Source organism: Molossus molossus, unplaced genomic scaffold, assembly GCF_014108415.1.
Source record: "Molossus molossus isolate mMolMol1 unplaced genomic scaffold, mMolMol1.p scaffold_m16_p_5, whole genome shotgun sequence".
NCBI classification, from domain to species: Eukaryota; Metazoa; Chordata; class Mammalia; order Chiroptera; family Molossidae; genus Molossus; species Molossus molossus.
The window spans coordinates 64,419,436-64,700,021 of NW_023425388.1; the positions used below are offsets into that span (position 1 = coordinate 64,419,436).

The window sequence follows — 280,586 nt, forward strand, 5'->3', positions numbered from 1 at the left end:
CTCAGTTGTGCAGTAAGCAACTTATAGGACTCTTCAAAGAGGCCTTCCCTGAACCCTCAGACCAGGTAGGCCCACCTGTTATAGTCTTTTACATCTTTGACTTTGGAGTTCCCTTTTGCTTGAAAGATTCATCACACTTTATTATAATTATATGTATAAGTCTGATTCCAGAGCCCAAGCTCTTGACCACTGTCATACGCTGCCCTTTGCCTCTTAAGATCCCCACCTTCTCCAGTGGCTATTCTCGAAGAGGATACTGGAGCCCCATGTGGGAGGAGCACCCCAGCAGACACTCGGCGTTCATGAAAGTGCCTCCAGTAATGTCTGATCATCCATGACCATCCTTGTTCTTTAACTGTGGTCCTGCTTTTAGATCTTTTGGCTTCATTCCTTGGACCTTGGTTATATATTCAGTCATACAGTTAATGACTACACACACTAAGGCCTGGGAATATAAGGTGACAAACACATGTCCATCCCCTGCTCAGGAACTCCCAGCCCAGGGGCAGGCACACGGGTGCAGAGGATCATAATTTACCTCAACATCCAAGAGTGAGAAAAAAAATTATAACTTTGTTTTCAATGACTAAATTCAACTTTTCTCCCCAGCACTTAACACAGTATATGAACTAGTAACTGCTGAATACACGTTTGTATGAATGCATTTTAAAAAGCACTTTGGGAAGAGACAGAAACAACACTGAAGCAGTAAGGAGGTCGGGTCCTTTAAACATTCAATATATTTTAAACTTCACAACTGTAAAGAGGGCAGTACCAACTCTACTTTCCAGTGGGAGGGAATAGAGTCTCCAAATAGCTTACCCAAGTGAGATATTCTGACACTGAATTAAAAATGTCTTAAGAACTCAATTTTAAGGAATCCTATGCAGTGTACTGAATTAGAAGGAACATTATAGCTGGCTAGGGTAAGTCACTAAGAACTGTTGATTTTTTCCTGTGAAAGATTAACTACTTAGAAAAGTTTATTAACTTTATTAGTCCATTCAAGAGAAAATTCATGTCAAGAAGTAACAGATGAAGGAGAGATTTCAGGTCAATTTGCAGTAGTTAACTTCACCAGTCTAATGTAGTCTCCAAACCACCCTTTTTAGTCCAATTACCGGGGCCTAATTTGCTTTCAAAGCTGAGAATCATTCTAGATCCTCCCTCTCCCTTTCCTGCAATATCCAGTCATTTTGTCCTGTCATTTCTACCACCTCTTTCCACTCTGCCCTCCCACTTTCCACTTCTTTTCCACTGCATCACCCCCACGCCATTGTCCTTGTTGCACACGTTTTGTTTCTCCCTACTTCACTCCTCCCTCCTAGATGTGGACAACTAGAGCAGTACCGAGGGCGACTCACACAGCGGATTAGCAACTGGAGTTCATCACTGTCAGCTCAGCCTACAACAGCTAGAATACAAAAGTTCGTGAATAATCACTAACACTTCAGTTTGAGAATCTGGGATAGACTTCTAACTGGATCTCTCACATCTGTACTCCGTCTGTGCCACAGTAAAATAGTGGACAAATTGTTGTTTAAAATAAAAAGACTACTTTCCCCAACTTCTGTTGTAATTGTGTGGTCATGGGATTAAGTTTTGGCCAGTGGGATGTCGGGTGAAGTGCTCTGTGGCTGCTTCCAGGAAACTTGTCGTCTGTGCCTTCCTCCTCCTTCCTCCATGCACTGACGCAGGTAAATGTCATCGCTGGAGTCCATTTGGAACCCTGAGCTGTGTGCTAGGGAACAGGGGTGCCACGAGGTGAGGATTTCACGGAGCAGAACATCCATATGGATTTTTACATGATACACATGGAAAAAAAGCTTCTGGTTTTCTCAAGCCACTGCTATTATATTTTTTCTACTGTAGCTACATTAACCATATCTATCCAAGAGTCACAAATACACTCATTTGTTCTCCTTGCTATACGTGTATTTCATTCAAGTCATATATAATCATATTTGACTTCCTGCAAAAAAAGAGTATTGTAAACACAAGCTAAAGCTTTATTTGTTCTTCATCTCAATGGCAGATACATGTGGAGGAAGAAATGATCCGTGGACCAGATGGTTTGATGTTTAGAAGGCCCTTGAAATTGTGAGGCATGTTCCAATGCTGACAGATGATTGATCACTGCGTTCCTTATCCAAGAGACGTGGGATGGAAGAGCAGACTCTATGGTTCCATAGGTTTGTGAACTTGTAAATTCATACAATTATTTATTCATTCAAAAAACACTTGTAAATTCATACAATTATTTATTCATTCAAAAAACACTTATTGAGCTCCTCTATATGCTAGACACGAGGGAGTATAAGGCACTTGTGGGGAGAATTGAGATTGTTACCTTCAAGGTGCTCGTCGCTTAACAGGGGACAGAAGATGTATTACAATTACAGTGAGGCAAATGCTACGAAGAGGTGTGAACTGTGTTGAGCGAGCACGGAGGGAAGAGGGGTATTCTTTCTGCTGCTGCCAGGAGAGAGAATTAATTCAAGTGGACACCTGAACCGTCCCGAAGGTAGGGCTTGTCTCTTTTCCTCACCATTATGGCCTGGCACCAAGCACAGAGCCTGGAACTTAACAAATGCTCCACAGATCTTCTCTGAATGAACAAAGTGAAGTATGATTCAGAAAAAACTAGGAGCTGGTTGAGCAGTTTGAGGACAGAATAGGGAAGGGGTCACCCCACAAGACTGAAGGTTCCTGAAGGCAGGGGCTTCATCATGACCCCAGTTGCATCCCTGGCATTGAACAAAGAACCTGGTACTAAGTGGATGCTCACAAAATATCTGTTGAACTTGCATCTGTCCAAACAAGTTGATTGGCTCATCCAAGTTCCATAGCTGAGGACAGATTAACAGAAAATAGCAAGGCGAGGTCAGAGTCAACACTGCATCATTTCGGTTTTCATCAAAGTAAAAACCACCCTGTGCTTTACAGTTTCAGGAAATTGTGTAATTCTAGAGCAGAATGATTTTGCCCACATTTCTCCTCGAGACAACCGAGGCATAGACCTTCAGAATGCAAAACCACTCAGTACATTAGAGGCATGGCAAGCTTAAAAGCTATAATTTCTCAATTCCCAGATTGCAGAAATAAAAATTCTAGGTTGCCTAGAAAAAAGGTAATTATGAAACCAAAATTTATTTCCAGTAGAAATTATTTATCTTTTTGGGGCAGTACACTGATTTGTCTCTGGCTGATGGTGCTGTATGTAATCTCTGCACTCCTTTGTCACACTTGTCACAAAGAATACGAACAGCAAGGTGTGCGGCCACTATTACAGATCGGTGCAACATGTATATTTTAATGCAAGTGGACAGGGAAAACCCTGAGAAAGTTCAACCAAAAACCTGTGTACCTGGCTCTGGTTACAGCTTTTTTACCTCTTGCTGAACACAAAGCCACAAGGTGGGTTTTTATGCACACCTGGTGCACATTTGCCAAAGAATTAGGGACAACTTATCTGTCATCACTAATGTGACCATCCCCAGTTCTGTGTCAGACTTTATTCCTTCTGTATTAAAGCAAGGAACATCTTGTTTAAAATGAGAACCCTCTTTACTAACCAATGTCACCCCAAGAAGTTCAATTAAAAAATAAAATAAAATAAGGGCCCTCTCTTAGCACTTAGGGGGACATGAACTGCTGGTCACACTCCATTGCCTCCCTCCAGCCCTGCTTGCCTCCCCCGGCCACAGGTTTACCCTCCATCTCCCTGACAACAGGTGTGACTTTTGGAGAGTCCATGCCTCATTTAGCCCTGGTAATGGCTTAATTGAGTCGGAAAAATGCAAGGACAGGAGCATGATAAAAACCAGCTGAGCTGGGTTCCTGTTAGTCATTGGAAACAGCTATCGGGGAAGGGAGGAGGGAGGATGAACCAGGTTGGGGAGGAGCAGCATGGAGCACCCAGCAAAGTGGGGGAAGGGGAGTAAGACAGCCCTGGCTGGTTTGGTTCAGAGGTCAGAGCGTTGGCTCCACAGACCAGAGAGTCCTGGGTTCGGTTCCCACTAAGGGCACGTACCTCGGTTGTAGTTTGTCCCGGCCCCGGCTGGGGTCATGTGGGTGGCTACTCGATGTGTCTCTCTCACATGAATGTTTCTCTCTCTCTCTCTTCCTCCCTCTCTCCCTCTTGCTCTATCCGAAGATAAATGCAAAAATGTCCTTGAGTGAGGATTAAAAAAAAAAAGGCCAAGACAAAGCAAGTAGAGAAGATAAATAGGAGAGGAAAGAAACGCTCATGAGTGTTGTCCTCTGAGCTCCTGGAGGACAAGCGTGGTCCGTCTTGTCTGGCCTGGAACACGGAGGGGCCCCCTAAGTGACCGAGTGAATGAAAGCATGTGTAGAGCATTGAGTCACGGTAACTCATCTTAGGAGTCTATGAGACTAGCTCAAGGAGAAAGAGAAAGACAGAAACAGAATAATGAAATAGAATGGGACTTATTTTTAACTCAAGGTTAAAAATTGACAAGAAATGCGCATTCTCTGCTCCAGAACCTTGCGGTCTGAAATGTATGCTGGCTTTGGGGCTTCGACGTGGCCATTGCCTGTGTCCCATGACAGGACTGAATGAGCTCCTGGGGACACAGGCCATGAGTCAAGAAATGTGTTGTCCTGAAACACTTCCTTTAAGTCAGCTCTGCTGACGGGTGTGTGGACACCCACGGACTTAATGAAACGGCTCAGGTGAAAAGCAGACATGCAAGTCATGTCCTAAGGAAACATGCCAGAGCTTCAAGTCCTGCAGGGTAGAAATATTTCTGTGGAATGGCGTCCCAAGATGGATTGCCTTTCAAAATCACCAAGGAGCCCTGACTACCCAGGGTGGTGTATTTTCAGTCTGGTGTCCCAAAATGTGCCACTGCAAAATGTTCTGGTAGTAAAACAAATATGGGAATAGATGTGCACTCTGTGTCACAAGGGTACATTCACCTCTTAAAGGCTCTGAGAAGTCCTGCGTAAAGATAACTGCTTAGAGAAAGACAAATACTACACGATCTCACTTATATGTGGAATCTAATGAACAAAATAATTGACGAACAAAATAGAAACAGGCATGGAAGCATGGCACAGACTGATAGCTGTCGGGGGTGGGGTGCGACTGGATGAAAGAAGGTGAAGGGAGTAGCCAAAAAACATATATACATAGCACAGAGACACAGACAACAGTGTGGTGGTAGCCAGAGAGACAGGGGGGTGGGGGCTGGGTGGATATGGGCAGAAAGAGGGTGGGGATAGGGACATCTGTAATAGTGTCTACAATAAAAATAAAGGTTTTGTTGTTTTGTTTTAAAGATAACTGCTTAACTGTAAACTGCCCATTTCCAAATTTATTTTGGCATCAGACATTTTTACACATACCTCCTCCTCCACGAGGACACTTGTTGCATGCTGTGAAACATACGCGTGGGGAAAGCTGTTCTCATGGAAAGCATAAAATCCCTCACTTGGGCCTCTCCCACTTTTTTTGGATGCATTTTTTTATTGAATTTATTGGGGTGACATTGGTTAATAAAATTATACAGGTTTCAGGTACACAATTCTATAGTACATCATCTGTATATTGTATTGTGTGTTCATCCCCCCAAGTTAAGTCTCCTTCCATTTTGAATGGGGAGATAGATCTGACCCTCACTGGGCATAGATAGCATTTTTTTGGAAGCCCAGATATACAATTCCAAAGGGTAGTATTGGAAAGAAGGAAGGACTGAGGTGGGGTAGGTGAATGTTGATACCTACTCCAGTCATTCTCTGGCCTTGGGCATATATTTCCACTCCCTTCTCCTAAGGGATGTTTCTGCTACACTCAACAAGCTTGCACACTGAGCCTTTCTCCCTCTTCCTTGCAGCAACCCTGGCCTTGTTTGTATAGTGTCCTCCTACAAGTGCCATTGGAACACGAAGTGGTGTGCTGGTAAACCAGCTCTCCAAAAGCAAAACAAACAAAACCAAAGGAAAAAGCACCTTGATCTGCAGTGTTTTCTCAATACAACCACCATGGCAGATTTCCAGCTACCATGGTTTAACAACCAATGTGCAAAAAATCCTTGATATTTAACCACTGGCTCTTGTGTGCCGGGGCAAGCCTGCTCACTCCAGCATACCACTGGCACGTATCTCTAAGCGAGCAGAAATACTGGTCTTCCTTGGAAAAACCGGCCCAAATTATTTTCTAGGCATTATAAATCTTCTATCTCCTATTTCCCTCTCTGCTCTGTTAGAAAGTGTCAAGCCAAATTTGTGGCCTAGCTCTAGTTAAGATAGAAACCAAAAGGGTGCATTTTTGTGTTTTGATTTAACTCATGGTATTACGTTTTTTTCCTGCTCTTATTTCACCCCAATTTCCTCGCCCTATTACATCTTTCTTTTTTATAAATCATATAGAGTATACACACAAAAACAAACAAATACATAAATCTGGAGTTTTGCTGAGAACAGTAAGAAGTGTCCTGAGAGAGAACTTCCTATGTAATCAGGAGGAAGGAGTCAGGGAAAGTCATTCTTTGCCTCATTAACTGATTTATGCAGACTGTTTGGGGACAGCAGGTCATCAATCTGAAATATAGAACTTTAGAGGGAGAAGGGAACTGGAAAGTTTATCTGGTTCACACAGAAACCTTCTGACACAGAAATGTTTGCATCAGGGTGGCCAAACTTATCATGAAAAAACTGAGTGAGGTTTAGCGAAAAGGAAGTCATTTTCTTTTTTTCTTCTTCTTATTTTTTTTAATGATTTGTCGGTGCATCCTAGTGTGTCTTAATGATATTATTTTAGGTCTCCAGAAGACTAAACGTAGTTCCAACTACAGCATAACATCTATTATGGAAATTCTTGTAGTTTTTATTGGACCTCAGGTGCACAAAACTGGATTAATTATAATTCTTTGTTGGTGACATCCCCATTATTTATCCATGCCTGGTCTACTTTTATTTCTTTACTGGTATTTTACTTACTTACTTACTTATTCATTCATTCATTCTGTTCTTATATCTTTCCCATTTTTCTATCAGAGTTTTGATCATTTTCCCCTCAAATTTTAAGAGTTCTTTATATATTATGGACATTAGCCCTTTATGTGTGATAAATGCTGCAAATGTTTTCTTCTATTTGGCAGACCTTTGTTTTCATTTAACCAGACAATTTAAAACAATGTTTCTGTAGTCAAAAATTAATGAATTATTTCTTTTATTGCCCTTGGATTTTGAGTCAGCATCAGAAAGCTTTTCCCCACACTGAGTTTACAGAAGAATTCATCATGTTTTTTTTTCTAGCTTAATTTATTAAATTATTTTCTATCTAATTTTGTTTCTTTACATTTAGTTTCCTGATCAGTGCAGAGTTTACTTTTGGGTGTCGTGTAGAATGTGGATCTAATTTGATCTCTTTTTCAAGTGGCTATGTAGTTGTACCAGCAACGTTTATTAAAAAGCCAGTCTTTGCTTCTGTGATTTAAGACTCCACCTTTATTATTTCTGCATTTATTTAGATCAGCTCAGGACTTTCTAATCTGCTCTGTGTGTCTGTATGTTTATTCTTGTGGCAGTAGCAGCCTGTTTTAATTATGGAGACTTATAGTTTGGTTTAATACCCAGTAGGACTAAATCACTTTTATAGTTTTTGTTCCTGGCTATTCCTGCATGTTTGTTTTTCCATACCACTTCAGCATCAACTTGACTAGGTCCATAAAAAGAAGCTTGCAAATATTTTTATTGGGGTTTTGTTACACTGACATCTTTATGATGTTGAGTTGTCCTACTCAAAAACAGCTATGCTTTTCCTTTTGTTCAATACAAATTTTGTCTTTCAGCAGCATTTCCTCTTACAGGTTTTGCACATTTTTGTCAAGTTTATTCCTAAGTATTTAATCTTTTTGTTTTTTTCTTTCCTACTATAAATGGGGCTTTTTTTAACCATTATGTCCTTTAGCTGGCTATTGCTTGTGTCTATGAAAGCTATTGATTTTGTTTGTTAATTATATACCCTAAAACCTCATTGAGTTATTTTATTTATTTTGCTATTTTAATTAATTAATTAATTAATTAATTTTGTTACAGATGTTTCTCCTTTTTCCCCCACTGACACCCTTCTCCCATTCCTGCCCCCCCTCCCACAGCATTGGTGTCTATGTCCATTGGTTTTGCTTATATGCATAAGTTATTTGGTTTATCACTTCCCTTCTACCCCCCTCCTCTGAGGTTTAGTCTGAACCCTACTTCTATGTCTTTGGATCTATTTTGTTCATCAGCTTATTTTGTTCATTATATTCCACAAATAAGTGAGATCATGTGATACTTGCCTTTCTCTGACTGGCTTATTTAGCTTAACATAATTCACTGAGTTTTTTTTTATTACTTAAGTTATTTTTATTCATTGATTCTAGTATTTTAGATATTTTTACTTAAAAATTTGATATATAATTGAGTTATTATTATTATTTTTAAAACTTATCTATATTGTTGAATGTATTACAAATCTTCCTCCTTTTTCCCCTAATGACCCTCTCTTCCCCACTCCCACCCCCCTCCTGCCTTTCCCTACACTGTTGTCTGTGTCCATTGGTTATGCATATATGCATATAAGTTCTTTGCTTTATTTCTTCCCATCTCTCCTCCCCCCTTCCCATTGAGGTTTTTCTAACAACCATTTGTACTTCTTAATCCCTTCACATTTTTCACCCATTCCCCCAATTCTCCTCCTATCTGGCAACCAACAGAATGTTCTATCTATGAGTCTGTTTCTGTTCTGCTTGTTCATTTTGCTTGTAGATTCAATTGTCAATAAATATGTATTTATTGCCATTTTATTGTTCATATTTTTTATCTTCATCTTCAAGGAGACCCTTCAACATTTCATATAATACTGGTTTGGTGGTGATGAACTCCTTTAGCTTTTTCTCATCTGGGAAATTTTTTATATGCCCATAGATTCTAAATGATAGCTTTGAAAGTTAGAGTAATCTTGGTTGTAGGTTCTTGCTTTTCATCATTCTGAATATTTCTTGCTACTCCCTTCTGGCTTGCAAAATTTTTGTTGAGAAATCATCTGAAAGTCTTATGGGAGCTCCTTTGTATGTAACTAACTGCTTTTTTCTTGCTGCTTTTAAGATTCTCTCTTCATCTTGAAACTTTTGCATTTTCATTATGATGTGTCTTGGTGTGGGCCTCTTGGGATTCATCTTATTTGGGATTCTCTATGCTTCTTGCACTTGTATGTCTGTTTCCGTCACAAAGTTAGGGAAGTTTTTTGTCATTATTTTTTCAAATAGGTTTTCAATTTCTTGCCCTCTCTCTTCTCCTTCTGGCACCCTCATGATGTGAATGTTGGTGCACTTGAAGTTGTCCCAGAGGCTCCTTACACTATCCTCATTTTTTTTGGATTCTTTTTTCTTTTTGCTGTTCTGATTGGGTATTTTTTTGTTTGTTTGTTTGTTTGTTTTTGCTTCCTTATATTCCAAATTGACAGTTTGCTTCTTGGTTTTACCTACCCTACTATTGAATCTCTGTAAATTATTCTTTATTTCAGTCAATGCCTCCTTTATTTCTAACTGTGCATCCTTCATTTACAACTGGTACTTTTTTATGCTCTTAAGGCCCTCACTGAGTTCACTGAGCATCCTTATAAGCAGTGTTTTGAACTCTGCATGTGTTAGAAATGCTTATCTGCATTTCGTTTAGTTCTTTTCCTGAAAACTTGTTTTGTTTTTTTTCATGTAGGACATGTTTCTTTGTCTCCTCATTTTGGCTGCCTCCCAGTGTTTGTTTCTATGTATTAGGTAGCATTGCTATGTCTTCTGGGCTTCCTAGGGTGGCCTATTGTAGTAGTTGTCCTTTAGGGTCCAGTGGCACAGCCTCTCTGGTAACTCAGCTGAGCCCTCGAGGTGCACCCCTCATGTGTATTTACACTCTTCTATTGCAATTGAGTCTTGATTGCTATTGGCACATCAATGGGACGGTTTTACTCAGGCTGATCAGCTACAAGGACTGGCTGTGCCCACTATCCACCAACCTCTGACTACCTTGGATGATCAGCTATGCAGGGGCTCATCACACAGAGCAAGACTTACTTCAGCAGTGCTCTGGTATCCACTGAATCCATTTCTTGAGTGTGTCACTTGTGTTGGTGGTTAGGTGGTGGTGCTTCACTGTGGTCTTACACTGTGCACTGAGTGTGCTGGCTCTGGGGCAAGTCAGCCACTGCCTGTGTTCTACCCGGGGCCACTCAACATACTCTACAAAGCAGTCTGCAGATGGCTGCTTCTTGGTCCACAGGCCAGTGCTGTAACTGCTGAGCCAAATCAGCCAGGGCAGATGGCTGCTTCCTGTGCTGTGTTTGGAGGTACCCAGGCAAAGCCAAGTTGTGAACCAAAGCTGGTTGCTCTTAGTGCCAGGCCTGGGGCCACTTAGTAAGAGGTATGGGGCTCGCTGAGGCCAGATGCTGCTTGTTTGAGAGATATTAGGAAAATCTGAAACAGGAGCCAAGACAGGCTAATCCTATGGTAAAGCTACTGGAAACAGCTTGGGTGGGCCTGAAAGTTGGGTGGGGCATGGCCTTAGGAAATCACCAGAGTGGAGCAAACAGTGTGAGCCAGGTTGCTGGAGTCCCAGATATGGCGGCCATCTGGGGGAAGGGCTCACCAAAGGAACAACAGTCTCCGCCAGCACGTCTGTCCAGGAGAAAGCTGCCTCTCCAGCCCTCAACCCGATGCCAAACAACTCAGTTCTTCCCAGTATGTTTCTGGTGCCTTTCGAGCTGCCTCCCATGCTGGAACTCAGAGGGAGAGGGTCCGAGTAGGTTCATGTGTGGGCCCTTTAAGAGGAGCTGCCTGGGGCTCCAACAGCCTCAGCCTTTCTCAGCCTCAGTTCCTGCTGGTTTTTACAGCCAAGAGTTATGGGGACTTCTCTTCCTGGCACTGGAACCCTGAGCTGAGCACCTGGTGTGAGATGAGGACCCCTCACTCCTCAGGGAGGACCTTCCCAGCAGGTGTCCTCCTGATTTTTATCCGCCACACGTGGGTGTGGGACCAGGCTGTCCGCCTCCGCGCCTCTGCCCCTCCGCCCCTCCTACCAGTCTCGATGTGGCTGCTTCTTTAATTTTGTAGTTGTAAGACTTCCATTCTGTTCTGAAACATTTGATTCCTAAGAATGATGGTTGAATTGACAGGTTTTGAGCGATGGTTGTTCTGTAGTTTAGTTGTGATTTTGATGTAGTTGTGGGAGGAGGCAATACTGCATTTACCTAAGCCGCCATCTTGACTGGAAGTCTAAATGAGTTATTTTAAATAATGAATGAGTACCTGAGGACATCAGTTGTGACCTGCCAGTACGTTCCTCTCATGCATCCTGTTCTCCTGCCTCTCCCACCAGAAACCATCATCCTAAACTACATGTTCATCACTTCTTTGCTTTTCTCCACATCCTACCACCCTTGCTTTAAAACCATATTTTAAAATCATAATAAAGACTAAGAGAAAATGTTAAGAGAGATTAGATCTCAGTGATGGGATAATGAAATTCTTTCTTGTGTTTTTTTTTAAACAAAAAAATTAACATGTATTACTTTATATTTATATATATTTTATTAATCCTCACCCAAGGATATTTTTCCATTGATTTTTAGATAGTGTGGAAGGGAAGGAGGGAGGGAGAGAGAGAGAAATATTGATGTGAGAGAGACACATTGATAGGTTACCCCCTGCATGACTCTGACCAGGGCTGGGAATCAAACCTGCAACCCAGGTACATGCCTTTGACCAGGAATTGAACCTGAAACCCTTCAGTCCATGTCCAACGCTCCAACGGCTGAGCCAAACTGGCCAGGGCTAATATGTATTACTTTTTAAATCAGAAAGATGTTATTGTGAAACGTTATTTCAAGACATGGTTATATAGACATAAACATTAAGCACAAAAGAAAGAAAAATATTTTACGATGTATACTTTGAAATATATTTTGAAAAATATGTTGGATACTTCTTAGTTCTTCATATCGTCCATACTTTATGGTTATTTTTCTTATTTTCACCTTCCCTTTTCTATCTTTTCTCTCTTGAAATAAACTTTTCATTCAAGTATAAGATATCAGACATGTACAATCCTAAGTAAATTTTCACAATGTGAACACATCCATGTAGCTAGCATACAGATAAAAAACAAAACCAGAACCCAGAGATGCCACTCATGCCTCTCCAGTCGTTACCCTCACCCAAGGTTGCCAGTAGCCTCACCTCTGCCATCACAAATCAGTTCTCTGTGTGAACTTGATATAAATGGAATTATGTAATATACTCTTTTGTGTCTGACTTCTCTTGTCCAACATTATGCTTGCAAGATTCATCTATACTGTTGTATGTGACCTTTGTGTTTTCTCATTGTTGTATAGTATTCTTATATGATTATATCACACATTATCTATCCATTCCTCTGTTAATGAACAATTTGGAGCTTTAATAAATAGTGCTGCTGCCCTGGCCAGTTTGGCTCAGCAGTTGGAGCGTCGGCTTGCGGACCAGAGTCCTGGGTTCAGTTCCTGCTAAGGGCACGTACCTAAGTTGTAGTTCGGCCCTGGTCCTGGTTGGGGTCGTGCAGGTGGCAACCAGTTGATGGGTCTCTCGCACATAGATGTTTCTCTCTCTTTCTTCCTTTCTCTCTCCCTCCCACTCTATCTGAATATAAATGTAAAAAATGTCCTCGGGTGAGGATTAAAAAAAAAAAATAGTCCTGCTATGATCATTTTGAGTGTGTCTTTTTGTGAATATATGTTTAGTTTATACCTAGAAGTGGAATTGGTGGGTCATAGAGTTTGTATATGTTTAGCTTCAGTAGATACTGCCAAAACATTTTTCAAATGTTGTAACCAACTTATGTTCTCATGAGCTGCATATGTGAGTTTCCACTGATCCATATCCTTGCCCCTCTTTGTACTGTCAGTCATTTTCACTGTAGTCATCTTCTGTTTTCCTTTTACATGGTTATATTGTATCTACCTGCATTCATTAAAAAAATATTCAAAATGTTTAGTTGTTCTAAACTTTATAAAAGGACATACTCTATGTAATCTCCTGACACTTTTTTCACTTGATATTATATTGCTAAGATTCATCTATACTGTTGTATGTTACTGTAGTTCATCATTTTGATTGGTGTATTCCACTGTGTGAATATTTCACAACTTACTCACTTTCCCACTGATGGACATTAGAGCTGTTTCAATGATATGGCAGCTTTTCTTCAGGTCTGCTCCAGGACTGCAGGAATCATGGATGAGCTCATGAAATTCTGAAGTCACTTAAAATGAATAAGTACTATTAGCTTCTAGCAAATCCCCAAGGCCAAAAATGACATACACCCAGTGTTTCATCATCTTGTTTGAAAGAAGATTTTCCTCACAGTTAATTAAAATCACATCTATTTTTAAAATTTTATTTCCTCTTTCTTAGTTCACCACTGCAATGAAAGACCAGAGGCAGAAAACTCACAATCATTTAAAGGTTATTGGGTTATCTTCATTTTTTTCAGGCTTAACAACTCAAATTTCTTTCAAACCTTTCTGCTTTTTTCCTATTTTTCTAGAGATATGTATTAACATCCCATGAAAAATTTTTAACTTCTTCATGTTATGTCTTAGAGTATGCTAACAAAAATTAGTGCCATGCTTTAGACTGACCTGAGGCCGAGAGGCATTGCATCCCAGCTCTTATGTGACAGATCTCAGGATGTATTTGTTGCCTTTTGTCCATAACACTATCACCTGGCTAAGTCACATCCATGTTCTAGTCATCTAGCTTCTCCTTGTTTTTATAATATACATTTGCTGGTTCAGTCCTTTCAGCACCTGTATTTGTATTTTTTAGTCCCCAAAAATGTCACATTGCAAGTGTTCAAGCTGATTTTTTTCCTTGAAGAACTATGTATGACCCCTTGTTAAATTTATTTTGAATTCTATTCCCAGTTTTGAAGGACCATGTCTCCCTGTCAGGAAACGTTAATTGATTTCTTAGAATGCATTAACCCTCAAGCAAAAAACTTAATGTTACTGTATAAAGAGCCTCATATCTGTCAGGCACTGGGCTGAGTGTAAGAAAGTGGGTCTCACAATGAGGTCTCTGGACCAGCAGCAGCATCTCTGGGAACATCTTAGAAACGCAAATTCTTAGGTCCCATCTGACCTACTGAATTAGATACTTCGCGGGGTGAGGCCCAGCAACCTGGGTTTTAACAAGCCCTCTGGGTGACTTTAATATATATTCAAGTCTTAGGAACCACTGTTAGACTATCTCAACAACTCTTTTATCTGTATTGGCTCAGGTTGGTAGCCTGTTCCTGGCTCTGAAACATTTGATTCATTAGAATGATTTAAAAATGAACCTTTTCTTCCAACGCTATATCTTTAAAAAAAAAAATAACAAGCATAACCTAGCAAAGCAAAAATGCATTGGAACACATACGCAACAGTTTCCTGTCAATGTCAATTCATTCTTCAGTTTCCCTGAAACCTCTCATGCAATAATTGCTAACATGCTGTGACATTAGTATTTCAGAAAACACAGTTCAGAAATCATTGCTCTATAGCTAGGGTAATTTTCTGAATCTGTAATCAGGATGTATGATCTGTGAACTACAGAAAATGGCCATGAATGCAGATCAGCCACTTCTCACCTTCTCTCCCAGCCACAGGGAGGGGATTTACATCTCTGGTTGTCATTCTCCTCTACCTTTTCCTGGCAGAATCTTGAGAGCTCGATTTTTAAACTTAAATCTTGCATTATTAAATTCCTTTTGTAAATGTACAAAATGGATACATATTCCTCACAACCAGCGCATTCACCCCAGATGGGAAGGTCCAGGACCTTGTTTACACATGGCCATTAGAAGTCACCTTCACAAACCCTCTCTGTCCAGCTCTCCCACTCTCTTCCACTGTCTCTCTGGGAATCCTTCTAGGGTTCAGAAAGGCCTCTATTGAGAGTTAGAATGGTCCCGAACATTCTGCAGTTTGTGGCTCTCTGGTAAGCTCTCAGTGACCCTCTGCCTGCCCCTGAGCAGGGAGTGGCCCCTGAAGACCTGGTCAGAGTAAGAGGCCACCAGAGGTTCTAACAAGAGCTCTGTCCACTCTGATTCCCCCAAGTTTCCAAATTGATATTTGAGTCTTCTCTCCATCTCTTTGATGAGAAATAAGCTCTTTTAAAAGTTATGGGAAAGGTTATTATTCCCATTCTTACTCAGCTGTGCCCATGCACTGATTACATTAGACCAGGGGTTGGTTGGCAAACCATGACACACCTACTTATATAAATAAAGTTTTATTGACATACTGGCATGCCTATTCATATGCATGTTATCTGTGGTTGTTTGGGGGCTACAAGGGCAGATATGAGTCCTTACAGCAGAAATTGTCTGGCCCACAAAGCCTAAAATATTCGCTACTTGGGTCCTTTATAGAGAAAAGTTTGTTTACCTGCATTGAACTGAACACGGAGAAAACTCTATTTTGCCATGACTACGCAGACAGCTTTGGAAATAGTTACGTGCTCGGTGTGAACAGTGGGAGCTGACCACTAGCTTTCTCCATTGGAGGAATGAGTCCAACAGTCTGTTCTGTGCACAGAGAAACAGGTCGTTTCTTCCCCCTGGTTGCCATCTGACTCAGGAGGTAGCAGGGTCATGTTTGTTTACCATGTGCTCACATGAACAGAACGGAGTGGGTTTAGTGGTGGGGATACCCCTCCCCCAGGGAAAACACTTTAGCTAGGGATGGGAATTCCAAACTGAGAAGTTGAATCACCAGCAGCAACAAGTTTTGCCCCCTTTGATACTGTGAAATGAGTCAGTTCTCTGGGAGCTGGTTACTTTCCCATGAAGGTGGCTTTAAGGGAGGGTACAATTGGTGTGGTTTGGCTGGGAAACAGAAGCACCACGACCTCTCAAATAGCCTGTGTTGAGGTTGAAGGAGAAATCTTGAATGAAGAAAACCTGGTGCTTTATGTGGGGGAAGAAATGTTCGTTCTGAAGATAGTTCTAATTCTGCTCCCTCATCATTGGATGAGAGCAATTTTCCTTGGGACGTTGTCCTCTTGTATGGCCTTGCTCATTCTCTTCTCCTCCTCCACTTCATGGCTCCACTCCCAACCCCTGAGGCCCCAGCAGGGTCCCTGGTGAGATCAGAGGAGAGCATCACAAGAGGAGGGGGCCCTCTAGCCACGGACCACCAGGACAGGCTGGGATCCTGGGTAAGGAAAGAGAGGCTCTTAGGGTGCAAAATGTGAGGCCCTGCTTGTTATGGCCAGTCCTGCACTTGCATGGCTCGAGTCTGACCTGCTCCAGGAACACCCTGTCGTGGAATGAGTTGGGTTCGTTACCAACTGCAAGAAGAAGACCTGTGAGCCATCTCAGAGAAGGCGTCAGAAAGGACTCAGAGGATGGGGGGCTTGTGTGATGTGATTTAGGGCAGGACTAAGAAAGCAGGGGTTATTCTGTGATTTGGTATATTAGGAAATCTTGTCTACAGGGAAGGAAGCCTAGTGCGAGGCTGAGTTGTAACTGGTAAAGAAGCAGCTGTCATCTGAGCGAGACAGGAGGCTGTTTGGTCGTTTTTGTGGTTTGAGCAATGCTGATGTTTTTTGGTCTGAGTTCAAATATGATTGTGGAGTGATCTCATTTTTCTCTTTATCCAGCAAAGTCAGAGAGAGGCCTTGTTTGATGCTGATGCTCTATGAAATTGCTAATGTTCGACAGGAAAACACCAGGGCCTCACTAATAGTGCCACCCAGCTCCCAGATACCAGGGGCCAGTTTTGTCTTTCTCACTGACCATTTTATCTGTCTTCAAAGCCACAGGATAGCAGAGCCAGAAAGGACTTTAGAAACCATGCAGTTCAAACCTCTAGTGTTGAAGTTAAAGAAATGGAAGATCAGAGATGTTACCTGCCTTGCCAACATCATACAGCCAGTTGATGTCCCAGCTGGTACTGGGACCCATGTCTCTTGATTCTGGGAGTCTTGCATACACTCACCTTACCTCCTTCAGCAGCCTCATCTGTAGGTGTAGGGAGAGCCTTTGCCACTGTCCCTGCTTCTGCGCTCCAGCCTGTCCATCCCTTCGGGTCCTCTAATGGGCTGAGTTCTTTATTGTTTCAGGTCCTTCCCACAACTGTTTCCTCTGGGATGCTCTTCCACCCGTCTGGCCTGTATTTCTTACTTAAATCATTCCTACTCATCCTTCAAGGATTGGCTCAAATCCTACTACTTCTCAAGGCTGCTCCAGACCTCATTCTCCTGGTGTTCTGTGCATCTTCCTAGCCCTTCCCTGCCCAAGTCCCTCTGATTCTCCCCTGCAGTCAGGGAGCTGGTCTATCTCATTCACTGCTGTATGCTCAGGACACAGTTGATGCTCAATAATCAATGGACACTTTACCCCAAGGCTGGTGGAAGCTTCACCACTAGAACTCTTTTTATAGTACAATCAGAAGAGGGTTCTGAAATCTTCACTTGGGGTGTCTATATAAACGCAGAGCCTGACTGAAATGGAAGAATACAATAGATGAAAGGAAAATTGCTGAGGTGTTGCAAGTAGGTGGAGGATGAATTTGATGATCCCATCCCAACGCCGTCCTTCCTGTGATCACTATCTGGACATGCGGGTGTGTTTGAAAGGCCAGCATGCAGCCAGGATCCCTTTCCACTCTGAACCAGAAAGGGGTCCTGGAGCCTGGAGTTGCTACTGCATCATTATTTAAAATGTTAGAAGAGAATGTAGACTAGACTGTTTGGCATGAAAAACGCTGTATAGATGAGACAATCCAGAGAGCTTACATATTTTTTGAGGGGAGAGCATATGGATCTTTCTGAGATGTTGATGAAAACCATGATTGCTCTTCCCAGAAAAAATGCACATCTGCCCCAAATTCTTTTTGTTTCAGGTGTTTCAAGGACCTGAAAAGCAAGGTCATGTGACCTGCCCACAGAGGTAGAGTAAGAATGGAAGCCATGTTTCCTCATTCCTCATCTCGTATCCTCTCCCTCACACCAAGATGTTTATTCCATCACGAGAGGCAATAACAGTTGAAGGCACAGGCTCTGGGTGAACCCAGAGTTCAAATCACTGCTTTGACAAGTACTAGTTGGTGACTTGAGGCAAGTTGTTCAATTTCTGTGCCTCTGTTTCCTCCTCTGTAGACCAGGAATAACAATAGCAGAGTTGCTGTAAGCATTATATTAAAATAATACTTGTAGGAACTTAGCCTAGGGCCTAGCACATAGTAAATGCTCAATAAACATTAGTTCTTAAAATGACAGTGATGCCTTCCCCCTCCCCAAATTTTGCAGAACAGTCACTTTCTGTCTCACTTTGGTCCCAGAATGCACCTGGTTTAGCTCACCCACAGCAGAGAGGAGGGCTACCTTCAAACAGCAAGTTTATGATGATGAGACAGAACTGGGGCAGAAGACAGGCAGCCACCCAACAGCTAGATTAGAGAACCGGTCCTCCCTGAGATGCAGTAAGCATCCTGTTGAAAGGGTGGATGAGATTGGCTGTGTGACACACTTCTACAATGGGATCACGATCAGGACGTTTTCTGAAGTCTCTAAGGTGACTGCGGGCCAGATGACAGCACTCAGAAAGCTGCAAAAAAGTCTGAGGGCAGCAGAACAACAAGGGAGGCTGCTGTAGCTTCAACAGGAAGAGATGGGTTTCAGATTTGAAATGTGCAAATCTCCCACCCTTTATGTATCAGTCTGATAGGTCAATGCGACAGCTTGGAAGCATTTTTGTGAAGCAACCAAGAGAATGCCCTTTGGCTGAAAAAACCAGGTGGAAGAGACAGAAGACTAGAAGAGGTCCTAGTCTCGGCTCTGCCACTCCTAGGGACTAGCTGCTGCCCTTCTCCAGGTTTTGGTTTCTTGGTCTGTAAGATGGCTGAGTTGGGCAACAGGGTTTGGTGGGTCTTTTGAAGTCCCTTCCATGCAGGTGGAGCGTCAGTAGAGGGGTGGGCTTAGAAGTGGCCACCCTTCCTGTCCCTTCCCCTCACCTTGCTCCGGTGAAAGGGTTTTACTCCTCCCTCCCACCCTGGGGCTCAGCAACTGTCCAGTGGCCGGGGACAGCACAGAGAGCATGCCCTAGGGGAGTGCACACCTCTCCCTGCTGTCAGCAGCCCCAGCCTGTGCTTCCTCACACCCGCATCTGCTACTGGAGCAGAAAGATCGCAGATCGATTTCCAGCCCCACATGGCGTCAGCAGGGAAGAGAGGTTATTTTGACTTGCAATGCGTGGAGCTAAAGGAGAAGCCCTATCTGGCCTTGGTGAGGGGACACGGCCTTTGAGTTTTCCTGTTCCACACGGGCGAGTCCTCCAAACCATGGCTCCTGTGGACCTAAGCTGGGCTTGGAGGGTCCCATCTCATTCAAGGGGTTATTGATAACCTAAGACCAGAGACACACTCTGAGCAAAATGAATACCTAATTACAATCCAATGATGCCTGGGCCAGAAGGCATTTCAGAATAAATTTCGTTTAGAATCTAGCATTTACAGACGGGTGCACGCAGAGAGGGGAAGGCTTGCCGGGGTCACGTGGCCAGACTTGAGCAGGGCTAGGAGTAGAATGGGAACGTCCCTCCATTCTCTCACTTCGGAGCGCTTTCTTAGCTAAGGCCTGGAAGGCTTCTCCTTTTTACTTGTTTGTAAACATTTTCCAAAAGAAAGTACACTACAAAGGAAAGATCCATCCCGCTGGAACATTAAAATGTTATGTCCAAATGACACAGAACTTTAAATCTGGAAAAGATATTAGAAGCCTTCTAGCTCACTCCCTCATACCAGTTACCAACTGCTTATTGGCAGAGAAGAATTTAGATTCCCAGGGGCCCGGCCCTGCTCACTGGCACAGCTGATATGAAATAAACAAAGAAACCCACCTCAATAAAAATGCAAACAAACCCCATATGTTCACTCCAGTAGGAAAGCAGGAAATGTTGCTTCCAGAGAGTGTCCTGATGTTGAGGGTGGGGTGAAGGTGGAAGAGAAAAATATATAGGCTGGCAGAAAGTGCTTAGCAGACTTAGAAATGTATATTTTGAATTTAAGACTTTACAATAAAATATACTCTTAGTATAGAGTATCTTCCTAGTGTTGTGGGATTATTAAATTTTAACAGTAATTTCAGAAACACAAGTAGTTTTTCTACCTTGTGGGGACTTGATTGCACACAGACAAGGCAGTGTAAATTAACTGTGGCAACCCTAGGGGTCTGAGAGTTAGATCGGTTATAATAATATGCCAAATATGTGACTGAGAATTCCAGAAAAGATAAGTGAGGGATATCTGAGGGACGCATCTGAGTGGAGTGGGCAGTGGGGGATGGAAGGTGTGAACAGGTGAGGGGAGGGAGGGGTGGGCACCTGGTGGGGGACTAGAGTAGGTGAAGGCGCAGGAGGGGTGGCGCAGCGGTGGTTCTCGTCCCCTCTTGTCACTTTCCACGCTCAGGCTGGTGTGAGCATGGATTCACTTCGGCCCTTGCTAGGGGATAAGCTCACCTCACAGGGGTGTTGTTCTAATCCACGTAAAACTGTCTGGCACATCAGTTCCCGATAAAGACACAGCTCCTGCCCTGTTCTACTCAGCCCTCCTCTCCTCTAAGTGACCAGTCCTTTGTCCCCCGTTTTCAAGCTCTTGATCCCAGCCAGAGACAGATGAAACTATGTAAGTAGAAAATAAGAGGTGTGATCTCTATTTGAAGAGCCCAGATTCCTTCTTTTTCTCTGCACCTGGCAACACTATTTCTAATAGCAAATAATGAAACTCCGTGTCCAATTAAGTGAGGATTAGCATAAAAAGATGGGGCAGCCTCATAATAAAAGACTGTGCAGATCTTTTTTTTGTTTTTTTTTTTTTATCTTCACCCGAGGACACTTTTCCATTTTTTGTACAGATAGAGTGGGAGGGAGAGGAAGAGAGAGAGAGAGAAACATCGACGTCAAAGGGACACATCGAGCGGCTGCCACCCCACGACCAACCAGGGCCGGGGACAAACTGCAACCGAGATACATGCCCTTAGCGGGAACCGAACCCGGGTCTCTCCGGACCGCAGGCCGACGCTCTAACCGCTGAGCCAAACTGGCCAGGGCAAGACTGTGCAGATCTTAAAAACATGTAATAAAACTACCTAAATACATGGGACAACACTTACAATGTGCTGTTAAATAACTGAAGAACAAATTTATAGAACAGCATGTACCATGAAACCAATTTGTTTTAAAACTATGGATTGAAGACTTCTAGTCAAGATGGTGGCGTAGGTAAACGCGGTATCGCGTCCTCCCACAACCACAACAAAGTTACAACTAAACTACAGAACAACCATCATTCAAAACCGCCTGAAATCAAGCTGAATGGAAGTCCTACAACTACGGAATTAAAAAAAAGCAGCTACATCCAGACTGGTAGGAGGGGCGGCGGCTCGGCAGCGCAACGGGCTGGTCCCACACCCAAGTGTGGCGGATAAAATTCAGGAGGACACCTTGCCTGGGAAGGTCCTTCCTGAGGACTGAGGGGTCCCCGTCCCACACCAGGTGCCCCGCTCAGGGTTCCAGTGCCAGGAAGAGAAGTCCCCATAACTTCTGGCTGGAAAAACCAGCGGGAACTGAGGCTCAGGGAAGCTGACGCCTGGAGCCCCAGGCAGCTCCTTAAAGGGCCCGCGCACGGACTTATCAGACTCTCTCCCTCTAATCTCCGAGGGGAGGCAGCTCGAGGGGCGCTAGAGACATACAGGGAAGACCTGAGCTGTTTGGCACCGGAGCGAGGGCTGGAGAAGGGGCTTTCTCGGGGACAAACGTGCTGTCAGAAGCCTTTGTTCCTTTGGTGAGCCCTTCCCGGGGGTGGCAGACAGAAGCCATATCTGGGACTCCAGCAACGGGGCTCACACTGGTAGCCCCGCCCTGCTGACTCCCTGAGGCCCCGCCCCACCCCGCCCCACCCCGCCCCACCCAACTTTCAAGCCCACCCAACTTTCAAGCCCACCCAAGCTGTTGCCACTTGCTTAACCATAGGATTGGCTGGTCTTGGATCCTGCTTCAGGTTTTTCCTAAATTCTTTCAAACGAGCAGCATCAGGTCTCAGCGAGCCCCATACCTCTCATTAAGTAATACACTGAAACAAACACAGGGAGGCAGCCAAAATGAGGAGACAAAGAAACAGGTCCCAAATGAAAGAACAGAACAAAACCCCAAGAAAAGAACTAAGCGAAAGGGAGATAAGCAACCTAACAGATACTGAGTCCAAATACTGCTTATAAGGATGCTCAATGAACTTAGTGAGAACCTCAATGAACTTAGGGAGGGCCTCAAGAGCATAAAAAAGGACCAGTTAGAAATCATGGATACACAGTTAGAATTGAAGGAGGCATTAACTGAAATAAAGAATAATTTACACAGCTTCAATAATAGAGTACGTAAATCCAAGGAGCAAACCATCGATTTGGAATATAAGGAAGCAAAAAATGCCCAATCAGAACAGCAGAAAGAAAAAGGAATCCAAAAAAATGAGGATAGTGTAAGGAGCCTCTGGGACAACTTCAAGCGTGCCAACATTCGCATCTTGGGGGTGCCAGAAGGAGAAGAGAGAGAACAAGAAATCGAAAACCTATTGTAAACAATAATGGCAGAAAACTTTCCTAACTTGGTGAAGGAAACAGACATACAAGTCCAGAAAGCACAGAGAGTCCCAAACAAGATGAACCCCAAGAGGCCCACACCAAGACACATCATCATCAAAATGCAAAAGGTTCAAGACAAAGAGAGAATCTTAAAAGCAGCAAGAGAAAGGCAGCTAGTTACCAACAAGGGAGTTCCCATTAGGCTGTCAGCTGATTTCTCAAAAGAAACTTTGCAGGCCAGAAGGGAGTGGCAAGAAATATTCAGAGTGATGAAAACCAAGAACCTACAGCCAAAATTACTCTATCCTGCAAAGCTGTCATTTAGAATCGATGGACATATAAGAACTTTCCCAGACAAGAAAAAGTTAAAGGAGTTCATCACTACCAAATCGTTATTATATGAAATGATGAAGGGTCTTTTTGAAGAAAAAGATAAAATGTATGAACAAACAAAATGGCAATGAATACATATCTATCAACAATGGAATCTACAAACAAAATGAACAGGCAGAACAGAAACATTCTCATAGATACAGAGAACATTTTGTTGGTTTCCAGTTGGGAAGGGGGTTGGGGGAATGGGTGAAAAAGGTGAAGGGATTAAGAAGCACAAATTCATTGCTAGACTGACAAACCTCAAAGGGAAAGGGGTTGGGGGGGTGGGAAGAAATAAACCAAAGAACTTATATGCATAACCAATGGACACAGACAATAGTGTGGGAAAAGGTGGGAGGGGGGCGGGAGTGGGGAAGAGGGAGTCAATGGGGGAAAAATGTGGAACATCTGTAATACATTTTACATCCAACAATAAAGATTTGAAAAAAAATAAAAAATAAAAAAACTATGGATTGAGATAGAAAGAAAAGATGAAGCATTATTAACATCCCTGTAAGCCAGACAGGGAAGATTCCTATTTCTTGTATTAGTCCCATGATGCTGAAAACAAACAACAGCAACAACAAAATTACCTGAGATTCAGGGGATTAAGTGACCTGCCCAGTATTAGTAATGGCAAAGCCTCCGCTGGAACCAGATTCCCGATCCAATGTTCTTCCACTGAGCATTCTAATCCACTCCTTCCTCAGTCTGCTGGTGTCCCTCACAGGAATATACATTTCAGGAAGGACATTTGACTTGGAAGTAGCCATAATGACAGGGCCACAGAGTCATTCAGATGCCCTTAGGATGTAGTGATGTGCTCAACAGATACCCTCCCTGCTTGCTGAATCTCTCAGGGCAAGTGGTGTGGCCATGCTGCGTGGCACTTTCTGCTCATTCCCAGAGCTGGTGGGGACCTTGGGAATTACTTAGAAAATCAGAAAACCAAGGGTCAAGACAAAGTATCATCCCCTAGCTGGGAATGGACCCTCCCAAGGGCCTCTTCTGGTCCCCATTATTTCACATTGTAGAATCTATTCTGAAATAATGCTGTTGTCTTTAAGAGGCTATCCCAGCAAAAAACAAACAAACAAACAAAAAAAACCAATCCCACCTCAATCCTGGAAGAAAGCGGCCAGCCAGTTCCCCTTTCTGGTAGAATTCTCAGTTCATGTGCCTGGAGCAGGAAGGGGGGGATTGAATAGATGTGGATTCAGGTGTCTGTGTGGGGAATGTGCTAGCTTCATGGATCTAAAAGGAAGTGGGAGAAGATGGGAGCTAAATGGACAAATAAGAGAGAGGTGAGTAAAATGTAAAAGATATTTTATATTTGCCATAGTTTTTCTTTAAATCCTCCTAATGATCTCCACAATGTTATCCCTGCTCACAGGATGAACTTCATGAGACTCAGAGAGGTAAAACAACTTGGCCAGGTCACCCTGGAATAAAAGATGGAGGGAGAATTTAAACTGAGGTTGGATTATTCCCAGAAGACTTCACTGCTGTACTGGAGATTTTTGCTTTGTTGTTGTTTTATTGTTACTGTCTTTCTAGTTGCAATAGATCACTAAAGATTCTGCATCTTTGACTAAAGATTGATTGAGTTCAGGGTTCAGTTCTCAAGGTGGCTTAATAATAACTGCAGAAATAGAGCCTTTTCCACTCCATCAGGTTCATTCTTCATATTTGTTGAATGAAAGATTAATGAATTCAAGAGCTTCCCTTGAACCCTTGTAGATCTTCACTCTGCCCCACTGCGGACCATTTAGGTAAAGATTTGCTATGGGTAGAGAATGTCTTGGAGTTGGGGTGGGGAGAGGCTGGGGCTAGGGAGGAGACAAGAAAGACGAGCACCAAGATGGCAGCTGAAACAGTGAGGATTGATGATTCTCTAAGAAAAGGAGTGATGAGAAAGGAAATGAATGATAGAGAAGTACAGAGAGGGAGAGAGAGAGAAACATCGATGTAAAAGAGAAACATTGATAAGTTGCCTCCTGTACATTTGGATTGAACAACCAGGGATTGAACCTGCCACCTGGGAATGTGCCCTGACCAGGAATCGAACCTGTGACTTTTCAGTGTACGGGACAACACACCAACCAACTAAGCCACACTGGCCGGGGCTGTGAATGATAGTCTTAAAGAATTTCCCAAAGTGTTCTGGGTTAAATATATATGAAATCATTGTGTTAAATAAAACTAAATGTGTCTCTTTACAGCAGGACTTATCAGAGCCTTTAATGGTCTAATGTGCATTGTAGAATCTCCAAGAAAAGAACACAGCAAACAAAGTAGAAAGACCAAAGACACTGTCATTCCAAAGAAGACCAAAATAATGTCATTCTGTTTATTTTCTTGTTATTATTTTTTCTCTTCTTCTAGATCTCAGGTTCAAAGTGCTATAAATCTTTAGTGTTCCATGATTTATTTAGTTTACTGTGGTTAAATGTGATATTGGGGATGCTGATGATGACTAACAGAAATCTGCTCTGTACTTCTTTATAAGTTTTCAGTCTGTGTCACACTGGATTCCCAAGAGCTAGAAAAAACCAGTATGATCTGACACTTCACTATCTCTTGGCTTATTGTCATAATTTGGCAGTTTTTATTTTTCACATGTTTCTGGGTAGCATTTAGCATTGACTGGGAATTGAGATTGGAACAAGAGCAGAAAGCAGTGTGGTTAAATGCAAACAAGCTCCGGATGGCGACACATTGCTGCTCTTGGTGACTGATGCCAGAATAGACCATCCTTGCTTGGTCTTGTCTGCTTTGGAATCAGGTATCTCTTCTCTTTCTCTGTCTCTTCTATAAAAAACATTTTTATTGAGGTATAACTTACATATAACAAAGTTCACAAAACATAAAACTATAACTTGATGAATTTTTACAAATGTACAACATCCATGTCACCACCATCCAGATCAAGACACAGAACATTCTCAACACCCAGAATGCTCCCTCCTGCCTCCTGCCAGTCAATTACATCTCAATTACAATTCTATCACTTTAGATTAGTTTTGTGTGTAACTCACAAGATGAAGATGCTTGTTGCTCTGCAGATTAATGAACCTTATGTAGCCATTACTCACACTCTAGTTGCCACATATCATGGTTGGCTCATCATGTATGTACACATATGTGCACTCTCCATTGTGAAGGCAGAGAAACAGAAGATGGTATCAAGGAAGGCTAGTACATCCCCAGCAAGGCTACCAAAAGATCTCATGCTATGGATCAAACCAAGCCTGCAAGACTCTTATCTAAATCACAAAGAGCCGAAGAACATTGAGATCACACTATTTGCTAGTCTAAAAATAGATCTCAAATGTCTGTACCGTCCACCAAATGTTCATCAAACTGGTGTCATAGGTGGAACATCTCCATCCCTTTAGCTGGCAGCTTTGCTACACTAACCTCCACAGTTGACCAGGTTTGGAATTAGTTCCCATTTCTGGCTCCAGGAAGGCAATATTTGTGGAGACCTAGCTCTACAAATTCCGCCCCCCACTCTGGGCTGCTGTAACTTTGGTAACTCTAATCTTGGTGAACCCTGATTCCATTTACCCTGGTGCCAGGTTTGGGCCTCTGATTCCTCAGTGGGATTGGATCTCACTTAGGCCAACAACCTGCTCTTCTGGAGCTTGGACAGCTGCAGCCCCATCCTTGCCTGGACTCAGGAGATGAGAGATGAATCATAGATTCTGCTTCTATAGATATGTTACACCAGGCAGCCAACCTCTGCAAGTGAATCTTGTCACCACTGCTTTAGGGGTCATTTGGATCTTAAAAGAGGCCAGGTGTATTTATCTACCTCACATCTGTCTACCTCTCCCTGATTCGCTGACACATCCCTGGTCCAAGCTATCATCTTATATCGCCTGAATGACAGGCTCCTAACCGGCTTCCCGCTTTCTCTTGCTCTAAAATGATAATCCCCCACATAATCTCACCCCACCCCTGTTTGTCATGTAACAGTTAGAGCAATCTTTTAAACACCAATGAGATCATTATAGTTGCTGTGCAAAGAAAAGGAAAAAAACCCAAAATCTTTAGTATGACATACAAATGATCTGCCTCCCATTTTGTATGACTCTACCTTTGCTTATTATTTTCAGCCACCCTAGTCTCCTACCTGTTCCTGAAATACACTAAGCTCTCTGACCCAGCTGTTATCTCTACGTAGAATGCTCTTCCACTGGCTCTTCTCCTGGGTGCCTCCTTTTTATCCCCAGGTCCAACCTTAAATGTCACCTCCATAGATAGGTCTTTCTTGACTACCCTACCAAAAGTTTGCCCTCACTCCAGTTATCTGACATCCTGTTTATTTTTTCTTATAGCACTAATCTGTAATCACATACTCTACATCATGTAGTTATAATTTACAAATGCAAACATGTGATTGTTTTTCTGTTCACTTATTTCTTATCAACTCTCTAACTCCAAATCTTGATTGTAATCCTTTGAGGGCAGTGACCTGTCTGTCTTGTTCAGAGCTGAATCTGCAGTACTTAGCAGAATGTCTAGAATTTAATTGGGGCCCAAAAAATATTTGCTGAATGAATGAATAGATTATTCACACCTCCCCTGTTCTACCTCCTCCATCCAGTTTTCATCATGAGATCCTGTAGACTTTCCCTCTTAAATAACTCTTGGCTCTTTCCAGCTTCACCACTGCCACCCTAGGTCAAGCTACTATCAACCTTCATGTGGCTTGCTATGGTAGCCTCTTGCATTGTCTCCCAACATCACTCCCCTCCAATCTAGTCTTCTACTTGCACTGGGAGTGATTTTTGAATTATATTTCTGGTTATTTTATGTCCTTGCTGAAATCGCTTCAATAGCTCCCTTTGCTGTGAGGGTCAAGGCCATGATTCTTACCAAGATCTTCAAGACCCTGCCTGGTTTAGTGCCCTTCAGCCTCCCACCTCATTTTCTGCTCCACATCCCATCACACTCACTACTCTAGCTGTAACCAAGTCCTGTTCCTTCCAGCCTCAAGGCCTTTGCCTCTGTTGTCCCTTCCACCAGAAGTCTACTTCTCCTTACCCATTGCTACATTAGTCTTGCTCTTTCTCTGGATCCCAGTTCACATGTCATTTACTTAAGGAAACTTTTTCTGAATCCTCCCTGCCCATTTCCATCCATCTATACAAGATTGGGCCCACTCAGTTACATGACTTCATAGAGTTACACTTTCCCAGCATTGCACTTAAAATAAGTTATCATCAAATATTCATTTCTGTAACTAATTTGTTTACTGAATTGTCTTCTACATTAGGCAGTATGCTCCATGAGGATGAAGGCTATGTCTGCTTGGTTCATGGTTGTATTTCCAGTGGATGGCACTTTATATTTAGTAAATACTCAATAAATATATTGAATAAATGAATACAAGTAAAAGACATTCCAGCCCTGGCTGTTTTGGCTCGGGTTAGAGCGTCGGCCCGTGGACAAAAGAGCTGCGGGTTTGAGTCAGGGGCATATATCTCGATTGCAGTTTGGTCCCCAGCCCTGGTCAGGGTTGTGCGGAAGGCAACCAATCAATGTCTCTCTCTCTCATATCGATGTTTCTCTCTCATATCGATGTTTCTCTCTCTCTCCCCCGTCCTCTCTCCTACTTACTGAAGATAAATGAAAAAATATCCTCAGTGAGGATTTTAAAAAAAGACATTCCAAATAATGAAATTATATCTATAAATTATGTATGAGTAACAATAGCTCATTATTGATGAAACACTCTTTCATGTGTCAAAAGTCACTGATGGCATATATACTGACATCTTTCTAATTTACAGAAATCTTAAGTTCCAATATTTATACTGGCGGAGTGAGGAACTTAGTATTTTCCCAAGTGGCACTTTCGTCTCACTTTCATCCTGATTAAGATTCTCTTAAGTGTCAGTCCAGCCTGCCCAGCCCCAGGTCGGTAGTCGGGGAGGGGAGAGAATTGTCCTACCTACTTATGCTTTGATGATGTGGCCATCTATGGAGTGCTGGTGTCTGTAGCAGGTGTGCCCATCCAGAAACAAGATTAATTTGATGAACATAAATAATAGTGCCTCACATTTATATAGGGCTTGAGAGTTTGCAAGATAGCTTTTACGTCCATGACCTAATTTGATTCTCATAACAGTTCGTGGAAAGTGGACATTATGAACATCCCATTAAAGATGAGCAAACAGTGGCTCCACAGGGATAAGGACCGGGGAGAAGCCCAGAGGCCTCAGGGGGGCTCATCCCTGGCACAGCTGCAAACGTTACGGTTTCCCTGTGCACACGTCCTTCAGAGAGAGCCCCTCAAAGGGCACTACTTGTTGGTGCTCAGAACACACCTCTCTTGGAGCCATTCTGAGCTGTTCAAGAAAACCAATCACCCTGACTTGGTGCCAAAATCTTCTTACTCAGCTTAATCATTACCTTATTTACCAGACTTAGCTGGCTCCTGGCGACTCTGGCCTATTTCCAAAAATCAAATCCTTCCTCAAAGGTGGAAACTATGCCAAAACTAATGATATTCAAAAGGATGGGATATAAAGAGAAATGCCTGGAATAATCATCAAATATTAATGATGGACTTTTAGATGGTTTTTAAAAACCTTTCATTTATTTGTGTTCTTTTCTACATTATTTAAATCTTTATAAAAAGCTATGCTTTATTTTAATGAGAAACAACGGAAAGAGATTTCTTAAAAACAAATATTAGAAACAAGTATGCCAAAATATTAACAGTAGCCAATTCTGAGTTGTAGATGTAGATGGTTGTCATTGTGTGGGTGTGTATTTTCCTTCACCCAACCTCCCAACAGTCCTTCATGGAGCAACAGAAACATCATGGAATAAATGGAAAACTTTTTAAGGGGCTTTACTTAAAGTCCACGCTCATTTGGCTGTGCCCACACCAGTGTGTTGGTTTAAAATAAATCAGTAAGTTATTTTATGCCTCATTCATAGCCCAACTGTCCAGGTATGCTCTTGGTTCACTTGTGGAGGCAGAGGACTATAGTCATAGTACAGCCCAGCTTTCTCATACATGTAGGCAAAGACTTTATCCAGCTGTTATTCAAGGTGGAGAGCAGCCATGTTTGGGATGGTAGCAAAGGCAAGCATAAACCCACTCCCTCCTTTCTTCCACCCTCCCCCTTGGTGGTCCAGAAAACTCTGGTTTATGTTCTTTCGGTGGCAAAGATTAGCCTCTTGGTGATGCATTCCACACTCCTGAGGTTAATAAGTGACTGAAGAAAAGCAAGTCATTTATCATGAATCTTTGTATGACCCTTAGTCTAGCTGGTGAAAAAATATTGTGCTATGGGCACTTTCAAACAAGGAATTAGTCTTACTGCTCTGCTGCCACGTGCCCAGTCAGGGGACAGGGTCTTTATTGGCCATTTTCATTCCAAAGACTCCTTAGCAGCCAAGAGAAATTATATTTGGCTAAAATTCTAGCTACTAGAGTCTAGATTGTAAAGCATTCCTATCCAGTCCAAGTACAAAGGGAACAACAACTGAGTTAACCTGAATGGTAATACACCTTTCCCTATTGGGCTAGAGTTGGGACTCAGATGTGCTCAGCTTGTGGCATTTGATGATATTGATGTTCTGGACCCACTGTCCCCCACCTGCCCAGCCCCACTATCCCCACAAGGTTTATGAACATTCTGAACTAAGAGAATAGTAATGTTGTGTCTCCATCCTCTTGTCTGAGCTACATGAATAAGAGATTGGAGAACGAGTCTCTTCCAGCTTTGAAACTGCTTATGTACACCTCCCTTTAAGATGACATAAAGCTACTGTGGCATAGTTTTAAAGAAGTTCTGGACAAAGCATTTGATTTTAGAAGGCAACGCAAATCAAAGGCTTTAATGAGTAAAGTGTATATTCTCCATTAAAGAATCTCTGAAGAATCTTTAAATGGATACTGTAGGCAGAAAAAAAGAGAACAGAGTCATAAAGAAGAATCAATAAACCTAAAAAAGCAAATGACAGAATCTGGCACAGAGATCAGAGAGACAAAGGGATAAGAAAATAGTATACAACAATAACTCAGGCGCTTCCAGAAGTCACCTTGGAGTTTTCTAGAAGAAGGGATGATGCAGCGTCAAGTGTTGAGGAAGTACATACAGGCAGACGCTGCATGGATATAGGTCCAGGACAACTGGCAGATCCTGGTCAGGAGGGACAACCACATGGAAAAAATGAGAATGATATCAAGTGGAGGGCTTGTACCTCTTAGAAACCGCCCCTGAAAGAGTCAGGAGCCAGCTCGAGCAAGTCATCCTAGATTATCTCTGGATGGTTGTCCAAATGGCAGATAAAAAAAATCGGTGTTGGTTTCAGTAATTCAGATAGATGTTTTTGACACTGACCTAGAAATTGTACCCAAATAGTGAAAAAAAAGGGGGGGGCCTATAGTACCTATAAGCAATACATGAGCCACACGGTCAGGTGACTGCTAAAGCAGTGGGCTGTTAACAAGGACCAGGAGGACTAAGAGCCCTTGGCCTAGACTTCATATGTGGTGTGGTGTCCAAGTATATGTATATCTCAGTCTTAGAGAAGGAGACCCCAACAAGCTGGCCTATGTCCAGAGAAGGCAAATAGGACAACGAAAGCTTGGAAACATGAGGAGGAAACAATTATGGGAATTAACCCTGAGAAGTTGCCAGGAGAAAAGAACTCTTAGTTGGGACATGATTGAGGTCTTCAGGATACTGATGGAGGTCTTAATTTTTTTTTTCTAGGTGGGTATGGGGAATAGGAATGGGTAGACAGGCAGAATTATCAGGGAGGTAGACTTTGGTGTGATGTAAGGAAGAAGTTTCTAACCATCCGAACTATGCAATGCCCTAGGTTTCCATCATAGCATGAGAAAAATTTCCTATTGTGACAATCAGCAGTACACAATGGAAATACCTGTCCCCCAAAGTAAGTGAGTAAAAGTGTTCAGAAAGAGGCTAGATGGTCAGGTGTGAAGTAAGCAGAGAGGGCATCCAGCCCTAGGTGAGTGTGGACATAAGATCTACATGTCCCACTAGAAGAACCTGCGATTCTAAGAATTATCTTGAATCTATATTGCGACTTTTTTTTCTTGAAACTTAAAGTGCTTTTACCTCTAGTCTTACAAGAGCCAGTGAATCATACAACAATGAAGCAGCTTGCTAAAAAATTATTTGTAGCTATTTTGGAATCAAAATCCTTCCTAGGAATGTAATTCTCATTGGTTTTTATGCAGATGAAATTGGTTGAGTCTACCTAGAGGCAACATACTATATAAATCCGAGGCAAGTTTTTCAGATTTCATTGAGTAAATATGGGGATACTGATTGACATGTTTTAATAAGTCAGTCAATTGAATCAAGCAGTCCTTATGACAAATATGTAAAATAAAGTAAATGAAGGCAGTTCCTCTAGTTGACCTGTGGTAGGTCACTGCTGCTGAATGGGCCCAGCTGGACCTTTAAGGAGCTCCTCTACTGTTCCTTCCAGCTTTGATGTGTTGTACCAAACTATCAAAACCAGAGGCAACTTTAAGACATGATGTCCCAGAGAGCCAGCTAGCCCTTCACAGGCAGGTGGCTGGCAGAAGGCATAGAAGTGAAATGGAGAATTACACACTTCCTATTGTTTATTAGTGTCTTACTCACATTGTTGATGAGTAAAAAAAAACCCAGTATCAAAAGCATCATATGGCCTGGCCTCAGTGTCTCAGTGGATTGAGCATCATCCCATGGACTGAGAGGTTCCAGTTCGATTCAGGGAACATGCCTGGGTTGCAGGCTTGATCCCCAATAGGGGACATGCAGGAGGCAGCCGATTGACGTTTCTCTCACACATCAATGTTTCTCTCTCTCGCTCCCTTTCTCTCTCTCTACTCTCTACAAAAAATAAAAACAAACAAACAAACAAACATAAAAGCATTATATGATCCCAGACTCAGATAGAGAGTTAGCTTTTGGCTCTCCTTGTCACCTCTGGTGTTGCTTTCCACCCAGCAGGGGCAATGACCTCAACCTCATCCTCTTTGCGTGACTCTCCCTGTTCCACCTCACTGGCCGTGAGCCCAGCTCAGAGTCTCTGGCAGGAATTACAGTACCTGCGTGATGGACATAACTTTAAGCCTTATCTGCTTGTGGTACCTCCCCTCTTCTTTTCTACTTTAAGAATAAATCCAGTTTATCTGCTTAGTGGGAAGCTTGCATTAATTCTCTTACTTACTGGGGCTTAGGTTTCTGGTTTATCCAGTACCTACTGTCTTTCCTGACAGAGGCCGTTCTGATCTTCACAAGGAATAGATCTTCACAAGGAACTGTGGTGTAAATGGCCATCCTGTGTCTCCCCCTCCCCAAAGCTACACAGGTCTCACTCTCATTCTTCCCTCGATGTTCTTTGTAGGATGCAGACTGAATAATCTGTCTCACCTGACGTGTGTTTATTTGTGGTCTCCCTTCATATACTTTCCCATGAGTTCCTTCCATTGTTCTGTCCTGAATCTCCCATGTTATCCTGTGTGTCCCTCTCCTTCCGTTCTCCCATGTCTGGAGGCAGCCATCTGCCCCTCGCCAGGACGGGTACTCATTGCAGCTGCTGTCACTCTCTGCAGTCTTACTCCTTCCTTCTCAGGCATTGAATAATTTTGCTTCCTGATCTCTGGGCTGTCCACTGTTGGGATGTTTTAAGGAGGCAGTATTAGGACAGTGTTTTTCAAAGTGTGATTCAAGAACCAGCAGCATCAACATCCCTGGGAATTTCTTAGAAATGTAAATTGTCAGGCCCCACCCCAGACCTGTTTAGTCTAGGGTAGGGCCCAACCATCCTTATGTGATTCTGATACCACCCACAACCCTAGGAGGTGGTTTTTGGCTGGGGATTCAGAACTGCCTGGATCTCACCTTCAAGGTTCCAGAGGAAAATGCAAGTACAGAGAATACATGGGGGACCACATGGAAGAACTTTTTCTCTCCCATTTAGTTAAGTGATCTAGATCTAAGCCCTGCAATCTTGCCTCTTTCTCCAAGGCTAAACTCAAGTCAAACATTTCCCAACCAGGTCTAAGAAAAACCTGCTCCAGAGCACATCACAACTGGGTGCTAGAGATGCCAAATACCATACTTACTGATCAAATGTTAAAAGCCCTCCCTTCAAAATAGGATCTAACAAGCATACCCCATCATTGTTTCTCAACATTTTTCCAGAGGTTTTAGCCAGTTTAGTAACATAACAAATAAATACCAAAAGTATAAGGTTTAGAAAATAAAAATAAAATTATCGTTAATTACAGACAACATGATGATCTTAGACTCTATGTACCAATAATGAAAATTAATAAGATAATTTAGCAAATTTGCCAGGTATACAAAAGTCAACTGCATTTCTATTAATCATCAATAACAGACTATATATACTTTGCAAATAGGTTCAATTTCTAATAGAAAGAAATTAATTTTCTGAAGAACAGAATGAACTAAACATGTGCAAGAACTTTATAGAGAAAATTTCAATCATTATCAAAAGACATTAAAGTAAGTCTAAATAATGGAGAGCCTAGTGTTTTCATAAATAGGAAGACTCAATGTTGTTATGGTGTCAGTCCTTCCCAAATTGATCTATGCGTTCACTGCAATTCTAATAAAAATCTCAACAGGGGTGTGTGTGTGTATGTGTGAGCACTTGACAGCAGGGGTGTATATGTGTGTGCTTTGCATGCACACAACTTGACAACTGATTCTAAAATTTATGTGGATTAACAAAGGAGTGAGACTAGTCAATAGTCCTGAAGAAGAACATGGAAGGAAGGCTCACCCTAGCAACTACCAAAAAACAAATAGTACAGAACCCAGAACCCAGAAACAGTGGTATGCAGCTGTTTCTTGGTAATTGGCAGATGGCACTGTGTATTGGTGAAAGAAAAGTTGGACTATTCAGTAACAGTATTTGGAAAACTGGATAACCATGTGAGAAAAAAAAAAAAAAGAATTTAGACCTATCCTCAATTGCAAATGACAATACAATAGGCAAACTTTTTAAAAAAGCATTAAAAAATATAGCCCTGGCTGGTTTGGCTCAGCGGTTAGAGCATCAGCCTGCGGACTAGAGAGTCCCGGGTTCGGTTCCCGCTAAGGGCACGTACCTCGGTTGCAGTTTGTCCCTAGTCCCATGGGGTTATGTAGGTGGCAGCCAATGTGTCTCTCTCACATCTGTGTTTCCCTCTCTCCTTCCCACTCTATCTGAAGATAAATGCAAAAATGTCCTCGGGTAAGGATTGGGAAAAAGGAAAAAAAAAAAAAAAATATATATATATATATATAATGTCAATGCAACCTCAAGTATGGAAAACTCCCTAAGCAAGTAGAAAAAATCACAAACAATAAATGAAAAGATGATAAGTTCAAGTACATTAAACTAAGAACTGCTGTTCATGAAAAGGTCCTCCAAGGTGAAAAGACAAGCTACAGACTGGAAGGTAATTGCAGCAATGTAACTGAAAAAGGAGTAGTATCCAGAAAACATGGCATTCTTATAGAAAGAAAAATAGAAACCTCCCAAAGGAAAAACAGTGAGCAGAACACACCAACAGGCATTTGACAGAGAAAAAGAAATGAATAGACAAGAAAAAACACATTGGTAGTCAAATAAAACCCACACCAATCTGGCAGTAACTCAACTGTTGGCAAGGATGTGGATAAATGAGAACTTTCAAACACTAATGGTGGAAGTTTAAACTGGTAAATCCATTTTGCATTGTCTAGTAAACATGAAGATTGCATGCCCAAAGCCTGCACTTGTATCCCTTGGTAGAATGCCCTGTGAGTCTTGCACATGTGCCAAGAATTTGGTACACTCGTATGATGAAATTCTACATAGCAGTGGAAATGAATGAACCTGGATTACTCTTACAAATACAATATTTTGAAAAATGCACATTGCAGAAGAATGAAAAGAACAAGACTCCATTTGTATAAAATTCAAAACAATGCAAATAACGCATTATTTAGTGATACAAATGTTTCTGATATAATGTAATATATGTATTTTTTAAAAAGCTCTCATTTTGCAAAATATGCATTAAAACTAACAGAGATCACCCTGGTCGGTTTGGCTCAGCAGTTAAGAGAGTTGGCCTATGGACCAGAGAGTCCTGGGTTTGGTTCCCGCTAAGGGTACGTACCTCGGTTGTGGTTCGTCCCCGGCCCCGGTTGGGGTTGTGCAAGTGGCAACCAGTCGATAAGTCTCTCTCACATCGATATTTCTCTCTCTGTCTTCCTCCCTCTCTCCCTTCCACTCTATCTGAAGATAGATGCAAAAATGTCCTTGGGTGAGGAAAAAAAAGTAACAGAGATCATGGACTATTTTCCTATGGCAAAAAATACCCCCCCCCCAAAAAAATTCCTACATAACTTTGTAACCAGAATATTAATAAAATCAATAAAAATCCTAATAAAATATTAGGATATTTCCAAGATACTTTACATTTTAATAAATCTATACTACTGCAAATATAAGAATTTATCTTATAGAAAAGAGGAAGATCACTTCTTAGGAGAAGGTTTAAGGAAGGGTTGAGGAAGCTGCATTAGGACAAAATGCTGAAAGATCAGGAAGAACTGTACAACAAGCATTTCTCAGACAGTGAACGAGGTCACGGTGAGTCTAGAGGACTTGAAATGGATGAGTTTTGTGTACAAACTTTCATAGCTGCTGCATTCTGCTGTGTTAGTATACTTGGTGGTTAGTTGCTGTTCCTTGGTGGTTAAGAACATTTATGTGTGAGAAAAAAACCTCATAAAAACAATGTGACTTCCATGGATATTGACACAATTTTCTTACTTAATGATTGTACATGAACTAATGTGCATTATGGTAACCCAAGTTGTGGCATAATGAACTGAACACAAATATGTCATAAAGCTATAAAGTAAGGGAATGTTACAGACAAATTTGGGAATGATTACCTCTTTGAAGAAAGAACAGGATGGACTTGATTAGAGGCACATAAGTGTTCCAAAGACTTAATCATCTTAAGCTGGATTATGGGTACACAGGTATCCATATTATTATTCTTTAGATCATACATATGCATTACATATTATCTCTACTATGAATGACATATTAGCTAATGAAAAGCAAACAATGTTTGATATTTTCATAGAACATGTTAGGAAAAGATAAAACAAACAATCAAAAATTAAAGTTGGTTGTATAATTTACAAAACACTTGGAATTTTTGGTTTAAAAGCAATATGACTAACTGTAAAGTATACAAGTGATGTAAAAAAGTATAAAGAAAAAATGAAGAGAAAAAGAAAATTTTAAATCACCCAAAAGTCCATCATCAAGAGACCTCCTTTTGGTGATTATATATATGCATATATATGTATATAATTTTACAGAATTGGGAACATAGTATGCATTCTGGCTTGCAACCTGTTATTTTATTCAAAAAAATATATTTATTGTTATAAATGCATAGTGAACATGTTTAATGACTTCATAGTGGTTCATGGCATATATGAGTCAAAAGTTACTACCTGACTGGTGTTGCTCAGTGGATTGAGCATTGTCCCATGGACTGAGAGGTCCTGGTTCGATTCCCGGTCAGGGCATATGTCTGGGTTGGAGGCTTGATCCCCAGTGGGGGGTGTGCAGGGGGCAGTGGACCGATGTTTCTATCTTTCTCTCTAAAAAAATAAATTAAAAAAACATTTAGAAAAAAAGTTACATAGCCAATCACATACTGCTGGGCATTTAAGATAATTCTTATCCTTTTTTTTTTTTAATATTACAATGTTCCAATTTACCTATTTTCAAATACTTCTTTAATACTGTCCATAATTATCCCCTTCTGATTCATTTGCAGAGGTGGAAATGCTATGTCACAAACATTTTTTTGATTTGTCAGAGATAAATTCCTATTTTAAAAAATTACATATAAAGAGGATTCCAAAATGGTGGCGGAGTAAATGGCAGCTACAGAGACCATCTCCCAGGACCAAACTGAAATTACAACTAAAATAAACACAGCATAAGAGGGGGGCTGGGAGCCCACAGACACAGCGGTCTTAGCTGTGAGCAGTGCCCTCGGGGTTAAAATCCCAAGCCTGCTCCTCAGCAAAGAGGATGGGAACAGAGCGCTAAAATAGCAACAGACACTCACCTTGGGCTCTGGCACAGAGAGGGCGGCAGGACTGGAACTCTGTGGGGACATTTGAGATTTGGACGGTGCTCAGAGCTTTTGCTGAGTTGCAACCATGCAGGACAGTGGCCATTTTACTCCTTCCCAGGGCTCTGGGGAGAGGCAGTGGCCCCTCCCTCGGAGATTCAACCCCACCCAGGTGGGTCATTGAAATGCAAATTGAGGTTCATTAACAACCAGCATCTGCCCCCATCCTCAGGAAATCCTCTCATGCGGAACACCTGAGGGAGTTTTTCATTCAACTGAGAAACCAAGGCCCTTCAAGTAACCACGGCTAATAGCCTCCAGACAAAAAGCTAGAGGATAATTGAACCATTCCTGGGCTTGTAAATCTACCCAGGAAAGTAAGACTGACAGTGGTGTTGAATGTGCGTCCTCCCATGCTGATCAAACCCAGTAGAGAGAGCCACAAACAGCAGAACATAAACACCCACATGGGAAATATGGAAGACTCCAAAACCTTCTGGGATAGCCAAAATGGTGAAACAAAGAAACAAATCCCAAATGAAAGAACAAGAGCCCTCTATCAAAGATGAGATAAATGTGGAACAGTTAAGCAAGTTAACAGAGCTAGAATTCAGAGCCATGATCTTGAGGAAGCTCAACAGCATGAGTGAGGACATCAACACCATAAGTAAAGACACAGAAACATTAAAAATCAACAATTGGAAATAAAAACCACCAAGAAGAAATGAAGAAAGACAAAGCAGAAATAAAGAACACATTGGAAGGACCAAACAGCAGACTAGAGGAAGCTGAGGATCGGATCAGTGAATTAGAAGACAGGGTAGAAAAAATCAACCAATCAGAAAACCAAAAGGAAAAAAAACAATTAAAAAACAGGAAGACAGCTTAAGAGAACTGTGGGACAACTAGAAACATAGTAATATTCATATCATAGGACTTCTCAAAGAAGAAGAAAATGAGCAAGGGTTAGAGAATATATTTGAAGAAATAGTGACAGAAAACTTCCTTAATTTAGTGAAGGAAGAAGGCATTCAAGTTCAAGAAGCACAGAGAGCCCTAAGTAAGAAGAATCCAAACAGGCCCACACCAAGACACATAATAATTAAAATGCCAAAAATTAAAGACACAGAGAGAATCCTAAAGGCAGCAAGAGATAAGCAACAGGTTACCTACAAAGGAACTCCCTTAAGGCTATCAGCTGACTTCTTAACAGAAACACTACAGGCCAGAAGGAATGGCATGAAGTAATAAAGTTCATGAAAAACAAGGATCTGAATCCAAGACTACTCTGTCGAGCAAGGCTATCATTAAAAATAGAGGGTCAAATAAAGAGCTTCCAGACAAAACAAGGCTAAGGGAATACATTAGCACCAAACCAGCACTGCAAGAAATGTTAAAAGGACTGCTGTAATTAGTAGAAAAAATAGGAAGAAAAATATAACCACACTAAACAAAAATGGCAATAAATAAGTACATATCAATAATCACCTTAAATGAAAACAGACTAAATTCTCTGATAAAAAGACACAGAGTACCTGACTGGATAAGAAAGCATGACTCATATATATGCTGTTTTCAAGAGACCTGCCTTACAATGGCACTAGACCAAATCAATTTAATAAATATCTACAGAGAATTACACCCCAAACTACAGAATTCACATTCTTCTCAAGTGCACATGGGACATTCTCAAAGATAGACCACATGTTAGGGCACAAACTAAGTATCTACAAATTCAAGAAGATTGAACTCATATCAAGCCTCTTCTCGGATCACAATGGCATGAAACTAGAAATCAATTGCAACAAAAACATGCAAAGACATTTGAACACATAGAGGCTAAACAGCATGTTGTTAAACAATGAATGGGTTACCAAGGAGATCAAGGAAGAGATTAAAAATTTCCTGGAAAGCAATGAAAATGAACACACAACACAAAATCCATGGGATGCAGCGAAAGTAGTTCTGAGAGGGCAGTTCATAGCACTACAGGCCTACCTCAAGAAACAAGAAAAATTTCTAATAGACTATCTAACCTTAAAACTTAAAGAACTAGAAGCAAACAAAAAGAAAACCCCAGAGCAAGTAGAAGGAAGGAAATAGTTAAGATCAAAACAAAAATAAATGACATCGAGACCAAAAAACAAATCAAAGGATCAATGAAATAAAGAGCTGGTTTTTCGAAAACATAAACAGGATTAATGGACCCTTAGCTAGACTCACCAAGAAACAAAGAGAGAGAACCCAAATAGACAAAATCAGAAATGAAAGAGGAGAAGTGACAACTGACACCACAGAAATACAAAGGATCATTAACAAATATTATGAACAATTATATGGCAAAAAATTGACAATCCAAGCGAAATGGACAAATTTCTATGAACACATAGTTTCTCAAAAATGGACCAGGGATAGAAAACTTGAACAGACAAATAACAACTAAGGAAATTGAAGAGGTAATCAAAACTCTCCCAGCAAACAAAAGCCCAGGCCCAGCTGGCTTTATGGGGGAATTTTACTGAACATTCAAAGAAGAACTAATATCCATTCTCCTCAAACTATTTTAAAAAATTCAAGAAGAAGAAAGACTTCCAAACTCATTTTATGAGGCCAGCATAACCCTAATTCCAAAATCAGAAATAGACACTACAAAGAAAAAAAAACTACAAGCCAATATCCCTGATGAACATAGATGCCAAAATCCTGAACAAAATACTAGCAAATCGGATCCAGCAATACATCAAAAAAATTATTCACCATGACCAAGTGGGATTCATTCCAGGGATGCAAGGCTGATACAATATTCACAAATTAATAAATGTGATACACCACATAAACAAAATGAAAGATAAAAACCACATAATTATATCAATAGACACTGAAAAAGCATTAGACAAAATCCAGCACCCATTTCTGATAAAAGCGCTTAGCAATGTGTGAATAGAGGGATCATATCTCGACATAATAAAGACCATATATGAAAGACCTACAGCCAACATCATACTTAATGGGCAGAAACTAAAAGCATTTACCTTAAGAATAGGAACAAGACAGGGATGCCCACTTTCGCCACTCTTATTTAACATAGTACTAGAAGCCTTAGCCACAGCAATCAGACATGAAGAAAAAATAAGAGAGATCCAAAATGGAAAGGAGGAAGTGAAATTGTCCTTATTCGCAGATGACATGATATTACACATAGAAAACCCCAAAGACTCCATCAAAAATCTACTAGACATAATAAATGAATTTGGCAAAGTAGCAGGATAAAAAATTAATGTCAAGAAATCAATGGCATCTTATACACCAATGATGAACTCACAGAAAGAGAAACTAAAAGAAAATCCCATTTACCATCATGGCAAAAATATTAAGATACCTACAAATAAACTTAACCAAAGAAGTAAAGGACCTCTTCACAGAAAACTACAGGTCATTGGAAAAAGAAATAGAGGAAGATATAAAAAAGTGAAAGCACATATCTTGTTCATGGATTGGAAGAATCAACATTATTAAAATGTCCATACTGCCCAAAGCAATCTATAGATTCAACCCAATCCCCATCAAAACACCAATGATATACTTCAGAGAACTAGAACAAATACTCCAAAAGTTTATATGTAACCAAAAAAGACCCCAAATAGCCACTGCAATCTTGAAAAAAAAAAAAAAGTAGGAGGGATCACATTACCAGATTTCAGCTTATACTACAAAGCCACTGTAATCAAAATAGCCTGGTACCGGCACAAGAACAGGCAGATAGATCAATGGAACAGAATAGAGAACCCAGAAATTGACCCAAAACAATATGCTCAATTAATATTTGACAAAGATGGCAAGAGCATACAGTTGAGTCAAGACAGTCTCTTAAATAAATAGTGCTGGGAAAATTGGACAGTTACTTGCATATAAATGAAGCTAGAACACCAACTTACACCATACACAAGAATAAATTCAAAATGGATAAAAGACTTAAATGTAACTCGTGAATCCATAAGAATTCTAGAAGAAAATGCAGGTAACAAAATCTCAGACATCATACGCAGCAGAATTTTCACTGATACAACACCTAAGTCAAGAGAAACAAAGGAAAAAATGAACACATGGGACTACATCTAATTAAAAAGCTTCTGCACAGCAAAAGAAACAACCATCAAAATGGAAAGGGATTCCACTATATGGGAGACCATAATTGCCAATGATGCATCAGATAAGGTGTTAATTTCCAAAATATATAGAGTGCTCATACAACTCAACAAAAAAAGACAAAGAACCCAATTAAGAAACGGGCAGAGGAACTAAATAGATACCTCTCCAAACAGAACATACAAATGGCCAAGAGACATATGAAGAAATGCTCAACATCACTAATCATCAGAGAGATGCAAATTAAAATAACTATGAGGTATCACCTCACACCTGTCAGAATGGCCACCATCAACAAATCATCAAACAACAAGTGTTGGCAAGGGTGTGGAGAAATGCGGACTCTAGTACACTGTTGGTGGGAATGCAGACTGGTGCAGCCACTGTGGAAAACACTATGGTGTTACCTCAAATAATTAAAAATTGAATTGCCATTTGACCCAGTGATCCCACTTCCAAGAATATACCCTAAGAAGCCTGAAACACCAATCAGAAAAAATATATGTACCCCCATGTTCATAGCAGCACTCTTTACAATAGCTAAGGTCTGGAAACAGCCCTAGTGTCCGTCAGTAGACAAATGGATAAAAAGCTGTGGTACATATACACAATGGAGTACTATGCAGCTGTAAGAAAGAAAGAGCTCTTATCCTTTGAGACAACATAGAGGGACCTGGAAATTGTTATCCTAAGCAAAACAAGCCAAGCAGAGAAAGACAAATATCACATGATTTCACTTATTTGTGGAATATAATGAAAATAACAGTATGAGGAACAGGGTAGACCCAGAGTTGTGAAAGTAGGGTACAGACTGACAACCCTCAGAAGAGGGGGAGTGGTGGAGGGAAGATATAAACCACAGAACTTATATGCATGTGTATACATCTCAATGTCTCTGGCTCTACATCATTTCTCTTTGAATCTATTTTGTAGTATCTGTTTCGATCCAAATGGATTTAATCTGAAATCCTGTAGTATTTTATTTATTACATCATGAACACATCTCTATGTCACTGAATATTCTTTTTACACATATTTTATGACTACTTGGTATTTCATTGTCTATATGTACCACCCTTTTTGTTTTAGGCATGGGATCTGTCTCAAATTTTTTATATTATAATCATTGCCATTCTGAACTTCCTTAGGGTTAACTCTTTGCACATATTAATGATTATTTCCTTTGGATAAATTCAGGCATGGAAATTGTTAGATTAAAAAATAAGAAAGTTTTTTTTTATTTTTTATCTTCACCCGAGGACATCTTTCCATTTTTTGTTCAGGTAGAGTAGGAGGGGGAGAGAGGAACAGAGAGAGAGAGAAACATCAACGCGAAGGGACACATCGAGTGGCTGCCACCCGCACGACTGACCAGAGCCGGGGACAAACTGCAACCAAGGTACATGCCCCTAGCGGGAACCGAACCCGGGTCTCCTCGGGACCGCAGGCCGACGCTCTAACCGCTGAGCCAAACCGGCCAGGGCAAAAAATAAGAAAGTTTTTAATATGGATTATCAAATTGTCCTTCAGGAAGGGCATATCCATTTATACTGTCATAGCAGTGTAGAGAGATCTTTAGGTTAAATCATTATATTTTTGAAAGCCAGAAGAAAGCTCCCAGAAACTAAATTTTGACTATGGGCTTTGGAATTTTGTGGCCTTGGTTTGAATCTAGGCTATTCCACTTAATGACCATGAAACCTCAGGCAAATCCTTTACCCTCATTAAATCTGTTTCTTCACTGTATTTGAATAAATCTAACTAAAGTTTTGATGAAATTAAACAAAACAAAGCATTAAAATGCTTGGCACAATGACTGATACATTGTGAACACTAAACAAATAGTAAATGGTATTCCTCACAATGTTTTTTTCTCATCTTGAAAGTTACCAAGAATAACCCTGGCCGGTTTGGCTCAGCGGTTGGAGCGTCGGTCTGCAGTCCAGAGAGACCCGGGTTCAGTTCCCACTAGGGGCACGTACCTCGGTTGCAGTTTGTCCCTGGCCCTGGTTGGTCGTGCAGGTGGCAGCCACTCCATGTGTCCCTTTCACGTCGATGTTTCTCTCTTTCTCTGTTCCTCTCTCCCTCCCACTCTACCTGAACAAAAAAAAAAGAAAAAGAAAAAGAAAGTTACTAAGAATAGCAAGTGGGGGGGGAAAGCAGGACAGGAAGGGAGAAAAGTAGGAAGGTGGGTAAGGGTGCAATCAGTCCCCACCATGGCTGTTCCAAGGGGGACCCAGAGATGCCAGAGATGGGCCCTGCCTTCAAGTTCCAAATCCAGTTAGAAGACAAATCCCTTGGTATGGAAAAAACAAACACATAGTATGATAAATGGCCAGGTGAGAACAAAAGGTGCACTGCAGTGTGGGCTCTGGGCAGGCATAGCTGGGAGAGCTTCCTGGCTAGAAGTTCTACATGGGATCGGGTAGGTGATGAGTAGACAGGAGTTCTTGGCAGGAGCCACAGAGCTGAGGCAGGATTGAGAAAGCATGTAGCATGGACACCTGGTGACATGGACCACCATGTCAAAGGGATGGGACAGTAAAATGAAATGAGCTCGAACTTTGGGGACAAGAGGATTTGTTTTTCCCACTTACTGGGAGTCCTAGGACCTCAGTTTTCTCACCTCTAAAATAAGGATAATAATGTACTCCTTTCAGGGTTGTTGAAAAGATTTTAAAAAATGAAATAAAGTACTAACATAGTTACTAGCACATAACTGCTTAGAAAGTGATAATTTTATTAGATGACTACTCCTAGAAATAAAAATATAGCATAGAAATGAGAAGATAAGAGAATACTATAAAAACAAGTTAAAGATTTCCAGAAATGAAAATGTTCACATAAAGGTACGGGGTACATGATAATAAAAATTAAAGAGGGGATGGGTTAGAAGAGGCTACCTAACGTGTGGTCCATGATCAGCATCACCTGGGAGTCTGTGAGAACGACAGACATTTGGCCCAATCCCAGACCTTTACTTAATGAGAATTTCTCAGGGTGGAGCTCAGCAATCTACAGTTAATAATATCCCCCGCCTTAAAGTTTGAAAATTCTGGGCTGGAGGATTTGGGAATGTTTCTTGGCCAAGAGATTAGCTCAAAGTAGATACACCAGACTCCAATTAATTGACCTCAGTTAATCTTTTCACATGTTCATGAGGGTTATTAATTCATAAAGAACACCTTAGAGATTCTTCAGGGAAAGTAAAACTATAGAAAAGGATTCAGATTGACTATAACCCAGTCACAGAAAGTGGAATAAAGTTATGATTTAATCTTTTTTGCTACTAATAAAGTTACAAAACCTTTTAAGTTTGTAGAGCTTTGAGGATTTTGAAATTGTGGACCTATATGGATTCATTTAACCCACATAAACTATTCAGTAGGGTCTCTTCTCATCCCCACTGTATAGTTGAGGGAAGTGAAGCATAGAGAGTTTTCGAGGTTATAGGGCTAATATGTAGCAAAGTTGGGATTTGAACTCTGGTGGTGAGACTATGCTTTTAACGGCTAGCTACGCAGCTTCATCCCAACCTTAATTCATTTAAACACTCCATGATTATTGGACATAGGTTGTTTCTAGTGTTTCATTTTCATAAATAAACACTATGAAGAACATCGTTAGGCATAAGTCTTTTTAAAATTTTTTTAGATTTGTGTTACACTTCTTCAGCACATTAATTTGTGGCCATACAATAGTAACGAGCCCTTTTTTCTTTATAGTTTCTTAGATAACTTCTTTCTTTTGGTGGGGAGGGGCAGTGGCATACATCTTAAACCATATTTCTAACGGTGTCTTTAGAAGAGAGTCCCAGGAATTGAATTCCTTGGTCAAAGGCTGTAAGCAATTTTAAGGTGATTATTTTCCAGATAATTTGTTATGTGGGTAACCATTTTATCTCACTCCACCAGCATCTTTAAAGTCTTAATAGTCTTGATAAGCAAACTGGTATATCATTTTTAAAATCCTTACTTCTTTTATTCATGTAAAAGTAAAATATTTTATATGTTCACCAGCCATGTGCTTTTCCTCATTTGAAAACTGCTAATCTTTTGCGAACTTTTTTAAAACCAAGGTCTTAATATTTTTCCCGTTAAATTCTATTAGCTCTTTAGATATTGAAACTTTTAACCTTTTGATATATTTGCTGCAATTTAAAAAAAAAATTTCCTTTTAAGTTGTGACTTTTATACATAAGTATTTTAAACATTCATGTAACAAAATCTGCCAGTATTTTTCTTCATGATTCTCTGCTACTTTTACACATAGAAAGAACTTCCTTATTCCTATAAGATATCCCCTGCTTTTCTCCCCATCCCCCCAAATGGAAATTTCCAAACTTCAACTTTTACCTTGAAGTTACAATTTGACAGAGTATATTTACAGTAAGAAGTTCATGTCTTCAGAAAGCGAAGTAAGCTGTGTGTGTTCATTTTTGCTGGTGGATAACCTTTGAGTTCCCTGAAACTTGCATAAGATCAAGGGCAGCCAGATAGTGGGAAGATCAGAGGGCTGAAATAAACGGAGTTCAGAGCATGAATCAGGTCTGTAATTTACATAATCGTGCTTTCTTTGTCAAGTCACACCACCTTGTAGTGCCCTAGTTCCTTATTTGCAAAATGGAGATGAGAGTACATATCCTGCCCATCTCCCTTACTTATCTCCTGAGATGTTCTGAGGATCAAGTGAGTTAATGATAGAAAGTGCTTTGTCAATCAAGTGCTATATTAGCCTATATATACATTGAGATTTGTTCATTCACTCAGCTTCTTCAGGGTACCAGGCACCATGGTGGATTCTGGGGTTTCACTGTGGAATAAGACATAGATAGCATCTGTGCTTGATGAGCATGAAAAATGTGTATTAACTCATTTAGGTCTTTTAACAACCAATGAAGTAGGTAATATGAGTAACCTCAGTTTATTGAGATGGAAACTGGGGCACAGAGAGGTTAACCTACTTGCCAAAGGTCACACAACTAGTAAGCTGTAGAGTTGGGATACGGGGCCAGGCACTCTTAATTCCAGTGCCCAGACTTTTAACTACTGTACTGCACTGCCTCTCAAACGATACGGGTGAAAATTGGCTAATTGCATAGAGCAGACTTTTATTTGGAATATTTCCATTTTTATGAGTGCAAAAATAGAAGGCCCTTGGCCTCCTCACTGCCTTTTTCTCCTGATCTCTCACTCGACAAACAGTTAGCCCAAAAGGGCTCCCATGTGCAAGGATGTGGGCAGAGATGAACAGACCAGGATCCTGACCCGGAGGAGCTCATGATCTGATGGACTGGGGTCTGACACTATAGGAGAGAACCTTGGCCTGAGGGTTCCCTTCTCACTGGCTCTTTCTCTCTCTCTCTTTTTAAAAATTTTCTTTGTTGATTTTAGATAGGGAGCTAGCTGGAGACATCAATGAGAGAGAACACTGATTGGCCACCTCCTGCATGCCCCCCACTGGGGATCAGGCCCACAACCTGGGCATGCGCCCTGACTGGGAATCGAACTGGCAACCTCGTGATGCATGGGTTGACGCTCAACTGCTGAGCCACACCAGCCAGGCCTCATTGGCTCTCTTAAATCAGCTAATACCCACGATTCTCCCTACCCACCTCTTCCACAAGGGCTACCAAACTGGAGATCTGGGTACCACAGCTGGCGTCTCTGAGTTCACAATGCCAGCTCACCCCCTAGCACGCAGTTGGAGCTCAACTGATGCTTGTTGAACTCAACTGAAGGTTTTTGTGAAATTATAGAATGTTTAGAAAAAACTATTGGAGGATATGGTAATTCTTTCAACCATTAACTTTTATTAAGAGGAGAAAAACAAATCTTTTTTCCTAAGGACAAACAGCTCACAGTTATTGGGAGGAGGGGAACCATTACAATCTCTCTGAGCCTGCTTCTTTCCACATGAAAAACAACAAATAAACAAGAAAAATGCTGTTAGGAACTCACCAACAAAAAACACAGGAGAAAGAAGTAAAATCACTCCATTTTCCTATTTGTTAGTAATTTTGCTTGTGTGTATGGGAAAAACTTGTTGAAAGAATAGCTAAAATTAGCTTCCTCTCTGCAGGTATTACATTACCTTAGCCCCTATCATCAGTGATAAGCATTCCCTGAGGGTGGAGGATAATAGATTTTTTTCCTGTTCCCGGGGGGAAAATAATCAATCATAGATGAGAAGCACATAAAAGCCAATTAATTCAGGTTACTCACCCCAAGAAATCTTCATTCTTCCTGATTTTTCAAGGTAAGGAAAGACCTCAGAGACAGTTGAGTCAAAGGATACAGGCCAGTTAAGCACCCACCCAATGCCAGGCATTGTGTTAATCACTTTTCATATACAGCTCATTTAATCCTCACAACCAGCCCTTGAAGGAGATATTACTGCAGTTTTACACATATTAAAACCGAGGCTCAGAGACGTTAGATATGTTGTTCAAAGTCACAGACATGAAAAGTCCACTTTTATCCAAGTTCTAGACTGTCCATGGCACAGGAAGACCTATTTTTCCTCTCTCCACATTTTGCCTCCTCACTCATTGGCCCTACCTAGTTATAACGTCTTTTCATTTCTGTGACTTTGAATAATGATATGGTTGTTCAACCTGTACTACAATCAATCAGCTTTTCCCAGGATCGACATTTGGGGGAAATGGGCATAAAACTCCCGGCAACTTTTCAGCAAATACTACCACAAGTATCTGAATTATTTTTCATTTTATGAATGGATGATGTGGTTACCAAGATTGCACTGCATTATAAAATAGGGCCTGCCTAAACCCTCTAATTCTCACTGGCCTTAATAAAAAGGCACCTCGGCCAGTGTTTATTGGGTTGCCGGAGGACACGAGAAAAAAGGAGAAAAACAGTCAGGCTAGTCTCAGATAAGAGTCGAACCAAAACTACCAGGCATGATTGAGGGTTAGATGTGCCACTTTATGACAATGGCAAATGAATAAAGTCTCATGTTTATTAACTTTGACTAAAAGCCTCCCAGAGATGAGAGAGAGAGAGAGAGAGAGAGAGAGAGAGAGAGAGAAAGAGAGAGAGAGAGAGAGAGCATTTTATTTGTTATGGATCAATTAAGTCTTCCTGTTCCTATGTTATTCTATGACATATTAGTTGTCAAGAAATTTTCTGAATTAGAAGACAGCTTTTTGGGTGCCAATCATTAAGTCTGCAGATAGCACTTCCTAGATACCAGACCCCCAGTCCTGCTTGGTACCTGGCTTCCTTTTGTTTACTTGAGATCAGTTGGATGATAGAACCAAAGGACGACAGATCAGAATCCACTCTCCACATCTAATGGGTAACCGAGTTCTGTGGAGTCTACCTTGCACACATCTCAAGTATTTGCCTCCTTTTTTCCACAGCCACTACCACAGCCACCATTGGTCATGCCATCTTCACCGTCATCTGAATGGTTATAATCTCTTCAAGTGGTTTCTCTGCTCCAAACTTACTCCCCTTTAACCTGGAATCCACATGCAGCCAGAATGATTGTGTTCTAAACAAAATGCTCACTAAGTCACTCCTTTAGTTAAAACCCTCCAGTGGTTCCCTTTGTCCTAGGATGAATAATGAAAATAATAGCCAACAACAATTGGGTGTATAATCTGTTCCAGATACTATGTGACTTACCTAAATTCTTGCAGCAACTCCATGAGGAAGGTAAACCTTTATTACCATTATATATCAAGGCCACGTTACTTGACCAAGGTTCCATGGCTAGAAAGTGGCCAAGCCATGACTCAAATCTGGGTCCATAAGACCTCTGAGTGCATAGTTTAACCACCACGCTATGCCTATGGTGGCAGGCAGGTTCTCTGTGACCTGGCCAGCACACCACTCCAGCCTTATCTCTCAATGAGCCCCCTTTTTTTCCTTATGCTTTGAGCCACTTGAATCTCCTGGACCTTAGGCCTTCGGGTTTTTTGTTCGTTTGTTTCTTTTTTCACACTAATCCCTCTTCTATAATGCCCTCTCTCCTTTGTCTATCTTGTGGAATGTTTCATCTTTCAAGATTCAATCAACTCAATGTTAACTCTTCCATGAAACTTTTCTCAACCCCTCCTTTCCATAGTAGAATTGACCACTCCCCTCCCTGTGCATCACTGTACCCTAATTATAGCAGCCACAGCACTGTCCTACCCTTACATGGATGAGTATGACTCCCACCTCTTAGACTTATACTCGTTAAATGCTGGGACTGTGTCCTACTAATCCATTTTATCCATAGTACCTAACACAGTGCTGGGCATTAGAAGATTTACTGTAAATAGTGTTGAATAAGTGAAAATATTTATTTGCACATAAACTATGTTTCCTGTCAGAGCACACAGTGTGAGCTTTATATTACTTTTACTTACAGCATCAATGCAATTAGTTTTCCCCCTTTACTTAAGGACCATATGTGAAACTCTGAAGCGGTACATGCAGTTCTAGGGGTAGAGAGAAGATATGTAGCCTACCTGCCACATCTGTTTTCACGTAGGAAAGGACTCAGTGATCACAATAAACTGTCACTGTACAAACCAAATCTGTTATGGCAGTTACATATATATCTACTATAGGAATGAGAATATGGATGATTCACATTTGAACCACAGTGCACATATTTTATTGCGCACAATAAAATAAACTGATAAGAATAAAATGAATTTAAGCATTTAATTTAAAAGCAAGAATAACAGCAATGGAAAACCATGACCAACTCAAGACAGGACAAATTATGCTGTGATAACAAAGCATCCTTTCTCCAAATTCTGGAAATGCCAATTCTACATGTTGGCAAACGCCACATGAAGACAGACTTCTTCATTCCAAGCAGCCAAATGCAATTCCTAACTGATACATTCTGGTCCTATCTCAACTATATATGTCCCCAACATTCCCACCTCCCCAAGAATATCAGCTCAAGGGAAACCTCCTTGAGAAAGCCCTCCCTGGTCTTGCAGTGCAGTCTGTGTGTACCCTCAAAGAACTATTTCTTTTCTTCAGAGAGCTTATTTTAGTTTGTAATTACATTTTCAATAGTTATTTTACTAACGGTTGCCTCCCAAAGCATCTGTAAGCTTTAGGAGATGAAGGACCTATAAACATAGCCAGGCACTCTATAAACATTTTGAATGGATGAATAGTGAGCGATTCCTTCACCTCTTACTCATTTCCCTGTTCTCTTCATTATACCTGATTCCTTACCAGACTCAAGCAAATACTTTTCTTTATTTCCTTACCCTACCACAAGGATCAGTACTTATTTTCTACTCTTCTCCCTCTCAACCCCCCAATCCAAAAGGCTTCTTAGAAGTGGCAGCTTCTAAACAACTTATATATTTTGATGTTTGGGATCCAGGTCAAGGTCATGCAACATGGAAAAAATAAACAAAATAAAGAAAAATATAGTGACTGGAGTAGCCATTCGGTTCTTTTAGATACTCTACACAACTCCTGAAAAACGTTTTAATTCAGTACAAATAATTTGAACTTCTCTTTTATCATATAGATAAAAATGGGCTTATTTGCTGATTTTTTTGTACTTCTCAATGTTTTGGCTTTGCATAGAAAAAGCCTTGGAAAATAATTGATTGTGCCCTGACCAGTTTGGCTCAGCGCTTGGAGCATCCGCCTGCGGACCAGAGTCCCAGGTTCGGTTCTGCTAGGGGCATGTACCAAAAAAAAAGAGTTGATTGTAACAGCAAGAAGTAAGCCACATATGTGGTCTCTCTTATCTAGAGGTTGTTCCTGAATGACAGGGCCCTGAGCCCCAGGATTCTTCTCCACTAGGGGTCTTGGCCTGCCCCCTCCTTTCTCTACAGCTCCCCACTCCACCCCCTTCACAAATATAAAACCTCCACCCTCGAGTCCTTACAAAGGAAAACTCGCATGCAACTCTGCTGGGGGTATGGGGGGGCGGGTGACGCGGGAGGGGGGGGGAGCGTAAGGAAGGAGGCCAATGGGAAGGTGTAACTGGCAGAGTTCTGCTTTCAGGAATCGGATCAAGTGAGGTGTCAATTTCTGGAAATCTGGGGCATTTTAGGAAATATCCTTCATTGATTCCTCTCACTACCAGCCTCTACTTAAATTGCACTTGGAAAGTCCAGTTTAAGGAAAGGAACAGGTACAGGTACTGGTCACGGACTCTTCCCCAGTGCTGCTTTCTTCGAATCGCTGGAAGAGTTAAGGCAAATAAATGAAATGTCCTCTGGGTCGTGGGCCACCGCGGTGAAAGACTGAAGAAAACAGGGGTGGTGCTAGTGGGGAACACTGGAGATTAAGGGATGCAGGCAGTGGGGGTGACGTCATTTTTTCTGGTACTTTCATTAGGCAGGAGGTGGGATACAGGATCAAAAGGAGGGGGCAGAACAAGAAGAGTAGGAAAGAATATGGATGAAAAAACAAGGGAGGTATAAATAAATACAAATGCTAGTATAGGCATTATTCTAGAAGACAAACTTTTGTATTGTTTGATTTTGAAAACCCACGTGCATGTGCTATCTATTGAAATTATAACTTTAAAACAATTTTTAAAATAATGAAAAACTCTATCAATCTGGTACTTTTTTTTTTTTTTACTCCCCCAAGGAATGTGGAAGCTGGTGATCAGTCCCAAGGGCTGAGACCTTAATATGGTGCCACCGAGGCAAAGTCCCTAAGGTAGCTGTAGGCTTGGGCCAGGGATACTCCAGGACGGCTTATAGCCCAGCAGGCTGGGTGTTGATGCCGTGGCCCTGCGTTCCAAACACACGAAAAAGCTGCTTGTTCCCTTGTTAACACACACGGAAAGGGTGTTCTTTGTGACAGTGCTCCATACAGGCAGAAGAAACAAGGCACAGGCACAAGACACCATCCACAGCCCTAGTCTTGGCGAGCGCTCCGGCTCATCCGCGAAGGCGTCCCGCCGCCCCTTCTGGGGGTAACTGAGCCATTTGGTCCTGCCCGGGAAGCGTTGGGTTTGTACCTCGACTTGCCCTAAGGCCGGCACCCATTGTTCCCGGGGCTGAGCTGCTCAGGACTGCGCCCTTCGTTTGGCCCGGAGCCCGCAGCCCCCAGACCCGCCACTGCCCCTCCCGCATTGAGACTCTTTTTGCCCGCCCTCCTCCCGGCCCTTGGTCCTACCTGGTGCCCAGGCCCGGGCTCCCTCAGCAGGGGCAGCGCCGTCCCGTCGGCTGTGGGTGTCCACGAGGATGGGCTCGCAGCAGAGCTAGGACGGCGCGCGGGCCCCGCTCCCGATCCCAAGGTCCCGGTCCCGGAGAGGCGCCCGCCCTCGGGTCCGGCCGCAGCAGCCCCCGCAGACCCTCTGGGCGGCCGCCGCGGCCCTGGCCTCGGAGCTCCGCCCCTCTCCCGCTCCCCGCCCGCCTGCTCCCTCGGGGTCCGCGACTGCGAGCCCAGCTCCCCTCGGAGCCCACTCTCTAACCCTGCACCCCGGGCCGCTCCGGTTCCCTCACCGTCTTCCCAATTCTGATCGAGCGGAGGTGACTCCTCTGGAGCCCGGCGCCGAGCGCGCGTCTTCCCTCCTCCGAGGGCCACGCGTCGGGTCTGGTCCTTGGGGACTATTGGCCCCTCGCTCGGGTCCTCTCCTGTCCTCTGCAGCGCCGCGCCGGGAGTTCCCGACCCCGGGCGCCCGAAGACACCCCCTTCACTCCTCCTCCTGGGAGATGGAAAGAGGCTTACGACGTTGGGGGCTTACTACTCTGCCAAGGTTCTCTGTGCCAAGAGTGGGAATTTTTTTTTTTTTTTTCTAATAGAAGGCCAGAGAGTCACAGTAAAACAAATATAAATCTCGTGCCAAAACTCTTACTCATTCTGCAAGACTCAGGTCGAGAGCCATCTACACTGAGCGTCCTCGGTACTCGCAAAAAGCTCCCTCCTTCCACTCTTCTGCGCGGAAGGGCGCGCGCTCCTCCCGGGCCAGAGGCTGGCACCTGGAGCCGCTGGTTGCCTCTACCAGACTCGACCTTGCGCTCCTTGAAGACCAGCACCCGGCCTACCTTGCTCATCCCGGTCCCCCGCCCCTGGCATGGCGCCCGCCATCTATCAGGCACTCAAATATTTTATGAATAAGTGGAAAATTCATTTATTTTGTAGAAAACCAGATTTTTCTTTTTACCTTCAAATACCACACACTCCTTTGGGTAGGCAATTTGCTAGTTTCTATAAAGAGTCAAATCTCCTTTAGTATAGTAATTCCATTCTTGGGGAAATTTCCAGAACAAAATAATACTTGGGCAGATGTTCGTAACAGGATCATTTATAACAGAAAATAATAATTTAAAAAACCACAAAAAGCAAGCAAAGCCAAACTGTCAACAAAAGGAAATTGGTTAAATAAATCACGGTTAGGGTAACTTAGGGTTATTATACAACCGTTAAAATGATAAACATCAAGGCAAGAGTTGTCTCAGAATGTTTTTAGAACAAGAAGGCATTTATTTATTTATTTATTTATTTATTTATTTATTTTTTAAAAGCGACTCTTAAAAAGTTTTTTTGTTGTTGTATTTTGTTTTTTTTTTTTTTTTTTTTTTTACTTTACTGATTTTAGAGAGAAAAGAAGGGAGAAGGAGAGGTAGAAACATTGGCCGCCTCCTGCATGCCCCCCACTGGGAATTTGGCCCACAGGGCATGTGCCCTGACTTCTTGGTCCATGGGTGGATGCTCAACCACAGAGCTACACTGGCTGGGCAAGGAGAAGGCATTTATTTAATAAAGGGGAAAAAAATATATATAAAGCAATATGATAAAGTGGATAAAGTGTTTACAAAACAATAGTTAGTCAAAGAGTAAAAAATTGCCTAGTTAGTATGCTTGACAACTTAAAATTTAAAAAATGCAGATTTCTGCTCTATAAAGTCAGGATTACAACTATTTTAGGGGGTTCTTGGATTATTAAATGAGATGTTAGAGGGAAGTACCTGAAACATAGTGGATACTCAGCAAAAACTTTCCATTTTCTTATTTCAAAGGAATGCAGGCTCATATCTAGAGTCACAAATACATCCTCATCGTAGCCCAGTTCTTCCCATTTGATTTCCTTCCCCTCAAATGCAAGGTAGGAGGCGTTGAACACATGTTCAAGCAATAAGAGTAACTGCCAGGTCCTCCCTCAGGCCCAAATGCCCAGCAACACAAGTTCACAAGGGGGAATTTGGTTCACTAGCAGTACGTGTCAAAATAGCTTAGAGCTTGTAGTTGGCTATAAGCACAGACTGGTCAGTGTCTAAAGGCTGAATTAATTCAGCCCCAAAGATGAATGATGCTGGAGTCTTAGGCTGAAGATATAAATCTTCAATATTCGGTTTACAACTTGGGCATAATCAAATGTCTTTATTTTATTTTATTTTTTATCTTCACCCGAGGACATTTTTCCATTTTTTTGTTTAGGTAGAGTGGGAGGGAGAGAGTGGAACAGAGAGAGAGAGAGAGAAACATCGATGTGAGAGGGACACATCGAGTGGCTGCCACCCGCACGACCGACCAGGGCCGGGGACAAACTATAACCGACGTACGTGCCCTTAGCGGGAACCGAACCTGGGTCTCTCTGGACTGCAGGCCAACGCTCTATCCGCTGAGCCAAACTGGCCAGGGCTCAAATGTCTTTAAGAAAGCATCACTCTAAAGAGCTAATGTGACTCCCACCTTAAAGATGAAGAAATTGAATTTTACAGTGGTTGAGGTGTATAGGAGCTGGCAGCTAGGAGGTGGAAGAACCATGACCTCAATCTGATCCGCTTGGATATGGCCAAGGTGCTTGACCACTTCACCAATGGGTCCCAATGTCCACCTTTCCCACTAGAGGTTTAGGATGTTTTAGAGTGGTACACAGACAGTGAGGTTAAATAACAGACCACATGGTGAAACAGTAAGCCCTTTTCAGTTCTCTTGAGCCTATGATTATGTCAAGGAAAAAGTATCATTTCATCTCTACACCTCTCAACAGCTGCTAATCTCCTGTTTTAACAGAGAGAGGCTGCCTCAGGCTCAGCACCTTTGCTAGGCAACACTTTCTAAGTAGAATTTAATGTCATCACTTTCTCTTCCTTTTGATATTATTCTTTATGCTGTTAGGTTCCAATTGATACAGGTTTTCCACTTACACGGTGATGTAGTTTCCATTTAAGATAAAATTACTTATCTCTAAAAATTGGGTAATTTGAAAGAAAGATATTAAAAACAAATAGGACCAATGTTATTTGGATATGACAAAAATGGCAAAGTGGTGGAGGTGGTACACAGATGCCTGACATTTGCCCCACTTCGTTATGACCAGTGGAGGGAAGGCATGGTGATGCAGGTTTTAGTTCAAAACGAATGAGAACTTTAAAAAAAAAAATTATTCATTCTGGCCAGTGTGGCTCCGTGGTTGAGTGTCAACCCATGCACTAAGAGGTCACCAGTTCGATTCCCAGTCAGGACACATGCCCAGGTTGTGGGCCCAATTCCAGTGGGGAGCATGCAGAAGGTGGCCAATTGATGTTCTTTGTCATCAATGTTTCTATCTCTCTCTCCCTCTCACTTCTCTCTCTAAAATCAATAAAGAAAAAAAATTATTATTTAAATATCACACACAATTTATATTGTCCATGTATAAATGTTGACATTTTCTATAGGTTATTCCAAATTCTTCATTATGACATCACAGTATTTTTTTGGTAAACCCCTCAAAGTCAAAAGTTGTTCAGAATTTCATATTTTCACATCGACTTTTAATATATTAATCTATTTGTCATCTTCTGAGTCATCTAAATCAATATCAAAATCTAAATCATCACTTTCTTCTTCATTTCTTCTGCAGCTTTTTTTACAGTTGGAACATGGATTATTTTCAATGTTTTCTGTCTTTTATGGTTTTTTTTTTTTTAAATGGAGTAACAATGTCTTCTTTCTTTCTGTAGTTTGTGCAAACTTCAAGTTCATAGGCACATGGTCTACACATTATGTGATAAGAATCCTTCACTGTCTTTTGTAAACTTTTAACTCTGGGTTGCAGGGTTCCATCCACCACCTGGGTTGGGAAGGGTTGGGAGGCAACCAATCAATGTGTCTCTCTTACATTGATATTTTTCTCTCTCCCTGAATGAGAACTTTCTGACAATCAGAGCTGGCTAGGAAGATGCCTTAGGGCCACCGTGGCGGTGTTAACCATCTTCCCTTCACTCCAGGGTTTTATTTAGAGGTTAGGTTCCTGATACCATGGGAGGTAGAGCACCAGATAGGCTAGAAGCTTTTAAGTTCCTGCCAGCCAGGAGAATAGAAGGTTCTTGACAGCTGAGCTTCCTAGGGACCTGACCACTGGAGAGACTAGATTTTTGGAGTAAATTACATTAACACCCTTCAAGGAAAACTCCCCAAAGAAGAGTTCCAAGTGACCTTTGAGCAATGGCAGCACCACTGTGACAGCTGTGTAGTTTATGTAGCACTAAATTATCCCCAAGGTAATTGCTTTGAAAGAAACAACATTTGGGCAGGGGATTTGAAAATGTTAGGGTGTTTGCTTGCAATGCAATCATTTACTCCACATTTACACCTTCTTCTGGTGTAGCTTCTATTCATAACCATTTCCAAGGGCCAAGAGGATGGAGCTGCTCCTCCTTCCTTCCACACATCAGCATTTCCCACTACCAGGTTTCTTTGTGTGGTGTCTGCTTACCCCAAAGCAGCTGTCCTCACTGTTCCTTTAAACCCATTTGACCAGTATAAAAATGCATGTGTGGTGGAAAAGGTACACAGCAGTTAAAAAGTTACTTTGGTGTATATGTAGGAAATTTACTTTGCAACCATTTAAGCCTAAAAATTTATGAAGTACAGAACCACGTTCTGAGTGCCTTAAAGGTCCCAGAGTATTTGGCACATGAGATATCTTAGAGGGCACCTGGGCCAGTTGTCTCTACAGGTAGAAATGCTCTTAGGAGCCTATTTGGCGGGTAAGCTAGGAGAGAAGAGCCCCCTGAAGGACTAACTGCCTCCACTAGAATAACTGCATCTGAGGAAAGCTCATTCAGTTGTCAGACAGCTCCTTGGGCTAGAAAGTTCTTTCTCTCACATTCCATATCCAATCCACCTGCAGTCTTGCTGGTTCTAATTTCCAAATACATCCAGAAGCAACCTCTTTTCCCCAACCCCACCACTAGTGGCCTCATCCAAGCCAGCAGCATCTTTCTTTTAGGAAACCTCCAAACTGTTCCTGCCTCTCTACAGTCTATTCTTCCCACAGCAACAGGAGCGATACATTTCAAACAACTTGAATTATGTCATTTCTCTGCTCAAAAGTCTGAGTGTAATGACTTTCTATCTCACTCAGAGGCCAGAATTATCTGGTTCCCGGCTATTTCTCTGATGTCATCTCTACAATCTTTCTTGGCTCCACACACACTGGTTTCCCTGCTGGTCTTTAAATGTGCCCAACATATCCTGCCTCTGAGTCTTTGCATTGACTTTTCTCAGTGTGAAACACTCTTCTCTCTCCTGTTTTTTTGGGTAGGGCAGAGGGTCTCTATTCAAGTATTACCTTTTCAGAGAGGCATTCCTTTGGGATGTCTATCCCCTGGTAGCATACCCCTTTTCACCACATTCCATCACTATTTCTTTCTTTTTAATTTCTTTTTCTTAATTGATTTTAGTGAGAAAGAAAAGGAGAGGAAGAGAGAGCTAGAAACATCAATGAGAGAGAACATCGATTGGCTGCCTCCTGCATGCCCCTCAGTGGGGATCAGGCCCACAACCTGAGCATGTGCCCTGACCCGGAATCGAACTGATGACCTGTTGGTGCATGGGTCGATGTTCAACCACTGAGCCACACCGGCCGGGCTCCATCACTATTTCTTTTTTCTTTCTTTCTTGATTTTAGAGAGAGACGAAGGGAGAGGGAGAGAGAGACAGAAACATCGATGTGAGAGAGAACATCGATTGGCCACTTCCTGCATGCCCCCACATTGGGATTGGACCCACAACCCAGGCATGTGTCCCTGCCAGGAATCAAACTGGTGACCACTTGGTGCATGGGTCTATGCTCAACCACTGAGCCATACTGGCCGAACTCCATCACTATTTCTTTATCCTGCATTACTATTTTTTAAGGTGTTGTAAACATTATTGGTGGTTTGAGAGCAGTAAATTGGGAGGCGTTAGAGCAAATCACAGCACCGAAAACAACGTAAAATGAATATTAAATTAAATTAAAGTGTTCTTTAAAACACTTGGGGAATTCAGCTACTGTGACTTTCTTGGTGGCTGTCTTTCCTCTGGGGTCCCCAGTCTCGTGTTTCATTACTGTAGGGTTTTCTCACACTCATGTCATCTTTTTACTCTAACTCCTCTCAGGATACTCTAAAAACTCAAGTGGGGCCTATCTTTTTTTTGTTTGATTTTGCTTTAATTAACTACTTTTATTGAAGTATAACATGTTTAGAAATAGTTTGACCGGCACTCCTACCTTTTCAATTCTATAAAAACCCCAAAGACTTACCACTATCCTGACTTACATCTTAGATTACTTATGTTTACATTACTGGAATCATTCAGTAAATACTCTTTTATATCTAACATCTTTCATTCAACAATTTTTGAGATTCAACCATATTGTGCAGTTGTTTATTTCTTTCCATTGCTGTATAATAATCCATTTGTAGTGATATCAGTTTATTGATCCATATTACTATTGATTGCAATTTGAGTTGCTTCCAGTCTTGAACTATTATGAATAATGTTGTCATGAATTTTTTATGTGTTTATGGTGTACATATGCTTGTATTTCTGTTGGTCAATATATAGGAGTAGTATTTCTAGGTTAAAACGTATGCATATGTTTAACACTAGAAGATACTGCCAAATAATTTTCCAAAGTGGTCATACCAATTTATATTTCCACCCGTAGTCAATGAGAGCTCCTATTTATTCATCTCCTCACCAGTGCTTGTTATTTTCTTTAAAAAATTATTCATTGCTCTGGCTGGTGTGGCTTAGTTGGTTGGGTGTTGTCCTGTGCACCAAAGGTTGTTGGTTTGATTCCCAGTCAGGGCACATGCCTGAGTTTCAGGCTCAGTCTCTGGTGTGGAGTTTGCAGGAAGCAGCCAATTGATGTTACTCTCTCTCTCACTGATCTTTCTCTCTCTCTCTCTTCCCTTTCTTCTCTCTCTAAAGTCAATAAGTAAATAGTATGCCAACAAATTACAAAATGTAGATGAAATGAATAAGTTCCTAGAAAGACACAAACTACTAAGAGTGACTCAGAAAGGAATACATAATTGGAATAGACCTATAATGAGTAGAGAGATTGAATTAGTAATAAAATAACTTTCTACAAAGAAACATCTAGGCCCAGATTGCTTCAAAGATGAATTGTACCAAACATTTAAAGACAAATTAACCAATTCTTCCCAAACTCTTTCCAAACATAAAAGATGAGGAAATACTTCCCAGCTCGTTCTATGAAGCCAGTATTACACTGGTACTAAAACCATTCATAGACATCACAAGAAAAGAAAATTATAGACCAATATTTCTTATGAATTTAGAAAGAAAAACCTCAACAAAATACTAGCAAACCAAATTCACCAGCAACATACAGAAAGAATTATATACCATTACCAATTGGGATTTATTCCAGTGATGCAAGGTTGGTTTAGCATCAGTAAATAAATTCTTGTAATATAGCACATTAATAAAATAAAGGACAAAAACCACATGGTCATCTCAATAGATGCAGGAAAAGTTTTTGACAAAATACGGCACCCTTTCATGAAGATGAAAACACTGAACAAACTAGGAATAGAGAGATCTTTCTCTCCCTGATAAAGGGCATCTTTTAAAAATACACATAAAGGTGAAAGACAGGATGTTTTCTCCTTCAGATAAGAAAGAAGGCAAGTATTCTGCTCTCACTGCTTCTATTCAACATTGTTCTGGAGGTTCTAGTAAAGACAGTTAGGCTAGGAAAAGAAATAAAAAGCATTCAGATTCAGAAGAAAAAAGTAAAACTATCTTCATGACATGGTCTTATGTAGAGAAAATATTACAAAAATCTACAAAAGTTATAAGAATGAATAAAAGAGTTCAGCAATGTTGAAAGATACATAATCAGTATATAAAACCATATGAATTTCTATACACCAACAATGAAAAATCTGAAAATAAAATTAAGAAAAATTCCATTTATGACAGTATCAAAAAATAAAATACTTAGCAATAAATTCAGCAAAATAAGTATAAAACTTTTACTCTGAAACCAAGAAAACATAGTTTAAAAATGTAATGAAAACCTAATAAATGGAAAGACATCCCAACTTCATGTATCAAATGAGCTAATATTATTAAGATGGCAATACAACCTAGATTGGTCTGCAGATTTAATGCAGTCCTTATCAGAATCCCAGCTGACTTTCATAGAAATTAATGAATTGATTCTAAAATTCATATGGAATTGCAAAGCACTCAGAATAATAATTTTAAAAAAGAAAAACAAAATGAGGACTCACATTTTTCAATTTCAAAAATTACTGCAAAGCTAAAGTCATCAAGATTATGTAGTCCTGGCATAAGGATAGATATACAGATGAGTGAAACAGAATAAAAAGTCCAGAAATAAACCCATGAATCTTTGGTCAACTGATTTGTCGACAAAGGTGCCAAGTCCATTCAATGACAGAAAGAATAGTCTTATCAACAAATGATACTGAGAAAACAGAATGGACACATGCAAAAGAATGAAGGTGGACCCCTATCTCATGCCATACACAAAAATTAATTTTAAATAGATCATAGATCTAATTATAAGAGCTAAAACTAAAAAGATCTTAGAAGAAAACATAGGAATAAATGGCCAACAAGCATGTGAGAAGATGCTCAATATCATTAATCATTTGGAAAATGCAAGTCAAAACCACAATGAGATAAAAATTCATATTCTCTAAGATATCAACTTCATATGCACTAAGGTGGCTATAATCAAAATGATAACTAGTAACAAGTGTTGGTGAGGAGACAGAGAAATTAGAACCCTCATAAATTGCTAGTGAGAATGTAAAATTGTGTAAAATAGTTTGGCAGCTCCTAAAAATGTTATAAATAGAGTTATCATATCATCCAGTAATTCTAGGTATATCTATGTAGATGTAAGTATACATCAATATCCTAGGTATATGCTCAAGAGAATTGAAAACATGTGTCCACGAAGAAATTATACACAAACATTCATAGCTGAATTATCATAGTAATCAAAAGTGAAAACTATATAAATGTCCATCAACTGGTGAAAGAATAAACAAAATGTGGTAGTCCCATATAATGAAATCTTATTTGGCCATAAAAAGAAGTAAATTTCTGATAACATTCTACAACATCAGTGAATACTGAAATTGTTATGCTAAGTGAAAGAAGCCAGACACAAATGGCCACATATTGTATGATTCAATTTATATGAAAATGTCCAGGATAGGCAAACTCAGAGGCAGAAACTAAAGTAGTACATGCTAGGGTTTAGGGGAGGAAAGAATGGGGAGTGACTGTTAATAAGTATGAAATTTCTATAAGGAGTGACAAAAATCTTCTGGAATTAGATAGTAGTGATCAATACACAAGTCTATTAAGACACTAAATACTATTGAATTATACTTTAAAAGGATGACCTTTATGGTGTATGAATTGTATTTCAATAAAAATATTATTAAAATTTAATCAAGAAAACCTATAATATTTAAAGATGTCAATAAAATAGAAGAAATTTAAAAAGTAGTTTAAATAAGTAAATAAATGGAGAGAATGCCATTTTATGCATAAAAAAGATTTAATATTGTTACCAAGGAATTATGTATCACCAAGTTAATATACAAATTTAGTGTAATCTCAATAAAAACTTAATTTCTTTAAAAATAATATTCTTCAAGATAATTTTAAAGTTCATTTACAAAAGTAAATGCATAAGAAAAACCAATACAATTTTAAAACAGGAAAGATATCTAGGAGTGACTTGCTCTAGTGGAACAAAAGCTATTATCCAGTTAATAATTATAGACTGTGAAACTAGGTCCAAGAAAACTATGGATTTAGTTTGTGCTAAATGAACAATTATTCATCTTTTTTTTTTTGAAAGATAAAATAAAATCACACTTCACAATATATACAAAACTAAATTCTATATAGATTCAATAGCCAATTTAAAAATCAAAGTTATTAGAATAAAACTTCTGAGTATATTTTTATAATCTTGGGGTGGGTAAGACCATTCTAAGCTAGACAAAAAGCAGTTACCAATAGGGAAAAACAGATGGATCTGACTATACACAAATTAAAACTTTCTGTACAATAAAAAGCATTAAAAACAAAGAAGACAGGGAGAAAATATTTGCAGTATATGTAGTAGACAAAATAATTTATTCATATTTAGAGGGCTTCTACAATTCATTAAGTAAAATATGAACCATCTAATAGAATGGATAAGGCATGTAAACAGGTAATTCACAGATAAAAAAATATAAATAGCTAGTAATATGGAAAAATGTTTAGCTTCTCTAGCAGTTGTAGAAATGGAAACTAAAATAATAAGATATTTTGACCATCAGATTGACCAAAAAATAATTATTTGAAGTTTTATAATACTTATGTTGCAGACAGTGTAGAGGAATGAGTATTTTTATACACTGTTGATGGGAGTTCAAATGGCATAGCCTAGTTGGAAGGCAACTTGACATTATCTACTAGTTATTTTAGAACATAGCCTCTAAAAAATACATGTCAGTCTTAACATCTCCCTCCAGAGAATAAGTAGGACTTAATAGAGGGCTTCCCTTGTGCAGAAAAACTGGAATTCCCATCAGTATTGATATAAGTAAAAACTACTTACCAATATTATCAAAAGTTTGAAAATTTCATACCATCTGATCCAGTAAATTCCATTACTGGTAATTTGTCATGAGGAAATTATCCTATGATAAAACCCTTATATACAAATATATTCATGACATCATCAACCTTAATAGCAAAATTTTTTATTTATTTAAAAGTCCAGGGGTGTGTGTTGGGGGAGGAGGGTGTGTGGAAGGATTGAACAAAAAAGAAAAAAAAAAGAGAAGAGAGACAGAGCTAAAAAAAATGTCCAAAATAGGAACATATTAAAAAATCTGGACTTCCGGTCAAGATGGCGGCATAGGTAAACGCGATATCATGTCCTCCCACAACCACATCAAAGTTACAACTAAACTACGAAACAACCATCATTCAAAACCACCTGAAATCAAGCTGAATGGAAGTCCTACAACTACGGAATTAAAGCAGCAGCCACATCCAGACTGGTAGGAGGGGCGGAGGCGGAGGGGCTGGTCCCACACCCACGTGTGGCGGATAAAAATCAGGAGGACACCTCGGCTGAGAAGATTCTCCCTGAGGACTGAGGGGTCCTCATCCCACACCAGGCGCCGCTCAGGGTTGCAGTGCCAGGAAGAGAAGTCCTCATAACTTCTGGCTGGATAAACCAGTGGGAACTGAGGCTCAGGGAGGCTGAGGCAGCTGGAACCCCAGGCAGCTCCTCTTAAAGGGCCCGCACACGGACTTATCAGACTCACTCCCTCTAAGCTTGGAGGGGAGGCAGCTCGAGGGGCGCCAGAGACATACAGGGAAGAACTGAGCAGTTTGGCATTGGAGCGAGGGCTAGAGAAGGGGCTTCCTCTGGGACAAACGTGCTGTCAGAGGCCTTTGTTCCTTTGGTGAGCCCTTCCCTGGGGCGGCAGATAGCCCCATATCTGGTACTCCAGCAACCTGGCTCACACTGGTTGCCCTGCCCTGGTGATTCCCTGAGGCCCCACCCCACCCAACTTTCAGGCCCACCCAAGCTGTTGCCAGTTGCTTAACCATAGGATTGGCCCATTTTGGATCCTGCTTCAGGTTTTCCTAAATTCTTTCAAACGAGCAGCATCTGGTCTCAGCTAGCCCCATACCTCCCGTTAAGTAATACATAGAAACAAACACAAGGAGGAAGCCAAAATGGAGAGACAAAGAAACAGGTCCCAAATGAAAGAACAGAAAAAATCTCCAGGAAAGAACTAAGCAAAATGAAGATAAGCAACCTAACAGATGCTGAGTTCATAATACTGCTTATAAAGATGCTCAATAAACTTAGTGAGAACCTCAACAAACAGTGAGGGCCTCAAGAGCATAAAAAAGGACCAGTCAGAAATGAAGGAGGCACTAACTGAAATAAAGAATAATTAACATAGATTCAATAGTAGAGTAGGTAAAGCTAAGAAGCAAACCATAAATTTGGAATATAAGAAATCAAAAAACAGCCAAACAGAACAGCAAAAAGAAAAAAGAAGCCAAAAAATTGAGAATAGTGTAAGGAGCCTCTGGGACAACTTCAAGTGTGCCAACATTCGCATCTTCGGGGTGCCAGAAGGAGAAGAGAGACAACAAGAAATCAAAAGCCTATTTGAAACAATAATGGCAGAAAACTTTTCTAACTTGGTGAAGGAAACAGACATACAAGTCCAGAAAGCACAGAGAGTCCCAAACAAGATGAACTCCAAGAGGCCCACACCAAGACACATCATCATCAAAATGCCAAAGGTTCAAGACAAAGAGAATCTTAAAAGCAGCAAGAGAAAAGCAGTTAGTTACCTACAAGGGAGTTCCCATAAGGCTGTCAGCTGATTTCTCAAAAGAAACTTTGCAGGCCAGAAGGGAGTGGCAAGAAATATTCAGAATGATGAAAAACAAGAACCCACAACCAAGATTACTCTATCCTGCAAAGCTGTCATTTAGAATCAATGGTCATATAAAGTTTCCCAGACAAGGAAAAGTTAAAGGAGTCCATCACCACCAAACCGTTATTATATGAAATGTTGAAGGGTCTTTTCGAAGTAAAAGATAAAATATATGAACAAACAAAATGGCAATGAATACATATCTACTGACAATGGAATCTACAAACAAAATGAACAGGCAGAACAGAAACATTCTCATAGATACAGAGAACATTTTGTTGGTTGCCAGATGGAAGAGGGGTTGGAGGAATGGGTGAAAAGGTGAAGGGATTAAGAAGAACAAATTGGTTGCTAGACTGACAAACCTCAAAGAGAAGTGGGTTGGGGGGTGGGAGTAAATAAACCAAAGAACTTATATGCATAACCAATGGACACAGACAATAGTGTGGGAAAAGGCAGGAGGGGGGTGGTAGTGGGGAGGAGGGGGTCAATGGGGGGAAATGAGGAACATCTGTAATACATTCAACAATAAAGATAAAAAATTTTTTAATAATAAAATGATACATGTTTTATAGCAGGCAAAAAAATATATGCAAATCTTCTCAATAGACTATACTTTGAAAATTATATTTATGAAGGTAATGTACTATCAACACAGAAAGTGCTCCTGAGATTATATATGCAAAAAAGTCAGGGTACAAGATCAATATGAATTATCACAGATATATTAAACAAATAACTATGTACCACTAAGAAAGCTCCTTTCCATATATTCCCAAGGTCCTCTGTCCCCATCTGTATGTTTCCTCCTTCCTTACCCCATCCTCTGCAGGGTTTCTCTTGTGTCTGTCTCTCCCTGAATTTGTCTCCACTGCAGACTGCCTCTCCACTGTTCCTGACTTCTACCCTGCCTTTCAGCATCTGCACCTCTGGTCCTCTCTACCCAGGCTTCACTCTACACAGGCACTACCCTTCTTCCTTCCTCCTCCAAGTCTCCAGGAACACAGGGTGGTCCTCTATAGCAGATACTTACTGAAGGGGTAGAAATAACAGGGGAATTTGAACATAGTACTGAAAAGAACGTCAAAATGAATGCACATTACTGTTGCTGGAACAAATTCTCTTCCCTCTGAGGTATTCTGGTGTCAAATGTTAAAACAGTAATGTTTTTTCCCTTCTGAAAAAATAATATGCATCTTTGAACTGAGGACATATTACGGTTGTTTTAGCACACACGCCTGCTGTGGTTGGTGGGGCTGCCAGGAGCCCGGGATGCTGAGGCTGGGCCTGGGTTCAGCCAGGAGGAGCAGCGCCGCTGTCCGCCTGGCCCAGGGAGAGCTCCAGAGGCCACCTCCGTCAGGTAACATGACGTCTGTGATTAAATAGGGTTATATGCGGAGCCCATTTCCACAGGCAAGAGAGGAAATTAAATTCTGCAGCTTCAGAGCCATATGAGACAAAATAAAAGAAATTGTGGTCTCCTGCAAATGGTGCTGCTCTCACATCCACGTGCTGGACGAAAGATGACCCCCAAGGCCCGTGCCCTGGTCAGCCCTGTCCACAGGCTGCAGCGAGCAGTCCAGGACCAGCAGGAAATGAGCCAGTTGCTCACCGCAGTTTTCTGCTGGAGGGGAAAGCGGCCAGTGTCTTCAGGAGATTTAATGGGGGCTGCAATCTTATTAAGCTCCTGTTAATAAGCACGACTTCCTTATTTATCAGGATAATGTGGTCTGGGATTAGAGAGATAGCCTAGTCTTTAGCTTTCAGGAAATAAACTTTTTTTTTTCTGTCTTACCTCACAGCTGTGAACCCAAGATTAACCATTTTACTGTCACAGTATTGACCTTAACGATGCTAGACCAAGTTCATGAGTGTTTAATTATATCTCAACTCTTGATTTTTAAAATTGTTGCCAGGTGATTAATAAGAAAACCATAATTACAAATAGCAAATGTCCTTTCCAAATAGTGGCTCAGGCTCTTTTGAGAATAAAAATTCTGGCCTTATTTTAATTGGTGGTAGAAGCATATCTTCTCAAATTTTAGATGATTTAATTGATTGGGTCCCTTTTCATCAGAGTTTCTAGAATGAACCTTACCCTCTCAGGTGGAGAGACAGGCAGAATGTCTCTCTTCTTCCCCAAGAATCCTTTCTTACTCGGTGTCATAGACTGGTTTAGGACACAGTGCAGCTCAGAGGGATCCCCTTTTATCCAGGTATCAGGCCCCCATTAGCAGAGTCCCTGCAGAGCTGAAGCTTCCATTAAACACTCAGGGAAGCAACCAGGAGAGGTGGCCCTCACAGGTGTGGGATGGGGCAGATGACAAGATAGAGAAGATAGTTTCTGCTGCTCCATTGGGAAAGTTATAACATGTGAGGTTACTGAAGACCACCAGGGCATGGGATAGAACTCTGGTCAGGAAAGAGCTCCGAATCCTGGTGTGGAGCCCGGGACTGGGTCACTGTCCTGCTGGGTAAAGCTAATGATATGCTGTTTTATGTGTTGAACAGGTGGTTGGTAAATCCTCCCTGGCCGGCTTGAGTTTTCCTTCTGGCTAAGCTTGACTGAGAATGTTCATAAACATTACCTAGGGTTTTGTATATATTTATTTTTTAAAAAAGAATATTTAAAATTGCTCTCTGCTTCTGTGACCTTGTCTGCCTAGGAAGGTGGACGATAAATACGCCCAACAAGGCTCTTGGACCAGGTAAATGGAGGAAGTCTTTTCCATGCTTGGGGCTTAGCTATCCTGGAATGCCTCTGGGTCATTCTTTTTTTTTTTTTTTTATCCTCACCTGAGGATATTTTTCCATTTTTTGTACAGATAGAGTGGGAAGGAGAGAGAGGAAGGAGAGAGAGAGAGAAACATCGACGTGAAGGGACACATCGAGTGGCTGCCACCCGCACGACCAACCAGGGCCGGGGACAAACTGCAACCGAAGTACGTGCCCTTAGCGGGAACTGAACCCGGGTCTCTCCGGACCGCAGGCCGACGCTCTAACCGCTGAGCCAAACTGGCCAGGGCCTCTGGGTCATTCTTTACAGACCCGATCACCAGGCCTCTGAAAGCTTCTGTGGGTCACAGAGACCACCTACACATTTATCTCAGAGATGGATCCTCACTATTTGAGAGAGGCTCCAATAATAAAAGCTAATCAAACAATAAAATATTTATTGGGCACCTAATATGTGCTCAGCACTGAGCTGGGTGCTGAAAAATTACATATTATAAAATTATAATGATTATCATGTATTAAGCATTAGGAACACCATGGGAGGCCCATTATTATTACACATTTTATACACAAGAAAACAGGCAGAGTTAGGGAAAACAGCCTGCCCAAGATCATGCAGCTGGTGGAGTAGAGATTTATTGTAAATGCCAGACCCTGAGCTTGAGGAAGACACTAAAATGTCCTTTCCTGTCATTTAAGGACTGCTAAGATCCTGAAACCATGAAGAAATAATGGTTTATTTTCCAGACTGTGGTGATAAGGAAACTGTGGATTAATTAGCTGCATATTCTGTCTTCTAATTTTGTCCCAGTCTACATATTTAGGTTTGGTTTTATGACAAGATTTTTACTGTAACTGTGAGGGCCTTTCGAAAGGTATAGGAGGCAGTTACATACCACTGTTTCAAGCAGTACTCATACTGTACTTTTATTTACTTCACTATCTGTTTATTCACCAAAGCACGGACTATTTTATTTGGATCAGGTTCATCTGATAACTCCAGAGTGATTTTTCCACCCCTACATGCTGCAAATCCCTTACGTTAGGAGTTCTATTTTTCTGTCACCTGTTTGTTGGCTCAGTTTTCTCAGAACTTTGTTTCTCAGAGCAAGAATGACTCATGCCATGCTAAGTCAGCAGGGTGGCCAGGACCGAGGGAGGTGGAGTCAAACCTGGAATTTATCCCTGATGGTTCAGAGAGAAATGAGGCCAAAGACAAATTGGTGGCCAACGAATAAAAGCCACAAGGATCAGACAATTAGAATAAGTCATGATGAGAGCTGTCATGGAGGTGAGCCAGGCACAGTGAGGCTCAAATGCCCATTCTCTCACAGCACCTGTTCTTTTGCATCGTATTTACTGCAACATACTACCGAGTTCGTGGAAGTTTGCTACAGCAACTCTAGGAAACTAGTACAGTGAGTGATTTGGCAAATGAGTCATTTCTGTATATGGCAGAGATAAATTTACTTTTCAGATTTAAATGAAGACGTTACCCTAACAGGGGCTGATTTGACTTTTCCCTAAGAGTCCTAAAGACTGTTCCTTGTGCCCTGGCCGGTTTGGTTCAGCGGTTAGAGCATCGGCCTGCGGTCCTGAGAGACCCGGGTTCGGTTCCCGCTAAGGGCACATACCTCGGTTGCAGTTTGTCCCCGGCCCTGGTCGGTTGTGCGGGTGGCAGCCACTCGATGTGTTCCTTTCACGTCGATGTTTCTCTCTCTCTCCCTCCTACTCTACCTGAACAAAAAATGGAAAAATGTCCTCGGGTGAGGATAAAAAAAAAAAAAAAAGACTGTTCCTTGTATGGATAAAAAAGCGAGTTGAGGCTTTTAGGGAGTTCTTCTGGAAGCCAAAGATAATACTGGGTTTTATTTCTCAGATGTTATATACCCTATCAAAAACTGTCACAGAAACCTTGCTCTTGACAGATGAATAGTGTGACAGATAACAGCACGTGGCTTGTTCAGGTTACTTATATCTTCACAGATGTATATAGAGGGCCAAAACAACAGCACCACCAAACTATGTAGTTGAAGATTTTGATATAACTAATATTTTAATAGCGCTTCACAATTTGCAAATTCTAATATGTTAATTATTTCACTTGGTTTTCTGCACAGGAACTCTGTAGATTATTAACATTATTTATCCCTTCTTATAGATAAGAAAACTTAGGTAAGTTAAACAACTTGCCAAGGTTACACAGCTAGTAAGTTGTTTAGTTAGGACTCTTAAACCACCAGAGCTTCTATTTTATTTAAAAAATAAATAAACTTTATTGTGATTTGACTGATACTCATTTTAAAATGTTTTGTTCTGCCCTGGCCAGTTTGACTCAGCGGTTAGAGCGTTGGCCTGAGGTCCGGAGAGACCCGGGTTCGGTTCCCGCTAAGGGCATGTACTTCGGTTGCGGTTTGTCCCCGGCCCTGGTTGGTCGTGCGGGTGGCAGCCACTCGATGTGTCCCTTCACGTCGATGTTTCTCTCTCTCTCTCTCCCTTCCTCTCTCTCCCTCCCACTCTATCTGTACAAAAAATGGAAAAATATCCTCGGGTGAGGATAAAAAAAATAAAAATAAAATAAAATGTTTTGTTCTATATTTCTTTATGAGAAAACACTTAACTAATTAGGGACCTAATACTGTATGCTTTTTTGGGGGGGGGAGGATATGGTGCCCTAGAGTATTTGTATCAGTCTTCCCTCTAAAAACTGACTAAAAATAATGAATGAAAAATAATTTATAAAAATCATTAAATTGATAACAAAATAGTAAAGAATTAACAACTAAAGGGAGAAAGAAAGGCACGGGAGATTATCTAATCTCGAAGGCATTTCCAATTCTGCAAATTTGAATCTTGTTTTTGATGGACTTGCAGATCTACCCAATGGGAGACTATAATTGGAATTCTCTGAAAGATAAGCTAGCTTCCAGAGGGGTACACCTTTAGGGTTATGGAGAAGCAGAAATAATTTATCTGAAGTAGATTTGCAGCTTGAGTTCATGTCCCTTGGCACATGAATCTGATTTAAAGTTTTCTCAGTGAAATCCCATCTCTGAGGAAGGCATTTTAATTTTGGCTATAGTATTTCTATAAATTCAAGGTCGATGAGCAGCACAAAGTCAAAGATAACCGTGCACAAAAGGAAACAAAGTATACAGAAATAAATACAAAAGATTTTGGATATTAGCATTATCTGTCCATAAAATAAATATGGTCACTATGTTTTTTAAAATAAAGGACATGCTTTAAAACACCTACAGAGAACAGAATATTAAAAATATTTTGAGAGAACCAATAGAACAAATAAAAATAACTAAGATAAAAAACTCAGTAGAAATGTTAACATCAGATTAAACATAGTTAAAGCTGTAAGTTATTGAATTACAAGATAGAACAGAAAAAAACATTTCTAGAGGAAAATAAGCTGAGAAATGCAGATGGAAAGTTAAAAGGCAAGAAGGTAGTATGGGAATACCTACTATCAATGAATCAATGAATTAGAGTTGCAGTAACAGAGGAAAGGAAAATTTGGAGAAAGAATATATTAAGAGATAACAGCTGATAATTTACTGGAAATGAAAAAGAGACATCCAAACACCAATTTAAGAAGCTTAACAAGCCCTGGCTGGTTTGGCTCAGTGGTAGAGCACTGGCCCACGGACCAATGAGTACTGGGTTCGATTCCAACCAAGGGCATGTACCTCGGCTGTGGTTCGTCCCCGGCCCTGGTCGGTTTGTGCGGGAGGCAACCAGTCAATGTTTCTCTCTCACATCGATGTTTCTTTCTCTCTCCCTGTCTCTCCCTCTCTCTCTACCTGAAGATAAATAGAAAAATATCCTTGGTGAGGAAAAAAAAAAAGCTTAGTCCTGGCCAGTTTGGCTCAGTGGTTGAGCGTCGGCCTGCGGACCAGAGAGTCCCAGGTTCAGTTTCCGGTAGAGGCATGTACTACAAAAAAAAAAAAGCTTAACAATGCCCAAGCAATAAATAAATAAAAAGAAATCCAGGCCTAGATACATTCTAATAAAACTTCAAAACTCAAAAGACAAATGGAATATTTCAAAAGAAGCCAGAGTAAAAATAGACTGATTACAAAGGAGAAACAGCTTGTCATTTGACTTCTCAACAGAACAAGGAAAGCTACTAGACAGTAGAATAATATCTTCAATGCACTGAGAAAATAATTGCCAACATAGAATTTTGTATCTGTTGAGAAAAGGGTAAATAAACGCAAACTGAGAGTGTCCCAAAAGCAGATGCTCACTAACAGAAATTCTAATGCATGATAGATGGAAAATGATCCTAGCCTAGCTGGTATGCCTTAGTGGATTGAGCATCGTCCCATGGACTGAGAGGTTCTGGTTTGATTCCCCATCAGGGCACATTCCTGGGTTTTGGGCTAAATCCCCAGTAGGTGGCATGCAGGAGGCAGCCAATCAATGTTTTTCTCTCACATTTTTATATAGTGACAAACTATATTTATAAAAACTAAAAATAACCCTGGCTGGTTTGGCTCAGTGGTTAGAACATTGGCCCATGGACCAGAGTCTCAGGTTCAATTCCAGTCAAGGGCACATACTTTGGTTGCAGTTTTGTCCCCAGCCCTGGTCAGGGTTTTGCGGGAGACAACCAATCGATGTGTCTCTCTCACATTGATCTCTCTCTCTTTCTCTCTCTCCCCCTTGCAATCTGTCTGAAGATAAATGAAAAAATATCCCCAGGTGAGGATTAAAAATAAAAAAAAACTAAAAATAAATATTAAAACATATATAAATATAGACTCTAAGAGATTAAAAGTATGAGGATGAAAAAAGACACAGCATGCAAATACTAACCAATAAAAGCTTGGTGTGATTAATTAACATCACACAAACTAGATTCAAAGGCAAAAAGAATTACCATATGTAATGAAAATAACTATAACAATAAAAGATTCAATTCACCAGGAAGACATTATAATTTAAATTTATAATGTGTACTTCCAGTCAAGATGACAGTGTAGATAAACGCAGTACTCGCCTCCTCCCACAACCACATCAAAATTACGACTAAACTACAGAACAACCATCATTCAGAACCACCTGAAATGGAGCTGAACTGAAGTCCTTTAACTACGAAATTAAAGAAGAAGCCAGATCAAGACTGGTAGGAGGAGCGGAGGTGTGGTCCAATTGGTCCCACACCCACATGTGGCAGATAAAAAATCAGAGGGACACCTCAGCTGTAAAGGTCCTCCCTGAGGAGTGAGGGGGCCCTGTCCCACATCAGGCCCCCCAATTCAGGATTCAGTGCCAGGAAGAAAAGTCCCCATAACTTCTGGCTATAAAAATCAGCAGAAATTAAGGCTGAGGGAGGCTGAGGCTGCTGAACTCCCAGGCAGTTCCTCTTAAAGGTTCCGAACATGGACTTATTCAGACTTGCTCACTCAAGGCTCCAGCATGGGGGTGACAGCTTGAAAGGCACCAGAAATATATGGGGAAGAACTGAGTTGTTTGGCATCAGGGCAGGAGCTGGAGAGGCAGTTTTCTCTCGGAGATGTGCTGGTGGAGGCCATTGTTCCTTTGGTGAACCCTTCCCCCACTGGGCAGGCAGATGGGCAACATATCTGGGACTTCAGCAACCTGGCTTACACTATTTGCCCTTCCTTGGTACTTCCCTGAGGCCCTGCCCCACGCAACTTTCAGGCCCACCCAAGCTGTTTCCAGTGGCTTAACCATAGGATTGTCCTCACATGGCTCCTGCTTAAGATTTTCCTAAATTGCCTCAAACAAACAGCATCTGGCCTCAGTGAGACCCATATCTCTTATTAAGTGGCCCTAAGCTCAGCACTATCAGCAACCAGCCTTGGTTCACAGTTTGGCTTTGCCTGGGCACCTCCAAGCCCAGCACAAGAAGCAGTCATCTGCAGACTGCTTTGTAGCTTATGCCTGGTGATCCTGGGTACAACACAGGCAACAACTGACCTTGCCCCAGAGCCAGCACACCCAGTGGACAGCTTCAGACCATGTTGAAGTACCACTACCCAACCACCTCCAGAAGTGACACACTCAAGGAGTGAACTAATTGGGTACCAGAGTCGTGCTGAACTAAGTCTTGCTCTGTGTGGCATCCCCTGCACAGCTGATCCTCCAAGGTAGTCAGAGGTCAGTAGTCAGTGGGCACAGCCAGTCCTTGCAGCTGATAAGCCTGAGTAAATCCCTCCCATTGACATGCCAACAGCAATCAAGACTCAATTACAACAGAAGGGTGTATAGTCCACACTAGGGATGCACACTGAGGGCCCAGCTGGGGTAATCAGGGAGGGTGTGCTAATGAGCCCTACAGGACACTTACTACAATCAGCCACCCTACCAAGCCTGAGAGACATAGGAACTCTACTTAATACATAGAAACAAACACAGGGAGGCAGCCAAAATGAGGAGACAAAAAAAAAAAAAAATGTCTCAAATAAAAGAACGGAACAAAACTCCAGGAAAAGAACTAAACAAAATGAAGATAAGCAATCTAACAGATGCAGAGTTCAAAACATTGGTTATAAGGATGTTCAAGGAACCTAGTGGGGAACTCAAGAGCATTAAAAAAAAAACCCCACAAAAAACAGTCAGAAATGAATGATGCATTAACTGAAATAAAGAATAATTTATAGGAAATCAATAGTAGAGTAGGTGAAGCCAAGAAGCAAACCATCGATTTGGAATATAAGGAAGCAAAAAACACCCAATCAAAACAGCAAAAAGAAAAAAGAAAAATCCAAAAAAATGAGGATAGTATAAGGAGCCTCTGGGACAACTTCAAGTGTACCAACATTTGCATCATATTGGTGCCAGAAGGAGAAGAGAAAAAGCAAAAAAGTGAAAACCTATTTGAAAAGATAATGACAGAAAATTTCCCTAACTTGGTGAAGGAAGCAGACATACAAGTCCAAAAAGCACAAAGAGTCCCAAACAAGATGAACCCAAAGAGGTCCACACCAAGACACATCATCATCAAAATGTAAAAGGTTAAAGACAGAGAATCTTAAAATCAGCAAGAGAAAAGCAGTTTGTTACCTACAAAGGAGCTCCCATAAACCTGTCAGCTGATTTCTCAAAAGAAACTTCGCAGGTCAGAAAGGAGTGGCTAGAGATATTCAAGGTGATGAGAAGCAATGGCCTACAACCAAGATTACTCTATCCTGCAAAGCTATCATTTAGAATCAATGGACATATCAAGAGTTTCCCAGACAAGAAAAAGCTTAAGGAGTTCATCACCACCAAACCAGTAAGGGTCTTCTTGAAGGAGAAGAAGAACAAAAATATGAACAATAAAATGGCAATTAATACATATCTATCAACAATTGTATCTACAAACAAAATGAGCAAGCAGAACAGCAACAAACTCATAGATACAGAGAACTTTTTGTTGCTTGCCAGATAGGCAGGGGCTGGAGGGATGGGTGAAAAAGATGAAGGACTTAAGAAGTACAAATTGGTTGTTAGACTGATGAACCTCAAAGGGAAGGGAGGGGGGAGGGCGGGATGAGATAAACCAAAGATGCATGACCAACGGACACCGACAATAGTGTGGGAAAGGCAGGAGGGGGGCACGACTGCGGAGGAGGGGGTTAATGGGGAAAATAAGGGGGGACATCTGTAATACAGTTAATAATAAAGATGAGTTAAAAAAAAAAAAAAAAAGATAAACAGGTGAGCATGACCACCAAGGAGGAAATTTTAGCACTGTATTGAAAGTCATTTAAGAAGACATAAATGATTGGGGAGTCCTACCATATTCATAGGCTGGAAGACATGATTTTGTGAAGATGTTCATTCTTTATGAATTGATACATAGATTTAATGTAATAGAAGTTAAAACTCAAAAAAAAAAAAAATCTATTTGTGAAATTTGACAAGAATAGTCAAGACACCAAAGTGCAAGAACTTGTTTAACCAGACTTTAAGTCTTCTTAGTGAGCCCTAGACATGTAGCACTGGTATAAAGATAGTAAGTAGACAAATAGACAAAACACAGAGTCTCAAAGCAGATGTGTGCATCTATGGACAGGTGACTTATGATAGAGGTAGTATATCAGAGCAGCAAAGAAAAGGTGGGTTTTGAAATAAACAGTGCTGGGAAATGGGGTATTCATACTAAAAAAATCCTATTTGGAACATCTATTACACAAAAATAAATTCTACATAGTATTTACATGTGAAAGAAAAAAAATATTTTAGAGGATAACAGAGGAGGAGAATATCTTTATGACTTTGGCTGGAGGGACTGTAAAAAGCACTAATCATAAAGGAAAAGATTGATGCTTTTGACAGCATTAAAATGAAGAACTTCTGTTAATCAGAAGACACAATAAAAAGAATAAAAATATAAGCTATAGAGGGGAGGATATTTGTAACATACTGTTGACTAAAAACCCATTAGTGATCAGAATACATAAAGAACTCCTATAAATCAAAAAGAAAAAGACAGACAATCCAATTTAAAAATTGTGAAAAGACTTAATTGGCACTTTATAATAGAAGCAATCTAATTAGTCAATAAGCTGATAAAAACATGTAATTAGAGAAATGCAAATGAAAATCACAAATAAAACACCATTACATATCCACCAGATTGGCGAAAATTAAAGTCTGTCAATACCAAGATTTGATAAAGATATAAAGCAGTGGAAATTGTCATATGTGTTGGTGGATATTTAATTTGGAACAAGCCCTTTGGAAAATAGTTTGACTTTCTCTAATAAAACAGAAGCTAAGCATATCCCATGACCCTATGTACAAACCCTAGAGACACCTATGAACATGTGTACCAGGACATGTGTATAAGAATGTGTTAAAAAACAAAACAAAACTCAACTGAGTACATTTGAAGACCTAATTTACTTTATTAGATGATTTATGAATTGGGCAGCATCCCATTTAGCAAGTAGAAAGGCACTCTGAAGAGTTGAACAAAATGGAAAGTTTTTAGAGGCTGAAAGAGGGTGGGGTAATGGAGCTTTTACACAATAAAAGAAAGGATTGTTTCAGGCCAAGTCATCTTTTTTGGGGGGCGGGGTGAGGAGGAGGGGATGATAGGGGTTTTATGCAAATGATTTTACTAATACTAAGGAGGAAATTTCAGATTAACTGTTTAAAGTTCACATTCCTAGGAGAGGTTGGATAGGGAAATTAGGTCTTGGTTTGCTACCTCTCTAGTTCTTGCAGCTTCTGTTGATTCTTTGTGTGGTAATCCTAGGTCATGACATTGTGCTGAATCTTGGAACTCTTCTAGGCAATGACCTCAGGTTCACAGCTTTCAAGACTGTCACTTTCTTTCCTCTCAGCTACTCCAGCCCTAAGGAGATCATTAGTTAGCAGCTGTGAACATGTATTTAAACTTCCCCAGCAGACCCTGCCTTGCTCAGCTAAAAGATATTTGAAGGATATTCTATTCTCATAAACAACTTTGGCCAGAGAATCTAAAGATTTGGGGGGCAGTTATTGCTCTAACATCAGATTTGCAATGCTCTCAAGAGCTAAGGAGAGGTTCCTTATTATATCCTCCTTTGTATTTATTCCTAACCAGGGAAGTAGGGACCTGCCAAAGGTCCTTTTAAATTTTAAATCATGAAAACCTCCTGATAAATCCTTTCTAATTCAACAATGTAAATTCAGGGAAGTTGACCAGTGAGGAATCCCAGAAGTTCATTTGTGAGGTTAGGGTTACAGTTAGATAATCTAAGAGGCATTACCCAGCTGTGTGCTAGCTATTTGGGGAATGATAACTGCCACAAAGAAAAATCCTATTGGACACAAACCATTTCACTAAGGTGGCACTGTGAATAGGCTCATTTGTCAGGAATTGCTGCATTTACCTGTTCAAACCAGGGGTCAGTCAGGTTTTTAATGCATATGGGAAGAGAATCTCCTAGCCTGAAACAGAGTCATCCTAAATGCCTTACAAAAATGGGTGCTGCTGTTAGTGATTGGGGCAGGGTGGGGTGGGGATCTGAGCTAGATAATTACGTATAGACAGGAATCTGTGATGACAATTTCAGCGATCCGAAATGCCTCCCTCTCCCTTCCAAGCAATGGTCTGGGAGATGCATGACAGTGTTATCTTTTCAGGCCAATACTAGAATGAAGGAAAGGAAAAGAAGGAGAAATTGTTTCAAATTAATTGAAGCGTGAAGACTTGATCTTTCAACTTGGGCAGAAGAGCTCAACATTGATGTCAACTACTTCCTTCCTCATCAATTTGGGAGGTCTCCAGCGTCTCTGCAGGACCAGATGTCAGGTAGAGCCGGATGTGTATACACAGCTCAATGTCTTCAACTTTTGAGGCAATGTCAGTGGTCAGGAGTCCTTGGCAAGGTCCCATCCAATGGGGCGCATGGCCAGTCTCTAGGCTATAATGAACAGGATCCTTTGAACTGGAATCTGGGAAGGCTTCTTTAACCTATTGATGATAGGCTTGAGCATAAGACATTAAAGACTACAGTAGTTGGTCATACTAGCATGAACAGCAAGGGATCAACAGAAGGTTGTATCCCGTAGCCCTGACTGTTCATTTAATTGACAGACATTGTTTACCCATCTTAATGCTCTACTTTTGTAACACATTGTTACTATATTATAAAAACATCAGGATAGCAAAAGTCTGGCAATGAGGGGTCATTTTTTACAGGTGAACTTTGAACCACTAGGTGTTTCCAGCTCCCCAAGAACTGGACTGTAGCCTGAGTAATATCAAAGGAATGCCACAACCATTCACCAATTGTGGAATGTTTCTTTCCTAGTTTTAGCTTAGGAAAGAAAGTGTAAAAAAAAAATTCCTACCAGGCTCTGAATATCAGCTTCCAATTTGACCAGAATTCTTATCAAAGGCCATTAAATCCTTTCAAATATCTTGTCAGGATTTTAGCCAGAACAAACAGTATATATAGGGTCTCCCCAAAATGTATACACACACTTTGAATAATTATAAAGCCAGTGTTTATTAAAATACATTTCATTTTCAAAATGTAATTAAATCTACAGACATCCTGTATATATATTTCTGGTAGTACTACACAACCCCATTAATTTTAATTTTCCTCTTGGGTGTTTAAGGAAATAATGGAGCAGTTTTCTAGAAAATATCTCAGGAGTCCCATTAAATTTAGGAGGGGCTTCATGGGGCTCTCCTTTGAAGGTAGGTATGAAGGCATTGGAGAATTTGCATAGGACAGTTTCTTCTCCAGTGTCCCAGTTTATTACAATTAAGACATCGATTTGTGTCTGGCAGGTGTGGCTCAGTGGCTTGAGCATCATCTGATGGACTGAGAGGTTCTGGTTTGATTCCCAGTCAGGCACATGCCCAGGTTGCAGGCTTGAACCCCAGTAGGGGGTGAGCAAGAGGCAGCCAATCGATGTTTCTCTCTCGCATCAATGTTTCTCTCTCTCTAAAAAAATAAATAAAAACATATTTTTTTTAAAAAAAGACATCAAGCCCTGGCCGGTTTGGCTCAGCGGTTAGAGCATCAGCCTGTGGTCCAGAGAGACCTGGGTTCGGTTCCCGTTAAGGGCAAATACCTCGGTTGCAGTTTGTCTTGGGCCCTGGTTGGTTGTGCAGGTGGCAGCCACTCGATGTGTCTCTTTCACATCGATGTTTCTCTCTTTCTCTCTCTTCCTCTCTGCCTCCCACTCTATCTGAACAAAAATGGAAAAAAAATGTCCTCGGGTGAGGATAAAAAAAAAAGAGACATCAATTTCTGGGCCAGTGTTTTCATAATGGACACTGAGGAGGGTGTAATGAAGACTCCTAAGGTGTTGTGTTAGATATACTTTTTATCTTTAATTTTTTATAATTCGCCTTTTGTAATACATCTTCCAATGAAAGTATTTTGGAGTCTGAAAGTGTAAGAACGAGGCGGAACGAGGCGGTGCAGGGTCTCCAGAAGTGCAGGTTTATTGGGAATTAGCCTGCCGGACTACCTCTAAGGAGAGAGTAGTGACCGGCTTGTACAGACTAGGGATTTTTAAACTCAGGGCTGGGGGTGGGTGGGGGGGTGGCGATGGTCGTTCAGCCGAGGAGACGTGGTTGTCTTTGATTGGTCGGGTCTGGAGTCTCCCAAGTTCTTGGTTGGTCGGGGGCTAGGGTCTCCTGAAACTTGTTTTTCTTGTGGAGCGACCATTTGCAGTTTTGGGTGGGTTAGGATGGTTCCATCATTCTGTTCCTCCTGACTGGAGTGATGGATTTTAGTTTTCTGGAATGAGAGGTTTAGGGAAAGATTAAACAATAAGAGTGATGGGTTTTGGTTTCTTGGAATGAGAGGCTTAGGGCAGTAATTTGGAAGTTAAGGGCAAACAGAAAGCTTTTAGAAGCTTCTGTATACCAGTTAAAGGAGGCATCCCATTTCTTTTAGTTCAACTGGCATCCTTTGTTCTCAAGTGCATTTCTTAAGTGAACAATTTTGTCTAATTGGAACATTCCCTATAATGACCAGTGTTAATACTTCGCGATTTTGCTAAATATCTGCAGTTTCTGGGACTCTTGTTAAACAGGTATGCCAGAAGGTGGCACCCTCAAAATTTTGGATATAAAGCATCCTATTTCCCTTAATCTTTATCTATTTGCACAAAATAAGACAAACAAATCTGTGCACCTAAATATATCAGCAGTAACCAAGAGATGTTACTTCATCCTGTCCAAGAAAAGGCCCTGTGGACACCACCAACAATTCCCATGGAACCATGAACTCGGGGAAGAATTGAACCAGCAAACCCCAGGAATGGGACTGTGGACTGATTCTAAACAAATAGAGAACTGCAGCTGCCACCACACCAATAGTTCCCAACATGGAATCTGGGAACAGAATCAAGGGCCAGGGTTTTCCACTATATCACTAGCAACCAAGAGATGTTACTGTGTCCTGGGAATTATAGTCTGAAAATCTAGGGCCTTGGTTCTGTGGAGAACTGCCTACCAGCTCAAGCTGACCTGCTCTGTAAAGGAAAGCCAATTAGATTGGGAGCTTCAATGCAAAAACAGTGGAGCTTAAAATGGAGAGGAACTTACAGACAACCCAGTAATGGTGAGAAAGGCAGTGAACTCAAAAGGGTTCCTGGGGACCAGGCCTATGTTTCTTCTCCCTGAAGCCACTGGACGTCTCCTTTGATCTCATCACCACCTCCAAATCTGTTATGAAACAAAATTCAATCAAGTTAATTTGCAGATCGAATTGGCTTTATTAGGTGACTTATGAATCAGGCAGCATCCATCTAGCAACTAGAAAGGCACTTCCAGGAGTTGTGCAAAGTGGAAGGTTTTGCAAAACAAAAGATTGTTCAGGCCACCAGGTCATCTTTTTAAGGGGGGGGGGGGTGTCCTGTAAAGAGAATGGCAGGGGTCCTATTATGCAAATTACCTTACTAGTGCTAATCGGGAAATTTCAGATTAACTCTTTAAAGTTCATATTTCTGGGAGAAGTTGCAGTTAAGTTTTGGTTTGCTATCATGGGGGCAAATGACTCAGTTTTTTTTTTTTTTTTTTTTTTTTATCCTCACCCGAGGACACTTTTCCCATTTTTTGCACAGATAGAGTGGGAGGGAGAGAGAGAGAGAGAAACATCGACGTGAAAGGGACACATCGAGTGGCTGCCACCCGCACGACCAACCAGGGCCGGGGACAAACTGCAACCGAGGTACATGCCCTTAGCGGGAACCGAACCCGGGTCTCTCTGGACCGCAGGCCGATGCTCTAACTGCTGAGCCAAACCGGCCAGGGCTCAGTTTTTATACCTCCCATTTATTGCCTTGTTATTTCTTTTTAAACAAATGCTAACAACAGTATTCTTCATAACAGCCCTAACTAGGGAAAAATTCATTTGCTTGTCAAGAATAAGTAGACTCTCAAAATCTGCTGAGTGAAAGAAGACAGTCAAAGAGTATACATACTATATGATTTCATTTATGTAAACTTCTTGAAAATCAATCTCTTATCTCTAAATTAATCTATAATGACAAAAAGCAGATCCTGAGGGCCAAGGATGGAGAGAGGGATGGATTGCAGAGGGCATGAGGACTCTTTTGGGGTGAAGGAAATGTTCTAAATCTTGGTTTTGGCAACAGCTTCCTGGGTATATAAATAGTATTGATACTGTTGTAATTAGCCTAGTTATTAATAACAGGAAAGGAGCAAAGAGAAGGCCAAATATTATAGGCATGTCATCTGGGCAGCTTTGCCAGGAAGCTGCAGCTTTACCCTCCCCAGGGAGCCACCGGTCCATTCCCCACACATCACTGGGGGAAGGGACTAAAGGGTGAGGGGGTAGACAAAGGCCCAGTAAAGTTGAGATGACATAGGAAAGCTCCTTACTTGCCTGTCAGAAACACCTGAGAACAGGTCATTGGCCAGAGCGGGCATGGCCACTGCAAGTGTGGGAAGATTTGGAATACTTAATTCCCTAAACACAGGAGTTCACCCGCTTGGGCTTGTGGCTCCCTTGGGACTCTTTTTGCCGGGGGATGCTCTCTTGGCTTCCCCGCATTTGCCCACATGGCCCACAGCCATGTGGACCCCATACAACAGACTAACGGACTGCAACTAGCCTAATGCTAAACTGGACCCAATTCTAATGTGAAACAAAAACTCGACACTGGCTTGGCTTCTAGCTCTAATGAAGCCCCAACTACACTTCTTCCAGGACTGGATTAAGGGAAATGGGACTTTGGGAACCCAGGGATATAATTCCACACAAATAAAAATCACCCATCCTCCTGTGTGAGTGTCAGAAAATTTTTTTTCTTGAGATATCATAAGGACACCACTCCCAGTACTCAGTGGGGAAAGGGATACTCCACTGCCGATAACAGTATGAATTAAAAACTTGAATATAAGATCTAAAACCATAAAACTGGAAGAAATCACAGGTTGTGAGTTTCTTTTTTTTTTTTTGGTACGTGCCCCTGGCGGGAACCGAACCCAGGACTCTGTGGTCCCCAGGCCGATGCTCCAACCACTGAGCCAAACCAGCCGGGATGGTGAGTTTCTTGACGTAGGTCTTGGCAATAATTTTTTGGATTTGACACCAAACGCAAAGGCAACAAAAGTAAATAAATAAATGGACAACATCAAATAAAAAAACTGCAAAGCAAAGGAAACCATTAATAAAATGAAAAGGCTACCTACAGAATGGAAGAAAGTATTTGCAAACCATATATCTGATAAGGTGCTGATATCCAAAATATTTAAAGAACTCCTACAACTCAAATAGCAAACAACAACAACAACAAAAAAAACTGATTAAAAATGGGCAGAAGATCTAAATAAATTTTTCCAAAAGTGGCATATAGACAGCCAACAAGTACATATAAAGATGTTCGACATCATTAATCATTAGGGAAATGCAAATCAAAACCTCCCATCAGTCAGAAAGGCTGCTATCAAAAAGACAAGAAGTAACAAGCGTCAGTGAGGCTGTAGAGAAAAGAAAACCCTTGTGCACTGCTGGTGGGAATTCAAATTGGTACAGCCACTATAGAAAATTGTATAAAGTTTCCTCAAAAAATAAAAAATAGAACTATTATATGATCCAGCAATTCCACTTTTGAGTATTTACCCAAAGAAAAGTTAAACTCTAATTTAAAAACATATGCAGCTTCATGTTTACTGCAGCAATATTTACAATTGCTGAGATTAGAAACAATTTAAGTGTCCATCGCTGAATGAATGGATAAAAAAATGTGATATATATATATACACAATGAAAAATTATTCAACTATAAAAAGAATGAAATCTTATTATTTGCAACAACATGGATGGACTTTGAAGGCATAATGCTAAATGAAATAAGTCAGACAGAGAAAGACAAATACCAAAGATCTCACTTATGTGTTGGGTCTAAAACAAACAAACAAACAAACAAACAAACAAACAAACCAAGATCATAGGTACAGAGAATAGACTGAGGCTGCTAGAAGTTGGGACGGGGGGTGTGGGTTAGGACTCGGGGAGCAAGTGGATGGAGATACAAACTTCTAGTATATAAATAAATAAGTCATGAGGATGTAATATACAGCATGGTGACTATAGTTAATAATAATGCACTGCATATTTGAAAATTGAGAGTAGATCTTCAAAGTTCTCATCACAAGAAAATAATTGTGCAACTGTGTAGTGATGGGTGTTAAGGAGACTTATTGTTGTAATCATTTCACAATGTATACAAATATGAAATCATTACGTTGTACACCTGAAACTAACATAATGCCACGTGCCAATTATGCCTCAATAAAAATATTTAAAAATTAAGATACTGTGGGCACACACAATGTGTAAAAATCTCACCAACATAATATTGAATGAGAGAAATTAGTCATAAACATGAAAACTATATCGTGTGAATCTATATAAAATTCAGAATGTGAGGCAAATAAAACTATATTGTATGGAGTGCATAGATAGACTGTAAAACAATAAAAAAAAAGTTTATCAGAAAGGCAGGATAAAGATTACCTCTGGGGGGCATAGGGTGTGTGTGACCTCTGTTCATGTGTTCTCTATCCCTCTTGATTATGTGTATTAAGCAGGACCACTGATGTTGGCCCATCTCCTTGCCCCTAGGAATACCATGTTCTGTGAGCCACCTCTAAAGATCTCTGCAGGTTTGCTGCCTCCCCTCCCCCGCTGCTGTTTCAGACTTGCTGCCCATACAGTAATTATACCCATTATCTCTGATGTTTAAGTGCTGCCCCTGGCCTCTGGTCATTCCAGAACCTTGTCATTCCCATTGATACTATAAAGCCCACTTCTGTGACAGTTTCTGCTGTCAGTCCAGCCTACAGAGAACAAATTTTCCTGGACTTTCAACAATGCATGAAGGTCCCCCTCTCACCAGCTTATTTCTTACCCATGTGGCTAATGAAGTATCTTTCAGGCCCTCTTGAGAAACAGACAGTGGCAGGTTTTCCAGGTTTATACAGGAGGCTCCTTCCAGCATTCCAACTTCTCTAAGCCTGTTGAGCCTTTCCTTAGTTTGCCATAGCAGCTCCGGCACCCCTATGGCCTTTACTATGGACCACTTTTTTTTCCAGTCTTCAAGCACCATCTCAGGGGTGTGTTAGAACGGTCACCCAGGACCCTTTTACAGACAGGTGTTATTAAATTCCTTATTTAGATTGTTTCTGCTTCCCTTGATCCAGCAGCCCCGGAGTCGTTCCCAGGCATGCTTTCCCAGTTCCTGCCAGTACATGCTAGCCAAGTCCTGCAGCTCTTTTGGTTCATTTTCTCTCTCTTCCCCTAGCAAGCCTGGTACTTCACAGGTCAGGTTTTGCTCAGACTTGATCTTAACTATACATCTGGTGGCCAAGGAGAGGTAAGGACAGACCCTGAAGAGGGCAAGGATTGTCTTAAAAAAGAGAGTTGCTAGATTTAGCAAACAAAAAATATAGAAAATTAGTATACTAAAAAATTATTCATTGTTTACCTGAAATTCAGATTTACCTGGGCATCTTGCACTTTACCTGGCAACCCTATTTGCAAAGCACAGCTTCGTTTGAGAACTCTTTACAGCCTTTAAGCAGCAGAAGGGCTCTATTTTCCAACAAGGGAGAGTTGGTCACTTCTGCAGGCCCAGACGGTTCAGGCGATTCCAAGTTCTCATTAAATCCTCAGCCTGACCTTCAGCTGTGCCTCCCCTCTGGCGGCAGGAAATGAGAGTCTCTTTAAATGCTGTCAGGGAGGTGCTCAGACTCTTGCTGCTTAAAGTTGTTGATTAATAGAGCTGAGCCTGTGATTTTCTCTCTGCAAAGAATCAGTAGTGATTACCAAGAGCCACTGGTTTCCGTAGTCCTTCCTCACAGTTCCTACTGCTCCCAAACCTTTCAGCTGCTGAGACAGCAGTTTCTGTACTTGTCAGCACAATGGAATCACCTGAGGCCTTCTAAATACACTGGTACCTGTGTCCTACCCCCAGCAATTGTGATGTAATTAGTCTTAGGTGGGGTCTGGGTTTAGGAATTTAAAAAATTTTTTAAATATATTTTTTTCAATTACACTTTACCTTTAATATTATTTTGTATTAGTGTTAGGTGTATAGCATAGTGTTTAGATCATCGTATACTTTACAAAGTGTTCCCCCCAATATTTCCATTACCCACCTGGTACCATACATAGTTATCACAATACTATTGACTGTATTTCCTATGCTCTTCTTTACATTCCTATGAATATTCTGTAACTACCCATCTGTGCTTCTCAATCCTTTCGCCTTTTCCATCCAGCCCCCCAGTACTGCTCCCCTCTGACAACCGTAACTATGATCTCTATGTCTAGGAGTCTGTTTCTGTTTTGTTTGTTCATTTATATTGTACTTTAGATTCCTCATACAAATGAAATCATATAGTATTTGTCTTTCTCTGACTGACTTATTTCACTTAGCATAATACCCTTTAGGTCCATAATACCCTCTAGGAAATTCTAAAGAAATTCCCAGGTGACTTTCATGCTAGGACATTGTGCCAGTTAGTGCATTTTCTTGTACCTCCATCCCATTAGAGCTCACTACATATACGTTTTAGTAAGCCACTGCCACAACACCCAGGCAGTATCAAAACCGAGTCTTCCCTGTAATCCAGCTGGTGAGCAATCCAACTACAAAATCTCACCCTTAGTTTTTACTTAGTTTGACATCTCTTGGTTCTACTTTCTCAGACCTGGCTCTATTTTTGGGTTAAACATGAATTAGACAATACGCTGAGTGACAGATATTCTGGTTTCCTCAAAATCTACTTACTCCTTTAGACGATAGCTCCCTGATTCCTGAATCAAATATCCATGCCTGGATTCTCTCTTTCGTCGGGATAAATGATCTCCAAACACCGCCAGTTCTTGCCTCATGATCACTTATACCAGAGCCTTCGTGTAGGACAATTTGGTTCACGTTACAGCATCCTGCCTCAATGCAGCAAAATACGTGGTCACTGTTCTTCTGCTCTTGTAATTTTTTTATCCTCTCTTTATTCTCATATGACTTACTTCAGTACGCTTTCTTTTTGGTTCTCCTTTTTCTTCTTAAAATGAGTTCTTAAACTTCTAAAGGATGATGCAGCCTTTTCCCTTCTTCCAAAGACAACACATGTAAATTGTTTAACATAGTTCCTGGTGCATGGTGTGCTCAATAAGTAGGGATGATGATGTCGAGGAAGACGACAATGACAATGACAATGACAATGATGCATCACCACTCCCTCACATAGGTTTGGGAAGATTTGGCAATTGTTTTCAAAGCTTCACACCCTGATGCAAGATTTTCTTCATATCTCACCTATATTTCCTGCTACAAGAAAACCCATTGCTACTAAGATCTGAATATGAGCAATTATTCAGGGAGAATGAACATTTTAAAAATTCTCACTGATCTGCCATCTTGTTTCTAGTGGTTCTCAACCTTCCTAATGCCATGACCCTTTAATACAGTTCCTCATGTTGTGGTGACCCCCAACCATAAAATTATTTTTGTTGCTACTTCATAACTGTGATTTTGCTACTGTTATGTCTCAGGCGACCCCCGTGAAAGGGTCATTCTTGCTACAGTTCTTCCCCCTCCCATCCAAAACAATTTAAACCCTGAGGATATTCACACACGTTAATATGCATGGCTGGTTTGGACACAGAAATAGATTTATTTTTAACATTAAAAAAAAAAGCATGCTTTTAAAATTGATAATGAGAGTCTCAAACTCTGAGACTGGGTTCAATAAATACATTAAAAACTAGAAAAAAAATAACAAATCAGTAATAATAATAAAAAAAGGACTGATTTGATTGTTTGAATTGGCCTTTTAAAAAAATGGAATGGACTTGATATTTTCCCATCAAATGGACACAGCTCAACTGTTCTTACAGAGTTTGTGAGGTCTGAAGCCTGAGGGCAAATACTTGCTTGTGCAGTTAAAAAGCGGCAGGTGGACTGGTGGAAACAGCATATAACTAGTTTGTGCTATCAGTCAGCAAAGCAACCATACTCTGGCATGTTTTAAACTTCACATATGTGCTTTGGGTTGCAAATATAAATGTAAGGAAGAGTTTTAATGATTTGATAGTTAGTGATCTGAAAGCAAAGAGCGCCTACTTCCCGCTCTGTATCTCTGGTCTCTCATGGTCTCTCATATCTGAAATTAACCTTTGCCCTAATTCATGCTGAGTCTTTGATACAGAGAAGGATCTTTTCACCTTGGTGACTAAATCAGAGACTGATGTATAAATAGTATTTAGTCTGCAAGCTATGCCGGAATTATCTAGTCTTTCCATGATCATATTTTAGAATTTCTTTCCTCTCATTCTGATTGTACAGAGAACTCCCCTGGCCCATCTCTCTAAAGCAACTCCCTTAAGTCTCCATTTTCCTGCCATTTGGGTCTGCTTCTGTAGTGGAGTCTACTGGGCCCTGCCCCTGGTCTGATGAGCCCAGGCACCAGCATCCAGCCTGGAAATGTCAGGAGGCTTCTCCTAGTTCAGCTCTTTGGCAATGCCATACTATGCCAGTTTCCTAATGGACTTCCTGCCTTTGATTTACACACCTCTTCCCCAACAAACCATTTTCTGCATGACTCCCTCTAAGACAGAGGTCTTTTGAAACCTTGGCTAGGGACCCCTGGCCCCTTTTTATCTCAACCTGACCGCTCAGGATTTTATGTTGTATTTAGCAAGAACAGGATTCTCTGCTACCTTGGCAGAGAAGTAGGTATTTTTTGAATGTCTGGAAATACTCTTGACAAAGGGAAATAAGGAAGGTCTTAGAAAGATGGCTCTGGCTTCAGACAGTAAAGAAGAAAAAGTTCCATGGGCATAAGGTAATTGCACAAATCATCTCAGTACCTGGATTGAGAGGCTGAGAGAGAGATGTCTTCAAGTGATACTGATGTAGAAGGAGTTGTAGGAGCATTTCTGGCTTCCAACAGGGTGTGGAGGGACTTCTGTAGAGTGTCATATGAAAATCGACACCCACCCCTATTACTTCATGATGGCTTCCTATTCCCATTCTCCCACTTCTAATGCTCCCTCATCACTAATGCATCATCAGCCCTACTCTACTACTAGCTTCACAGTTGCATATTTACTGGGGTTCCTCTCCTCTTTTCTTCTCATTTGTATAATCTTCATATCTTTTCAATTGTCCTCGATCTTACAAGGTATGTATGTATTATTAACACTACTTACATATAAGGAAACTGAGAATCAGAGAGATTAAGTAATTTGCCTAAGGTCACATGCCAACTAGAGCAGTCAGGTCCACCTGACTCAAAGGCCACGCTCTTGCTGCATTACACTGTGCTGACGCCCACTTCCCGGCTCGTCCAGCTAACAGGAAGAACAAAGGGGCACAGTAAGGTGGAAAGATTAGAAACCTAAGTTCTGGTCAATGCTCTCTTTGGTGTTTGGTGAATCCCTCTTCTCTTTGCTTTTGTTTGCCACATAAAATGGATGCTTTCTACATTTCTTCCATTTCTAATAGACTGTTTAGGACAATTTAGTGACTTTTTACTCTGCACTGTCTATGTTTAACAAACCCCTAAGTTCACAGCTTTTAATCTCAGAAACAATGATGTACAATCAGATGTTGGGAAGAGAAGCCAGTTTGTCATATGCTGTGAGTAGCATTGAGCTAGCACCACCGTCAGGACAGAGAGTTACTTTCTGAAATGAGTTCATGTGTATTTTAAAAAGGGATCTTTCCATAATAAAAACACTTAAACGGTACTGAGCACCCTGATCTTTATGTTACACTTGTTTATAAAAATACTTGTTTGCTCGTGTGTGTGTGTGTGTGTGTGTGTGTGTGTGTACACACAGGCAACAACATGACTGGTGGTGATGAGGAAGGCTAGGGTACTTTGTTAGTAGACAGCCCTGGCCCAAGACACAGTGTCTATCATTCTCCCAACTGTGATTCTGATGTAGACTCCGCAGGTGTAGGGCCCTACACATACTGAGATGTATTCCCTTTCCTTGGCCACTAAAAAAAAAATTAGTCACTGCAATCAGAAGTGTAGATTAATAGGAAATAATTTGAGAAGTGGGAAATATGTTCTTCCTCATAAGATGTGAAAACTATTGATTCTGATCTCTTTTCTGCTTCCTTTATTATCATGCATTTTATCCTTAATACTTGTTCACAGGAAAATATTAAGAAATATAAAAGGAACAAACAGAGATAACTGCCTACATGATTAAAAGTGTTTTGTTACATGCAGGCAAACTTAAAGTGCAGCAAGGTTTGGAAATGTTGCTATAAATGGACATTTTTTCCTTTTCTAGTCTACTTTCACTTTGCTGCCACCCCACCACCTCGGAGTGAGTCTTCACTTTCTGTTTCCCATCTCTCCAGACCCTACTTCCCAGTTCCTGCGGTATACCTAGCCTCCATCAGTCCCCCATGAGGGACAAAAACTGGTTGGCTTCTTTTAAGCTCTAAAATTATATGATTTCATGAAATGAGAGGTTTTACTTTAGTTAATAAGTATGTCTACTAAAATTGAGGGGTAGAAACAGGGCATATCACTACCTCCTGTGTAGAATCATGTACTCTGTTAATCCTGCTTCCTGTTGGCTGGGAAGAGCTGGTCTGGTATGAACGCTCTGAAATAATGGGCTCTGATGGCTGAGATGAGTGGAGGGATGATTATCCTGGGTGGCCAGAGGCAGCTTTTTAAGAGAGTGAACCCAAGTTGTATTTAGAGTGGGGAACTAGAGTCCTAATCTGGTTGGAGGAGCTGATTGTCAGGTCTAAGTGGCATGGCAAGGACAGGAGGCAATTCGGTGGTTGAAAGCCAGGATGGCAGGGGAGAAGTTGGCATGTAGAGCATGAAATTAAGGCTGTGTGCCACAGGAGAACACTTGCTTATTCAGCGGCCTGAAGTTCCCCTTGTGAAACCAGGAGCTGCTCTATAAATTGGCCTATGGCCAGAGTCATGGTGCTTGGTGGGGAAGGAAAGTATTGGAACAAGAAAGAATTATTGCTGGAAAAGGTGTTCTTGAATAAGAAGGATATGGTGTCAATTGTGTGCAGCCTGGGTAATAGTGAAGTGTGTGGGCCCACAGGGCTAGTGGTATTTGAGCCAAGCTTTAACAATGAACAAGAGTTCAGTAAGCAGAGGGAGATGGGGAGAAATATTCCAGAACAGTATAAGTGAAAAAAAAAACCCCAGATAATACAAGCTATATTTCAAAAATTATTAGTAGCTTAATCAGGCAGGATCATGGTTTTCCAATATGAGAAGAGGGAAAAATAAGGTTGGTAAAGGGTTGAGTTAGTTTTTAGTCACATTTTGATGACTTTGAATTTTAGGCTGAAGGCAATCAATGGTGACATTCTTGAAAATTTTGAGTAGTGGAGTTTCAGGTAAGATGGTAGATTAAGTATACATATCTAATTCCATTACTTCCTGGAATTTCATTAAAACTAAAGAAAAAATTGTTTTAAAATTTAAATGGAAAAATTTCACAAGTGTAAGAATAGGGAAGGAGACAACAGTTTAAACTCTGAAAAGTAACTGGATGAGTGGTAAATAAATGGCAAAGCAAGACAGCCAAATCTTATCTGTTCATTGGGAAACCCAAAAAAACAACATGATTTATGCCCCAGAATCATCAAAAACTTCAGGAACTGGCAGGACTAGTATCCAATTGTGGGTGAAGACTGGGAGAAAAGATCAAGGCCAAAGTAAAGAAGATTGGGTAAAGGTTGTTTGGGAAGCAGTTAGAACTGAGCTCTTCTTTCCTACTCCATATCACTGAGCAATTTCCCTCTCCCACCCTGGCAGAAGTCTGGAGTCTTGTTCTCTGGAGAGGGTAAAGAAAAAAGTATTTAAATTGAGAGACATCTCACACATTTGAGGATGGAGTTACCATACTGAAAACACATGGATTAAGTAAATTTATGCATATTAAGTCAAGACTGCAGAGACTCCACCACTAGCACACTCATGAACACACACACACACACACACACACACACACACACACACACCTCTCACTTGGCTCCCAAACTGCTGACAGCCAGAATTCTACCTTCCAGGAAAAATATTGCAGAACTACCAGCCCAAGAGAAAAGACCTAAAGATGGTCTTTCAACAAAGACTCACCCAGATTCTTTTACAGTAAAGCTAAAGCCAATCCATAGACTCAGATCCCCTAAACAAATTTTTAGTTTCTCACTCTTAATCATAAATAGACAATCAAGGATAATCAGACATCTGAGGAAGCCTCCAACATAGATTCTATAGACCAAGAAAAACAAACAAGAAGAAAAAAGTTGGAGGCTACAGAGACAATACAGAAAAAATAAAACTTAAACAACCTATCAATATCTTCAGAGAGTTAAGAGATGATACTGCAACCAACAAGAACAGGCTCCTTGGAGAAATAAACATTCAGAGAACAAAAAGGAGCCCTTGGAAATTAAAATATGAAAGCAGAAATTTAAAAATACAACAGAAATTTCAGAAGATAGTTATGGAAATCTTTAAAAAACAGGACAAAAGACAAAAAGATAGAAGAGAACAGAAAGAGCCCAGCCAGCATGGTTCAGTTGGTTGAGTGTTGCCTCATGAACTGAGAGGTCCCAGTTTGATTCCTGGTCAGGGCACATGCCTGGGTTGTAGGCTTGATCCCCAGTAGGGGGCTTGTAGGGGGCATGCAGGAGGCAGCTGATTGATGTATCTCTCTCACATTGATGTTCTTCTATCTCTCTCTAAAAAATCAATAAAAACATTAAAAAAAAAAAGAGGACAAAAAGATAAGAAAACAGGAAGATCAGCCTAGGAGATATAACACTGAAATATAATATCCTAGAATGACCAATTATAGAAATATAGGGGAAAAAATAATCAATGAAACAATTCAAGAAAATTTCCCTAGAGTAAAGAATATGTTTCCAGACAGAAAATGCCACCTCAGTGCTAATCACAGTGGTTGAATAGGCATTTCATTACAAAATTGAAGAACAATGAAGTAGAGAGAAGATCCTAAAAGTTCCATATAAAAAGATAAGGAGTCAGAACATCTATAGATATCTGCAGAGCAACACTGGAAGCTGGTGACAATGAAAATAATTTCTGACTCCAAATTCTTTATCAAGACAAATGATCAATTAAGTGGTAGAGTAAAATAATACACAGATACACACAATCTCATTAAATTTACTTCTCACATATCCTTTCTCAGAAAGCTATTGGTGGATATGTATAACTGAAGTGAGAAAGTAAGTAAAGAAAGATAAATATATGAAATGCAGGAAAAAGGAGATCCAGTTCAGAATGACTACTATCTACCAGACCCAGGGTATAACTTGTTCAGATTAGAGCAGATTCAAAATCTGTGTCTAAGGACAGTGCAGGGCTTTGTATCTGTTTGTATTTTTCCTCCTGGAGTGCACAGGTTGCCATGGTGAAAGCCAATGGAACCTCACTTTTATTATAAGATCCACAAGAATGCTGGTATATGGATAAGACTGAAAATTGATACAATAAAGAAGTATGTTTGGACTTCCAGTCAAGATGGCGGCATAGGTAAATGCAGTACTCACCTCCTCTCACAACCATATTACAACTAAACTGCAGAACAACCATCTTTCAGAACCACCTGAAATCTAGCTGAATGGAAGTCCTACAACTACAAAATTAAAGAAGCAGCCACGTGGAGACTGGTAGGAGGGGCGGACGCGCAGACAGGTTAGTCTCACACCCACATGTGGAGATAAAAATCAGGAGAGATACTTCAGCTGTGAAAGTCCCCCCTCAGGAGTGAGGGGTCCCCGTCCCACACCCGACCTCCAGTCCAGGAGTCCAGTGCCAGGAAGAGAAGTTCTCATAACTTCTGGCTGTAAAACCCAGCTGAGATTGAGGCTGAGGGAGGCTGAGGCTGCTGGAGCCCCAGACAACTCCTCTTACATTTTTGCAATTTTTATTAATTTATTTTTGTTACAGATGTTTCTCCCCACCCCAGACACCCTCCTCCCAATCCCGCCACCTGCCCTGCCCCAGCATTGTTGTCTATGTCCACTGGTTATGCATACATGCATATAAATTCTTTGGTTTATCACATCCATTCCCCTCGCCCTCCTCCTCTAAGGTTTATCAGTCCGAACCATATACCTTTCTATGTCTCTGGGTCTTCTCTTAAAGGGCGTTTGGATGGACTAACTCAGACTCACTCCCTCTGGGCTCCAGTGTGGGGGAGGCAACTTGAAAGGCACCAGAGACATATGGGGAAGAACTAAATTGTTTGGCCTCAGGGCGGGAGCTGGAGAGGCACCTTTCTCCTGGACGAACAGACAGACATGCTGGTGGAGGCTGTTGTTTCTTTGGGAAGCCCTTCTCCCATGGGCCCGGCAGACGAAGGACTCCAGCCACCTGGCTCATACTGTTTGCTCTGCCGTGGTGATTCCCTGAGGCCTTGCCCCACCCAAATTCTGGGCCAACCCAAGTTGTTTCCAGTGGCTTTACCATAGGATTGGCCTGTCTTGGCTCCTGCTTCAGATTTTCTTAAATTCTCTCAAACAAGCAGCATCGGGCCTCAGCAAGCCTCATACCTCTCGTTAAGTGGCCCTAGGACTGGCACTAGTAGCACCCAGCTTTGGTTCACAGCTTGGCTTTGCCTGGGCACCTCCAAGCCCAGCACAAGAAGCAGCCATCTGCAGACTGCTTCATAGCTTATGCTGGGTGGCCCCGTGTAGAACACAGGTAGTAACTGACCTTGCCCCAGAACCAGCACACTCAGTGGACAGCTTCAGACCACATCGAAGCATCACCACCAACCACTTCCACAAGTGACACACTCAAGGAGTAGACTTGGTGGGTACCAGAGCCCTGCTGAACTAAGTCTTGCTCTGTGTGGTGGCCCATGCACAGCTGATCCTCCCAGGTAGTCAGAGGTTGGTGGTCAGTGGGCACAGCCAGTCCTTGCAGCTGGTCAGCCTGAGTGAATCCCTCCAATTGATGTGCCAATAGCAATTAAGACTCAATTACAACAGAAGAGGGTACAGTCCACATGAGGGATGCACCTTGAGGGCCAGCTGGGGTGATCAAGGAGGTTGTGCCAGTGAACCCTACAGGACTCCTACAATCAGCCACCCTACCAAGTCTGAGAGACATAGGAACTCTACTTAATACATAGAAACAAACACAGGGAGGCAGCCAAAATGAGGAGCAAAGAAACATGTTCCAAATGAAAGAACAGAACGAAACTCCAGGAAAAGAACTAAACAAAATGAAGATAAGCAATCTAACAGATGCACCATTCAAAACATGCTTATAAGGATGCTCAATGAACTTAGTGAGAATCTCAAGAGTATAAAAAAGGACCAGTCAGAAATGAAGGATGCACTAACTGAAATAAAAAATAATTTACAGGGAATCAATAGTAGAGTAGGTGAAGCCAAGAAGCAAACCATCGATTTGGAATATAAGGAAGCAAACACACTGTATCAGAACAGCAAAAGGAAAAAAGAATTTAAAAAATGAGGATAGTGTAAGGAGCCTCTGGGACAACTTCAAGTGCACCAACAGTCACATCATGGGGGAGCCAGAAAGAGAAGAGAGAGAGTTCGAATTGAAAACCTATTTGAAAAAATAGTGACAGCCCTGGCTGGTTTGGCTCAGTGGTTGGAGCATCGGCCTGCAGACCAGAGAGTCTTGGGTTTGGTTCCCGCTAGGGGCACATACTACTACTACTACTACTACTACTACTACTACTACTACTACTACTAATGACAGAAAACTTCCCTGACTTGGTGAAGGAAACAGGCATAAAAGTCCAGAAAGCACAGAGAGTCCAAAATAAGATGAATCCAAAGAGGTCCACACAAAGACACATCATCAAAATGCAAAAAAGGTTAAAGACAAAGACAGAATCTTAAAAGCAGCAAGAGAAAAGCAGTTAGTTACCTACAAAGGAGCTCTCATAAGACTGAGAGATGATTTTTCAAGAAAAAACTTTGCAGGCCAGAAGGGAGTGGCAAGAAATATTTAAAGTGATGGAAAAGCAAGGACCTACAACTGAGATTACTCTATCCTGCAAAGCTATCATATAGAATCGATGACCATATCAAGAGTTTTCCAGACAAGAAAAAGCTAAAGTTCATCATCACCAAACCAGTATTATATGAAATGTTGAGCGTCTTCTTGAAGATGAAGAACAAAAATATGAACAATAAAATGACAATTAATACATATCTATCAACAATTGAATCTACAAACAAAATGAACAAGCAGAACAGAAACAGACTCATACAGAGAACTTTTGGATGGTTGCCAGATGGGAGCTGGTTTGGGGGGATGGGTGAAAAGGTGAAGGAATTGTGAAGTACAAATTGGTTGATAGACTGAGAAACTCAAAGGGAAGGGGGAGGTGGGGCAGGAAGAGATAAACCAAAGTACTTATATGCATATATGCATAACCAATGGACACAGAAAATAGTGTGGGGAAGGCAGGAGGGGGGTGGGAGTGGGGAGGAGGTGGTCAAGGGGGAAGAAAGGGGGGCATCTGTAATACATTTAACAATAAAGAAATTTAAAAAGAAAAAAAGAACTGTTTGTAATATGAAGGATTACAATTAAATACTGATGGCTCTCCTAATAATCTTAACAAGAGCCTTATGTTTATGCTGCTTAGGTTGCTTAAGTATAAAATAAAACCACATCTGACTGAATAAGGGAAAAAATATGGACTATATATGAAATATATGGAACATATATATATAAAATAAATATATACACACATATATGTGCATGTATATATGTATATATGCATTATATATACACACACACTATATATAGACATAGTGTGTCTATGCAAAGTTACATAAGAAGCTCGAGACTGAAGTTGCCTCTGTGTGGTTAAGAAAAGAAATATGATAGAGATCTTCTTTTCACTATTTACCTCCTTGTTCCTTTTGATGTTTTGGACAGAATGCAGAGTAAGAGAGATATTAGACTGGGGTCAGTTGGGGGGTGATTGTCATATTCTTGGAAATAAGAGCCTAACTGAGAAAAGAAGGGGTGGATGCTAAAGCTGGAGGGATCCTTGCCTGGCCTGGTGATGACCGAATATGGCAACACAGTGGAGGTGGACAGTGGGTGTTGAGGGAAAGGTCAGAGGGCAGTAGTCAGGGATGACTCTGTGCTTTCTAGTTTGGGTTAACACACATGAGGGCACTGAGTGGATGAAACTGGCTTCAGAATGGTGGAGGCAGAAAGGTGAATTGCAAAATAATAATTAGTGGCAGGGGCAGAGGGGGTGGATTCGGAGGAAGCAATTGTAGTTCACTTCCCCCTGACCAAAAACTCATCTTCACGGGTCACATCAACCACAGCTTCTGGCTATGAGATGATGGAACGGCTTCTGGAAAAGTCAGTATGGGTCCTCTGAAGGCACCACCTTGGAGGGCTGAGCTAGTGTAATGCAAGATGCGGTATAGGCACTCAACCTGCAACTAGACAAAATGCTGTCTCTTCTATGGCCAGAAAACATGGGGCTGGGAAATAAAGGGGTGGAGGGGATGATGCTTACCAAAATTTTCCCTAGCTCTAACACTTACTAAGTTAGTTACCTTGGATAAATTGCTTTGACCTCTCTGTGCCTAGGTTTCCTCATCAGCAAAATGGGCATCATATTCCAATACTGACATCACAGGGTCATTGTGAGGATTCATTGGGATAATAAAATTAAAAGTTTAGAAGAATTCCTGGTACAAGGTAAACACCACTGATGTTAGTACTGTTATTAAAACTAGTGACCTTTGTTTTTTTTTTCCTCACTCAAGGACATTTCTCCACCTTTTGTTCAGATAGAGTGTGTGTGTGGGAGAGAGAGAGAGAGAGAGAGGGAGACATTGATGTGAAAGGGACACATCGAGTCGCTGCCTCCTGTACGACCCAACCAAGGCCAGGGACAAACTGCAACCGAGGTACGGGCCCTTAGCAGGAACCGAACCCGGGTCTCTCTGGACCACAGGCCGGCACTCTAACCACTGAGCCAAACCAGCCAGGGCAAAAACTAGTGACCTTTTAAGCTTTCTTGGCTTTCTTTTCCTCAGACTCCAATGGAATATAGAAGGTCTAAAGAATTTAATACACAAATGAGGCATTTTTTTTCAGAGGATATATATTAATATTTCATTCAATATTTAAACAAATAGTTTTAAGGTACTATCTTAGGTTCCCAAGATTCATTGGCTAAGAAATTAGACACATCCCTGCCCTCACAGAGCCTACACAGTTTTCCCCACTGAATTTATTTATTTATTTATTTATTTATTTATTTATTTATTTATTTTTAACTGAGATATAATTGACATAACATGTATTATTTTGAGGTTTACAACATCATGATTTTATATATTTATGTACTGTGAAATGATTACCACAATAAGTTTAGTTAACATCCATTACCATACATAGTTACAAATTATTTTTCTTCTGATGAGAACTTTTTTTTTCAATACCAAAACAACCCCCATAATTTAAAAAAATTAATTAATTAATTTTAGTTACAGATGTTTCTCCTTTTCCCCCAACTGATTCCCCCTCCCTCTCCCTCCCTGTCCTGTCCCTAGCTTTGTTGTTCATGTCCATTGTTCATTCATACATGCATATAAGTTCTGTGGTTTATTTCTCCCCCACCACCTCCTCTTCTGAGGATTGTCAGTCTGTACCCCACTTCCACGTCTTTGGGACTACCCCATTCCTCAGACTGTTATGTTCATTATATTCCACAAATAAGTGAGATCATATAATACTTGTCTTTCTCTGGCTTGTTTCACTTAGGATAATACTTTCCAGGTCCCTCCATGTCATCTCAAAGGATAAGAGATCTTTCTTTATTACAGCTGCATAGTATTCCATAGTGTACATGTAGCACAGCTTTTTTATCCACTGATGAGAACTTTTGAGATCTACTCTCTTAGCAACTTTCAAACATATAATACAGTTATATGAATTTATTTGGTAGTAATGTATTTTTGAGGAATACTTTTACATTCGCCTTTGTTTAGTGTATATATAAACACACAAGTTAAAAATTACACAGCATAAAAGGCTACACATTGAAAAGCAACTATCCCTTCCTTAACTCCAAATCCCAGTTGTCTTCAGAAAAAGCCTGTCTTACCTAATCTTTTATGTCTTATTACTAAGATTAGCATAAAGGAAATTATTAGCCCTATTTCTCATACAGTGGTTAGAGGAAAGGGAAGAGGAGAAACTCTGGGATGAGTCAGAGGCTTCTAGCTAGGGTGACTGGAGAATGGGGCTACCACAGAGACGTCAAGAGGAAGGAAGTACATTAGAAAGACAGATGGAGTAACATCAAACTACAAGGGTTGAGTAGTACTGCTGACATAGAAGCAAAAAATGTGGACTATTACATCAGTTTAATGAAAATTTACTGATAACTAAAAAGCATGTTAGGAACCAATAGGATGCTTAGAGTTCAAAGAAGGCAGGGACAAGGCAGAGTACACAAATGGTAATATTACAAGGATTCATGGTTAGCACTGCTGTTTACAATCGTCGAGGGTCTACAGAACCATTTCTGGAGTTTGGGCCTCCCACAATTGTCTTTAGGTTTGATCTGAGGCTGCTCCATCCCTTAGTAATGTTGCCTTAGAGCCAGGGTCTCCTAACTTATTTCTACTGGGCTAGTATAGTCCTCTCCTGCACTCCATTTTGTTGTTCTTTTGAATGACACTCATAGATAGTCCTCAGACACATGTTCAATAGCACTGCTTTGGGCCAGTCAATGTGTTCTTAGGGCTTTTGTGGACTAAATCAACCTCTGAATGATTTGCATTTTACTTTACCTAATTTTATTCTAGCTCTTTGTTTTTCAGCCATTAGTTGAAAGAGTCCTAACCCTCCTGCCATTTATCCCATGATCAAGATGATAGCTCTGCTTTCAGCCAGGTGAAACATCACAACAACCTGGGTATCATCAAAAACCCTCACTGACCACCCAGGAAACTACTGTCTGTCTTAAGTCCATTTGGACAAACTGTCCATCTGTTGCTTCTCCCAAGGCTGGTCAGAGGACGGGACAGATTGAACATTCACATGCATCTCTGTTGGTCAAGATCTTTCTCTTTTTTTTTCTCTCTTTTGAGTATTATGATCTCTCTATTGCTCTTGCAGAGTTGACCATGCCATCATCTCAGTCAGTTTTTTTTCCAAGAAGAGAAGCAGGACTCACGATGCACAGCACTGTCCTGCTTTATCCAACGTTCTCTGCTAAGGCTTATCAATAGCTGGCTGGGCATGTGGATCCTCCTCAATATTAGCAACAGCCCATATTGACATGGCTCCAGGATCCAGAGCTGCTTCCACTTCCATCTTTCCTAGTCTCTCAGATTTTGAGTTTGTCTGTCATTGTTGTCAGCACACTAGGCCACCGCCTTCCTTACTGACCCTCCCAGAAGAACGAGAACTCCTTAGCAGAGGGTAGACATTTCTCAAGGCATCGTAAGCACATTATTAGAGCACATATTTCTTTACATTTCAAAATGTTAATATTAACACTATAAAACTATGAAATATATAGCTCCCACTCAGACTGAAGAGGTAGGAGTTCAGTCAAATGTATCCAAGATCGACTGAAGCACTACCTTAGAATCCAGAGTAGATAAAAGCTCCTATTCCAGGAAATGGGAGTGGTACAGAAAATGCAATGTATAAAATTAAGAAAAGAGACCGAATCTGAAACAGGAGGTATTAGTCCTAAACATTAGGAGCCAAGCAGTGTGCTCTGAAAAGAAAAGAAGCAGATAAAATCTGCTTCTGGCAAAGGGGGCAGAACTGGCATTATAGGGCGGCTATTTCATTTAGAGGGAGTCCTAGAGACCTCACACTATTAATGGCTATATTTTCTTGCCTACTGGGAAGGATTAGAGTGACAATAAAAAGGTCAGCCAAAAACTTGAAAAGGAAAGTTTATATACAAGCACACAATTTAAAAATTACACAGAATTGTACATCCGAAACCTATATAATCCTATTAACCAATGTCAATCCAATAAATTTAATTAAAAATATAAAGAGGAACCAACCTACAGGGGATTAAAAAAAATAGTCAAGTGGATTTTACTCTTCAATTAAAAACACGTAGCACTTTTGTCACCTGAGTCTATCTTCAAAATGTTAACAACATGCTGGGCTTCATCAGACTTTTTAGGTACACAGTTTTCTACTCTGAAAAGATAGAAAAGAGAATTGGGTCAGATTTCACAGTAGAGCCACTTCCTTTTTCTAGATTTCAATGACAGGGTCAAATATGGGGGTCATTGCAATAGCAATAAGGAGAAACAAATGATTGAAGAGAGGTGGAGAAGTGTCATCTACATGTTCTTCAATAATTACCCTTTATTTTTGTCTGGGCCTGTCCTTGCCCTATGCTGAGTCCCTGCTGCCTTGCTGGACCATTTCTGAACTGAGTCTGACAGGGCAGGCAAGATCTCAGCACCCTGGATCACCACCCAGGACCCCTAGGCTCACAGTGGCTGGTGTATCCACATAAGTGCTGGGCACTCTGGGTCCTATGTGCCCTGGGGTTATAAACATGTCTCTGTGACCAGGCTCTTCACTGAGGGTTGCTTTGACCCCATGATCATGCAGCCAGAGCTTTGATATCCTTGACAAGTTCAGTTCCTCAGGGAGGATAGAGGTATAGACAATCTGATTATATCATGTTGTGAAAGGATTGATCACCAAGAATATTCATGTAGTCCTTCATGCATACATTCAATCTTTCAACAAATATTTACTGAGCACCTACTATATACCAGATACTGTGCTGGGTGCTAGCAGCACAATGATGAGCTTAAATGATATGATTCCTACCCTCTACAGAGTTTAGTTTAGTTTAGTTTATAGAGTTTAATAAGACACTTCCAAATATATGTAAGTATACTTGGTGTTATAAAAGACAGGGATCCACATTTCTAAGAAAGTGCTACTTGAACCAAGATCTGAAGAATGAGGTGAAGAACTGGCAGAAGAATATGCCAAGCAGAGGGCACAGCAGCTTCAAAGATACAGAAGCTAAATAGAACATTTTATTATTCCTCACTTATTCATGTATTCAGTCCATACATGTAAGATACCCACTAGTCCAGGCACTGTGCTAGGTACTGGGGTTACTATGGTGAATAAGATGCAGCCCGTGCTCACCACATCAGACCCCTTTAGTATTGATTGTTTACTTGGCCATGACTGAGCATTGTGCATTGGACACCCTGCCATCCATTTACAACTAGGGTATTTTCCTCCAGTTCCCTCTATTCTCACTTTCCTTACCCTCTCCATTAATTCGTGTTTGCTGGGGTCTCAGCATGCCCCAGATTTAAGCCTATTCAAGGTATAGATCCTCTGGGAATCAGACTTCTCTCAACAATGTTGTGGGGTTAGGACTCACCTTTCCTTGGCCTGTTCATTCTCTTGCCCTTCCACATTGATGGCTTCTGAAAGAGAACAAAGCAACCTCAGAAAATGTGTTGCCCATTGATACTAAAAGAGGGGAACTTTGAAGAGGCTCCAAAGTCCTAGGACTCAGAGAAAAGTCATTGTAGCCTTATATGTAAAATAGATGGTTACTTAATGCAATTTCAGGGGGACTGAGAAGGAGCTCCTTGCATCCAAAAAGTCAATGCCTTCATTTGCTCACTGTGCCTTAAGTTCTAATGTTGGAAATAGGATTTCCACTTACAACTTTACTTTTTGCTTAAATAAAAATACTAATGGGAGGGGTAATACCTTTATTTTTAGTAATCATTTAGTGATCAGACAAGAGTTTCCAATCCTTTTCTGAAAGTAAGACTTAGGAGGAAAAAGAAATCTTAAAGATGTTGATGCTGAAGTGTTAGCCAGCAGCCACTTACCAACTACACAGTGTTGCATGGATGGACCCAAGTGGAAAACCTCTAGCTGGCTAGACCTCCCAAAGCCCGAGTTGCTACTGGTATGGAATTACTACTGATGCAACTCAGGGTGTAAATTCCTCTAGGTTGACTTCTGTGACAGTGCTATTGTCCCACTCAGAGCCTTATAGCAGGGGTTGTTAACCTGGGTGTCCATGGAGGAATTTAGGGACCACAGGAATCCTCTCAACAGTCCCCCTGATGGTTTTGATCATTTTTTGTCTTTGGCAGTTATTGTGTGTGTGTGTGTGTGTGTGTGTGTGTGTGTGTGTCTGCATGTGTGTTGAAAAATAATTAGCTTTATTGAGGTATAATTAATAAACAATAAAATCCAACAGTTTTTCATCTAGATTTTGGTGAGTGTAACAAATGTATGCAGTCATATAATTACCACCATAACCATAGAACATTTATATAAGCCCCTAAAGTTCCCTCCTGACCCTTTCCCCCATCCTACCCCCTGGTAACCACTGATCTGCTTAATGTCATAAGAGTTTTGCTTTTTCTAGGTTTTATACAAGTAAGATCATACAATGTGTAGTGTTTTTGTGCCTGGAGTCTTTCACTTAGCACACATGATGCTTTTGAAATTGATCCATGTTGTGGCACATTACTAGTCTATACCACCATTAGTTTACTCATTCACCAATTGATAAAAATTCAGGATGTCAGGTTTTTAGTATTATAAAGAAGTCTGCTATAGACATTATTGTGTGTATGCTCTTGTGTAGACATATGGTTTTTATTTCTCACGGGTAAATATCTAGAATCGCAAGGTTGCTATAACAGAGCATGAGAATTTCAGTTGTTTCACATCCTCATCAGGACTTGGTATTTATTAGTCATTTAAATTTTGGCCATGTTAGTGGGTGTGTTTGTATTATCTTATTATGGCTTTAACGTGTACATCCCCAATGACTAATGATGTAGTGACTGTGTGACTATGTTTATTGGCCATTTATATTCCTTCTTCTGTTCAAGTCTTTTGCTCCCTGCCTTTTGTTAAATAGATTGTCTTTTTACTGCTGAGTAGTAATATATAAGTATATATTCTGGATATAAGTCCTTTATCAGATATACATTTTTTGTCTATATTTTCTCCTAGTCTATGGCTTGACTTTTCCCTTTAAAAAAAATGTTTTTTCTTTTTTATTGATTTGAGAGAGAGAGGAAATGAGAGGAAGACAGAGATAGAAACATCGATGAGAAAGAACATTGACTGGCTGCCTCCTGCATGCCCCACACTGGAGAATTGGCCCACAACCTGGGATGTGCTGGTGACCTCTTGGTGCATGGGTCGTCACTCAACCACTGAGCCACACTGGCCGGGCTATGGCTTGACTTTTCATTTTCTTAATGAAGTCAAAGGGTAAAAGTTTTCAATTTTGATGAATTTCAGTTTATCAATTTTATGTTTTTATGATATGGTTTGTATTTATTGTGTACTAAGATTTGGGTAAGGTAAAGTCACAGATTTTTCCCTATATTTTTTTTTCATAAGTCTTTTTTAAAAATGTTTTTATTGATTTTTTTTTAAAGGAGAGAGAGATAGAAACATCGATATGAGAAAGAGACAACTATCGATTGCCTCTTGCACATCCCCCACAGGGATTGAGCCCTCAACCCAGGCATGTGCCCTGACCGGGAATCAAACCAGGACCTCTCTGTTCATGGGACAATGCTCAATCCACTGAGCCACACCAGCTGGGCTTCATAAATCTTTTAATTTTAGCTCTTATATTCAGACATATAATCTATTCAAGTTATTTTTGTGTGTGACTAGGTTCATATTTTTCCACGTGGATATCTAATTGCCCAGCACCATCTATTGAAAAAACTATTCTTTCTTCATTGAATTACTCTCACACCTTTGTCAAATCAGTTGACCGTGTGAGTTTATTTTTTGACTCTCCATTTTGTTCCATTGACTGATATGTCTGTGCTTCCACCAATATCATGCTGCCTTGATTATTGTAACTGTATAGTAAATCTTCATATTAGGTAGTATAAGTCATCTGTTTTGTTCTTATTTTTCAGAATTGTTTTGACAATTGTAGGTTTTTTGCCTTTCCACATAACTTTTAGAATCAGCTTTTTAATTTCCACTATACAGCCTGCAAGGATTTTGATTGGTATTGCATCAAATCCATAAATGAATTTGGGCAGAATTGTTATCTTAATATCTAGGGTTCTGATCCATGAACATGGCATATCTCTCCATTTACTTAGGCCATTTTAATTTCTGTGGGTTTTTTTCTTCTTTTTTTTTTTAGTTTTTAGTATACAGGTCTTGTATTTGCTTTTAAAAGTTTATTCCCAAGCCTATACTATTAGTTGATATCACTGCAAATGCTATTTAAATTTTGTCCAGTGTCCAGTGGTTTGTTGTCAGTACACAGAAATACAATTGATTTTGATATTGTGTATTGACCATGTATACTGTGACTTCTCTATACTCAGTGCATTCTAATAGCTTTTAATAGATTCCTTAGGCTTTTTTTTTTATAAACATGATCATGTTATCTGCAAAAAAGGACAGAGTTTTGCTTCTTCCTTTCCAATATTTATGCCTTTTATTTCTTTTCCTAGACTTGTTGCACTGGCTAGGACCGCCAGTACAATGTTGAACAAAAATAGTGAGAGTGAACATCTCACTTTTTTCTTGATTCTAGTGGCAAAGCAATCAGTCTTTGTCACTAAATAAGATGTTAACGGAAGGATTTTGGTAGGTATCCTCTGTCAGGCTGAGGAAGTTCCTTGTATTCCTACTTTTATAAGTTTTTCTTTCTTTTTTAATGGATATTAATTTTGCCAAATGCTTTTTCTGTATCCATCAACATGGCCACTTAGTTTTTCTTTCTAGTTTGTCAAAATGGTGAATTTTAGCACTTAGTTTTTGTATGTTAAATCTACTGTATGTTCCCGGGATAAATCCCATTTGATCATGATGCTTTTAATATATTGCTAGAGTTTAGTTGCTAATTTTGTCAAGGATTTGGGCATTTATATTCACAAGGAATATGTGTAGTTGTCTTTTTTGTAATTTTTTTTAGTTTTGATATCAGGGCTCCCTCTACCTTCAGAGCTGCCTGGACACTGACTCCAGACAGTAAGTTGGGGGCAATTATAGGGTTTATCTCATCTTTTCCCTGATCTCAAGGACTATAGTTTTCTGAAGCCTATTGTCCAATGTCTTAAAACAGTTGTTTTACACAGTTTGTCTGATTACTAGTTGTTTATAGCAGGAAGGCAATTCCTATAGCAGTTATCCTTCATGTGAGGAAGGAGACGTCTATGTGTTCTATCCTTTTAAAAGAGCCTTAATTGTTAGAAAAGTATCTCTTATTTCCTTATACCTTCTTATAACTTTCATCCATTGAGATGCCCTTTGGAGCCACAGTTAAATATGATCTTTGTTCCCTATGGCAGCTCTTCAGATATTTGTAGGCTGTACTTGTGTCCTCCCAAGGCTTTCTTTTTGGCCGCGGGTTGGGGGTGGGGGGGAGCTAAGCATCATTGGTTACTCAAGCTGTTTCATATCTGATTCAGTTTCCAGACACAATAAATATGGTTAGGTTCTATTTTTGTCAAAGTTCCTCTTGAAAACAATGGTGCTTGTAGCTGAATAGAGTATTTTAAATGTCTTTAGACCAATTAAATTATCCTTTTATACCCATGACAAAATCATCACCATTTAAAAAATCCACACATTTCTATTTTAAAGTTAAAGCAGACAATAAAAACAGACTTCTAATTTTTTGGATTGGGTTAAAAATTTGGCATTTTGAAGGGCAGATGTGATATCACCAGCTTTCAGTTTTAAGCCCTGTGAAGGTTTTTGTTTAAGTGGTGGTTAAAATGATTTATTTTGGAAAAGACACTTGCCCTTTAAGAAATTACTCCTGAAGAAGCTAAGACTCAGGTTTTAAAAAAAACCTGTTAGTTGCTAGGGCACTATTACATACAGATTTCAGTCACACAAAACCCAAATGAGGAAGCAAAACTTTAGGAGGAACTATTTTAGTCTTGTTGATAGGGTAGCTTTTGATTGGGAAAAGAGAGTAATTCAAGATGACAATTTCCCATGCTTTATCTACCTTATTTGACAAAAAAAAAAAAAAAAAAAAACAAGAGAGAAGAGAGATTAGAAACCAGCTAGAATAACCATGCCATTTCCCTTTTACTAATTCAACAGGCTAAAACAGGGTAGATATGTGTAGTTGAGGGGAAAAAAAAACACTACAAATAAGAACAAACACTGGAAAGGACTTTTGATACCAAGTTAGTTTGAGGGCTGTCTCCTTTGAGGGAAGGATTAGTATTGGATTAGGAGGAAGCTCCATTTTTGGAGAAATTCCTACAGGTTTTTAGTAAGCTTGTGTCTCTGTGGAATGATCATGACTGCTTTTATGCCTGTCTGTTGGCAGAATTTAGTTCCGTGTGCTCGTAGGACTGAGATCTCCATTTCCTCGCTGGCTCTCAGTGGAGGGGCCATTCCCAGCTTCAAAAGGCTGCCTAAGTTTCTTGGCTCATAGTCCCTTTCTCCATCTTCAAAGCCAGCAATGGTGGGTTGAGCCTGACTTAAGCTTTGGACCTCTCCTTCCATCTCCTCTTTCTAACCAAGCTGGGAAAGGGTCTCCGACTCAGGTGATTAGATGGGGTCCACCTGTATAATCCAGGATAATTTCATCATTTTATGGTCAGTATCTTAATCACCTATGAAAGTCTCCTTTGCCATGTAAGAAAATATAGATTCTGGGGTATGGGAGGTGAACACCTTGCTGGGGGTATTATTCTGTTTATCATATAGGCAATGCAAGAAGTATCCACAAAGCAAGTGTAGACATTGCTGAAGTTATAGAACCAAAATTTACAAATATCTCATATCTGTATGTCATAGTTATTTGGTACATCTCCCTTCCTCCAGTGATATCAATGCTCTTCTCTTTGACTAATGTCACCAGCACAGGTGACTGACCAAACAATTTCCTACCAGCACTCCAGTGCTTTTTATCACATTCGGTTTATATATGTGCTCTGCTCTCTTGTTGTCTTCCGCCTTTTACCACTCATAGCTTAGTGTGACCATCTCATATGCACACATATAGCTTCTTAAAACCTCTTCCAATTTCTCTCATGAATACACACACATCCTCCTCTTTAACTTCGTTTGCTAGTCTCCTAAATTTTTCTGATTGCCTCTTGGGGGAAGAAACATTCTTACTCTCTTTATCTCCATCCCTTCTTCTTTGTTTCATTTGTAAACTAATCATCCCAGTGTGAAAACAAATTTAGGAGTTAGCTTATTCCCAAACTGAAGGTTACCTCTGCACATTTAGCCAATTCTAAAGGCAATGAGAATGAAAGAAAAAGAAGCTCAAAACTCTTACCTTGAAAAGTCAAAACCTGGACAATACGGTATATTTATACATCTGATCCTGTGCCTGAATTTTCTTTACTTTAGCAGTTTGAATTGCTCTGCCATATGCTTTATATTAATTTATTGAAATGGATCATCACTCTCCAATTTCCTGTTTTTAAAAATTTTGAAATGAATGACTGCTAATATCATCCATCTGTTTTCTTTTTAAAAAAAAAATTTTTTTTTTTATCCTCACCCGAGGACATTTTTCCATTTTTTATTCAGACAGAGCAGGAGGGAGAGAGAGAGAAATATCAACGTGAAAGGGACACATTGAGTGGCTGCCACCTGCACGACCCAACCAGGGCCAGGGTCAACCTGCAACTGAGGTACGTGCCCTCAGCGGGAACCAAACCCGGGTCTCTCTGGACCACAGGCCGACGCTCTAACCGCGGAGCCAAACTGGCCAGGGCCATCCATCTATTTTCTGTGTGGATCTTAAAATCAATATATTGAAATTTAAGTAAGATGCTGACTGGAAGTGTTATTCTTTTTACCATAAGTGAGTAAGAAGGTTACCTTAATTATTAACACTAACCAAACTTCTACTAGAGGCAATTACTGAGATAAAAATCCAACCTTATCTTACAACTTTGCCCAAACCAGCCTAAAGCACATACAGGAATTATTCTAAAGTCAGAAATCACCTTGCCCACATTAAACACAGGCCACATTTACAACAGATCTGGAGAGGCTGCTGAATGCACTGCTGTTTACTATAGCAAAAGTATGGGAACAACCCAAGAGTCCAATGAAATAGAATTGGTTAAGCCCTGGCAGGTTTGGCTCAGCAGTTAGAGCGTTGGCCTGCAGTCCAGAGAGACCCAGGTTCAGTTCCCGCTGAGGGCATGTACAATTTGTCCCCAGCCCTGGTTGGGTCGTGGGAGTGGCAGCCACTCAATGTGTCCCTTTCACGTTGATGTTTCTCTCTCTCTCTCTCTCTCTCCCTTCTGCTTTATCTGAACAAAAAAAAAAAAAAAAGGAAAAATGTCCTCGGATGAGGATAAAAAAAAAAGAAATAGAGTTGGTTAAATAAATTAAGGTATATCCACATAATGGAATATCTTGCAGCCATTTAATATGATGCTATAGAATGATATTTAATAACATCAAATATTTTTTTCTACATTTAGTACAAAAATGTTAGAAAACATGTGAGGCTATCCTAATTGTAGAAAAACAATCCTTATAATATCTCATTTATGGAAAATAACATCAATTTATACATTTAAACATCTGGAAGATATACACTAAAATGTTGTTGGCATAATAATTTTTTTCTTACTAGTGAAACTATAGGTGATCCCTCCCCTCCAGTATGTCTGGTAATGCATATGTAATACTTGGTAATTGATATAAGTTAATATTATTTTTAAAAGTCAGTGGAGAACAATTCATCTAACTTCTTGGGACCTATTTTAGAGATGAGAAGGCAAATCTGATGGTTATCTAATGCTCCCATCCTCCCACCAACATGCCTGCTTAAACACCACCCGCTCTATAGTCACTAACATTTAGAAATATTTGCTTTACCATTTTACTTCATTGAATTCTGACAGTAACCTTATGAAGGGAGGTAGGTAAAGCAAAGAATAATCCGCTTTGTCTGGAAACCAGAAGTCTATTTGCAAACCTTAGGTTAGAAATGTTGCCTTTCCTAGAAACCCAGAGCAACGTAATCAGTTGCTGAGTCCCTTGTATATGGGTTACAGATCCTGAGGGGAAACCGTTTCCTCCAACCACTTGCTGAGTTTTTGCCAAGGAGCTGCAGGAGGCAGGGGGTAGGAAAGCAGCCGCAAAGTGGCACTCTGCAGAGAGGACAAGCCCTGACTCACCACATTCATGAGAGGGGCCAAGCTGTTTCTTCTTCTTTTTCTTTACTGTTTGATATAACTTCAATATCAAACACAGAATGACCAAAACCAGTACAAGTAGAATCGCAGTCATGTACGTCTTGTCTAGGAAAGGCCGGTGTGGCTCAGGTGACTTTGCATCTAAAAATGACCACAAGTTTTTAATCAGCCAGGAAGGTTGATTATAAAAGGTTTATAATGATGGCTGTTCTCTTATTTACATCCCAGGGCTCTACTGCCAATGGAGCCAGAAATACATAGTAATATGACGTGATAGAAAGTCCCAGTCTCAGGGTCTTCAGCAGCTAACTAGGGACCAAGCCAGTGCCTCTGGCCAAATGCCTGGACTGATATCCCTTACCTGCCTGGAATGACAATAACTGTCATCTAGAAGAGGGTCAACCTGGCCCTTGGTTCTGGAATCTGGGTCAAGTGCCTGTGCCAAGGCTCTGAATGAAGTCATCTGTGTGATGCCCTGCTTCCTCAGACCCATGTATAGTCAGGCCCCAGGGCCTGAAGTTTCCTCTGTAATAATTCCTCCATCTGCTGTCATCTCTAGATCAGGCTCCAGACACCTCTCAACCGGACAAATAAACAACCTCCTCATAGGCCTCTTACCTCCAATTTTGTTTTTGTTTGTTTGGTTTTTACACTGAGGTCACAGCAGGTTTCCCCAAGCATGGCTGTCAGCATGTCTCACCCACTAGAAAAACTCTGCTATCTCTTTGTGCCCTGAGCAGTCAGGGTCAGAATCAGCTCCTGGGAGATCAAGACTTCCTTGCATGGAGACTCACAAGTTTCTAGGAAGCTGAAAAACAGGCTTTGGGGGAAAATCTTAGAACCGAGTGGCCCACTTCATAAACATTTATGGGAACAGTTCTTTAGTTAATCCTAAATTTTAGGAAAATAGGGCCAGCTGACCTCCCATTAGCTTAGCTACAGTTCGTGGAGCCATGCCCTGATCCTGGGGACCTTAGGAAGAGGAGTTATTGCAAACCTTGTTCAATACTTGTTGAGTCTGTCCCAGTTCACGCCCCTTTAGCCTATTTGGAATTCTCAGGAAAGGGGACTGCTACCTTTTGACACCCAAAAAGATTCCTTGACTCAGGGTCTCATCTATCTCTGATTAAGCCATAGAATAGGGACACAGAGAGGCCAGACCCAGCTTCCTGATGCAGCTAGAGCTGAAAAGTTTCTGCAGATGGTGGCAGCAGGGAAAGGTTTAGCAGTGGTTGAGAAAGGTGAGTCATAATGAGGCTACAATGGTGGCAAGGCACTCTTCATTTATAGACTGTGGGAGCCATGGCAGAGGGGCCCAGAGCATGTCATGTGTGGTGATGTTAGTGGCTCCAAGAAGGTACTGAACGTCAGGGATAGCTTGGAAGAGGCCTCTATTAGGCTATAGTAGAAGCAACCAGGACAGGCTGGTTGGCCTCACTATTTACTGGATTCTTAGAGGGGGAAGTTTTTGAGTGGAGGAAATCAATTTGCCCACTGGTAAAGTTGGCTGCTAGGAAATGGCCCCAGGGGTTGTACGTAAGAGTGTGTCCATAGGCCAAATTATGTTTGAACAATGACACATCAGAATAGGGGAGGAAGCAAAGCCAGAAGATGGAGCAAGGAATTAAAAATGATCACCCAGGAAGGGACAAAGGAAGGAGCCAGAGCTGGAGAAGGGGCCAAGGTCAGCAGAAGGCAGATAGGTGGGGGGAGGGGTCAGCATCAAAACCAGAAGTGATGGAAACAGTGTGGGAAACAAGTGCCTATAGTCCAGGAAAGAATCTTGCAGTCACTGCTTCTTAAAAGTGGGGATTCAAATACAGATGCATTCCCTCAAGGGCAAAGCTGTGACTTTAAAATGGCAGGCTCCTATTCGTGGACACTAATTAGTCTCAACCCGTTCCTCTAGCGGGATGGTCTCCATACTACATTGTCAACATGCCACAAGAATTTCTGCTTCTGAGTCTTTTCTTGACACATATGCACTGATGTCCACCACCACTTGTGCCCACATTGGATACTGCTAATTGATAATGGTCTTCTCACTTTCTAAGCCTGAATGCTGTCTCAGAACTTTTCTTCCTGTTCAGAAGCCACCACAAGTCTGAGTAACTGTCATCACCTCATTGCATTTATTAAGCCTAATTCTTTCTTTTATTGTGTTTTAAGATCCCACGTCCTTTGGGAAGACTTCCCTGACCCTCAAGAACTTGCCTATATTTGATTGCCTATAACACTAATTACAGTCACTCTTGTTTTTAAACTTATAATTTATTTCTATGGGACAAAATTTAGATTCCAATCTTTTTAAAATCCAGATTTTTATGTGTGTATATCATGGAGTTCTAATTCTATTGGGAAGTCCTCGGTGGCAGAAAGCATGCCTTACACTTTTTAGTTTTCATCCCTGCAACTGACAATGTCTAGCATGGTTCAATACTCACAGCGAGTGCTATGTGTATGTACGTATGGGGTGTGTGTGTGTGTGTGTGTGTGTGTGTGTGTGTGTTTTAATGAATGGAAGAATTCTAGCCTGGTCCTCTTGCATTTTCTGACCTAAATTTCAGAATTGTCTATCCAAAGATAGCCCAAAAGACTGGGTTAGTTTCAGGGCTTAAGAACATGCTTCCTCAAGTACAGCATAGGTTCATAGCCTCCTGGGCCCTGCAGCACTCAGATGAAGCAAGAGCCCTCTGTCTGAGTACAACATGGCTCAGATGGAGGTTTCCTGGCAAGCAAGGGACACTGGATGATCTGCCATAACCATTTGTGTATTATACCTGATAAAAGAAATCGTCTTAGGAAGAAGCCTTACCTATGTTGAAAGGTTGGGAGAGAAGCTGTGTCTGGGTTGGCTCAGGTTGCAGGACACAGAAGATGCTCACATTTGTTTCAGGGGACACTGGAAAAGACAAGCTGATAGAAACGTTGTATAGTTCTGTGATGTTATCTTGAAATATTTTCATAACATCATCATGCTTGATAGTTGAATTCACGGTTTTTAGCAGAAAAAACATCTTCTTAGGTTTTGGGTAACCTTGTGCAGATGAGCAGGTCAAATTTATTATGTCAGAATTTTCTGTTCCATTAGAAATTAGCATTATTTCAGGTTGACTGAAGTTAGCTGAAAGCAGAATAGAGAAACAAAAGAATAAAGAGAGAAAGAAATCAGTCTAAATGTAAATGTATTTAGACGAGAATAGCAAATGACTAGGTGCCTGCTCTGTGAACTCTGAGGGCACGCCTGAGAGCATCAGGGTGTCTAAAGTGTGGGCCTCAGCCCATGGTGAGAGCCACGTAATGGCCCCACATTTTTTAAGAATGAAGTTTGGAGTCATGCTTCATTTCTGCTTACCCAAATGAAGGGGATACTGTCTGAGTGATGGGGGGCGGGGGCTAAATTGGAATCATCAAAATTTTATAATGAGGCCATTCTCTAAAGAATAAAGTCTTTTCAAGGAGAAGTGGTCTGACTTTAGGACCCAAGTGTTCCATGGGGTACATTCCAGGTCACCAGACCAAGAGAACAGAAAGGGATTGAGGCTACAGTTCCACCTGGAACCAACAGAGCTAATTGTGCTGGCGAGCTCTGGGCCCTATCTTCTAGAAACCCACTAAGGATGGTGGTGAGTGAGTGGATGGGGATTTTGGGTTTAGATATTTAAAATATTGGTTTTGGGCATGACTTTCAAGGTATCTTTATCATATACTTGAAGATGAAGGGTAAAGCAGCCATTTTAAGGAAAAGCATATAGTCCTAATAAATACAGAGCTTCTCTTGCCTTGTTTACCATTCAGATTTCTAAGGCTGTTGAGAGTCACTGGTACCTCCTCCCTCTGCCAGCCAAATACCATGCTTTCCTTCTCGAGTTACTAGGTCATTTGCAGGTTCCACATACTAAAGTATAATTTAGCAAATTGATTCTGAAACTTCAATGATTTGCATGCCATCATTATAAGTTTTGCTATATCAACACACTACTTAGGCCCTTTGCTTGTAACTTTACGTGGTCTGTAGAAGTTGGAATGTCATGGTACTACCTACTGGAGGCTTATTAGCAATATCTGTGAAATCACAGGTTATATAAGTTAGTTATAGTTTTTCTAATATATATTAAAATAAATATAAAATCATTAAAATTTTAGAAAATGTCTGGGTCCCACCGAAAACATACCATGTTTCTCTATAGAATCTGGCCACACTTTGAAAACATTGATTTAGCATTTGGCTAAATTCCCCCAAAGTCCTGAAGCCTAGTTTGAATCACATAGGGCTTAATGGGAGCAACTTCCCATTTTATTTCTATTCTTACCTCTGCTTTAACTTTGGTTTCAGAATTGGCGTTAATCTGCCTTTTCCAGTTTAATAAAAAATTAATCTGTTATCTAGTAATCCCACACCTGGGTATCTACCCTAGATAAATGAAAACGTGTTCACACGAAGACTTGCAAGGGAATGTTTACAGCAGCTCTATTCATAATAACCCCAAATTGAAAACAACCCAATGTCTTTTCATGAATTAAGTGGGAATAAATAATAGAATGCTACTCAGTGATCAAAAGAAACAGATTTTGATACATGCAGCAACTTGAATAAAACTTTTATTAAATAAAAGAAGCTGGTCTTAAAATGTTATGTGCTTAATGGTTCCATTTCGGGATGTTCTCAAAAAGACAAGCCTATAAAATATAAAACAGGGGTTATGAGTGTGTTGAGGTATGATTGTAAATGGACAGCATAAAGAAATGCTTTTAGGGTGATGGAAATGTTTTATATCCTTTTTGGTTTGCTGGTCACAAAATCTATATATGCATAAGTTAGAGTTAATAGAACTGTACACCAAAATAAAAATAATTGATTTTACTGTATCATGATTTTTTAAAACCTGTAGTGATATTTAGACTTTCAAGGCCCAGAGAAACAAAGGAGCTGGTGTGCCAGTTTTTAGACTATGTGCATTGGGTTATTTCCCTTCTGTCTACCAGGCTCATGGTTGGACAGCAAACAACTCACACGCAACCTCCGGGAGGTGGAAGGGAAAGCCCAGTTTAGTTAGCTGTCACCCTCACTAGGAGCTCCTGGCAAAGATTCAACAGGTGAGAAATCTTGGACCAAAGGAGATAATGAATGTAAAAGAGGTCTGAGGCCTATATGATTATATAAACTTAGTAATGGCCAAATCACCCATGATTTTTACTTAGCCACATTACCTTTGTTCAGTTAGCTCTATTTTGTCCCCAAAGCAGATTTTTATGAATCCTTCAGAAGCAAACTATGAAAAGTACAAAGGACTTTTAGTTCCCTCCTCCTAAACCCTGCATTACCTTCAAGTGGACTTCCCAGAAATGACTGTCCTTTTGCCTTCTCTCTACAAGTCACCCCCTGCCCCCCACCAATGTTTCGCTGCTCATTACAGTCTCATCTAGAAGGCCAGGGATCTGAATATGCCATTGACAACATACCAAGCACTGATAGGTCAGTACTCATTTGGTGGATGGAAACCATTCCTTCGGGCTGTTTGCGATGATGGACGTAACATTGGTACAAGCCCTGGTCCTTGATCTGAACATTGTGGAGTCGCAGGGTCCAATTATCCTGGTCCAAGCTTGTGCGACCCTTGTACTCGGGATCAACATTATCAGGATTCTCTTTGCCTTGGAAGAGCTCATACAGAACCAATTTTTTCTGGTTCTGCCAAAATACTACCAGCTTATCCAGGCTTATGTTTTCAGAGTTTGTAAAGTGGCACGGAAGGTCTCCAGTCTTGTTGAAATATGCCTGACTCTTCATGGAAGCAGCACCTAGAAAGGAAAGGCAGATACTGGGGAAGAAGAAACAACAGGCGAGAACAACAACAACTCCATTTCTCTCTCTTTTTTTTTTTATCCTCACCCGAGGACATTTTTTTCCATTTTTTGCACAGATAGAGTGGGAGGGAGAGAGAGGAAGAGAGAGGGAGAGAGAGAAACATCGACGTGAAAGGGACACATCGAGTGGCTGCCACCCGCACGACCAACCAGGGCCGGGGACAAACTGCAACCAAGGTACATACCCTTAGCGGGAACCGAACCCGGGTCTCTCTGGACTGCAGGCCGATGCTCTAACCGCTGAGCCAAACCGGCCAGGGCTCCATTTCTCTTTATACAATTCCCAGATGTTGTCTTGTTAGCAATGAGATCAAAGAACTAGGTATTGAGCTCTGGAACTGTGCCTCTGGAGGACAGGACTTTTGTTCTCACTCTACTGAAATGTGTGTGGCCTTGTGTAAACTGCAACTGCTATGAGGTTCAGTTTCCTTATCTGTTTAATGAAGGGGTGAACCAAATGTTCTAAGGATCTATTAGTATTATGGGTCTGTGAATTTAAATCTCAGAACAGGGAAAACCAGCAATTGGACAACTCATTCACCCATCTGTTACCTTCCTACCTAAACACTGATTCACTGTAGCTCTTACAGGCTCCATTACTTCTACACAGTCACCAAAAACTCTCCCTCTTTCTCCCTATCCCTTTATTCCTTGGCCTGCTATAGTGAACAGATTTCTAATAATAGTAACAATTTGATATTCCTCCTCTCATTATGTGTTAATAATTAGGGACGTCATTGAGTAATAGCTTTGAAATTCAAGTAGTTCCTTATACAGAGTTTCCCTCATGACTGCAGCTTTCTTGGCCAGCTCTCCCAAGGATATAGCACAGTTTGGAAATGACACAACTAGTCAACCAAGTCTTCTAATCTCAGTGACCTATCTAAGCTCTTTCAGGGATCAGAAAGAGAACTGGGCAAATACGATGGTTGTTTGGGGTTGTGGTAGTCAAAGACAATTGAAGGTACATGAATGAAATGCTGGAAATGACTCAGAGCTGGGAAGGTGAGGATGTACTTTTGGAGTACTAGGGAAACCCCAATTACCATAAACTTGCTCTTCCCAGTATGCACTGCCCTGGCAATTTTTATAACCCCTGTAGGACAGTCTGGGAGAGTTCAGAGAAAGGCTTTCCTCCCCAAGGGCATATTGGAGTTTGTGGAAGGGGTTTTGGCCACCTAATTCCTTAAGTGTGATTGATTGCATATTGCAGTAACTATAGTGCCAGGTGGGTACTTGAAATATCAGGGGGAACATTGTGTAAAGTATATCATTGTCTAACCACTATGTATACACCTGAACAAAATAATGTTGAATGTAAACTGTAATTAAAAATTCAACATTTTAAAACTGTAATTGATTATAGGTTTTTGTAGGACCTATTCTGGGTCACAGAATTACTTCAGACTTGGCCAAGAAACTAGTGGTGAGTGAGAAGTGCAGGTTTGGGGGGAAGTGCTATTTCTTAGTTAATATAAATTTAGAACCCACCTTGGAGAGGAAGTTAAGGTGGGTTCTAAATAAAGCTTCATTATTCAGGACTTCATTAAGGAGGAAAGTGAGGTATGTCGGTGAGAGTGATGAGAGGAGTTTCATTTGAGATATTTATTGAAGGGTGGTAGGAGAAATTAAATTGATCTGATCAATGGGTTTCTCCTCTAAGAGAAAGTAGGACAAATAACAGTGACATGCACTTGGCAAAATGGAACTGTGTACAGAATGGCCAAGGGGGGTTGGTGGTGGTCTTGAATTTGAAAGGAAGAGGAATCCCACCATCACTGAGAGCTGGCACAAGTTTGAATCACTGCCTATTACATTCTGCTCAGTAGAACCCTGTGAACCACTTGACAGTATAAAAATGCAGCATCCATATAGTATACATTCCCATATTGGAGAGAAGTGGAAAAATCTACCTGGGTACCTGAGACAGTGAAAGGGGGACTGAAGGAAAATTTACTGTACTGAGTATTTATCTTACAAGGCAGCCCTGAGGCTCCTGCTGCTTCTTTGCTCTACTCTGAACAACAAGGTAAGAGTGCCACCTACTGTAAAAGTTTCTAGCAGCTATCTCTGGGGAAACTGATTCTGGCTGAATCAGTAACTTGCCAAATGATGTAGGGCAAATGACCTAATGGAAAAACCAAATACAATTAGAAATTCTGCCAGTTGGTGGTCAGTGTTATGTTATTACTCAGGGGTCAACTGTGCTTTTAGGTCTGGAGATGACTTTGCCTTAAGCTTCTGACTTCTTGATTTATGGTTGTTTCTCTGTTGAGCCTCACTATATGTTGTCTCCTTCCCACCCACTCTCTTCACTCACAGATAGATCCAACTTCTCTGACAGGACCCCTCTGCCAAAGATTAAAAAAGCTTTTTCTCCCACCAGTCTATCTGCTTCCCTCCTCACCTACCAACCAAAGGTGTGGACTGTGTTCTAAAGGCATCGGCATCACGAGAGGCTGGTCAGAAAGGCAGAAGCTCTGTCCCCACCCAGACCTACCAGTCAGAATCTGCATTTTAACAAAAGCTCTGATTTGGGAAGCTGTAATAGTGAATCTCTACTTCTGACTCTGTTCAAACAGAGGAGATAATAATGGGAACAATCTATTTCCATCCAAACCCTCTCTTTTGCCCTGGGGTTGAAATTACTCTGAAACCCATTCAGAGCGGAACTTAAAGTATTTTGCAATTTGCACTCCATTTCCTCACCAACCACTGGCTTCCATGACATCACTCAGAGCTATGCAACCTAGGCACCTCTCTGACAATATGGGAAAGATTTAGCTAAAAGTCTGTTTTCCCTAAGTAGCATCAGACCTCTCCTGTTATTACCCCAGACCCTAGGCCACCCAGCTACTAGACTTATGTGAATTCCATTGGTGGTTAAGCACTGAGATTCTCTCCTTCCCCAGCACTTGGATAACATATGGTCTGGGTCTAGTTATAACTGGCTGCTATGTTGACCTCAAGTGCGAGGCACTCAAGAATCCATCTAGATACTTCCTTAAACAGCTGAAGAAGTTTGTTTCAAAGAATACTTGAGAACTTCCTCAGCAAGATACTATTTGACTATCACACAAGAACTATAGTTTTCTAACCTTGTGAGGTCTCTGACCCATCTGGGACTTCATTCTTCTCTGGCTACTACCCCAAATGCATATCTCATATAGTCAAGGATCATCTCTTACTCATGTTACTATGCTTATCTGTACTCATGAATTTTCCTTCTTTTACTAAACTTCCTTCAATGCTATAATACTAGGCCCTCTGGAACCTTCATTCCATTGTAATAAACTATATCTTCAACCTATTCATCAAATGTTTCCCCCAGGGTTGTGCTTTCATTGAAATCTGGCTTTACCCAAAGGACGCCACTTGTCCCAGCCACTACTTGTTTTGTCATACTTTATGGAGACCTTGAGCCATACCCTTCCCCTTGAGGTGGCCCTGTCTCTCATTGCTGTTGGCTACTAACAGCAACATCATCACTTCCTTGCTCACTGAGCATTTGGGCATTAGATGCAAGGTCTTTCAACCAATTATCACTACCAATTTGAGTGACTTCAGCAGGGACAAGTTCACCAACAAACTTGCCCGAAAGTTCTTTGATCTTTTCCACTTCAAAGATCTTCATCCACCGACTATTTTAGCAGCCCCTCTCCCATGACATAACCTCAAACCTTATCTCCAAGAATTGCTCTGCTCCAAGGATCTTAAACCTCAATGCACCCATTTCTGTCCACATCATATCTTCCTCCAAAATTTGCTCAATTACTTCACCTTTATCTGTTTTTTACTTCACTAAGACCTCTACTCTATCCAGTCTAGACCCTATGGTTCAGTGCTTTCCAAAAGAGCCCTGCAACAATGGAAATGTTCTGTATCTGTGCTGACCAATATGGTAGTCACCAGCCACTACCATTGAGCCATTGAGCCATTGAGCACTTAATATGTAGCTAGTGTGACTGAGAACTAAATTTTTTATCTTATTTAATTTTATCAAATTTAAATAGCCACATGTGGCTGGTGGCCATCACATTGGACAGCTGAGTGATAGTAGATCTTTTCAATCGTTCTCTTGCCAGGAACTCTAATAAACTTGCTCCTTTGTGCAGAACTCATCCCAAGAACACTCTACTTTTGATCTACATACCTGTTCTTACAAGTGAATGTTTGAGCACTCCAGAAGGAAATTATTCAATTATTCAAACTGGTGACATTACAAATCTTGTCCCACTTAACTTGGCCTCTGAGCTGCTCACCCTGCTCACCACCTTCTCCCTTTCTCACAGCAGTTCCTTCTGCTACTGCCTTTTGTTCCTCTTACTCTTATAGTCAAACTCCCTGAAAAAGTGAGCAGCAACGGCCTCCTTCATTCCCAACCTCCGTCCCCCACCTCTCTGCCGAAACTTCCCTGGCAAAAATGGTCAGTGACTTCTCACCATTGCCAAACTCAGACCTCTTTTCAGACCTCATCTCATTTGATCACTGTTGACTGCCACACTGTTGGCTATGTCTCCCCGAAACTCTATTCTTTCCCTATCGCTGACCTCCTGGTCCGTTTTCTCTGATCCACTCCTTAAATACTGATTATCTTGAGTGCCTGCTCTCGATCTTCTCCTTACTCTCCACACTCTGTCTGGTTTTTCTCTTTAGCAAAAGAAGGAAAATTCATGAGCACAGATAAGCATTAATTCAACTGCCAAATATATAAACTAAAATGCACAGATGCTTATCTCCAGCCAGTAACTTTCACTGGAGTTGCAGATGTCCATATCCAACTGCCTGCTGGATACTGCTGTTTAGATAGCCACAGATACTCTGTTCCTCCCCTTCAAACTTCCCTGTCTTCTATTTCAGTGAATGATTTCCCCAGTTGCTACTGTCAGTAACCATCTGAACCATCTGTAGGAAACACCAAAGAGGGTCTGCACAGGTGTGTCTGAGGAGATGTAGAACTACCACAGCCAGAACTGAACTCATGGCTGGGCCAGTTAGTCAGGAGTGGCCTGTGTGCTGCTGTGGCCAAATTGCAGGCTCAGCTCCCCCTCCCTGTCTACCCCACACCAGAGTGGGTGTGTGAGATGGCTTCCCTCTCAGTGCTGAGGGTGGGGTCAATGCGCAGCAGGAAGGGACAGGACAGAAGTGTAGGCACCCAGTCACAGGATGTGGCAAGAACCTCTACCAACCCATTAACAGATGAAGAGACTGAAATTCAGAGAGGAGCTGCAAACAGGGAAGATCCAAGTTCTGTGCGGCCTGATACTTTAAAATTTTCTTTTGGGGGCAGGGGTCTCTTTAAGAAAAGAAACGCAGAATTCAAATATCAAATGCCCCTTCCTCTCTCTAAAATCAAGAAAGGAAAAAGCTTGGCTGGTGTGGCTCAGTGGTTGAGCGTCGATCCATGCACCAAGAGGTCGCCAGTTTGATTCCCGGTCAGGGCACATGCCCAGGTTGTGGGCCAGATCCCCAGTAGGGGGCATGCAGGAGGCAGCCAATTGATGTTCTCTCTCATTGACGTTTCTATCTCTCTCTCCCTCTCCCTTCCTCTCTCTAAATTCAATAAAGAAAAAAGATCCAATACAAAATGCCCATGGCCACTATAACGCCACCCAGCTGGAGGAGAATGTGATGGAGAGAGTATTATGCTAAGCGAAATAAGCCAGTCAGAGAAAGACAAGTATCACATGATCTCACTTATATGTGGAATATAATGAACAGAATAAACTGATGAATGACAAATCTCAGAGGGAAGGGGGAGTGGATGTGCGAGAAGAGATTAATGAAAGAACTTATATACATATATGCATAGCCCATGGACACAGACTATAGGGTGCTGAAGGCCAGGGGTGAGTAGGATCTGGGAGGAGGGGGACAAAAGAGGGAAAAATGGGGGACATCTGTAATACTCACAACAGTAAAGATTAAAAATAATACATGTAGAGAAAAAAAGAGGCAGTGGTCTAACTTATTGTGCTTAAGCTATCTTACTTTTGAAAATTTTAACAAAGCATAAGACACATGACCGTTCTGCTAGGGCCCCTCATGGATCTTGAGTGGGGTGGGGCTTTGGATAGGGCTTGTGCAAGTGCGAAACCCTGCAGCTCAGCTTCATTCGTGTCATGTGAATCGGCTGATGCAATTACCTGCAGGTCACTGAAGTAGGTAGTAGCAGGGATGAGATTTTTTTGCCTCCCAGTAAGCGGTGGCAACTACCATCTATGGGTGTGGACCGGTGAGGGAGGTAGAGGAGGGAGAGAAGGAATGTATAGAACATGGAAACCAATGCTCCCTATTGAAAGGAGACTTTTACAAGCCCATTAGCTGTTTCCTAAAAGCCTGAGAATGCCAGAAATGGGAACAGAGAAGACCAGAAAGGAGTACGTATGGAACAGAAGAGTTAATCCTCGGGGAAATAATAGCAGAGACCTTCCCCTTGCTCCCTGGGTGCCAGTGGACAGGCCAGTCTACCCTACTTTGTGAGACGGAAGAGGAGAAGGATGCACAGAAGAGCAGGGCCTCATCCCAGGCCGGGCCTCCCATCAGCTGAGATACCTGTTCTCAATCATGATGTTTCCTCCTTCTCCAGAAAAGTCTTTTTTTTGCATGTGGCATTGTGCAATGCTGGATAGAAAGTGAATAAAACCCACCAAGTCTCAGGCCCGGGCTGACAGTGGTCAGATTCATCAGGAGACAGTGGAAGGATTCTAGGACTTTACAAAGCCAAAGGTTCTTACCAGAGTGCAGGAGGGCCATCACAAACAGAGTGACACTCAGTCCCATGGTGCTAGATTTAAAAAAGAAAAGATAAAGGGTGATTAGAAAAATGAAACAAAACTGAAACACGACAAGTGAAGTTTGAGATTCACTTAGTTCCATGGGTGCAGCAGAGACGGCACCATGTGTTCATCGGAGCCATTTTCTTTTCCTCCTACCACAGATTCTTCCTGTTTCCCAGCCTCCCCTTTAGTTAGGAGGGCCATGCCATTGGGTTCTGGCCGATAGAACGGTGGTCAGAGAAGTCAGGTGTTACTTTCAGACCTGGCACTAAAACTCCTTTCTCTTTTTTCCCTCCCTTGCCTTCTTGAATGCAGAGGACCCACAACCACGAGTCCTTGCTTTCTCCGGAGTGCCTGAGAAGTAGAAACTCCTGCTTTTGGAGGGAGGGAGCCAAAAGGGGAATGGGAGAGGAAAGAACCTAAGAGTTCACAGGGGAGATTCTCTGAGAGGTTTCTTCAGCTGTGAGCAGAATCAGATCTGTAGGTGAATGAACTGGTCACTAACCTGAAACAAGCAGTCTCCATGTGGCTGGAGGTTCACTTCAGAAACGAAAGGAGAGCACCCACTGTATACCACCTCCCCTTGCTGTACACGCCCAGCTGAATGACTAATTACACTGTTGTCCTCACTATGATGTGGGATTATTTGCCCCCATGTTACAGATGAAGAAATGGAGTCTCAGCAAGGTTAAGAAACTTGCCCTAGCCACCTGGCTAGTAAATGACAGAGTAGAGATTTTAAACCCACGCAGCCTCCCTGCGTTCTTTTTAAACACTGGTGTAGTTCCTTTAAAAGTTCCAGTCAGTTTCAGCTGTGCTGTGGGAACAAGTGGAAGGGGTTCTGGTTCTGCCCACGCTCAGAGTAACAGGGGAGCCGCACATCCCCAGGGCAGCTGTGACGGTGGCTGCTGGGATGCGTGTGGTACTCAAGGAAACATGCTGCGATGGGGTGGGATGACACACAGTGTCCCTTTGTATCAGGGGAGTTTCTGTCCTGGACTTCTATTCATTCCACAAATATCACCTGAGCACCCATTATGGGCCAGGCAGAGAATGCTCCTCTTCCCTCCAGCCCTGGACACGTAGTCAGTTTCCTGTTGTGGGTTAGCTCCAGGCACATGCTACTGTGTTCCAGCTAAGCCTCACCTAGAAGAGCTCTGAGCAAATATGAACACTGGAGCAGAAAAGGGAGGGAATACAGAAGGGATCTTTTGCATCTCAGATCTGAAGCACATGTGAGATCTGGTTCAGGCAAAAGGCAGTAGTATGAAGGGATGTGGACGGGAGGTGGTTAGCAACTGGGCGGGGCAGGTCAGGGAAGTACAGAAATGATTACACGGGAAGTGAGAGGATTCCAAGGCAGAAGTTGGGGAGCAACAACAAAAAAATGTTCCCTATTTCACAACTTTGTCTAGAACATTTGAGGGGATCAGGGTACGAGGGAAAATGCTGTAAGTTTGCTGCTGTCTGAGGAAAGTTGTTCACTGAGACCAGCTCTCATGCCAATGTTAACTGAACTTAGCATCAGGCTTGCTTTAGAGGTTGTAGGGGAATATAAAGATGTGCAGGCCTTGGTCCCTCACCTAGTCCTATAAAGAAACATAGGGTCTACAAATAACTGTAATCCAAGCTCCAGGACCAGTGTGGAAGGCGGCAATGCTCATCGTCTCGCAGCAAATCAAGAGTCCTTGTTCCAGGGAAAGCAGGACAACACAACCTTTGTGGAGGGAGAACCAGGTTGGCCTCAGCCACACTCAGGGCTTGGCCTTTGCCTTCACCAGTTCATACTGTGACTGCACAAGGCAGCCTCGCTGGACTGGCACTCGGGGCCTGGGCTTGCCTGCGGTGACATTTTTTGCTGCATGGATTACTTCTCAGAGCACCAGCACCTTCAGAGCAGCTAGTATTACCTTTGAGGTACTGAGAGGAATAAGGTAGGCTTACTTCCTTTATAATAAAGTTTCTTAACTGCAAATTAGGAAGAGTTCTGGGAAATAAATGTATTTGAATTTTTACAAGGCTTCTGACAGGGTGTCTCATGATACGCTTAAGAGCAGTATGGGGAAATATGGGATTGATATTAGCATGCTTACTTGGCTGAAAAACTGTGCCCTGATATTGTTCATTCATTCAACAAAATTTTTTGAGTCAGGCATTGTGCTAGGTGCTGGGAATGTAATGATGAGCCAAACCAGAAACTGCTCCCCTTAACAGGGTTGCTTCCAGTTTAGTAGAGGAGCAAGATAATGATCAAATAATCACACAAATAAATATGAAATTATAATGATGAAAAGTGCTACAAAGGAGAAGTTCATAATATTTTGAGAGCCTGTAGTATGAGTCATCTACATTGAGATTTGAAGAACAACATGGTAGATTCAAAGTGGACACATTTTTTACTACTTCTCCCATGAAGAGGTGGAATCTAATCTTTCCTTGAATCTGGGCTGGCTTCAGAGACTTGTTAGACCAATAGAATGGGTAGAAGGGAGGTTTAGGATTTCTGATGCTAGATCAAAAGAAGATTCACAGCTTCTGTCTTTCTTGGAGTATACTTTCTGGGGCTGTGAGCATCATGTAACCACTAGCCTGAGACCACTGTGCTAGAGAGGCCATGTGTAGGTGTTTGGGTCAATAGTCCTAACTGAATCCAGCTTTCCAGCATCTCTGTCAAGCTGCCAGGCATGTGGCTTGAATTCTTTAGATCAGAGGTCATCAAACTGCAGCTTATAGACCAAATCTAGCCACCAGCTGTATTAAGCTAAGTCCATTCATTAGCTTAATACTACCAAGTGACCTCAGTTGATGCCATGAGAAACAAATAAACAAAACAAAACAAAAAAACACCTGGAAGCTGCCCAAATGTCTGACCCGCAACATTGAGAGAGTGAGAGTAAAATATTTATGGTTTCAAGCTGCAAAATATGGGGCAGTTTTTAATGCATCAATAGGTAAACAGAAGAGACTGAATAGGGGCTAAGTAGGTAAAAGGTTGGGGAATGGCTTGGGACGATTCTAGGCAAAGGGAACAGCATGTGCAAAGGCACTGAGGCAGAAGGTCGATGTGTTAAAGTGAGCAGAGAGGTAGGAGACAAGGCTGAAGAGGTCAGCAGGAGCCAGACCATGCTTTCCTTATGGGTCAGTTAAGAATGTTGGTCTTTATTCTGAGAGCAATGTGAAACACTGAAGAAATTAAAGCAGAGGGGTTACATAACTAGGTTTGCATTTTGAAAAGATGACTCTGGCTACTGTGTAGCAAATGGATAGCACGGAAGCCAGAACAGATGCCAGAAGACCAATCAGTTGGCAGTCATTCAATTAAAAGAAGATGGCTCTTTGGCCCAGAGTGGAAGGGGAAGAAGTAGAAAGAAGCGATTAACAGGATATGGTGATAGATTAAATATGGGGATGAGGACAAATTATTGATTGGTTCATTGATCCATTTTGTTTACTCAACAACTGCGTGTCAGAAATCATTCTTGTTTTATAGGCTGATGTCAGAGTGGATGCTAAAGGCTTGGATTTTTACTTTTTCCCTTTCCCATCTTTAGTAAAACTATGAATGAAAGCACAGAAATCATGCTTCTGTTTCAAATGTGCAGATGACACAAAAGTGAGCCAGATAGCTACTGGTCAGTTGGTCAGCTGAATTAATAATTATAAACCCTGAAAAGAGAGTCTGATGCTAACATCATGAATCTCATGAAGATAAGCGTAAAGATCTTAAGTTTTAAAATAACAATGGTGAAGAGTGAAATACATGGTCAATAGAGAAACAGCTTATCCACAGTAAATGTAAAAAATCACATAAATGTTAGTGTGGCATGGCTAACCAAAAATTAATTCTAATCTTAGTGCAGAATTTGGTTACTATACCCTGTGCTTACCAGGTCATGTTACCTGTGGTATCACATTCAGTGAGGCTGGTCATACTTGAATGACAATGACAAATCAGAGTTCAAGAGAAGGAGCAGCACAATTCACTAGAGAATAATGAAAGTGTGTCAAATGAGGAAGAGTTAAAAGGCCTGGGGGCAATACACTCGAAGAAGAGAAACCTGCAAGTTCACGACAGCTACAGTTATGTGCAAATGTTTAAAGGCCCCCCTGGGCATGGCGCATGCAGTGCTGCTGGAGGGCAAGTAGTTCCAATAACTGGAAGTTATAGGGATTCAGATTTCAGTTTCAGGTCATGGAGAACTTTGAATAGAGTGCTACAACCAAAGACTGGATGTTCTTGGGAGGTAATGAGCTCCTTTTTACCAGAACTGTTCAAGCAAAAGTGGAGATGTTTTAGGATGGATCACTGAATTGGGTGAGTGAACTCTACAACTTTTAAGTTTTCTTTAAGGTTCTCATTACATTCCAAGAAAGAAGGAAAAATAAAGTACAAAACCTAGACCTTTCTCTGTCCCGCACCCTGAGTTCATTTCTCTAATTTGTAGGATAGTATATAGTATGGTGCATTTACAGGATCCCCGTTCTACGGAGGATCTGCTGAGCTGCCTACACATGGTCTAGGGCCTCAGAAGAGATGCAGAGCAGCAAGCAACCCTATAGCCCGGACGGTGCGGTGAAGGCGTAAAAGTAAGTCAGAGTTGCTCTCAGAACTGTATGCTGGTGACAGAACATAGTGAGCTAGGTCTGATGGTATTAGCAGGCATCGATTTCTGTTAGAGCAGATGAGGCTTTTACCCAGTATTGGCTCCAACTAAGCCCACTCATTCTGATACTCTCACTCCTGAGAATTGCTGCTACATTGCTTAAGAGACTCTTTCTCAGACAATTGCTGTTTTCCTTTCACATTAACAAATATTGACTTCCTAGAACTCAGTGCAGTGACCTTCTGCCTCTGCCCTTCAAAGGCTTTGCAAGCTTCCAACAATTCTAATGACAGCCCTTCAAACAGGTTCCTGAAGAGACAACCCTGCATCCTAGGCATCCCGTTGATGTGTCTCCAAGAACTACTGCCTCCTGATGAACCACTTTTAAATGTTGAATTGAGTTCCACTGGATAAATATTTTGGCCATATTCTTGATACACACATATGTGCATGCACATGTATGAGAACAAAGGCATAACTCTGTGTTTAATGCTTCTTACCGGTATCATATTCTTTGGCAACTTTCTAAGCCACAGTCAAGTAAAACAGTCTATAATCATACATGGCAATGGGAGAATGATCATGGCCTTTCTGTAGGACACTAAGAAAAGCTGACTGGACTGGAAGAGAGATTGACTTTGGACAAATAACGGGAAATTGGTTTCTCTAAGTGGGGTAGGATAGCTATTGGGGCCTAGAAAGTCAGATAAGGAGTCTATATTTGATTTGATAGAGAATTAAGAGTTTGGGATTACTAACTTGGGAGCAGAAAAGTTATATAATGAAAGTTTAAAGAAAATAAGCTTATCAGTAGCCTGAGAAAAGAGGTGAGGGCTGATAGCAGAGTGATCAAGAACGCCAGTATTAAAGATGAAGAGGCTGAACCCACATAGGGAAGAGTAGGCATGACGAAAAAGAGATGAGTGTACCTGATGCCTTGATAAAAACACGAACAGTTTCTGGTGTCTGGTAGACACAGGAGATGCTTGGCTGTAGATACACGTCACCATCCTAAGCTCAGCTTTCCTTGAGCTCCCCTACCAGCCACATCTCCTAGCTCAGGCTGGATCATATGTCTAACTTGGTTTTCAATCTCTTCTTGCAGCAAATCTCCTTAGGACCCCATTTTTGGAAATCTTTTTTATCTAACACTGTCTTCCTTTTATTAGCTGTCTTTTTCCTTACCCACATGGGTATGAGGGGAGCAGCATCAAAGACTTACAGGTACAAAGAAGAAATGTCTATGCAGATTCTTAAGGAGTGGAGGATACTTTTATCTACTCCCCAATATTGTAGGTAACTAAAGTGTTAAAATTAAGAGTCCATCCTCTTCACTTGATCAGAAAAAGGAGCATAGCATGGTGACAGCATTTAGCTTTTCTTAGCTATTGGTAAGCATCATGAAAGGCAAATTGTTAACAATTTGGAGATGAACAGCAAGTCTGTATACAAGAGAGATGCCCAGCTCTCCTATCTAGAATCTGACCTCTCTGTGTCAAGGAGCATGCCTTTTTCAAATTGTCAGTGGCTTTGAAAACCACTTCTTCCATTTTGTCAAAAAGTACCTACGGGTAAGCATTATGCAAAGTTTTATAGGTACTCTGAGTCCATGCACATCAAGTCAAGGGCTCTGTATGCGAAGAATAAAGCCCACAGAAGGCAGCCATACCAATCCTGATCCCTCAGAACCAGAATCATGGTCAAAGAGAGAAAGTCAGTGTTTCAAGGGCACACTTTGAAAGGTGTCCTCCTCTCCCCATTTCAAGTACCAGCCCTACTCTGGTGCTTGGAATTCCCAAGTTACTCATTCCCTGGGTTAAGGCATTTTTGAAAGCCCCTATTGAAATGCAAGTGGTAGCTGGAAGGGCTAAATGCTTTTTTTCTTCTTTTTAAAATCCATTTAAAGTTAAGTTCAAGTTAATTTACCTAAGTAGGAAATGGAACTCAGAAAGGAATCATACTCATGAAAAGGAGAACAGGGAATGGAAGCTTGCCCATCTTGATGGGGAGATGAAAAGCCCTGAAGACACACTTTTCTTCTTTGACACATATTCAAAACGGCATCTCTTTCCCAAACCTCAGCCTGAGTATACGCCGATGTACAGTCCAGAAACAAGTCTCTGCATTAGGTTAAAGATGAAGACAAGGGTCCAATAAAGGTTGTGTGCCCAGCCTATGGCCCTAGCCTTCCTTCCTGCCTCCCAAATACTCTTATCTGCTTGACCATGAAAGGTAAATTGTTAACACTTGCTTGGATTCTGTATAACCACCCATAACCTACCCCTCACCCTCCTAGGCTGTTTCAGACACATTTTGCTCTAGTTCTCTCTCTTCACAGCTTATATCTCCTTGCCCAGGGACTCCTAAACTCACTCCCACCTCTGTCTGATATTTAAAACATGGCATTTGAACCTTGATTTTTCTCCTGAAAGACCTGGCTTGGCTCACCTTTTCACCTTTCATGTTCTCTTCCTCCTCTTTCCACCTCTACTCTGCCTCATCTCCATAAAATCCAGTCCTCACCTCCCCCAGGAAGGGACATCTGACATCTAGGGATATCAGGGCAACCAAAACATCAAACCCCAAAACATAGTTACTAAACAGTGAGCACAGCCACAAGGAACTATTTCCTTCCCTTCAAAGCATTGTTGCTATGCAGTCGTTTTTAGTGTGACTATTTTCCCACCAGGCTAGAAGCTTCAAGAGTACAGGGACCATGTCCTTTATGCTCCCTGTTAAAAACCCAGCACCTGGGACATAGTAAGCATTCAATAAATTCAGAGCACACAAATAAACAGAGATTTATAAAAGCTCACATCATATAAAGGACAACTCTTGTAAATAGTGTTAATGGTATCTGCAGAAGACTTAATATAAAACTGTGAATGTGTGCACATGATTAAATAGACTCATTGTCGTCCCAAGCCTTTGTCCCAAGATAGAAGGTGCAGGTCAGAAAAATAAGTCATCTCCTTCATCATAAAAAATTGAGAGGAGTGGGAAGTTCCCTTGGCCCCAAATTATTTTCACCTGTCTCTCCAGAACCTCAAATAACTATGAGTGGAGGCATTATTTTAAGCCTATTTGCAAATGCAAATACGTTCATGGTATACAGAACACAGTAAACCACTGCCTGGGCTCTTTTTTTTTTGCCCAGACTATTTCTTTCCAGATGAGCTACTGGGGTCCCTGATGCCCAGAGGGGCCGATATTGGGATGGGCACTTGGATGGGAAGAAGCAATGGGGAAAGCTTTCTAGACTGGAGAAGGGAAAGGCCGAAGAATAAAGCAGAGGCCACCGCAGATGCTGTGGGTTTTGCCCCCAGGCCCTGGACTTCCCACTGGTACAAGGGGCTCAGGCAGGGCCAGCGTCTTCAGATAGCTTCTCCTAGAGCAGAGCTACTTGGAGACCCAGAACTCTTAGGCCAAGAGAGGCTGTTCGTTGTTTAAGTGGCCCCTTCGATTTCCTGCCTGTCCTGTAGCTAAGCTCCCCAAAATAGAGCTTAGCTGCTGGCTGAAAGAGAGTTTTTCAATGCCCTACCTCAAACGTAGCCAGTCTGAGAATCAAGCCTCATGGTCAAAGGTTTTAAGCATGTACTCCACACCCCTTCTTACCTACTCCCTTGCCAGCCGTCACCCCCACCTTTGAACATCTGTCCCAGATGCAGCTTTACACCACACCATGCTCCCCAGGCACACGAGCTTCACTAGAACATACCTGTCACAAATGCCCATCCACCGTAGCTCCCAGAGACCAGATGTATAAGCCCAGTGGCATTCCCGAGGAACACAGAAGCAGGGTATCAAGAATAAATGAAGAGGAGCCTTTGTGAGCTACCCATTTTTCCTAACAGTCTTTGTAGGGAGAAAAAAATGTAAGGGCTGAGGCCAGAATGCAAATGCATAAAGGGGAACTGACTAGAGAGAAATATCACCGCAGAGAGGGCTGGGCTCTTGTTCCAGATAAGATTGGCAGGTGGGCATTTCCACTGATCATAATCACTACAAGTGAGTGAATGTAAAGCCCTGAGGGAAACCCCCAAAGACAGCCCCAGCCGCAAAGATCCAGGAGTGCAACCTCTAGATGCAGAGGTAAAGAGTCAGCTCCGTGCAACCAGTGTTTTACTGGGCAGCCATGTGCCAGGCATGCATCTGTCTCAGAAGGACTGAAGGACGCAGTCCTCAACCAGAGAGAGCAGAGAGATCAGGTGTTTCACCTGCCACCTTATCCGCAAATCATTCACTGAGTACCTACCTCTCCATGGATCCTGCTAGAAGCCAATAACATACACAGCCCTGATTCTCATATTATCCTAATCTAATCCTAGACGTCCTAATCTAGAATTTTTCTGTTACCTTGGCCCACTATTCCTGGAAGTGAGTGGTACTCTTGAGACCGGGAGCAAATCAAAGCAGAAGTGTGAAACGTGTGTGACTGCCCAGTGCATTTTTCCAAGTACTTCATCAGGGACAGGCTTTACATACATAATCCTGTCCCCACATGCATGGCTTCTTTTTCTGACCTGATCAGGCCCTGCAAAACCCTCTGCTCAATGTGGGAGACATGTACATGCCTTCAAGTCCGCAGCATCTGAGCTCAGGAGGGAGGCAGCGCTCTCCAAGCCTCCCCTGCTCCCCTGGAGGCCAGCCGGTGTCCTGGATGGCTGGAGAAATTAAGTGACAAAGTGAAAGCTGCTGTCTCGGTTGAGGAGGCTCACACAAGCAAGGCTGTGGGGTGCAGGGGGGCAGTGCAGGTCTGGAACTGGTGGTGCTGGAGCCTGGCCAAATTACTGAGCATCTCCCAGTCTCGGTCTTCTCATCCATGAAGTGTAACAACTTCCTTGCTTCATTGTTATGAAGAACAAATGCGACTTGGCATGTAAATCACCTGGCACACAGCGTGCTATGCAGCTATTTAGTCTTCTTTATTACTTTCCTATCTTCTCTTTTGGACTTTCCAATTCTAACTTTGAACTTTCCACAAAGATCTTTCTTCTATCACTGGAAAGGTGATTATCATTCTTCCTAAAACAGGTGTGTAGATCCCTTCACGTTCCACCCAGGGCCTCTCAAACCCAAAGGACTCCTATGTGGGTCCTGGGCCCTGACTCACAGGTCATCACTTCCTCTCAGCCATTCTATGTGCATACCTTGGAAACTTCATCCTTTATTCGAATAGGCCCACCTGGGGTTTTCCTCTGGATTTTACAATCATATCATTTTTTTAGTTGTAAGGGTCCGTTTGGTTTTCTTGTTGTGTAGCAGGTACAATTACCCACCCATAAGAACACAGAAGAATTAATTCACATTCAAATTTGTTTTTAAGTTTTCTTCTTTTCCTTCTACTCAGCAGTCAAAACACAAGATAGGCTAAATTGGAAAGCTCTGCTATAAAAACATTTGGAACAGTAGTTCCCAAACTTCACTCATTAGCTACTGGTATCACTTCATAATCATGTAAAATCTGTATTATTCATTATACAATGTTTTTCTCTTAACTTTAAGTAAACTTATTTTATTTTATTTTATTTATTTTTTTTTTTATCCTCACCCGAGGACATTTTTCAATATTTTGTTCAGATAGAGTAAGAGGGAGAGAGAGAGAGAGAAACATCGATGTGAAAGCGACACATCGAGTGGTTGCCACCCACACGACCCAACCAGGGCTGGGGACAAACTGCAACCAAGGTACGTGCCCTTAGCGGGAACCGAACCCGGGTCTCTCCAGACCACAGGCCGATGCTCTAACCGCTGAGCCAAACCGGCCAGGGCAAGTAAACTTATTTTAAATAGAATCTTTAAGTTAATACTAAAACTTTTTTTAAAGCAGTATCATTTGCCATAAATAAAGGATGGGTCAAAATAACATGTCACACTGGGCTTTAGAATCACAGAGATCTGTGTTCAAACCCTAGTTCCACTAGCTAATGCCTATGTGTTCTTGGGGAAGTTACTTAACTTCTTTGAGCCTTAATTTCCCCACAGAAGTAACGCTATCTCATAAGATTATTGTGAGGATTAAATAGAATGAATATACATGGTGCCTAGCACAGACTCTGGCATATAGTAGATTCTTTAAAAAAAAAAAAAAAAAAAAAGTTGTTCTATTGTTTTCTTTAACAATTACTTAAAGAAATCCAGCTACTTATTTCCATTTCTTCTTAGAGCAGCCTCCCTCAATGCCATGAGCCAGGTCACAGAAATAAAGGACCAGAACTCTCTTACTCTAAGACAGACTTGCAAGGTTGTTTAAGGGATCTCAGAAGCCATTACAGTCTCTCATTCAAGCAAGGACCCTCTTGATGTCATCTCTGATAGATGGATATCCAACTTTCTTACTTATGTTGGAAAAACTCACTACCTGATAAGACAGTTATAAGAGAAAGGTCTTCTTTATAATAATTCCAAATCTCCCACCTCTCACTTCCCAATCCCATAAGTACCATCAAGTTGCCCCTGACCAAGTTGCCCATGTTTTCTGGAACGATAAGAATATAGAGATAGATATAGATATAGATATAGATATAGATATAGATATAGATATAGATATAGATATAGATATAGATATAGATACGGTATTGTTAATCCACACCAAGGATATTTTTTCCACTGATTTCTAGAGAGAGTGGAAGGGAGGAAGAGAGAGAGAAACATCAATATGAGAGAGACACATTGGTTGGTTGCCTCCCACATGACCCCAACCGGGGCTGGGGGATCAAACCTGCAACCCAGTTATGTGCCCTTGACTGGGAATTAAATCTGAGACCCTTCGGTGCCTGGGCCAACACTCTAACTACTGAGCAACTCAGGCCAAGGCAAGAATGTATATTAATTTCCCCCTTTTTATAAAGTCCCCTTTATACTTGAAAGCAGATTTTATAAATTTTCTTAATATTCTTTCTTCTCAACTAAATATAATCAGTATCCTCAGCTGTTCCTCACATGCTGTGATCTCTAGACCTAATCAGCTTGGTGGCTCTCCCACTGGTACCCATCTCCTTGAATCTGTCAACACACCACTCTGCAGAGAGGGCTCACAGCATGGAACAGACAATGACAAGATTACTTTCATTAATGATCAGAGATCAAATTAACCTGTAAACATTTGTAATGGGAGAGTGACTGACCATGTCAAGTCAGATCACCACCCCCTGGCCCCTTTTGTTTGTGCATCAGTGTTTGGGGCCAATTAAAATTACTCTGAATCTCATCTATGTCATCCATTGTATTAATCATCCCTCTAACTTTTGTGCCACTCAAATATCTGATAAGAAGGCCTTACCCAAGGGCTATTAGAGCCAAGGACAGAGAAGTTGTAACAGTGATTGATGGTGGTCAAATGGTGGTCAGCAGTATCAAATGCTGAGAGGAGGTTAGTAGAATAAAAATCAATTCCTTGTGTTTAGGGAGAAGGAAGTTGCTGTGCAGGGCTGATTCCTTTGTTGCCTCACTCCCGGATGTCCTCAGGTCTGAGGAAGCCAGAGCTAAGCAGAAGGAAGGGAGTGGCTACAGATGGCAGCTGAGTGGGAGAAACAGTACCTTCCTGACGTCCTTCCCTTGCTCAACATTGCCCAAGAGATATTTCCCTGGGACCACATAGTTAGGATCGACTCTGGGAAGCAAAGCTGGGAACCTGTAAGCATTTGGAAACACCTAAACACTTAGCTGAATGTTTAAATTCCAGCCACACATTTGTTGCTATCTAGAAGTAGCTCCCTGTGGCCAGTGGTCGAGACATTCTAAAAGTATTCCAGGTGGTGGTAGTGCCAATATAGGACAAACTAGTTTTCACAAATAATTGCAGCAGCATTATTAATTGAAATGTAAATTAGTGTTGTTTTCTGAGTTTTCTTGACACAGGGATTTTGGCAGGGGAGAAAGTAGAAGAAACCTACAATCAAAGGCACTTCTGGACTTTTGTGAAAGCCCATGGAAGACACAATACAGGTGCCCGAGAAGATGAGAGAAAAGAGACAGAGTGTTTTTGAGAGGCTAGAGGAAGGGAGGGAAGGGCAGAGGTGTGTGGATACTGTGAACAGTGAGACCAAACACCTCCTCTCAGTGCTCCCAAGGGGATAGCATCCTTAGGGGGTGATGGCTCATTCCTACAGAGGAGGTGCCCTTGGCTCAGGGGGCTCAGTCTCAGTAGACAATGTTGTTTCCCACTGCGGCATGGGGGCAGAGAGCTGCCAGACTTCACAGACTACTATGGGCTTAGACAGCGAAGTTGCCAATGACAACCAAGACAGGGACTTGAGGCCCTTTCACCACCTTCTAGGCACTAGATAAGCTTCCTGAATTCTGATTGGTGGCAGGAGGGGAAGGGAACCCCTGTATGATCAAGATAAAGTCTCCTGTCCAACTGGTAGAATGGGGGTTCAGAGGTGGTATTAGGTTGAATTAAAGAAAATAAAAAAGTGATAATCTCTTACATACTTGGATTCATGGACAGAAATTCATACACTATGATTGTATAATCCATGCAAGGAGCCCAGGATTGGACTGTAAACACAGTTTCTAGATTGTTTTCAATTTATCCTCACCTGAGGACATTTTTCCATTTTTTTTGTTGTTGTTGTTCAGCTAGAGTGGGAGGGAGAGAGAGGAAGAAACATCGACGTGAAAGGAACACATCGAGTGGCTGCCTCCCACACGACCCAACCGGGGCCAGGGACAAACTGCAACCGAGGTATGTGCCCTTAGCAGGAACCGAACCCTGGTCTCTCTGGATCACAGGCCAATGCTCTAACCGCTGAGCCAAACCGGCCAGGACAGATTGTTTTTAATTTAGAAGTGATGCAGCTCAGGGTTGGGTCCTACTCTCATTTCCAACCCTGCTGCACAACCTCTAGTAGTGCAGGCTGGTCAGCCACAGCCTCTAGGACCCACCTCGCCTCTTTTCATGAAACTCTGCTTGGTACGCAGACAGTTCTCTGACACGGCTTGAGAGAGAACATGAAACATTTGCTATGAAATTTTCCTTTTGCTATTATTGTAACATTGTATTTTTAGAACCCTTTCTCCTTAAAGCATAAATATACTAACTGCTAAGAGAATGAAAAGACAAGCCACAGACTGGGAGAAAATATTTGTAAAACATCTGATAAAGGATTAGTATCCAAAATGTACAAAAGAACTCTTAAAACTCAAAGATAAGAAAACAAGCAACTCAATTTAAGACTGGGCAAAAGAAGAAACAAACAAACAAAATAGAAACAGACTCATAGATACAGAGATCAGTCTGATTGTTGATTGCCAGAGGGGAGGAGGGTTGGAAGGCTGGGTGGAAAAGGTGGAAGGACTAAGAAGTAAAAATTTTTACAGAATAGTCACGGGGATGTAAAGTACAGCATAGGGAATATAGTCAATAATACTGTAATAACAATGTATGATGTCAGGTGGGGACGTAAAATATAGGGAGGACCACTTAGTAAAGTATGTGATTGCCTAATCACTATGCTGCACATCTAAAGCTAATATAAAATAATATTGGATGTAAACTAATTAAAAAAAGTTTTTTAATGGGCAAAAGATCTGATCATACACCACACTGAAGAAGATATACAGATGGCAATTAGTATATGGAAAGATGTTTCGTATCATATGTCATTAAGGGATTGCTAAGTAAAACAATGAGCTACTACTATACACCTACTTCTTCAAATGGCTAAAATAAAAAAAAATGACAATACCAAATGCAGACAAGGCTGTGGATCAATAAGAACTCTCATTCCTTGCTGGTAAAACAATGATATAAGCACTTTGAAACACATTCTGGCAGTTTCTTATAAACCTTAATTAACATAAGCCTACCATATGATCCAGCAATCATGCTCCTAGGTATTTACCCAAATGAGCTGAAAACTTATGTCCACAAAGAAACCTGCACATAAATATTTATATCAACTTTATTCATAACCTCAGAAAACTGGAAGCAACTAAGATGACCTTCAATAGGTGAATAGATAAACAAACTATGGTACATCCATACAATGGAATATAATTCAGTGATTTTAAAATATGTACTATCAGGCCACAAAAAGACATGGAGGGACTTCAAATGCATTTTACCTAATGAAAGAAGTCAATCTGAAAAGGTTACAAGTGATTGCAACTAGATGGCACTCTGGAAAAGGCAAAACCATGGAAATAATAAAAAGGTTAGTGGTTGCCAGGGCATGTGAGGACAGATAAATAGGTGGGGTACAGGAATTTTTAGGGAGTCAAACTATTCTTTTTTTTTTTTTTTTTTTTTTATCCTCACCCAAGAACATTTTTGCATTTATCTTTAGATAGAAGGGGAGGGAGAAAGGGAGGAAGAGAGAGAGAGAAACATAATGTGAGAGAGACACATCAAGTAGTTGCCACCCACACAACCCCAATCAGGCCTGGGAACAAACTGCAACCGAGGTACGTGCCCTTAGTGGGAACCGAACCCGGGACTCTCCAGTCTGCGGGCCAACGCTCTAACCACTGAGCCAAACCAGCCAAGGCAGTCAAACTATTCTTTATGGTGCTGTAGTAGTGGATATGTTATATAAATTTGTCAAAATTCATAGAACTATAGAATACAAAGATAGAAACTGATATAATGGGCTCTGGTTATTAATGATGTATTAATATTTGTTCATTAATTGTAACAAACATATCACAATAATGCAGGACAATTAAAACAGGGGAAACTATGCAGAGAAGGGGGTATATGGGAATTCTCTGTACTATTTGCTCAATTTTTCTGTAAATCTAAAATGGTTCTAAAAATTAAATTTATTCATTTTAAAAAAATACACACACTAACCACATGCACTGATTCCTGGTAAAGTAACTAAATTAACGATGTGACATTTGAGAGGCCTTCTAGACTTGTGGGTAAGAAAATTAGAATCAATTTCACAGTTCAAAGATTCACTTCTCCATGTTGTCCACATGTAATCAAATGCCATACACACCATATTGCTGTGAAAAATCTCCAGTTTTGTATTTCTACTCTCTATTTTGGCATTTTCTGCAGATTTCTGATGCAGGGCCATAGATTTTTATGTCAATTCCTTAGGTAAATTAAAGAAAAAGCCCCATTGTTTTCTAAGGGCCAGATCAATTTAAAAAATAGCTTTCAGTTCCATGTTTCTGGAGGAAGATTCTTAGAAATGTAATGTTTCTTTTTTTCTTTGAGGTGGAGATATAGTCGTGACCTACACTTAAAAGCAAATTTTATACAGTTAAGCATTAGAAGTTGAATCTTTTTCTTTGTCTGAGCCCAAATGTTGCCACCTCAGTATTTATATCCTTCAACTGAATCTCCAAGGTGGGGAGAAATCCTCACTTTTACAACCTCTATGGCAGGCTGTCCTCTTGTCCTAGGCTGGGTTGTTCAGTCTCCCTAACTGCTGTGGGTACCTTCTTTTATTGACTTTCTCATGATGCAAATTCACAACCATCGTTCATGCATGCTAAAAAAAAAAAAAAAAAAAAAAAGACGCAGCATATATTGTTTCTTAACTTGTATTCATTCAACTCCTGAACAGGGAAACTAGGACCTAGTGACACACTGTTGCCCAGATGCCCTCTAAGAAAATCTCAGAAAGGTGAAACAGTTATCTGTAAGGTGCTATCAAGTGAATGCAAAGGAGCCTTGTGTGCATCTTCTCTCAAAATCAAACGGTGGGTTCACAAAACATACCCAACTACCCAACTTCAGCAGCAAAATATCTTTATTTAAATTGAAAATTGCATTGGCATATATTAAAAGGAGGTTAAGAAAAAAAAAGGCAAAAGGGTGATGCATGCAGTTTAGAAAAATGAGTACTTTCGTGCTGGAGCAGGTGTGGCCTTAAGATGAACTGTGACTTTAGCGGTGGGGGCAAGTGGGCAAGATGAAGAAAGTGGGGTTGGGTAGAGCTCCGGCTAGGGACAACAACCCCAGCAAATGAGGAGCCAGTCTGTCCATACTCAGGATCTGAGAGGGGCTGGTGGTCTGCTGGAGACACGGCAGAATGGGGTGGCGGTGTGCTGCGGCACCCCCAGAATCAGGAGTTTCTGGGAAATGTGATATCTACAGTGTAGTAGGTGGGGACACTTCATCATTTTTCCCAGTGGAACAAGGCCCATCACTGGAGGACCTGCCCCAGGGACCAGTGGGGAACTGGACCACGGGTCAGGAAACAAAGCAAAGCCAGAGAAGGACTCTGCAGCTTGTGGACCCAGGGACTCACAACTCACCCCATGGAGACTAGAGACCAGGATTATAACAGCAAGAACACATCCAGAGCAGCCTGACCCCCTTGATTGACTGCCTGTGTACAAATACCTCATGAAAGGGGGTGGGCAGGGCTTCAGGGCGGGTGCCAGGGTGTCCATGAGAACTGGTAGGAACCATAGACTCTAGTGACACACAAATTCACACATTTTTATGCTTTACATTTATTCCTACCCATCTCTGTATCTCAGTAATAATTCCCATTTTCCAATAATACTTTTTTTTTTTAATCCTCACCGGAGGACATTTTTTTATTTTTTGTTCGTATAGAGTGGGAGGGAGAGAGAGGAATAGGGGGAGAGAGAGAGAGAGAGAGAGAGAGAGAGAGAGAGAGAGAGAGAGAAAGAAACATAGACCTGAAAGGTACACATCGAGTGGCTGCCTCCCGCATGAACCAACCAGGGGGCCGGGGACAAAATGCAACCAAGGTACGTGCCCTTAGCGAGAACCGAACCCGGGTCTCTCTGGACCACAGGCCGACTTTCTAACCGCTGAGCCAAACTGGCCAGGGCTCCAATAATACTTTAACATCCACAGATGTAATTGCACCATTTGAAATTTCCACTTTTTAGTTTGCCTTCATTCATTCAACAAATACTTAACCAGCCCTGATTGAGTACAGGTCCTGGGCTGGTCCTGGGATTCAAGGTGAGCAGAAGCTTTGCTTTGCCTTCCCTGAGCCTGCAGGTGAATGAAAGAGACATCTAATAATGTCAAGGGACTTGCCACCAAGTGATTTTCAACATAAACAACTTCAGCTGAGTATGATGTTGTAATGATTAAATACTACCTTAAGAGCAGGAGGTAGATTTACTAGGTCAGGTCACAAGTACGAAAAAATTCCCCAGGCCCTCCATCTCAGGAATGAATTTCTCCAAGAGATATAGATTCTCCTACACTTCATATCTTAAACGATCACAGCGTGAGCATGACAATTAGTCATGGATAGCACAGTAGAGAGAACTCACTCAAGGGAAGAATAGACTAAGTGACCCTTAACTCCTAATTTAACAATTCCATATTCTAGCTATTCAGTAAGGTTTATAATACAATGGTTTACAAACAACAAAACTAAGTAAAATATTTCCAAGACAAATGAAACGCATACAGCAGCAAGTTTAAAAATGGATAACAATTAAACTACCAACATCAGTGATGGCACTTTTCAGAATTCAACAGAGATCTGATTCCAAATTTATCCTTTCAATCTTTAGTGTTACCTGGGAATATTAAACCCAAATTCAGAAGACTGTGATCTCTGAATTCAAAGTGGCCTTTGCTTAAGGGTAGATGCACTTACACGTTCTGAGAAACTGCCACTTCTTCCACAAAACAGCTGGCACCTCTATAACCTCAGAAGAAATCAAATGAGGTACTATTCTAAATGTAAAAGTTGCTTGAAGAATTAAATCCATATTTTTTTTTCTTATGTGTACAGAGGAGGGAATATAACACATAACAAAACTAACACATTTTAACAAATGGCAACCTATTTCAAATTTAGGGAAGCATGAAGATCTGTGAAAGCACCTTTTTATGCAAAATATTTATATAAGATTATAGATAAAGTACACACTACAGAGTAAAATAGATTGGAGCACACAGAACACAGCCAATATGACGAAGCGTGTTTAAAAATAAAAGAAAAGAAAAACAAAACTGAATCTTTTAAAGCTTCCATTTCACAACTGGGTCAAGGGAGAGGGCATTGCACCCCCGAAGGTTCACTTCCCTGTGGCGTCTTAGTAACCAAAAGCAATGCACATAGACTTCTGAGAACACTTAATATATGCATTTATCAACCTAGACTTGCAGTTTTCAAGTGGCGGTGCAGAACCATACAGGTGTGATTTCTGCAGTTCTCTTTGCATGCCTTTATCTAAAAGACCACCACAAAGCGGTATTGCTACTTGAAAGGAATTTCCCAATAAAACAAGATGTTGCTTCTCCTACTCTTCAGCGATGTGAGTAAGGGATGGACTTTTTTTTGAAAAGGGCCTCAAAATAGCTTTCCTCAAATCTGGTCTTTTATAGAAAATCACACATAATTGCACTGGTTGGCTACAGTTTCAATGTGAGGAGCTGGAATGTTTAAGAAGGACAACATTGGTAAACCAATTTGATTTTTGTGCTTTATGGATTGGAGACAAATATCGCCCTCGTCATCTCACATGAGTTGCATTTTCACTGTGCATGGCCTATTTGCATACAAACAAAAGAGATTATTTTTAAAAGAGGGTTACTTTGTTTTTGTTTTGGTCCTTTGGGATGACTGTGGTAAGCAAGACGGGACCAAACCATTTTCATACCTTGGATTTCACTGCTGTATTTATGTCACCCTTTATTTTCTCCTCTTCACCACCCACTTCCAACGCATTGGTGCCTAATTTAGAGGTCTGCATCACCTCTTGTCTGAACTATTACAATAGCCTTCTGGCTGGTTCCCTCTCACTATTTTTTTTCCCACCTTTAAAAAAAATTGAATTTATTGCAGTGACATTGGTTAATAAAATTATATATAGATTTCAGCCCTGGCCGGTTTGGCTCAGCAGTTGGAGCATCAGCCTGCGGACCAGAGAGACCTGGGTTCGGTTCCCACTAGGGGCAGGTACCAAAAAAAAGAAAGAAAGAAAATTATATAGATTTCAGATATACAATTCTACAATACATTATCTGTATATTGTATTGTGTTTACCACCCCAATCAAGTCTCCTTCCTACTCTCACTATTCTTTATCCTACTACTATCTTTAATCAAAAACAATCTGATGCCCAGCTGGTGTGGCTCAGTGGTTGAGCATCGACCCATGCACCAAGAGGGGGCCAGTTCGATTCCCAGTCAGGGCACATGCCCAGGTTGTAGGCCAAATCCCCAGTGGAGGGTATATAGGAGGCAGCCAATCAATGTTCTCTCTCACTGATGTTTCTATCTCTCTCTCTCCCTCTCCCTTCCTCTCTAAAATCAATAAAGAAAAAAAATCTGATTACAAAAAGTTTTCCTTTAGACTTGATCTCTGTTCTTCATGGGCCAGTGGTCAAACTTTTTAGCTGGGCACACACGGCCCTTCACAGGGTCCCTCCAAAGCCTGAATCCAAAATTTCTCTTCTGTTTCTATCCATCGGCCTGCATAATTTATCCTCTAGTCATACTTGAACTATTCACTGTTCCCTGATCCTTTCAGACCTTTTTAGACTTTTTGCCTTCTTTTCTTTTACACAAGCTATTCCTTCTGCCTAAAATGCCTTTCCTGCCTTCTCTGTTTGCAAAACTACTCTTCCTTTGGGATTCAGATTATTCCATAGTTCACAGTTGAAAACTTCCCTGCCATTCTTCCCTTCTCTTTTCACCATATCTGTATCTTTCTCCCTCCCAAATAACATTACAATACGTATTCTTCCATTATAACAGTTTCCTCATTGTGATAAAGTTTCACTGCTCATGTCCTGGCCTGGTGGTTCAATTGGTTGGAGTGTCATCCTGGACACCAAAAGGTGGTGGGTTCTAATTCCGGTCAGGGCACATACCCAGGTTGCAGGTTTAACACAGCAGTGGTCTATTTGCTGTCTCCATGTTCTCGGCTCTGAAATCTACTCCTATTTAACTGGGAGTGTTCTACAAAGGTCACTGAAGGCCTCAGGACTGACATTTTCAGTCATTCTCCTACTTCACCTTTCTGCGGAATTTGACCCTGTGACTACCCTCTGCTTTGTGAAACATTTTTCTCCCCTTTGCTTAGGTAACGTAATCTTCTTTGGACACTGCTCCTCCCATGTCTGAGACCTTGATTCAGTTTCTTTCTCTTTCTGTATACACTCTTATCAAGGTATTATGTACATTCACCAAATATATCAGTTTAATAGGGATTGTGGATGGAAAAGGGCACTATAATAAATCTAACTGAAAGTGACCTCAGAGCAATCCGATCAAAAATTCCTAAGTGGGCAGGTCCCAGGCATGTAACTTCTTTGGTAAAAGTTTTGTCTTTGCCTTAAGCAAGCCCTGTCTATTGTATTTGTGCATCTAGGTTAACAGACCATTGAAATGCTTCTTTTTCAGACCCCTTAGAAGTGTAATCATCCTCAAGAGAGAAATAATTTTGTTAACTATCCTGTAATCCAAACCCTGCCCTGCTTTCTCTCACCTTCATGTGTAATCTTTCTTATGTTCCCTCCTTAATTCCAAGTGCATAAAAGAAACTGCAAAACTGTCACTCTTCAGAGCATTTGAGATCTTGCTTCCTAGTAATTGTCATGTTGGTGGCACAAATAAACTCCTATAAAAATTCTCTACAGGTTTGGACATTCTTATGTTGACTGGATGTAGTAACAAAGTACCACAAACTGAGTATCTTACACAACAGAAATGTATTGTCTCACAGTTCTGGAAGCCAGAAGTCCAGAATGAAGATATCGGCAGTGCTGCCCTGCGTGGTTTTGCTCAGTGGTTACAGCAAAAGCCCTCGGACCAAGAGTCATGAGTTAGATTTCTGATCAAGGGCACATACCTCGGTTGTGAGTTTGATCCCCCGCCCCAGTCAGGGTCATGTAACCAATTGACATGTCTCTCGGATGTTTCTCTCTCTCCCCCTCCCTCCTACTTTATCTTTAAAAAAATTAATGGAAAAAATATCCTCAGGTGAGAATTAAAAAAAAAAAAGATAACGGCAGTGCTGATTCCTTCTGAGGGCTATGAAGGAAGGAGAGCCTTCCAGGCCTCTTTCCTTGGCTTGTAGATGGCCTTCTCCACATCTCTTCACATCATCTTCCCTCTGTGTGTGCTTCTGCATCCAAATGTCCTCCTCCTTATAAGAACAGCAGCCATCTTGAATTAGGGCCCACCCTAGTGACCTCATTTAAACTTGATTATCTCCAAACATGATCACATCCTGAGGTACTAGGGGTTAAGACTTCAACCTATGAATTTTGAGGGGATACAATTCAACCCTTAACACTGAGTCGTCACTTTTTCTCAAGTGCTCAGTGTTGGAGTTTGGTAAATTTTCTTTGTCTTTTCATGGACACACCCTCCCTCCTCTTTCTTGCAACTCTCTCCTGCTTTGCTCCACTCTCCATAGTCCCTCCTTGGTGTCTGGTTTGGATCCTTCATCCTTATCTATCTCCTTAAATCTCAAAGTTTTATAGGTTCCACCCTTGACTTCTTCTCACCATCTCTCCCTAGTGATCTCACCCACAACAGGAATGTCAACTATCAGCTGTACTTATGCTAAAGACTCTTAATGTTCATTCCAGCCCATACCTCTTTCTTGAGGTTTTCACCTGTATATCCACTTATCTATTTGCACATCACCATTCAGATGCTCCATAGGGTCTCAAATTCAGCCTGTGAACAAATGAACCTAACTTCTGCCCTCTCTTTACCCCAGCCAAACTCAATCCATTTCCTATATAGCTTCCATTTTGTGAAGGATGCCACTGTGTACTTAGACCTCACCTTCCAAGCTCCACGTATGTCAAAACCCAAATCCTGTCAACTCTAGTGCTTAAAAATTCCTAAATGCATCCTTGCCTCTCTGGTCCTTAACACCACTCCTTGAATTATTACAATAGTTTTATAAATGATCTCCTTGTCACCCCTAATCAGTTCTGCACTCTGTTGCCAGAAGAATTTTTTAAAGCATCATAATGTTTTTTTAAAGCATCATAATGTATTTTTTAAAGCAAAATAATGTTATCATTATTTTGTTGTTGTTGTTTATGACTCTTCAAACTTAGGCTGTAACTTTAAGATAAACACAACTGGATGCCTGGGCTCTAGAAAATCCTTGTCCTGGTCCATCCCATTTTCTACCTTATCCTCTTCTATTACTATCTGTAAGGCATCTTCTTGAAGCTATAGCTGCAATTCCCCCATGCATCCTACTTGTCTATTTAATTATCCAGACCTGGGTGTTTAAACCAATGTGACCATTCACTTTATGAAGCCCACAGCTGGTGGTCTATAAAAGTATCTGAGTCATCGCGTTTATCTTGCACTAGCTCTTTGCTCCAGGCTGTGTCTCTGGGCCTAACCTGGCTCTTAGCTTCCTTAGTCTCACCCTCCTCTCCAGCATTTGCTTTCCCATAGTGACCAGAGTCATTCCTTGAAGTGGCTGGCCTTGTCCTTGGGCTCTGCCTGTTTCAGGTCACCTCCCCTGGGAGCCCAGCTTGGGGTTGTTCTGAAAGGCTCCGAGGGTATTAAACACCTGAAAACCTTCCTGAACTCTAGTCCTCGACTGCCATCAAGTAGCTGTGTAATCTCGGACAAATCACTTTTCCTCTATTTCTAAATCTTAACAGTAATAGTAAAAACAACTAATATTAATTACTGAGTAGTTATCAGAACAAGGTTGTAAGCACTTGACATGGATTATCTCATTAAAATCACAACCAATATATGACAAATCACAATTATCCCCATTATACAAATAAGAAACTGAGGTTTATAATTGTTAAGCAACTTCTCCAAGATCATACAACTAGAAAGCGGGAAAGGCTGGGATTCAAACTCCAACACTCAGGTTCCAAAGTGTAGCCACTTTACCACTACACTGTTCTTCCTCCCAACATGCAGCTCACTCTAGAGCCATGCCATCATATCCGTAAATAAGGAAATGAGACCTCTGGTCTCTTCCACATAGAACATTCTGTGAAAACAGGCCTGCTAGGATCTAGTGAATTATGGGTAAAGTAAGTATATTTAAAGAGAAGAGCCAAAAAGTTAATCACCAAGGGCCAAAGCCGCAGCAATAAAATTTTACCAATTGTAAAGTAGTCTTTTATGGATGTCCCCTAATTAACCAGTTACCTATGTTTATTTAGAAGCTTAAATTGTTTCCAAGATTTTACCTATTAGAAACAATGGCAAGAAAAACATCAATGTCACTAAAACTTTACAAACATATATGATTATGCCCTTACAATAAATTCCTAAAAGTTAAACTTCTTGGTTAAAGGAAATATACATTTCAAAGGTTTTTGATATGTATCACCAGATTATTGTCCAGAAAGATATTACCAACCTCTGGTAATAAGAGTATAAATGCTCCTCTCTCCTTAGAAACATGTAGAATTTTTGCTTATTCACTCACTTAAAAAAAAAGTTCTTATAGATTTCTTAGAAAGGAAGGGAAGACTAAAACATTGATGTGAGAGAGAAACATCCGTTGGCTGCCCCCTGCACACCCCTCACTGGGGACTGAGCCCTCAACCCAGGCATGTGCCCTGACGGGGAATTGAACTGGGACCTCTCAGTTCATGGAATGACGCTCAATCCACTGAGTCACACTAGCTGGGTGCTTGCTCACTTTTTAAACAAAATATTTGCCACTTTGATAAAAGAAAAATAATATTTCATTGTTTTAATTTTCATTTATTTTATTTCAGATAAGACTAAATATTATTTATTGGTCATTTATGTTCTAAAATTTCCTGCTCATCATTAATTTTTCAGGTACTTTGAAACAGAGAGAATCTAGACAGTGGCCTTCGGTTCTATAGACATCTGCAGGCAGTATTAATATAATTAATTGGTACCACTTCTAGGGCTCCACAAAAATTATAAATTCTAAAAAAATTTTTCATACATGTGTAACATTTCAAAATTCCACTGGAGGGAAAAGGAGTCTTTACTTGGAAATTAAATTCTAGTTTTCTGAGACAAAAACAGCAAAACTGTTTCCCAAACCCGTAAGCACTGGGTAGGTAAGGGTTACTTAGATTTTCAAAAAACAACAGTAAAAACAACTGACCTCAGCTGTCACTATCCTTTCCAGTAAGTCACTGCCATAGGGGACTGCCGGGGCATGGAGAAACCTTGTGGTGTGCAACCAAGTGGCAAGAAAGATTTTAGCTCTACTCCTTATGAGCAGTGTGAACTCTAGCCTCTTCAGTCAGTTATCTCATTCATAAAACACAGTGATGATATTATCTGCCTGAGAGTCATTGCAAAGATTAAAACTCAATGAAACAACAGTAAAGTACATAGCACATCAAGCATGTTCAATGCCCAGTAGTTAATTGAATTACTCTACTTTTTTCCACTACCTCAGCCTACTCAGACTCTCCCATGGCCTGTTTGTGACTCATTATCTGGGTTCTGTATTTTCTATTTACACCTCTTCTTCCTCTTCCTTTTCCTTTGCCTGTCCCTTTCTACCTTCTCTATCTCATACCCCACTCCCAGGCCAAACTGACCTTGGTATACACAAAATTTGCTTTCTATTATTTGTCATGCTTATGCAGGCATTTTAAAATGTCATGATTCTTGCCCTGGCCGGTTTTGCTCAGTGGTTAAAGCGTCGGCCTGTGGTCCAGAGAGACCGGGGCTCGGTTCCTGCTAAGGGCACGTACCTCAGTTGCAGTTTGTCCCCAGCCCTGGTTAGTCGTGCGGGTGGCAGCCACTCGATGTGTCCCTTTTACGTCAGTGTTTCTCTTTCTCTCTCCCTCTCTCTCCCTCCCACTCTATCTGAACAAAAAATGGAAAAAATGTCCTCGGGTGAGGATAAAAAAAAAAAGTCCAGCTGGTGTGGCTCAGTGGTTGAGCATCTACCCATGCATCAAGAGGTTGCGGGTTGGATTCCTGGCCAGGACACATGCCCAGATTGTGGGCCTGACCCCCAGTGGGGGGCATGTGGGAGGCGGCCAATCAATGTTCTCTCTCATCGATGTTTCTATCTCTCTCTCCCTTTCACTTCTTCTCTCTCTAAATCAATAAAGGAAAAAAAATTTATAAAAAATAAAATAAAAGAATAAGAAAATAAAAAATAAAATGTCATGATTCTCAAAATCAACAACTGCAACACTGAAATATTTGAACAACAAATTTACACAATTAACATTAACCACTTAAAAAAATCAACAAGCAGTATAATTTGGGGCAGCTCAATAATTCCCTCCTCAGGTGGCAGTCAAGTATCTTTGATAGATATTTTTTAAAAAGCTTCCCAGACTTAGAGCTATGGAATCAACCTACAGCGGATGCTCAAGAAGGAAAGAATGGCTTTGGGACTTTAGGTAATGTTTCATAGCAGAGACCGTTCTTTCTCCCTTGTGTTTCTGCTTTTGGCTTCTGCATCAATGTATTCTTAATACATATTAGCATTCTTGGGCAGGAAAGACAGAAAACAGCCCCGTCCTTAACCATAGCCCATCGCTGAGGTCACTTAATTCAAAATTGCCTTTCAAAGAATAATAAGAACGATCACTCACCATCCGAGATCCGTCTTGGCTGTGTCCACCGCTGACTAACGGTGGGATGACCCCGCTTGTCTGTCTGTCTGCGCTAGTCCGAGTGACAGTGGAAGGAGGAACAATTCCTTCCACCCCTGTGAAAGCCTTCCTTCTCAATGACTGTATACCCTGTAACTTTCTTTAATAAGGGCTGTTCCTCTTTTTTGTTTTGTCAGATTTTGCTGACACTTGTGGAAGAAATTTAACCCTTTCCTTTCCTTCGAATTCACTGACCTAGGTCTAAATATATGTTTAAAAAGTAATTAGTGGCTTGAGTTCCAGACACAACATTAAAATGAAGCAGACTAAAAAGCCCCCCTTTTGAAATTCCCTCAAACAATCTAGAAAATAAGGTAATTAAAGAAAGGGGGTAGAGAATCTCTGCCCCTATAAAATGGAATAAAAGAACATTCTATAGATTTTGGTAAAACAATGAAAACTATAATTTATTATGCACATGGATTGGGAGTGAGTAGCTTTCCCTGCTGATTTCCACCAAGATGATGAAGCATTTTAATGAACTTCAAGGGGGAAAGGACTGTCCTCCTGGGAGAGCTGCACCACCAAGGATGGTGAACAAAAGCTGCTGCTTGTATTTCAGTCTTCCTATAGCCAAAGATTAAAATGGCCAAAGAGAAGATTCCTCTAGTAGAGGCCTTAAAAAAAAAAAAAAAAAAAAAAAAAGCAGTATCCTAAAATTAAGAGATGTCTTTGTGAAAGAAACATAAATTCATTAAGCAGAAATTATTACCAGAATAAAAGAAATCTTCGCATATGAACTAAAAAGGAAACTGTTAGGGAACGCAAAGGTTCAGATTGTCAAAAAATTTATGAAAATGAGTATTTATTCATATAAATACTGTGAACATTTTAAATTCCAAAGACAAGAAAAGCAAAAAACAAAATTTAAAAATAGGATGACTACAGAGAAAGATTAACTAGCTTGTCCTCTTAATCCTAAATATCAGAAAACCACAAAGCAATCCTCACCCAAGAGAGAGAGAAAAGGAGAGAGAAAGAAACATCAATGGGTTGCTTCTGGTACACACCCCAACTGGGGATCAAACTCTTAACCTAGGTATGTACCCTGACCTGGAATCAAACCCACAACCTTTTTGGTGTACAGGATGATGCTCCAAACAACTAAGCCACCTGGCCAGGACTCTATAATGTTTTGAGGTAGAATTCTTTACCCAGATAAGATTCTAGTTATATATAAAGTCAATAGAAATATATTACTAAGGAGACATGAATTTGAGGGCACACAATTCAGTCTACAACAAATACTTTTAGCATCTATTAAGGCTCTGCTGTTTATTACTTTTTTTCAAAATCTTCAAAAGTTGCCCTGGCCGGTTTGGCTCAGCGGTTAGAGCGTAGGCCTGCGGTCCAGAGAGACCCGGGTTCGGTTCCGCTAAGGGCACGTACCTTGGTTGCAGTTTGTCCCCGGCCCTGGTCGGTCGTGTGGGTGGCAGCCACTCGATGTGTTCCTTTCACGTCGATGTTTCTCTCTCTCTCTCTGTTCCTCTCTCTCCCTCCCACTCTATCTGAACAAAAAATGGAAAAATGTCCTCAGGTGAGGATAAAAAACAAACAAAATCTTCAAAAGTTATAGTTATTATTCTTGCCAGTGACACTCTAGAGTAATTTTGTTATATTTGAAAATAAATTATTCTTGCCCTAAACCATGTGGCTCAGTTGGTTGGAGCATCGTGCCATACACCAAAATGTTGTGGGTTTGATTCCCATTCAGGGTACATATCCAGGTTTCAGGTTCAATCCCTCAGGGTCAGGGTGTGTACCAGAGGCAACCGATTGATGTTTCTCTTTCACATGGATGTTTCTCTCTCTCTCTCTCTCTCTCTCTCTCTCTCTCTCTCTCTCTCTCCATCTCCCCTCCTTTCTTTCAAATCAATAAAAACATATTTAAATTTTTTAAAAAAATTATTCTTTAACTATTTTAAGAACCTATCAGTAAATTTTATAATTGTGCTATTTTCATTATCTCTTTTACTTTTTTGAGGGCGTTAATCTTCAACTGAGGTTATTTTTCCATTGATTTTTAGAGTGGAAGGGAGGGAGGGGGAGAGAGAGAGAAACATTGATGTGAGAGAGGTACATCTACTGATTGCCTCCCAAACAATCCTCACCGGGTTTGGGGATCAAACCTGCAACCAAGGTAGGTACATGCTTTTGGCTGGGGATCAAACCTATCACCCTTCAGTCTACAGGCTGATGCTCTAACTGCTGAACCAAATTGGCCAGGGCCATCATCATCTATTTTACTTTTATACATGCTATATATAAGAAAATACATTGTTATTATTTTGCTTTAAACAGTTATCTCTTGGCACATTTAAATCTATAGAAAAAAATAGATTTTATTTTCTTTTATTTATTCCATTTCATTTACTTCATTATTCCATTTAAATTGTTATGTATATCCATTTTTCTGACCTATTTCACATTCTTTGTTCCTAAAGTTTTTTGTTTTTACATTTCTTGCAAAGTATGTATACTGTCAGTGAATTTCATATGTATTTGTCTGAAAAAGTATTTCTTCATCATTTATGAAAAATATTTTTTTTGAGCAAAGAATTAGGGTTGACAGTTTTCTTTCGTTCAGCATTTTAAATATGTCACTACAATATCTTCTAATTTGCCTGGTTCCTGGGGTGGTGGGAAGTCTGCTGTAATTTGTATTGTTTATCTTTCTGTAGGTAAATTTTTTTTCTGTATGTAGTTTAAATTTTTTTCACTTTGTTTTTTGTTTTTAGCAGTTTCGATATTGGTATGACCTGAATCATGTTCCCCCAAAGTTCATATGTTGAATTCCTAATTCCAAGTACCTCAAAATGTGACTAACTTGAACATAACAGCCTTTAAAGAGGTTATTAAATTAAAATGAGGCTGTTAAGGTGGCCCCTACTCCAATATGACTGGTATCCTTATAAGAAGAGAAAGAGACCCCATGGATGACATCTATGGACAGAAGAATGACCATGTGAATAAACAGGAAGAGGGCAGCCATCTGCAAACCAGGAGAAGATGCCTCCAAGAAAACCAACACTGCTAGGACCTTGATCTTTACCTTGCAGCCTTCAGAATTGTGAAATATATAAGCCACCCAGTCTATGGAATTTTGTCATGATAGCCCTAGCAAACTAGTTTAAATATGAGATGCCTAGGACTGGGGTTATTGTTTTGGTTTTGATATTTATCCTTCATGGTGTATTCTGAGCTTCTTAGATCTGTGGTTTGAGGTATATCATTAATTTTAGAAAATTCTTGGCCATTATCTCTTAAATATTTTTTGTGTCTCACATGCTTTCTCTCTGCTCCAGTTGGAATTCCAATTACATATAGACTACTTGATATTTTTCTTTAGCTTTTGATTGCTCTGTTCTATTTTTCCACATTTTACTTTTTCTCTTTCTTACCAGTTTATGCAATTTCTATTGACGTATTTTCAAGTTCCATGATTCTTTCTTTTGCTGCATCAAGTCTACTGATTGGCCTCTTTAAGGCATTTTTTTCAGCTCTGTTAGTGAATTTTTTTTTTTTAGCATTTTTATTTTATTCTTTCTTATAGTTGACCTTTCTCTGCTGAAATTATCTGTCTGATCCTGCATGTTGCCTACCTTTTCCATTAGATCCTTTAACATCTTAATTATAATTATTTTAAATTCCTTATAAGCTAATTTCAACAGCTGTGTTATATTTTAGTCTGGTTCTGATGATTGCTTTGTCCTTTTAGATTTTTATTTTTATTTTTATTTTTTTTTGCCATTTTGTATGTGAACCCCCTCCCCATCATATGTTGGGGCTCTATATGGAGATGGAGCTTTTGGAGGGTAATTAGGCTTAGATAAGGTTATGAGGGTAAGCCCTTCATAATAGGATTAGTGCTCATCTGAGAAAAGACACCCAGAAAACTGTATTTCTCTCTCTCTCTCTGCTATAAAAAGACATTAGAAGACAGTCATCTGAAAGTCAGGTAGAGGGCTCTCATCAGAACCCAACCATTGTGGCTCCCTGATCTTGGACTTCCCAGCCTTCAGAACTGTGAGGAAAAATTTATGCTATTTAAGACACCCAGTCTATGGCATTTTGTTATGGAAGCCTGAGCAGACTAAGAATTTCACAATTTTGGGGTCAAATCAGATGTGTTATATAAGATAATAGATACTGAGGTAAATATGTTTTATCCTTAAAGATAAGCATGCCTTTCCTTCTGTTAGACCCTTAGTGATGTTGAGTATTTGTGCTAATTTTGTCTGGAGTTGAGTTGGGTTTGACGCTTATTGTTCCTAGAGTTAACCTGAGTACACCACAGACTTCAACCTTGTCCAGTGATACCTTGTGTAGACTATTTGCTAGAGTGTTTTTCTTAATATCTGCTCTACACTTGCCTTCATGTCTCTCTGCTTTGTTTCTAGTCTTCCCTTTGAACTTCTCCCTAGGAAGAATCTGTCTTTTGAAGTGTTCTTAGCTCTATTCCATTCTTATTTTTACTTGACACATTAGTGGTTTGAAAGTAAGAGTGAGAAAATCATTTCTCTGATGTTCTAATAGTTTCTGTTTTAGTCAGACATTGTCAACCTTCTTGTGGGTCTTCATTAGTGTTCCTGCCCCTCCTCCAGATCTAGTGCTGAGCCACAACCTATTCCCAGGGGTAAATTTTTTTTTTCTTGTTTGCTTCCCCCATTGTCAACAGGCTCACACTAGTGCCCTAAGGGCACAGTTCTTGTTTTCATTATCCCTGCAGATTATGTTTTTTATTCCATAAGGGAGATAGAATAGATGGGTTTAGATAGAGTTTTAGCAGCAATTTCTAGTCCCCCACATCTGTCCATCTCTGTAAGGAAAATTTCCACCAATTTTTCCTTGTGAACTCCTGGTAAGGTTCTCTGCAAAAAGGTACAAAGCCCCAGGGGCTTCACTGTATAACTAGCCCACATTCAGCCTTTAGCAATTTATTACAATATTACAGCTGGATTATATGGCATCTGCCTCAGGTAATCAAATCCTCTGATTCTGTTTTTCCTTATAGAATCTTGTCTCTCCCTAAATTTTGGGTTACATTAGTTTGCAATTTGTCCAGCACTTTCTTATTGTAATGGTGGGAATAATTAATTCTCTTTATAGCTTTCTATATCTCTGAGGTAAAACCAGAATTAATCTCTATAATTTTTTATATGCAATTTTTGAGACTCAACAAAAATAAACAAACACAAGTTTGCTGAAAGTCAACATACAAAAGTCAACTGAATGTCTATATACCAAACACACAAACAATAAAAAAACTTTTAATGATGTAATTTACCATCAAATTATATTAATACCTAAAAAGAACCCCCATGAAGATATGTGACATTTCTACTCCTACCCAAAAAAAATTATTGAAAGTGAAGAATATATTAAAAAAAAATGGAGGTATATACTAAGTTTAAAAATTAGAATGCTCAGTAATATAAAAATGGCAACCCCCCCTCCCCAATTTATCTATCAATGTAAGGCAATTCTAATTCAGATCCTACCAGGTTTTGGTGGAAATTAGAAAGCTGATTATAAAATGTGTGTGGAAATGCAAAAGGCTAAGAATAGTCAAGGCATTCTTGAAGAAGAAAATGACATGGAAGGACTTGCTCTAGTAGATATCAATACTTGTTATAAGCCTATACTAATTAAATGAGTGTGGTGTTGGCAAATGAATAGACCAATGGAAGAGAATAAAAAATCCAGATTCAGATATAAACATATGTATATACACTTGACTTTTGGAAAAGCTGACACTGCTGAGTAGGGAAAGGAATTAGTTTTCAATTATTGGGCATGGTCAACTGGATAGCCCCATTTTTTAAAAAGTGAAACTTAACTCCCTACTTCACACCTCAGTTTAATGTGGATTGTAGATCTAAATGTGAAAAGCAAAATACAATGCTCCTAGGAGATGATATAGGAGAATACTTTCATTACCCTAGGGAAAGCAAGTATTTCTTAAATAAAACACTAAAACTTCAAGGATATTAAAGGGAATGATGAATAAGTTAACTTAATTAACATAAATAATGAAAATATCTGTTTACCAAACATTATTATTAAGAGAGCAAAAAGGCAAGTCACAAATTGGGAGAAGATATTTTTAACCTATATAACCACAAAAAAGACCATATCTAGAATACATAAGAAACTCCTACAAATCAAGAAAAGGAGAGAAAACTAAATAAAAAAAATAAGCAAAAGATTCCATCAAAGCTAAAAAAAGGATATCCAAAAATCCAATTAACATATTAAAAAGTGCTCAACTTCATTAGTCATCAGAGAAATGCAAATTAAACCACAATGCAATACCATTACACACCTATCAGTAGGGCTATAATTGAAAAGACTGTCAATTTCAAATATTGCCAAGGATGGAGAACAATTAAAACTTTCATGCACTGGTGGTATATAGGTAAATTTGGAAGTCTTTGGTATTTTCTACTAAGGTTGAACATATGCTTATTGTACTGATAATCTATTGGTGTATAACAGCAATATTGTTCTAATGGCTTAAAACAGTAAACGTATATTCTCTCACTCTGTGGAATTTAGCAGTAGCTTATCTGTATGGTTTTCAGCCCAGGTTCTCTTATGAGTTTACAGTCAAGATGTTAGCTCCTCTGAAGACTTGACTACAGTTAGACAATGTCCTCTCAAGATGGCTCACTCACATGACTATTGGCAGGATAACTTAGTTCTTTACATGTGGATCTCTCCATAGGACTGAGTGTCCTCATGATATTGCAGCTAGCTTCCCTAGAGTGGACAAAGAAGAAGCTATAATTTTTATGACCTAGACTTGGAGGTAGCACACTATCACTTCAGCTATTTCATTCATTACGAGTGAGTCACTAAGTCCAGCTTACACTTTGAGGGTTATGGATTTAGGCTCCCCTTTTGAAGGGAGGAGGATCAAAGAATTTATGGACATATATTAAAATGACCATACATATCCTATTGACCAAACAATTTGGTCCTGAGTTATAGAAACAAAAATGGGTTGGTGCATGGCCCCTCAAGCATTTACAAGAATGTTTATAGCATTATTATTTATAATAGCCAAATAGTAGAAACAAATCAAACATCTATCAACAATAAAATAAATTAATAAATTGTGGTATATTCTAAGAATGGAATACTATTCAAAAATAAAAATAAGCCACAGATGAATCTCACTAATACAATATTGAGAGAGACAAACTCCAAAAATGTGTACTACATTGTTTCCTTTATGTAAATGTTAGAAGAGGCAAAATTAGTATACAATATAAGAAGTCAGGATGGTGATTACCATTGGAGAGGAGAAAGGAAGGAATGATTAAGAGGAGGTATGAGGGGGAGCTTCTGAAATGGTGATACTGTATATAACTTGCTCTGAGTGGTAGTTGCAAAGGTGTGTTTACATCATGATAGTTCATTGAGCCATACACCTCTGATTTGTACAGATTTCAGAATTATCTTATACTTCAAATTTGGAAAGTTTAGAAAACATACTAAGGAAAGGAAAAATACTCTGCAAGCAAAACCAAAACAGGTCTGCCTACGTGTTAAATTTGGCTTGCAAGTAGACAGTCTGTAGTATCTGTTATGGACCACATTTGGTTAAGTATCATCTTTGGCAGGCCTCCAAGCATATGTGTTATAGTAGATTTTGGTAGAATCATAAATCTATTCCTGTAGAATTTAGAATTGTCTAATGTTGGTTCTGGAAAAGACCTTCTGGATCATTTAATCCAGTGATTTTTCAAACAGAAGCAACCCTTTAGATACACTACAGAATGCCAGAGCTTCTTAGAACACAGTATGAAAACTACTGATCTAGACTAACTTCCTTGTGTTACAAATAAAGAAACTGAAACTTAGAGACCTGTGTTACTTGTCCTACACAGCTACTTGGTAGTGATGTTCTGAGATTCATTCCCATCTGATGATGCCATGAGTATGTTATGCTGTCCTGATGAAGAAGCCAGAAAAAGGCAGTTATACATCTCAGGACCCTGGGCTTTATAGTAGAAACACTCCTATTCTATCACTAGAGGAAGTGGCAAAGCAAAGTTACAAGAGAAGCTCTGATAGGAAATGTGTTGGAGAATATTCCATTTAGGGACAAACCTGGGGAATGTCCTATATGGTAACAAACACTTTAACTATCTTTCGACTCTGGCTACTCATTAGAACCCCCTGGGAACTTTTAAAAAAATACTGCTTCCTGGGTCTCCCCATAGACTAATTTAATCAGGCTCTCTGGACTGGGCTGGAAAGAACTGGATATTCTGATCTATATTGAGCTTTACTAAGATGTACATAGACCGAGTTCATTATCTCAGAGGAGTCTGAACAACAAATGGGGTCTTGTCACAAGAGGAAGAAATACCAGAGAGAAATATAAATGCCTGTGGTGGCAGCAAAAGTTCAGACTCTCTACCTTGGTTTCTATGAGCTCTTCTCTAAGAGAGAACCAGATTCTTAGGCCTTGCAGTGACAAGTGCAATGAAAGTACCTTGGTTTCATGCATGATTTAGCAGAACATGGAGTCTCATCTACTTTCCTGGCCAAAAGTGACTTATATAACATCACACTAGATGTCAGTGGAAATATCCTGACGCAAACACACTTGGTCTGATTCTACACCCACTGCTCATTCTTTTTGTCTTAAACATCTTTTTAATGGAAAAATATGCCAAAGATACAGAAAAGCACATAAAATAGTATAATTGGCATCCCTTATACCACTTAAATTTAACAGATTTTACATTTGTAGTGTAATTGTTTCAGATATTGGGTCAATGGGGGGAAAAGAGGGACATTTGTAATACTCTCAACAATAAAAATACATAAATAAATAAAATAAAAAATAAATGGTACAGATTCAGCTGAAGTCCCTCCAGACCCGCTCCTCTCCTTTTCCTCTCAGGAGTAATGACACGCTGAGATTGGTGAATCTCATTCCCCTGAATGTTTTATACTTTCTTCTACTTATATATGTATCTTCCATAATACTATATGATAATGAAATGCTTTTGTCATCACATTTGACAAATTTCTGTAAATAGTATCTTTTAATATTTTTATTCATTATGTTTTTAATATTCATCTATGGTATTAGATCTAATTAATTCATTTTAATGGTAGCATATTATCTTATTTCATTGATAAGCCCCATGTGATTTATTTATTCTCAATGGAAAACTGTTTTCTAGTTTTGCACAGATTGCTTCGTGATGAATAACCTTGCACATGTATCTGTTTGCACAGAGTGAGAATTTCTATAGAATGGAGACCTACAAGGGAAATCACAAGGTCCTAGGATATGTGCACTTTCAATTTTATGAGGTTTTATTAAATTGTTCTCCAAAGTAGTTGAGCCAGTTAACACTTCTCACATCTTTACCAACACTTGGTTCGCTCAGACATTTTAACCAATTTGCCAGATGTGAAATAGCATTTTTTTGTTTTAAATTTCTGATTACTAGTTAAGTTGGGCATCTTTTAATATGCTTGATAGTGAATCAGATTTTCTCTTTTGTGAACTGCCTGCTCATCTCCTTTACCATTGGGTTGTCTTCTACTTACTTTTTAGGAATTTTTATTAATGTATATTGGTTATCAATTTTTGCTTTTTTTTTTTTAGAATATGGTGCCATGGGCCATCCAACTTTTTTAAAAATTGAGGTGAAATTCACATAACATAAAATTAACTATTCACATACACAATTCAGTGGCATTTAGTGCATTCACAATGTTGTATAACCTCCATCTCTATGTGGTTCCAAACCATTTTCATTGCCCCAAAGGAAACTCGTTATCCATTAAACAGTTGCTTCCATTTTTCTCCCTCCCCTTCCCCTGCAGCCACCAATCTGTCTTTTATTTCATATGAATGGAATCATAAAATATGTGACCTATTGTGTCTGGCTTCTTTCACTTAGCATATTTTGGAGTTTTGTCCATATTGTAGTATATAGCTTGTAGAATAAGCAGTACTTTATTCCTTTTTGTAGGTAGCCAATCTTCCATTATACTGTGTATATATCACAGTTTGTTTATCCACTCTTCTGTTGATGGACACTTGGGCTGTTTCAACCTTTTGACTATTGTCAATAGTGCTGCTATGAACATGTATGTATGTACATGTACTTGCTTGAGTACCTGTTTCAGTTCTTTTGGGTATAAACTAGGTGTAGAATTGCTGGGTCATATGGTAAGTCTATGTTTAAGTTTTTGAGGAACTGTCAAACTGTTTTTCCACTGTGGTTGAACCAGGCAGTATACGAGGGGTCCAATTTTTTCATATTCTCACTAACATTTGTTATTTTATGGTTCTTTAATTATAGTCATCCTAGTGCATAATGAAATGGTATCTTATTGTGGTTTCAATTTGCATTTCCCTGATGACTAATGACGTTGAGCATCTTTTTCTGTGGTTGTTGGCCATTTGTATGTCCTCTATGGAGTAATGTCTGTTCAAGTCCTTTATCCATTTTTATTTTTTATTATTATTTTTTATCTTTCAAGCTTTTATTTAAGGGCAATGATCCAGGACGGCTTTTAGATCTTGTTGAAAGCAGCCACATCCATCGACTGCACATAGTCCTCAAAAGCAGTGATCCACTCTTCCAGCATGTCTGTTCCAACTTTATCATCTTCCACCACACACTGTATTTGAAGTTTTTAAATACCATACCCCATCGGAACCAGTTTAGAAGAGCCCCAGACCAAGCCATCTGCTTGAATGCTCCTGACACACTCCTCTAACTTTGCCATATCCATCTTGTCATTCCAAGGTTTCACATCTGATAAGATGGAAGACTTGGCAACAAGCGCAGGTTTTTTGGTTTTCGTTGACTCATACTGTGCAAGCCATTCTTCTCTTAGCCTCTTTGCTTCTTCGCTTTCCTCCTCCTCATCAGATCCAAAGAGGTCAATGTCATCATCGTCTTTACTATCTGTAGCACCACTTCCTGAGATGTTTTCCACATTAGTAGGGCCATATTTACCCAAGTTTTCTTCACTCCAGCAGGCTGGCCTTCTCCTTTTTGTAAGACTTTATTTATTTATTTATTTATTTTTAATTTTTTATTTATTTTTTTGTTACAGATATTTCACCTTTTTTACCCCATTGGCACCCCCTCTGAACCCCACCCCCGCCCCATCCCCGGCTTAATTGTCCAAGTCCATTGGTCATGCATACATGCATATAAGTTCTGTGGTTTATCTCTTCCCACCCACCCCCACCCCCTCTTCTGAGGGATGTCAGTCTGTGCCCTACTTCCATGTTCCTGGGTCTACCGTATTCCTCAGACTATTATGTTCATTATATTCTGTATATAAGTGAGATCATGTGGTATTTGTTTTTTTCTGCTTGGCTTATTTCACTTAGGATAATACTTTGCAGGTCCCTCCATGTCGTCTCAAAGGATAAGAGATCTTTCTTTCTTACAGCTGCATAGTACTCCATTGTGTATATGTACCACAGCGTTTTTTTTGTGTGTGTTTTTTTTTTCTTTTTGTTTTTTTTTATCCTCATCCGAGGACATTTTTCCATTTTTTGTACAGACAGAGTGGGAGGGAGAGAGAGAGAGAGAGAGAGAGAGAGAGGGAAACATCGATGTGAAAGGGACACATCGAGTGGCTGCCACCCGCACGACCAAACAGGGCCGGGGACAAACTGCAACCGAGGTACATGCCCTTAGCGGGAACTGAACCCGGGTCTCTCCAGACCGCAGGTGGACGCTCTAACCGCTGAGCCAAACCGGCCAGGGCACCACAGCGTTTTTATGCATTCATCTACTGATGGACACTTGGGCTGTTTCCAGATCTTAGCTATTGTAAATAGTGCTGCTATGAACATGGGGGTACATATATTCTTCCTGATTGGTGTTTCAGGCTTCTTAGGGTATATTCCTAGAAGAGGGATCACTGGGTCAAATGGAAGTTCAATTTTTAATTTTTTGAGGTAACACCATATTGTTTTCCATAGTGGTTGCACCAGTCTGCATTCCCACTAGCAGTGTATTAGAGTCCCCTTTTCTCCACATCCTCGCCAACACTTGTTGTTTGATGATTTGTTGATGGTGGCCATTCTGACAGGTGTGAGGTGATACCTCATTGTTGTTTTAATTTGCATTTCTCTGATGATTAGTGATATTGAGCATTTCTTCATATGTCTCTTGGCCTTTTGTATGTCCTGTTTGGAGAGGTGTCTATTCAGCTCCTCTGTCGATTTTTTAATTGGGTTCTTTGTCTTCCTTTTGTTGAGTTGTATGAGCACTCTATATATATTGGAAATTAACCCCTTATCTGATATATCATTGGCAATGATGTTCTCCCATACAGTGGGTTGCCTTTCCATTTTGATGGTTGTTTCTTTTGCTGTGCAGAAGCTTTTGAGTTTGATGTAGTTCCATGTGTTCATTTTTTCCTTTGTTTCTGTTGCCTTAGGTGATGTATCAGTGAAAATTCTGCTCCGTATGATGTCCGAAATTTTGTTGCCTACATTTTCTTCTAGAATTGTTATGGATTCACGGGTCACATTTAAGTCTTTTATCCATTTTGAGTTTATTTTTGTGTATGGTGTAAGTTGATGGTCTAGTTTCATTTTTTTGCATGTAGCTGTCCAATTTTCCCAACACCATTTATTAAAGAGACTGTCTTTACTCCACTGTATGCTCTTGCCTCCTTTGTCAAATATTAATTGAGCGTATTGCCTTGGGTCCATTTCTGGGTTTTCAGTTCTGTTCCACTGGTCTATATGCCTGTTCTTGTGCCAGTACCAGGCTGTTTTGATTACAGTCGCTTTGTAGTATAACTTGATATCTGGTATTGTGATCCCACCTACTTTGTCCTTCTTTTTCAAGATTGCTGTGGCTATTCAGGGTCTTTTTTGGTTCCATATGAACTTTTGAAGTATCTGTTCTAGTTCTATGAAATATGTCATTGGTATTTTGATGGGGATTGCATTGAATCTATAGATTGGTTTGGGAAGTATGGACATTTTAATGATGTTAATTCTTCCAATCCATGAACAGGGTATGTGCTTCCACTTTTTTTATATCTTCCTCTATTTCTTTTTTCAATGACCTGTAGTTTTCTGCAAATAGGTCCTTTACTTCTTTGGTTAAGTTTATTCCTAGGTATCTTCATTTTTTTGGCGCAATGGTAAATGAGATTGTTTTTACAGTTTCTCTTTCTGTGAGTTCATCATCGGTGTACAAGAATGCTGTCGATTTCTTGATGTTAATTTTGTATCCTGCTACTTTGCCAAATTCATTTATTAAGTCTAGTAAATTTTTTATGGAGTCTTTAGGGTTTTCTATGTATAATATCATGTCATCTGTGAATTATGACAGTTTCACTTCCTCCTTTCCAATTTGGATCCCTTTTATCTTTTCTTCATGTCTGATTGCTGTTGCTAAGACTTCCAGTACAATGTTAAATAAGAGTGGCGAAAGTGGACATCCCTGTCTTGTTCCTGTTCTTAATGGAAATGTTTTTAGTTTCTGTCCATTGAGTATGATGTTGGCTGTAGGTCTTTCATATATGGCCTTTATTATGTCGAGATATGATCCCTCTATTCCCACATTGCTGAGCGTTTTTATCAGAAATGGATGCTGGATTTTGTTGAATGCTTTTTCAGCATCTATTGATATGATCACGTGGTTTTTATTCTTCATTTTGTTTATGTGGTGTATCACATTTATTGATTTGTGAATATTGTACCAGCCTTGCATCCCTGGAATGAATCCCACTTGGTCATGGTGAATAATTTTTTTGATGTATTTCTGGATCCGATTTGCTAATATTTTGTTCAGGATTTTGGCGTCTATGTTCATCAGGGATATTGGCCTGTAGTTTTCTTTCTTTGTAGTGTCTTTTTCTGGTTTTGGAATTAGAATTATGCTGGCCTCATAGAACATGTTTGGAAGTCTTCCTTCTTCTTGAATTTTTTGAAATAGTTTGAGAAGAATGGGTGTTAGTTCTTTTTTGAATGTTCAGTAAAACTCCCCCGTGAAGCCATTTGGGCCTGGGCTTTTGTTTGCTGGAAGAGTCTTGATTACCTCTTCAATTTCCTTAGTTGTTATTGGTCTGTTCAAGTTTTCTATCTCTTCCAGGTCCAGTTTTGGGAGAATGTGTGTTTCTAGAAATTTGTCCATTTTGCTTAGATTGTCGAATTTGTTGCCATATAGTTGTTCATAGTAGTTGTTAATGATCTTTTGTATTTCTGTGGTGTTGGTTGTTACTTCTCCTCTTTCATTTCTGATTTTGTGTATTTGGTTTCTCTCTCTTTGTTGCTTGGTGAGTCTAGCTAAGGGTCCATCAATCTTGTTTATCTTTTCAAAAAACCAGCTCTTTGTTTCACTGATCCTTTGAATTGTTTTTTTTTTTTTTGGTCTCTATGTCATTTATTTCTGCTCTGATCTTTACTATTTCCTTCCTTCTACTTGCTCTGGGTTTTTTTTTTTATTTGCTTTCTAATTCTTTAAGTTGTGAGGTTAGACAGTCAATTAGAAATTTTTCTTGTTTTTTGAGGTAGGCCTGTAGTGCTATGAACTTCCCTCTCAGAACTGCTTTCGCTGCATCCCATAGATTTTGTGTTGTTGTGTGTTTATTTTCATTAATTTCTTCCTTGATCTCCTCGGTGACCCATTCATTGTTTAATAACATGCTATTTAGCCTCCATGTGTTGAAATGTCTTTGCATGTTCTTGTTGCAATTGATTTCTAGTTTCATGCCATTGTGATCTGAGAAGATGCTTGATATGATTTCAATCTTCTTGAACGTGTAGAGTTTTAGTTTGTATCCTATCATGTGGTCTATCTTTGAAAATGTCCCATGTGCACTTGAGAAGAATGTGTATTCTGTAGTTTTTAGGTGTAATTCTCTGTAGATATCTATTAAATCCATTTGGCCTAGTGCTTCATTTAGAGTCTCTGTTTCCTTGCTAATTTTTTGCCTAGAGGATCTATCCAGTGCTGTTAACGGGGTGTTGAAGTCCCGTGCTATGATTGTATTGTTGTCGATTTCTCCTTGGAAGTCTTCCAGAAGATTTTTAATATATTTTGGTGCTCCTATATTGGGTGCATATATGTTTATCAAGGTTATATCTTCCTATTGGATAGATCTTTTCAATATTATGTAGTGTCCTTCTTTGTCTCTAGTTATGGTCTTCATTTTGAAATCTATTTATCAGATATGAGAATTGCTACCCCAGCTTTTTTTCGCTTTCCATTTGCTTGGAAAATTTTTTTCCATCCCCTCACTTTCAACCGATGTGAGTCTTTTGTTGAGAGGTGGGTCTCTTGTAAACAACATATAGATGAGTCATGCTTTCTTATCCAATCAGCTACTCTGTGTCTTTTTATCAGCGCATTCGGTCCATTTACATTTAAGGTGATTATTGATATGTACTTATTTATCACCATTTTTGTTTAGTGTGGTTCTATTTTTCTTCACATTTCTCCTGCTAATTACAGCAGTCCTTTTAAGATTTCTTGCAGTGCTGGTTTGGTGCTAATGTATTCCCTTAGCCTTTTTTTGTCTGGGAAGCTCTTTATTTGACCTTCTATTTTGAATGATAGCCTTGCTGGGTAGAGTAGTCTTGGATTCAGATTCTTGTTTTTCATGACTTTAATTACTTCATGCCATTCTCTTCTGGCCTGTAGTGTTTCTTGTGAGAAGTCAGCTGAGAGCCTTATGGGGTTTCCTTGGTAGGTAACCTGTTGCTTATCTCTTGCTGCTTTTAGGATTCTCTCTTTGTCTTTAATTTGTGGCATTTTAATTACTATGTGTCTTGGTGTGGGCCTGTTTGGGTTTTTCTTACTTGGGACTCTCTGTGCTTCTTGAACTTGAATACCTTCTTCCTTCACCAAATTAGGGAAGTTTTCTGTCACTATTTTTTTTATAATATTCTCTATCCCTTGCTCATTTTCTTCTTCTTCGGGGACTCCTATGATGCGAATATTATTACGTTTCCCGTTGTCCCACAGTTCTCTTAAGCTGTCTTCCTGTTTTTCAATAGTTTTTTCCTTTTGTTTTTCTGATTGGTTCATTTTTTCTACCCTGTCTTCTAATTCACTGATCCGGTCCTCAGCTTCCTCTACTCTGCTTTTTAAACCTTCCAATGTGTTTTTCATTTCTGATATGTCATTTTTTATCTCTTCTTGATGGTTTTTAATTTCCAATTGGCTTATTTTCAGTGTCCTATGTCCTTACTCATGCTGTTCAGCTTCCTCAAGATCATGGCTCTGAATTCTAGCTCTGTTAATATGCCTAATTGCTCCACATTGATCTCATCTTCGGTGGAGGTCTCTTGCTCTTTCATTTGGCTTCTGTTTCTGTGTTTTGCCATTTTGGCCATCACTGTGGGCTTTGGAGCCTGTCAAGTTTTCCCTTGGGTGTTGGTGTTCTGCTGTTTGTGGCTCCCTCTCCTGTGTTTAAATGAGCAAGGGAGGACCCACGTTAAACACCACTGTCAAGTCTTACTTTCCTGGTTAAAGTTGCTAGCCCAGGAAAGGTACTGTTATCCTCTAGCTTTTTGCCTGGAGGCTAGCAGTCGAGGTTACTTGATGAGTTTTGGGTTGTCAGTTGATTGAATAACTCCCTCAGGTGCTTAGCACAAGGGGATTTCACGAGGGTGGGGCAGATGCTGGTTGTTAATGAGCTTCAATTAGCACTTCAATGGCCGACAGGGTGGGGTTGGATCTCCGAGGGAGGGGCTGCTGCCTCTCCCCAGAGCCCTGGGAAGGGGCCATATGGCCACCATCCTGCGTGGCTGCCACTCAGCAAAAGCTCTGAGTGCCCTCCAAATCCCGAGTGTCCCGACACAGTTCCAGTCCAGTCTGCCCTCCCTCTGCCGGAGCCCAAGGTGAGTGGCTGTGGCTGTTTTAGCCTCTGTCCCGGCTCTGCGCTGTGGAGCCACTTGGGAGTGTAACTCGAGAGCGCTGCTCACAGCTAAGGCCGCTGCTAAGCTGCGGACCATGGGCTCCCAGCCCCCATCTCGCACCTTCGCAAGCCTACCAGGATCGAGTCAGTGTCCCTCGTTATATGGTCCTCGCAAGCTGCTTTTCTGTTGCTTTTTCCCATCAATTTGTCTGTGTTATAATTGTAATTCCAGTTTGGTTCTGGGAGACGGTCTGTGTAGCTTCTGTTCACTCCGCCGCCATTTTGGAATCCCAATTTTTGCTTTTTAAATGCATAGCAAATATGTTTTTCTACTTTGTGGTTTGTTTTTTTTTCATTTTGTATATATTGTGTTTTGTTTATAGGACTCAAATTTAACATAGTCTTATATATGTCTTAATGAATTATTTTTGTTTTATTTAAGAATTTATTCTTGCCCTGGCTGGTTTGGCTCAGCGGTTGGAGCGTTGGCCTGCGGTCCAGAGAGACCCAGGTTCGGTTCCTGCTAAGGGCGTGTACCTTGGTTGCAGTTTTTTCCCGGCCCTGGTTGGTCATGTGGGTGGCAGCCACTTGATGTGTCCCTTTCACATCAATGTTTCTCTCTCTCTCTCTCTCTCTTCCTCTATCTCACTCCCACTCTATCTGAACAAAAAGTGGAAAAAGATGTCCTCAGGTGAGGATTAAAAAAGAATTCATTCTTTTCTTCAAGGTCATATGGATATTCTACCATATATTCTTCTAAAAGCTTGATTTTTTTTTTTTTTTTGCTTTTAACATTTAGATTTTAATCAGTTAGAAATTTTGTTTGTGGTATGAAGAAAAAATACAAGCATACCTCCTTTTGTTATGCTTCACTTTATTGTGTTTCATAGATGTTGTATTTTTCAAAGGTAAGACTCACCACCAGCAAAAAGATTATGGTTCACTATATTGCAAGACTTGCTTTAGTGCAGTGGTCTGAAACCAAACCTGCAATATCTCTGAAATATGCTTGTACATCTAAATCTTTTTACATAACAAGCACTAATTGTCCCAACATCACTTATTGAATAGTTTATAGCTGTCCCATTGACTTATAATGCCACCTCTGTTATATGTCAAGTTCCCATCTAAACATATGTCTACTTCTAGAATTTCTTTCGTCCTCTATTTATCTGTTTATCTATATGCAAATGCCACATTGTTTTAATTGCTCCAGCTTTCTTATTTGAAGAGGCAAAGTTTCCTCTCCCTCCTCATTCTTCTTCAAAACTAGCTTGGCTATTTACAACCCTATAATTTCCATTCAACTTTAGAAATGACTTAGGAAGTTCTGAGGAGATTTTTCAGATTTTTGTTAGAAATATATAGAATTTATTGTTTAATTTTGGAAAAATTATCATCCTTAGTAATACTGAATGTTCGTATCCATGAACATGGTACATCTTTCCATTTATTTAAGTCTTCAAAAATGTTTCAGTAACTTCTAAAAATTTTCTTCATAAAACTGTTCCACATGTATTGTTAGGTTTATTTCTAGTTACTTTATAGATTTATTGCTATTGTAAATGTATATTTTAAAGTAATATCTTCCAAATGAATGTTGCTGGTATATATAAATGCCATTGACATTAATATATTGACCTTGTTTCTAGCAACTTCTCTTGTTAGTCCTTATACATAATTTGAGATTTTCTTCAACAGTCTGCAGAATCATAATACTGTGAATAACATATTTATTCTTTATTTTTAGCCTTTTAATTTTTATTTTCTTATTGTGCTAGTTATAATATCCAGTATAATACTGAATAGGAGTGGTAATAATGAACATATTTACTCCAAACTCTTTTCACCAATTCCATTGCCTCTTGCTTTTAGCCCTACTCTATAACAAGTTTAATTATCTTGTTATATCCCACTAACCAAAAAGTGAGTCACCCAGGACTCTACTGACCCAGACTTCCCTATATAAATATGCAACTCCTACCAACCTCATTTAATCAGTTTCACTTAACAAATTATTCCAACCATCGATAGGCTTTTCCTTTGGATTGTTCACTATTCTTTCAGGTATAATGTATCTGAAGTGATTCAGAATCTTTCTATGTATCTATGTTCTTTAAAGGCATTACTATCCACCAAGGCTCAATGGTCAGAAACATACAGTTTTTTCTCCATTTCCATATCTAATTTATTATCAATCTTGTTAGTTCTAGATTCTAAGTATCAGCCAAAATATTTTCTCCTCTCCATTCCCAACACCAGTGGATTGACCTGAGCCCTCAGTATTTACCACTTTGACTATAGTAACAGTTTCCTAATTGTTTTCCCTGCCTTTCACCTATTTTTTTTTTAAATCCTCACAAGAGGACATTTTTGCATTTATCTTCAGATGGAGCAGGAGGGAGAGAGGGGGAAAGAGAGAGAGAAAAACATCAATGTGAGAGAGACACATCGAGTGGTTGCCACCCACAAGACCCCAACCGGGGCGGGGACAAACTGCAACCGACGTATGTGCCCTTAGTGGAAACTGAACCCAGGACTCTCTGATCCGCAGGCCAATGCTCTAATCACAGTGCCAAACTGGCCAGGGCTCACCTAAATTTCTACTTATCATTCTTCTCACTGCTGCCAAGTTTATCTTTCTAAAATACAAGTCTGATCATGTTTGCCAGTCTTAAAACCCTTCACTGGCTTCCCATTGTCTACTCTATAAAGTCTTATTTCTCCAGCTGGCCATGCAAGTCCTTTATTTACCCTGGCTAGCTCTCTATCATACTTTCCTACCGATCCCCACCCTGTACTACAGTCTAGCAAATCTGAAGTGCTTATAGTTCAGCTATGCTATTTCCTGGTGTAATATAATTTTTAAACACATGCTGTTCTCTCTACTTGGCTTGCTCTGGCAGAATCTTATTCATTTTAAACCCAGTTCAGAGATCACTTCCTTCAGGAACTATGTAAAAGAGCTCAATAAACATTTATTGAGCACTACCTATGCCAGGTACTAGATGCTAGACATTCAAAAATGAATAATATATATAGTTGTACCTCAGGAGGATTGGTCCCAGAACCCCCTCCCCCACCCCATTATATCCGTGGATGCTCATTTCCCTTAGTTTGCCCTCTGTATTTGCAGGATTTGGTTGGTTGAATCTGCGTATGTGGAACCTTGGATACTGAGGGCCAACTATATTCTACATATTGCAATATTAGTTAGTAATTTCATTTCTTGCCTCCCTTTAGCTTTAGCTGCCTGGGGCATGATTTTTACTTACATGTTTATTTTATTTTCTGACTTTTTTTCCCCTCAGTGCTTGATAAATATACATGTAGATAAACAAATGTCACATTATTCTCAAATACAGATGCACATGTGCAGATAGATGCAGTATTCAGAAACATTAATGGACACAGTTTCAACTAGCAGCTGTGATTATAATTGATGAGATCATAAACTCTGTACTTTGTAGTTAGACCCTGGACCAGTCAACACAAAGAAGCATAGAATGGCTAGGGTAGTGATTAAGGGTGTATGCTCTAAAGGCAGATGGCCTGAACTTGCATCTCAGCTCTGCTACTTTCAAACTGGATAACCCTAAGTAAGTAAATGAACCTTTGAGCCTCAAGTGTTTGAGCTGTAAAATGAGGACAGTGACAGTTCCTGCTTCATAGTGTTGCTGAAAGAATTATTGAAGTTAATACAAAAACTGTTTAGCCCTGGCTGGTTTGGCTCAGCGGTTAGAGCGTCGGCCCATGGTCCAGAGAGACCCGGGTTTGGTTTCCGCTAAGGGCACATGCCTTGGTTGCAATTTGTCCCTGGCCCCGATTGGGGTCATGTGGATGGCAACCACTCGATGTGTCTCTCTCACGTCAATGTTTTCCTCTCTCTTTCTCCCTCTCTCCCTCCCACTCTGTCTGAAGATGAATGCAAAGAATGTCCTTGGGTGAGGATTTAAAAAAAAAAGTGCTTAGAATAGTACCTAGCACAATGTGTGTTTAATAAATGGAAGTTATCATTATTACTTTGTATATGAGTATACTTTGGCCTCAGTCACTGTCAGCAGGTCAAGTGATTTTTACTTCTACATCTAGTAATGAAAGAGCTGTCTGTTGTTCTGAGCCAAATGTGTATCCTTATCTAACTTTCAATGAACCAATGGTGTATGTTGGCACAATGACTGGCTCAGTGTAGTGGAATTTCCTTTATGTATAGCTAAATGACATATGTGGAAAGAAATGGCATTGGCACACATTGATAAAGTCAGTTAGCTGTAAATACAGATCGAGACATAGCTATGTGAGAGGATATGGTGTAATAGCTTAGAGCACAAGGTCTGGAATCAGACTACCTCACTTAGACTCATAACTCCACCACTTGCTAGCTTTGTTACCTTGAACAAGTTACTTGCTTGTACATCAGCTTTAACATCTGTGAAATGTGAATGATAGCCCTGGCTGGTGTGATTCAGTTGGTTGGGCATCACCTCATGCACTGAAAGGTTGACGGTTCAATTCCCGATAGGGGCCCTGCAGGATGCAGCTTATCAATGTTTCACTTTCTCATCAATGTTTCTCTCTCTCGTTCCTTCTCCCTTTCTCTCTCTCTAAAAATCAATTAAAACTCTTTATTTTTTTAAAAATATGTTTTTATTGAGTTTTTTAGAGAAAGAGAAAGGGAGAGAGAGACAGAAACATCAATGTGAGAGAGAAACTTTGGCTGTCTCCAGCATGTGCCTCACCGGAGATCAAGCCCACAATCTGGGCATGTGCCCCGACTGGGAATCAAACTGGGACCTCTCAGTCCATGGGACGATGCTCAATCAACTGAGCCACACTGGCCAGGCCAATTTAAAAATCTTTAAAAAAAATGACAACAGTAATAAAACAATAGTCATCTGGTGTGAATGAATCAAAATTACATTTGAAAAATGTGATTGATAATAATAGTTCTTATTTTATATAGCTATTGTGGGAATTTAATGAGATACTGCATTGAAAGTACATAGAACATTGCTTGGTGCATAATATATAAGTAATGAAGAAAAAAGGTGCATGTAGTAGACAGAGAAATATATAAAGTTAACAGTCAAGTGTTCACTCCAAGAGAAGCAATGGAGGTAGACGTTCAACTGTATAAATGATTCCTAAGAGAAAATTCTAATTCTCTTGCACTTTGATAATCTTTGTTAAAGTCATTTTTTTGCTCCTATAGAAGTCTCCAACATATCACCCCAATTATATTTACTTTAGAACCCCAGGATTTTCCAAAATATGTTCCATGGAACATCTATCTTGAGATATGGGGGTGGGGGGGTTGTGGTTGAATAATGCTGGGAAATATTCCCTTGGAAATTCACGTGTACACTAGCACATTAAGGGTTTGACAAGTCCTGGAAAATGTTTTATTTAGTTTAATCCAGCATTTCTTGTATATATTTGATCACAGAGCCTTTTTCGCATATACTATTTATTAACATTCCATGCAACTACTGTACCATGAAATAAACATGGAGAAATGTTGGCTTCGATGAATATTAAAATGACCTTTAAACCAAAGCAAGGACTGAGGAGCATGGGAGGTAGGTGTGGGAAGGAAAGGGTTCATACTTTTTTAGACTGGGACTGAAAATTTGCCTAGAACAATTCACTAAGCCAGCAACCACACAAGTCCTTCAGCATCACAAACACTTAAACATATACAACATTCCTGAGAGCATGTGCAGGTTCCTGAGAGCATGTGTAGGGTCTCTGGAGCACCTCGTGCTCACATTGTATCCTGCTGCTGTTGTACTGGGATCCCCCTGTGGAAGATCTAAAAGCTTCTAAATGTACTGTACCATCCGCTCTTGGCCATGACTTCCTGAATTTACTTCCTATTTTCTGGAAGAGAAGAAGCTACAAGAAAAACATTTAAAGTGGAGAAGCCCATTTGGGCAACCAGAAACCAGACCCAGGAGTGGAGGGGGAGGGAGGAAGATGGATAGAAGAAAATGTGTTGAGACCTCTAATCAGATTCACAAGGGCAGGATAAGGATAACCCTGCTGGTGGAGGTGAGATGAGGGACACCAGTAACATCAATAAAAAGGACTCTTCAGAGCAGAGAAGGGCAGGGATACACTTAAGAGAAATAATATTGACTCCTAAAGTCAGCGCCCTGAATGGAAACTCTCTGAAGAGCAGAAACCACGTTAAATGCGTCTTTATAATGCTTTTCGTGAGGAAAAAGCTGGTGGCTAGCAGGAAGAATAATTGTGTTATGTTACAGACGGGGGAGCATGATGAAAAATCCCTGATAAGGAAGAGGTATTTAAAAAGGCTTGCTGTCCTCTGGCCAGTGTGGCTCAGTGGTTGAGCGTCAACCCATGCACCAGGAGGTCACAGCTTTGATTCTTGGTCAAGACACATGCCCAGATTGTGGGCCCAATCCCCAGTGGGGGGCATGCAGGAAGTGGCCAGTCAATGTTCTCTCTCATCAATGTTTCTCTCTCCCTCTCCCTTCATCTCTCTCTAAAAATCAGTAAAGAAAAAAAATAAATAAAAATTAAAAAAATGGCTTGCTGTCTATTTGTATTGACCACTGTATAGGTGATGTTCCAAATTAATGGTTTTGGTTGATTGATTAGTTCCTAAAGGCAAGTGTGCTGTCGTCCTCTGTTTTTCTTTGCCCCTTCCTGTGGGTTCCTGCCAAGGAAGAAGTAAAGATAAATTATATCCTGGGTGGCCTGCTGTAAAGAGACCTAGAACCTTTCACCTAGAAGGGCTGAGGTCTGTGAGGGGCTGCTGAGCTGCATGCAGGAAGGGAAATAATAAAAAGGAACATATCAACATTAACAATGCCAAACTATCAGTGGTGGGTGCTGGGTTTTATCTTATTTCCTTTAAAAATTTTATATTTTTCTATAAGAAACATCTGTTACTTTTATAATTGTTGAAAATTAAGTTTATTTATTTTTATTAATTTATTTTTATTACAGATGTTTCTCCTTTTTTCCCCATTGACACCCTCCTTCCCATCCCTCCCACCCCATCCCCGGCTTTGTTTTCTGTGCCCATCGGTTATGCATACATGCTTGTAAGTTCTGTGGTTTATCTCTTCCCTCCTCTCCACCCCCTCTTCTGAGGGTTGTCACTATTATCCTACTTCCACATCTCAGGGTCTACCCTATTCCTCAGACTGTTATCTTCATTATATTCCACATATAAGTGAGATCATGTGATATTTGTCTTTCTTTGCTTGGCTTGTTTCGCTTAGAATAATACTTTTCAGGTCCCTCGATGTCATCTCAAAGGATAAGAGATCTTTCTTTCATACAGCTGCATAGTACTCCATTGTGTATATGTACCACAGCTTCTTTATCATTCGTCTACTGATGCACACTTGGGCTGTTTCCAGGTCTTAGCTATTGTAAATAGTGCTGCTATGTACATGGGGGTACATATATTCTTTCTGATTGGTGTTTAAGCTTTTTAGGGTATATTCCTAGAAGTGGGATCACTGGGTCAAATGGTAATTCAATTTTTACTTTTTTGAGGTAACACCATAGTGTTTTCCATAGTGGCTGCACCAGTCTGCATTCCCACCAGCATTGTACTGGTGGGAGTCCCCTTTTCTCCACATCCTTACCAACACTTGTTGTTTGATGATTCGTTGATGGCGGCCATTCTGACAGGTGTGAGGTGATACCTCATTGTTGTTTTAATTTGCATCTTTCTGATGATTAGTGATGTTATGCATTTCTTCATATGTCTCTTGGCCATTTGTATGTCCTGTTTGGAGAGGTGTCTATTTAGGTCCTCTGCCGATTTTTTAATTGGGTTCTTTGTCTTCCTTTTGTTGAGTTGCATGAGTACTCTATATATTTTGAAAATTAACCCCTTATCTGATATATCATTGGCAATTATGCTCCCCCATACAGTGGGTTGCCTTTCCATTTTGATGGTTGTTTCTTTTGCTGTGCAGAAGCTTTTGAGTTTGATGTAGTTCCATGTGTTCATTTTCTCCTTGGTTTCTGTTGCCTTAGGTAATGTATCAGTGAAAATTCTGCTCCGTATGATGTCCGAAATTTTGTTGCCTACATTTTCTTCTAGAATTTTTATGGATTCATGGGTCACATTTAAGTCTTTTATCCATTTTGAGTTTATGTTTGTGTATGGTGTAAATGATGGTCTAGTTTCATTTTTTTGCATGTAGCTGTCCAATTTTCCCAACACCATTTATTAAAGAGGCTGTCTTTACTCCATTGTATGCTCTTGCCTCCTTTGTCAAAAATTAATTGAGCATAATGTCTTAGGTCCATTTCTAGGTTCTCTATTCTGTTCCACTGGTCTATATGCCAGTTCTTGTGCCAGTACCAGGCTGTTTTGATTACAGTGGCTTTGTAGTATAACCTGAAATCTGGTAATGTATAACCTACTTTGTCCTTCTTTTTTTTAATCCTCACCCGAGGACATTTTTCCTTTATTTTTTTTCAGATAGAGTGGGAGGGAGAGAGAGGAAGAGAGAGAGAGAGAGAGACATCGATGTGAAAGGGACACATCGAGTGACTGCCACCCACATGACCAACCAGGGCCGGGGACAAACTGCAACCGAGGCACTTGCCCTTAGCGGGAACCGAACCCAGGTCTCCCCGGACCGCAGGCCAATGCTGTAACCGCTGAGCCAAACTGGCCAGGGCTGTCCTTCTTTTTTCAAGATTGCTGTGGCTATTCAGGGTCTTTTTTGGTTCCATATGAACTTTTGAAGTATTTGTTCTAGTTCTGTGAAGTATGTCGTTGGTATTTTGATGGATATTGCATTGAATCTATAGATTGCTTTGGGTAATTGGACATTTTAATGATGTTAATTCTTCCAATCCATGAACAAAGTATGTACTTCCACTTTTTTATACCTTCCTCTATTTCTTTTTTCAATGTCCTGTAGTTTTTTGCAAATAGGTCTTTTACTTCTTTGGTTAAGTTTATACCTAGATATCTTAATTTTTTTTGCCACAGTGGTAAATGGGATGTTTTTTTAGTTTCTCTTTCTGTGGCTTCATCATTGGTGTATAAGAATTCCGTGGATTTCTTGACATTAATTTTGTATCCTCCTACTTTGCCAAATTCATTTATTAAGTCTAGTAAATTTTGATGAAGTCTTTAGGGTTTTCTATGTATAATATCATGTCATCTGCAAATAATGACAGTTTCACTTCCTCCTTTCCAATTTGGATCCCTTTTATTTTTTCTTCATGCCTGATTGCTGTGGTTAAGACTTTCAGTACTATGTTAAATAAGAGTGGCAAAAGTGGGCATCCTTGTCTTGTTCCTGTTCTTAAGGAAAATGCTTTTTTCCCCCCCTTTGAGTATGATGTTGGCTATAGGTCTTTGATATACGACCTTTATTATGTTGAAATATGATCTCTCTATTCCCACATTGCTGAGTGTTTTAATCAGAAATGGGTGATGGATTTTGTCGAATGCTTTTTCAACATCTATTGATATGATCATGTGGTTTTTACTCTTCATTTTGTTTAATGTGGTGTATCACATTGATTGATTTGCGAATATTGTACCAGCCTTGCATCCCTGGGATGAATCCCACTTGGTCATGGTGAATAATTTTTTTGGTATATTGCTGGATCTGATTTGCCACTATTTTGTTCAGAATTTTGGCATCTATGTTCATCAGGGATATTGGCCTATAGTTTTCTTTCTTTGTAGTGTCTTTTTCTGGTTTTGGAATTAGAATTATGCTGGCCTCATAAAACGAGTTTGAAAGTCTTCCTTCTTCTTGAATTTTTTGAAATAGTTTGAGGAGAATGGGTGTTAGTTCTTCTTTGAAAGTTCAGTAAAACTCCCCCGTGAAGCCATCAGGTCCTGAGCTTTAGTTTGCTGGGAGAGTCTTCATTATCTCTTCAGTTTCCTTGGTTATTATTGGTCTGTTCCAGTTTTCTATCTCTTACCAGTTCAGTTTTGGGAGACTGTGTGTTTTTAGAAATTTGTCCATTTCACTTAGATTGTTGAATTTGTTGCCATATAATTGTTCATAGTATTTGTTAAGGATCCTTTGTATTTCTGTGGTGTCAGTTGTTATTTCTCCTCATTCATTTCTGATTTTGTGTATTTGGGTTCTCTCTCTTTGTTTCTTGGTGAGTCTAGCTAGGGGTCCATCAATCTTGTTTATTTTTTGGAAAAAGCAGCTCTTCGTTTCACTGATCCTTTGAATTGTTTTTTTTGGTCTCCATATCATTTATTTCTGCTCTGATTACTATTTCCTTGCTTGTACTTGCTCTGGGGTTTTCTTTTTGTTTGCTTTCTAGTTCTTTAAGTTGTGAGGTTAGTCTATTAGAAATTTTTTCTTGTTTCTTTTTCTTTTATCCTCAACTGAGGACATTTTTCCATTTTTTGTTCAGATAGAGTGGGAGAGAGAGAAACATTGAGGTGAAGGGGACACATTGAGTGGTTGCCACTCACACAACCCAACCAGGGCCGGGGAAAAACTGCAGTGGAGGTACATGCCCTTAGCGGGAACCGAACCTGCGTCTCTCTGGACCACAGGCCAATGCTCTAACCGCTGAGCCAAACTGGCCAGGGCTTTTTCTTGTTTCTTGAGATAGGCCTGTAGTACTATGAACTTCCCTCTGAGTACTGCTTTCGGTGCATCCCATAGATTTTGTGTTGTGTGTTCATTTTCTTTGGTTTCCAGAAAGTTTTTAGTTTTTTCTTTAGTTCATACGCTCTTTAGTTTCTAGAAGACGTGAATTGACGTAATGTGTAAACTTTATAGTAGAGTGGGTTTTTTTGGTTTTTGTTTTGTTTTGTTTTTTATCCTCACCCGAGGACATTTTTCCATTTTTTGTTCAGGTAGAGTGGGGGGGAGAGAGAGGAACAGAGAGAGAGAGAGAAACATCGATGTGAAAGGGACACATCGAGTGGCTGCCACCCGAACAACCGACCAGGGCCGGGGACAAACTGCAACCGAAGTACGTGCCCTTAGCGGGAACCGAACCCGGGTCTCTCAGGACCGCAGGCCGACGCTCTAACCGCTGAGCCAAACGGGCCAGGGCTAGTAGAGTGTTTTTAATAAAGGAAAAAGAGAGAGATTGTTTCCAAGCAGTATGAGTGAATGGAAACATAACGCAGGAAATACTCCTTAGAAAGTTATGTTTACGTAATTCTACAGAGCGGGGGAGAAACTGTCCAGCGGTAAGCTTCCCGACCACTCAGGACACACTTTCTCGTGAGAAAGGGAACTACCTGGCAGCCTGCAGAGAGGGAAGTGGCAGGTAAGAAAGGTGGCCGTGGCCCTCGGGGACCGGGGGCGGAGCAGGAAGCGGCGGCGCCGGTGTGGGAGGCGGAGCGGCGGGAGCGCCCCAGGTGGGGCTGGGCCGGCGCACCTGCCCGCGGCCCGGCCGGTCCTCCCGGCGGCGCCCGTGCGGGGACTGCGGAGGGATTCCCGGAGGAGGGATTCCTGGAGAAGTGCTGCGCCCTCGGCGGCCGCTGCTGCGGAGAGTGCCCCAGAGCCCCTGACCTGAAAGGGGCCGGAGAGGGGCCGGGATGGGTCTCGAGCTACCTGCGCCTTGGCTGCTGTTCTTCACCTGGCTCCCAACAGGTGAGCCTGGGGAAACGGGTCCCACCCTGGGCCCACGGAGACTGGGAGCCATTGTTGCCGCCTTGCGGAGCTGGCCACGGGCTGGACAGAGGAGGCCTGGGCTGCGCTTAGGTGGCTCCGGGCACGGGCGCCAGGAGGTGCGGGGATTGGATAGTTTTACCTGTGAGAACCTGTTGTGTTCCTCTTTTTATTAGCCCACGGCCTTTGCAAACAGTTGCAACTAAGAAAGAAACCTCTAGGCTTCCCCTCTTGCGGTCATTAGGCACTTCTTAGGCTCCAAAGCTGAATTAATAGATGCCGTCACGCTCCTCTTACAATCCTAGTTACGTTTTCCTTTCATCTGATACTTGCTTTTACGTTTTAGATACGATCACAAGCATATTGGCCCCAAACTGCATTTATTTCACTCCTGGGAGATTATAATGTGCCCTCAAGTATATAACGAATGTCCGTGATGATTCAGAATCTATACATTTGGCTCTTTGCTAACCTTCTTCAGGGTCACTTTTCTACCTTTTTTTTTTTCTTCTCTCCATCCACTTTCCTAACTTCCCCCTTGCTCAGTCTCTTCCCTTCAGGTGTCCCACCATCCACCCCTTTTTCATCTTCAACCTCTACGCCAGTGCCCTGTCTGCTTTGGAAAGCATGACTTTGTGTGTGGTTTTTATCTCTCGGGAATATGACAGAAGTGTGTATCTGCATGAGTGAAACCAGGTAGGAAAGAATAGCTAAATGGTGGCTTGTGCAGGCTCTTTCAGCCCTTTTCAGGGAGGATGTAGGTGTGATCTTGCAAACCAGAACTTACCATTTCCATGTCATTTCCCTTTGAAGTTCTGTCCTGTTTTATTTTGTTTTATCTTTTTCTCCCTCTCTCTTAAAAATAACTGCCCTCTTACCTCTTTGTCAGTGGGAGGTCAACTCAGTTTGCCCAAAGACCAATCTGAGTCTTGTATTTTTCTGAGGGAAAAGATGTAATATGAAGGTACAGGCAGAATTCAATTTTTACAAGCTTAATAGGACATGGAAATTGTTAAGATGGAACAAAAACTCATTCAGACAAGATTCTACAATAACTTAAGCTTAATGCTGAGGGAGGGGGGATTGCAAAGGGTAGAAAACTAAAAAAATGGTATCCTTAGGTCCTTTAGTTTACCACATTTTTTGCAGGATACAGGGCCTACAAATTATCTGAAGCTGACAAGACTAGATGTTGGACACCCACGTTACACAAACCTCACCTAAAATGGACCAAACCTCACCTAAATTGAAGTGCCTGAAATTCTACCAGGATAGTCATCAGTTTGGACTATGAAAACATATTCATAAAAATCCCACAGTTTTGCACAGTTTTCTCTTCTATGCCTTGCCTGTTTAGCTCAGAGTCCACAACAGCTAGAGATTTATGAAGATGCTTGAGCTGCCTTTTTAGGAAAATAGAGGCCTGCCCCTGGGCACCCCATCCCTAGAGTGTTTCTGAGCAGAGAGTGGACAGCATGGACTTTGTAGTCAGCAGTCAATAGGGTAAGAAAAGAAGCTTTACAGACAAAAATCCCAATTGGGTATAAACCCTAATTCTTAAATTACCAGCACAGTGTTTTAAAAGCTATTCAGTTTTTATGAAGAATATTGAACAATGAACATTTTCAAATACAGTGATGATAGCCAAAGAGTATATTCTTCCAGTAAGCAAATTGCTGAGTGGACAGGGACTTCAGAAAACATTGTTCCAGATGTTCATGAACCAGCCATGCAGAGTGAGTAGCCAGGATGCTGAAGTAAAAGAATAAAGACTGCTGTGTTTGCCTGGCATTCTTTAAATGGAAGCCTACCTGCATGACACATTTTAGAACCAGAGAATGCTGAATGTGAAATGTCCTAAGGGAACATCCAATTGCACTTTTATTTCATAGGTGAGAAACTGAGATTTCAACTGTTTTGACTTCTACACTTTGAAGGGGGGAAATAGCTCTTTTAGCAGGGATTTTCTCTGAATATGTGCAGGAAATGTAAATAAAGCTGCGTTCAACTATTTAATGTGCATATGGATTTAGCATCCATGATGTTGGTCAACTTACTGAACTGCTAAAAGCCTCCAGTAAACCGGGATGATTATAGTACATGTATCATAAGGTTTTTGTAAGGATTAAATGAAATAAAGGTTTGAAAGCACTTAATACAGTTCCTGGAACCAAGTGAGAGCTTAGTAAATGTCAGCCATGATGACAATGGCAGTCATGATTTAGGCTCAAGTAGGATTTTATAAAGCTAACTTGAAAGAAACTGGCCTAAAATATTCCGTTTAGGCTTCTCTACTCCTCCTTCACCTACAGCTAAGAAACCGCGATTAATAGTGAAGTGACTATCAGGTTGGATTTCAGAATCGGCCTCTAGTAGTTGTAACTTTGAAGGAATCTCCCTTCATCTAGAAAACAGGCGAAATTCCTGATAAGCCCTTTTCCTCCCTACTCCCTTCTCTCCCACCAGGAGGCCAACTCTTGTTGGGTGGGTTAAGATCCAGCACAGTGTCTACATCATGGTCATCACTCAGGAAATACTGGGTCTCTCCCCACTGCCCTCACTTACTTATTTTTAAACCCAAGTTACTAATATGTCTCTAAGATCAAACTGGTGAAGATCCGCTTCCTCTCTCACTCCCAGTATCTACAAAGCAGTGTTTTTCAAACTTTTTTTTCACAGCTCCCAGTAAGAAATACCACTTACATTATGACATATAAACATATATGTAAGATTTATAAAATAGAAACAAAAGGATTACACTCACACAAACCCTGTTACTGTGTTGGATAAAAGAATAACAAATTGACATAAAATATTATGTTAATAACATTTAAATTCATAGAAAATATTCCCCCAAATTAGCAATATTAAGTAGAAAAATCCAATAAGTTGATTTCCTCAAGATGCACTGCAAATTGCGATATGAACTTTGGAAACCCCTGTATTAGAGTGTGTTCATTTTGGTCCATCACTTTGTTCACTTCTGTTTCTAAAGAAGAGTCAACCCAATTAGTAAAATGATGTCAGATTTGGGACTCACTAGTTGGTGTGGCTTGGGGCCCCTGATAAAGCCACTGAGGTCAGGGAGTCCTGGGAAGTTACCATAGTACCCGTATTCTGAGCTTTGGAGAGATCAGTTGTCAGAGGTATTCTTTTTCTTTACAAAGAAATAAATTTTTATCACACAAGTAATACTTGCTTCTTAAAACAAAACATTAAGATAAGGCTAAAGTAATTACCTACAGCCCTTGTATTGTTGTCCAATAGCTCTGGTTATATTCATCCAACCTCGAAGTTGATTCCTGGAGTGAAAGTTCAGTTTCCCCAACAAATGATAAAAGGATGTGTCATTTATGCTTTTGTGAAAAAATCTTAAGGGATCATAGAGTGGTGTTAACTTGTAGACCCACACAATTATCAATGTGTAATATTATTCTCTAGGAAATCAGACAGCTGAATCCTAAGGGACAAGGTTCTTAGCATCTAGAACTTGTCATTTTTACTCAGTAGTATGAAGGAAGGTTAGGATCCTACTGAAGACTTAATGACAGCTTGATCCCTGATTAGTAGAGAGTAAAGTGGAGCTTCTCAGGGTGAGGAGCCTATGGGTGGTGGATCAGAGGCTGCCCACTCGGCAACTTCCTTGTCCCCATGGGACCCTCTGAATCCCAGCGCTCTGCTGACCATAAGTCGAAGCCACTTCCAGTCCCTGTCTTCCCTTCCTGGCCAGTTTTACAGGTAGTGTTCAGGGAAGTCACCCATCTCAGGTTGACACAATAGAGCTCATTTGAGAGCTGAGACCAGAACCCTGGCATCCTTACTCTTAGTCCATCACTCTTTCATCTGTTTCATGCCTTGGAGTGTGTTTGTTTCGTCTAACTGAATCCTATGCAGAAATAGAAACAGATTGCCTTCTGAATGTCAAACAAAATGCTACTTACTGAACATCTTGCCCCAACAACAATAAAGTAGAATGAGATGCCAGGTAATTAATTGATGCATCGTCTGCCTGGGTTTCTTTTAGCCTAATACTTTATTTCATTATTTGAAGTCCTTGGGGGGAGAAATAAAATTGTGTGACTCTGATCATGTCATCTTTCTCCAGTCCTTATTTCTATATCTCCTAATGTGTAAATCTTAGGGCAAGGTAGAGTCAGAGGAAAGCAGTTTTGACACATTTTTTCATTTTACAAATCCAGTTAATCACCAAGTTCTGTTGCTTAATCCCAGGATCTGCCCCCTTTAAATTCCAGGTGACAAACCTCATGCTAGCCTACCTTAAGCATCTTAACAGTCTCCTTGCTGCTAAAGCTGCTACCTCTGTCTAGTTCCAAGACGATAGGTTAATTTACCTGGGTTGATCTTTCTTACCTTCACTTTAATACTCTAAGAACCTCCACTAGATCACCATAGCTTGTAAGAGTGCGTCCAAGCTCTTTGTGTGGAATTCAAGGCTCATTCATTCTTACCTCACTAACTTGGGCAGCCTTGACCCCACTGATATGGCATGCTCTTATACCCCCTCTTCCCTCAACATATGCCCTTCTTCCTTGCTTTTTATTTGACCATACTACAAATGATTAACTTTGACTATTTATTTTCTGTATTTTTAGAGCGCTTAAATTTTGTTCCAAGCAGTTTGGCCTGTCTCATGAATTTATTGGCGAATGTTTAATGCATAACAGTGCAGTGGATTGAGATGCTGTGTCATTAACTAGCAGGCATGTTGGCAAACAAAAGCAAACTTGGCCCTGACCCCATAGTGCTTAAAGTCTAAAGGAAATACAAGCAAATATAGAAATACAACTATGACAGGAACCATGAGAAAGAGCAAGAAGGTACCACAACAACATATAATGGATGGATTTTGCTCATTTAGGAGCCCCTCCCTGAAGAAGTGATGCTTGATTTGAGAGCTAAGGAATCATAATTTCAAACTGAAGGAATAGCATGAGCAAGACTGCTAGATAGGAACTCAGTGAGTGTGAGGGGAAGAATGAATGTTAGCATGACAGAGTGGAAGACGTCACAGGGCATATGGTGGAAATGAGGCCAGAGGGGTGGGTAGGATTAGATGTGCATGGCCTCATGGGTCATGGTAGAAGGCTGTGTTTATCCTAAGAACAGTGGACAGCTTTTGGAGATTTTTAAAGAAAAGGAGTTGGGAGACTGACAGCAATGTGGAATCCACATGGCTGAAAACCAGAGTATGTGCAGGCACCAGTAAAGTTGAGGCAGTATCTGGGCTGAAAGTGATGGTAGCTTGTACTAGGTGGGAGTGAGGACAGATAGTGAGAGAGATTCCAGAAATACTTAGAAGATAACTAAACCCAATTTGATAATAGATTGTATATGGAGAGCAAGGGAGAAAGAAATGTCAAGGATGATGCCTAGTTTTCAGTGTTGCCCACTCACTGAGATGGGAAACATTGAAGAGTCCCAGATTTGTACGGAAGGATGATGATTTACATTGGGGGCTAGATTTAGACTTTGAAACAACCAAGAAGATTTTTCAGGAGTAATTGGATTTGTGTGCCTGTCTTGTCTCTTATTAAACAATAGTAGGATTTGATATTCAAGGCTCTATCAGTTTCTGAGCAACCCTATAAAGTTTAGCCATGAAATAGCTTATCTATATGTTTACTTGTTTATTGTTGACTCTCCCATCAAGAGTATAACTTGAAATAGTGCAGAGGCATTGTCTCCCTTATTTGCTAATGTACCCCCATCAACTGGAATGGTGCCTGGCTCAGAGTAGGTCTTCAATTAAATTAAGTAAATGAATGACCTCTGAAGGCCCAGGGCACATAGAAATTTGTCATTGTGGTGAGACCCAAATTTGCATATGCTCTGAATTTAGCATGTGGGAACATGGATGAGTCACTGATCTGATTGACAGACTTTGGGAAACTCCAAGCATCTGCCTCTTAACCAGGTTTTGTCTTCTACCCCTGAAGGAATACCAAATTCAGACCACCTGAGTGGCTATTTTTTTTACCTGGTAGTTTATCAAAAATTTTAAAAGACTGTTATGTTCCCCTGTTGGAAAGATTGTGGTGAAACATGGGACTGTCACGCTGTTGATGGGAATATAAATTTCTTTCCTGAAGCTTCTATTGAAACATAAAAGCTTTATTTCCTTAGATCCAGCAATCTCACTTTAAGAAAATATATCCTAGTGGAAGGCATGCATGTGAAAAGATACTTTATATAAAGATACTCATTTGAACAATTCATGTCAGCATTGTTTGTAATAGTAATGAATCAGAAGCAATCTAAATGCCCATTATTAGGAAAATGGGTAAATAAATATGGTTCTCCCATGTAGTGAATTTTCAGGCAGCCACTAAAATAATTAAATCTATAAAATAATTAGATCTATAGAATATATGATAAACCATTAGTCTGAAGAAAAAACAAAGTTGTAAGTCAATATACATAATATGATTATTTTTTTTTTTTAAGGAGCAGCATAGGAAATATATACCAAATTATCAACAGTGGTACCTCTAGAGAGTGGAATGCATGGCAAGCAAGGAGAACATTTTTACTTTACACCCTCTTTATTGTTTGAAGTTTCTTATTATTTATTTTATATGACAAAAAAGTAATAAAGGGTTTCTATACAAAATGGTTAAAATAAATTTGTGAATGTGCCTTAATATGTGAATATCCCTTAAAGGTTAAACCTCCACCATTAGAAAAACTTATTCAGAACTCAGTTGGTACACTGGAAACAGTGTAGGCTTTGGCATTTTAGAGGTGTAAATTTAAATGTAGCTCTGCTACTTTGTAACAGCATGACCTTAAACCAGTTACTTAATCTCCCAGTGTATTTTCCTCACCTATGAAACAAAGATAAAAATAAAGCTTCTCTCATGGGATTTTTGCAAAAGTTAAATGAGATACTGTATAATACAGCATCCAATACCATGCCTAACAGCATGCAGGTGGTCAGTGTATGTCAGTTTCCTCCCCAGGGTCGCCACATGCTTAGAGCCACCCCAGGACTAGCACTGTTGAGTAGCACAGGCCAGACTTTTGTTAAATATGTAATATGTAGACATAATTCCTCCCCACCCCAACTCTTTCCTAACTTTCTGAATCCCTTATTTCTTGTCTCTACTTATTGCCAGTCTCTCTTCCCCTTTGTTTCTCTCATATTTGTACTGTTATCTAAGGAAATGTAATAAGTACCGATGGCAAATATACTTGGGGAGATAACTTGCTCAGGGATAAACTCTGATAGGATTAAACCTGTGTACTTTTTGTTAACATGCTTACTGGAGCAGAGGTGCCTGGGTACCTGAAAAACACTCAGATGAAGACCTTCCATCAGCATCTGCACTAGGCCACTGCCTTTGCCAGGAATGACCATGTTCTCCCTCCCTGGCTGCCATCCCCTTCTAAGCATGACCCTTCATGTGGAAAGGAGGGGAAATGCCATCTAGTATTCTGAAAACAGTTCTTAGTTAAAAAGAGAGAGAGAGAGAGGAAGCTTTTACATATATCCCTATGCAGTAGGGATATTCTAGAAACTGCAAAACACCTTGCTCAAAATTATTTTAGACAGGGAACACAATGAAAAAATAAATGTACAAGATATGCATATATTTGGGAACACATGGCATTTAGTTGTAAAGATATTCTTCTTTTTCGGTATGTTTTTCTTCCACTTTAATGTCAGATGGTAGTCCCCACTCTGCACAGCAGCATAGTCTTGGAAAGTACCTCATGGCGGGAAACAGAGAATCCCCTTCCCCTTCTCTCCTTCCCATGAGCCCTGGTCTCTCATCTGAAGTTACCTTTCCACTCTTAAATGATAGGTCTCCCTCCCTTCCTCTTTCACAGAGGAGGTAAATTGTGAATGGGTTTGCCAGTGTATAAAGTGACACAGCTTTAAAAGCTTTTAATGCACTAATTCATTTTGCAAAGAGAGGACAGTAGTGATAGTTTACATTTGTATCATTTCAGTTATTTCAAAATGAGTTTACATGATGATCATGCAAGAGATACATACAAGTGATACAAATGATAGCTAGTGTTGATTGAGCATCTAGTATGTGCCAGGCTCTTTGCTAAATGCTGGATGTTTATCTCATTTAATCCTCATTACAACAATATCAGGCAAGTATTAGTATCGTCCCTATTTTGCATGTAAAAAAAAAACAACTGGAGTTTGGAAATAGCTTGCCAGGTCTTTAAGCTGGTGGAAAGTGAAGGTAGAATCTAAACTCAGAAAGTGAGTCTCTAGAATTCAAGTTTTCAAGGAAAAAAATGATAAGAGACAGGTAGGAAATTAAGTGGCAATGAATTGAGGATAAAGAGATGACATAGGATAAGAAATTTAAGAATTAAAAGATAATTGATGAATTTGAAAATTTGTAGTACTAAGTTTAAAAGAACATTGATGCAACCTATAAACAGGGCATTTATCTTTTTTTTAATCTGTTCGTACTTTTAGCCCTGATTTTGCTGCTTTTGGCTTCTTCTTGAAAACCTTATCTTCTTAGAAGTGTGTGTGCCTAATGTGGCTAGTTTTATAGGGAAGTTACAAGGTGAAGGGAAATAAAGATGGGAGGTTTTTGCCTTTGAGAAGACTTGCTGCTTCCTTTGTCTTCTTACCAATCTGAAAAATCCTCCTGCTTTTAGAGTCCAGTACCTGACTTCCACTTGAAAGGTTAAACTTGCCCACTTGGGAAAGATTAGGTTAAAATAAAGAAAAGAAAAGAAAAAAAAGATTGGGTTTTGTTGTCAGCAAGCCCCAAATTCAAATCCTGAAGCTGAGAGGGCTTGGATTATTGTCTGAACTTTTGCCCATATAGATGAGCAGGGCTGATCCCACCCTAGGGGGTTGTGAGGAGTAGAGACCATGCGTTTACCTCATTCAGCTCACAGTAGATGCTGAGATTCAGAGCAACAGCCAAGAAGGGAGAAGAGTTTGCTTGTTGTTCATTTACCTTTTATCCTGGAACCCTTCCCTACTCTCCATGTGAGGATTGTGGGACATGTGGGGGTCGGGCTGAGAGCTGTGCAGGATGCTATGGGACTGGCAGACCCCCAGAGGGAATCTGAGTGAGCTCAATGTGGTCAAAACTTCTGGGAAGCTGACATACTTTGAGGCTTGAAATTCACATAAGGGACGAAGTTGAAGAGAGGATAAAAGGCAGCACAGCCAGTGTTGACGTTGGTAAAGGTGAGTTCTCTGACCCCAGGTGTGGTTTGCCCATAATAAGGGCATTCATGGAAGGGGAGCCGAGTGAGGATTTGATAATGAAGATGATCACCCTTGTTCCTGTTCTCCTGGCTCAGAGCATCAGATTCAGCCATCTTCAAAGCGACTCCAGGGCAACTTCTGACTCCAGCAAGATTCCCTCCTCTGACTCCCAGCAAGCCTGCCCTCCCTCCCCTCCCAGTGTTTTACCTCTGTACAAATAATATTGAGCAGTCCTTTCAATAAGCTGTTATTTATGTTAAATAACCATTCAGCAAAATAAAGAACATGTAGGTTATAAATGACAGGGTCACAGTGACAGTCGTCAATAAATTATTGCTCACATAGCCTGGCCCCATGCTCCAATCTTTGCAAGCTAATGAACACCAAACATATTTATTTGTTTGTTTGTTTGTTTTATTTTTCTTTATTGATCTTTAGAGAGAGGAGAAGGGAGATGGAAAGAGAGAGAGAAACATTGACGAGAGAGAACATCGATTAGTCGCCTCCAGCATGCCTTCTGTCTGGGGATTTGGCCCACAACCTGGGCATGTGCCCTGACCAGGAAGTGAACTGGCGACCTTGGGGTGCATGGGTCAATGCTCAGCCACTGAGCCACTCCAGCGGGGCATGTCCTTTAATTTAAAGAATGGCCAGGCAGAGTGGCAAGAGCACTGCTCAGGGGAAGAATCTCGAATCATATTCTCTTAGACAATGAAAGACCACAGACAAGTAATGTTTTTTAATCTCAAGTTTGCTGTATATGAAATGGGCACAGCTTCTCTCTTCCCAGGGATCATATTTAGTGTGTAAAAGAAAATATCTGGAAGTACTATGTGAACCTAGGGTCTTGTGTGCTTCTCCCTATTCCAGTCCATATGTGTTACTATACAAAAGACGCTAGTGTTGACAGATCCGTTGTCAGAATCTTACCTGTTGCTCCTGTTCAGTAAAGCTGTGTTGGGCAAAAGCTCCAAAGTTTATTTCAGGTCAGTTCTGGAAAACAACAACAACAACAAAAAAAACCAAAGTGAGGGCAGAAAAGCAAAAATAAAAAAGCAGATTACCATAGAATCCATGTTAGGCTTGAGACTGCTGGTCACTGGCTCTTCTGTTCTGATTGTATTAATTTCTAAGAATCCTATAGCTGAGGAAGCAGCTGTTTTTCCCCAAACTACTGAAGGCTTATTTTCAAAATGATGTTCTTTTTCCATTCACAGCTGAATAAGGAAGTCATCCATCTTCCAAAAAAATACCACTGTCACCCTACTACTCTTCTTCAGAAAACCCTTCAGTGATTATCTATTAACTAGAAATAGACACTGGAGTGTGATATAGACTTCACTCCATGTCCCCACCTCCTGGTCTCCAACACCAGCACCACCTTATTTATCCCTTCTGTCTCCCCTGAAGCCAGTGGTGTCAGCTAGGTTGGTTCCCTCCAGGTTCCTCAAGTAACTGCCCCTTCCTGCTAAGGGCCTTGGTTCATCTTCCATCCTGAAATGATGAGTTTCTCTGTCCTCTCTTTCTCATGTGTAATCTTTATCCTATCTGAATCTGAGGGTCTAGTTTAAATCTCTTCCTTTGTGAATTTTCCCCACCCGCAGGTCTCCCCTACACTTCTGCAGACCCTTTCTCCCTCACAGCTCTCATGGGCACGCTCTCATTTACAGCCCAACTCTGGGTCATCTCTGGGGACCAGAGCCTGTCCTGAGCAGCATTCTGCTCTCTCTCCATGAACATTAGAAAAGTGGGTATGGGTGCCTGTCTAAGCTCAGCAGACTATCTTATGTGAGCTGTGTCCAGAAGGTGAAGCAGGACCCAGAGCCAATGGCTTTGGCCATTGAGACAGCCCCGCCCAACTGCTCTGTAATGAGTGTCAAAATAAAGGCCGCTCCACATGAGAGCTCCTTTCACAACTCGAACCCCTTTCTCCTTGGCTCTTGTAATAAGGGGGAAGAGGCAGGGAGAAGGGGAGGCTCAGACACTGACACGAATGTGGCAGGGTGTGTGCCAAGCACTGGATGTGGATTATCTCACTGAACTGTTGCAAGGACCTGATGAGGTTAGTAATAGTATAATCTCCACTTACAGTTAAGGAAACACAAACTCAATGAGAGGAAATAACTTGACCAATATCTGCGTAGTAAAGTTTGATTTGAACCAAGTCATATCTGAGTCCAAAGCCTAGGGATCTTTGGTTTAGTTTTTAAATCTAATCTACACTAGTGTTTCTCAAAGTATGGTGCCCAGAGCAGTACCATCAGCATCTCCTGGAGATTTATTAGAGATGTAAGTCCTTGGACCCCACCCAAGTCCTACTGAATCAGATACCCCTGCACATGGATCTGGGCTGTCACAAGTCTTCCTGGGGGTGTATGCTCAAGTTTGAGTACTTCTGCTCTGCACTAACCCTCCCATGAGAAGATCCCCTATAGTCAGCCTAGAAACCACATTGACATAGGAACATTATAAGATGCCAATTATGTGTGGCCCTCTGACTGCACCAAAGTCCCACCTGACATTTCTGTGCCACCTGGTTCCTCATCAAAGCAGACCTGGAGTATGTCTGTGTATTTGGAAGGTAAGAGGAGGGTATTTTTAAAAAGAAAAAAGAAAAACTTTTAATTTCTTCAAGTCTTTCTTGATAAAATTTGGTCACAGTCTGATAATTTCTGTTTTATTTGCTCTATGCTTATGTTGACCTGTGCTGCTAGTATCCACTGGTTAATGTATTTTTGGTCATTCACTCCATTATTTATTCAACAAACATTGTTGGTTACCAAGGAGGTAACAGGCACAATACGAGGTACTTGTGTTTGGACAGTGAGTTAGAGACAAACCCAGTCGATCTTCTCAGAGCCTATAATAAACAATGAAGTGTTAAAAATTGTTCCTGAGGGTAAGATGAGGCACTTGGAGAAACCAGATTTGCAGTCAGGGTGCATCTTGAGGAGGTGAGGAGGTGAGGGTGCATCTGAAGACCTCAGGAATAGATAGTACTTAGTCTAGTGGACTAAGGGAGTGGAATGGTGGCCAGTGAGATGGACGTGTGCTCCAGGAGAGAGATCCACATGCAGGAAGACCTGGTGAAGACTGAGATCCTAGCGTGGAAAGGACTGATACAAGTTCAGAGTGGCCAGAAGCTCTGAGTGTACAGTAGGGCCTGAAGGGAGATGAGGAAGGAGAGAAAGGCTGAAGGCAGATCTTACAGGTCTTGTGGAGGTTGAAATGTATCCTTAGGGAAATGGGAAAACATTTTTAAAAGAAAGTGATGTGAAGAAAATATATATTAGCAAGGTCACTCCAGTACAAATATGGCCTTATTTTAATATAATTTCTTTATTGTTGTTGCATGTGTTATTACTATCGATGGACCATGAGCTCCTTGGGCATTGTCCTTGATCTTTTTCTCCACTACCTTCCCCATTGTCTGTGCAGTATCCATCCCAGATTTTATCCAAGCCAAGTAAGACTGCCTGTGAGCTCCCAACCAATCAGGCAGTGTGGTTGTTCATTTGCATTGCTTTTATTGCCCATGAACCAAAGTAGGTCACCTCCCAGAGATCTGGTCTGCCTTTAGCATTGTCTCCTGCTCTTGGCTTCAGGGTGCCTGTCCTTGTTGGTGACGGTCCAGCACACAGAGCGCTATGTCACCCTGTTTGCCTCTGTCGTCCTCAAATGTGACTACACCACCTCTGCCCAGCTCCAGGATGTGGTAGTGACGTGGCGCTTCAAGTCCTTCTGCAAGGACCCCATCTTTGACTACTACTCTGCATGTGAGTGCCCTCCCTCTCTGGCTCTGCCCGGGTCCCTTTGTGAAGAAGTATTGCTGTTAGGGTGTAGACATTTTTTAGGATCACAAATCCTCATAAGTGAGGAGAAGCCACAAAGATCACAATCCAGTCTCCTCATTTAACAGAGTCCAGTCAGATGAAGTCACTTATTTAAGATCGCACACTATTTTATTTATTTTAAAATTTATGCCCCACCTTGTTCTAAAAATATTTAAGTAAAAGGCAGAGAAAGTTTTGCCTCCTCGTCCACGCCCACACACTGAAGAGGTTTCAGATCCTCCTCTCATCACCCCCTCCCCCTTAGAATGCAGACAAGAGGACTCCTCCATGCCCCCAGATGCATGAGGAATGGCCATTTGTGAACCTTGTGCCCACTGCCATGTTCGATTCCACGGCCAGCCTTCCTGGTGGACAGGCATTCCCCTACAGACTAGGCTGGCAGTGATGCAGAGCTCACTGCCCCCAGGGAGCACACTGGTTTGACATCTCTGTAATGCACAGTTGCCCGGGTGTGTAGCCAAACCTCACCTCTAAGTAACATTGCCCCACTCCTGTCAGTTCTGTCTGGAACCAAAGCCATTCCTAGCTGCCCACCTCTGCCTCTCTCAAGGAACAAAGGAACCTAGATACCACTGTCAGCCTGGGGTAATGAACCATGCAGAAATATTGGGAACACAAGTAGACGCCCTGTTTGTAGGAAGGAAGTGAGCTTCCTGAGATGAGGAAAGGAGGGGGAGGGATCAGCTTTACCCCTTTTAGTCCTATTAATGTCTAAAAGACCTTAACCCCAAACCTGACTGAGCCACCAAAAGACCCCTCCCTCTCTAAATTGAGGTATTGTTTCCTGGGGTTTACTCTTCAAATGCCTGGGTTAAGTGGGGAGGTAGGAAAGACTAGGGTTGTAGGCATTTGCCCAGCAGATTTAATAGCTCTCAAACTTTGTATTATAAGGGAGCAGAGTCTGAAAACGAGACAAGGGAGGTTGGAATGGGAGATGGGGGAATGCAGCCAGGATCTGGAAATGATGGCCTCTTGGGGGGTCTGGAGTCTCAAGGCTCAAATTGTGGTTCATTGGTGTCACTCAGGAGCTCACTAGAAATGCAGAATGTCTGCTTCTCACCCCAGACCTACAGAAGCAGAATCTTCGTGTTTAAGGAGATACCTTGGGGATGCAGAGGCTGACAGTAAGAGCACCCTTTTTCCTGGGAATTCCCCATTGCTGTGTGACTTGGGTGTGTCCTCTTTCCTCAGCATACCAGGCAGCTTTATCCCTGGGCCAGGACCCTTCCAACGACTGCAACGACAGCCAGCGGGAGGTTCGCATCGTGGCCCAGAGGCGGGGGCAAAATGAGCCCGTGCTGGGGGTGGATTACCGGCAGCGCAAGATCACCATCCAGAACCGTGAGTGTTGGGGAAGTGGCAGGGAACCGGGGTGGCAGAGGTGCAGACACCAGGCTGAGTCATTGTGGGGATTTCCCTTTGTCTCTGCTGCCTGGTGATCTACTGGTCCCTTGGGCACATATACAGAATGTGCTACATCATGTGAAGTGGCTTCCCAGGTCTCTGGATAAGCTTTGGCTTAAGGTCTAGGAGTGGATGGTTTCCTTGGCTTCCCTGAGATTCACGGCTAAGGTGTGGATCAGGCTCTTTTGATCCCTTCCATGAATTGCTCTCAAGATCTTCTGGAACCCAGGCTCCTGAGTTTCCCTCTGGCCATGTGTATCATACGTATCTAAGGAAGTAGAGCCTTCCCAATAGATGGTCAGCTTGAGACCAGCACCCTCCATTGGTACAGAAAAGAGCATTGGGCTTAGAATCCAAAACACCTGGCTGAGTGTCCCGTTACTTCCACATGCTGGCTCAGTGACCAGTGGCAGCAATTTTCTCTAGCTTCTGTTGCCTCATCTGAAAGACAGGCAAAGTGGCTCTGTCTCGCCACACTGAAGTGAATATCAGATGTGACATTTGAGAGCTATGTTTAAAGCATATCTATTTTTTGTGTCCAGTACAGGGAATGGTGATTAGATTCAGGTGTGAGTCCCCGTTCTGCACTTATAGGGCGTGTGACCTTGGGCAGGTCCCTTCAATTTTTTTAGCCTCAATTTCTATAAAGTGAAACTTGCCATGGTACCTAGGGAGTTGTCAGGATTATGTGAGACGATATGTACAAAGCACTTAGCACTTAGCAATCAGTAAGTGTGCAGAACTTCAGTTATGATCACTCAGCATACTTTTGGATGGATGGGTTAGCACCCACATTCCTACCTTGTAATCCAGGGTTAGTGTGATGGGTTATTGGCACAAATTCAGAGCCTGTTTCTTTTTTTTTTTTATCCTCACCTGAGGACATTTTTCCATTTTTTTTGTTCAGATAGAGGGAGAGAGAGAGAAACATTGACGTGAAAGGGACACATCGAGTGGTTGCCACCCGCACGACCAACCAGGGCCGGGGACAAACTGCAACTGAGGTACATGCTCTTAGCGGGAACCAAACCCGGGTCTCTCTGGACTGCAGGCCGACGCTCTAACCGCTGAGCCAAACCGGCCAGGGCCACAGCCTGTTTCAATGAACTTGGTGTACTGTGTTAAACATTTGCTGGTTCAAAAGAAAAAAAGGGTGGTGGTGGGGCAGGGATATAACAACAATGTGAAGAAATCAATTAATAGTCTATGATTGTTTAAAGGTAGATCATTTCAAGGGAGCCAGTGTAACAATTGCTTCCAAGTTTATTTCTAACACTTTGGCTGTAATACTTAACATTTGATCCTTTTACTTTCAACCTCTGATTTCCCCAAGTGGTGTTTGAACTCCTAGCCTTAGGGCACATCTGTCCTTTTTTAGTCTTCAGGGGCATTCTCAAAGATTCAGGGTGGTTCCACTTTCTTCAGACCCCACAGAATTAGCTCTGCTGTGACTCCAAAGTTTAAACTTCTCTTTAACTAGCAAGTCTTCTTCACAGTTTTTGAAGGTTGAAAGTCCCCGTAGGTGTCAGTCCCCACGTTTCTGTCTTAGTTTTGTATTTTTAAGTAGTGCTGTCTGCTGCCTCCACTCACAAACAACCACTTTGGCTCAGACTCTGCCCTTTCTTACTCCCGTGGGAAAGTGGTGTTCCCCCTTGGTTTTTATTTCTACCTCTAGGCTGGTGACATCTGGGCCCTTGTTTTCTGATACTTTCATGCCCATGTCTGCATCATTTGAGATGACCCTGTCAAAACAGTTCTTGGATCATTTAAAATGCTAACATATTTGAATGCCTTCATTACTTTGACATCCCTAAAATAATCTTTATGTCTCTAATTAAAATGGGGGCAGGTTTATAATACACATTAAACTTTGAGGGGGGATTTCTCCCAAAGCATTTTCACCATTCTTCCAAGTTCATGATAAGCTTGTTTCTGGGAAAGGCAGTGAGTTTGGAAAATCATGGGTAGGAAAAAAATAATAGGGATTGACGCAGAAAGAGGAGGAAACAGAAGTCAAAGTTAGCTCCAATATTTCGTGACTTCACATTTTTGTTTCACTTCCTCAATAAATCTTTCTTGACAAACAAATAGTAAAGAATTGAAGATAGACACATGGTTACTAGACTTACCATGGTGATCACTTCATATGGTGTATAAATATTGCCATACACCTGAAACTAATGCAGTATTGTTTGCCAAACTTCACTTTAATAAAAAATTTTTTAAAAAGAAAGAATTGCCTATATGACTGTCAACTATGCCAGAGCAAGTCTGTAATCTAAGGTCTTTAAGAATGTGAAGCTGTCCCCTGGCACTTACTGTGGCTAAAATAGTGGGGACATGGAGGCTGCCCTGATGCCTCTGACTGGACTTTAAGCCCTTTCAAGACAGAGATGGGTCTTACTCCTCTTCAGATCTCCCACATTTCCTCTTGAGATCATCCACAGTATCTGACATAGTGCTGGACCTACAAAAGGCATGTGTTACATTTGCTAATCCGGAACATGCTATTCATCTATCCTAGTGGGGTAGCCCAGCACTTGGTACTCATGAGAACTAAAATGCTTTTTTTGAGTTACATTTACTCTTAAAATATTGGCATTCATCCTTGCATATTCAGGTTTATCTTAAAATCTTCAAGATCCGAGGTATCTGTCCCCAGCTGGCAAGTGATCCAGGCTGTGGTGTTTTCTACCTAGTTTGGAGAGGATATTAGAGCTTAGTGGTTAAGATCACCAGTGGGGAAGCAGGGAAACATGGGTTTGAACCAACCTCTGCTAAGCATTAGCTCTCTGTTTTTAGGCCAGTTTCTTAGCTTCCTGGGGAAGGCTATGGCCTGCTAAGCCTCTTGATTTCTTTATCTGAAATACATTAAATAATTGTACTCACTGTATCAGGATTAAGTTTGTGAGTATGCAAAAGGCCAAAATATTAGTGACTTAAACAATAAAGGTTATTTCTTCTCGTGTATAAATTTGAAAGTAGACAGTCCACAACTAGTGTGGTCACTCTCTTCGATTAAGTCCTCAGAGACTCAAGCTCCTTCCAGCTCACCAAGAATATCATCTTCTTCATGGTCCAAGATGACAGCCATCATATTTGCTTTCCAGATAACAGAGCAGATGAAGAAATGACCAACCCTGGCCGGTGTCACTTAGTGGTTAGAGCGTCATCATGGCTTTGATTCCCGGTCAGGGCACATACCCAGATTGTGGGTTCAATCAATGTTTCTCTCTCACATTGATCTCTCCCTCTCCCTTCCTGTCTCTAGAATCAATGGAAAAAACAAAAACATATCCTTGGGTGAGGATTTTTAAAAAATTGAAAAATGAAGAACAGAAAGGTAAAGGTGTTCCCAGCCTGCTTTAAAGTTCTTGAGAGTCATCATGTAACACTTCTGCTTACAATCTATCTGCCAGAACTGAGTCACATGTCCATGTCTATCTGTAAGAGAGAATAGGAAATACTGACTTTATTCTGGATGGCCACATACATGACCAGCATTTCTATGACAATGAGAGAAAGAGAGGACACTGGGAGACAAGTGGTAATCTCTATCTCATCCACTTGGAGAGTTGTGGTGGGATTTAAATGAGGTGCTATATACTAAATCCTTTCAAGATACCTCAAAGGGCTCAATGAATGATCAGTTCTACCACCATATACTGTTTGGAGAAAGAGGAAGTTCTCCAAAGAAGAAATTGAGAACTTTCTTTGAACTATGAGGGGCCCACTTAGGATGTGGAAGGACAATGCTAGGGTCTTGAAGCTACACTAGGTCAGCAAGCATTCCCCTCCCCTTTCATCAGCGGCACTTTCTCCCTTCTTTTTTGCAGGAGCAGATCTTGTGATTAATGAAGTGATGTGGTGGGACCATGGAGTGTATTACTGCACCATTGAGGCTCCAGGGGACACATCAGGTGACCCAGATAAGGAGGTGAAGCTCATTGTCCTGCGTAAGTGCTATGGGAACTTTCTATTTGTCCACCCTATCATGACACTTTTTTTTAACACAGAGAAAGGGCGAAAAAGAAAAACCCCATACAAAAAAACAACAACCAGAAACAAGCAAGCCCAGGTTATTGTTTTTGGAGTACCAACCTCTAAAGTTCCCTTACCAAAACTAAGCTTTTTTTTTTTTGCGATGTATCATTCAACCTTAACCTGTAGGTCAAGAGCTGTGTTTATTAAACCACCAGGCTATTAGAACTGCCCCTGTATATTTAGTTAGACCTCTGCTTGGCTTCCCCCCTGCAGACTGGCTGACGGTGATCTTCATCATCCTGGGAGCCCTCCTCCTGCTCCTGCTCATCGGAGTGTGCTGGTGCCAGTGCTGTCCCCAGTATTGCTGCTGCTACATCCGCTGCCCCTGCTGTCCCGACCGCTGCTGCTGCCCCGAAGAAGGTGAGGGGATGGACAAGCAATGGGATGGAGTGCTGCTGGAGCCTGGTGCCCCAAACAGATCAGCTTCAGAACCTTGGGCTCTTCCAGGTTCTCCTCCATGACCTTCTCCCATCACAGGCTTGAGGGTCTTTGGCCTCAGCCCGGGAAATGAGGCGTGGGCAAGCTACAGAGTCAAGTGAGAGGACTTTTTCCTGTCGTCATTCTAGTCTGCCTCAGGCCTTCTTCAAATGGCTCTGCCAACTGATGGCATTTCCTCAGTGGCTCTGATATGCCTGTGCTCCACTCTTTGCTCCTTGCGCTGACCTTGCTGGAACGTGAGGTGGCTGGAGGGAGTAGTTTAAATGTAGCAGTGAGAGTGGAGGCTAATCCCTAGAGATGACTTAAAGAGAGCAGATCAGAGAAAAGAGGTGTTAGAGTCGTGGTTCTCAAACTTAAGAATCACCTAAGAGGGCTTGTTAAAGCTGAATTACTGGCCCTACCTCCTGAATTTCTCATTTAATTGGTCTGGAGTGGGCCTGAGAATTTGCATTTCTTAAAAGTTCCCAGGTGATGTGATGCTGCTGGTCTAGGGGCCACACTTTGAGAATCTCTGCATTAAAGGAAGGGAAGAGGGAGCAGAAAAATATCTTGCTCTTAATGTGATTGTTTTGGGGCTGAAATTTGACTTTTTAAAACAGAATTATAACATGCCCTACATAGTTTGGCTGCAGAATGCATGGTGAAGATCAAAGAATAATAAATTATTCTACAATGATCTTTTTTTAGTAAATAGCTAGAGTAGAATCAAGTGCTTTAAATGGAAAGGAAAAATAAGGAATTGCCTCTTAAGATGGAAATATAACGTATTTTGCAAAGTCAAGAAGGTCAGTGGTCTGTCTGGTTTCAGGCCTGTGTTCCCAGACTGCTCTCTTAAGGAAAAGAGAACTAAATTTTATTGGATGTTTTCTCTGTGTAGGCCCTTGCATATATTTCCCCATTGAATCTTCACAACCCTAGAAGGCAGATGTCATCACTGTTTAACAGATGAGGAGACTGAAGGTCAAAGAAGTAACACTGCTAGTAACTAACAGCAATAGTACAGTGTTGAATCCATGTTCCTCTGACTTATGAGAGTCTGAATTTCCCACAGTAGAGCCTCCCTACCTTTAAGGGACCTCTGGGAGAGACACCATAGAAATGTCACTGTTACTGGAATAGTAATATGCAGGGAGAGATGAGAAAAACCCTCTCAAGATGTCTTCTTAGAATCCCTAAGTCTGTGGGATACTCAAAACAGGCAGGGCTGGGGACAAACCTACCACAACTAATAAGTGTATCCACTGTCGTCAGCTAATAAATAGGTTCTGGGGTAGAGTAGTTCCTCCTAAGTGGTTAGAGTTCATTTAGAAGAACTGGTAAAGTTAAGAAATGCAGGCCACAAATAAAGGTCCCTGGACTTGAGCAGGTGAGGTCACTTCTGAAGTGAGTCACTACAGCAGGCTGTCCTGAGAAGTTTGGTGACGAGAAGAGATTATATGGAAGGGGCAAATGTTAAGGAAAGCTCTTGGATAGAGAAGTGTGTGTGTGTGTGTGTGTGTGTGTGTGTGTGTGTGTGTGTGACTGTTTTTTTTGTTGTGTTTGTTTTTAGAATAAGATAACACTAAGCATATTTGTAGGCAAAGAACCAAGGCCTGTGGAAAATAAGAAAAGTAAGATGATCGCTAAGGACTGATGGAGTCAGTGGGAGTTCACCAGGCTTACGGTGAAATGACCTTTAGAAAGGAAAGGAAAGGCAGCCTGACCTCCAAAGAGAGAGAGGAAGTCATAATGTGGACAGTGATTGAAGTTATGAGGGAAGAAGCCGAGGGAGCTCACATTTAGTAAATCAAAATTCTAGACACCGAAGGGAGCTTTGAGAATGATGTCAGTGGTTCTTGAACTTCTCTGACCACAGCCAATCTCCCTAACCTGCCACCACTTTCTAGTGAGAGTTAGTAGAGGACCAGAGAAGAGAAAAATGAAAATGACACATTTCAGTAACTCTTGATAATTCACTTAGTACTAGTTAACAGCCCACACGGAACTTAAAAGTGAAAGTTACTGAAACTGAACCTTATTTTTCTGGGAGAACTGGAGAAGCAGGTTTCATCCCTAGATCATTTACTGGCCCTCCTGCCCACAGAACCTCTAGGCACACCCTGCAGTAGGCCACAGGCCACCCTGGGAGTCTGCTCTGTGCAGTGCACCACCCGTTCTCCTCATAGGTGACGGATGTGAGGCCTCCTGTGACTTTTCACACACAGTTTGTTAGTGGTGGAGCCTGGGCTAGAAGTCGGTCTTTTGATTTCTTGCCCAGGGCTGGTTCCTCTTCCTCAACACAGAGGATGTCATCAGCTGAAAGTTCGAGAGGAGGGGAGACATGAGAAGTGGGTATATGTGAACTGCTGCTGTAAGGGAGGGAAGCAGGGTCACTGGATCAGTCAGGGAAAGTGGAGTGGGGAGGAGGGAAGCAGGGTCACTGGATCAGTCAGGGAAAGTGGAGTGGGGAGGAGGGAAGCAGGGTCACTGGATCAGTCATGGCAAGTGGAGTGGGGAGGAGGGAAGCAGGGTCACTGGATCAGTCAGGGAAAGTGGAGTGGGGAGGAGGGAAGCAGGGTCACTGTTGGGTTGGGAGGAGGGTTCTTTGAGGTCTGTTGCCTGACAGATCAGTCAGCTCTGGCAGTGTGGGGCCCGGAAGCATGTGCTGGTGGTTCCCTAAAGCTGAGATGGTAAGAGTTCAAAGAGTGTGGGAATCTAGAAAGCTCCTGAGGATGTTACTAAAATGACAGGCCAGTCAAGTCATAGGGGACTGGTAGTATGGGAAAAAGCAAAAGGACTGTGTGACCGTGGGTCAAAAGGGTAAGTAAGTTCTCTAGAGTGGAGGGGCTGGTAAGGAATGGCAAGCAGTTACGCGCAAGTGCAGTTTGAGGTCTTCAGGGGCAGTGCTGATGATGCCCACAGAGGATGCTGGCTGCAGAGGACAAGAGGCGCAGGTCTCTGGAGGAGGGGCAGGTGTTGGTGTCATTTCTCTCAGGAAGGAGACATCTTAAAGAATTCAGAAATGAAGATGTACGTGCCTTTGGTGGTTTTGTTTCCAAATATGTACTTTTGGGATCTAAGGCAACAATTTATTAAAACAATGACAGCCACTATCTGTTAACTGTCATATACTAGGCACTTCATGTGTATTACCTCATTTAACCTCAACAATCTTGTGAAATAGGTATTCTTTCCCATCTCACAAATGAGGAGACTAGGCTCAGACCCTCTAAAAACTCACTCAAAATTACACAGTTAGTACATGCTGGGATTCCTGTTGCAGTCCATCTGACCTTCAAAGCCTGCATTTAAGGAAACGTGTCCCTGAGGATCATATTTCTTGAAAGGTAGTTGAGGATCCTCAGTAGTCAACTCTGATTTGACTCCCTGCATTAGAATTAGGGAGCTTGTTGAAAACACAGACTTTCTTATCTTGCATTAGATTGAAGGAAGTGAGTTCCTGGGGCGTGGGATCCAGGAGTCTGTATTTTTAACCAGCTCATTAAAAGTGACCAGGGCAGACTTTACTCCACTGAGGTTCAGAGATAACTTCCTAGAAGTCTTTTGAAACTTTGTTACTTTTTCCGTGTTTCTTCTTCTTCTTTTGTTGTTGTTGTTAATCCTCACTGGAGGATATTTTTCCATTGATTTTTAGATAGAGTAGAAGGAAGGGAGAAGGGGGAGAGGGAGGAAGAGATTGAGAGAGAGAAAAACATTGATGTGAGAGAGACACATTGATTGGTTGCCTCCCATACAACCCTAACAGGAGCTGGAGATTGAACCTACAACCCAGGTACATACCTTTGTCTGGGAGTCAAATCCTCAACCCCTCGACCCCTTGATCTGTGGGCCAGTGGTCTACTTGTTCCGTATTTTATTGCCTGTCTGATTCCCCATTAGGTGAGCAGCAGAAAAACCCTGATATTCTAGACATCCCCATGGAGCTGTTTCCAGGGACAGGATGGCCAGGGAGAAGCTCAGAGGCTGTTTTTTATTCTTATCTCATTAGTTCCAGTACATCAGAGAAGGGAGGAACCCTGAGAAAAAGGTGATAACAGCTAAGAAGAGAGCAGGTGTGTGAATCTCTGGGGTATGTAAAAATTTGACAGGAACTCATGGAGGATCTGGAAGGGTTTCTAGGGAGTTATCTGTGCAGGGGGTCCCATTAATTTAAAAGGTCATTTGGAGAGGAAGGAGTAAGCCTAACTATCCCTTTCTCTCATATTGAATCGGGGGAGTAGGAGAAGGAAGTGGCGCGAAGAGGGAATGGTACCATTTGGGGGAAGCCAGGAGTCGATTACAGGGGCAGGGGATGTATAGGGTTGTTCCCAATGGAATCAGGTCTTGGAGGCAGAGGCTAATCTGGAGTGAGTTTTGAAAGACATAGAGCTGAGTTGGAGAAAAATAAAGTGAAGAGGTTCCGCTGGGGAAGGGATTTTTGTTTCACGGAAATAAAGGAGTCTAGGGACTCGGTGGTTTGGCAGAAAGAGTACAGGCTTGGGTGTCAGACACAGGGTCACACTGTCTCTACCAGTCACCTGCTGTTGGACTGTGGGCTGGGGAGGTAACCTCTGGGAGCCCAACTTCCTCATCTGATCCCACATTGAAGATTTCTCTGAGGACTAGTTAGCTCATGTAAAGTGGCACACATTAAGCAGGGCATTATGTATGCTGATGGTGGCACATCCAGGAAACTGGAGGAGGCATCTGTTAGCAAAAGGGAGAGGAAAAGTGCTGAGCATGGAGACATGTCTTTGGAGGGTCTGGAGTGCTACTTGTTGACTCGAGGGTGTGGCAGCTGGATGAGCTGCCATAGTTCGCATCTGATTTCCTCCAGGCTGGGCTGTGACTCACCAACAGGGCTGGAGCTCCAGACCTTTCTGGGGGCTCTGCTGCGACCACTTTCTGTTGTGCTGGAAGTCTGTTTCATACTGGAGCCTCTGGTAGTTGTCCCCATGGCCCCTTAACTGCTGGCCTCACCAAATCCCCCACCCTGTGCAACTGGGTCCGGAATGCTTGCCTCCTCTCCCCACTACTGTGGCAGGAGGAAGCCTCAGGCACAGCCTGCGGTGGTAGGAGAGGCCACCGGGCTTGGAGAACCAGGAGGAGGTGAGAGTGCCGCTGGGGCCCAAGGCAGGCACTTCCTGCACTTGAACCCACAGGTCCGCTTCCTACATGCATGGATGGACAGGGACTTGGGAGATGTGGCCCTGGTCAAATGACCTCAAAACAGAAATTCAAGTACAAAAACAACTAACTGCTTTTGTTTTTAACGAGCACTTACTGTGGGCTAGCTGCACCTAGGGGAGTGACGTTTCCATGGATCCCTTGTGCTGGTTTTCATATCATTTTCTTTGCCCTGAAAGGAAATGGTATTTTCCTCCTCCCTTGTCCGCCACCACTCCACCCCTTAGAGATTTCCCCAACTTAGGGAAAACCCTGACACTTAGTAAAGTAAGGAGAAGAGCACAGAAGGTCCCCTGGATCCACTTCAGCCTTCTGCATTCTCTTGTCCTCCCCGCACTGGTTTTCTCCCACCAGGGCTGGCATACTAGCTAGAAATGTTCTTTGCAGTACTTCTGCACCTTGATCTCAGCATCTGCATCATTCGCTTGTTCTTTTTCCACTCTGAGCAGGCAGCCCCTGACTCACAGCCTCGTCTGAACTCTTTATGTTCGTACCTTCTATATTTGGCCCGTGGCTGAAGGCCTAGTTGCCTTGTGGCCTGAGATTTCACTGCCTGCTGCTTACTCATGTATATCACTGTACATGATAGGTGACCTTGGTGATGGGCAGGGTGATGAAATGTTTTTGAGATTAAGAAGTCAATTTTAAGAGTATACTATCCCGGGGTGCGGGAGTTGCCGTCTTGCCTAGGGGATTTTTTCCCGGTTCCTTCCCAGAGGAACAGTTGATTCACTGCACCCTTACCTCTTACTCTCATGCAAGACAGGCCATAACGAGGAGAGAAACTGGCCTCTTGGAAGGGCTGCTAGGTGGAGAGAAGTGAGTGGGAGGTGTGGGCCTCGCCCTGGCTGAGGGTCTGCATTTCTCCTTTTTCCCCTGCAGCCCTGGCCCGCCATCGCTACATGAAGCAGGCTCAGGCCCTAGGCCCTCAGATGATGGAAAAACCCCTGTACTGGGGGGCGGACAGGAGCTCCCAGTTTTCATCTTATCCAATGACCCAACTGCTGCAGCGAGGTAAACCTTGCCAGAGATTTAGGGTGGGAGGGGGCAGAGGGCAAGAGCAGGAGCATGGGCTGCCTCGGGTCCTTCCTGACCAATGTGGTGGGTATCTTTATGACTGAGGATGGGAGGGGAGGGATGCAAGCTAAATAATATGGCATTTTGGTGCCCTGATTCTGAGGAGCATGTTATGGGTCAGCTTTTCTGCATGTCCTTGTCTTGTTTCCATACAGATTTGTCCCTGCGATCCAGCCACCCACCGATGCCAGTGACCCAGAACACTGCCACTCACCCTCCCATCACCAACGGTGTCCTTGAGTATTTGGAGAAAGAGCTGCGGAACCTCAACCCAGCCCAGCACCTGCCCCCTGATCTCAAAGCCATATCTGGCCAACCCTGCAGTATGCTGTCCTCCCTGGGCTCTGAGGTCGTGGAACGCAGAATTATCCGCCTGCCCCCCCTGATGAGAGACCTGCCGTCTTCTCGGAGGACCAGCAGCTCCTCTCGCCAGCCGTGGCTCACCTCAGTTCCTCCTGGACCCTGGGATCTGAGGGAGGAGAGAAGGCAGCAGCACCTCTCTGATTTCCACCAGGAGCTCCAGGACCGGGAGCCTAAGCGCTGGGCGTTGGAGCGAAGGGAGCTGGACCAACTCCGGAGTGGAAGACACCGCAGCTCCAGGCTGAACACATCACCCATACCCTGGTCAGACAGGGACAGCCTCAGTGATGGCCCTTTGTCCAGTGAGGACCGCTGGCGGCTCAACCACCTGCCTCTCAGGAGCCATTACCCAGACAGACCCCGAAGGCCCAGCCCCCGGGAGAGTACCCGCAGGCACCAGAGGCGCAGGCACCGAAGCTACTCCCCTCCTCTGCCTTCAGGCCTCAGTTCTTGGAGCTCCGAGGAGGAAAAGGAGAGGCAGCCCCGGAACTGGGAGGCCCACCGCCGTCGCTCCCACTCCCCAAACTGGCCTGAGGAGAAGCCACCCAGCTACCGCTCACTGGATGTCATCCAAGGCAAGAATGGCAGGAAAAAAGGGAATGTGGAGAGGCGCTCGGTGAGCCTGGGGCATCCTGCTGAGGGTAGGGCATGGGCAGAAAGGACCCTTCAGCCAGGCTTGGCCACAGTTGACACAGGCCACCTCACATGCTACTGCTGAGCACCTCTTTCTTGCTTTGCACAGCTAGCCCTGGGGGCTTGGTGAGACACCTCTTATAGAGCTAGCAGGGACCTGGTGAGTGCAGAGGGCGGGTAGGTGCTGGAGGCTTACAAAGAGCTTTCTCATCCTCAGGTTCCCCCATTTCACAGATAAGGAAATGAGGCTGAGAATAATTAAGCACCAAGCGAATAGTGGAGATAGGACTTGAACACTGGTCTTGATGGCTAAGGCTTTACTTCCTGTCACAGCTGTTTTGCTTTATTTAGCAACTGTATTTCCATACCCCAAATTAGAACACATGGCCTGACAGAGGATGTACGTGCCACTGCTGGGTGCTACTAGTAAGTGTGCAAGACCCTGTTATATTCAAGGATGAGGTGCTCTGAGCTACACACCCCCTTCCCAGGAAAGGATCATTGGACTGATTGTTTTTTGCATTTATCTTCAGGTAGAGTGGAAGGGGCTGGGAGAGAGAGAGAAACATTGATGTGAGAGAGACACATCGACACATTGCCACCCACACGACCCCGGGGACAAACTGCAATCGAGGTACGTGCCCATAGCGGGAACTGAACCCAGGCCTCTCTTGTCTGTGGGCCGGCCGATGCTCTAACCACTGAGCAAAACAGGCCAGGGCTGATTTTTTTTTTTAATGGCCAAATAATGGGTCAATACTTTAGGATTCAGTGAACAGGCAAGGTTACCACTGGGTGTGAGTCAGCTTACCAGTCTAAAAGGGATGCTAAGGGGGATGTAGGCCTTTTGGGCCTTTGAATATAGGCCATTTTTTTAAAAAAAGATGTGACTTTAAAAAATCATTTTATGCCCAGCCAGTGTGGCTCAGTGGTTGAATGTCAACCCATGCACCAAGAGGTCGCCGGTTAGATTCCCAGTCAGGGCACATGCCCAGGTTGTGAGGTCCCCAGGGGGGAGACATGCAGGAGGCAGCCAATCAGTGTTCTCTCTCATCAATATTTCTATCTCTCTCCCTCACCCTGTCTCTCTATAAACATCAATAAAAAAATCATTTTATAATTAATATACCCAAATAATGGTATTCTTTTAATGTTGTCACTTTGCAAAGTTAGCTGTCATTACTAAAAAAATATCATGAACTGCCTTTAGAGCCAACTTAGAAGCTACCCACAAAAATCTATTTACTATTTGGCCAGAATCTTTCTCTGTTTTGATTCTATTGATATAAAGGGATACATAGTCGGCTCTGAGAGAAGTTCCCCGAGTAGAAGGATATTACAGGAATAAGAATTTTAGTCTCACACACATGTTGAAGGATACAATTCTCATTTGGAAATGCAGATTCTGCTGTAATTTGTTTAAAAACCAGTCACATGCATGGTGTGTGCAAAGGAACAGGCCCCTTATGAGAGCCACAGTGCTGGTCTTTCCATGGAGGAACCTTGGTGAGAGAGTGATTTGTGAAGAAGGTAGCAAAGGCCTGCAGGCATTGCTGAAATAATCAGTGATAATTGTGTCCTATTCTCACAGTCGTCCCATGAGAGAGGCAAAGACCAGTAATAATGAAAATTAGCAGTATCCTAAGTGATACTGAGCTATAGACATTTATGCTGCATGTCATTTAATCCTTACCACACCCTGTGAAATTTGTACTATTTCCTTCATTCTACAGTGGATACAGCTCTTCCTTCCATGTTACCAGTATGAAAATTACATCCTGAAAGAAAACACAGACTCAGTTGGAGTCAGGACAACTGCTGTTACTTTAATTATATGGTGACTACACTGTCTCTTAACTTCATTTTGGCAGAGAAAGACAATTTAAAAGCCAATTTTGGGCCCCAAATCCAAACCCTGTTTACTTTTAAGTTTCTTCTTGTCTTTATTTTCTTCTTTTTCAGTTAAATTATGAGGTTTCTTGTAAGTTAGAGAAGGGTAAAAGGAACACCAATTATTTTCCAGACACTGGAGTAAGCCCTTTTCAAGGCTTATTTCTTATAATACTTAAAAAGCCTTATGAGGCTCAGTGAGATTAAGGAACATGGCCAAAGTCATGCCATCAATAGGGAGTGAAGCCAGAATTTGAACAATTCTCTGACTCTCCAACTTGTACCCTATTCAGTCATGCTGTATGGGGGTAATGATGTGTTCTGGTGACTATTTCTTAATTTTCTGAAAGCTTCTTTTACCAGATGTACATATCAATAATTCTACTGCAAGCAAACCATATTTTTTATTGTAAAGTTGCTGGTGAGAAGCAGAGATGTTGCTGAAGATCATGTTAAAAGCCTTCATTGTTTTGGATGTCTGAGAGCTTATCTCCCAAAGAGCTATCACTTTACTTTAATCACATTCCACTGTCCACTCATATTCTGAGTGATCAGAGGCCCAGGACCAAAACTTGATTTGGAAGATTGGTTGGTCTGAAGGGCACAGTGTTTTGTGTGTAACTTTCATTTTGAATACCTTTAGTGGGGCCAAAGTCTTACTCTTTGTTTCCCTGCTTGGTGGGGCTGGATGCTTCCCACACACTTCTGTAGCCTCTGAAGTCCATGGAACTTGCCACTAACTTCAGAAGTTATAATATAGTTGGGCCACTAGATGGTGATCTTTGATCATGTATAACATGGAATTCGTTTACTCCTTGATAAGATTTATTACTATTTTCTTAAATCAGGTTTTCAGCAGTTATAGCTCCACCGTAACATTTTTGCAAAATGCTTATTAAAAATACTTTATTAGATATTCAAAGCAATATGAATTAAGCAAAAATATCTTTTGGCTTACATGGAATCTTCTCGCTCAAGAACAATGCTTAACAAGTAGACACCAACAGACAAGGACTGGCATGTAAATGATCTCATGGGAATGCACAGTACGTAAGAACTATTCTCTGCGCTGTGCCCATGAGAAAATGAAAGTTCTGTTTCGGAATCTCCCATTTGACTCCAGAACTAGGACACCAGCCGAGATCTCATTTTAGGTCTGCTGGTCTTTTCACTCCACCAAAGGCTACAACCGCAGAAATATAAGAAGCAGTAGTAACATGAAGCTTTAAGCCCAAGTGGTTTCGGACTGAGTGGCCCACGTGTTTCTGGCCTCCTTCAAATTGATTATCTTTCTTTCCAGTCACGTCCTATCCCAAAGGGCTCCTCAAGGCATTTCTGGTTTGTTCTATACTTGGCCTGTACATACTTATTCTAATACCTAAAACAAAATTACTGCATTCTTTTCTCACCAAGCTAAACTCAAATTTTCTGTAGAGAATCCAGGATATTTTTTTCTTTTTTCTTGACTCTTTGACTAAAAAAAAATTTTTGTTGTTTTATATTGGCATACTTCATCTTCTCCTTTCAGTAAAATGTCTATTTCTTCCTAATGTCTAGGTTTTTCTTCAGCGAGCCTTGAACAAGTTGGTTTTGCCCCACTTTGTTGATTTCCTCTGTGTGAGAGAGCATTCATTCCATAGCTTTTCTTCTTGTTTGTTTTTTTATTTTATTACTTTATTGATTTTTTTTAGAGAGAGATAGAAACATCGATGTGAGAGAGAAACATTGATCAGCTGCCTCCTGCACGCCCCCTACTGGGGATCGAGCTGGAAACCCAGGCATGTGCCCTGACTGGGAATGGACCTGGGACCTCTCAGTTCATGGGACAACACTCAAGCCACTGAGCCACACTGACCAGGCCACCCCATAGCTTTTTTTTTTTTTATCCTCACCCGAGTACCTTTTTGCATTTATCTTCAGATAGTGCGGGAGGGAAAGAGGGGGGAAGAGAGCGAGAGAAACATCAATGTGAGAGAGGCACATTGAGTGGCTGCCACCCACACAACCCCAACCGGGACCAGGGACAAACTGCAACTGCGGTACGTGTGTGCCCTTAGTGGGAACCAAACCTGGGACTCCCTGGCCGCGGGCCGACGCTCTAACCACTGGGCAACTGGCCAGGCCTGTAGCATTTTTTTTATTAGAAATCAGGTGCCTAAAAGTCACTTTCCTGATAAAATTAAAACACACAGACATTTTAAAAATAGCAATGTGAATATACATACATATACAATGCATTTTGAACAATATGTTTTAGGATACCATACCTTGCCATTTCAAATATGGTAAGAAAGGTTATGTTCATAGGATACAGCTGTAGATATTCAAAACCTAAGTAAAACAACCTCCTACAATAAAAGTTAGAGAAATATGAGGAGTATAAACCACAGTCCTTGCCCTCAGAGCAAGTTGGAAAACCAAAAGACCAAGTAGAAGGAATAATGTCTGAAGAAAAGCCACTGAGTTTGGTCAGGAAGAGGTAATTAGTGATCTTTGAAAAATAACTTCAGATAAATACTAAAATATGAAGCTAAACTTTCTGAAGAAATAGTGTGGGGGAATGTAAATAGGAAAAAGAACTGGACCATGTCTTCAGGAACGAATGGTAGAGAGAGAGACTGATGAATGGTACAGGGTACCTTTATTTACTTTAATTTATTTTTCCATTTTAAGGGAGGCTTGAAGATGTTAAAAGTCAGCAAAAGGCAGAGTGAATGAGACTTTAATTTTCAGAAATTAAAGATGTTTGGAGGAGACTCCCGAGAGGTAGGAAGGAAGAGAAACCTAACCCTGGAAGAGGGACTGGCTTCATGAGGAGTTAAGAAATATTTTTTGGATTCAGATCTGCTGTCCCAGCAGCCACCACTCCCCTAGGATTTGCACCTGAATCAAACACACCTGGTGTATTGTATGCATAGATAACAGCCCAGCTGACTGGATTTCTGTGTGTGTGTGTTCTATTCCTCAGGAGAGAGACAGCTCCCATAGTGGAAGGAGTGTGGTCCTTTAGTCGCACAGCACTACTTCTGTGGCTACTTCTCAGCTCCTGCACATCGTCAGCACCGCCTAGACTTCCAGGTGACTTGGGAAGGACACTGCAAGTCTGTACCTAATAAGTTTTGGCTACATCTGAGAATCAAATAGAAGAATTTTAAAAACAAGAGTTTTAGGAACTAATGACTTAGTTCTAGCCTTGGTTCACACTCTCAAGTAGATAGTCTCTGACTTGTAATGGACCCAAATCAGAAGTGATTCCTCAAGAACTTAGTAGCCTGAGTCTTTAACTAGATTTCACTGCTCAGAACCATGGCCGTTCTCAAAGTAAGAACTCAGGAATCTTTAAGAAATAAATCAAACACGTTTCAGGAGCAGGAAATCTATGGAGTACTATACAGTAGTTTCCATGGTAATTTATCTCACTCTGTATATCTAGAGGGTCCCTCCATGTTAGGAGTCCACCTTGCTGCCCCTGTGCCCAGTCCCAAGTGCTCCTGAGGGCCCACTAAGGGATGGCACAGGAAATACTCCAACAGTGTGCTCTCTTATGAGCCATTTATTGCAAGTGTAGAAGCTCAGAGAAGCAGTTTTGCACCAGCCTTACTCGTATCTCTTGTTTTCCTCTTGTTCTCTTTTTATTTTTTGCCTATATCTAATTTATATTTTTGTATATGGTGTGTATCCATTAAATTACTTTAAATGTTTCTTGGGAAAAACAGAGTATATAAATAAGAAAGAAATGTACTGGCTTGAGGATTCTGCCCCAAATAAATACCTACTTAGGTGCGTTTAGCTGGATCCAGCCTTCTTCCCCACCAAAGCTTAGAGAAGAGCCAGGCCATCCTGGGTGGTTCTGGAGCCGCCTTTCTCCAGCACCACTCAGCCTTCACAAGCAGAAGCTTCCAAGCAGGTTTTGCCGCTCAGAGCCCCAGAAGGAAGGGGCTGTGCCTGCCCTATAATAAGCTCTACCACTCCCTCCTATTTTCCCCAGCTCCCTTGGTGTCTTCATGAATCCGCTTGTGCTTGGTGTAGAGACCTCCTTGAGAAGATTGGAAGGAGATGGCCTCTAAGGAGGTGGGGTGTGTGTTCCTCAGCAGTGTCTTTATGTGAATGGCCTCAAGCCCAATTTAGATCCTATTGTGTTGACATATCCATTTTTTTTGCCCCAGTCTCATTAATTATATCTTGGAAAAAATTGATTAAATGCCTATGTTAGCTAAAGGTTTCTTTGGGATATTTTATTTCCATAACATAATTGCGTCTAAATTAGCAGAAAAAAATGTTAATGGATAATGAATCATAAAAATCAGTTTGTGAGAGACTTCTTCTGGTCAGGACAAGATGGCATAGACCTTTTCCCCGGCTTCTCCTTGCTAAGCACAACTTTATAAACCCCGGAAATGGCACAAGAAACAAGCAAAGGAAAACTCTGAATGTGCTAAAAAGAAGGCAAGCTGGTTTGGGGACCCGGGACCAGAGGAACAACACAGAGGCTGGTCATCTTGTGTCCCCCAATCAACAGAAGGTGATCACCCAGACCTGGCATTTTCCAACTTTCCACCCAGCAATAGAAGCTCCTTTCCCCTGTATCTAGTGGGAATCCCTCTGACAACCTTAGGCAAGGGGAACCAACTGGGAGTCTTGACAAAAATAAGGCATGCATTTTCCTTTCCTGGTGGGCCAGAGAATCCTCTTTTCCATGGAGAGGTACTGAGGTAGGTAGGAGGAACCAATAAGAAAGACCCAGGAAAAGCAGCTGGACCAACTGGGAAAGTCTTTTTGTTCCCAAGAGTTTGAGACTTTCTTCCCCTGCTCAGAGACACTAGGGCTGACTGGTGGAACCAGAGAAAAGCACCTGTCACAGTTAGCAGCCCTGTAGCTAGAAGCCTGGTCCCAGAAGACACTTTGTCTCGTGGAACTGAGACATTCCTCCCTGGCTCAAAGAAACTTGTGTAGCTGGAGGGTACCAATAAAAGGATTTCTCCATACCCTTCCCTCACCAAGAGATATCTGGCAATCCAGGCAGAGAAAGTTCCTCCACCCCTCAGGCAGTATTAACAGAGGCCAGTGCAAGCCCCAGCAGCACTGGATTCATTAAACAGATGAAAATAACACCACAGGGGGTCTGAAAATCAAACTGCCATTGGGATGTACAAAAGTAGGCTAATAATCATATATTAAACCTAAGTAAAATAACTCACTGTAAAATAAAATATTTGGGTGGGACTCAGAGTGTCCTAACATGATAGACAAAATGTCCAGGATATAAACTAAGAAAATCACAACTTGAATAAAAAAATGAAATCAACTGATGCCAACACTGAGATAAATCAAATGTTGAAGTTATCTGATAAGAATTTTCAGCCTGACATTATAAAAATGCCAGAACAATTACAAATTCTCTTAAAACAAATGAAAAAATAGAAAATTTCCAAAGAAGAAATAGAAGTTATAAAAAAGAAACAAATAACCTGGCCAGTGTGGCTCAGTGGATTGAGCATTATTCCATGTACTGAGAGGTCCCAGTTAGATGCCCGGTCAGGGTGCATGCCCAGGTTGCAGGCTTGATGCCCAGTAGGGGGAGTGCAGGAGGCAGCTGATTGATGTTTCTTTCTCACGTCGATGTTTCTATCTCTCTTTCCCTTCCTCTCTCTCTAAAATAAATAAAAAATAAAATTTTGAAAGAAAAAAAAAACAAGTAGACATTATAAAACTGAAAAATACAATAGAAATAAAAACTCAACGGATGGGCTCAATAGTTTGTGAAGATGATGGGGGATAGAATTAGTGAACTTGAGGACAGAACAATAGATTTCACACAATCTGAACAATAGAGAGAAAATAGACTAAGAAAAAAAGAACAGCCCCTAGACCTCTGGGACAACTAAAAAAAAATCCAACATTGGTATCATTGGAGCCTTAGAAAGTAGAGAAGAAAGAGTGGGGATGAATGAGCATTTGAAGAAATAATGGCTGAAAACTTCCCAAATTTGATGAATGACATCAACCCAGAGATCCAAGAAGTGGAGTGAACTCTAAACAGAATAAACCCAAAGAATTCATGCCAAGATACATCATAAATTTTTGAAAACTAAAGACAAAGAAAACATCCTGAAAGCAGCCAAAGATAAACAAGCATTCCTTGTAGGAAAACATCAATTTGTATGGATTTCTCATGTGAAACTATGAGAAGGAAATGGGAAAATGTTTTTAAGTGGTAAATGAAAAGAACTGTTGACCCATAGTTCTACATCTGGCAAAACTATTTTTCAGAAATGAAGGGAAAATAAAAACACTCACAGATGAATGAAACGAAAGAATTTTGTGACTAGCAAAACTATCTTTGAAAGATTGGCTAAATCCTTACCAAACTGTTAAAAATGATGACTTGGTGAGTGGGAAGGAATGGGGAAGAGATAGACCTTTATACACCTTGTATTCCTTAAATTATTTTTATAATGACCATTATTATTTTTGTATACACAAAACATAAAATAAACATAATATGAACATAGTGATGGCTGATGCTGCAAAGAAGTCAAATGAGAGAGAACTTGGAAATGACTTTGAGAATCACAATATCTCAGGATTCAGAAGTGTTCAGAGAATGCATTTGATGCTGAAATCTATTCTAGTGCAACCTAGCCTGAGGTCAAATGCCTCCAGTAGCAGCAAACCTGCTGCTACCCATGGCAGCCCATTCGTCTCTGGATAATTCCAGTGGTACTAAAATTCATCCCGATTTATCTTAAAAAGAAAAAAAAGAAAGAAAGACTGGCTAAAGGAAATTCTTCCAACAGAAAGAAAATGGTAAAAGAAGGAAACTTGGAGCATCAGGAAGCAAGAAGGAACTATAGAAAGAGGTGAAATATGAGTCCATGTGATAAACAGTTTTTTTCCTTATGGGCTTTATAAACCATATTTTATTATAGAAACAAAAATTGTAACACCATCTAATATTCTAAGCAATGATATTTAAAGGTAGGGAATGTAAAGGGACCTAAATGGAAGCAAGGTTTCTATAATTCATTTGAAGAAGTAAATATTGATACCAGTACATAGTTGTAAATAGCACCCAGAGCAATTACTATGAAAACTACGCAGAGTCAAATTCAAAAGTGCTATAAAAAAAAAAAAAATCAAGTAATCTGCAGAAAAAGAAATCAGAACAATAAGAATCAGAAGAAACATATAGAAAATAAATAATAAAATCTGATTATTATTTAACAGAAAAGGAGTAAACGGAAGATTAGCTAATTTAATACTCCAGGTCTCTTTCCTGCTGATCTGTGGTGGGAAGGAACTAAACAAAGACAGTTTAGACGCAGGCCCAGTAAGGTCTGAATGATAAGGGAGGGGCCTACCTGTCCATCACACCTGGGAGCAATCAGTGGCCAGTATAGGCGTGGCCACTGCAAACATGCAAAACCTGAATATTTAATCTACAAAAGGAAAGCTTTCTTTTATACTCTTTCTCTCTTGCTGCCTGTGCTGAACTCCCAGCTTGCAGGGCTCCTAGGCTCTGTATCCACCCTCATGTGGCCCACGATCACGTGGGACCCCCACAATGGATTAATGGACTGAATCTAGACTAATCCCGATCTAGACCCAGCTGCATCATGGAGCTGACACCCTGGACTCTGGCCTTGCTAAATCCACAGCTGCCCTCTTCCAGGACTGGATTGAGGGAACCAGGACACCACAACCCCAGAAATATTATCCCACACCAATAAATACCTTTCATTCTTCCATGGGGACTTCTGAATATACTTATTCCAACTGCACCCCAAGAACCTCCTGCCCACAAGTGTTGGAGGGATCTGGTCCCCTTATCCCTTCAGTAATGCATGCATATCAATAATTAAGTACAAATACACCAATCAACAGACAGAGATTGGCAGAGTGGATTAAAAAATCAACTCAACCCAACTATATGCTGCATATAAGAAACTTATTTCAAATTCAAACACTGGTAGGTTGAAAGTAAAAGGGTGAATGTACCATGTATACATTAATAATTTAATAAAATTAAAAGAGCAGAAGTGGCAACAACAATATTTCATAAAGTAGACTTCAAAGAAAATTACCAGAGACTAAAAGGGACATTATCTAATGAATCAAGAAGGATCAATCTGCTAAAAAGACACAATATATTATTGTGTACAAATTAAACCACAAAGCCTCAGATACATGCAGCAACAACTGATAAAGCTGAAATGAGAAAGAGAAATCTATGGTCATAATTGGAAACGTCAACACCTCTTCCATCCAGCAACTGAAAGAACTATTAGGCAAAATATCACAAGGATATGGATGATCTAAATGGCAAAATCAATCAACAGGATCTAATTAACATATATAAAACAGGACAACCAACAATAGCAGAATACCTTTTTTCTCAATTGCCTGTTGAACCTTTACCAAATAGAAAAAAATCATAAAACAAACCTTGACAAATGTAAAATAATTGAAATCAGAGTGTGAGCTTTGGTTATAATGGAATCAAACTAGAAATCTATAACAAAGACAACAGAAAACACTCAAAACACTTGGAAATTAAGTAACACAATTATGGGCCAAAGAAATCTCAAAGGAAATTAAAAAGTACATAGAACTAAATACAAATAAAAGCACAACATATCAAAGTTTGTAGGGTGCAGCTGAAGCAGTGCTGTGAGGAAAATTTATGCTTACATTAAAAATGAGGCCCTGGCCGGTGTGGCTCCGTGGTTAGAGGGTCGGCCTGCGGTCCAGAGAGACCCAGGTTCGGTTCCCGCTGAGGGCATGTACCTCGGTTGCAGTTTGTCCCCGGCCCTGGTTGGTTGTGCGGGTGGCGGCCACTCGATGTGTCCCTTTCTCATCGATGTTTCTCTCTCTCTCTCCCTCCCACTCTGTCTGAACAAAAAAATGGAAAAATGTCCTCAGGTGAGGATAAAAAAAAAAATGAGGAAAGGTGTCATATCAATAACTTAAGTTCTTACCTTAAAAAACTAGAAAAGGAAGCCAAAGGAATGAAGTAATAAAGATAAGAGCAGAAAATAAAATTAGAAATAGAAAAAAAAAAAAAAACCAAGAAGCTAATTCTTCAAAAAAGCAATAAAATTGATAAACCTCTAGCAAGACTGACAAAAATAGAACACAAATCAGTAGTATTAAGAATAAAATAGAAAATATCATTTTAGATACTGCAGCCATTAAAAAAAAGGGGGGCGTACAGTACATATAACTTTATGCAGATGAATATGACAACTTAGAAGAAATGGAACAATTCCTTAAGTATCAAAAACTGACAAATTTTAACTAAATTCAAATAAACAATCTGAATAGTCCTATAACCATTAAGAAAGTTGAATTTTTAATTAAAAAGCTCTCCAAAATGAAATCTCAAGGCCCATATCATCTCATAGAGAATTCTATCAACTCTTTAAAGGGTGATTAACACTAACTTGACATAATCTCTTTCATAAAATAGAAGACGAGGAAACACTTCCCAACTCTCAGGAAGCCAGTGCAAATTGGCTAGACAAAGACATTACACACAAAAAACTACAAACATCTCTCCTAAACTTACACGCAAAAATCCTTAACAGAATACTACCAACATTTTAATATATAAAAGTAAATGATTATAAAAGAGACAGAAAATGATAACTAATGGCATAGATGTGGAGAAATGGGAATCCTCATAATTGCTGATGAAAATGTACAATGACGTGGCCCCTTTAAAAGCCTTGGTAATTAAAAAAACATTAAACATAAATTTACCATATGACCCAGGAATTTCACTCCCTTCTATGTACTCAAGAGAAATAATATATGTACATAAAAACTTGTACATGAATGTTTATAGAAATCTTATTTATAATCACTAAACAAAGTAGTGAAAAAATCCAAATTTTCATCAGTTGGTGAGTAGATGAACAAAATGTGGTATATCCACACATTGAAATTCTATTCAGTAATAAAAAAAAAAAGTTACTGATACATGCTGCAATGTGGATGACCCTCAAAAACATAATGCTAAGTAAAAGAAGCCAGATATAAAAAACCACATATGTGTGATACCATTTATATGAAAAGCCCTAGCCAGTTTGGCTCTGTGGTTAGAGCGTCGGCCCATGGACCAGAAAGACCCAGGTTCGGTTCCCTCTAAGGGCGCGTACCTCGGTTGCAGTTTGTCCCCTGCCCCGGTTGGGGTCATGTGGGTGACAGCCAGTCGATGTCTCTCTCACATCGATGTTTCTCTCTCTCTCTTCCTCCCTTTCTCCCTCCCACTCTATCTGAGGATAAATGCAAAAATGTCCTCGGGTGAGGATTAAAAAAAAAAAAAGGCCTGAAAAGGCAAATCTATAGAGCCAGAAAGTAGATTAGTGGTTACCTGGGACATGAGTGGGAACAAGAATTCACTGTAAATGGGTAAGAGGTCATGGAAATTTTCTATAACTGGTTGCATAACTTTGTAAATTTACTGAAAATCATTAATTTGTACACTTAAGTGTATTATATGATTCATCTGCTATGCCTCAATAAAAATTTTAAGTGTACTAGAAAACATCATTCCCAAATGTATGAGTGACAGAAATCCTTTTAAAATGTTTTCATATGAATTCTAGTTTCAATTAAAACATGTTTTTTCTACTTGACTTTAACAAAAGAAAGGAAATTGAAGTGAAACTAAAAATTTTGTTAGACTTCAAATCTTTCAAGAGATTTTATTTTTTAAGAGTCTTCCCAGACCATGAAACAAACAAACAAACAAAAAGAACAAAGGGAAACTTTGAGCAGTTGGAGTTATTATGCTTTGAAACCCCAGGTTTCAAATGGATTTCCTGGTTAAAAAAAAAAGAGAGAGAATGCTAGAAACTTTCATTATTTCCTCCAATCTCTCTCTTACCTCCCACCTTAGTCTTGTTGTCAAAGTAAACAAATTTCCCAGCATATTTATTTTAGAAAAACTGAAAAAGACAGTTTTTATTCAAAATTATTTTTCAACATCTACAGAAGGGATACAGACTTCTGATAGCCATCTTAAAAACCAAAATCTGTTCTTGTCTTTTATAATTCTGTCCAGTACAATGTTGCACTTTTCTTGGGGTGGAGTTCATGGAGGATAGGGTTCATAGAGTTCCTTTTAAGTTCAGATACATCAAGACTCCAATTAGCCAGGCCTTGGACTTCTTTTCATGATCTCAAACATATTTCACAGTGTTTTTGTTTGTTGGTTGGTTTTTGTTTTTTGTGTTTTTTTTAATGTGTAAAATGGTAAATTTTATGTTATGTATATTTTACAATAGTATTTATTTATTTATTTTTATATTTTATTCATTTATTTATTTTTTATTTTTGTTACAAATGTTTCTCCTTTTTATCCCCATTAACACCTTCCTCCCCATTCCCCAACCCCGTCCCCGGCTTTGTTGTCCGTGTCCATTGGTTATGCTTACATGCATATAAATTCTGTGGTTTATCTCTTCCCTCCCCCCACCTTCCCCTCTTCTGAGGGTTGTCAGTCTATACCCTACTTCTACGTCTCAGGGTCTACCCTGTTCCTCAGACTGTTATGTGCATTATATTCCACAAATAAGTGAGATCATATGATATTTGTCTTTCTCTACTTGGCTTGTTTCACTTAGGATAATACTTTCCAGGTCTCTCCATGTCATCTCAAAGGATAAGAGATCTTTCTTTCTTACAGCTGCATTGTACCCCATTGTGTATATGTACCACTGCTTTTTTTATCCATTTGTATACTGATGGAATTTGGCCTGTTTCCAGATCTTAGCTATTGTAAATAGTGCTGCTATGAACATGGGGGTACATATATGCTCTCTGCTTGGTGTTTAGGCTTTTTAGGGTATATTTCTAGAAGTGGGATTACTGGGTCAAATGGAAGTTCAATTTTTACTTTTTTGAGGTAACACCATAGTGTTTTCCATAGCGGCTGCACCAGTCTGCGTTCCCATTAGCAGTGTAGTAGAGTCCCCTTTTCTCCACACCCTCGCCAACACTTGTTGTTTGATAATTTGTTGATGGAGGCCATTCTGACAGGTGTGAGGTGATACCTCATGGTTGTTTTAATTTGTATCTCTCTGATGATTAGTGATGTTGAGCATTTCTTCACATGTCTCTTGGCCATTTGTATGTCCTTTTTGGAGAGGTGTCTATTTAGGTCCTCTGCCCATTTTTTAATTGGGTTCTTTGTCTTTCTTTTGTTAAGTTGTATGAGCACTCTCTATATATTGGAATTTAACCCCTTATCAGATATATCATTGGCAATTATGCTCTCCCATACAGTGGGTTGCCTTTCCATTTTGATGATTGTATCTTTTGCTGTGAAGAAGCTTTTTAGTTTGATGTAGTCCCATGTGTTCATTTTCTCCATTGTTTCTGTTGCCTTAGGTGATGTATCAGTAAAAATTCTGCTGTGTGTGATGTCCGAAATTTTGTTGCCTGCAGTTTCTTCTAGGATTTTTATGGATTCACGGGTCACATTTTAGTCTTTTATCCATTTTGAGTTTATTTTTGTGTATGTTGTAAGTTGATGGTCTAGTTTCATTTTTTTGCATGTAGCTGTCCAATTTTCCCAACACCATTTATTAAAGAGGCTGTCTTAACTCCATTGTATGCTCTTGCCACCTTTGTCAAATATTAATTGAGCATATTGCCTTGGGTTCATTTCTGGGTTCTCAGTTCTGTTCCACTGGTCTATATGCCTGTTCTTGTGCTAGTACCAGGCTGTTTTGATTACAGTGGCTTTGTAGTATAACCTGAAATCTGGTAATGTGATCCCTCCTACTTTGTTCTTCTTTTTCAAGATTGCTGTGGCTATTCGAGGTCTTTTTTGGTTCCCTATGAACTTTTGAAGTATTTGTTCTAGTTCTGTGAAGTATGTCATTGGTATTTTGATGGGGATTGCATTGACTCTATAGATTGCTTTGGGTAGTATGGACATTTTAATGATGTTAATTCTTCCAATCAATGAACAAGGTATGTGCTTCCACTTTTTAATATCTTCCTTTATTTCTTTTTTTTTTCAATGACCTGTAGTTTTCTGCGAATAGGTCCTTTATTTCTTTGGTTAAGTTCATTCCTAAGTATCCTAATTTTTTTGCCACAATGGTAAATGGTATTGTTTTCTTAGTTTCTCTTTCTGTGAGTTCATCATTGGTGTATAAGAATGCCATCAAGCCCTGGCCGGTTTGGCTCAGCGGTTAAAGCGTCCGCCTGCGGTCGGGAGAGACCCGGGTTCGGTTCCCGCTAAGGGCGCGTACCTCGGTTGCAGTTTGTCCCCGGCCCTGGTTGGTCGTGCGGGTGGCAGCCACTCGATGTGTCCCTTTCACATCGATGTTTCCCTCTCTCTCTCTTCCTCTCTCTCCCTCCCACTCTGTCTGTACAAAAAATGGAAAAATGTCCTCGGATGAGGATAAAAAAAATAAAAAAATAAAATAAAAAACAGAATGTAGTTTAAAAAAAAAATAAAAAAAAAATAAAAAAAAATAAAGAATGCCATCAATTTCTTGACGTTAATTTTGTATCCTGCTACTTTTCCAAATTCATTTATTAAGTCTAGTACATTTTTGATGGAGTCTTTAGGGTTTTCTATGTATCGTATCATGTCATCTGCGAATAAAGACAGTTTCACTTCCTCCTTTCCAATTTGGATTCCTTTTATTTTTTCTTCTTGTTTGATTGCTGTGACTAAGACTTCCAGTACTATGTTAAATAAGAGTGGCGAAAGTGGGCATCCCTGTCTTCTTCCTGTTCTTAAGGGAAATGTTTTTAGTTTCTGCCCATAGAGTATGATGTTGGCTGTAGGTCTTTCATATGTGGCCTTTATTATGTCGAGATATGATCCCTCTATTCACACATTGCTGAGTGTTTTTTTTTAGGAATGGATGCTCGATTTTGTCGAATGCTTTTTCAGCATCTATTAATATGATCATGTGGTTTTTACTCTTCATTTTGTTTATGTGGTGTATCACATTTATTGATTTATGAGTATTATACCAGCCTTGCATCCCTGGGATGAATTCCACTTGGTCATGGTGAATAATTTTTTTGATGTATTGCTGGATCTGATTTGCTAGTATTTTGTTCAGGATTTTGGCATCCATGTTCATCAGGAAAATTGGTCTGTAGTTTTCTTTCTTAGTAGTGTCTTTTTCTGGTTTTGGAATTAGAATTTTGCTGGCCTCATAAAACGAATTGGGAAGTCTTCCTTCTTCTTGAATTTTTTTAAATAGTTTGAGGAGAAGGGGTATTAGTTCTTTTTTGAATATTCAGTAAAACTCCCCTGTGAAGCCATTCGGGCCTGGGCTTTTGTTTGCTGGAAGAGTCTTGATTACCTCTTCAATTTTCTTGGTTGTTATTGGTCTGTTCAAGTTTCCTATCTCTTCCCATTCCAGTTTTGGGAGACTGTGTGTTTCTAGAAATTTGTCCATTTTGCTTAGATTGTCAAAGTTGTTGCCATATAGTTGTTCATAGTAGTTGTTAACGATCTTTTGTATTCTGTGGTGTCAGTTGTTATTTCTCCTTTTTCATTTCTGATTTTGTATATTTGGGTTCTCTCTCTTGTTTCTTGGTGAGTCTAGCTAAGGGTCCATCAATCTTGTTTATCTTTTTTAAAAACCAGCTCTTTGTTTCATTGATCCTTTGAATTGTTGTTTTTTTTTGGTCTCTATGTTATTCATTTCTGCTCTGATTTTTACTATTTCCTTCCTTCTACTTGATATGGGGTTTTCTTTTTGTTTGCTTTCTAATTTTTTAAGTTGTGAGGTTAGACAGTCAATTAGAAATTTATTCTTGTTTCTTAAGGTAGGCCTGTAGTGCTATGAACTTCCCTCTCAGGACTGCTTTAGCTGCATTCCATAGATTTTGTGTTGTGTGGTCTTTTTCATTGGTTTCCAGGAAGTTTTTAATTTCTTCCTTGATCTTCATGCTAACCCATTCATTGTTCAATAACATGCTATTTAGCCTCCATGTGTTCAAATGTCTTTGCATGTTTTTGTTGCATTTGATTTCTAGTTTCATGCCACTGTGATCTGAGAAGATGCTTGATATGATTTCAATCTTCTTGAACTTGTGGAGATTTAGTTTGTGTCCTATCATGTGGTCTATCTTTGAGAATGTCCCATGTGCACTTGAGAAGAATGTGAATTCTGTAGTTTTGGGCTGTAATTCTCTGTAGATTTCTAATAAATCCATTTGGTCTGGTGCTTCATTTAGAGTCTCTGTTTCCTTGTTATTTTCTTGTCTAGAGGATCTATCCAGTGGTGTCTGTGGGGTGTTGAAGTCCCCTGCTATGATTGTATTGCTGTCAATTTCTCCTTGGAAGTCCTCCAGAAGATTTTTAATATACTTTGGTGATCCTATATTGGGTGCATATATGTTTATCAAGGTTATATCTTCTTGTTGGATAGATCTTTTCAATATTATGTAGTGGCCTTCTTTGTCTCTAGTTATGGCCTTCATTTTGAAATCTATTTTATCAGATATGAGTATTGCTATGCCAGCTGTTTTTTCCTTTCTGTTTGGATGGAAGATTTCTTACCATCCCTTCACTTTCAACCTATGTGAGTCTTTTGTTGTGAGGTGGGTCTCTTGTAAACAACATATAGATGAGTCATGCTTTCTTATCCAATCAGCTACTTTGTGTCTTTTCATGGGAGCATTCAGTCCATTTACAGTTATGGTGATAACTTATATGTTTTTATTTATTGCCATTTTTGTTTAGTGTGGTTCTATTTTTCTTTCCATTTCTCCTCCTAATTACAGCAGTCCTTTTAACATTTCTTGCAGTGCTGGTTTTGTGCTTATGTGTTCTTTTAGCCTTTTTTTTTTTTTTTTTTTTTGGTCTGGGAAGCTCTTTATTTTACCTTCTATTTTGAATGACAGCCTTGCTGGGTAAAGTAGTCTTGGATTCAGATCCTTGTGTTTCATGACCTTGATTACTTCATGCCATTCCCTTCTGGCCTGTAGTGTTTCGAAAAGTCAGCTGAGAGCCTTATGGAGTTTCCTTTGTAGGTAACCTGTTGCTTATTTCTTGCTGCTTTTAGGATTTTCTCTTTGTCTTTAATTTTTGGCATTTTAATTACTATGTGTCTTGGTGTGGGCCTGTTTGGGTTCTTCTTAGTTGGGGCTCTCTGTGCTTCTTGAACTTGAATGCCTTCTTCCTTCACCAAATCAGGGAAGTTTTCTGTCACTATTTCTTCAAGTATATTCTCTAAACCTTGGTCATTTTCTTCTTCTTTGGGGACTTCATGATGTGAATTATTATTATGTTTCCAGTTGTCCCACAGTTCTCTTTAGCTCTCTTCCTGTTTTTTAATTGTTTTTTCCTTTTGGTTTTCTGATTGGTTGATTTTTTTGTACCCTGTCTTCTAATTCACTCATCCGGTCCTCTGCTTCCTCTACTCTGCTGTTTAGTCCTTCCAGTGTGTTGTTTATTTCTGCTATGTCATTCTTCATTTCTTCTTGGTGGTTTTTAATTTTCAGTTGGTTGATTTTCAATGTTTTTATGTCATTACTCATGGTGTTGATGTCCTTACTCATGCTATTGAGCTTTCTCAAGATCATGGCTCTGAATTTTAGCTCTGTTAACTTGCTTAACTGCATTTCATTTATCTCATCTTCAGTAGAGGTCTCTTGTTCTTTCATTTGGGATTTGTTTCTTTGTTTCACCATTTTGACTATCTTCGCAGGTTTTGGAGCCTTCCAAATTTTCCCTGTGGGTGTTGGTGTTCTGCCGTCTGTGGCTCCCTCTACTGGGTTTGTATGAATGTGGGAGGACCCATGTTAACACCACTGTCAAGTCTTAATTTCCTGGGTAGAGTTGCAAGCCCAGGAATGGTTCAGTTATTCTCTATGTTTTTGCCTGAAGGCTATTAGTCACAGTTACTTGAAGAGTCTTTGGTTCTCAGTTGAATGAAAAACTCTCTCAGGTGTTCAGAGTAAGGAGATTTCCCAAGGGTGGGGCAGATGCTGGTTGTTAATGAGCCTCAATTTGCATTTCAATGGCCCACTAGGTGGAGTTGAATCTCCATGGGAGGGGCCGCCGCCTCTCCCCAAAGCCCTAGGAAGGAGTAAGATGGCCACAGCCCTGCGTAGCTGCAACTCAGCAAAAGCTCTGAGCACCCTCAAAATCCAAAGTGTCTCCACCGAGTTCTAGTCCTGTCTGCCCTCTCTCTGCTGGAGCCCAAGGTGAGTGGCTGTGGCTATTTTAGCACTCTGTCCCGACTCTGCACTCTGGAGTGGGCTTGGGAGTGTATCCCTGAGGTTGCTGCTCACAGCTAAGACCGCTGCTGTCCCTGGGCTCCCAGTCCTCCTCTCGCACCTCTGCAATCCTACCAGGATCAAGTCAGTGTCCCTGGTTATATGGTCCTTGCAAGCAGCTTTTCTGTTACTTTTTCCTGATGATTTGTCTTTATTTTAGTTGTAATTCCAGTTTGGTCCTGGGAGATGGTCTGTGTAGCTTCCATTCACTCCATCTCCATTTTGGAATCCCTACTTCGCAGTGTTGAGAAACAAAAAGATTTACATTTCAGATGAGTCATGAGTGTTAGTCTTTGTTTCTTTACCTTCAATAGCAGGAAACTAGAGCAAAGAAAGTGTAGGTACTATAGAACATAATGGAATTCATATTACTGGAGACTTCATCTGAACCTGAATTAGTTAGTAAATACAGTTTTTCTTTAGTCTGGTCGCAAATATACTGTACCCTCTAGATTTTATTATCAGAAAAAGAGTGATTTACAGTACAGTGTCCAAATAAATAAAAAAAGCAAAACTTTTAGGACCTGTTTTTTTTGTTCAGTTTCTTTTTATGTTATAGTTGGTTCCCTTGTGAAAGGGAGGCTCAAATTTTGGTTTACATTATTTTATTCTTTATAAATAAGATATATTATTATGTTTCTGTATACATAAGTATTATTTTATCAAGCTTTCTATTTATAATGTGCTTTTCAATCACATTCTTATAATTAGTCAGGATTGGTATTATATCTAATACAGTTTCTTCGTTCCTGAGTTCTTTAGTTCTTTATTTGTATTCATCTCTTTTTTTTTTTTTTATCCTCACCCGAGGACATTTTTCCATTTTTTTTCAGACAGAGTGAGAGGGAGAGAGAGGAAGAGAGAGAGAGAAACATTGACGTGAAAGAGACACACCAAGTGGCCGCCACCCGCACGACCAACCAGGGCCGGGGACAAACTGCAACCGAGTTACGTGCCCTTAGCGGGAACCGAACCCGGGTCTCTCTGGACCGCAGGCCGACGCTCTAACCACTGAGCAAAACCAGCCAGGGCTGTATTCATCTCTTCTTATCTAGATTTCATTATCACAGTTTTTGCAAGAATTTCTCATAAAGGCGATCTTCCTTGAGTTTATTCCTGTTTATGAAGGCTATCAGTGGCCCTAAAATTTCAACCACATTTTGGTATAATTTTTGCTCTGTTAACTTTTGATATTAAATGGTGCTGTGGGAAAGACTGAGGACAGTCTGGGGGGATTTTTTTTTTCTCTCTTCTCTGTAGATCAGTGGTTCTTAAAGTAAGGTCCCTAGATCAGCAGCATCGATATCACCTGGGAATTTGTTAAGATGCAAATTCTCAGGTCCCATGTTGCAGCTACTGAATTAGGAATGCCGTGTATAGAATCCAGTAATGTTTTAACAAATCATCCAGGTGCTTCTCGTACATACTAAAGTTTGATAACTGATTAAATATTAAATATTTACTTTTTCTGCCTGAATATTTGAAGATTTCTTTCTTTGAAATTCAGTGACCTCATCCAGAATATCTTAGAATTGAGACCTTTCTATCAAAATTTTCTGCATTCATCTTTCAATGTGCACTCTGGTTAGTTAAGGATGTGTAGCAAACAAAATCATTTGGCTCACATGACTGGATGACCATACATCTCAGGATAGTTTTAATTTATACCTGTGGTCCCAGCATATTTATTACTAGTGCCTCCTTTCACTCTCAAGACTGTCCTAGTTTGGATGGTAGATCTATGGTCACCCTATTTATAACTATTGAGTCCAATGATTTGAAAAATATCTATGACTGATCAAGATACTGTATGGACTCTGTGGAATTCCTGAAGGAAGATTAAAAAGCAGCCCATGTGGTTTTGGAGCAAAATCATGCCTATTTTGAAAAGTAATTATCCTCATTTTGAAAGATAGCTCTTGGCTTGCTTTTAGGCTGTGGTAGAAACTGAACACTTACTTAACTGTGGAATACCAGCTGCCCCACGTGAATTGGATGTTGATCTATCAAGCCATAGACTCAGGCAGGCCCAGCAACACTCCTTCATCATGTTGTATATTTGGGACCGGGCATAGGCAAGAGTAAATGGGATGAGCAGGTGGCTTTCACTCATGTGTGCCTACTCCCATTGCACTGCCATCCTGCCCTCATTCTATATTTCAGCCACATGGAGTGTCCTCTATGGCCAGTTGTCTGATAAAGACTAAGCCTAATTTGTAGATGGTTTTGCAATACGGCTGGAGATAGTGTACTCATTGGAGCAGCCCCATCAAGGAGTGGCCCTGCAGTAAAAGAATAAGAAATTCTTTTCAGTGGGCAGAACTGTAAACAGGACATCACATTGCCTCTTTTGCCCGTAGAAACACCAGGCTGCAGAGAAGCTCTGTAATAAGACATAGATCAGGGCTAATGATTTGGCAGGACAGTCAGGGACACGAAAGGGATAAGATGACTGGCAACAAGTTGGTCTGAAGGGATCTCTCAGAAAGAAATCCTAGTGTCAGAATATTTGTGTCCTAGGTAAATGCTCACCAAAGGGCCTTTACTTCACAGAAAGATCCTCTTACTTCAGCACTAGGGACCTTATGATCAATTATGAAATGCCAAATATTCCAATAGTCCAGTTGTCTCTGGTAATTTGTTGCTACTTATTATTCTCTGCCACCCTGAGATATCATTAGCTGTATTGAAATCATGAAACCTACTTTAATATCAGTATTTTCCACCTTCATCTCTGACCTACAGAAGACAACCACTGTAGTACTTTTAAAATATGTTGGTACTATCTTCATTAATGCATTTCTCAGTGCTCAAGGGCATGTCCTCAATGCTCAAGGGCATGCTGGGATGGCTAAGCAGGTAATACATAACAAATCCACTCGAACATTCTCATCTCCCTAAATCTTTCTATTCCTTCCTCTACAAGGGATTTCTGGCATCTCAACTCAGCATAGGCCAGGAGTGAATCCAATTTTCTGACTACCAACAACAAAAAGAGAAAATAATTAGAACTCTACCAACTGCATGTTGGACAACTTAGGGTCTGTCTATAGTTGTAGATATGGAGGCAATGAATGAGAGTGGAGTGTGGCTTGAGGAGAATTGGCACTCACTTGCCAGAAAAACACATCAAGCGGGCTCACTACAGGGTCTTCAAGCAAGGCATGATCATAATCAGTGAGGGAGGGGTAAGGGGACTGCTTCTGCTGGTAACAGAGGCTCTGTGGTGTTTGCAGTTAGCAGATACTTGGAATCATCTGAATCCTTCTAGGGTAACCATTACAATTCTTGAGTCCCATTCTTTTCCATTTGATCCCCTGTCCCCTTATCTTCCTCACTTTTCCCTGAATGTCTATCCTCTTATCTGTTTTGGTCATTTTCTGTTGTTCTTCTTGTCTTTCTTTTAAGCTGTGTGTCCTCACGGTTCAACTTTTCTCTCTGTACTTGTTCATCTGTTCGTTCTGCTGACCACCTTCTTTTATAGGATTCTAAATTTACCTCAATGTAACTTTTGCTTACATAAAGTTGCCATGGTGCCAACACCCTGGCCCCCCGACAACCTACTTATCCTTCCATTTAAGTGCCGTACACTATCTGACTGACTCTCTGAACCTTTGTCTCAATTCTAATTTTTAAAAAAATTTATTTATTTTTGATACAGATGTTTCTCATTTTCCCCCCATTGAACCACCCCCCCATTCCCAGCTTTGTTGTCCATGTCCATTGGTCATGCATACATGCATATAAGTTCTGTGGTTTATCTCTCCCCCACCCTCTTCTGAGGATTGTCAGTCTGTACCCTACTTCCATGTCTCTGGGACTACCCTGTTATTCAGGCTATTATGTTCATTATATTCCACAAATAAGTGAGATCATATGATACTTGTCTTTCTCTGTTTGGCTTGTTTCACTTAGGATAATACTTTCCAGGTCCCTCCATGTTGTCTCAAAGGATAAGAGCTCTTTCTTTCTTACAGCTGCATAGTACTCCATTGTGTATATGTGCCACCACTTTTTTTTGGTTAATCCTCACCCAAGGACATTTTTTGTTTAGAAGGAGTGGGAGGGAGAGAGAGGGAGAGAGAGAGAGAGAGAGAGAGAGAGAGAGAGAGAGAGAGAGATGTGAAAGGGACACATCTAGTGGTTGCCACCCACACGACCCAACCAGGGCCGGGAACAAATCGCAACTGAGGTACGCGCCCTTAGTGGGAACTGAACCCGGGTCTCTCCGGACCACAGGCCAATGCTCTAACTGCTAAGCCAAACTGGCCAGGGCTGTACCACAACTTTTTTATCCATTCATCTACTCATGGACATTTGGGCTGTTTCCATATCTTAGTTATTGTAAATAGTGCTGCTATGAACATGGGGGATACATATATTCTTTCTGATTGGTATTTCAGCTTCTTAGGGTATGTTCCTAGAAGTGGGATTACTGGGTCAAATGGAAATTGAATTTTTAATTTTTTGAGGTAACACCATAGTGTTTTCCATAGTGCCTGCACCAGTCTGCATTCCCACCAGCAGAGATCAGTGGAACAGAACAGAGAACCCAGAAATGCACCCAAGGCAATACGCTCAATTAATATTTGACAAAGGTGGAAAGAGCATACAATGGAGTAAAGACAGCCTCTTTAATAAATGGTGTTGGGAAAATTGGACAGCTACATACAAAAATATAAAACTAGACCATCAATTTACACCATACACAAGAATCAACTCAAAATGGATAAAAGACTTAAATGTGACTCATGAATCCATAAAAATCCTAGAAGAAACTGTAGGCAACACAATTTCAGACATCATACGCAGCAGAATTTTCACTGATACATCACCTAAGGCAACAGAAACAAAGGAGAAAATGAACACATGGGACTACATCAAACTCAAAAGCTTCTTCACAGCAAAAGATACAATCATCAAAATGGAAAGGCAACCCACTGTATGGGAGAGCATAATTGCCAATGATACACCAGATAAGGGGTTAATTTCTAAAATATATAGAGTACTCATACAACTGAACAAAAGACAAAGGATCCAATGAAAAAAATGGGCAGAGGAACTAAATAGACACCTCTCCAAACAACATACAAATGGTTAAGAGACATGTAAAGAAATGCTCAACATACTAATCATCAGAGACATGCAAATTAAAACAACAATGAGGTATCACCTCACACCTGTCAGAATGGCCTCCATCAACAAATCATCAAACAACAAGTGTTGGCGAGGGTGTGGAGAAAAGGGACTCAATTTTAAATTTTTGAAAGATTCTGATGAGCACACATGTGCCGAAGTCCTCCCTTGGTCCAATCTCTAAAGGATGACAGTTACTTAGTATCTAGGGCTTCTCCTTTTCTGAGTAGTGGGTGATTTTCTCTAAAAGAATGGTTTGGGTAGGAAGGATCCTGTGGAGAATGTAAAAGAAATATGAACCATGGCCCTTGTCTTTAGGGAATTTAATACCATGAACTTAGAGCTTGCTGTGTTTCATTATTAGAATTCTGGCTCCTTTTGTGTTTTGGTAATCGCATATTTCAGAGATTATAGATGGAGTTAGCCCAGGGTAGGCTTATAACAATGAAGTTTAATTTAATGAAGATCTGAACTTTCTTCCCTGTTTATTAAACTTAACGTGGTAGTTCGCAGTATTTATGGAGTGCCTACTGTATCCCCAATACTTTTATTTTATTCTCTCAGAAACTCTGTTAACAGTTATTATCATTATTTACCTAAGGGTCAAAGAAATTAATAAACCTTGCAAAAGGACCCACAGTAATAAATAGAATATTCAAACTAGAGTTTGCTATTTCAGAGTCCATGTTCTTTCTTGTAATGATACAGAGCTGCCTTCCTAACAAGAGCACTAAAGAACTTTCCTTTTGTTAGAAGTAAATCCACTTCTACAGGTCCTAGTGTCTCAGAAGGCATCAGAGCAATTCAGAAAACAGGCATGTACAAGGTGTATTGGGCTGGCTTTGTATGTTATGACCTTATGACCCAGCCTAGGAAACAGGCTACATGCTATTACAGTCGGTCCTTGTTTATCGCGGTTAATTGGTTCCAGACTCTACTGTGATAAATGAATTTCTGCTAAGTAGCATTCATTATTTATAAATAGAATATTTTTGCAGTTAGAGCATAGAAAACCTGCTTACAACCTTCTAGATACGTTTCTTTAAACATTATTAGGGCCCTTTAGATATGAATAACACCCTTTAGGTCACCATCACACTTGTATTACCCAATATATTAGACAAAATAAGAGAAAATAAGACATATTAGACATTACAAATATCATATTATTGTACATTTAATTACACATACATACAGTTCTTACACACAACCACTAACATATGAAAATAGTGTAACTTGTTCGATGATAAAGTAATGAAAATGAAGAAATGTACTGCACAGCAAAAAAGAGCAAGGTTACTTGCTCCTCTGAAGGCACGACCTCAGTAGGAGAGTCTTCAGGTGGTGCAGGATCTTCAGCAGGTGCGTAGTCTTCCGCTGAAGGAGCACTAGGAGTAGGCAGTGGGTGTCTGGGTGTGCTGCTGAAGACCATCATGATAGGCAGTTGCTGGCACTGTCTTTTCATATGCGAGAGGAGGCTTTTGTAGGGTTCTATCAAGTACATTCCTGAACTGCAATGCACGCATCATTTGTGGGTCCCATTCGCCAATCATGTTGTACTACCTTAATAGTTTTCACGACTTGCGAGAGACACTCAAGTGTAAGGCCAGCTTCCTCTTCCTGACCCCCAGGAAACTCTGGCTGTTCTTCCTCCTCCTCACTCACAGACTTAGTCATCTCCACCAGATCCTTGTCACTTAAGGGATCTGAATGTGTCTCCAGCAGCTCATCCATGTCATTGTGGGTCATACTGAATACCTGTTCTGGATGATACTCGCTGTCCTCAAGGATCTTCTGGAACGTGTTGTTCATGTAGTCCTCCGCTGCCAGCTGGTCAGCAGAGGCAGCTTCTCCATGGAGAATGACACTCTTTAGATGATACCTTATCTGGAACTTCTCAAACCAACCCTTGCTCGCTGTGAAATTCATGAACGTTGCAGAAGAGGGTCCTGGTTGAGGTTTGTCTGCTGTAAAGTGCTGATAGAGCTGCTTCACCTTCTCCCGGATGACCAGCGAATCCAATGGAATGTTTTTCTTGTGGCTGTCGCCAATCCAAATGGTTAGGCCAGACTCCGTTTTCACTATGAACTTATTACAACTTATCACGACGCACTTTGCTTCCTTGTTGAAAGAGACAGTAGCCATTGCACAGATGTTCTTTTCATCTCTACAGATGGAGTGAATGGTAGACTCATTCAAGTCGTAATGGCAGGCAACCTCCATGATTTTCTTGTCATCTTTGATCATATCCAAGAGTTTCACCTTCTCCTGGATGGTAGGCATCTTCCTCTGGTGCTTAGTTTCATTGTCAGAAGGCTTAGAAGCAGCAGCACGTTTAGGAAGCATTGTGAGGCTTAGATAAAAGTTCTCAGAAATCGCAAACACTTTGAGCAAAGATGCTTCCAATGTATAGCGATGTAGAAGCGTATATGAGAGAAACAAACTTGTGTGAGGCTGAGCCAAACAGTGGCCAGGATAGGAAGAGGATAGGATAGTCAATCAGTGAACAACATGTTCTGATTGGCTTGGTTTCATAACACCCAATTTTTTGGAAAAAAGTTATCACCCACACACAAGGAGTGGTCGAGTTGTTGCACCTGGCATTCAAGGATTTGCTGGGGTGCTCAAATACATAGGCCTACAGTCCATATGTACAGTAATTTTCATTTTAATTATAATACAGGGGTGTATAATTGACTCAGATAACCGAACATGTGCTGTATCATTTTCCCTGTCTCAATCAACTTTTTAATGAATACATTTGAAAAAACTGCGATAGAGTGAAGCCACTAAAGTTGAAACACGAAGTGGCGCTACACATTGCAGTACGGTCTATGTGCCACTTAGACAGGCCTCATAATTTCTCAGGGATCACACAAGACCTTATAAACACTTCCTGGCTGTCATACTAAGCATTGTTCTCACCCTTACAAAGGATTCTACTATAGTCTGTAGAAGAAAGAAAGGATTGACAAAACAAAATAAAAATCACATTGTTTGGGTTTTTAGAAAGTAAACCTACAGGAATCAATCTATTTTTTTAAAAAAACTATACTGCAGTAGAACAGTAACCAAGAAAAACTGAGATTTATAGATTTACGTATAATGCATTTTTAACGCCCAGCCAGTGAGGCTCAGTGGATTGAATGTCGTCCCATAGACTGAGAGGTCCAGGTTTGATTCTCGGTCAGGGCACTTGCCCAGGTTGCGGGCTTGATCCTCAGTAGGGGGCTGCAGTGACCTGGGCCCCGAGGCCAAGGCGACTAGATTTCATTCTTATTTAGGCCTCTTGGCTAAAGTGACTAAATAACTCCATTTTTATCATCAATGGACCTTCCTTGATATTTTTCCAATAATAAGTTAATTACCTCTAGAAGTAAAGGAATCTTGCCTAAGATTATAGTTGCCCCACGTGTTGGGAGGCATTTGGTTTCTGAGTACTGGTAATTGCAGGCATTTGCAGGTACTCATGAGCCTGGTGAATAATGCTAATTTTGCCCACTATTGTACTGGTCCTCTGGGGGAGGGGGCAAAAGGAGGATGGGGCTTCTGTCTTTAAAATCTGACAAGCAAGAAGAATTGAGGCTGATGATCTGAAGGGAGACTATGCCCTCCACAGCCTGCCTGCGAGAATAAAGTGCTCCTTTACAATTTGGCTGTGCGTCTCTGGTTATCTCACTGACACATTATAACAGCAGGAGGCAGCCAATTGATGTTTCTCTCGCATGTCAATGTTTCTATCTCTCTCTCTAAAAAAATCAATAAAACATGTTAAAGAAAAAAAGAATAGCTTAGGATTTTGGTTCTGACCAAAGGGAGTGGCCCCATTTCTTCCTAGTCCTCCCTCTTACTACTAAAAAATCCTGTATGTAGCACAACAAACATAGGAAGATTTTGAAAGGGGGGAAGAAAAAGGTAGACTGCCTAGGGATCTCGGGATATGAGGAGTACATGGTGGTAAATTCCCTGGGTTTCTTTTTGTTTCTTATATATCTCACACTAGGTGCTGGAGAAGCCTACAGCCTGGAACCACCCATAGATGCAGCCCCCCCCCCCCCTAAAAAAAAAAATCACCCATAATGGTTGTTTCCCCCTCTAGCCAAAGAATTGGAAAAATAGTAGTTTCACAGAACAAAAAATATTTTTGACAATACCCATCCCACTCTAGGCAAACACCAACGGGAAAACTGTCTCCTCCACTGTAGTGTCTGTGAGACTGATCAGGAAGCTGAACTTTCATTCTTCAACCAATGTTAGCATTCTTATTTCCCCACCAGGGTGGTGTCTGAGGGGACAGACAGTCATGCAATTCTACTATTGGGTAGTGTCAGCATGACCAAGCAAGAAGCTGAGCTTCCAACACTTAGATGCTAGAAGGCAAAAACAGGTAGTTCAAGATGGTGCTAGTCACCAACACTTAGATGCTAGAAGGCAAAAACAGGTAGTTCAAGATGGTGCTAGTCAGTGCTCTTCTTCCTTCCTGCCCCCAGGTCAGCAGGGCCCATGGTACGCTGAACTTCTGCTTGTACCAGGCAGCATGAGATGGAATGAGGTGGTGCACACTGGCCCTACACTTTCTCCACCCTCCCAGCCCCAGTTTAAGTGGAGTTCAGCAGAGAGTTGAACTTCCACACTCACCCAGTAGCAATGGGGTAGAAGAGGGAAGTTTGAGGTGGTACTAGCTGGCACTCTAATATTTTCTCTGGTGATAGTGGAGCCCAGCAGGGAACTCAACTCCCCCTTAAACCCAGCAGCAATGAGGTGGTGCCAGTTGGTCAGGACCCAGTGGAGAGCTGAACATCCACCCCGACCTGATCTGAGCACTATACCTAAACAGGGTGACTTCTTGCCAAAACCATAAAAAGATTAAATACCATCCAGAGTCTAACACCATAATAACTAAAATGTAAATACAATTGAAAACAGCTCACTATACTAAGAACCAGGACAACCACAATGTGAATGAAAAAGGACAATTAGCAGATGCTAACAATGAGATGCCTGAGGTGCTGGAATTATCCAAGGACTAAATAGCAGCAATCATAAAAATATTTCAGCTAGCAATGAGAAACACTCTCAAAACAAATGCAAAGAAATAAAACTATAAAAACCAGAGAAATTATGAAACTGATAATTACAGTAAATGAAATAGAACTCACTAGATGTGCTTGATAGTAGATTAAAAATGACAGAAGAAAGAATCAGTAAATTCAAAAATAGATCAGTAGAAGCTATCAAACCTAAATAACAAATGAACAGAAGCTTAGGGGCATGTAGGACAATAATGAAAGGTCTAACATTCATGTCATCTGAGTACCAGAAGTAGAGGAGAAAGGGGGTGGGGCTGAAAATAATGTTCAAAGAAGCAGTCAAAGGCCAAAATTTTCCAAACTTGGTAAAAGGCATAAATCTGCACATTCAAGAAGATTAGCAAACCATAAAAAGGATAAATAAAAATTTTTTAAAAGCCATGCCAGCCCTGGCCAGTTTGGCTCAGCTGTTAGAGCATTGGCCCGTGGTCCCGAGAGGCCTGGGTTTGGTTCCCGCTAGGGGTATGTACCTTGGTTGCGGTTTGTCCACGGCCCTGGTTGGGGTCATGTGGGTGGCACGATGTGTCTCTCTCACATCGATGTTTCTTTCTCTCTCTTCCTCCCTCTCTCCCTCTCACTCTATCTGAAGATGAATGCAAAGATGTCCTCAGGTGAGGATAAAAAAAAAAAGAGCCATGCCACTATATAGTTGTCCCTCGTTTATCATGGTTAATTCGTTCCAGACTCTAGCAGTTGCACCTGGCATTGAAGGATTCCTGGGGTGCTCGAATACATAGGCCTACAGTCCATACGTACAGTAATTTTAATTGAATACAGGGGTGCATAATTGACTTCGACAACCAAGCACATGCTGTATCACTTCCACTGTCTTGATCACCTTTCTAATGAATATATTAGAAAAAACTGCGATAGAGTGAACCTGCAAAAGTCGAAGCACAAAGCGGTGAGGGAAACTGTACATTGTAATTAAACTTAAAAAAACTAACAGAAGAAAAATCTTGAAAGCAGTTACAGAGAAAGGATGCATTGTTTACAACAGAAACATGGTTCAAATGTCAGCAATTTTTTGATGTGATAATTTATTGATTATACAAAGTGATTGCATTCAGCACACACAGCTCAAATCCTGCAGCAGTAGCAGCGCCATGTCCTGGACAGCAAAATTTTAATCTGAAACCATGGCGGCCAGAAGGAAGTGGCAAACATTTTCTACATGCTGAAAGAAAGGAACTGTTAACCCTAGTTACATATCCAGGGAAAATATACTTCAGGAATGAAGGGGGGAAAAGCATTCTCAGATGAAGGAAAACTAAGAAATGTCACCAGCAGACCTACCAGTAAAGAACGGCTTAAGGAAGTTCTTTAAACAGAAAGAAAATAATAACAAAAGAAGGCTTGGGATTTCAGTAAAGAAAAAACAATGGAATGGAAATTTCAGAACTCCCCTCTGGCTCTCTTTTTCCCCAGCTCTCCCTTTAAAATATTTGGCTGGTCTCGGCTGCTTCAACTGTAAAGCTGACCACGACCACATTGCTGATGATTGTTGTTGTTTTCAGCAACACCCAAGCATAGAGCTTTTCTGAGGTGCTCCAGGTCAGGTCAACTTCCTCCAGCAGCTACAAGTCCTCACAACTACCTTACCACAGAGCTAGCACATGGAGAGAAAAAAAAAAAGGATGAAAAATACATAGAAAATAACATAATAAACATAAAGAATAACAAAAAACATTCTAATTTGCATGTCACTGGAATCCCAGACAGAGAAAGAAAGAGACAGGAAGGTAAGGAGGGGAAGGTAGGAGAGGAAGAGGGAGAGGGGGAGGGGAAAGAGGAGATGAAGAGAAAGAGAGACTTGGAAGGCTCGAACTGGTAAAGATGCCAACTCTCCCCAAACTGACCTATAGATGCAATAAAATCCTGATTAAGATCTCAACAGATCTCTGTGTGTAGGTGTGTGCAATTTGACGAAGGCCATTGGCAGGAATGAGCCTAGGTGAAGGCCAGGTCAGATGGCCTTGTTGAGGAGTTGGAAGTTTGTCTTTAGAGTAAATAGGGAGCAATAAAGGGTTTTTAAGCAGGAGAGCAATATGAGTTGCATTGTAAGAAAGATGATATTGCCAAGAATGTAGGAAAAAATTGGAGGCACAAAGTAAACTTAAAAGGCTGTTGTAGTACTTTAGAGACATGGTGATGGCTTTAACTGGTCTAGTGGAAGTGAGGAAGGAAAGAAGTGGGCAGATTGGAAACATGTAAGGACCTACTTGTTCGTCTTTCCGGTTGTCCAGGTATCTGTAGAACTCTCTTCCAACATCATATTTCATATGAATCAATGTTTTTTTCTATCAGCCTTTTTCTCTGTCTGAGTTTCATATCTGTTCATAATAATTGGGAATACAAGGGTGTGGATCATCTTAACCTTGGTCTCTAATGACACATCTTAGCGACCTTGGTGATCATTTCTAATTCTTCTATTGGTGTCCTTCTGAGCCTCAGCCTTCTCTTGATTTCTTGGCTGCAGTCTCCAAGTGAATAGATGACTGAACTAAGGTAAGAAAAATCTTTAACAGCGTCAGTCTTTGTTGTCTGTATTAAAGTTCTGTATTTCTTCTGTAATCATAATTTTTGTCTTCTTGATGTTCCCATTCAGTCCTGCTTTGGCACTCTTTACTATACACAAATCAGGTTACTCATTATTTCCCCCAGTGTTTTGTTTTCCTGCCTCTTCACATTTACTTGTGATGGACTCTCTACCTGGAATGCTCTCTTGCCCCTTGCCTCCACGTGCAGATTCTAGTCACCTTCAAGGTCAGTAGGTCAGTGCTGTCTACTCCGTGTTTACTTCATGAATTCTTTCCCATGGCCAGATGTATTCTCTCCTTTCTACAAACTTTTATAACATTTTGTAATTTCCTGGGCATAGGTCACATTCTATCTTCAGTATGCAGGATTGAAATAATGCATGTGAAAAGTCAGGTGCTTAACAAACAAAAATTATTTAACTATTTTTTATTTAAATGATAGCTATTTATATACATGCCTTATTTTCCTTCTTTAGACTCCTTAAAAACAGAGACTCTTTTTATTTATACCCATTTAATTCTCCCATAATTTCTGACATAATGTCTTGTAGGTGTGTGTGTGTGTGGATGTGTGTGTTTAAAGGCCCATTAAACTGAATTAAATTGTGGAAGCAAAAGGATTCAGGAAAACTTATATTGAAATTACCAGTCCTGACCTGGTAGCTTGGTTGGTTAGAGCATTTTCCCAATGCACCAAGGTTTCAGGTTCGATCCCTGGTCAGGGCACATACCAGATCATCCAATGAATGCATAAATAAATGGAACAAAAAATCCATCTGTCTCTCTCTCTCTCTCTCAAATCAATACATAACATAAAAAAAAAAAAAAGAAATTATCAGAACCCAGGTTTACTAATAGGAGTATGTGCTTCCTTTAGGTCAAAGATTATTTTTTTCATGTTAGTTTTATCTAATTGTAATCAAGAATGTATCCTCTACATTAAATCACATTCTCCTGGTTTTCCTCTTACTTCAGAGGTCACCCTTTCTTATCATCTTTGCTGGATCCTCTTCTTCTTCTGTGGGAGACATTTTGCATGGCGTCAATTTTGTTATAATCTGCTCTGCCATCGCCTGCCCCAAGGCAGGATATCTCTGCATTCTGCATTTCTTTATCTCTGTATTTTGCATTTCTTTAAGTAACCATTTACTCATCAGCCAGTCTTTACTGACCTTTTGTTCCTTTTGTACTATTTCCTAGAATTGCTTCGGGCAAGCCTGGTGCTTGGCAACAGGCACTTCTTACCCTATATATTGTGTGAATTACCCCTGAATAAACGAGACTTGATCAGAATCCTGTCTTGTCTCCATTTCTCGTGTCCCTTGTTCCTCCTCATCCTCACTCCCCCTCTAGAGTCCTCGTTGCTCGACCTGCGGGACGGGTCATTCTTCTAGACCTTTAATGTTGGAAAACCTCTTCTCCATATACATTCACTTTCCAGGATATCACATCCAGTGGCATGGTTTTAAATACCATCTCTACACTGATGACTCTCAATTGAACTCTTAACTGAACTTCAGACTCATGAAATTACCAGCTCAACATCTCCAATCTGATAACTAATTGCTATCTGAAGCTTAACATTCATAAAACAATACTATAAGTTACTTTACACCCCAAACCTATTCTTACCCTAGTCTTCCCTACTCCCAGAAACTTGTACCATCATCCATCCTCTTTACTGAAGCCCCAAATCTAAGAGTCAGGATCCCAATTTCTTTCCTTCAAACTATATATAAACTATACTTAAATCATGACAGTCCTACCTTTGAGTTAGATTCCAACACATCCCCTCATCCCCACATCTACTGCTGCCACCTTGTCCAGCTAAGAACCAGCTTTTGCCAGGACTATTATAAAAATCTCCTAATTGGCTAACTGGACATCCTTTCTTCCTCTCTACAGACAGTTCTTTACTCAGCAGTCAGAGTAAGCTTAAAAGGAGAATCAGAGTATGTTTCTCCTGTGTTCTAAACCTCCAATGTTTCACATCTCACTTAGCATAACATCAAATGTCTTACCATGGTCACAAGCTCCACATGATCTGGTCTCTAGCTTCTTCTGACTGCATCCACTACCTCTTCACACCTTACTTACTCCAGATCTGTCACAGTGTCCTTGCTCATCTTCAATATACCATTACTTCTTCAAGGCCTTTGCACTCTCTACAATCTTGACAGTCAGTCAAGTGAGGTAACTTTGCAAACAGGTATAGATTATTCATCTTTGTTTTTCCAACACCTAACTTAGTGAATGGCATACAGTAGAACTCAAAAGTGAATTTGGATAAACAATAGCTCTCTTTAAAAAAACTGGAGATATTAGCTGACCATATGGGTAGGATATAAGCCTTCATTGTGATATAATTTCCCCAAACATCTAGTGTTACCTAAGGCTGTATTAAAAAATGTGTATTGTTTGGAGAAAGGCAGATTCTAGTTCTTCTAGTCAGACCACTTCTGGAATGTTGTATTTGGCTCCAGGTATAACATATTAAGAAGGATTCTGATCCACTGATGCATTTCAGACAAAGGATATTTTTCAGAAGAGGAAAAACAGTAGTGAAAGAATAGATAGACCATGCCCTGTGAGGAACCATTGAAAAAACTGAGAATCTTTAGCCTGGAGAATACTAACTTGATAATTGGGGAGGAAATGCGAAAGTTCTCCCCAAATAGCAAACAGTCTGCCACATGAAAGAAGGGGTTGTACTTATTCTTGTTAGCTAGAAAGGAAAGAACCAATGGGGTAGGAGGTTTCAGAGAAGAAACTGTCATTCGGCATAAATAAGAATTGCCTACCAGTTTCCCCCAAACTCGTATTCTGCAGAACACTACACTATCTGGGGCTATACAATGTTTCCTGTGTTTTTACTGCAGGATTTCTCAGAAATTTTAATATACAAATATGAAGAAGATATAATATGCTCCATTCCCAAATTTGTTTGTCCATAGAAACTTTTATTCACAGAGCACTGTTAACTCCTCTTCAAACAATATTGCATTGACCAGATTGAGTTAAAGCTGCTCTGGTTCACATCAAGATATCTGGGGAAACTGGATGGTGCTGCTGTCTCTTTAGTACTTCTGAAACCTTGGGCACTGAAACTAAAGTATATCATGTTTGGGAAACCAGAGCAACTTCTCTTACTTGTTATGTTTACAGTGTGGGATGCAACATAGTTCTAAATGAGAATAATGGAGCAAAACCAATGAAAATGAGGCTCTGTAGTATAGTGGTTCTGAACTTTTTCCCCCAGCAATACATTATAATGACTTTCCTATGTCTGCCCAAGGATTCATTTATTGTGTGCAAGGTAGTTGTTCACAGGATCTGAGGCCCGGTGCAAATCGATAAGAATGGCTCTCACCTTTGCCTCGCTTGCACAACTCCTACCCTACTCCGGGAACTGTTTGCCTAAAGCTCTTTCACAGAGACCCCCGCCCCGTTCCGCCCCATTCCAGGGACTGCTTGCCCTTATCTCATTCCCATGAATCTTTTGTCCCCAAGGCTGCACCCAGGCAAAGGCCCCCATGTGTTAAACCGCAGGGCCAAACCCTAACGGACAAATTCCAGCTGCAACAGGCAGATATAAAAGACACAAGCCCCTACATTGAGCGCAGCTTCTCGGACTCCTGTCCCCCGAGTCGGTGAACCCGCCCGGAGTGTACCCAATAAACCTGAACCTGTTTTTATCTAATTTGTTGGCCTCTCTGGTTTGTTTTCCCTTCGCGGTGGCTGCTAAATTTCTAACAGTAGTGTTTCTCACCTTCTTGTTTAACACAAAAACAAAAAACTCTCATGTTCTCCCCCTACCCTCCAGATTGTGATAGGACCCTCATATGGAACCATGCCTCTCCACAGAGCTCGCCATTTTAGAAGCTCAAACCTAGAGTATTAATGTGACTGTTTTTTTAATAAGCAAGAATTCCCAAGCCTAAATGAAAAAAAAAAAAAGGTTTTTAAAAACTGTGAGGAAAGTAAGGCAAAAAAATTATCAAAGTGAAGCCACTTATTTGAGGCTGAAGGGAGTAATAATAAAAAAGGAAGATGGATTCATAAAAATATTGCTGTTATTAAATGTTTGTTGCAACAAGCAAGATACGATGTACTAACAACATTGAGAAGACAGGGTTTCGAAATGGTAATTAGTGTCTATACAACTGTCCACACAAGAGCATAAACCAGGGCTGAAACATTGTCGTTCATAAGAATGTGCACTGCAGAAGAAGGGTTCATCAGGATTTCAACAATTTATATCCATTCTTGTTTTCCAGAATCATATTTACCAATGTTTACTATCTTTAATTTGATTTTCAAAGATCTGTCAGTCTTGAGAAAGAAGTGGTTGGGTTAGTAGATAAAACACTGTAATTATAAGAAAGATATATCTTCTCCTGTGTTAAAAAAAAACAAACTCATTCTGTTATTCTGTACTGAAAAATTTACTAAGGTTTTATCAAACTTGGATAGCTGATAAGCCAGCCCCTGGACCAGATCATACCAGACGTACCAATACTAAAGGTCCTTGTGAATAATTCAATTACATTGCTTATGAAGAAACCTGAAATACCATTTGTCTGTTATTCTGCAAATTTGCCCCTAAATCAGCACTTCAAAAAGTGGGGTCATCAGTTCTAAATAGAAGGTAAAGAAATTCTCACAAAATTTTGCATACCTATAGAGACTAATCTCAATTATGCATTTGTGTTTTCATGGCCATTTGGAGACACCAGGCCAGCTTTACCAACACCACACAAGGTTTACTGAGTTCACTGATAGATGAGGAGATGTAGAGTACAGAACTGCCTGGAGAAAAGTGGAAGAGACCAGCTCAGATATAATGCCACCTCTCTCCCCTAACCAAAAAGGAGGAAAAAAATGCTTGAAGTTCAGTGATGGCCAAGACCAGAGTCAGGAATCTGGGCCTGGGCAGAGTCCCAGGAGTCATTAGAGCATTGTGTTCTTGGTCTCCAGGTTGATTGTGTTCTCTTGAATACAGGGAATCTGCTTCTCCGCTGGCTCCTGAATATCCTCTGACTTTAGAGAAACATAGTAGTAGCCCATGATGGAGAAGATCAGGCAGACCAGCAGCAGGAAACAGGAAAACAAAACGAATTCAGCCCACTGCAGGAAGAAATATACATAAGAAAAAAATATGGAGAAACGTGAAACTGAAGGGAATCTTCAAATGATGAGAACTGGGGAGCAGATTGACCCAGGCTCAGCATTTAGGCAGAGGTTTGCTAGAAGACTGGTTCACTGACCTTTCCTCACATGGGCATTTGATAGCTATTATTGATACTTACATATGTCTGCTTTCCTAGCAAAGTCTGTGTGCATCTAATCCATCTCATATGGGGAATGTAGGAGGCAGAGGGATGTGGGAAGAGGAAAGAGAGGAATTTGAAGGGGAAAACTTGGGTAGGCACCAGCTCCTCTTTCTCTCAGATCCATACCTGTACCAGGCCACTGAACTGTGCCACAGCAAGCACAATGAAATTGCCAACTCCAATCGTCAGCAACCAGGCTGCTTGGAGTACAGATTTCATGCTAGAGGGAGCCTAGAGAGGACACAAGTTTGTCAGTAAACAAAATCCCTACACCACCCTCATGCCCCATGCACTTATCCAGAAACTTCTTTCACAAAAGTTTCCAGATTCAAACTTTCCCCACTGAGTTCAGCAATCACATTGATTCAGGGGGGTGTTAATAATGTTAACAATAATAACAGGATGGAGTTCTAACTAACTGAATATTTTAACTCATTGTATTACATAATCCTTATTACAATCCTAGAGATATTTTACTATATTGTATTGGTATTCTTATTTTATACATAAAGAAAAATAGTATTAGAGAAATGATAATTCACTTGCTCAAGATTACACAATGGGTTGTACAGACAAAGTGTGAACATAGACAGTTGGACTCCACAGCCCTTATTCTTAATTTTTAAGTATCCTTTCCTAGATATTAAATATTATCGGCTTCTATGCCGTACTTCCATGATCCTGGGAATCAAGATGACTCTCTGTACAGGGTCATGTATAAGGAATCTCAGGCAAAAATATATGAAGGCCTTAGCCAAGTCACATACCTATTTAAGGCAGTGCTAGAATTAAAATTCACCACCCTCTAAGCAATATCTCCACCTCCACTTTCCACTTGCAAACACCTACCTGAGAATAAGAAAACTCGAGTCCTGTGACAGAGAACATGACCTCCCCAGCTGAAACAAGCACATATTGTGGTAGCTGCCATGCAATGGATACTTTGTTGGCTGGAATGTCTTCTGTCTTCCAGGCCTGAGGACCCTGACTGGTGCTCTTAGTGAGGGAAAGAAAGAAATAGGTTTGTCAGTAGTTTTAAGTAAATATTCCTTACCTACAGCATTCTATGATCTTATATCTATCCCCCTTTATATTTTCATCCTTCAAGAGATTGAGCAATTTCTACACAATTTCAGTTTTTTGACATTCCTTTTGGTAACACTACACTCACTTGCCTGACTTTGGATACCGTTATTAACAGAGTCCTTAAATAGCAAAATCTTTTTATATTTATAGTTAGGATTACCAACATTTTGACACATTGGGTATTTTGATCCTAGCCAAAATCTTAAATATAAAATGGCATCTGAATTATAAAAACACAATGAATTTTTACATAGCATGTTCTTGAGAAACATTTAATTCCTTCTCTATTTTCTATGTAAGTATGATTAAATTGTTTTTAACATTTTTCTATTAAAATTTTTATTTTATTAATTTTGTCAGAATAAATTATTTTCTTGGTAACCTTTACATTGATAATTTTATTGATAAATCTAAAAAACCCATATCAAATACCACCTGCTATTTTGAATTTCACTTGCTGGCTATTATTATTATTATTATTGGCCATTGTTTTTATTTTTTTTAATTTTTAAAAATTTTTTATTTTTTTCTCCTCACCTTAGGACATTTTTCCATTTTTTGTTCAGGTAGAGTGGGAAGGATAGAGAGGAAGAGAGAAAGAGAGAGAAACATCGACGTGAAAGGGACACATCGAGTGGCTGCCACCCGCACAAACAACCAGGGCCAGGGACAAACTGCAACTGAGGTACGCACCCTTAGCGGGAACTGAACCTGGGTCTCTCTGCACCACAGGTTGACGCTCTAACCACTGAGCCAAACCGGCCAGGGCTGGCCATTGTTTTTTTAACGTAAATCTTACATACTGACATTCTGTAAAATTTTGGTCAAAAGGAATTTTTTAGGGTTAACTTTTTGTTATTAATGTTACCAAATACACATGATTCTACAATTTCTTTTCTAAAACTACTTTTACTATATGCAGGCTTTTAGCTATGGTTGGTTTTATATAGATTATGTCTACTAATATTTGTTATAAATAGAATGACATTTTAAAAATTGTATATATTTCTTGGAATAAAACCATTCTTAGGTAGTAGATAATATCTGGATATATAATGAGATAAAATGGCAGAGATAAAATCAAGGTCAAAAGTCCTTCAAATAAAAAATCTTTAATGTCCAAATGCAATTGATTCTCTAAGTCAAAGGGCCATTGGGTTCAAAATAGTAAGGTAAATATTGCTTTTGTTGATACTGTGAATAATACGTGGGTATATATTTGGGTTTTCTCAGCCTGAGAGAAAAGACCTGAGATTCTAAATCAAGGCCACATACTCAAATAGCCATAGGCAAGTGATTAAGTAAATGCAGCTGGTTGCATGGAAATGAGGGGACTAGGTGCTGGATAGCACAGGCACCATTTATAGGGTACAACCATCACAGCACCAGCCAACTGATATGGTAATTCATGTTACAAAATCTTCTACTATTGTTTTTAAGAAATATTATGAATCCATCCCTGGCCGGTTTAGCTCAGCGGTAGAGTGTCGGCCTGTGGTCCAGAGAGACCTGGGTTTGGTTCCCGCTAAGGGCATGTACCTCAGTTGCAGTTTGTCTCTGGCTCTGGTTGGGTCGTGAGGGTGGCAACCACTCGAATTGTCCCTTTCACGTCGATGTTTTTTTTTTTCTCTCTCTCTCTTCCCCTCCCACTCTATCTGAACAAAAAATGGAAAAATGTCCTCGGGTGAGGATAAAAAAAGAAATGTTATGAATCTAGCTTCTTAGGTGAAATCTCTTGAATTTTAAATATTGTCAATTAATAATAATTATTGTGGTCAATACTATGCAGACCAAACAAATAAGGACTAGGGAAGAACTGGGCCCCCAGACCTCCAGCTTATGATCTCAACTCTAGATGCTAATTAGATCCTGGCATTTAGAAACAACATACATGGCCTCTATCTTGAGCAGCATATGAGAGGACAAACAAAAAATGGAGTAACACCAGGAATGCAAGTGTTATGGGTGTGATTGTGTCCCCCTAAAACTCATATGTTGAAGTCCAAATCCCTAGTACCTGAGAATGTGACCTTATTTGTACATAGGGTTGTTGCAGAATGATTAGTCAAGTTAAAATGAGGTCATTAGAGTGGGCCCTAATGCAATATGACTGGTGTCCTCTTAAAAAAGGAGAAATGTGGACATGGAGTTCTCCCTGTATAAACAAGCATCCTTGTGAAGATAAAGGCAGAAGTTATTCTTCTGCATACCTAGGAACACCAAATATTTCTAGAAAACCACTAGAAGCTAGAGGAAAGGTATGAAAGATTCTTCCTCACAGCCTTCATAAAGACCCAACCCTACCAACACCTTGATCTTGGACTTCTAGCTTTCATGACTCTAAGATAATAAATTTCTCTTATTTAAGCCACTCAGCTTGTGGTACTTTATTACAACAACCCTGAAAACAAATACAGCTTGATGGGGTTAACATCTGAAAATCAATTTATACCATATCAATGAAATAAAGGATGAAAACCACATGGCTATCTCAATAAACATAGAAAAAGGATTTGACAAAATACAACCCACTTCATGGAAAAAAAATTTTTAAAGATAAAAAATTTAAAAATCTCAACAAGCCCATCCAGTGTGGCTCAGTGGATTGAGCATCATTCTATGGATTGAGAGGTCCTGGTTCAATTCCCAGTCAGGGCACATGCCTGGGTTGTAGTCTCAATCCCCTGTAGAGAGCATGCAGGAGGCAGTCAATTGATGTGTCTCTCTCTCTCCCACTTCCTCTCTCTTTTTTTTTATAAAAAGAAATCAACTAAAAAAATAAGTTTCAATAAACTGGGAATAGAAGTGAACTTAACCTAACAAGTTTCATCTATAGAAAACCCACAGCTAACATAGTTGATAAAAGGCTGAATTCTTTCCCCTTCTAAGAAGATGTCTGCTCTCACCTTTCTATTCAGCATTGTATTGGGAAGATCAAGACAGAACAATGAGTCAAAAAAAAGGAAGGAGGGAGGGAGGGTAGGAAAGAAGGGAGGAAGGAAGGAAAGAAGAAAAAAAAGGAAGACAAATGATTGTCTTGGACTAATGGGTTCAGGAGGAAATGGGGAGTGACTGCTAATGGGTATGGAGTTTATTTTTGTAATGATGATGTTCTAAAATTGTATAACTCTGTGAATATTAAAAACTACTAAATATATATTATTGAGAAAATATTATCTATTGAATATGTTGATATATTTAAAACCACTGTACACTTTAAGTGGGTGAACTATATGATATGTGAATTATATCTCAATTAAGCTGTAATAAAAATGGCACACCAAATATATCAGATTATTAAATTAATTAAGTAAAATTTAACGGATTATTCTCATCATACCTTTGAAATGTTCCCTCTTTTTCTTATTCTCTCTTTTTTATATTTAATACAATGGAAGAAGTAATTAAATAAAATTCGAATCAAGACTGACATTAAAATTAAAATTCAGAGGAACCCTTCCCTAATTGCTGAGACAATTGCTTTTGATGGACCACAGGTAACTGATCCCTCAAACTTTGTGTAGAGATTGACATTTGCTACAAGTCTTGGTATTTCAGATTGTGATATGCTAGTAGATCAATTTTCAGGGCACTAGAAGATTTACATGTGGAGCCAGTCAAAAATACATAAATTACCTTTGTGTTCTTGGGGCCATAATGAGACTGAAGGAGACCATGTCACCTGATAGCAATGACTCAAGATAAATTGTCTTCCATTCCCCCAGACCCTGTGCCTGTTGCCATTGTTATCTGTTTTAACATCCCCTATGGAGATTTCAGTAGTAAAATCACTAGAATCTATCATCTTAGTAGAATCTATCACCATACTAGAAATAAGTATATGATCCTGTCTTGCCACAAAATCTTCTTTGGACTCCAAGATAGACACAGATATAGATACAGATATATGGAAGGAGAGCGCAGGGGTGGCCATGAGCTACTTACATTAGTAATAACAAACAGATAAGCTGCACCAAAGTCTAGTAGACCCAAATTCAGTAAAAAGTCATCATCTTTTGTTTTACAATGCACTGCAGGGTATCTGGAACAGAAGGAGTTTAGATTAGAATAAACATCACAGCTTAGAAAAGCACTCCCATTACCACAGGAAAAAGTGATCTCATCTCTTTATTGATGGTGAATTGAGCAGTGAAGCCACCACATTTCTCTTAAAGAGAAGAGTCTCGAGGAGTAAATTATTTTCATGCCAGGTTTTTCTGCCCCTGGATCTAAGCTTTTCATTGTCTGTTGAGTTGTTTTTTTTTTAAAACTTAAACCTAAATAAAGAAGGCACAAATCATTTTTTGTGGACTTCAGGCCCTAATTCTTCTCATCTAAGTTTTATGCATTTTTCTCAGCATAACACAGTGAACCCGAAAGGATAAGCCTGAAGTGATGATGTGCCAGTAGGCAGTACCAAAGGATAAGAGTGGGAGCCCATAATCAACTTTGCAAACCTCCCAGACATGGGCCTTATTAACTACACAGTATGACCTTCACAGCAATCATGATCTCCATATATCTGTGCAGAGAAAGATGAGACTGAGGGAAGGAGGCAAGGGTAGAAAAAGAGCTAGAGTCTGTGTATACTCAAAATTAGCTATACCTACTATCTTGATATACCCCCATCTATGTGCAAAGAAAATATTTTTAAAAGGTGTTGATAAAAGTAAAATGTCCAAAGGGCAATGAATGTTCTTACTCTCCTATTTGTACAGTTCTGTAAGCAGACACATCATAGTCTTCACCAACAGTGAGGGCGATATCTGTACCCAGGTTGATGCTGACCTCTTTATGCAAAGTGTTAACAAACCTAAGGGTAGAGACATTGTTACAGAGGAGATAAACTTTCCCAAACAAAGACACATGATAAAAGGGTAGGGGCCCTCTTGTTTTATTTGCCACTATATCCCAGTGCTTAGAACAGTGCCTGGTACATAAAAGGTACATCATGGTGGATAAAAAGCTGTGGTACATGTACACAATGGAACACTATGCCGCTGTAAGAGAGAAAGATCTCTTATCTTTTGAGATGACATGAAGGGACCTGGAGAGTATTATCCTGAGCGAAACAAGCCAATCAGAGAAAGACAAATATCACATGATCTCACCTATTTGTGTAATATAGTGAACAAAACAAGCTGATGAACAAAATAGACCCAGAGACATAGAAGTAGGGTACAGATTGACAAACCTCAGAAGAAGGGGCTGGGGGTGGGGTAGAGATAAACCATAGAACTTATATGCATGTATGTATAACCATGGACATAGACAACAATGCTGGGGATGATGTGGGCAGGGGGAGGGGATCAGGAGGAGGGTGTCAATGGGGAAAAAAGGAGAAACATCTGTAACAAAAATTAAAAAACTAAAAAACTAAAAAATAAATAAAATGTACATCATGTATATTGTTAATTGAATAACTGAATCAACTCAAATGTAAAAAGTAATCAGTAGTCTTAGCTGTCCCTAACTTTCTCCTTCCTGAGGTATTAGCTTTCTATCTGCCATAGCCTCACCTGATCTCTAACTGGATGGACACTCATGATCACCATGGCAGTCTGAGTTTCCTCACTAATATAACTTAGGTGCACCCAATTACTTTCCCTCTTATAATGAGAATTCACTAATTGATTCTCCATTAATAAAAATGATTATGTACATATAAATATATAGCAGTATTTATATAAAACTGGTATTTTATCCTCTTATTAATGAAGTCTGATTTAACTTAGCAAACTCAGATTCCCAGCCCATAACAGATCATCATTGTTTTGGGTCTGCAGATAATCCTGGACCCTTCCAGAATGATCTTTCTAGTCTTCTGAATCTAGGCCCTTAAACTGTCTCCTCAGTATGGGTTTTTGGTACATTTCCATTTTGTTAGCTTTTGCCTTTGTCTTTGGCCCATGGGAAAGAAAGGGCAGGTGCCCTCTAGAATCTTTAATGTTGATTTCTGGACTTTAGATAATCCTGCCCTGATCTATAAATTTCCCCTTCCACTCTTTCTGGAGGTTCCTATGGTTCTCCAACCCAGGGAAGTCCCAGCAACTCTTAACAACAACCACCTAATCTTGACCAGAGGCATGGACATCTGTCTATTTCATGTCAGATACCTGCCACAGAAAGCAGGTGACCTCTTTGGTGCTCCATCTCTGTAACTGTCCCAGGCTGTCTGACAAGACCTTCAGCCTTTTCTGAATTCACAACCAAATCTTTCGACACCAAACGTATTACCTTTTTTATACCATGATGTCTCTACAAGTTTAAAATAAAAACTATACTTTAAAAAGACAGTAAAAAGAGATATTCAACTACCAATAATGTAGCATTATTTGCTTACTTCTAAATTTCTCTCTGGTCATCAGAGAGAGGAAAGTACTGAGTTATTTTCCTGGGAACAAAATAAGTAGATAAAATATAGTCGAGGAAATGTATGCCTCAGAGCACTGGGGCATACACTGATACAGGGTCATCTTTGAATACCACATGGGAAAGCAAGCAAGCCTATCTGCTCTGTGTCCTGGAAAATGCCTTCTGTCACTCATGCCCCTGACATTCCAGGAGAGAGAATCCCTGTACAAGACAATTAGAATGTTAGGCCTCATCACTGGAAGCCCACGGATCAGAAGAGACCCAAGATTCATGAGAACAGAGTGGCCTCAGATTTCCTTGACATCCAAACCTCACAGCTGACATCCCATTGGTCGTTATGTTTTCTGCATCCTTCACCTTAAATAGAGGAAAGTAAAAATCAGTTATAGTTGACAACAGGGAACCAATAATCAGAAAATTTTATCATTAGACATAACCTTGATAAGATATTGATGATCCAGTCATCATACTCTAAGATAACAATTTGGAACCAAGGCCATTTCTTAACTTACCATCATGCTGGAAATACTTTCCCCATCTTCTCGAATGATCAGACTGTACCATTTCTTCTCCTCTACAGAATGCTCAGTGTAGACAGACAAATTGTGATATTTCAGGTGGAAGTGAAAATCTTGGCTTTTTGTCTTTAGGTGGAGTTTGGAATAGTGTGGCATTTTCTATAGAATAAAAAACCTGTCACACTCATCTTCTACCCCATTTTGGACATCATTATCTTATAGCATCCCAGGGCGAGTGATCTCATTGGATACTTTCAACATTATTCATTAAGCTAGTAATCCCCATTTTTAGGAATGTATCATAGAAGTAATTAGAGGCATGCATAAATGTTTATGAGTAAGGATATTCATTGTAGGATTATATGCTATAATATTTATCATTACAATTGCTTCTGACTTAAAAATTATTGCCATTTTACAGATGCTGAAACTGAAGTTTAGAGAGAAAATAACTTGTTCAGGGTCCTATAGCTAGGGAGTGGCAGAATCAGAAATCGGATTGGGGCACTTTGGCTCCACAAATGCATGCTCTTAGCCACTATACTGTGCTGCTGCTGCTTTGGTGCATAATTGTAATGTGTTTCTAATCCATTCAAGTTCATATCTCACCTGAAAGGATTTGATGGACTCTGGAAACAAGGAATTGTTTTCATCTCCCAGCACTGTCACCTTCACCTCATCATCTGCCAGATTCAAAACTTGTAGGAAAATCTCTTGGGGGCCTGGCTGGGGTTGGGCCTTTTCCTTAGGACAGAGAACACATATCAGAATCACTAACAAATAACCCTTTGGATACAAAGAGAACAGAAGTCTCAGTCCTATCTCTGACAGCCTAGTCCCTCTAGTCAGGACAGCACAGTTTTCTCCCACTAAATAGCATTTGACTTAGGAAACTGTGAAGACAGTTTAAAGGGGGAAACACCAGCTCGGTGCAGCAAGCATGATTGCCAGGTTACAAACTTCATGCTTTTTGACTCAGCTGAGGCCTCATATCATTCCCAAGAGTGGCCATTCAATCTGTCAAAAGGTATTTGTATGAGTATCTGGTAAGGTATCGTATAAGCTTGTTTCCAAAGAGATGGCTAGATACCTTGGATATCAGTGTTTGGAAATTCCTTGACAATATATGCTGAATCACACAGGTGGGAGATGAGCCTCATTTTGCATTGCTACTTTACTCTGTGTCCACTCATTTATCACAGATATTTATTATGTGCCTTCTTTAAAACAGGCACTGTGCTAGGTCCCAGGGAACCAGAAGAGTGAACACGATAGATAAGGCCCTGCACTCATGGAGCTGAAGATTTATTGAACTCACATTAATTTTTATCTCTACAACTGCCACAACTGCGAATGCCAGGCACGCTAGGATCATACCAACAGCCATTTTCCTGAGTGATCTGCAGAGAAGAGGGAGAGACACTTATATCTAAACTTCTGACTTTAAAGGATAAAATCCAAACTCCCTAGGCCTACCATTAAAGACCTTCCCTGATTTGGCCCCAATTACTTTTCAAAGTATTTCCACTTCACATATCCTTCGTTTTCCCTTTACTTGAGTCACATGAATGGTTCTTTGTAATGCACCATATTTCCTCACATCTAACTTTGTTTATGATGGTTTTTCTATCCATCATGTCATAATAACAAGAATAATAGTAATGCAGCCAGATTAATTGAACATTTACCATATGCCAGGCACTATACATTATTACTTTATTTTCCTCTTGTTTAGAAGTTTTTCTTGACCCTGGCAGCCAAATTCTCTACACTTCCCTGACACTTTGCTCCCTTATTAGGGCACCTAACTTATTTCGCCTTGTGTAATTATTATCTGTGCACACTTTCCACTCCCTTATTAAACAGTAAACTCCTTGAGGGCAAGATTTGTGCTTTTGCTTTTGCATTTGCATCACACTTGGTGCTGGACCCACTAATATTTGCTCAATGAATGAGTAAGTGACAAAAGGCCATTTGAATATAGTAAAGTGCTCATTAAAAAGAAATTGCTATTAAATCAGGGATTAGAAGTCTTTAAAAACTCCTCTGTCAAACTTTACAAAGAATAACACTTCTACAGTCATCCCTCGCCACTTTGCGCTTCGACTTCGCGGCTTCACTCTATCACGGTTTTTCCAGATATAGAGTGAAGCCCCAAAAGTCCAAGCATAAAGTGGTGAGGGACGACTATATATAAATAAATAATCCTACTTCGGGGAAATTTATTTATCGCGGTAGAGTCTGGAACTGATTAACCGCGATAAACGCGGGCTGACTGTATATGGAAAAAGCAGTAAATAGGGACAATTCTATCCCCATTCTTACCAGGTCCCCCTACTTGTTTCATAGGGATAATAGGAGATTTAAAGGAATTAGTTGTTACCAAAGGTATTAGACTTCTTTAAAGAGGCAACATTCAAGAACAAAGCAAGAAGTTGGTTTAGGAGCCCACTCTCACATACTCTTGACTTTCCATGAAACATAGACCTTCCCCTTCAACAATACACAGTTCAGTCAGCAGTAATAGCTTAGACTCTCTACAATAAGAGTTAATTAATACTAATTCTCATCCTCTAGTATTAATGGTGTTTAGTCTAACATGGGTAAACAGAAGCAGAAAAGCGATAAACCAAAACAAATCATCACTAAGTAGAAAAGTACTGACATTGAATCTTTATCAAAGTAGACAAAGACTGGGTTCATCTGGAGCAACAAAGGCATAATGAGCACTTACGAGAAGTTAATTCCGCACTTGGAGACCAGAGGATAAATGACAAGGTCAAACAATGGGATGAAGATAAGAACCAGAAGGGGATTTAGTACCTGTAATACCATGGTAAAAAAGATTAGTTACAAGTGTCCTCCTATCATAAGTGTGAGCATGTACTCTCATTTGCTTTTGCACATTCTCTCTCACATCTGAAGACTTTCATCACACAAAGTACAAAATGATTCCACATCTCTTAGTCCCTTTATACCCAAGACTATTTCTCTTGCTTAGCACTTTAGTTTCCAAATATCTCAAGGAACTAGTTTCACTCTGAGACTGTTTTTCTATCAATCAATTGGGAGTTCCCATTTTCTTTTTTTAAAAATCCTCACCACAGGATATTTTTTCATTGATTTTTAGAGAGAGTGGAAGGGAGGGAGGGAGGGAGGGAGAGAGAGAGAGAGAGAGAGAAAGATCAATGTGAGAGAGACACATCGATTGGTTACATCCTACATGCCCCCTCCAACCAGGGCCTGGGATCAAACCTGCAACACAGGTATGTGCCCTTGACTGGGAATTGAACGTACAACTTTTTGGTCCAAGGGCTGACACTCTAATCACTGAGTCATACTAGCCAGGGCAGGAGTTCCCATTTTCACTTATCATCTTCATTTCCACAGCACAGAGGAAATGGGCATGGCCAGAAGAAACACAGAGAAGGAAGAATTGGGGATTGTTGAACAAGAGGTTCAAAAAAGAACTGTGAGTCACCAATAAACAGAGATTCTGATTTTGTGGCTCACACAACAAAGCCTTTTACTTTCTTTTTTTTTATACTCACCCGGGGACATTTTTGCATTTATCTTGAGATAGAGTGGGAGGGAGAGAAGGAAGAAGAGAGAGAGAGAGAAACATCGACGTGAGAGAGACACATCACCGGCTGCCACCCGCACAACCCCAACTGGGGCCAGGGACAAAGTGCAACCGAGGTATGTGCCCTTAGCAGAAACCGAACCTGGGACTCTCTGTTCCATGGGCTGAAGCTCTAACGGCTGAGCCTAACTGGCCAGGGCAGCCTTCTACTTTCTTTGCCAATATTTCCAACATGCTATCTTGCCATGGAAAAAAAGACCAATTTTTATACTTTGCTCAAAACTCACTCTCCCAGGAGTTGATGTTTAGTCAACTTGCTTATCAGAAGATGTGAAAGACACATATGGGGCTTAAGGATATTATTTTCATCCCTATGCTTAGCACACTCTTCAGCATACAAGAAAAAATAACATCAAATTCTGGTTGGAAATCCTAATACTACAGGTAAAGATATAGACGAGAAAAGAAATAAGTCCCCATGACTATAAAGAAGAGTCTTACCTGCATCTGGTCAGGCTGAAGTACAACAAAACCCTGAAACATTATAATAAATTAAATTCTGAGGTGGCTAAAGACAAGAAAAGCTTAAATCAACTATCTTGGTAATTAGCAGGCAATAAACCTAACTTAAAATTCATCAGGTCTTTAGTTCAGGGCCACTGTCATGCTTATAAGGGTATATGGCAGATGCCCTAAGGCAGAATATTCTTTTCCGTGTACTATGCTTTCCTTAACTTCAGAGAAGAGTCAGTGTGTTTTTATTCATCTCAGTAAGTGCAGCTGTAGGTGGTAATAATGTGAAGGACAAGCTATCATGGTTAGATTGAAGATTCCCACTGACACAGTGTTTCCAAAGTTGTTCTCTAGGGAGTATATAGGGGGACAATCATGGAAAATTCTGGACAGTCAGAGGAAAGAAAAAGGTAAAATTATATTTGGCAGGCTGCAAATAGACTGGCTGATAAAACCCTGACATCGTTCCACCCTAACCTCTTCACAACTGAGATGGTAGAAAAACAAGACAATAATCTAGGAAGTGGAATAATTGAAAGCAGAGATGGAATTTTATGTCAGTTTGCCAAAGAATGGAGATGGAAAAAAGAAAAAATAATGCTTACAACTTTCCTATTTTTCCATGTCCATGTACAAAATATCTCATGTCCAGGTCCTCTGCTGTGGTCCTTGACTGAGAGACGGGGTCAACTGTGCACTATCACTGTTAAATCTGTCTCTTCTGTGCGGGGCAGACTCAAGGGAAAGAAAATAGTCACTATCCCAGGCCTGTATCACTTCATTTGCTATCCTCTCAATACTTTCTTTTAAACCTTTCCCATCCTTATGTTCTTGATTTCTAAAGATAAGATTCTGGTTTTTATTTCTAGACTACATTTCATTACTTTGCCTACTCAGTACTTTTCATGCTAAAGGCACCTCTCTTATGACCTTCAGTCAGTTTTCAGGCAAAAACACAAAGAAATTAATTTTTCCCGAATATAAATTATAAAGAAAATAACAGATTTCTCTGGAAAAGCTCTTCAACTCACCAAATTACAATTCATCTTAGTGGCCTGCAAGGTCCATCGTGAGCCCTGGGGCAGACAGAAGCCATTATGAGAAATCCCTTTTCTGTAAGAGGGAAGTGGCTGGAAGAAGGGGTTGCTTTCAAAAGAATTATTCTTACCTGCTGTTCCAAAAGAGCCCAGAACATGGGCAATGGGATATAAAGGAATAGTATCCTGGTCAGTGTCTTCACATCCCTAATGAGCTGCATCTGCAACAAAAAGTAAAGAAGGAACAGGCTAAATTGCTAGACGTGGTTTCATGCTTGTAGTAGAGGTAGCTCAGTCAGTAAGAGAAGAGGTTAAATGCAGCAGGGTTTGGACATTAGGAAAGATGCTATAGAGGAATAAGGTATTTCCAAAGTTCCAACTTACTGGGTATTTCTCAGCAGCCCAGTCTAGCCAGTGCTGTCGCTTTGGAATGTCCCCAGAACGGTTCTTGAAACGGTTAGAAATAGCAAACTAGGGCAGAGCATAGCCATCAGAAGAGAGACAAAAAGAAACCACCCCCTGCCTTTTTCAGTTCATCATCTCTTCCCTCAAACACACATACTTCAAGTGACTTATTCCAACCCCTTGATTTAATCAGACATTGAATTTCAGAATACTTCAGAAATAATTATATTTACCATTATGTCTTTTTAATTTAATTTAATTTTGTTTCCATCACCATTTATTCCCCCTATACCTTCTTCTACCACCCCCCCAAAAATCACCACACTGTTGTCTATGTCAATTTTTCTTTCCCTTTTTTGCTTAGTCCCTGAGTCCCCCACCCCCCAGCTGTCAGCCTGCTCTGATTGGCTTATTTCACTTAGTATAATATTCTCTGGGTCCATCCATGCTGTTGAAAAGGGTAAAATGTCCTTTTTTACAGCCAAATAGTACTCCATTGTGTAAATATACCAAGTTGTTTTATACTCTCATCTACTGATGAACACTTAAATCTACATTTCAGAAGATTTTTGCCAATTTAAAAAAATGATTAGATTTTTCTTTTTCACTTAATAGTTAAGCAAGGGCCCAGAGGAAGACGGATAATCTCAGTTTGCCAAAAGGCACAGATATAGAATAGAGGTCATAAAGAAAAATTTATACACCTGTTTCCAGGTTTATAGGCATAGCATCTCTTTGTCTTTGATTGAAAAAGTCATATAAACAATTCATAGACTTACCCAGATACATCTGACAACTTGAGTCACTATGTTTCCCTCCGGAGGCATTTTTTTGTACATTTTGCTTCCCATTGAAAACACAACTGCAGTTGACAAACAAAGTTTTTAGGGTCTCATTTAGCACATTCAGTATGCCAATGCTAAGGACAGACTGCTGAAGTGTAGGAGCGACTGGCAGATCATCTTATAAAGGGAGGAAACTCACTTAACATTTTCTGACTTGGGAGTTATAAAATTTATGGGAGCCAAAAAAAAAAAGAGTAAAATGGTCAATTGTTAAAAGAGATATCTGTTGAGACTTTCCTGTAATCACAGAAATGGAAGTCATCTTTGAATTCTCACTCTCCTTTCTCCTTCTTTACATCTGTATATTACCAACGTTCACTGATCCTCTTTCTCCAGTCTGCTGCCTCTTTCCACTACACTCGCTCCAACTCTTATTTAGAACCTCACAGCTTCTGTGGGTTATTAAAATGACCAACACCTAGTTTCTCGATCCCTGGTCTCTTTCTCTTATCTGGTGCCAAATTAAAACTTTCTTTTCAGGACCTACCTAATAAGCCCAAACCTCTGGCATGAAAGACCATCCCCCAAATTCATTATTGTCCTGATGGTTATTATTATTACTATCTATTGAGGGTTTATTATATGCAAAGTGTTGAGCATTTTACATACATGAACTGATTTAAACTGACAACATATGTACTACTCTCTCCATTTTACACATGAAGAAACTGAAGATTAAAGAAATCAAGCAACTATGATATAAGTTACAAAGCTAGAAATTGCCAGAAACTGCACTTTAGACCTGAGGCCTACATGATTCAAAATCTAAGCTCTTAACCATCAGAAAGCATCTTATTCACTTATTCTTGCATTACACATCATGCTAGACTAGGAATAAAGAGAAAAAGAACGTGGCTCCTGTCCACAGTGGAGTTCATTCCAACCTGCCACTTCCCACTTTATGTGTCATTACTCTCCACTAGTATCCTATGTTCTAACTACTATTCATCATTCCTACAAACAATTCTGTTCTGTACTATTTCTGTTCTTAAGCTTATTCTTTTCCTTTAACCCACATCTTTATTCTTTAACCACATTTCCATAGCTAATTACAGGCAAATTTTATTTTCTTACTTTTCCTTTCCCTTTCCAAATAATCAGCAAAAGATACTACTTTTATAATTATAAAGTGCCCCCCCCCCCCAAGTTTATTAAGTTTAGCTACAATCAATTGGAAGACTCCATTTTGCTACCCTCCTAGATATACTTTTTTCCTTAAGGGATTTTCCTGCTCCAGCAAGATGCCTTTCTCAATATCCTTACACATGAGAATGCCTGAGTCACCTTACTTTTACTGACCTTAACTTTTTAATTTCTCCATTCCTCTCAGTCAGATTCTCTCTGCCACCTTTTCTTTATTCATCCTCAGTTTCCCCAATGCTTCTCCAATTAGCACTTTATTTTTATTTTTTATTATTTTAAATATTTTTTCTTTATTGATTTTAGAAAGAGAGGAAAGGAGAGAGAGAGAGAAAGAGAGAGAGGGAGAGAGAGAGAGAGGGAGAGAGAGAAACATTGATGAGAGAGAACATCAACTGGCCACCTCCTACACAGCCCCCACTGGTGATCAGGCCCACAACCTGGGCATGTGTCTTGACTGGAATCGAACCGGCAACCTCTTGGTGCATGGGTGAATGCTGAGCCAAACTGGCTGGGCGAAATAGCACTCTTTACCTACAACAGCCTTCTTATTATTGGTAGAAAAGACAGTTCAGGAAAAGAATGCTAATCTTGGGAGACAAGTGGGCAAATAAAGAGGTATCTAGACAAGCAGAAGATTTTGGACAGCAAATAAATTATTCCTGACCCTAAGAATGATCCTAGAAAGAGGCTGCAAATCTCAGAAATTGTGATCTTAATATGACATTGAAGTGATAAAAGGAAGGCCAGGTAATCAACTCAAAAAGGTCACATTTAAATGTCAAGGCTACTTCTAAAGAAGATGAGTAGTAGGGACCTTGAGTTTCTACTATCTTCTCCCTGTCGACGTAAGACATGTCCAAATTTGTAGGGAATTTTATGTTTATTTGAGCCAAACTGATGAAAATGCTGGGTTGTTTTTCAATAGAGTTCTTTATGTGTTTGAACTGGACATCTTCCAGGGTGGTGTTACTCAAAGACTCACAGTGAGAACAAGTTTCCAGGTCAATGATCGGAAACAATCATGTCCAAGTTTTCCAGTTTCCCATTACATTGTACAAACTAAGCAACCCATACAGCCTCTTTCCTCTTCCATAACTGGCTTCTCAGTGGTGAAGAGAATGCCACTTGATCTAACTTATCCTTATCCAACTCCTCTTATTCTCTTTGCTCAAGAGTAAACTCCTTGGGAGCACTGCAGAGCAGGGCAGAAACAGCTAAACCTAGAATTGACTTTATGAGGCCCAAAGAATTAAAAATGCCTTCCAATTACCAGATGAATTACTATCAGATGAAATAAGCTAGTTTGAGAGAACGAATTATCGTCCTTGCTTCCCCACATATTCTAGAGTAGAACAGTGAATCTAAATCTTGACTACACATTATAATCACCTAGATATTTTAAAATTATAAATGCTTAGGCCCTATTTCATAGAGAAACTGATTTAATTGATCCTACACCAAGCCCAGGGCGCAGTCTTTATTAAAGCTCTCCAGGAATCTTCTTATTAGTTGTGTATCCTTGAGCACTTCTAAAAACAAGTGTTTTTTTACTTCAGTGAATTTATCTGCAATGTTTAGGGAAAACCCGTAAAAGAACACTTACCTAAAAGAGTTAGTGTAAGGAATGGATAGAATAATTTGTGTACATTGCTTACATGATGTTTTACATGTGGCAGGCAACAGTGGTTATTAGTTTCCTTGGCCCCACTGGACTTACCAAGAGCTATCACCATAAGCAATCCTGGAACTCCAAAAGCCAATGCATAACAGTCATCCCCAAAACACTGTACATCTCCTAAAGACAAAAAAAAAAAGTAACCCTGAATCTTGAGTCTTTGATGTTCTATTCCACAAGTTCAGGTTTTTCAGTTGTAGACATAGATGTCCTCTTTCCTCCCATCACCTAATCCATAAACCTTCTTTGGGGCCAGACAAATCAAGATTGAAAGAAATTCTCTCTGGTTTTTAAGCCCTTATAAAAGAAGAGGATGGACAGCAGGAAATGTTGGTCAGATCTTTGGCTGGAGTTAAGCTTTATATAGGGCCCCTCAGAAAAGATTCTAACCTCTCAGCATGGGTGTGATAAATGTAGAAATCAAGCTCCCTGCATTGATGGAGAGGTAGAAGACCGAAAAGTACCTAGTCCGTTCCTTTTCCTGAAACAAATAGGAAACATCATTAGTTCAATATAACTCTTAGCTGCACTCTATCCTATGTGCAGATTCAACTGGAAGTACATACACAGAGACAGATTTGGATATTGCCTCCATGGTATCTGACTATTATATTAGACATTTTACAACATACTTGGCTCACCCCATACAAACACTTATCCATTTTTCAAATCGCAATATAAGCATCTTTAACATTCTTTTATACTTTTTTCTGGTCCAAAATGACCAGCCTGTACACTATGCCACTACTGTGTTCTAAACATATCTATTGTAATATTAATTTCTTTGCCTTAAATGTGTGTTTCTTTCAGAAGGTTGTGAGTTACTTTAGGACAGAAATCATGTGTTACTAATTTCTGTAATCCCCACTATCTTCCATAGCACTGGCATACATTATGGACTAAGCAGATATTTATTGACCAAATTAAGTGAATAATTGACTGAGTTAAATAAAAGATTTTGTGGAATGTGCGACAGGAATAGGATTAGAACATAGGACAGTAGAGTAAACGGTTGATCAAGCAGGGTAGTTCACCTAGCGCTATGGGAAGTCTGTCAGAGAGTACAAAAGGAAGTCCATGGGCTTAGAATATCTGATGGAATGTGGAGGTGGGTGTGTCCTATTATTAAATATCTTTGTAGAAGTTACCAAATGAAACAACTTTGAAATAAAATTGCTAATGTTTTATTCATTGTGTACTGCTGTGCTTCATTTTGTCACCCGTATCTTTTCCTGACACAGAACACTCTGTCCTTCCCATTTTTTATTTTACAGTGTATTTCACTTCCTCTTCTGCTCCCCATTTAAACCTTATTTCACCCTAAAAAAGAAATGGATATATTTGTAAAATAAATAAATTAATCTTATTTCACACACATATTTGTGTAGTTTGCTGTGTACTGAATCCCACTTCCCAAAGTTTTGTTATTTCTCCAAATTCAACAAGCAATTATGATCTCTGGATCCCCAGATATATAAGAATATAAACTGATCACTAAAATGGTCTGAAGGGTAAAACACCATTTGAGTTATAACCACAGGAAGACAAGCCAGAGAGAGAGAAAAACTAGAAGCATGACCAACACCTACAGAAGAAGGAATAGATTCATGAAGACACACCAAAAAGAAAACTGAGAACAAAAGAGAGGAAGCCAGAAATTTTGACTGACCTAAGAATAGACTATTTTCCTTGCCTAATTCTCACTTCTTCCTCATGTAAGCCCATTTTAACTTATTTATATTGCCACCCTCTCCCAATAACAATGCAAAGTATTTAGGAAAAGAGAAAATGATCATCTAGATCAGTGATTTTCAGCCTTTTTCATCTCATGGCACACATAAAGTAATGGCTAAAATTCTGCGGCACACCAAAAAATATACTTTTTGCTGATCTGACAAAAAATAGGTATAATTTTGTTTCATTCACACTGGATGGCTATTATTGTGTTGGCTGTTGTCACTTTTTAATTTGACCATCTAAGGGAAAAGAGGTCAGTGCTCTTCACTAAATAATCAGGTATTGCACATTTAAAAAAAAATTATTGTGGCACACCGGTTGAAAATCGCTGATCTAGACAAATTCATCTATATAGAAACTCATTCTATTTGGTCCTTTTGCTTTTTCAGAGTATCTCAAAGCTAGATGTGCTACTCATCCCCTCCCATTCCAAAGTGCTTACCACATTTCTTCTTAAATACTGCAAGTGAGAGTGAACTCACTACTTCAAACTCTAACTATTAGAAGTCTTTCCTTCCATCAATCAAAAAACTAGTTTCCTATCATTTTCACTCATTGGTTTCAGGCTTAATTACCGACATCTGTCCAAAATCTAGAGTGCTATATTCTTTTTAATTCTTATCTACACAGGCTAAATATCCCCATATCCCTCAACCTTTCTTCATAAGATGTGTCTTCCAGTCCATCTACCACCCTGGTCAATTTCCTTTGAACGTTTTTCAGTTTTTCTCTTTATTAATGACCCCATACCCAGAAGGGAACATAACTCCTCATATATCTTCTCACCAATTTTAGCAAATGGCTCCCTGCCAGGTATCTCTTTTAATGACTGCTCTACATTCTTGAAAATACAGGATTAACGGGACTCTTACATGTTTATTTTCAAATTGGTCTCCACCAAAAGCTGCCACGCAGGGTTTGATACCTCCTGTCCCCAAAGCTATTAGAGTCAGGCCGACCAGGGATAGAAATCTGAAATGGAGAGGTGAGGACACTAACCATATTGATATTAAATACAACTGTAGACACAAAATATAGAGCGATGGGGGTGGTGGGGGTATACAAGGACAAAGATTCTCTTTACATTTCTAACCTGTGGGTACTTTTCATCTGCCTTCACTCCTAGGAAAGACTTGGGGGCACTTAGGAGCTTTATGACCCTTGAGCCTCTGCCAGAAAGTATTTATTGCATGGGAGGATTTTATTTCGCCCCTGACATTTCCATTTACCTCTTTTGTACAAGAGATAGAAGCAGATACTGAAGCAACTTCAAAATTAAAGCACTGATTCTCAATCTTATTTTAGCAAAAGAGACATTTCAATAGAAAGAACTTATAAACCCTTATTCCACATAACATTACTAACTACAAAACACAATGTTAAAATTCATCATAATTAGTAGAAGTGTCACTGATTTTTGATGGGACACCAATAAGGAGGTATCTATTAAATTTCAAACAAAATTATTAATTCACTGGATAAATACATGTATAGGCACATTAGAAACATGAATACATATGACCTGGTTCTTGGACAACTGTAATCCTCTTCACTGACTGAACCAACAGACATTAGAAGCTATCAAATGCTTTTTGTCCCATAAACATCAATAGTTTTAATAAAAATGGATAGAGCAACTGGAATATATGCAACTACACATAAAGGAAAAATATCCAAGCTTTGAATGTGACTTCTACAGTGAATTATAAGGAAATATTACAGACATGTTATTAACCCTGGAAAAGTACAGATGCATGGATGGGTGAGTAGGTAAGGGACTATGGAAGTCATAAAAATTTTAATGATTGTCTTCAAGCATACAATGAGTTTTTATGAGGAGGATACTTATTAGGCATTCTGCAAGTCCCCAAATGTTTAATAAAAAGCAAATGAAAAAAAAAACAACATAAAACAAATGAACTCAGATAAAGTAGGAAAGTGTTCAACTGGTAAATAACATTTTCTTAGCCAATTTAGTAATAAAACAAAAGTAGGTTGTAAAATAAAGAGACATCTCTGATAAGAAAATAGAAAATAATCTGTAATAAATGCATAAGGCATTTACCTAATGGAATAAAAATGGTTCAGTTTTTTCCATGATTTTACTCACATGTGTACCGTGTGTCCCCCCAGTATTGGTAAGGCACCCAAGGACTTGATGACATGGCCAAACACATACACCAAGGATAGATACATAATTGTCCTGTTGAGAGATTTAAATTAGTTAATCTACAAATAGAATTCAGAGACTTGAGTAATACAGACTCACAGTTCATACTATGCCCAGTGCCAGCATAAATAAAGTGAAAAGAGAAAGGGGTGGAGGAGGAAAAAATTACCTGAGAAATGCAAATAGAAATAATAGTGGCAAATGAAGTAAACAGACTAGAAAAGAAAGAGAGGAAGTCTTTGCTCTGAGTGTTAGAGGTAAAGGACATCCCCTTTAAGTGCCTTTCTCATACCTGACTCCCCCCACCCCCACCCCCGCCCCTACACATACACAGAGCATTCCTACTCCAGTACAGATATATTGAGGCTAGAATAAACTTGTAGTGAGTGATGGTATTTTAAAGTGGGAGAACCAGAAGAAGAGGATACTTTGAGATGTTTTTCTCAAGGAATGTCTCAGGCTCTAAAAATTGACAGGGATCAAGGAAAAACTCCAATTAAATAGGAAAAAGGAATGGCTAATACAAACTTTCTCTAAACCCAACCACTAAAATATAGAGAGAGGTAAAGGGCTCTCAGGTTCAGCCTAGTCACTTGAACACTTGGGTTAATCATAATCCCTGCCACAGTTGCCTCATGGACAAGTTAACCAAGGGTAAGAAAGGGGCCACGGACTTTGAATAGACTTTCCAGTGATAAAGATCATACAGCTGGTAGGGACTGCCTGTTGTATTGTTTTTTCTAGAAATCTGAATGACAAATAAAAAACAGAATAGTGAGAAATTCCAATTAGAACATATATAGAAATATAAACACTGAAATAAGGCATACATTCACATATACAATACACTCCTTATGTATATCACTACACTAGCAATCTTTTTATCTATAAGTAGAATGCAGTACTAGAAGAAACCTTGGAAATTACATAGTTTACATCTGTGGTTTTAAAGTATAACATGCTAATGTGGACTATAAAGAATGGAATGAAGTTATCAGAGAGAGGCTGAAGATAACAGAAATTTAGACTGGATTTCTCATTTTAAATGTCTAATCTTCCTAGGTTGGCTCTCCAGGGAGGGGGTCTTAGAAGGTTTATAATGGTAAATAGGGGGTACAAAGTTGGGTGACTAATTACTATTAGAAGAGCTAATTAATATCAGAAGGAGGGGGCAGGGTTTCACAAAATGTTTTGTAGGGTCTTCTAGAGAAAAGTTCTCTTTGTCGGAATAAAAAAAAAAAAAAAATAGAAAGAATAGGAATTAAAAGGGACTGAAAAAAAGGCCAGCTATCATAAACCTAAGGAGATAATCTATGCTAGATCATTAGAGAGAAAAATCAAAAGGAGTCTGGGCTAGAGTAATCAAGTCTGAGTAGGAAGATCAGAGCAATATCAAACTACTGGACTAAATGAATGAGAGAAGTGTAAGTGGCTTCGAAGCAAAATAGGCAACTTTTTAGGTAAAAGACTCAGGGAAGTAGTCTAGGATATGAAGAATATAAGAGAGGAAGCTAATGGCAGGAAAGTAAAAGAAGGAGGAAGAGTCAAGAGAGATTTGGAATTCCACATTTGAAATGAGATCACTGGAGTCCTTATAATGCAAATCATATAACACAGAACTGTTTTGGATAGACTTGACCTAGCTTCCATTTGCAAGTGAGGACAATGAAATTCACAGAGATCAAAGGAAAGTCCTAAAGTGACATTCTAATTAGTATTGGGGTTAGGTCTAGAACTTCTACTTTCTAACTCATAGTATGGTATTCCTTCAGTTTTATCATGAACAAGTTAATGTGGAAAAAAAACAAGAAAAGAGGAAGAACTTTTAAATTTTATTTCACCAGCAGAATTAATTTTAATTAGAGCTTAGGAACTGAGGAGTATGTGTGGTGATGGCAAAGGAAGAGACCTAGTGTAAAGAGAGTCACCTCTGACCAGACAAAAAAGATAGGAGTGGGGAGGCAATGCTACAGACTGACTAGGAGAAAGAGAAAGGGGAAGTGTAGAGAGGACACCCAAAAGCATATTCGACAGTAAACACATTTAAGAGAGTGCTTGTAAGTGATTGCCAAGGTTGAGTCCAGACTGATAGACATGGGTCACAGGGTATAAAAAACCAACACTAGGGATAAAAGTCATCTTCATGCCTGCCCACAGCTATCCTCAGTCTTGTGCCTCCATTTGAGTATCTGAGGATGAATAAATTTATTAATTGAAACATTATCAGGTACTAAAGTCTCATCAAAATATAAATGAGACTTTATTCTTTGTTTAGAAAACAATATTAGATTTATATACAAATAATTATAATAAAATAGAGTTTAATAAATGTCATCTGAGGGTAAAAAATAAGTTCAGAGATGATTAGATTAGTTCTGACTAGTAATGAAAGGTGAGGCACAGAGAATAATCCATAACATAGGTGGCGTTTGAACTGAGCCTTAAAGGATTTGGACAAGGGAGGATGGGGAGGAATGAGAGTCCATGAAGTAGAAACAGTACAAACAGACATAGAAAAGATATGCCCTGACAACTGTTAGGGAAATATTAGTGGTATTCAGTTTTTTTCTAGTAAACACTCTTGAAAGGAAGTATGACAATAAGAGCAGAAAGGTTAGTTGGGATGAGATTAGTGGACAGTGGGTTAATCAGCAGAAAATGTTAAGCAGAGTAGTAATGTGAACAGAGATTTCTTTTAGGAAGATTAATTTGGCAGTAGTGCATAGGCTCAATTGTAAGAAAAGGATATGGGAAGCAGTGGTAACATTTTAGGTGTCCATTTCAATAGCCCAATTTAGAGGCAATGAAGACCAAAACGCAAATAGTGGCAGTTAATAGCAGTGAGATTCACTGTTGAAGAGGGATATTACAGAAATAGAATTGGTAGAATTTGATAACTTGATTGAATGAATTTGACTAAATGTGGGCAGTTAGGTTTGGGAGGTGAGGATAAGGTGGAACATCCAGGAGATGAATGGCAATATGCAGTTCCAATGCATACTGAACTGGAGTGAGAGGTTAAGATTACAGAGTTTGAGGAGTATCTATCTGCCTATAGCTAATATTGACACCATGGAATTTGGTAAAAGAGAATCTGGAGAAAGAAAAGAGAGTAAAAAAATATATCCTGGAGAATTGCCTATATTCAGAAAAGAGTGAAGTAAACAAAAGGCAAAAGACAAGCCAAATAAGGAAGAATCCAAAAAATTATGAGGAAGAAAATCAGAAAATGCAGTGTAGAGAAGCCCAGAAAGTTTCAAGAATATAGGAATGATAGACTGAAATGTTAAAACAAATTCAAAGTGAATAAGAATCTAGAAAAGACCACTGGAATTTGTAAACAAAGAGATCACTATCAATGATTTTAGAGAGAGGAATTTTAATAGGATAAAGAGAATGATTTATGCTGCATTTTATTGTACTTACCACAGTCTGCTGCTCTGCATTAAAGGTAGTTGAAGATGAACAATGTGAAACAGGTATTTATGTCTTTTTCATCTCTTTATCCCCTATGTTTCTTTGAACTAATAGATGTTTGATAAACAATTATTGAATTAAATTCTATCAGATTAAATTGAATTGAATTAGATTCTATTGCATTACATCATATTACTCCTCCCTAAGGAGTGATCATGAAGAGTGAGAAAGGAAGGCAACAAATACAGATGATTCTTTTTAAAATTTGTAGATAATGGTAAAAAGACAAAGGAGACAGTTTGAAAGGGGGGGTTAACAATAGTTTTGTTTGTTTAAAACTCTCAAAGATTTACACTTGCTTTTAGATAGAGAAAAAGACTGGCTCTAAGGGAGAATTTGAAGGCAAGAGAGAAGAATATTGAGGGTACAAAAAAACCTAGGGAGAATAAGCTACGTAATGGTAAAAATTCATCAAGCTGTACATTTAAGACTTTTGGATTTTTGTACTTTATGTAAATTATACCTCAATAAAAATAACTTTAAAAAATAAAGAATACCACAAAAAGGATTGAGATGGAGGGCATAAGAGAAGGTTGTTATATTTCTTCTGAAATAGGAGGCTGGTATTCACCAATATCCCAGAATTATACTTCTTCCATTTTAATGGAAATCATTTTTAAAAATCAATGAAAGTACTAGCTATGTATTTGAGTCTTTTATTCTGTAACTGAATAGAAACCATGGCTTATCCTTTTTATTCTGCACATAGTGCCAGCCCCTTATTTGGATGACTTGGTAACTAATACTACATAAGGAGCAAGCATAGCTCTTAGCCACCTATGCACCATCCCCTTCTCAAGTAAAAAAACTGTGTTTAGTACTTTATATATAGGTTGTAGCTATGTATAAAGTGCTGATGAAACACTTTAGAACAATGAATATATAGAGGCCAAAGTGAGATACAAACCAGTGTTTACTAAAGAGGATTCCTTGAAACATTAGGTCCACAAGATACCCTGAAAAAATATTTTATGGTCAAATGAATTTAGGGAACACTATGCACCATAATCTTCTCTACGAGATTTTCCAGTGCATATTAGCATGTTAAAGGCTATAAGAAGTCATGCAGTAAAGAAGCATTTTAAGCTATGTTCAGCCTAGCATTTTCCAAGTTCATTTCACTATGAGATCTTTATCTTGCTACATACTATTCATTATATCCTACACAACCAATTTTCAACAAGAATGTACTTTGAGAAATGCTAATTTAGATAAATCCATAGATGACAAGCCCATAGAAAATAACTGGGTAATAAATAGCTAAGCTCCATCTCTAGCCTATGAGAATAATGTTATAGTTGTTTCCTATAACATTATCCTATAAATGTCTCGTGGTGCTATTTTCGGGGACTTAAAAGATCCTGAACTGAACAGACCATTAGTCTAACTCATGAAAATATTTATAGTCTTAAGAAGAAAACTATGGAAAGAGGTTAGAGAAGAGAAAACGAGTTGGTAAAAGAACTGAAAAGAAGGACTCATAAGATACTAAAGAAATATTAATATGGAGAAGAGATGGTAAATATATCAAATAACTACATTGAGGTCTCTAGAATTATAACATTTCTGGTGGGTAGCAATCTTTATTTCCCCTGAGATCGAACAAGAATTGGCCTTAAACTACAGGATAGAAGATTAAAATTAGATTTAGGAAAAAACAACTGATTGAAAAGGATGTAGAAATATTTGAAAAATAAATAATGATGTTGTCTGTCTTAGAGAGATTCTATTTATCATAGATGACATGCTGCATTCTTGCTTGGAAAAAGAGGCTGTTAAGTGGTAACCTCTGTACAATTAATCTGTGAAGCTTCTGAGGATGCAATCTTCTATCTTCCTTACTTGAATTTTCCCAGCCATGAGTCAGCAATGGCTGCTCCCAGGATGGGAGTGAAATAACACAGGCTGTTGAAGGCATGGTATACAGATGTGGAGGTGTCTTCATTCCAGTGCAGGAAATACAGGAAATACAGAGTCAGCACAGCTGAAGTGGAGAAAACGGAGGCAAAATAAGATAGATGCATTAAAGTGAATTATGGAAGAGAAGTACATTTGATCTCTGGTCTTTGAAGGTGATCTTAACCTTCAACACTCCTGTCAGTGAAGTGACTTCCAGGCAGTAGAAGCTGGGTTCCAGGCAGTATGAATGGGATGATGCTTGGTGTACAAATTCAATACTCTTCTCTGCAGTCTATGTTCACACATAGCATCGTTTAGGCCAATCATAAAGATAACATGGTGCTTCTAGTATCCCTTCCCTCTCCTTTTCAGCAACAATACATTCATAAAACTGAGGAACAGATGTGAAGAATGGAACTCAGATGGTGAGTGTTTTGCCATTTATATTCTCATGGACTGTTGTTCTGGTTTCTAATTGGCCTTTCTATTCATAGCCTGTATCTGTTACTACATGAAATTCCATAAGAAATTTATTGGCAGTCCTGGCCAAAGGAAAGAATCAATTTGGATTAAGACAGAAAGAGTGGACATGGGAAATAAATGCATACAAGACCACCACACATTACAAACATGGGGTGAGGGTGAATGGAGAAGAGTAAGACTTTGAGACATAAAATTACCTTTCATTCCATAATAGGAAAAGCGCTCACAGAATTCATTCACCACAATGAAGACAATACTCAGTGGATAGTTGGTGCCACAGATTTTCTATGAGGCAGAAAGACAATGGTTCAAACATGAGCTTCTCCACCACCCCTATTTAAACCTCAAGACTGTTACACAGCAAAAAAATTCATTTATTTTAAATCACCATGATAGTTAATGTGAAGCAATGATGCCCACCCTTCAAGAAATAGCTATTATCTACTAAAAGTGCTTGCATTGCTGATTTAGGAATGATAGAAGCTATTATGAATATTACTTGTTCCTCTTTAACATGAAACTGCTCAGACATTCCTCAATCCTAGACACAGGATCTACTTATCTTCCTACCACTACTAACTGAAAAGCCTGGGGCTCTGGGCAGAATAGGCCTTACTTATTTCTAGGATCAGAATGAAGAAGTGGCCCTATAGAGCACTTGATGACCAAGCAGTTACATTTAAATGTCAGTAACCTGCTTAGCTCTGATGTGCAAACTAACCTCCCTTGGTCCCACCTGCCCTGTTCACCACACTGGGAAGAAATCTGGCAATATGTTGGCTTCCTATTCAGAGGCTGCTGGAGCCAGGCTCAGAGGCCATCACAAATTCCTAAAGGTTAGCTGATCGATCACCTTGACCTTGGGCAGAATTCTTAAATCCTTTAAAATTAAATGTCCATTCATCCTATGAAAGAGATTTATTTATTTTGTTTGAAAAATAAATCTTATCATGTTTATTTTCCCCGATTTATTTTTTTATTACTTAATTCATTTTTGTTACAGATGTTTCTCCTTTTCCCCCCTAGACAACCTCCTCGAAATCCTACCCCTCCCCCCGCATTGTTGTCTATGTCCATTGGTTATGCATACATGCATATAAGTTCTTTGGTTCATCTCATCCCTCCTCCCCTCCTCCTTCCTCTGAGGTTTGTCAGTCTGAATCGTACTCCTTTCTATGTTTCTGGGTCTATTTTGTTCATCAGCTTATTTTGTTCATTATATTCCACAAATAAGTGAGATCATGTGGTATTTGTCTTTCTCTGATTGGCTTATTTCACTTAGCATAATACTCCCCAGGTCCCCCCATGTCGTCTCAAAGGATAAGAGATCTTTCTTATATGAAAGACATTTCATAATCTTATTCTGTAATCCTATTGGACATCAAAAGGACTATGCTATTTCATGCACTATGTCAGTCAGAATATAAGGAATGTCAACTTTTCTTTCGAATCCCTATCTGTTAATGATAGCCCAACAAACGTGAAAGAGGGATAGAGATATATGTCCTTGGAAGAGTCATATCTTATGAGATTTATATTGCCTCTTATTTCATAAGAAATTCATGCGTCTTTGTAAGCAGTCTTAGATTGTTTGGGACCAGAAGAGTTATAACTAACTAGAGGTATAACTAACTAAGGTATATTTAACTAAATAGAAAAAGCAATAAATTAATTTTTTCATTCTTTTACCCATATGGATAGATAAAAACAACCCTCTTAAATATTAACATATGTTAATGTATGATAATAACTTGCTTGAAAGACACAATGAACTGGCTTTTTATCTTTCCAGCTCACAGCTTGAGAATTCTGCAAGCTGAAGTTTTGTTAACACACTTTCACTAACTGTGTAACATTGTCACTGGCTGGGTTAACATACTAACCCTAGCCATTGCCACTATACATGTCTTTATGCTTCAGTTCTGTTATTCCAAAAAAATGAGAAACTACCACCTCTTGGCCCATATTAAAAACTCAGTAAATATTGGCGATTATTACTGTATCCTCTCCACTATAGGATTTTGATGTGAAGATTGATTGAGATAATGAATTTGAAAGTGTTTTAATAAGTATGTAATGCAAAATATTATTATTACTTCCTTGTTTCACTATACTGTCTCCCACTGTAAAATGGAACACATAGTAAGAGACTGGATCTATTCTAAAACTTCTCTTGGTGTCCAGCCTAAGACTCTTAACACAGGGGGAACTAAGGGCTGCATTTTTTTTGTTGTTGTTCAGATAGAGCAGGAGGGAGGGAGGGAGAGAGAGAGAGAGAGAGAGAGAGAGAGAGAGAGAGAGAGAGAGAGAAACATCGATGTGAAGGGACACATCGAGTGGCTGCCACCCGCACGACCAACCAGGGCCGGGGACAAACTGCAACCGAGGTACATGCCCTTAGCGGGAACTGAACCCGGTCTCTCTGTACCGCAGGCCGAGGCTCTAACCGCTGAGCCAAACCGGCCGGGGCAGGGCTGCATTTTTATGTTGGTAAAGAAAGAACAATCACACATAGTTCTCCAGACAGGAGTGCTTGCCAAGTTCCCCTGGATTTTCAAATTGCTTCTTCTTTCTTTCACCAAAGAGAAATTCAGAATATATATACAAAGAAACACAGCAAAGTCCTGGATCTCAAATGAAGAATTTTGACTGTCTCTTCCTGCTGTATCCTCTCCTAAGTAAAAGAAACCTCTGTTTATATTTGGTTTTCATGTTAATTCTAACTCCAAGAAAGAATAGTTTTTAATACCCTAATACAGCTCAGCCTGAAACTCCAAGAGGCCAAGGAAGAGAACTAAAAGAGTAAATTTGTTCCTGTCAGAGGCAGAAATAAATCTGGGGACTCACCGGAGGTGGCTTCTTTGGAAGGCTGGGAGGCCGAGGTGGTACCTCTTCAGTGGAAACAGGTGAAAAAAAAGTTTCTCTAGACTCATTTTTCTGGAAGGGATTCATAGCTGGATCCTTACTCTCTCTCTCTCTTCAAGCATTTGGCTTCGGTAAGCACTTGGGGCAGCTGACAGCTTACTGTGAAAAGGGGGACTGACTGGGAGGGGAAAGGGGGTGGCTTCAGCAACTAGGTTTAACCCTGTGGGTGTTGGCTTCAGCAACTGCCTGATCCAGAGCAAAGCACAAATCTATAGGAAAAGAAAGGGTTAGGTCTTGGATACTAGTTCAAAAGAATAATTATGTAAAAAGTAAAGTATGGAGAAGTGAGAACAACATATCACAAGATGGAAAAGACAATGCTAGAGAATTGCAAAAGCATGCAAAATAGTTAAGAATACAATCCTTCAAGCATAGATTTAAACATTGATTTCAGGATAATAATAGCTGCTATTTACTGAATACCTGTTATGGTCAAGATTAATATACATATAATTACATACAGGATAGGGCAAAAGTAGATTTACAATTGTATGGAAAATGATACAATAATAAATAAATACTAATATAAAAATAAACTGTTTCGTGTACTTACAATTATAAACATACTTTTGCCCCACCATGTATTTATTATCTATTGTAATTTTTACTACTATGCTCATTTTATAGGAACAAATGTTCCAAAAGGTTATTTATGCAAAGTCATGTGGCCAGAACTGGTATTTCACCATGACAGATAAAGATTGATATTAGTAAATAGAAATGCATTGGAGAAGGGAAAGTCAATACAAAAATTGAATTTGGAGAGGGAGAAAAGATGTTGACCTTTGGTTTTCAAAATAATAAAATTCAAATAGAAATATCCTATAAGCAATTAAAGAGGTGGGACTAATGAAAATGAGAGAAGGGGATTCCAATATGGTGGCAGATTAAGTGGAAGCTACACTGACATTCTTCTAAGACCAAACTGGAATTACAACTAAAATATATAAAAATCATCCTAAATAACCAACTGAAGACTAGCTGTAGGGAACCCTCATAACCAAGGACATAAAGAGGAGCCGACATCAAGACTGGTAAAAAGCACGGAGGCACGAGAGGGCTGGCTGGGCTCCTACAAGCAGTAGCTGAAGTGCTGAGAGGATATCTTAACTGGGGGGGGGGGGGGGATTCCAAAACTGGGTTTTCCAGCCTGAGTAACAGAACCGGGAAAGATGCCCACATAATGTCTGGCTGTGAAAAGCACCAGAGGTTCTGTCCAGCAGGGAGAGATGTCTAGAAATATGGGTACCCTCTTAAAGGGCCAATGCACTAAATTTTATTTGCAGCCATTCACCTTGGGCTCTGGCAGAGGGAGGGCAGAATGGACTAGAGCTGGGTAAGGAGAGTCTGGTGTTGGTGGATCTGGGGAGAGAGCTGAGAAGAGAGTTGCCAAGATCCCTGTGCTGAGTCATTCCTACATTCTGGAGAAGCTCTTTACTATCCAGGAAGCTTTAGCCTGGGGGGAAGCAATAGCCCCACACATTAGAAATCTTGTCCCAACCTGTGGAGTTTTACAACCTGCAGAAGACTATAGCCTGAGGCTCATTAAGTGACTGAGACTAATAGCCTAAAGGCAGAGGCAGATCTCTGGGTGCTTTGAGTCTTTTCCTGACTTGCTTCTGGGCACAGGGCTAGTAAAAGTAGATCTTGGTTCACAGCTTGGTGTTTTCTACACACACCAGCCCCAGCAAAGGGAGCTCAAAGCTGTGGATTGCTGATAGCTCCAAACAAGGTACTCAGGGCCAGTCACAAAGTGTCTGACATTGGCATGCACCAAAGACCTTCCAAAGAGGCCCCAAACCAATAAACCCAGTGGCCAGCTTCAGACAACAACAAAGCAGGATCCAACGACCTTTGTAAGCAGTATATCTACAAGGAGATCTTGGCACACTCCACACCCTGCTGAGGCAAATTCTACTTTGCATGATAAGCACCTGCACAGTGGGGTTGAGCCTCACTGTCAGTCAACCTGAGGGTCAAGCCCACACACAAAGGCAATCAAGACTCACAGGGGTCCCACACAATACACACAAGGAACATTATTAAAGCACCCAGTTCTGTTGTTCAGGGAGATTGTGCCACTGGGTCTCACAGGTCACCTACAACTCAAGGCCACCCTACCAAGACTGGGAATTACAGCATATCTACCTAATATATAGAAACAAACCCAAACAGGCAGCTAAAATGGGGAGACAAAGAAATAAGACCCAAATGAAAGAACAAGAGAATTCTCCAGAAGAAGAGCTAAATAAAATTGAAATAAGCAATTTATCAGATACAGAGTTCAGAATAATGATTATAAGGATGCTCAACAGCATGAAAAAAATCCATAGAAATTAGGAAAAACAGCCAGTCAGAAATAAAAACTGACATAGTAGAATAAAAGACTACACTGGAAAGAATGTCAGCCTTGCAAGAAACATTAAAGGGACTGCTGTAATAATAAGAAATAAATAGAAAAACATAGGCATAAAAAAATAAAGATGACAATAAATAAGTGCCTATCAATTATAACCTTAAATGTAAATGGATTAAATGCTCCAATCAAAAGATATAGGGTAGCTGAAAGGATAAGAAAACATTACCCATATATATGCTGTCTACAGGAGACCTACTGCAGAACAAAAGAGTCACACAGGATAAAAGTGAATAAATGGAAAATTTTTTTCCATGCAAATGGAAATGAAAAAAAGCAGGAGTAACAATAGATATAAATCTAACAAAATAGATTCCCAAACAAAGGCATCACAAGAGACAAAGAAGGGCATTACATAATATTAAAAAGATTGATCCAACAAGAGGATATAACCCAGGTAAACATATATGCACTCAATACAGGAACACTTAAATATATTTAAAAATCTTTGAGGACTTTAATAGAGAGATCAACAGCAATACAGTCATAGTAGAGAACTTTAACAACCCACTGACTTCACTGGATAGATCTTCCAGACAAAAACTCAACAAGGAAATAGTAACTTTAAATGACACACCAAATCACATGGATTTAATTGACATTTACAGACTATTTCACCCCAAAGCTACAGACTATACATTCTTCTCAAGTGCACATGGGACATTCTCAAAGATAGACCCCATGTTAGAACACATTGAGTCTCTACAAGTTCAAGAAATTAAAATCATATCAAGCATCTTCTCAGATAACAACCGCAGGAAAATAAAAATCAACTATAATAAAACACTCAAAAACATTCAAACATATGTAGGCTAAATAGCATGTTATTAAACAATGAATGGGTTACCAATGATATCAAAGAAGAAATAAAAACTTCATAGAAATAAATGGAAGTGAATACACAACAACCCCAAAACTATGGGATACAGCGAAAGCAGACCTGAGGGGGAAGTTCAGAGTACTAGAGGCCCACCTCAAGAAACAAGAAAAATTTCCAATAAACTGTATAACCCTACAACTTTAAGAATTAGAAAGAGATCAACAAGAAAAGCCCAGTGTAAGTATAAGGAAGGAAATAATAAAGATCAGAGCGGGAGGTGGGAGGCGACCAGCTGGGGCTCCCCGGGCCTTGGGGTCCTATGAAGGAGAGGGCGGGGCCAGCTAGGGGACCTTAAGACAACACTTCAACGAGCACCCAAACCCGAATGGAGTGATGCTGTGGTTCCAGGGCGCCATTCCAGTCGCCATCGCGTGGGCCAAGAGGAGCGGCGCGGTCTTCGTGGTGTTGGTGGCAGGTGATGATGAGCAGTCTACACTGATGGCTGCAAGTTGGGAAGATGAGAAAGTGACAGAAGCAACTTCAAACAGTTTTGTTGCTATTAAAGTCGATACCAAAAGTGAAGCCTGTTTACAATTTTCACAAATCTATCCTGTAGTGTGTGTTCCATCTAGTTTCTTTATTGGAGACAGTGGAATTCCCTTGGAAGTAATAGCAGGAAGTGTTTCTGCAGATGAACTTGTTACCAGAATTCACAAAGTCCGGCAGATGCACTCATTAAAAGGTGAAACTTCAGTGGCAAATGGCAACCAGTCAGAAAGTTCAGTCTCTACTCCATCCACCTCATCTGAACCTAACACTTCTGAAAACTCTCAGTCGGAAACGCAGAGATTTGTGAGACACCACCCATTTCTGATACAAAGTCAGATTCTGCAGCAGGAGGAGAACGATCAGGCCATGCCACTTTGTCTCAGGAGCCTAGTGGGTGTTCAAATCAGAGACCTGTGGAGGACCTCACTGTCAGAGTGGAAAGACTAACCAAAAAACTTGAAGAAAGGAGAGAAGAGAAAAGGAAAGAGGAAGAACAGAGAGAGAATAAGAAAGAAATTGAGAGGAGAAAAACTGGAAAAGAAACGTTGGATTATAAAAGAAAGCAAGAAGAGGAATTAACGAAAAGGATGTTAGAAGAAAGAAAGAGAGAAAAGGCAGAAGATAGGGCAGCTCTAGAGCGTATAAAACAGCAGATTGCATTGGATCCTGCAGAGAGAGCAGCTCATTTTGCAAAGACAAAGGAAGAAGTAGAAGCTGTTAAAGCCACCGCCTTTCTGGCTAAACAGGCAGAAGTGGAAGTTAAGAGGGATGCTTCTGCAAGAGAAAGAAGCACTGTTGGCAAGAATTCAATTTCATCTTCCTGATGGTTCTTCCTTTACAAATTAGTTCCCTTCTGATGCTCCTCTAGAAGAGGCAAGGCAGTTTGCTGCACAGACTGTTGGCAACACTTATGGTAATTTTTCATTAGCAACCATGTTTCCCAGGAGAGAATTTACCAAAGAAGATTATAAAAATAAATTATTGGATTTGGAACTTGCCCCAAGTACTTCCGTAGTACTCTTACCAGCAAAAAGACCAACTACATCTATGGTACATTCTTCCAGTGGAGATTTTTGGACATTGTTGGGGACAGTACTTTACCCATTCCTTGCCATCTGGAGATTGGTTAGCAACTTCTTATTTAGTAATCCTCCTCCTGCACAGACCTCAGTGAGAGCAGCGTCTTCAGAATCCTCAAACTTTGCATCGTCTAGCACTTCAGAAAAAAGGGAACCTGTCAGAAAAAGAGTGCTGGAGAAACGGGGGGAAGACTTTAAAAAGGAGAGGAAGATATATAGATTGAGGACTCAAGATGATGGTGAAGATGAAAACAACACTTGGAATGGAAATTCTACTCAACAAATGTAGTGTGACAAGTACATTATGTGCAATAATCATTGTTTCTTTTATGATTTAATTCAACTAAAATTCTACTGGAGAGGTGGGACTGCTTTATGTTTTCTAACTGATCTATAAAGTGTCTCTTTATTCCTAAAAAAAAAAAAAATATATCAGAGCGAGCCCTGGTGGGTTGTGGGTTCGATTCTGGTCAAGTGTACGTACTTCAGTTGCAGTTCATCCCTGATCCTGGTTGGTGGTGTGCAGGAGGCAACCAGTTGATGTGTCTCTTTCACGTCGATATTTCTCTCTCTCTCACTCTTTTTCTCTCTCTCTCTCCCTCTCCCTCTCCCCTTTCTTCCCTCCCTCCCACTCTGTCTGAAGATAAATGGAAAAATATCCTTGGGTGAGGATTAAAAAAAGAAAAGAAAAAAAAGATCAGAAGGGAAATAAATGACATAGACTAAAAACAAACAAACAAACAAAAAACAATAAAAAGATCAATGAAACCAAGAGCTAGTTCTTTGAAAAAATAAATAAAATTGATGAACACATAGCCAGATGCATCAAAAACAAAGAGAGAGGATCCAGTAAGTAAAATCAGAAAAGAAAGAGGTGAAGTAACAACTGACACCACAGAAATACAAAGGATTGTAAGGAAAATATTACAAACAACTATATGCCAACAAATTGGACAACCTGGGTGAAATGGATAAATTCCTAGAGACATACAATCTTCCAAAACCAAATCAGAAAGAATCAGAAACCCTGAATAGACCAGTAACAACTACTGAAATTGAAGCAGTAATAAAAAAAAACTTCCAGCAAACAAAAGTCCTGGACCAGACAGTTTCACAGAAGAGTTTTATCAAACATCAAAGAACTAACACCTATCGTCCTCAAACTATTACAGAAAATTCAAGGGGATGGAAGACTTCTAAGCATTTTTTATGAGGTCAGCATTATCCTAATTCCAAAACCAGGTAAAGACACTACAAAGAAAGAAAATTACAGGCCAATATCCCTCATGAACATAAATGTCAAAATCCTCAACAAAATATTAGAAAATAAGACCCATTAAGAAGATTATTCACCATGACCAAGTGAGATTTATCCCAGGTATGCAAGGCTGGTACAATATTCACAAATCAATAAATCTGGTACATCACATAAACAAAATGAAAGGTAAAAATCATATGATCATATCAATAGATGCAGAAAAATCATTTGACAAAATCCAGCACCCATTTTTGATAAAAACCCTCAGCAAACTGGGAGTAGAGGGGTCATACTTCAATATAATAAAAACCATATATGACAAACCTACAGCCAACATTATACTCAATGGGCAAAAACTAAAAGTGTTTCCCTTAAGAACAGGAACAAGACAGGGATGTCCACCTTCACCACTCTTACTCAACATAGTACTGGAAGTCTTAGCCACAGAGATCAGACAAGAATAAAAATAAAAGGCATTCAAATTGAAAGGATGAAGTGTCCTTTCATCATTTGCAGATGACATGATATTGTACATAAAAAACCCTAGCCCTGGCAGGTTTGGCTCAGTGGTTAGAGCATTGGCCTGCAAACCAGAGAGTCCTGGGTTCGGTTCCCACTAAGGACATGTACTTTGGTTGCAGTTTGTCTCCAACCCGGTTGCGGTCATGTGGGTGGCAACCAGTTGATATGTCTCTCTCATGTTAATGTTTCTCTCTCTCTCTTGCCCCCTCTCTCCCTCCCGCTCTATCTGAAGATAAATGCAAAAATGTCCTTGGGTGAGGATAGGAAAAAAAAAGAAAAAAGAAAACCCTAAAGACTCCAACAAAGAACTACTAGATTTAATAAATAAATTTGGCAAAGTAGCAAGATACAAAATTAACATCCAGAAATCAATGGCATTTTTATACACCAATAATGAACTCTCAAAAAGAGAAACTAAAAAAATAAAAATCCCATTTACCATTGCAATGAAAAAATTTAAGATACCTAGGAATAAAGTTAACCAAGGGTGTAAAAGACCTGTACTCAGAAAACTACAGGACACTGAAAAAGAAATAGAGGAAGACTTCCGGTCAAGATGGCAGGTAGGTAAACAAGGTATCGCATCCTCCCACAACCACATCAAAGTTACAACTAAACTACAGAACAACCATCATTCAAAACCGCCTGAAATCAAGCTGAATGGAAGTCCTACAACTACGGAACTAAGAAAAAAAAAGCAGCTACATGCAGACCGGTAGGACAGGCGGCGGCACGAGGGTGGGCGGCTGCGCGGGCAGCAGTGGAGCAATGGCGACGCGCAGCAGCGAGACGGGCTGGTCCCACACCCAAGCGTGGTGGATAAAAATCAGGAGGCTCCCGCGGCTGGGAAGGTCCTTCCTGAGGACTGAGGGGTCCCCATCCCACACCAGGTGCCCCGTTCAGGGTTCCAGTTCCAGGAAGAGAAGTTCCCATAACTTCTGGCTGGAAAAACCAGCGGAAACTGAGGCTCAGGGAAGCTGACCTGACTGGAGCCCCAGGCAGCTCCTTAAAGGGCCCACGCACGGACTTATCGGACTCTCTCCCTCTAAGCGCGGAGGGGAGGCAGCTCGAGGGGCGCCAGAGACATACAGGGAAGAACTGAGCTGTTTGGCACTGAAACGAGGGCTGGAGAGGAGGCTTTCTGCAGGACCAACGTGCTGTAAGAGGCCTTTGTTCCTTTGGTGAGCCCTTCCCGGGGGCGGCAGACAGTCGCCATATCTGGGACTCCAGCAACCTGGCTCACACTGGTAGCCCCGCCCTGCTGACTCCCTGAGGCCCCGCCCCACCCCACACAACTTTCAAGCACACCCAAGCTGTTGCCACTTGCTTAACCGTAGGATTGGCCGGTCTTGGATCCTGCTTCAGGTTTTTTGTAAATTCTTTCAAACGAGCAGCACCGGGTCTCAGCGAGCCCCATACCTCTCATTAAGTAATACACATAAACAAACACAGGGAGGCAGTAAAAATGAGGATACAAAAAAAACAGGTCCCAAATGAAAGAACAGAACAAAACCCCAATAAAAGAACTAAGCGAAATGGAGATAAGCAACCTAACAGATACTGAGTTCAAAATACTGCTTATAAGGATGTTCAATGAACTTAGTGAGAACCTCAGTGAACTTAGGGGGGGGCCTCAAGAGCATAAAAAAGGACCAGTTAGAAATCATGGATACACAGTTAGAATTAAAGGGCATTAACTGAAATAAAGAATAATTTACACAGCTTCAATAATAGAGTATGTAAATCCAAGGAGCAAACCATCGATTTGGAATATAAGGAAGCAAAAAATCCCCAATCAGAACAGCAAAAAGAAAAAAGAATCCAAAGAAATGAGGATAGTGTAAGGAGCCTCTGGGACAACTTCAAGCGTGCCAACATTCGCATCTTGGGGGTGCCTGAAGGAGAAGAGAGAGAACAAGAAATCGAAAACCTGTTTGAAACAATAATGGCAGAAAACTTCCCTAACTTGGTGAAGGAAATAGACATACAAGTCCAGGAAGCACAGAGAGTCCCAAGCAAGATGAACCCCAAGAGGCCCACACCAAGACACATCATCATCAAAATGCAAAAGGTTCAAGACAAAGAGAGAATCTTTTTTTTTTATCCTCACCCGAGGACATTTTTCCATTTTTTGTACAGATAGAGTGGGAGGGAGAGAGAGGAAGGGAGAGAGAGAGAGAAACATCGATGTGAAGGGACACATCGAGTGGCTGCCACCCGCACGACCAACCAGGGCCGGGGACAAACTGCAACCGAAGTACATGCCCTTAGCAGGAACCGAACCGGGTCTCTGCGGACCGCAGGCCAACGCTCTAACCGCTGAGCCAAACTGGCCAGGGCCAAAGAGAGAATCTTAAAAGCAGCAAGAGAAAGGCATCTAGTTACCT

The 280,586-nt window shown here is 40.5% G+C and overlaps 4 protein-coding genes and 1 pseudogene across 8 annotated transcripts; 2 read left to right on the forward strand and 3 right to left on the reverse strand.

Moving 5' to 3' along the window:
• Positions 1 to 80,976: 80,976 nt before the first annotated feature.
• Positions 80,977 to 149,799, reverse strand: CD86 (CD86 molecule). 4 transcript variants are annotated; one of them, XM_036243859.1, is made up of 9 exons: positions 149,679 to 149,799; positions 123,571 to 123,620; positions 116,429 to 116,767; positions 113,781 to 114,089; positions 110,948 to 111,106; positions 103,189 to 103,234; positions 101,896 to 101,966; positions 81,804 to 81,923; positions 80,977 to 80,991 (listed from the first exon to the last, which is right to left on the reverse strand). In XM_036243859.1, exons 2-8 carry the CDS (start codon positions 123,614 to 123,616, stop codon positions 81,838 to 81,840), a joined length of 1,056 nt encoding a protein of 351 aa, XP_036099752.1. In that variant the 5' UTR covers positions 123,617 to 123,620; positions 149,679 to 149,799; the 3' UTR covers positions 80,977 to 80,991; positions 81,804 to 81,837. The 4 variants fall into 4 exon arrangements, 3 of the variants coding, with proteins under 3 accessions (XP_036099752.1, XP_036099754.1, XP_036099753.1); XM_036243861.1 differs by lacking the exon at positions 110,948 to 111,106; XR_004956856.1 differs by lacking the exon at positions 80,977 to 80,991 and having other exon boundaries at positions 81,871 to 81,923; positions 101,896 to 101,961.
• A 10,493-nt stretch (positions 149,800 to 160,292) lies between these two features.
• Positions 160,293 to 171,054, reverse strand: LOC118616958 (annotated as a pseudogene).
• Positions 171,055 to 178,116: 7,062 nt separating this feature from the next.
• Positions 178,117 to 209,358, forward strand: ILDR1 (immunoglobulin like domain containing receptor 1). Of its 2 annotated transcripts, XM_036243639.1 has the most exons (8): positions 178,117 to 178,216; positions 191,057 to 191,227; positions 192,497 to 192,646; positions 196,546 to 196,665; positions 196,967 to 197,113; positions 203,240 to 203,371; positions 203,590 to 204,410; positions 209,286 to 209,358. In XM_036243639.1, exons 1-8 carry the CDS (start codon positions 178,162 to 178,164, stop codon positions 209,325 to 209,327), a joined length of 1,638 nt encoding a protein of 545 aa, XP_036099532.1. In that variant the 5' UTR covers positions 178,117 to 178,161; the 3' UTR covers positions 209,328 to 209,358. The 2 variants fall into 2 exon arrangements, with proteins under 2 accessions (XP_036099532.1, XP_036099533.1); XM_036243640.1 differs by lacking the exons at positions 196,546 to 196,665; positions 196,967 to 197,113.
• Positions 209,359 to 240,474: 31,116 nt separating this feature from the next.
• Positions 240,475 to 271,619, reverse strand: SLC15A2 (solute carrier family 15 member 2). The gene is made up of 22 exons (XM_036242821.1): positions 271,478 to 271,619; positions 268,828 to 268,915; positions 268,091 to 268,232; positions 262,712 to 262,804; positions 261,474 to 261,573; positions 259,255 to 259,345; positions 258,907 to 258,984; positions 255,981 to 256,063; positions 255,181 to 255,267; positions 254,928 to 255,017; positions 254,791 to 254,835; positions 253,748 to 253,780; positions 252,398 to 252,486; positions 250,982 to 251,063; positions 250,273 to 250,407; positions 249,658 to 249,822; positions 249,456 to 249,502; positions 247,473 to 247,583; positions 246,716 to 246,812; positions 242,534 to 242,680; positions 241,811 to 241,915; positions 240,475 to 241,478 (listed from the first exon to the last, which is right to left on the reverse strand). Exons 1-22 carry the CDS (start codon positions 271,580 to 271,582, stop codon positions 241,302 to 241,304), a joined length of 2,190 nt encoding a protein of 729 aa, XP_036098714.1. The 5' UTR covers positions 271,583 to 271,619; the 3' UTR covers positions 240,475 to 241,301.
• A 3,565-nt stretch (positions 271,620 to 275,184) lies between these two features.
• On the forward strand, positions 275,185 to 276,760 carry LOC118617388 (UBX domain-containing protein 4-like). The gene is given in 3 exon segments (XM_036243295.1): positions 275,185 to 275,626; positions 275,629 to 276,137; positions 276,139 to 276,760. Coding segments are annotated over 3 exon segments (1,521 nt in total). The 3' UTR covers positions 276,709 to 276,760.
• The last annotated feature ends 3,826 nt before the right edge of the window (positions 276,761 to 280,586 follow it).

Coding starts and splice junctions, on each gene's coding strand:
- CD86 (XM_036243859.1), bottom strand. CDS start 123,616: ATGGGACTGAGTGTCACTCTGTTTGTGATGGCCCTCCTGCACTCTG. Junction 116,768..123,570: donor GATGGCCCTCCTGCACTCTG/GTAAGAACCTTT, acceptor TTTCCTTTCTAG/GTGCTGCTTCCATGAAGAGT. Junction 103,235..110,947: donor TGGCCCCTCTCATGAATGTG/GTGAGTCAGGGC, acceptor GTTCTCTTTCAG/AAGCCATCAATGTGGAAGGG.
- ILDR1 (XM_036243639.1), top strand. CDS start 178,162: ATGGGTCTCGAGCTACCTGCGCCTTGGCTGCTGTTCTTCACCTGGCTC. Junction 196,666..196,966: donor GGTGAAGCTCATTGTCCTGC/GTAAGTGCTATG, acceptor TCCCCCCTGCAG/ACTGGCTGACGGTGATCTTC. Junction 203,372..203,589: donor GACCCAACTGCTGCAGCGAG/GTAAACCTTGCC, acceptor GTTTCCATACAG/ATTTGTCCCTGCGATCCAGC.
- SLC15A2 (XM_036242821.1), bottom strand. CDS start 271,582: ATGAATCCCTTCCAGAAAAATGAGTCTAGAGAAACTTTTTTTTCACCT. Junction 258,985..259,254: donor TATCACACCCATGCTGAGAG/GTTAGAATCTTT, acceptor TTTTGTCTTTAG/GAGATGTACAGTGTTTTGGG. Junction 241,479..241,810: donor AGTTCAGTGGCCTGGTACAG/GTATGGATCTGA, acceptor TTCTTCCTGCAG/TGGGCTGAATTCGTTTTGTT.